Source organism: Saimiri boliviensis, chromosome 12 (genome assembly GCF_048565385.1).
Source record: "Saimiri boliviensis isolate mSaiBol1 chromosome 12, mSaiBol1.pri, whole genome shotgun sequence".
Taxonomy (NCBI): Eukaryota; Metazoa; Chordata; class Mammalia; order Primates; family Cebidae; genus Saimiri; species Saimiri boliviensis.
The window spans coordinates 84,488,289-84,705,717 of record NC_133460.1 but is presented as its reverse complement, the minus strand read 5'-3'; the positions used below and the strand labels follow the sequence as shown (position 1 = coordinate 84,705,717).

Below are 217,429 nucleotides of genomic sequence, written 5' to 3'. Positions count from 1 at the left end.
CAGGCACAAAACGAACTTGACTGTATGTAACCAAAACGGAAGAGTCTTGTTCCAGTAGAAACTCTGGAGCTCCATGTGTCTCTCTTCTCTTGTAAGAAGTTTCTTTGTTATTGCTGTCTTTGCTTTGCTGAAAATGTCAAGCAAATTATGAATACATGACCAAATATTTTGTATCAGAGAAGTTTTGAGCACCAGTTAAATCTCATTCCTTCCTTGTTTTGCAAATGGCACCATTTTTTTCAGCTCTATTTTTTTCCTTTACATAGCATTTATTCCTAAGGTAGGCAGGGTATTTCCTTGAAAGCATACTCTCTTAAGATGGAGGGCGGCCGGGTGCGGTGGCTCACACCTGTAATCCCAGTACTTTGGGAGGCCAAGGCAGTGGATCGCTTGAGGTCAGGAGTTCGAGACCAGCCTGGCCAACGTGGTGAAACCCTGTCTCTACTAAAATACAAAAATTAGCCAGGCGTGGTGGCACATACCTGTAATCCCAGCTACTCGGGAGGTTGAGGCAGGAGAATTGCTTGAACCTGGGCGGCAGAGGTTACAGTGAGCCGAGATTGCGCCATTGCACTCCAGTCTGGGCTACAAGAGTGAAACTCCATCTCAAAACAACAACAACAAAATGATAGAGGGCGTTTGGTTCCTGGGAGAACAAGCAACCCCACACTTTGGAGAGCAGAGACTCCAATATCTAGTAATGGATCTATTTAAAACACTGAAGAACATAAACATTTGGGTCAACCATTGGTTAGACTACAGGAGAGACCGGGGACCATCACATGGGTGGGGATTTTCCATCCAGAGCCGGAGGGGTTAGGGGGGGAAAGGTGGGCGGGGTTACTATTGCATAAACCACAGATATTAACCTAAGCATCCTGGCCCTTCTCCAAACTCCACCATGCAGAACCAACATCCTCTCAAGTAATCAGTGTGAGAATGCTTGGGAAATAGTCATAATTACCCACATATTTTCGGGATAGATCCTTGATGTCATGTTCTTCTGCATATTTATTTCATTCTAAAGTTGTTCTCTGGCTAGGCACAGTGGCTCATGCCTGTAATCTCAACACTTTGGGAGGTCCCAGGAAGCGGATCACCTGAGGTCAGGAGTTTGAGATCGGCCTGGCCAAAATGGCCAAACCTTGTCTCTACTAAAAATACAAACATGAGCTGGGCATGGTGGCATGCACCTGTAGCCACATCTACTAGGGAGCCTAAGATGGAAGGATTGCTTGAATCTGGGAGGTAGAGGTTGCAGTGAGCTGAGATGGCACCACTGCACTCCAGCCTGGGCAACAGAGTAAGATTCTGTCTCAGGAAAAAATAAAATCAAAATAAAGTTGTTCTCTGAGAAGCAAGTGTCTCATTCCAATAATGACCCATCCACTCAGCAGGAATATGGTGGAGTTCAGTCCAATTCAGGTCAGCCATATTCAAAAGACTACAAGGCATTAATAAATTGAGCAAAAGAGCTTTATTTTATTAGCAGAAAGGGCCTCTCTGGCAGCAGAGATTGAAAATTGGCCCAATTAGGGCATGGTGGCTCACGCCTGTAATCCCAGCACTTTGGGAGGCCGAGGAGGGCAGATCACTTGAGGCTAGGAGGTCGAGCCCAGCCTGGCCAACATGGTGAAACCTCATCTCTACTAAAAATACAAAAATTAGCCTTGAACCTCTGCCTCTCGGGTTCAAGCAATTCTCCTGCCTCGGACTCCCGAGTAGCTGGGACTATAGACGCGTGCCACCACGCCCAGCCAATTTTTGTATTTTTAGTAGAGACAGGGTTTTGCCCTGTTGGCCATGTTGGTCTCAGACTCCTGACCTCAGGTGATCCACCAGCCCAGCCCTTGGTTATTTCCTAAGGCCACTTCCTGAAATTCTTTTATTTAAAAAAATTTTTTTTATTTTTAACTTTAATAGAATCACTTTGGGCTGAAATTCTTTAAGGAAAAGGCATGGTTCAAACATGATGGTATCAGTGAGGTAGTGGAGTAGGTTTTGTGATCAATGGGGATGCATGAAAGAATGCTCTAGTGGGGCGGGCTAAAGCCAAGCCTTGTTCCTATTCTCTCACTAGGAGTTTATCCTTCATGTATGTTTCCCCCAAAATAAGAATATTTATTACAGCAATATTTTTGATATTTGCTTTTTTCTTTTCTTTCTTCTTTTTTTTTTTTGAGACGGAATTTCACTCTTTCACTCAGGCTGGAGGGCAATGGCGCAATCTCAGCTCACGGCAACCTTGCAACCTCTGCCTCTTGGGTTTAAGTGATTCTCTGCCTCAGCCTCCCGAGTAGCTGGGATTACAGGTGCCTGCCACCACGGCCAACTAATTATTGTATTTTTAATAGAGATGAGGTTTCACCATGTTGGCCAGTCTGGTCTCGAACTCCTGAGTGCTGGTGATCCAACTGCCTGCCTCTGCCTCCCAAAGTGCTGGGGTTATAGCTGTGAGCCACAGTGCCCAGCTGGAAGACTTATTTTCACTTTTTACCCTTGAGTACATATTTTGGTATTGTATATCATGTGCAGGTATTACAAACTCTAATAATTGTACAAATAATGTTTAAGGAAATATAAAATGAAGTTAAAATGGAAAAAGGAAGCTTTCACTTTAACAGGCGTACCTTATGATCACATAGAACTTAGTTTGAATTCTAACTATGCCACATAACAAAAGCATAATTTCAAGCAAGGTATTTCTCCTTCTGAACCTTGGTTTTTCTCATTTATACAGTGTGAAGAGCAACAACAAAAGCAGCTACTGGATATAGTTTATATGAGAATGAAGTGAGATTTATAAACTAGGCAGTGTGATATGATTTGGCTTCTGTGTCCTCGCCCAAATCTCACCTTGAATTGTAATCCCCATAATTCCCACTTGTCAAGGGAGAGACCAGGTGGAGGTAATTGGATCATGGGCGTGGTTTCTTCCATGCTGTTCTCGTGATGGTGAGTCTCACGAGATCTAATGGTTTTATAAGCACCTGGCACTTCCCCTACTTGCACTCACTTCTCTGCTGCCCTGTGAAGAAGGTTTCTGCTTCTCTTTTGCCTTCCACCGTGACTGTAAGTGTTCTGAGGCCTCCCCTGCAATACAGAACTGTGAGTCAATTAAACCTCTTTCCTTTATACATTACCCAGTCTTGGGTATTTCCTCATAGCAGTGTGAGAACGGGCTAATACACAGTGTCAGGCAAATGTAAAGCATCCAGTATTATTTTGTTATTTAAGCCTCACAAAAATTTTATGAGGCAAGGAGAAAAGCCGACTGTTGTCATCATAATCAACATGGTTGTTACCCTACCCCAATTTACAAGCGAGGAAAGTAGAGTTTGATTCAATAGAGTCAAGTTTCCAGATCTCGTTTTCTTTCATTCATACCTGAATCCAGGAAGAAAAAAAATAGTAAAAAAAAAACCTCTTACAATTTGAGGCAGCAATTCCAGTAAAGCTTCTTTCTGGACAGTATGGTTGCAAACTCCAGTTTTTCACAAGAATTCATTATTGCACATTGACATAATAATCTTTCTGCAGAGAACAATCTGATTACTAGATTAAAGCTATTTTATGATAGTGTGTGTAAAATAGCCATAAATTGAGAAAATCACTCACAGGCAAGCTTAAGAATGCTCAGTCCTATTAAATCCACTATAATTAAGAGTGTTGGCTGGGTGCAAGGGCTTATGCCTGCCAGCACTTTGGGAGGTTGAGGTAGGCAGATCTCTTGAGCTAGGAGTTCAAGACCAGCCTGGGCTACATGATGAAACCCTGTCTCTACAAAAAATACAAGGATTAGCTGGGCATGGTGGTGCTTGCCTGTACTTGGGGGGCTAAGGTTGGAAGATCATTCGAGCCTAGGAGGTTGAGGCCACAGTGAGCCAGACTGTACTCAGCCTGGACAACAGAGTGAGATCCTGTCTCAAAAAAAAAAGTGTTAGGTGGGGTGTGGTGGCTCATGCCTGTAATTCCAGCACTTTGAGAGGCCAAGGTGGAAGGATCACTTAAGCCCAGGAGTTTAAGACTAGTCATGGCAACATAGCAAGACCCTGTCTCTACAGAAAATAAAAATAAAAGACTTGGTTAGGCATGGTGGTGCATACCTGTTGTCCTGGCTATTCAGGAGGCTGAGATAGGAAGATCATTGAGCCTGGAAGTTGGAGGCTGTAGTAAGCTGTGATTACACCACTGCACTCCAGCCTGGGTGACAGAGCATAACCTGTCTCTTTAAAAAAAAAAAAAAAAGTGTTAGACTTGTTTATGAACCAAAAATAAGCAATAAGCATAATAAAGTGCCCCCGTGCCCTCCATTTCTTGGTTCCAGGGCACTGCTGTGGTGCTATTATTGTCTCTGGTCTTGTTCATTTAAAAGCAGTTTCCCCAAGTGTCCTGGGTCAAACTTAGGACATTTTCTGGATAAAAATGGCTGCTTCAAGAAAACAGATTACTCTGTGCCATTTTCCCTTGGTAAATACAAATAAACCCATCCAGACCAACACCTGCATGTTTTGGACAATTGCTTAGCTTGACTTAGTTTGTGGCATAATTAATCCACTGAGAATAGCAAAAGCAATCAAACTGTTATAAACTCCCAAGTCTAGATGGAGCCATTTAAGTCTGTATACTAATAGAATCAGGCAAGTCATCCAAGGACTGATTTGTCATTTGGTAATTGAATATGACAGGTTTTAAAGAAACCAAAGCAGGTCAATCCAATTGAGATGCCACACATTACCAAATGACAAAGGGACCTGCTTTTGCAAACTTCTCTTTTTTGATCTCCCCTTTGTAATACCGACTTTTCCAAAACAAAATGTACAGGTGTCTTTTCTTTGTTTTAAGTATTAACTGTTAGTTTTCTGTTTCTTGGAGCCAGAGGTCATCAAAGATGCCTGGCCACTGCATCTTCCTTCTTTCCCTCTGAAATTGAGAGCCTCACACGTCTCCGCCTTTATATAAGAGTTGCTTGGCTCCAGTCACGATTTCCCAGAAGGTGGCAAAGATGATTTAGGATTGGCCAACACACATTTTTCCCCGTTATCTCATGCATTCATTTGATTAGTATTTTCAAAAGTAACATTTAATATGTTTTGTTTCCTTCTTTTGAGATGAGCTCTTGCTCTGTTGCCCAGGCTGGAGTGCAGTGGTGCAATCATAGTTCACTGTAAACTTAAACTCCTGGGCTCAAGGGATCCTCCCACCATAGCCTCCTGAGTAGCTAGGACTACGGATGTGGGCCACCATGCCCAGCAAATTTTTGTATTTTTCTTTTTTCGTAGACATGGCTCTTGCTATGTTGCCCATCCCATGCTAGACTCGAGTTCCTTGCCTCAAGCAATCTTCTCACCTCAGCCTCCCAAAGCACTAGGATTACAGATGTGAGCCACTTTACTCAGCCAATATATTTTGTTTCTAATTGCAATGATAATAAATGTTCAATATAAAAAATGGAAAATGCAGAAAAGGAAAAAGAGAAAGAAGTTATCTGCAATTTTGCTTTACAGAGATAATCTCTGTTAATATTTTACTGTGTATACTTCAAACAATTTCTATGTATTTTACAGTAGGTAGGTAGAAGAGAGCCGCCCTCCCTCACCAGGAATGTCAGGCGACCATCAGGTGATTGTCAGGCACTTGTTAACTCTCTCTCTAAAATAATAATTGGTCGCAGCCAGCCCCAGGGAAAGGCAGTCTCCCAAGAGAAAACACCTGAAGCTGGTGAAGAGCTCAGGACCTGGGTGAGTGGGCTCAAGCATGCACACTAAGAAGAAAAACGGCTGAGTTTAACGCTAGCACATGACCACCGTTAGGGAAAACTCGGCAGGTGAGGGATCAGCACCTCAAGTGAGCATGCGCACAACGTCAGTCCCCCACACTGCGCATGGGGGCCTCCCAACCACTGGCAGGCTACTGCATGCATGCGGACAGCCCACTCCAAGGGAAGAATCCGGGGTGAAGGGAGGCAATTCCCAGAAGCATACCAGTGTATAAAACCCCAAGCCGAAAGTCAAACCACGCACTGGAATCTCTCAAGTCACTCACTTGGCCCCCTTTATCACTGTTCTAAAAACTTTTTTTTTTTTTTTTTTTGAGACGGAGTTTCGCTCTTGTGTTGTTGTTTTGTTTTGTTTTGTTTTGTTTTTTTAGATGGAGTTTCGCTCTTGTTACCCAGGCTGGAGTGCAGTGGTGCGATCTCGGCTCACCGCAACCTCCGCCTCCTGGGTTCAGGCAATTCTCCTACCTCAGCCTCCTGAGTAGCTGGGATTACAGGCACACGCCACCATGCCCAGCTAATTTTTAGTATTTTTAGTAGAGACGGGGTTTCACCATGTTGACCAGGATGGTCTCGATCTCTTGACCTCGTGATCCACCCGCCTCGGCCTCCCAAAGTGCTGGGATTACAGACTTGAGCCACCGCGCCCGGCCTCGCTCTTGTTACCCAGGCTGGAGTGCAATGGCGGATCTCGGCTCACCACAACCTCCGCCTCCTGGGTTCAAGCAATTCTCCTGCCTCAGCCTCCTGAGTAGCTGGGATTACAGGCACGTCCCACCATGCCCAGCTAATTCTTTGTATTTTTAGTAGAGACGGGGTTTCACCATGTTGACCAGGATGGTCTCGATCTCTTGACCTCGTGATCCACCCGCCTCGGCCTCCCAAAGTGCTGGGATTACAGGCTTGAGCCACCGCGCCCGGCTAAAAACTTTTTGTGTGTGTGAGAGATGGAGTCTCTCTGTTGCCAGGCTGCAGTGGCATGATCTCGGCTCACTGCAACCTCTACCTCCCGAGTTCAAGCGATTCTCCTGCCTCAGCCTCCTGAGTCGCTGGGACTACAGGCGTGAGCCACCACGCCCAGCTAATTTTTGTATTTTTAGTAGAGACAGGGTTTCACCATATTGGCCAGGATGGTCTCCATCTCTTGACCTCAAGATCTGCCTGCCTCGGCCTCCCAAAGTGCTGGGAATACTGGTGTGAGCCACAGAGCCCAGCCTAAACACTTTTTAAATACACTTTCACTTTTCACTCCTGCTCTAAACTTGCCTGGGTCTCCTACTCTGCCTTATGTTCCTCTGTTGAATTCTTTCTTCTGAAGAGGTAAGGATTGAAATTGCTGCAGACCTGTACGAATTTGTCACTGCTAACAGGTATATATAATCTATATTTTTATTTTTACTTATCTAATTATTTTTTAGGGACAGGGTCTTACTCTGCCACCCAGAGTGCTGTGGTGTGATCATGGCTCACTGAAGTTTAGCTGGGACTACAGGGGCGTGTCACCATGCCTGGCTAATTTTTTTATTGTTTTTAGACAAGGTCTCGCTATATTGCCTAGGCTGGTTTTGAACTCCTGGGTATTAGTATTTTCAAAAATAACATTTAATATGTTTTGTTTCCTTCTTTTGAGATGAGCTCTTGCTCTGTTGCCCAGGCTTCCCACCTTGGCCTCCCAATGTAATAGGAATACAAGTGTGAGCCACCATGCCTACCCCTTATAGTACATATTTTATAAAAATAAAATTTGGTACATTATGTATAATCTATTTGATAATCTGCTTTTACTTAGTGTATTGTGATAAAAGACAATCTATTGTATTAATCTTCCATATAGACATTTTTAGGTTGCATTGTATGTTAGAGGCACAGTGATTTACAATCTATTACAGATAGATGTATAGGTTTCATCTAATTCATCAATATCATAAATAATGATGATATGATATCCTCATAAGTAAATCTCTGTTTCTTATAGATAAGTTGTCAGAAGGAGAATCACTGAAGAGTGAACATTTCTTTAGAGTGTTTTGATGTATATTGACAAATACTCCTCTAGAAAAACTATACCCATTTGTGTCCTCCAGCAGTTTATGAGAGTCCCTTTCTGATTAGTGTTTGCAATGGCTTTTAGGGCCATATTGTAGTTGAACATGAAGAGAACTAATGGAAGTGTTCCTTCCTTCCAGGAAAGCTAGCCTGTGTTGGAGAGAGCCTGGCCCACATGGAGCTCTTCCTATTTTTATTTTAAAATAAATTATTTGCTCTTTGTTGTTGGGACAGGATCTCCCTCTGTCACTCAGGCTGGAGTACAGCAGCACAGTCATGGCTCACTGCAGCCTCCACCTCTCTGACTCAATTGATTCTCCCACCTCAGCCTCCCGAGTAGCTGGGACTATAGATGTGTGCCACTACACCCCAGCTAATTTTCTTTGTCTTCTTTTTTTTCTTTTTTTTTTTTTAGTAGAGATGAGGTTTCACTATGTTGCCAAATCTGATATTGAACTTCTGGATTCAGTCCCACCTCAGCCTCACAAAGTGCTGGGATTACAGGCATGAGCCATCCCACCTGTCTCCTTTAAATCTTGTTATTGAATAGCAGTAAGAATCTAAGCCTTAGGTCAATGTGGAAGCAACATGTAACCTCCAGCTCTCCTCCAGGCCCTTGTCTACACAAAGCTGTCTGGACAGCTGCCCTTGTTCCTGAACCCTTGATTTTCTTGGCATTTCAGTCCCCTAAATCCAACCATTGGACTCACTAGGAAACTGAGACCAGCCTGCCAGCAGGGGGCGCCCCCATACCCAGAGGTAATGACTCTTTAGAAAATTTCCAAAATGCACCTAGTACCAATAAATGACCTTGCCTGGTTCCCTGATCTTTCCCTTGCCACGTAGAGGCTTCTGGATAATTTTGGTCCTCAGTTCATTGTTGGGAATCTTTTGTAGTACCCACTCCAAGTTAAGAAGATTCACACAGTGAACCTAAATTCATATGAAAATGCAAGGGATCCAGGGTAGTCAAAACAATCTTGAAAGAACAAAATATAAAACTATAGTAATTAAAACCATGTGTTCCTTGCTAGTCTAGTGATTAGGGAAAAAACTCAAACAACTGTGTGATATTGGCATAAGGACAGACATATGGACCAAGTGTCCACAAATGGACCCTCACATTTATGATGAAGTTGAAGATTTTCAACAAGGGCATCAAGACAACTTTATGGGGAAAGAACAGTCCTTTCCACAAAGGTGCCAGGATAACTGTATATCCACACTGCAGAAGAATAAAGTTGGACCTCTTCCTTAAACCAAATACAAAAATTAACTTCAAATGAATCGTAGACCTAAATGCAAGCATTAAAACGATAACTCTCAGAAGATGTAATAGTCTGTTCTCATGCTTCAAATAAAGACATACCCAAGACTGGGTAATTTATAAAGGAAAGAAGTTTCAGTGATTCACAATTCCACATGTAAATTAATTAAAGGCTTGGGGAGGCCTCACAATCATGGTGGAAGACAAAGGAGAAGCAAAGGCATGTCTTACATGGCAGCAGGCAAGAGCGCATGTGCAGGCAAACTCCCCTCTATAAAACCATCAAATGCTATGAGACCCACTATCACGAGAAAAGCATGGAAAAAATTCACCCTCGTGGTTCAATTGCCTCCCACTGGGTCCCTCCCACAACATATAGGAATTATGGAAGCTATAATTCAAGATGAGATTTGGGTGGGAACACAGCTAAACCATATCAGAAGAAAACATAGGAGTAAATCTTCTTGACCTTGAGTTAGGCAATAGTTTCTTAAAATGACATCAGAAGTACAAGTAGCAAACAGATAAACTGGAGTTTATTAAATTAAAAACTAAGAAGACAACCCATGGAATGGGGGGAAATATTTGAAAATCATACATTTGATAAGAAACTTGTATCTAAAATGTATAAAGAACCCGTGGGCCAGGCGTGGCGGCTCACACCTATAATCTCAGCACTTTGGGAGGCTGAGGCGGGAGGATCACAAGGTCAAGAGATCGAGACCATCCTGGTCAACATGGTGAAACCCTGTCTCTACTAAAAACACAAAAATTAGCTGGGCGTGGTGGCACACGCCTGTAGTCCTAGCTACTCGGGAGGCTGAAGCAGGAGAATTGCTTGAACCCAGGAAGCAGAGGTTGTGGTGAGCTGAGATCATGCCATTGCACCCCAGCTTGGGTAACAAGAGTGAAACTCTGTCTCAAAACAAAAAAACAAAAACAAAAACAAAAACACACACAAAAACCTCTTATAATTCAACAATAAAAAGATAACTCAATTTTTACATGGGCAAAGGATTTGAATAGACATTTCCCAAAAGTAGATATACAAGTGACCAATAAATATATGAAAAGACTCTCTAAATTGTTAGTCATTAAGAAAACACAAATTAAAATCATGATGAAGTATCCGTTCATACCCACTAGGATGGTTAAAATAAAAATAATTATCAGCAAGAATGTGGAGAAATCAGAGTCCTCATAAATTTCTGGTAGGAATGTAAAATGGCACAACTGCTTTTAGCAGTTCCTCAAAATTTTAAGCATAGAGTTACCAGATGAACCAGCAATTTTATTCACTTCCCCAGAGAAATGAAAATATATGTCCAGGCTGGGCATAGTGGTTCACACCTATAATCTCAGGACTTTGGAACAGCGAGGTGGGCAGATTACTTGAGCCCAGGAGTTGGAGACCAGTCTGGGCAACATGGCAAAACCCTGTCTCTACTAAAAATACAAAAAAAAAAAAAAAAAAAAAATTAGCCAGGCATGGTGGCATGCACCTTGTATTCCCAGCTATACAGGAGGCTGGGGTGGGATTATCCCTTGAAACTGGGAGGTCAAAGCTGTAGTGAGCCACCATCATGCCACTGCACTTCAGCCTGGGTGGTAGATCAAGACCCTGTCTCAAAAATGTTCATACAAAAACTTCCACAAAAATGTTAATAATGGTATTATTCATAATAACCAAAAAGTGGGAAAAACACATATCCATCCACTAAAAAGTGGATAAATACAATGTGGTACATCGATATAATGGAATATCATTTGGCAAAAAAAAAAAAAGTACTGAGGCATGAACCTACAGCATGGATGAACCTTGAAAGCATGATGCTAGCCTGGCATGGTAGCTCATGACTGTCATCACAGCACTTTGGGAGACTGAGGCAGGAGGATCATTTACGCCCAGAAGGTTGAGGTTGCAGTGAGCTGTGTTTATGCCACTGCACTCCAGCCTGGGTAACAAAGTGAGACAAAGAGAAAGAAGAAAACATGATGCTAAGTGAAAGAACCAAACACAATATTAGGTGATTCCATGTATATAAAATATCCAGAATAAGCAATTCCTTAGAAACAGAAAGTGGATACATAGACACCTTGGGCTGGAAAGTGACTGCAGATGGATGCAAAATTTTCCTGGGAAATGAAAAAAAATATTCTAAAATTAGATTGCTGTAATGATTGCTCAATTCTGTATATTCTAAAAACCACTGAACTGTACACTTAAATGGATGAATTTTATAGCATGTGAATTATATCTCAGTAAAGATTATTACTAATAACACCTATCTTCCAAGGCTAGGAGGTTGTAGATTAATGATAATATATGTATAATATTTATATACAATAAGTATGTACATCTTTATAATTCTTTATAAGCCATTCTGTTTAGTTCAGTTTGTGAAATTCCAGGCTTAGTCACTATTCAATCAATTACAATTTGTTATTATATTTTTCTGGCATACTGTTGACATGTTGGACTTCTCTTTTTCTCTGAATTTAAGATGTAATCTGTTTTAAGACACACTCCAGTTTCAGAGACATTAAAATGTGAAATAAGGAGTGCCTTAGAATCAATGAAATCGAGTTGCTCCTGCTACATGTTGGCCCATAGCCCATTACTAACCCAGTTAATAGGGCTACTCTAAGTCTGATATGTGACAATCTCTCCATCCCAAGTGACCAGATCACTTACAGCCAGGCTCCTTTTTTCCAGTTAACCTTCGCTCTAATACCCTGTTATCCTTTTTGATGTCATATCAGCAAACACACGTGACATTAGGTTTTTTCCGAAAGCAAAGAGAACCATTTCACTCCCAACAAAGAGGATCACATGGCCGGGCGCGGTGGCTCAAGCCTGTAATCCCAGCACTTTGGGAGGCCGAGGCGGGCGGATCACGAGGTCGAGAGATCGAGACCATCCTGGTCAACATGGTGAAACCCTGTCTCTACTAAAAATACAAAAAAACTAGCTGGGCGTGGTGGCACATGCCTGTAATCCCAGCTACTTAGGAGGCGGAGGCAGGAGAATTGCCTGAGCCCAGGAGGCGGAGGTTGCGGTGAGCCAAGATCGCGCCATTGCACTCCAGCCTGGGTAACAAGAGCGAAACTCCGTCCAAAAAAAAAAAAACAGGATCACACAGGTGGGTGCAGGCTATTTGCAAATTAGGCAACACTGGTACACAGAATAGATTCAGAGTCCAGGCATATGTGCCTGCCATTGGCTAGAGGGCAATCTGAGTCAACATGTCACTGAACCAACAACTGCCCTGTTGGAAGGAGACTTAGTGGGGGCACATGGAAGAGCCTAGGTTTCTGGAACTCCATGTAGTCATTTCCTGCCCTGTTCTAAAGTCAACAAAATATAAATGCAGAGGAGGCTTTATTCTTTGTTATTGCTTTTCTTTTTTCTTTCTTTTTTTTTTTTTTTACTTCCTTTAGTTTCTTTTCTTTTTTCCTTTTTTTTTTTTTTTTTTTTTTTTGTTTTTATTACAAACCCTTGTGTCGAGGGCTGACTTTCAATAGATCGCAGCGAGGGAGCTGCTCTGCTACGTACGAAACCCCGATTGTTATTGCTTTTCAACATGAATACCTGTTATATGCCAGCTACAGACTAGGGACTGGGAATCCAGAAACAAATAAGATGTGGTCCCTGTCCTTAAGGACTGTATATTTTAATTAAGGAAGTCACAAGCCAGAAATTATAGCACAACATAATGCTTGTAGAGACACATGTGCTGAGTTCTATGGAAATACAAGGGAAATCACACACAGGGCAAATGATGGGAAAGGGTTAGAGAAAACGAGGCCTGGATTTATTCTAAAACACTAATAGGATCAGCTAACCTCCAAGTGGAAGGAGAGGAGATGTTACAAAACGCAGAGGCTTTTGAAAGACCGTTGGGTATAACTAGGAGGCAGGAGGGGTGCTGGAGAGCAGCAGGGCAGGCAATGCCGGGAAGGCAGGAAACATCAAGGCCTGGTGGGCCTTTGCCGTGTGAGGAAGTGTGGGCTTAACTGAGCAGAATGGAGAAGCAATAAATGCCCTAAACAATGGAAGGAAGGGGCGAGCAAGAGAGAAGATGTGCTTTACAGAGAAGAAAGCGCATGGTGGCGACTGCGTGATGTGTGCAATGGATGGGTGTAGAAGACAGATGATGGGAGGCTGTTACCAAGTTCTAGGCGAGAATGAGTGAAAGCAGAACTGAGGCCATGGCAGGAGAGGGGAAAAGCAAGGGGCAGCCATGAGTGTCAACACAGAAAACGGCGAAGGCTTAGTGAATGAGTAATCCTGGAAAGTGAGAAGGAAGAATTTAGAATGGCTCCTGCGTTTTTGACTTGGGCAATAGGTGGTGCCATTTCCCAAGAGGAGCAACTATGGGGGAAGAGACGCTGCATTTAGATTCCAGTGGTTGTATTCGTGGTCCTTACAAAATAGGCAAATGGGGAAATTATCCAAGGCAATAAGAAGATAATAAATACAGTGAAACTATATATAGCACTCTGCAGTTTATGCAGAACTTTTGTTGAAATGTGAGACAGGACTGAAGCAGTGTGTGGTAGAGATGTGGGAGAAGTGGTGGGTTTTAAGGGGAATTTACCTGGAGGGGAGGAGCAAGCCGTTTGCAGAGAACATTGAAAATCCAGCATGGGATACCTGGTGCAGTGGCTCATGCCTGTAATCCCAGCACTTTAGAAGGCCAAGGTGGATAGGTCACTTGAGGCCAGGAGTTTGAGACCAGCCTAGCCAACATGGTGAAACCTCTGTCTTACTAAAAATACAAAATTAGCCGGCCATGATGGCACACGCCCGTAGTCCCAGTTAATCAGGAGGCTGAGGCATGAGAATCGCTTGAACCTGGGAGGCAGAGGTTGCAATGAGCCAAGAATGTGCCACTGCACTTCAGCCTGGGCAACAGAGTGAGACTCTGTCTCAAAACCAAAAAAACAACCAACTCGATGCAAAAAGTATGGGAAATCCCAGAAGGGTTTTACAAGGCTGTTTAAAGGAAGAAAACATGGGTCAGGAACGATAGGTCACATCTGTAATCTCAGGACTTTGGGAGGCCAAGGTGGGTAGATTACTTAAGCCTAGTAGTTGGAGACCAGCCTGGGCAACATAGTATGGCCCCATCTCTACAAAAAGTTTAAATCTGGTCAGGTGTAGTGGTGTGTACCTATAGGCCCAGCTACTCGGGAGGCCGAGGCAAGTGGATTGATTGAGCCTGGGAGGTAGAGGCCACAGTGAGCTGTGATTGTGCCACTGTACTCCAGTCTGGATGACAGAGCGAGACTTTCTTTCAAAAACAAAAACAAAAAAACACGTTCAAAATATTTATTCTGGCAGATTCGAGGTAAAGATAGTGAGAAAGGGGAATTTTGAATTTACTTCTAACTCTTGAAACCAGCTGAAAACAAAGTGCAAAAAATAAAAAAGAAACACCTACTTTCAATAAACAGGGAAAAGATTATAAAACAAAATCAAAGAGGATGACTACTGATGAATGAAATGAGTTTTATTCCAAAAGACGCAAGGATTCAAAGCCAACACGTCTTTGTAGAGACTCTGGGAAGGAGATCAATTTCCCTAAGATGAAGTGCCATGCTCCAAGAAATGCATCAAAGATCCCCTGACGAGGTCTAAGGTCTGACTAAGGGTGGGGCAGACATGGCCAATGTTCTATATTATTCACTCTTTTGTAATGGAACCTCTGATTTTTAGATGGAATAAAGACTGTATTTATCTGTTTCTCTTAAACACAGGCATGGCTGCATGAAAGTGGCATGTGAAATTGTGGAAAGTGTGCCCTTTTTTAACAGTTTTATTGAGATATATTTCACACACCACACAATTCCACCATTTAAAGTGTACAATTCAGTGGCTCTTAGTATATTCACAGAGTTATGCAACTATCACTACACTTTTAGATAATATTTATTATCCCAAAATGAAACTTGGCACCCCTTATCTACCGTCTCCCAAATCCCCCAATGTCCCAATCCTGGGCATCCATGAACTTACTTTCTGTTTCTGTAGATTTGCCTATGCTGAACATTTTCTGTAAATAGAATCATATACTAAATGGTCTTTTGTGTCTGGCTTCTTGCACTTAGCATAATGTGTTTGAGGTTCATCCATGTTGTTACATGCATATTATTTCATGTCGTTTGGTTGTTGAATTATATTCTGCATTTTGAACAATGCTGCTACAAACATTTGTACAAGTCCTATGTGGACATATGTTTCCATTTCTCTTTAGTATATACCTAGGAGTAACATTTCTGTGTGATGTGGTTATGATATGGTTCTATGTTTAACATTTTGAGAAGTTGCCAGAACTGTTTTCCAAACTGGTCACACTATTTTATGTTCCTTCCAACAGGTGTGTGAGGATGGGAATTTTTTTTTTAATTTTGAGATGGAGTTTCACTCTTGTTGCCCAGGCTGTGGTACAATGGTGCGATCTCAGCTCACTGCAACCTCCATCTCCCGGGTTCAAGCAAGTCTCCTGTCTCCGTCTCCTGAGTAGCTGGGATTACAGGCACATGCCACCACTTCCAGCTAATTTTTGTATTTTTCATAGAGACGGGGTTTCATCATGTTGGTCAGGCTGGTCTTGAACTCCTGACCTCAGGTGACCTGCCCGCCTCAGCCTCCTAAAGTGCTGGGATTACTGGAGTGAGCCACCATGCCTAGCCGGGAATTTTGATGTTAAATATCCTAGCTCCTTTTCTCTTTAAAATCAAAATTCCCATCCTCATACTTGTTGGAAGGAACAGCACTTTAGGAGGCTGAAGTGGGAGAATCACTTGAGCCCAGGAGTTTGAGGCCAGCCTGGGCAACATAGTGAGGCCTCCATCTCTACAAAAAATTTTATAAAATTAGCAGGGCATATTGGTGTGCACCTGTAATTCCAGCTACTTGGGAGGCTGAGGCAGGAGGATCACTTAAGCCCAGGGATTCGAGGATGCAGTGAGCTGTGATTGTGCCACTGTGCTGCAGTCTGGGTGACAGAGCACGACCTTGTCTCAAAAGTCAAAGAGAAAGTGAGCTCCTTGCTGGTGGCTGGAATGCGAACGTGCTGATGAGGCTGGAACTATCTTGGATAGTTGGTGAATGTATGTTGAGACTGGCAGAGCAACAAGCTAAAGGGAGCCTGGACGGCAATGGTCTCGAACTGCCTGATTCCAAACTTCATTATGTGCAACTAAAGAAATAAAGCTACAGTTATATGGCGCTTTCTCTCACTTAAAGCTGAATCTAATCTTAACAGACATAGGTTGTTGGGGGATAGGGAACACCCCTGGAGAATTACAGACCATAGAGAAAGACATCCAGGCAGAACCAAAAGGGAGGTGGCTAAAGGAAGAGCCAGACTGACACACCATTTTATATCTTTCCAAACTGCCTGTCTTAGTGAGGGGGGATGAAGGAGGAGGGACTAGAATCATCAGATGACAACACAGAGCACCTGAGTAAAGTGGCTCTTAAGCCACACCAATGTCCTGAACTCTAGTCTCTGAGAAAAGACGTAACAGCAGAGAGCCCAAGAAGCATGGTGAGAGGTGTTTGAGATAACCCTGAACTGGTGCTGGAGATGACCCCTACTCACATTCCTCACTCTGCTCTACCCAATTTTTCAACACAGCATGATCCAGACAGAAACTCCCTCGTTCAAAGATGAGGGATAGCCAGAAAGGGAGGCATGTGGAGATGATTAGGAGAAAAGGAAATACATCACAAGAGAAATGATTCCAGACAACAGAAGAAGAGTTCAGACAATCCTGCTAAGTCCCAACTCACAGATACTATGATTAACTTGGCAAACACTTTAAAAGAGGAGTAAGAAATGAGAGAGGACATGGTGAGACATCGAAAGGAGGCCAGGCTGAGTTGGATGAGCTCAGGAAGAAAACGAAAAGAAGACAAACAAAATCATGACAAAGAGCCCAGCACAGCATACATTGCAGAATAATTAAATCAAACTAATGAACATAGCCATCACTTCACTCGCTTACCATTTTTGTATGGTGAGGATATTTAAAATAGACTAAGCAATTCTGAAATGCACAAAACGTTGTCATTAAGTATAGTCGCTGTGCTGTGCAATAGATGACTAAAGTCTATTTCTGTTTCTAACTGACATTTTGTGCCCTTTGGCCATCATTCTCTTCCCCTTCCCCCACCCTCAGCCCTGGTAACCACCATTCTATTTTCTGCTTCTATGAGTTCAAATTTTTTGGATTTTATATGTGAGATCGTGCAGTATTTATCTTTCTATGCTTGGCTTATTTCACTTAACGTCGTGTCCTCCAGGTTCATCCATGTTGTCACAAATGACAGGATTTTCCTCTCTTTTAAGGCTATGGAGTATTCCTTTGTGTGTATACATCATATTTTCTTTCTCCATTTATCTGTTGATAGACACTTGGATTGATTCCATATCTTGGCTATTGTGAATGAATAATGGGAATGCAGAATGAATATGGGAGTGCAGATGACTCTTTGACACACTGATTTCAATGGCTTTTCTCAAGGACCTCAAAGGTTCTATGAAAACCAGTAGGCCTGGCACAGTGGCTCACATTTGTACTCTTAGCACTTTGGGAGATCAAGGCAGGGGGAATTGCTTGAGCCCAGGAGTTTGAGACAAGCCCGGGCAACATAGCAAGACCCTGTCTCAAAAAAAAAAAAAAAAAAAAAAAAAAAAAAAAAAAAAAGCAGACAGAGACACTGGCAACCTTAATTCTTATGGCAGGCTTGGTTAGTGAACAAGACATACTCTGAAGACCAGACAAATGCAAAGGTCTCACAAAATGATTTTTTTTTCATATTTGAATTATATTTTGTGGAGCTCTTCCTCCTTCTCTACGGATTTTCTGTTTCATATTTAATTATGGGAAACAATAAGATTGGTTTCTCAAAGGAAACAGAAAAGAAGAAAGGGAAAAAAGAAAAGAAAAAAGAAAGCCTGGTTTTAAAAAAATGATGATAATCTGTCATTTCAAAAAATAAAAGCTAAACAACAGTGAGAATTATAGACACAGAAATGTTATACTGGAAATGTAAAAATGATGTGACTAACATAAATCTGGAAAATTAGATTGCAAAGGAGGTTTTAGGAGAAGACAGAGCCTATTTCACACCATTCCCCCCATTTAAAGCCCTCCAGTGGATTCCCATTACTCAAGGGTTAAGATCTGAGCTCCTTGTCAAGAAAATGAGTTGTGCACTCACCTCTTCACATTGCTCTCACGCTCGGCCTCCCTGGTCTCTGAGCTCCCGCACTGGGCAGCCCTCTAGTCCTGAGCCAGGCCTGCCCTGCTCTGAGCATGTGTGCTGTCTCTTCCTTCTGCCTGGATGGCTCTGTCCCCAGAGATCCACCTGACTGAATGCTTTGATCATTCAGGTCTCAAGTCAGATATCACTTGCTCAGACAGGCCCTCTCTGACCTGTAACCTGAACCAGCCACCCAGCCCTCCCTAGCCACACACTTTTATTTTCTTCATACATAAAATGTGAAAAGATCTCAGTCATTATGTATTTACTGGATTGTGTGTGTGTATGTGCTTACTGGATTTCTTCCTGCCCCTATCACACACACACACACACACACACACACACACCCCCTCTCCCTTCCCCTCTTCTTTGTCTAGGAAAGAGGACGATTGCCCCCATGTTCCTACCTGAGGATAAGTATCCTTCTGCTTCCTTCCAGCCCTTTCCAGATTTTAACGTACTCTCTTTCCTCACGTGCCTGTGGTGGCTTCCTACCCTTGTTCCATATCTGAATTCACTGAAATGCATTGAGCAGGACATTAGGCTAACTGTGCCCAAGTCCAGGCCCTCCTCCATCACTTACTAGTTATGTAACTCTGGAGAAATTTCTCCTCCAAAATGGAATTATGGTAACCTCCTCCTTGGGAGGAATAAATAAGGAAGTAGTTGGTACTCTGTAAGGCAATGTAGAATTATAAAGTGTTATTAATATTTGCCTAAGCCAGAATGGGGCTGTGTCTGTCTAGGCGGGAATAACATTGAGGACACTGAGAACCCAGAAAGAAGGAAATCCCTAAAATTAGGGTGAGGAGGAGAAGAGTCAGAAAGAACTCTGAAGGTACCATTTGGTCTGGACCTATACAGCCGTTTGCAGGGCTAGCTGCCCAAGATTTGAATCTAGACCCTGGGAGGATGTTAGACAGTGAAGCTTTCTGCTCCAGCCTCTCCCCAAGAACCCCAGTTCTGTCTCAGACTTAAGGTATTTGAGGATGTTTTGTTTCCTATTGCTATGGTTTAAAAAATTAGAACAAATTTTAAAACAACACAAATGTCTTATCTTACAGGTCTAAGGGTCAGAAGTCTGCAATGGGTCTCATTGTACTAATATCAGGGTGCCGGCAGAGATGTGTTCCTTTCTGGAGGTTCCAGGGAGCATGCGTTTCCTTGCCTTTTACAGTTTTTAGAGGATATTCACATTCTGTAGCTTGTGGCACTCCTCTACCATCTTCGGGGCCAGTGATAGCTGCTTAAGTCTCTTTCACATCTCATCCCTCTCTCTCTCTGACCCTACTGCCTCCCCTTCCACTTAGAAGCACACTTCTGGGCCTGGCATGGTGGCTCATGCCTGTAATCCCAGTAGTACCTTGGGAAGTCAAGGCGGGTGGATCACCTGAAGTCAGGAGTTCAAGACCAGACTGACCAACATGGAGAAACCTTATTTCTACTAAAAATACAAAATTAGCTGGACATGGTGGCACATGCCTGTAATCCCAGCTACTTGGGAGGCTGAGGCAGGAGAGTCTCTTAAACCCGGGAAGTGGAGGTTGCAAGATCATGATTATGCTATTGCACTCCAGCCTAGGCAACAAGAATGAAACTCTGGGTGGGGTGGGGGGAAGCACATTTGTGATTGCATGTGCACACCTGGATAATCCAGATAATCACTTCCTATCAAGATCAGCTGATTCGTAACCTTAATTTTTTCTTTTATTTGAAACAGGTCTTGCTCTGTCACCTAGGCTGGAGTGCGGTGGCATGACCATGACTCGCTGCAGCCTAGACCTCCAAGGCTCAAGCAATCCTCCCACCTCAGCCTCCTGAGTAGCTGAGATCACAGGCTTGCACCACCATGCCTGGCTAACTTGATTTTTTTGTAGAGATGGTGTCTTGCCGTGTTGCCCAGGCTGGTCTCAAACTGCTGGTATCAAACAGTCCTCATGCTGGTATCAAACAATCCCAGTCCCAAAGGGCTGGGATTACAGGTATGAACCACCATGCTGGGCTGCAACCTTCATTTGATCTGCAAACTTCATTCCCCTTTGCCATGTAACATAACATTTCAGTTTCCAAGGATTAGGGTATGGACATCTTTGGGAGGGTCGATATTGTGCATACCACAGTGGGAGACAGGACTCTAGAAATAATCTAGTGAGTTCCACTCTTGCAGATCCCCAGCCAGCCCTACCTGACCTCCCAAAACTAGATGAGGTGCACCTGCTTGGTGGTCCTGTGTGGTTACATTCATCACTCATCCCTCTGTGCTGTGCTTGTTTACTTGTCTCTGTCTTTTTCACTCTTAATTGTGTCTGTGTCTTCACTGGAATATAAGCACCACATGGGCAGGATCTTTGTTGGTTTTATTGTTGATTGAAAAGGACATTATATGTAAAGTCTTTGGCTTTTAGTAGTAAAGGTTTTACTAGATTTGTTGAATTAATGACTTTTATCCCCATCATAGCATTGTCTCTAGCACAAAGTAGATGCTTAACAATGTTGTTGCTGCTATTGCTACCGCCACTAACATTTATTGAGCCCTTGCTATGTGCTAGGCACTGTGAAAAAGTCCTTACATACAAAATCTTATTTAATCCACACAATGATCCATGAGGGAGGCGCTAGATTTCCCTATTCCATACAGAAGGAAGCTGAGGTTTAGGGAAGGTAAGTCATTTGCCCAAGATCAAATGGCCTAAGAGAGAGTTGCACTTGGATTTGAAATCATGCCCCTCTGACATTCAAGGCCATGCACCTTTTACTTCTAGTTGCTTTGAGAGATGACATATACCCTCTGGCTTGCGGGCATCACTCTGATATTCTGTGGAATTCCAGGGAAGGCATCCCTACCTCATCCCTGATACTTCTCATTGACAGAGGATATTCCCTGTTTATAAGAATCCACTGTGCAAACAGATAGGGAGGGCATATCCCTCTCCTAGAGAATGGGATTAATCTGTTTGGCATGATTCATTCCATCCCAAATGGGAGTCACTAAGCCAAGGCCTCAGTAGTGACAGTAGATAGTGTTCTAGATCAAGAGCTTAATGTGTGAGGCCTTAGTGATGCCTTGATTCCTACCTTTGCCACCTGGAGTGACATGATCTCCTCAGAAAATTATGGGATTTGAGCTGTGGGTATAGGCAGCAGGCTGTTTGGTATTGTCAATTTAGTACTTACCAGGGCCAACCCTCTGAAACTATCTGGGCCACCTCTCTGTGAGCCAGATTAACCTGGCCACAGAGTATTCACCCAATATATCCAGGAGGGAATCACTATCTTCACTGACTGGTTATAAAAACAAAGGATTTCCTTTGGAAACTTTACTAAAGATGGAGCAGCCAGATGCATGGGGGAAAGCCAATAATGGGTTTGTTCATTTATTCACTCACTCATTCGTTCAACAAATGTTGAGCACTTGTGCCCAGCTCTATGCTAGGGGGCTGCAGATCACCCTGGAGAGCAAGAGCAGTCTGCCAGCAGGGCTGCACTCTACCCTGACACCCAACACCTAGCACGGGAAGTGCATAACAGAGACAGTGATAAGAATTAAAGATACAGAGACTGATTGTAGCTGCAACTACAAGGGAGGTAAGGAAGACCCAGGAGTTGAGCTGGATTGAGCTGCCTAGGGAAATCGCATAAGTGAAAGCAGGAAGGCAGGTGATGAGGGCATGCTCCAAGAACAGTAGGTGGAGCAACAGTTCTGCACTAGAGTGAGGGACAGGAGGACAAGTCACAAGTCCCGTTGATCAAAAGGCATTTGAATTTTACATGATAGTACATGAAGATCCACTGAGACTTTGGTTTTTTTTTTTTTTTTTTGGAGATGGAGTTTCGCTCTTGTTACCCAGGCTGGAGTGCAATGGCACGATCTCGGCTCACCGCAACCTCCGCCTCCTGGGTTCAGGCAATTCTCCTGCCTCAGCCTCCTGAGTAGCTGGGATTACAGGCACGCGCCACCATGCCCAGCTAATTTTTTGTATTTTTAGTAGAGACGGGGTTTCATCATGTTGACCAGGACGGTCTCGATCTCTTGACCTTGTGATCCACCCGCCTCGGCCTCCCAAAGTGCTGGGATTACAGGCTTGAGCCACCGCGCCCGGCCGACTTTGGTTTTTAAAAGCAAAAATTTTAGGCTGGGTACGGTGGCTCATGCCTGTAATCCCAACACTTTGGGAGACTGAGGCAGGCTGATGATCTGAGGTCAGGAGTTCGAGACCAGCCTGGCCAACATGGTGAAACCCCATCTCTACTACAAATACAGAAATTAGCCAGGTGTGGTGGTGGCACCTGTAATCCCAGCTACTTGAGAGGCTGAGGCAGGAGAATTGCTTGAACCCAGGAGGCAGAGGTTGCAGTGAGCCAAGATTGCATCATTGTACTCCAGCCTGTGCAAAAAGAGTGAGACTCTGTCTCAAAAATAATAATAATAAAAACCAAAAATTGTATTGAGGTCTAATTAGATACCACAACATACACCCTTTTAAATCACCCTTCTTGGGGTCAAGCAATTCTCCTGCTTCAGCCTCCCAAGTACCTGGGATTACAGGCATGTGCCACCTTACCTGGCTAATTTTTGCATTTTTAGTAGAGACAGAGTTTCACCATGCTGGCTAGGCTGGTCTCAAACTTCTGACCTCAAGTGAGCCACCTGCCTCAGCCTCCCAAAACGCTGGGGTTACAGGTGTGAGCCACCGCACCCGGAAAGTTTACAATTAAATGATGTTTAGTAAAGTTAGCAAGCTGAGCAACTATTACCATCATCCGGTTTTAGAACATCTCCATCATTCCAGTAGGATCTCTCTTGGATCCGGTTTGAGTGCTGATTCATCAGTTAGAAAATAAATCCCTCATGCCCATTCAGTTAATTTCCATTCCCATTCCCATCCCCAACCCCAGGCAAATTATTTTACTTCCTGTCTGTATAGGTTTACCTTTGTAGGACATTTCATATAAATGGAATTACGCAATATGTGTTTTTTTCATTTCTGGCTTTTTTTCACTTAGCATGGTGTTTTTGAAATTCATCCACATTGTAGCATGAAGTTGTGTTTTATTCCTTTTTATTGCTGAATAGTGTTCAATTGTGTGGCTATATCACATTTTATTTATTCATCAGTTGATAGACATTAAGGTAGTTTCTACTTTTTGCCTATTATGAATAATGCTGCTATAAACATTCTGTGAGTGATTTTGTTCTCTTGGGTAGGTACCCAGGAATGGAATTGAGTTGTATGGTAAATTTATATTTAATTCTTTCAGAGGGCTGTACGTATTTTTAAATTCCCTTTTTAAAAACAGCTTTATTGAGCTACAATTTGCATACCATAGAATTCACCTGTTTTAAGTGTGCAATTCAACGAATTTTAGTCTATTTATAGAGCTGGATAGCCATCACCATGAGCACAATCTAATTTTAGAACATTTCTATCAGTCTAAAAAGAAATTTTGTGTCCACATATCTAATCCCAGACCTCACAACCTCTAATCTTCTTTCCGTCTTTATATATTTTCTTTTTCAAAACATTAATATGAACTGAAACATACAATATGTGGTGTTTTGGGTCTGGTTTCTTTCACTGGGCATATGTTTATAATTAATTCACATTGTACAATGTAGTAGTACTTCACTCCTTTTTATTGTCAAATAATATTTCATTGTATGGATATGCCACGTTTTGTTTATCTGCTCAGTGGTTAATGGATATTTGGGTTGTTTCTGCTTTTTGACTCTTGTGAACAATACTGCTATGGACATTCATGTACAAGTGTTTGTGTGGATGCATGTTTTCATTTCTCTTGCATAGGTACCTAGGAGTGAAATTGCTGTATTATATAACAAGTAAATATTTAACCTTCTAAGGAACTGCTAAACTGTTTTCCAAACTGGCTGCACTATTTATGAGGATTCCAGTTTCTCCCTATTCTCACCAACACTTGTGATTGTCTTTTTTTATTATAGCTATTATAGCGATAATTTTTTATTATCGCTATTATAGCTAGTAGAGGTAAAGTAATATCTCATGTGTGGTTTCTGTTTGCTTGTTTTTTTTTGAGATGAGGTCTTACTCTGTTGTCCAGGCTGGAGTGTAGTGGCATGATCATGGCTCACTGCAGCCCCCAGCACCCAGGCTCAAGTGATTCTCTGCCTCAACCTCCCAAGTCACTGGAACTACAGATATCCCATCACACTCAGCTAAGTTTTAAATTATTTGTAGAGATGGGGTCTTGCTGTGTTGCCCAGGCTGATCTCAAACTCTCGGGCTCAAGTGATCCTCCCACCTTGGCCTCCGAAAGTGCTGAGATTACAGGCATGAGCCACCATGCCTGGCATCTCATGTGGTTTTAATTTGCATTTCCTTAACAACTAATGACATTGAACATATTTAAATGTGCTTATTGGCCATTTGTATATCTGTTTTGGTCAAACGTTTTGCCCATGTTTCAATTGGGTCATTTGTCTTCTTATTGTATTGTAAGGATTCTTTACATATTGGGGGATATTATGAGATACATGATTTACTGTTGTTTTCTCCCAGTCCAAGGCGAATCCTTTCCTTTTCTTAATGGAATCTGTTGAAACATTTTTGAGGAAAGAAAGGATGAAATACAGCCATGCTTCAGAAAGGTATATATATATTCTACCCAGACAGCAGTAGGTAGGATGGATCAAAAGCGACAGAGAACTCTTTTTGAAAGTTGTAATAAAGGAAACAGGAAGAGGCCAAGTTTTTAAAAATTATCCGGGAATCAAAGGGTTATAAGCAGCTATTTATTGAAGCCTGTTTACAGTCCAGTTAACCAGTAAACCAGAATCAGTGAAACTACCCATCTAGGCAAGTGCAAAAAACCTTTCAAAAGGCTTTTCTGGATTTGGAAAGGGAAGGGAGAGTGAGGGAGAAGAGATGAGAGGCTACTCCAGAGCGGCATAAAGAATTTCCAGCCTTGGACGGACAGTTGGGAACGACTTCCAGGGGCTGGCGTTTACAGGCGAGGCGGGAAGCCCCTCAGGCCTTGGATTTTGGCGGGTGAAGGGGCCAGGTTGCTGCCGGAGGTGGGGCGCGTTTCAGTGGCTCTCTTTCAAAAAGCCCAGCAAGATGCCAGACCTGCTCTCAGTCTTTCTCCACCTCCTCCTTCTATTTAAGCTGGTTGCCCCGGTGACCTTCCGCCACCACCGCTATGATGATCTTGTGCGGACACTGTACAAGGTGCAAAACGAATGCCCCAGCGTCACGCGGGTCTACAGCATTGGGCGCAGCGTGGAGGGGAGACACCTATACGTGCTGGAGTTCAGCGACCACCCTGGAATCCACGAGCCCTGTAAGTCCTGAACAGCTCTTGAGGGTGTGTGGGCAGGGCCCTTCCCTTGCAAATCCAGTAATTGGGGTGTTTTCTGGGGAGGTCCGTGGACTCCTCCACCTACAAGGAATTACCACTTTCTCAGCCTGTGCTGTTTCCCTCTTAGCCCTCAAACTGCCACTGCCTCTGGGAGTCACAGCCCTCATTCAGGCTTCAGCCCTTTCCTCCTTTTTGAATTCTGTTTGCTCAAAACCTTAATGGCAAAAGATGAGTCTTCTTCCCTGCTCATGTCCCACCCCACTTCCGTTTCCCCATTACCTTTCTTTTCCCCTTGCTATTATTCTGTTTTTCTGGATCCACTGGCTCAGGAGACACAGGCAGAAACAATGAGCCCTTCTAGTTGTGCCAGGAAACTTAAAAGGGAATAGGGAGATCTCAGGAGTGACAATGTAGTGTTCTAGAGAGAGTTTGGGGACTGAGGTGTTTATTTTATTTACTGGATTCTTAATTTTTTCGAGACGGAGTCTCTCTCTGTCACCTGGGCTGGAGTGCAATGGTGCAGTCTTGGCTCACTGCAACCCTGCCTGCCGGGTTCACACGATTCTCCTGCCTCAGCCTCCCAAGTAGCTGGGATTACAGGCACCTACCACCACACCAGGCTAATTTTTTGTATTTTTAGTTGAGACAGGGTTTCACTATGTTGGCCAGACTAGTCTCGAACTCTTGACCTTGTGATCCACCCAAAGTGCTGGGATTACAGGCAGGAGCCACCATGCCCGGCCTTTTTTTTTTTTTTTTTTTTTGAGGCAGGGTTTGGCTCTGTTGTCCAGGCTGGAATGCAGTGACATGATCTCAGCTCACTACAGTCTTGACCTTTTGGGCTCAGGTGATCCTTTCCCCTCAGCCTCCTACTTAGCTGGGACCACAGGCATGCGCCACCACCCCCGGCTACTTATTGTATTTTTAGTAGAGAAGGGCTTTCATCATGTTACCCAGGCTAATCTCAAACTCCTGGGCTCAAGTGATCTGCCCACCTCAGCCTCCCAGTGTTGGGATTACAGGCATGATCTACTGCACCCAGCCTGGATTCTTTTTTAGTTTTTTTCTACTATAGAGAGCAATCCATGTTTGGATTAAAATTTAGAAATTACATAAGGAAGAAAATAATAAAACTCACCCCAAATCCCACCTCTGTTAACCTATTGATGTATATCCTTCCAGACTTTTTTCTATGAATGTTTAAACCCCCGACACAAACACATGTAATTGTTTCTGTAGAAATGGACTTGTATTATAACTGCCCTTCTTATTTCACAATCTGTTATGGACAGCATCCATGTGTACAAGTACAGATCTTCACCATCGTGGTGTTGGCTGCATAATAGCTCATTGTATGACTGTATGTAACTGTCCATGTATTGATGGACATTCAAGTTGTTTCTAATTTCTCATTGCTTTCCTTACCAATTCCTCCTTCAAATTGTCAACTTCAAATCTCCCTTTACCTCTCCACTTCCACATCCCCTGCCCGAATCCAGACTCCATCACAAGCTGCCTAAATGATTGCACTGAACTCCTAACTGATCTCTAACTTTTTTTTTTTTTGACATGGCATCTCGCTCTGATGCCCAGGCTGAAGTGCAGTGGTGTAATCTCAGGTCACTGCAACCTTCACTTCCCTGGTTCAAGCCATTCTCCTGCCTCAGCCTCCCAAGCAGCTGGCAGGCATGTGCCACCACAGCTGGCTAATTTTTTAAATTTTTAGTAGAGACAGGGTTTCACTCTCTTGGCAAGGCTAGTCTCGAACTCCTGACCTCAAGTGATCCACCCACCTTGGCATCCCAGACTGCTGGGATTACAGGCGTGAGCCACCACGCCCAGCCAGGTCTCTAATTTCTAACTGCTGCACTCTTTGAACCTTCTATTTGGTACACAGATGCTAGAAAAATTTTCCTAAATCAATACATAATCCCACTTTTCTGCTTTAAAAGCCTCACACTCAATGGACTGGCTATGAGATTCAGAATATTGCATAGTGGAGGCTCAAAGAAGGCCATGGGGTTACCTAGGATAATTGCCTCACTTTAAAGCTGCACTTTCATAGCAAGCAGCCTGCTGTCAATCAGATCACATGTTCATTGTGGAAGCTTGTGAGTGTTCACGGACATCATGGGGTTAGCCCCCCAACACTCCGAGCCTCCTTCTTGGTGCTCCTGTACTTTCTACCATTCAAAGCCTTCCTTGAAGCTTTTTCATAGGACTCTGGCCCTCACTATTCCCTCTTTTCTCTGAAGCACTGTAGCTGCTATTCACTCATTCATTCCTTTCATTCCTTCATCCATTCCACAAATATTTACCAATCACCTACAATATGCAAGCACTTTTGTAGTCTCTGGAAGTACAGCAGAAAATAAAACAACGACCCTGCCCTCATGGACCCAAATTCTAGTGGGGGTAAGACTGACAATAAATGGGTAACTAAGTAATACATATTACATCAGATGGAAGTAAGTGCTGTAGAGAAAACTAAATCAGGAAAAAGAGATAGGGATGCCATGGAGGAAGACGAGGAGAGGTGCTCAGGAGAGGCGTCTCCACTGAGGTGGCTTTGAGGAGAGCTGAAGGATGGTGTGATGGCACATGCCTTGCTGACACGGGGGAGGAAGAGATGGGCGCAGAGGGAAGAGCAAAGGCAGTGCTCTGGAGCATGCTTGGCACATGTGAGGAGCAGCAATGGGGCCAGTGCAGCCCTAGCCGAGTGAGCGAGGGGAGAGCAGGAGAGGAGGTCACAGCCATGTGATGGGGCCACCAGGCAATAGGACATCATCAGGGCCTCATAGGCCCTGGTAAAGATTTGGGGTTTTACTTTGAGTCAAGTGAGAAGCCACTGGAAGGTTTTTTAAGCCGAAGAGAGACTAGATCTGACTCAGAATTTTTAAAGATCACTCAGAACAGGGGTCAGCAAACTACAGCCTGAGGGCTAGCCACCTGTCTTGGTAAATGAAGTTTTATGGGAACACAGTCATGCCCATTCACTTTTATCTTGTCCGTGGCTGCTTTTGCTGGAAGAGTTGAGTAGCCTTGACGGAGACAGCACAGCCCACAAAGCCTAAAGGATTTACTCTCTAGTCCTTTATAAAAACGTTTTGTCAATCCCTAACTCTGGAGAATAGACTTTAAAGGGGCTAGGCAGCTGCAGGGAGACCAAGTGGGAGATTTATGGCAATGACCTAATATTGCTAATAGTGCCAAGTTTGAGGGTGCAGGGGCTTGACCAAAATGATAGCAGTGATTGTTAGGAGAAGTGGTTATATTCTAGATATATTGACAGTAGAGGCCAGCTGTAGTGGCTCATGTCTGTAATCCCAGTACTTTGGGAGGATTGCTTGAGACCAGAAGTTTGAGACCAGTCTGGGCAACATAGTGAGACCTTGTCTGTATAACACATTTTTTTAGAAAATTAGCCTGGCGTGGTGGTGTGCACTTGTGGTCTCAGCTACTCAGGAGGCTGAGGTGGGAGAATGGTTTGAACCAAGGAATTTGAGAGGCTGCCTGGAGCCATGATTGTGTCACTGAACTCTAGCATGAATGATTGAGCAAGACCCTATCTCAATAAACAAACAAACAAACAAACAAACAAATAAATAAAGATAAGAGAAGAAAAAGGAGAGCCAAAAGAATTCAATATTCAGGATCTACTAAGTGCATGGCACTGTCCAAAGTTCCATAGGGTAGTGGTTCCCAGACTTATAGATTTCATAAAGCAGTTAAAAAGTTTTTTTTTAAATAAGAGACTGGAGATAACTAAAACAGATCTTCCAAATTTTATTTTATTGAATAAGGATATGAAGAAAACTACCTGTCGTCTATTATATCCATCCTTTTCTAACAGAAAGGACATTTTAACACCAAGAAAAGTAAGAAAGACATAATCTACAATTAAAAAAAAATACACTAAGATTAAAGAATACCCATGATAGAAAATCTACCACATGATTCTTGGGGGTTATCAGCATTCCTCTGAGAAAAACTGCTGTAGATATACTAAGATAAATAATAATGGATGGTGTCACAAATTAAAAATTATGTACATTCCTAAGGCCAGGTCCAGTAAAGGAAATAGAACACGTACAAAAATAGGTAAAACCCTGCCAGGCACCGTGGCTCGCACCTGTAATTCAAGCACTTTGGGAGGCTGAGGCTGGCAGATCACCTGAGGTCAGGAGTTTGAGACCACCTGGCCAACATGGCGAAAACCCATCTCCACTAAAAATATAAAATTTAGTCAGGTGTGGTGGCAGACACCTGTAGTCCTAGCTATTTTGGAGGCTGAGGCAGGAGAATCACTTGAACTCAGGAAGCGGAGATTGTAGTGAGCCGGGATTACACTGCTGTACTCTAGGGTGGGCGATAGAGCAAGACTCTTGTCTCAAAAAAAAAAAAAAAAAAAAAAAAAGTAAAACCCAGGAAGTCAACAGAGAGCTCTCTCTCATCAAGGAGAACCCAGGATTACTTCCCAGAGTATCACATGGACTGGGCCTAGAAGGGTGGTAAGGAGGATTTGGAAAGAGAAGATGGAGAGGTACAGAACCAGAAAAGTCGTGGAGGCAGGAAAGTGTTGGGTGGAAGAGAAATCACTTGCAGGAGCCTCTTCTTTTAAAAGAGGGCAAGAGCTGGGCCCTGTGGCTCAGATCTTTAATCCCAGCACTTTGGGAGGCAGAGGCAGGCAGAACATGAGGTCAGGAGATTGAGACCATCCTGGCTAACACGGTGAAACCCCATCTCTACTAAAAATACAAAAAATTAGCTGGGCATGGTGGCAGGTGCCTGTAGTCCCAGCTACTTGGGAAGCTGAAGCGGGAGAATCACTTGAACCTGGGAGGCAGAGGTTGCAGCGAGCCGAGATCATGCCACTGCACTCCAGCCTGCACAACAGAGCAAGACTCTGTCTCTAAATAACTAAATACATACATAAATAAGGGCAGGAATGATTTTCTTTTCTTTCTTTCTTTTTTTTTCTTTTCTTTTGGAAATGGAGTCTCGCTCTGTTACTAGGCTGGAGTGCAGTGGCACGATCTCGGCTCACTGCAAACTCCGCCTCCCAGGTTCAAGTGATTCTCCTGCTTCAGCTTCCCAAGTAGCTGGGATTACAGGCACCCACCACTATGCCCAGCTAATTTTCGTATTTTTAGTAGAGGTGGGGCTTCACCGTGTTGGCCAGGATGGTCTCGATCTCTTGACCTCGTGACTTACCTCGGCTCCCAAAATGCTGGGATTATAGGCGTGTGCCACCGCATCTCGCCATGGAATGATTTTCTCTAGGTGATCCCAGAAGCTTTCAGATCCTCAATTCTCACCTCAAGTTAAACAATTATCAGGGCCAAAGAGAAGACTAAGCAATGAGACATAGTCTTCCTATTCTATGCCTCCAGACTTGGCCTGCTTGGATTTGAAGGAGTGATTTTAGTTTTCTCGTACTGCAGTGGGGAGAATGGAGAACCAGCTCAGTCCTGCCCACAATCCTATTCTTTGGGGTGGGAGGGAGTGGGGAAAATCTCTACCAGCCCACTCAATCTTAGAGCCATCTCTGCAGAGCTGGTCACCTCTGCTCACCTGCTGTGTTCTTATTCAGATGGAGCAAGAAACTTTTCGAGGAGTAAGAAAATGAAGTTTTCAACTGGGATCATTAGCAGCTGTTATGCTTAAACCTAGAGTACTTCACGAGAGCAGGTTCTAGGGAAACATCCTTATCCTGAACGGTTTGTCTCTCAGAAGCAGTGTACTACTGTAAATGGCACTCTAAGTGCCACCTGGGCTTGGGCCTCCATCAGAGCCATAAGCTAGGCAACCTCAGACAAGTTACTTAACCTCCCGCATCCTTATTACCCTCACCCTGAGGCTATTCCTGCCCATTTTACAGGTTTTCTGTGAAGAGTAGCAGTACTGAACATAACTGTCTAGTACACTACAAGGGTTCAGTAAATGGCACTGATTATTATCCCTGGCATGACTTTTGTAGCTTTTGTCGTTGTAATTGGTTAAGAAGCGGCTCAGGGATTATTGCAAAAGACCCATTTTTTTTTTTTCATTTATTACTGAAAAAGAGAAAAAAGGTCCTTGTGCAAGGCTAGGCATCCATGGCACTTCCAAGCGTTCCCCATTTTTTCTCTTCCTTGCATTTTTCCCTTGCAGTGGAGCCGGAGGTCAAGTATGTGGCAAACATGCACGGCAACGAAGCGCTGGGCCGCGAGCTGATGCTGCAGCTGTCAGAGTTCCTGTGCGAGGAGTTCCAGAACAGGAACCAGCGCGTCGTCCGGCTCATCCAGGACACGCGCATTCACATCCTGCCATCCATGAACCCCGACGGCTATGAGGTGGCTGCCGCTCAGGTACGAGGTCCAAGGGAGATGCTGGGGAGAGATGAAGGCCTTCGTAGGAAATAAAGGCCAGTGGACAAGATGCCTTCTCTTTCCCACTGTAAATGTCACAAATGTTAAAAGACAAAATGGCCAAGAGAAAAAAACCCCATCAGAAATATAAGAAAGGATGAAGACGAGGGTTCAGTCCTACAGCAGCGCAGGCAATAAACGTGGGCTCTCTCTGAGCCTGCATTCCCCCAACACCTTTCCAGATGACCTCAGGATTTTACTGTGAGGATTAATGTGGCAACATCTGTGGCAACGCTTTATAATCTGGAAAATACTCGACCGATGTGGAGGGATATTGCAAAATAAACCTCCTTTCCTGAACTTTTAGCTTCAAACCCTAAATACCTTTCTTCCTTCCATACTGCATTCCCATTTGCATTTGCAGAGAAAATATCCAGGACAACAGGCTTTCCCCAGAATTGGGAAGGGGGAAAGGGGGCTAATTCTAGATTCTTCATACTTATTATATTTCCAGAGTTGTTTACTAGTATAGTACTTAGCCTATTGATTCTATATTTTAGAGTTATATTTGCAGTAGGACCAATAAGAAAAAATGTCTAAGGACTTTAAAAAAAAAATTTTTTTTGAGATGGAGTCTTGCTGTGTTGCCCAGGCTGGAGTGCAGTGGCGCAATCTCAGCTCACTGCCACCTCTGCCTCCTGGGTTCAAGTGATTCTCCTGCCTCAGCCTCTGGAGTAGCTGGGACTACAGGTGTGTACCACCATGTCCAGCTAATTTTTTGTATTTTTAGTAGAGACAGGGTTTCACCAGGTTGGTCAGGCTGGTCTCCAACTCCTAGCCTCACGTGATCCACCCACCTTCACCTCCCAAAGTGTGAGATTACAGGCATGAGCCACCACGCCTGGCAGGACTTTTTACTTTATTTTCTAACATAAATTCAAAATATCAGAGTGCCTAACATTATTATTATTATTATTAACATCTTGAGTGTTTTGGGCCGATGTGCCTAACTTTAAATCAGTGGTTCTGCTTTGTGGCTGTGCCTCAGAATCACAAGTGAAGATTTTGAAATACAGATTCCCAGGTCCCACCCTAGACCTACCGAATTAGAATTGTCTAGGGTGAGGCCAGGAATCTCTCTGCCTTGCGCAATGGAGATGTTCCTTTAAAATCTGTGTTTAAAAGGTGGGGTTTTCTTAGGCAGAGTATGTGAAGGCATATTTTAAACCGTCTTGAGGATAGGGCTGGGGGTAAGTAGAGGCAGAGAGAGGAATGGAGCCAGGACGTTGAACCAAACACAAACTTGACTCTTGCAGTCTTACCACTTCCTGCTGAAATGACCCAACAAATGAAGAAAAAGAACTTTGTTTCATCCCTGGAAAGTGGGTACCATCAGGGTGGTACCCACTACTTTTCCTCGAGACTTAGTTCCCAAAGAGCAGGAAAATTAGAAAGAGGTGTGGGAGGGAATCCCAGCCTGGCTGATTTCTTTCTATTAGCCCTTTGCTGTATTGCAGTGAGGAGAAGGGAGAACCAGCTCAGTCCTGCCCACATCCTTTGCAGTAGGTAGGGTGAGAGGGAGGGGGGAAAACCCCTGCCAGCCCACTGAATCTTAGAGCCATCTCTGGGAAGCTGGTCACCTCTGCTCACCTACCGTGTTGTTGTTCAGAGGGAGCAGATCTTGAACCTGAACCCCAGAGAGGACCCATCAGGTTCTCAGACTCTCAGAGATACCTTCCATGCCCAGAGGCAAGCTGTCTGCGTGGCTACACAGAGAAGACCTTCCTGGACACCAGACTTTAAAGCTGCTTGTAGGTAGCCAGAATAATCCCACCAAAGATGTCCACATCCTAATCCTTAGAACGTATAAATATGTTATTTTATTGGGCAAGGAAGAATTAAGGTTGCAGATGGAACTAAGGTTGCTAATCAATTGACCTTAAAATAACCTGGAGTACTAGGGGGACGGGGCCAGTGTAATCAATTACAATGATCCTTTAAATGTAGAAGAGGGAGGCCAAAGGTCACAGTCAGAGAGAGATCTGAAGATGTTCTGTCGGCTGGCTTTAAAGATGGAAGAGCCAAGGAAGCTGGAAAAGTTGGGGCACAGATTCCCCTAGACTCCTAAAAAAACGTAGCCCATTGACACCTTGCTTTTAGGCCTGTGAGACCCATTTTATTCTCAGACCTCCAAAACTATGAGACAATTCACTCATGCTGTTTTAAGCCACTAAATTTGTGGTAATTTGTTACAGCAGGAATAGGAAACACCACACTAGCTCTGTTTATGGAAATCTTCTGTCAACAGTTAGCCTAACTATTGACCAGTATGCAGGGAAATTAGCAGATAATGACCAGAGGTGTTTATACTGACAGTCAAGAATGCCTTGATATAATAAGAAAAAAAAACAAAACAGGGCCTTGGTATAAATCAGCAAGCAGTGACAAGCCAGTGGAAGCATAAAGAAAATGATTATGTCACAGAAGTATACACCAAAATGAAAGACCCAATAAATGTTTTCCACTGGAACAGAAGTGACGTAGGAAACTTAAAGGAACTTTAAAAAAAAAAATGATGTTTTCAATGGGATCTAAAAATAAAATACAAGCAGGGTGCCATGAAAAAAGAGAAATCTGAGAACAATACAGAATTCTTAGAATACAAAATGCTTAGAAAAAGTGTAATCTGCTACATTTCATTGGTTAGCAGGGAAAATTTGAGAGTAGCAGTACATCTGCAAGATTCTAGCTGCCCGGCATCCGTTCATTCACTTCCAGGAACAGCCAACAATTTGGGCTCCACCTTCTCAGTCTACAGGGACCCAGTTGGCACTATTTCCCTTCTCCAATGCCACACAAAACATTAAAAGGAATTTCAGTTTTGAATGAGGCTTTTAACAATTTTGAATGAGCCTTTGAATGAGATAGAATAGAGATGATAGAATACCTCTATTCTATCACTTTATGTATTTAATTATTTACGTATATGTTCATCTCCCGATGTGTACTATGAATTCCAAGACGGCTAGACGACAATGTCTCACTTATCTCTTTCCCCAGTGTCTAGCTGAGAGCTCTGAATAGAGAAGGACTTAAGTAAATGTTGACTGACTACACTGATGACCTAATGAGTGAATGAATACCTGAGCAAATAAATGAAAAATCTGAAATATGGACAGAGAAGTTAAGGGATCCAGAAAGTTGATATTGCTTAGAAGATAAGTAAGGATCCTAAATTTCTTGAAAGGGGGAGAAGTGAGTTTCCATAGTGTAACCACTTTGAAAAACAGTTTAACTGTTTCTCGAAAAGTTAAACATAAGACCAGGCATAGTGGTTCACGTCTATAATCCCAGCACTTTGGGAGGTGGGTGGATTGCATGAGCCCAGAAGTTTGAGACCAGCCTAGGCAACATAGCAAAGCCCCATCTTTACAAATAATTTAAAATTAGCCAGGTGTGGTGGCATGTGTCTGTAAGTTCCAGCTACCAGGCCGAGGTGGGAGGACCACCTGAGTCCAGGAGTTTGAGGCTGCAGTGAGCCATGATCATGTCATGGCACTCCAACCTGGGCAACAGAGTGAGACCCTGTCTCAAAAGAAAAAAAAAAAAGTTAAAAATAGACTTAGCTTATGACTCAGCAGTTCTACTTACCAATATCTACCCAGAGGAAATGGAAACATACATCTACACAAAGACGTACATGAATATTCAAAGCAGCATTATTAGCAATAACCAAAAGGTGAAAACAACTCAAATGTCCATGGATCTCCCCCTACTACCCCTTGCCAAAATTCACATTCACCTGAAACCTGTGAATATGATCTTATTTGGAAAGACATAATCATCCTTCGGTATCTGTAGGTGATTGGTTCCAGGACCCCTAACCAATACCAAAATCCTTGGATGCTCAAGTCCCCTATAGAAAATGGCATAGTATTTGCATATAACTTATGCATATCCTCCTGTATATTTGAAATAATCCCTAGATTATGTTACCCAATACAATGTAAATGCTACGTAAACCCTTGTTACAATGTACTGTTTAGGGAATCATGACAAGAAAAAAGTATATACATGTTCAGTACAGATGCAACCATTATAGGTCTAACTATATTTTCTTTTCTTCTTTTTTGAGACAGAGTCTAGCTCTGTCACCCAGGCTGTAGTGCAGTTGTGCTATCTTGGCTTACTGCCACCTCTGCCTACTGGGTTTAAGTGATTCTCCTGCCTTAGCCTCTCAAGCAGCTGGGACTACAGGCACGTGTCACCATGCCCGGCTAATTTCTGTATTTGTAGTAGAGATGGGGTTTCACTATGTTGGCCAGGTTGGTCTTGAACTCCTGATCTTAGGTAATCCAGCCACCTTGGCCTCCCAAAGGGCTGAGATTACAGGCGTGAGCCACCACACCCGGCCCCTAACTACACTTTCAATCAGAGGTGGGTTGAATCCACAGATTTGGAACCCATGGATATGGGGGGCCTACTGAGGGTCTTTACAGATACAATTAAGTTAAAAGGAGGTCACATAGGATCAGAGTGGACTCTACATCCAGCATAACTGGTGTCCTTATAAGAAGAAAGAAATTTGTGAATAGAGATGTGGACAGACTAGGAAGGAGACCATGTAAAGATGAAAGCAGAAATTAGAGTGATGTGTTTACAAGCCAAGGAACACCAAGGATTGCCTCCAGCCACCAGAAGCTGGAAGAAACAAAGAGGAGAACCAGAGAGTGTGCCACCCCTCCAGTTGACTTGATTACAACTTCTGGCCTCCAGGAAATAAATTGGAGAATAAACTGCTGTTTTATGAGCCACTTAGTTTGTGGTGATTGTTATAGCAGCCCTAGGAAACTAATACAGTTTCCTAATACTAATAGTATTGAACTAATACTAACAATAATGGTGAATGGATAAACAATATGATAAATCCACATAATGGAACTGTTCAGCAATAGAAAGAAATGAAGTTCTGATACATGCTACAAGGTAGATGAACCTCACAAACATTATGCCGAGTGGAGGAAAAAAACCCCACAAAAGAACACATAATGTATGACCCACTTATGTGATATGTCTAGAAGAGGCAAATCTAAGGAGACAGAAAGTGGTTACCTAGGGCTGGGATGAAAATGAGGAGTGACCGTAAATGCAAATGAGGTATCTATTAAGGGTGACAGAAATGTTCTAAAATAAGATTGCAATGATGGTTATACAACTCTGTACCTATACTAAAATTCATTGAATTATACACTGAAAATGAGTGAATTTTATAATATATGAATTATATCTCAATAAAGCTGTTTATGAAACATTGGGGTAAGCCGGGCATGGTGGCTCATGTCTGTAATCCCAGCACTTTGGGAGGCCAAGGCAAGTGGATCACCTGAGGTTGGGAGTTCAAGACCAGCCTGACCAACATGAAGAAAACTCTGTCTCTACTAAATATATAAAATTAGTCTGATGTGGTGTTGCACGCCTGTAGTCCCAGCTACCTGGGAGGCTGAGGCAAAAGAATTGCTTGAACCCAGAAGGCGGAGGTTGCGGTGAGCTAAGATCACACCACTGCACTCCAGCCTGGGCAACCAGAGCAAAACTCCAACTCAAAAAACAAACAAAAAAATTGGGGTTCCCATGATCCTGAAACACTCTACTCTTATTAGAACTTCTCTTGAGATATGTACCTCTTGCCCATGATCTACAGGGAAACTTGAAGCACACCACCGTGACTTTGGATAAGTTAAAGAAGAAAATGATTCATCTTCCTGTGATGGGGACTAAAGGAAAAAAAAATGCCACATCATGTGATTAAGCAAATATCTAAGAACCATACAATGTCCTTCAAATATAGGATTCATGGCTGTGTCGGTGGCTCTTGGCTGTAATCTCAGCACTTTGTTTGCTTTGTTTTTTTTTTTTTTTTGACAGCCTTGCTCTGTCACCCAGGCTGTAGTATAGTGGTGCAATTTTGGCTGACTGCAGCCTCCACTTCCTGGGTTCAAGTGACTTTCATGTCTTAGCCTCCCAAGTAGCTGGGACTACAGGCATGTGTCACCACACTGAGCTGATTTTTGTATTTTTTAGCAGAGATGGTGTTTCACTGTTTTGGCCAGGCTTATCTTGAACTCCTGCCCTCAAGTGATCTACCCGCCTCTGCCTCTCAAAGTGCTCAGATTACAAGCTTGAGCCACGGCACCTGGCCTCTCACTACTTTGGAAGGGTGCTGTGGGTGGATCACTTGAGCCCAGGCATTTGAGACCAGCCTGGGCAACCAGCCTCATCTCTACCAAAAAAAAAAAAAAAAAAAAAAAAACAGGAAAAAAAGAAAGAAAAAAGAAAAATTAGCTGGTGTAGTGGCATGTGCTTACAGTCCCAGCTACTCAGGAGACAGGTAGGAGGATTGCTTCAGCCTGGTAGGTGTAGATTGCAGTGAGCCAAGATTGTATCACTGCACTCCAGCCTAGGCAACAGAGCGAGAATCTGTCTCCAAAAAAAAAAAAGAAAAGAAAAGAAAAAGAAAATGTAGGATTCAATCTGAAACCTTCATTTTTCATCTTTTCATTTTCCCCTTAGGGCCCAAACAAGCTTGGGTATCTAGTTGGCAGGAACAATGCAAACGGAGTGGATCTGAACCGCAACTTCCCTGATCTCAACACTTACATCTACTACAATGAAAAGTCCGGAGGCCCCAACCACCACCTGCCCCTTCCAGACAACTGGAAAAGTCAGGTAGGAGATGAAATTTGCAAACAAAGCAGGTAAATCAGCATCTGGAATTTCTTGCAGAAAGACTGCTAAGCCGGCTAGGCTCGGTGGCTCCTACCTGTAATCCCAGCACTTTGGGAGGCCAAGGTGGGTGGATCACGAGGTCAAGATGGTAAAACCCCGTCTCTACTAAAAATACAAAATTACCTGGGCATGGTGGCAGGCGCATGTAATCCCAGCTTTTCAGGAGGCTGAGGCAGAGAATTGCTTGAACCTGAGAGACGAAGCTTGCAGTGAGCTGAGATCACACCACGGCACTCCAGCCTTGGTAACAAAGCAAGACTCCCTCTCAAAAAAAAAAAAAAAAAGAAAGAAAGAAAGAAAGACTGCTAAGCTGTCTTCACATCAACTAACAAGCAAGAATTAAGTATCAACTCAACTCAGTGTTAATCCATCTAGAGCAATAATACCTATTACTTCTGCATGTTTGTGTTTTCTCCCCCAGCATAGAGCCCTCCATGGAGCACACACTGACTAAATGTTTGATGTTAGCGGTGATTGTGGTGAAGTAGATGAAAGCAGTATCATATGGTTGCATGGTTCTTAACAATTTTCCAAAATTATTTCATAGCCAGGTTCAGTTGATCGTGACATCATGTGGTGAAATGCGTCAAACAGTGTTATCCATCTCTGATTTATGGCTATTACACTTAGAGAGAAAATAATTTACATTCTCACAGGTAGTAATTGATGGAATCAGGATGAAGATGCAGGCCTTCTGATTCTTATTCTAACATTCTTTTTACTATGCTTGACTATGGACAGAGAACTCTAGCATTCTATAGAGAAGTCTGTCTTACATGTGATAAACTGTATGCTTATCAACAATTAGCTATAGAAAGAGGTTCAGGCCGGGTGTGGTGTCTCACCCCTGTAATCCCAGCACTTTGGGAAGCTGAGATGGGAGGATTGCTTGAGGCCAGGAGTTTGAGACCAGCCTGGGCAGCATAGTGAGGCCCCATCTCAACAAAAGAAAAATATAAAATTTAGCTGGATATAGTGGCTTATGTTGTAGACTTAGCTATTTGGAAGGATCCCTTGAATGTAGAAGTTCAAGAGTTCAAGATGACAGTGAACTATCTGCCTGTTCCAGCCAGCCCTGGCGACAGAGCAACAGAGCAAGACCCTGTCACCAAAAAAAAAAAAAAAAAAAAAAAAGGTACTATACTCTCTCTGATTTGCCTTACTCTTCCAGTGGGAGGATCCATTTGATACTCCTAGGTCTCACTGTCCAGGAGGCCTGTAATGGAAGTCCTTGGTAATGTGAGTGGTTTCACCCTGCTGGTGGGCCTGCTCCTGAAAATAACTAGGCATCCTCTTAGTATCACTGCCACCCCTGGTGATCATACTGTGTGGGGTAGTTTGAAACATTCTATTTGTGAATGTCTAAGCTTAGAGACTGGGGAAAGAAAAGCAAAGCAGGTGTAAGCCTTTTAACTGGGAGTTTCCCAAATGGAATACCCTGGGTTTTTTTCTCTCTTGAAAATGAAGCAAAGGCCATGCTGGTATGTTAGATTTCAGACAGCAACTATCCTTTTGGTTCAAGTAAATAGCAAATAAAAAATAACTTTGTAAGGCTGGGTGCGATGTCTGTAATCCCAACACTTTGGGAGGCAGAAGTGGGTGGATCAGCTGAGGTCAGGAGTTCGAGACCAACCTGGCTAACATGGTAAAAACCACATCTCTACTAGAAATACAAAAATTAGCCAGGTGTGGTGTGGGTTCCTGTAATCCCAGCTACTTGGAAGGCTGAGGCAGGAGAATCGCTTGAACCCAGATGGTGATGGTTAGAAATTGCATCACTGCATTCCAGACTGTGTGACAGAGTGAGACTCCATCTCAAAAAAAAAAAAAAAAAAAAAAAAAACACCAAAAACCAAAAAAAAAACAAAAAACTTTGTGTTAGTCAGCATATCCAGCCAGAAGAATGTTCTGATGTTCAACTTGTTCCTCTAAGTAAAAGAAGATAATTGAATCAATGATAACTAGACTCCCACTCAATCCTCGTCTAAATTTTGAAGGAAAAAGCAATGAGATTTCCCTCACTCCTGATGGAACAGCCTTGAGGAAGAGGAACAGTGAGAAGTTGGCCTTATTCTGATAGACAGAGGCTTAGGACACAAAGAACTGCTCCAGAGGGTCTGAGCCCTGGTCACAGACCAAGACTGGTGCCCTCGAAATGTTATCCATTCTGATTGAGATTCAACCCTACTTATCCAGTCCCCTTGGCATGGAAAAGATGGAGCCTTTAGAGCTGACCCATGGTCCAGGAGGAGCCATTAACACAGGAACACCACGTAATATCTAAGCATGTTCATCCCGAGAGGAGGAAAAACACAGAAGACTGTAAATTATTTACTTAGACTGCAAGTCCAAGTGGATTCAAGGCTTTTTTTTTTTTTTGGAATACCGTCACTAGCTAGCAATATAATATGCAATAGAAAGGGTAGAATTTCACTGCTTAGCCAAGACTGGCCCATCTGACAGTATGTCTAACCCACGAGACTTGGATATGACCACAGGAGTGTGTTCTACATGTCAACATTACAGTGGGGGAGGAGGTTGAAGCCATCACTGTAAACTAGCATTGTCCAGCAGATTTATTGGAGTCCTAGATTTCTGCTAAGATGACTTAAAAGTCACTGGAGCAGTGGGTAAAACGGAAACCCTTTTCTAGGGTCTAGAGAGACGCCAAGTTGGGGCTCTGAGCTCTCCAATCATGGTACCTCTTCATATAGAGCTCTTTTTTGGCTGGGAATGGTGGCTCATGCCTGTAATCCCAACACTTTGAGAGGCAGAGACAGGCAGATTGCTTGAGGAGTTTAAGACCAGCCTCTTTGGTTACTGTAGCCTTGTAGTATGAAGTCAAAAAAAAAAAAAAAAAAAAAAAAGACTAGCCTTGGCAACATGGCAAAACCCCATCTCTACAAAAAAGACAAAAATTAGCCAGGTGTGGTGTTGCATGCCTGTAATCCCAGCTACTAGGGAGGCTGAGGTGGGAGGATTGCTTGAGTCCAGGAGGTGGAGGCTGCAATAAGCTGAGATTGTACCACTGCATTCCAATCTGGGTGACAGAGTGAGACCCAGTCTCAAAAACAAAACAAAACAAAACAAAAACCAAAAAAAACCTCTCTCTCTCTCTCTCTCTCTCTCTCTCTCTCTCTCTCTTTCTCTGTCTCTGTCTCTCTCTCTTTCTCTGTCTCTCCCTCTCTCCCTCCCTCTCCTTCTCCCTTTCTCTCTCAATAGCTTTGTTTTTTTTAGGGTAGTTTTAGGTTCGCAGCAAAATTGATCAAAAAGTACAGAGTCCTCATATACTCCCTGCCCCACTCTGCCCACCCCACCGTCAGCATCCCACCCGAGAGTGGTGCATTTGTCACTGTCAGTCATGAACCTACCAACTTGACTCATCATGAGCATTCTGAGTCCATAGTTACCTTACTGCTCTCTTGGAGTTGTACATTCTGTGGGTTTTGACAAAGGTGTGATGATATATAGCCACCATTATGGTATCATACAGCATAGTTTCCTTACCCTGAATTTAGCTCTCTTTTTACCTATTTTGTATACTGGGATTCGACGTAAGATTTCATTTTGAAAAAAGTCCTATCCATGCCATTGCTGAAACCATCGTTCCAAAGCTCAGCATTTCCCCGTCTCCCCTTCTCATATCCAGCGGGCGCTCACTGTTCGTTCAGACGTTGCACCTCCTCGGGCCTCTTCCCGACGGCCTTGTTCTAACCGCGTTTGGTTGGTAGCCCCGGTTGCTCCTTCACCATCAGCCTCTCTCCTCCTCCCAGGTGGAACCCGAGACCCGGGCGGTGATCCGGTGGATGCACTCCTTCAACTTTGTGCTTTCAGCCAATCTCCACGGAGGGGCGGTGGTGGCCAATTACCCATACGACAGGTCCTTCCAGCACCCGGTCCGAGGGGTCCGCCGCCCCGCCAACACCCCCACGCCTGACGACAAGCTTTTCCAGAAGGTATGTGGCGCGGCAGCCTGTCCCGCCTGGGGAACCCGGGGCTCAGGAGATGAGCTTAGGGTCAGTCACACAGAGCCCTATTCAGTGCGAGTCCACAGAAAATAATTGAAAACACCGCCCGCTTGTGAGGTGCTTACAGTCTGGGAAATTACATTTTGTTTTGAATGGTAAGCCATAGATGCATAAAAAAGAAAATACAAAGAAAGCTTTATAGTAATTACCGCAATGCAGAAAATACTTAGGCCAATGATGAGCGAGAAATATGCCCGAAGACTAATAGTGTGAGTGTCATTAAATGTGAATTTCAGGGGGGTCTAAATTATAATTTTATCATAATATGTCTATATAAATGAAAAATAGACTGTGATGGTATTAGGTGGAGCCTTAAAGAAAAACAGAAAAATTAACTACATGAAAAAGGTTTAAATAGCAATTCAAAATAGAATAAAATATGTTAACATTAATTTTATATTAATAATATGTAAAAAGGTATAATATAATAAATTTGTAATTATTGGCCTGGCACAGTGGCTCACACCTGTAATACCAGCACTTTGGGAGGCTGAGGCGGACAGATCACGAAGTCAGGAGTTTGAGACCAGTCTGGCCAACATGGTGAAAACCCATCTCTACTAAAAATACAAGAATTATCGGGCATGGTGTGGGCACCTGTAATCCCAGCTACTCGGGAGGCTGAGGCAGGAGAATCACTTGAACTCAGGAAGCGGAGGTTGCAGTGAACTGAGATCACGCCATTGCACTACAGCAGCCTGGGCAACAAGAACAAAACTCTATCTCAAAAAAAAAAAAGGAATTATTTTATAATAAAATATATAAACTAAATTATAAAAATATGTAATATAAATAAACTAATGATATTATTAGTCATTAATGCACTACATGGTGAATAGCACATTGTTTTTTCTCCATCAATCTCACTCTGTCCACTGTTATAAAATAGTAATGAAGTAGAATTGTAGAGTTCAAATATGTTCCTATTCCTCTAACACACACCTCTCACCCCCTAAATACACATTGCTTTTCCTGGAGAAGTCCTACCTTACTTTCTCTTTGATTTCATTGACAAAATTCGGCTAGAAAATGGCACAACAACAAGGGACCTTCAATATCATCTACTGCCACTCCTCACTTTGCGCAAGAGAAAACTCAGCCCCAAGATAGTGACAGAATCAGAATACAGATCTCCTAACTCGAGTCTACCACACATACACTCTCGTAGACACACAGTCACATTCACACACATGCAGTCACGCATACTCACCTACATACACACAGTCTTACACACACATACACTGGCTCTATCCCAGATCCTATTTTATTTCACTAAAGCCAATAATCCACTGATCATGTACCCAGCAGTGCCTCTTGGCTTCACCCTAGTTGTGAGCAGGAGCATTTCCATTTGAGTTGGGAATCATCAAGGTCCTTTTCTGCCTGCTTTTCCTCTAGCTGGCCAAGGTCTACTCCTATGCACACGGATGGATGTACCAAGGTTGGAACTGTGGGGATTACTTCCCAGATGGCATCATCAATGGGGCTTCCTGGTATTCTCTCAGCAAGGGTAAGGGGAGTCCTGGCAACTGCTCAAGCTGAAGTGGAATAGTGCTCATTTCTCCTTCGAAATTCCCAGTTTTCGCCAGGCACGGTGGCTCATGCCTGTAATCCCAGCACTTTGGCCAAGGCGGGTGGATCACCTGAGGCCAGGAGTTCAAAATCTGCCCGGCCAACATGTTAAGACTCCATCTTTACTAAAAATGCAAAAATTAGCCAGGCATGGTGGTGTGCACTTGAGTCCTAGCTACTCAGGAGGCTGAGACAGGAGAATCACTGGAACCCAGGAGGCAGAGGTTGCAGTGAGCCAAGATCGCGCCACTTCACTCCAGCCTGGGTGACAAAAGCAAAACTCCATCTCATAAATAAATAAATAAATTTCTTCCCAGTTTTCTCAGGGAAACAATGGGAATAGCATAGAATTTTGCACTCAAGATGAGATCTGGAAAATGGTGAAGTCTCAGGTTGGCATTTAGTGATCATCTTGTGATTCTTTAAAACTAAAGTAGGGACACCTTTTGGTCCTGTGAAACTGGTGGTTTACACAATAGATTAGGGCATAGGAGGAAAATAGTGCAGTCAAGTGTGGGATCTGAGAGTTAACTGGGTTGAAACCTGGCTTGCCCATTTACTGGTCATGTGGCTGTGGGGTAATTATTTAATCTCTCTGTGCTTTGGTGTCCTCGTCTGTAATTAAGAAGAGTAAGGCCAGGCATGGTGACTCATGCCTATAATCCCAGCACCTTGGGAGGCTGAGAAGGGAGAATCTCTTGAGGCCAGTAGTTTGAGAGCAGCCTGGGCATCATAGTGAGACCTCATTCCTACCAAAAAAAAAAAAAAATAGCCGGGCATGGTGGTGCACACCTGTAGTCCCAGCTAATGTGGAGGCTGAGGTAGGAGGATCACCTGAGCCCAGGAGGTCAAGGCTGCAGTGCAGTGAGCCAAGATTGCACCACTGCACTCCAGCCTAGGCAACAGAGTGAGACTCCATCTGCAAAAAAAAAAAAAAAAAAAAAGAGAGAGAAAGAATACTTGCCTCATAATTTTTATGTAAGTATTAAATAAAATAATACACATAAGGCATTTGGAAATGCCTGGCTTGTAAATGTTGTAACTGTATTTTAAAAAGTAGCACAGAGGTATGCCTCACATAGCAATGGATGAGCAGAGGAGCTGGCCTGGGCACAATTAGTTTCTCTGAGATACGCTCCCTGACCCAGCTCCTACAAGCAGGAGTTTGCTGTGGACATTGGCCATTGATAACATAGGCTTGAAGAGCAGAAACCTCTACAAGAGACTTCTGTTTCTATCCCGTGGGCCTTCCCCATGATCAGGGGTCAAGATAGGACCTCTGTTTATGAGCCTTCACTGGATAAGGAACTGAAAGATAGAGAAGAGTCTGGAGCAAGAAGCTAGGTTCTTTTAGGAATCATTCTCTAACATCTGTCTTTCCCCATTCCCTCAAATCTAACCTGGCCATGGACCAGGCAGCAGATTGGTGAGCGCTGAGTTGGTGGCTGGTCCTGTGGAGGGTAGAGAGGTGCAAAACTGAGGAGTTGCCATGTATTGGAAGGGCAGACGGGGGATGAACACTCGCTTGATGGTCGGGTGTGGTGATTCACAATTTGGGAGGTTGAGGCAGGTGCATCACTTGAGGTCAGGAGTTCAAGACCAGCCTGACCAACATGGAGAAATCCCATCTCTACTAAAAATACAAAATTAGCAGGGTGTGGTGGTGCATGCCTGTAATTCTAGCTACTCGGGAGGCTGAGACAGGAGAATCACTTGAACCCTGGAGGTGGAGGTTGCAGTGAGCCAAGATCGTGCCACTGCACTCCAGCCTGGGCAACAAGAGTAAAACTCCATCTCAAAAAAAAAAAAAAAAGTAAAAAAAAGAAAATTTGCTTAAATACAAGGCACAGCTGGGCACAGTGGCTCATGCCTGTAATCCCAGTGCTTTGGGAGGCTGAGGTAGGAGGATGGCTTAAGGTGGGAGTTTGAGGCTGCAGTGAGCTATAATCCTGACATTGCACTCCAGCCTGGGCAGCAGAGTGAGACCCTGTCTCTAAAAAATAAATAAATAAATAAATAAATAAATAAATAAATTTAAATCTTTTAAAAAAAAATTACTTTCTTTAGTTTGTGTTATGAAAGTGAAATTATTTTTTGCTTTCCAAACTGAAAATAACAAATACACTTTTTCAGATTATGCTTGTTCCTTTTTTTTCTTTCTTTCTCCTCTCTCTCCGTCCTCTGAGACAGCAAGGCCCACGCCTCCACTGAGAATCATTGCCCTAAATTAAGCTGGTACAATTCCAAGGTCATTAAATTTATCAAAATGAATCTTCCAACAGTGTGGTCTCTTTATTAGCGTATCAGCATCAGCGGGGAACTTATTAGAAATATACATGTACCCCACCTCATACCTACTGAATCAGAAATTCTTGGGGTGAAGCCCAGCAAGCTGTATTTAGCCAGAAGGCTCAGCCTTCTAGGTGATTCTAAGGCATGGAGAGAACCAATTTACTTATTTATTTTATTTAAGCATTTTTCAATTTTTATGGATACATACAAAGTATATATATTTCTGGGGTATATGTGATATTTTGATACAGGCATACAATGTATAATAATTACATCAGAGTAAATGAGATGTCCATATCCTCAAACATGCATTATTTCTTTGTGTTACCAACATTCCAGTTGTACTCCCTCAGTTATTCTAAAAGGTACAGCAAATTATTACGGACAGTAGTCACCCTTTTGTGCTATCTTTCATTCTTTCAATTTTTTGTATCCATTCACCATCCCCATTCTTCCTACTCCCTCCATCCTTCCCAGCCTCTGGTAACCATTCTTCCTCTCTATTTTCTTGAGTTCAATTATTTAAAAATATATATATATATTTTTTGAGACAGTCTCACTCCATCACCAGGCTCCAGGCTGGAGTGCAGTGGCATGATCTCGGCTCACTGCAACCTCTGCCTCCCAGGTTCAAGCAATTCTTCTGCCTCAGCCTCCCGAGTAGCTGGGACTACAGGAGGGTGCCACCAGGCCCAGTTAATTCTTTTTGTATTTTTAGTAGAGACGGGGTTTCACCATGTTGGCCAGGATGGTCTCTATCTCTTGACCTCGTGATCTGCCCACCTCGGCCTCCCAAAGTGCTGGGATTACAGGCGTGAGCCACCATGCCCGGCCCAATTATTTAAATTTTTAGCCCGAATGAGTAAGAACATGCAAAGTCTGTTTTCTGTGCCTGGCTTCATCCTTGTTTTTGCAGATGGCAAGATCTTATGGTTTTTTTTTTTTTTTTTTTGAGACGGAGTTTTGCTCTTGTTACCCAGGCTGGAGTGCAATGGCGCGATCTCGGCTCACCGCAACCTCCGCCTCCTGGGTTCAGGCAATTCTCCTGCCTCAGCCTCCCGAGTAGCTGGGATTACAGGCACGTGCCACCATGCCCAGCTAATTTTTTGTATTTTTATTAGAGACGGGGTTTCACCATGTTGACCAGGATGGTCTCGATCTCTTGACCTAGTGATCCACCCGCCTCGGCCTCCCAAAGTCCTGGGATTACAGGCTTGAGCCATAGCGCCCGGCCAAGATCTTATTTTTTTAATGACAGAATAGTACTCCATCATGTATTATGTGCCATAGTTTCTTTATTCATTTGTCTGTTGATGGACATTTAGGTTGCTTCTAAACCTGGGCTATTGTGAACAGTGCTGCGACAAACATGGGAGCGGAGATAACTCTTCAATAGGTTGATTTCCTTTATTTTGGGTATATACCCAGCAATAAGATTGCTGAATCAGCTGGTAGTTCTGTTTTTGGTTTTTTGAGGAACCTCCATACTGTTTGGAGAGAGCCAATTTAATAGGCTGTAGTTATTATTCTTCAACTTTCCCCATTCTTTCTGTAACAGCTGCTTGCACTCATCAGCTTAAAAAGTAAGTGATAATTTTTTTCATCTTTATTGTGGTAAAATGCACATAACGTAAAATTTACCGTTGTAGTAATTTTTAAGCATCTGATTCAGTGTTATTAAGTACATTTGTAATGTTGTACAATCATCATCAGCCCTCATCTCCAGAACTCTTCTCATCTTGTAAAACTGAAACTCTATACTCATTAAACAATAACTCTCCATTTTCCCATCCCCCAGCCCCTAGCAACCACCATTCTACTTTTTGTCTTTATGATTTTGACTGCTCTAAGTACCTCATACAAGTGGGATCACGCAGTATTTGGTTTTTTTTTTTTTGTGAATGCCTTATTTCACTTACCATAATGTACCCAGAGTTCATCCATGTTCCAGTGTTTGTCAGAATTTCCTTACATTTAAGGCTGAACAATATTCCATTGTGTGTTTACACCACATTTTGTTTCTCATTTTTCCACCAGTGGACACTCGGGTTGCTTTTGCATTATAGCTGTTATAAATAATGGTGCTACAAATATGGATGTGCAAAGATCTCTTTGAGACTCTGATTTCTGTTCTTTTTGATATATAAACCCAGAAGTGGAATTGTTGGACATAAGGTAGTTCCATTATTAATTTTTTAAGGAACTTCCATATTGTTTTCCATAGAAAACACCACCCGTGCACAGGAGTTCCAATTTCTCCACATCCTCACCAACTCTTACTTTGTCTTTTTGATAGTACCTATCCTAATAAGTGCAAGGTAGTATCTCATGGTAGTTTGATTTGCATTTCTCTAATGATTAGTGATATTGAGCATCTTTTCAGGTACTTATTGCCCATTTATATACCTTCTTTGGAGAAATGCCTATTCAAGTCCTTTGCTGATTTTAAAAATCAAGTTGTTTGGGGTTTGTTTGTTTGTTTTTTTTTTTTTGAGACGGAGTTTCGCTCTTGTTACCCAGGCTGGAGTGCAATGGCGCGATCTCGGCTCACCGCAACCTCCGCCTCCTGGGTTCAGGCAATTCTCCTGCCTCAGCCTCCTGAGTAGCTGGGATTACAGGCACGCGCCACCATGCCCAGCTAATTTTTTGTGTTTTTAGTAGAGATGGGGTTTCACCATGTTGACCCAGGATGGTCTCGATCTCTTGACCTCGTGATCCACCCGCCTCGGCCTCCCAAAGTGCTGGGATTACAGGCTTGAGCCACCGTGCCCAGCTGTTTGGGGGTTTTGGTTGTTATTGCTGTGTTTTAGGAGTTCTCTATGTATTCTGGATATTAATGTTTATCAGATATATGAATCACAAATATTTTTTCCATTTCATGATTGCCTTTTTACTCTGTTGACATTGTGTGTGTTTGTTTGTTTGATTCTGTCATCACCTATTCTGTCCCAGAGATGCTGTCTCTTGATGAACAAAATTTTTCCATTTTTATGAAACCTAATCTGTGATTTTTTTCTTTTGTTTCCTGTGTCTTTGATTTCATACCCAGGAAATCATTGCCAAATCCAAGGTCAAGAAGTTCTTGCCCTGTGTATTCTTCTAAGAGTTTTATAGTTTTGGGTCTTACATTTAGGTCTCTGATCCATCTTGAGTTAATTTTTGTATATGGTGTTGGATAAGGCTCCAGCTTCATTATTTTGCATTTGGAGAGGCAGTTTTCCCAGCACCGTTTGTTGACATGACTATCCTTTCCCCATTTGGTCTTGCCATTCTTGTCAAAAATCCTTTGACTGTATATGCAAGGGCTTCTGGGCCACCTTCTGTTCCATTGATCTATATACCTGTCTTTATACCAGTACCACATTGTTTTGATTACTGTAGCTTTGTAGCAAGTTTCAAAATGAGAAATTGTGATTCTCTAACTTTGTTATTCTTTTTCAAGATTACTCTTGCTATTCAGGGGTGCTTAAAATTCCATATAAATTTTAGGATGGGTTTTCTATTTTTGCAACAAAGGTTATTGGGATTTTGATAGAGATTGCATTAAATCTGTAGATCATCTTGGGTAGTATAGACATTTTAAAATAGATAATTTTTAACCCAAATTAAATTGTAATGCAAACAACCATCCTAATAATAAGAAACATGTTAAAGAGTAATTGATTCGACTGAATAATGTAGAAGATCAGAACAAGCAAGTATTTTATAGAAAAAGACGAAAATATAGCTGTCTTCTGCTTTTTCAGGAGTCTGTTTTTCTGGGATGGGTATTTTCAGATTAATATTATGTTCTTAGTGGGAGGGATGTGAAAGCAAAATATTAATCTTATTCCTAATCTGCCAGGTCTGAAGAACATTGTAGTTCAAGGAGAAAATCTTTTCTCCTAAAAGCAATTCATGTGCATAATCAATAGTAAGGCACAGATAATAAGCAGACTTGGGAAATGATAAAAGGGACAAGAAATAAAATTCAGTCATGAAATGGAAAAAAACATGAAGGATGAAGATGACAAAATGGGCATTTATGAAGAGAGGGAACTGCAGAGAGAGAAAGGTAGTGAACTGGGAACTCTGGGAAGGGTTTTATAGGGGAAAGAAAGAAATAGAGGTCAAGAGATAGAATAGAAGGTGATGAGGAAAAGAAGGTAATGAAGAAGATGCTGGATGTTTCCAAGACAAAGATATGATAAATGTTTGGGAGGATGGGTATGCTAATTACCCTGATCTGATCACTATACAGTGTATGTATTGAAACGTCACTGAATATACACATGAATATGCACATGTGTATAATATATACTATGTGATATACATGAATATGTACATATTATGTGCCAATGAAATAAAATAAAAAAGTAATTCCCAAATAAATAGAAAATTTTAAAAAGAGAGAGAGATGAGATGGGGCGTTGAGTGGGAACCTAGTTATGGAAATCTGCTGCTGCCCTCTTTTCTTTAGGAATGCAAGACTTTAATTATCTCCATACCAACTGCTTTGATATCACGCTGGAACTGAGTTGCAACAAGTTTCCCCCACAAGAGGAGTTACAACGGGAGTGGCTGGGTAATCGGGAAGCCCTAATCCAGTTCCTGGAAGAGGTAAAATCTCATTTGTTAACTTTCATGTTTGCAAAAGGAAAAGTGCTTCTCGGTGGCAGGCAAGGTGTTTCACTGGTTTGGGTCTCACTTTTACTCTGACTTTATTCTTTCAACATTATTGAGCAGCCAGTCACGGTGGTTCATACCTGTAACCCCAGCACTTTGGGAAGCTGAGATGGGAGGATCACTTGAGCTCAGTAGTTTGAGACCAGCCTGGGAAACATAGCTAGACCCGTCTACTTAAAAAAAAAAAAAAAAAAAATTAGCCAAGCATGGTGGTGTGCTCCTGTAGACCCAGCTACATAGGAGGATGAGGTCGCAGGATCGCCTGCGCCCAGGAGGTCAAGGCTGCAGTGAGCTGTGATCATGCCATTGCACTCCAGCTGGGGCAGCAGAGCAAGACCCTTCTGAAGAACAAATTGTCAAGCACAACTATCTGTCAGAAACTATTCTATATGCTTGGAATTATGAATAAATAAGAAAATATCCCTGCCCATACGGAACTTATCTTCTAGTGAGGAGAGACAGGCAGCAAACAATAAATTATATAACATGTTAAAAGAAAAAGGGTATGAAAAAGTCCTACAGAGGAAGTGACATTTAAACAAAAATTTCAAGGAGATGAGAGAGAGAAACATGCAGATTTCTAGGGAGAAAAGGGTTCCTTGACATGGACGCAACAGCAAATACAAAATCAACAAAAAGCATATGAAAAATGCCAGCATCACTAATCATTAGGGAAATGCAAATTAACACCACAGCCAGATCCCACCTCAAATTGGTTAGAATGTAAAGTGGTGCAGTCATTATAAAAAATGGTTATGGCAATTCCTCACACAATTAGAATTCTATATGCTCAATGACACTTTTGGGTATATATTCAAAAGAACGGAAATAAGGCCTCAAAGAGATATTTGCACACCCATATTCATAACAGCATTATTTACAATAGCCAAAAAGTGGAAGCAACCCAGTGTTCATTGATGGATGACTGTATAAACGAATGTTGTATATCCATACAGTGGAATATTATGCAGCCTTAAAAAGGAAGGAAATTCCGCTACATGCTACAGCATGGATGAAACTTGAGGACATTATGCCGAGTGAAGCTAGCCACCCACAAAAAGACTAATACTCTATTATTCCACTTATATGAGGTACTTAGAGCAGTCAAAATTATAGAGATGGAAAATATTAATAAAATGGTAGTTGCCAGGGGCTGCGGGAGGGCAGAATAGAGAATCATTGTTTAGTGGATATCTGGTTTCAGTTTTTCCAGATAAAAAGACCTACGCAGATGGGTGGTGGTAATGGTTGCACAACATTACAATTTTATTTTTAAACAAAGTCTCGCGCTGTCGCCTAGGCTAGAGTGCAGTGGCACGATCTCGGCCCACTGCAACTTCTGCCTTCTGGGTTTAAGCGGTCCTGTCTCGGCCTCCTGAGTAGCTGGGATTACAGGCATTCACCACCATGCCTGACTAATTTTTGCATTTCTAGTAGAGACGGGGTTTCACTCTGTTGGTCAGGCTGGTCTCAAACTCCTGACATCAGGTGATCTGCCCACGTCAACCTCCCAAAGGTCTGGGATTACAGGTGTGGGCCACTGCGCCCGGCTAAATGTATTAATAACATGGAACTGTATACTTAAAATGGTTAAAATGGTAAATTTTATTTTATGTGTATTTTATCACAATCTATCACAGGAAATTGAAAAACCAAAACGAAACAGAAAGCCAGGATACCAATGCGGCTGGACTGATCTCAGAAGTAAGGGAGAGGAAAGGTGGTTGGAGATGGGATCAGAGAGCTAACACGCAGCTTTACAGACAGGGCACCCCAAGAACTTTAGCTTTTGCTCAGTGTGCGTTAGGTTTTGAGTAGATAGAATAGTGACATGATTTGAGTCAGGCTTTAGCAGGATCATTCTGACCACTCTAACTGCGAAGAGATTAATTGGGGCAGGGAGAGAGGCAAAGAGACCAGTTGAGAGACTATTACCTTCATCTCTGTGAAGATAAAATGCAAAAACATACGAGAAAGGGCTTTGAGACTCTAAAACACCATGCAAATGTTTTATGATCATAACCATATACTTGTTCCTGCAGGTTCACCAGGGCATCAAGGGAATGGTGCTTGACGAGAATCATAATAATCTTGCTAATGCTGTCATTTCTGTCAGTGGGATTAACCATGATGTCACTTCAGGTAGGTGGTTACTGCTTAGGGTCAGGGAGGAAGCATTCACTCCCTCGTCATCTTCAGCATAATCAAGGGGCCAGTTAGTAAGCCGGTGAAACCAGCGGGGGTGTCAAGGATGCTGGGAGTTGAGGGATGGAGGAAAGAAGGGTAAGGAAAACAGAGACAGTAAATTAAGAGGCTAGATCAAACAACCAAGATGTTTTCATGGAAACTCTTTTGCTTCTGGTGCAAACAATCCCTGGGAGGGCAGGACCAGGAAAGACTGATGCAAATGTAACTTCTCGTCAGTGTTCAGGAGTCGCTACCATGTAGAATTTTTTTAGGAGTATTTTCTGGGTTTAAGCCTGTTAATAGCTCACATACTGGTAGGAAATCGGGTAGAAAGAGGACTGTAAAACGGATAGTTAGCCTTATCGCTGACTTGGCATTTCCCTACACCTCCACTGGGAAAGTTAGCAAGATTCTTTCCATCATAGGCTTACTGTGGGTCAAGATTGATGGTGGAGGTGGATCTTAGAACCACCCAGAACCTCCTAGAAGGGCACAGAATTATCTCACAGCAGAATGGTGGTGTAAACCGACAGCCCAGTTTGATCATGCACAACTCGTAGGGTTTTTTGTTTTATTTTGCTTTTGATGTATAGCAGTAGCTACCAACGGTTATGGTTATGGATAAGTGAGATTTGCCTAACTCCCCACCTTTTTTTCTTTTTCTTTTTTTTTTTTGAAAAGGAGTCTCATTCTGCCACCCAGGCTGGAGGGCAGTGGTGTGATCTCACTGCAACCTTTGCTTCCCTTTGCTGAAGCCATCCTCCCACCTCAGCCTCCAAAACAGCTGGGACTACAAGCATGTAACACCATGCCTCACTAATTTTCTGTGTTTTTTTTGCGGAGATGGGGTTTCACCATATTGCCCAGGCTGGTCTCTAGCTCCTGGGCTCCAAAGCCTCCCAAAGTGCTAGAGATTACAGGTGTGAGTCACCGCGCCCAGCCCTCCCCACAACCTTGATACCAGCAAGTCTCACCTGAATTTTACTGCACTAACATTTATTACCAAGTAGCTGTTTCCCAGTTCCTCCAATCTGTTTAAGCTGGATGAACGCTCAGCTTTCTGTTCGTTAAAGTGATCTCAATGCATCTTACCTGAAAGGTTCATTGAGGGTGAAGGTAGTGTCTAAAGGCAGAATCCTAGAGCCTCACAGTGAGGTATCAGACAACCAGAGAGTCTGTGTAGCCCAATGTCTGGACATAGGACTGTTTAGGAATTCAAACTCAGGAATCATCCTTTTAATCTTTTTTTGCTTTTTTCTTTTTTTAAGGAAATGTTTCTCAGTCATAGGAATCATTCTTATGAGCACAGCCTTCTTCAGGGCTTGCTAGATTCTTCTATTTTGTTTTATTTTTGTTGTTGTTAGACATAAAGCCCAGGCTGGAGTGCAGTGGCGTGATCTCGGCTCACTGCAACTTCTGCCTCCCTGGTTCAAGGGATACTCCTGTCTCAGCCTCCCGAGTAGCTGGGATTACAGGCATGTGCCACCACACCCAGCTAATTTTTGTACTTTTAGTAGAGACGGGTTTCACCATGTTGGCCAGCCTGGTCTCAAACTCCTGACCTCATGATTTGCCCGCCTCGGCCTCCCAAAGTGCTGGGATTACAGATGTAAGCCACCGTACCTGGCCTCTATTTTTTTTTTTTTAGGTGATGAGGTTTCACCATGTTGCCCTAGCTGGTCTCCAATTCAAGCAATTCTTCTGCCTCAGCCTCCCAAATAGCTGGGATTACAGGGTCTCACTCTAAAGCCTGGGTTGCAATACAGTGGTGCAATCAGGGCTCACCTCAGGCTTGACCTCCCAGGCTCACTTTGTCCTCCCGCCTCAGTCTCCCAAGTAGCTGGAACTACAAGTGCATACCACCATGCTCAGCTAATTTTTTTGTTTCATATTTTTTACAGAGACAGGGTTTTGCCTTGTTGCCCAGGCTGGTCTTGAATTTCTGAGCTCAAGTGATCTGCCTGCTTCAGCCTCCCAAAGTGCTGGGGTTCTAGGAGTGCACACCTGGCTTTTGCTAGATTCTTATGCTCTGTCCAAGCAAGTGTGGGAATGTCTCTAAAACAGTCTAGCCAGTCAACATGTATTGCTGGGCACAGTGGTTCACGCCTATAATCCCAACACTTTGGAATTTGAGTATCTGGAGGTCCAGGTGAGAGGAACACTTGAGGTCAGGAGTTCAAGACCAGCCTGGCCAACATGGTGAAACCCCTGTCTCTACTAAAACTACCAAAATTAGCAGGGTGTGGTGGTGTGGCCTATAGTCCCAACTATTCAGGAGGCTGAGACACAGAATTGCTTGAACCTGGGAGGCGGAGGTTGCAGTGAGCCAAAATCATGTCATTGCACTCCAGCCTGGGCACAGAGTGAGACTCTGTCTCCAACAACAACAATGAAGAATATTAAACACCACTAATTTCTCCAATTAGTGCCTACTTTCACCAACCATTATGTTAATTAACAAATTATTAGGCTGGGCATGGTGGCTCATGCCTGTAATCCCAGCACTTTGGGAGGCCAAGACAGGTGGATCACCTGAGGTCAGGAGTTCAAGGCTAGCCGGGCCAACATGGTGAAAATCCATCTCTACTAAAAATACAAAAAAAAAAAAAATAAATGTTAGCTGGGCGTGGCGGTGGGTGCCTGTAACCCTAGATACTCAGGAAGGAGGCTGAGGTAGGACAATCACTTGAACCTGGGAGATTGAGGTGGCAGTGAACCAAGATTGTGCCATTGTACTCCAGCCTGGGCAACAGAGTAAAACTCTGCCAAAAAAAAAAAAAAAAAAAAATTATTTCACCAGTGAAAAAACTCATTGTAAACATTCATATGTAACTTAGCGTTGATGAGAGAGAAAGCTAGCTGAAGCCTTCAGAGTAGCTACATCTGGAATGGGGGCTTTCTGATACAACACTTGCTAACCACTTCAGGATGCAAGTCCTCAGTTAAGAAAATGACAACCCCTGGGGTGTCATTTCAACTATCCAATACAAGTACAATAACGCATTGCCTTTGCTGCAGTATTTTAAAGTAAATTACAGACACTATTTAGTAGGGGGCAGAAAAAAGACTTTCTCATTATTGTTTGTCTCAAGGTTTATTGTCTTTATTATTTCAAATATTCATTGCTATATACTTAAAATGAATTTTAAAGACACTGTCATAATTGAGTCTAAAGGGATGGAAAGTCATTAGCCAAAATGCTCTTTCCCTGTTGTAGAAAAACCGGCTTCTTTTGAATTTTATTTTTCCCTTGCCGTACTTTTGAAGGTGATACAAGAATAATTTTTTTGTTGTTGTTCTTTGAGACAGAGTCTTGCTCTGTTGCCCAGACTAGAGTGTAGTGGGGTGAGCCACTGCACGCAGCCCAATAGAAGAAATATTAAAAATAGGATTCTCACTGGGCACAGTGCCACACACCTGTAATCCCAGCACTTTGGGAGGCTGAGCTGAGTGGATTGCTTGAGTCAAGAGTTCAAGAGCAGCCTGGTCAACATAGCGAGACCCCATCTCTACAAAAAATAAAAGTAATAAAATTAACCAGGCACAGTGGTGTGTGCCTATAGTACCAGCTATTCAAAAGGCTGAGGCAGGAAAATCACTGGAGTCCAAGAGTTCAAGTTTGCGGTGAGCTGTGACAGCTCTACTGCACTCCAGCCTGGGCAACAGAATGAGACCCTGTCTCGAAAAAAGAGGCAGGACTCCCAGAATAGTATCTTTACTGGTCCAGCCTTCCCACTGAATCTAAGCTTACACCCGTACAACACCACTGACAGCCTTTTGTCCGGCCCAGGGCCTCCATGTTCCGTCGTGCGGGTTTTGCACTGTGCATCTGTGTAGCTTTTCCACGCTTCTGATCCAGTCTGTGCTTGAGCGCTCACAATTTCACAAAGCAGACCATTCCTTTTTTTGTAGCTCAGTTTCTCTCAACGGGTTTGTTGTTTGCTTATTTATTTATTTAGACAGAGTCTTGCTCCGTCACTTGGGCTGGAGTACAGTGGCACAATCTCGGCTCACTGCAGCCTCCATCCACCTCCTGCATTCCAGCAATTCTCCTGCCTCAACCTCCCAAGTAACTGGGACCACAGGCATGTGCCACCACACCTTGCTAACTTTTGTATTTTCAGTAGAGACAGGGTTTCGCCATGTTGGCCAGACTGGTATCAAACTCCTGACCTCAGGTTATCCACCTGCCTCAGTCTCCCGACGTCCTGGGATAACAGGCGTGAACCACCGCACCCGGCCTCAACAGGTTTTATTTCTGTCTAGTAAAATCTGCCTCCCTGCAATTTAAACCCATACATCTTATTCTTATTTCTTTAGATAGGCATCATTTCTTCATAGTGGCCTTTCAAATATCAAAACTGAGGTCTCACGTAGTTTCTTTATTAGGCAAACATTCGCAGACCTTTCGGCATTTCCTTTCTCCTAGTGTTCCTTTATTGGAGATGAGTTTTTATTAACTAAAGGTTCTAGAATTACACTTAACACCTTCAGTGTAGAGCACAGTAAACCTCCTGCTTCCTAGGGGCTGATCCCGTGCTTCTATTAAGATAGCCTGCAAAGGATTTAAATCTTTGCTAGTTTCATGCTATTAAGAAAAGTCGCAGGCCAGGCACGGTAATGCCTTTAATCCCAGCACTTTGGGAGGCCAAGGCAGGTGGATCACCTGAGGTCAGGAGTTTGAGACCAGCCTGGCCAACATGGTGAAACACCGTCTCTACTAAAAATGCAAACATTAGCTGGGCAAGGTGGTCTGTGCCTGTAATTGCAGCTACTATGAGGCAGGAGAATCTCTTGAACCTGGACAGTGAACTGAGATTGTACCACTGCACTCTAGCCTAGGCAACAGAGTGAGTCTCTGTGTCAAAAAAAAAAAAAAAAAAAAAAAAGGAAGGAAGAAGAAAGGGAAGGGAGGAAGGGACGGAGGGAGGAAGGAAGGGAAGAAAGAAAAGAAGGAAAGAAAAGCCAGGATGGGTGCAGTGGCTCACGCCTGTGATCCTAGCACTTTGGGAGACTGAGGTGGGAGGATCACTTAAGGCCAGGAGTTTGAGACCAGCCTGGGCAACATAGTGAGAATGTGACTTTGTTTATTTTAAAAAAGAGAAGCCAATGGGCACGGTGGCTCACACCTGTAATCCCAGCACTTTGGGAGGCTGAGACAGGCAGATCACCTGAGGTCAGGAGTTCAAGATTAGCCTGGCTAACATGGTGAAACCCTATCTCCACTAAAATTACAAAAATTAGGCCGGGCGCGGTGGCTCAAGCCTGTAATCCCAGCACTTTGGGAGGCCGAGGCGGGTGGATCACGAGGTCGAGAGATCGAGACCATCCTGGTCAACATGGTGAAACCCCGTCTCTACCAAAAATACAAAAAATTAGCTGGGCATGGTGGCGCGTGCCTGTAATCCCAGCTACTCAGGAGGCTGAGGCAGGAGAATTGCCTGAACCCAGGAGGCGGAGGTTGCGGTGAGCCAAGATCGTGCCATTGCACTTCAGCCTGGGTAACAAGAGCGAAACTCCGTCTCAAAAAAAAAAAAAAAAAAAAATTAGCTGAGTGTAGTGGCATGCTCCTGTAGTCCCAGCTACTCAGGAGGCTGAGGCATGAGAATTGCTTGAACCCAGGAGGCAGAGGCTGCAGTGAGCCAAGATCATGCCACTGCACTCCAGCCTGGGAGACAGAGCAAGACTCCATCTAAAAAACAAAAGCTTGTAGTCAGCTAAAAACCCCAGCTTATTTTGATATCAAGGTCCCATTGGGGCAGGTTTTTTTTTTTTTTTTTTGAGATGGAGTCTTACTCTGTTGCTCAGGCTGGAGTGCAGTGGCACGATCTCAGCTCGCTACAACCTCCACCTCCCAGGTTCAAGCGATTCCTTAGCCTCCCGAGTAGCTGGGATTACAGGCACCCACCACTATGCCCAGCTAATTTTTGTATTTTCAGTAGAGACAGAGTTTCACCATAATGGCCAGGCTGGTCTCAAACTCCTGACCTCTGGTGATCCACCCACCTCGGCCTCCCAAAGTCCTGGGATTACAAGTGTGAGCCACCGCGCCCAGCCTGGGGCAGGTTTTTAATCAGTAGATTGAGTTATATCCTTGTGACTTTCAGGTGACCATGGTGATTACTTCCGGCTGCTGCTTCCAGGTACCTACACTGTCACTGCCAAAGCACCTGGGTTTGACCCACAGACAGAGACTGTGACCGTGGGTCCTGCAGAACCAACATTGGTGAGTTAGGTTGAACTTGATGGTGCACTCTAAAAGCCACTTATAAAGTCGTTTTAGGAGGACAGTGTCTCACTCTGTCATGCAGGCGGGAGTGCAGTGGTGCCATCATGGCTGACTGCAGCCTTAATCTCTCGGGCTGAAGCAGTCCCCCCGCCTCAGTGTCCCAAGTAGCTGGGAGTGAGTATGAGTGCACACCACCATGCCCGCCTCATTTTTCTACTTTTTGTAGTAAAAGGGTTTCACTATGTTGTCCAGGCTGGGCTTGAACTCCTTGGCTCAAGCAATCTGCCCACCTCAGCCTCCCAAAGTGCTGAGATTACAGGCGTGAGCCACCACCCTTGGCCCTTACAAAATCTTAAGTGATTACACACCTCTAATCTTTGCCCAGCTTCCTTCTTTTACATTTTTTAAAGGATTAATTGCTCACACATCTTTTTTTTTTTTTTTTTTTTTTTTTTGAGACGGAGTTTCGCTCTTGTTACCCAGGCTGGAGTGCAATGGCGCTATCTCGGCTCACCGCAACCTCCGCCTCCTGGGCTCAGGCAATTCTCCTGCCTCAGCCTCCTGAGTAGCTGGGATTACAGGCACGCGCCACCACGCCCAGCTAATTTTTTGTATTTTTAGTCGAGACGGGGTTTCACCATGTTGACCAGGATGGTCTCGATCTCTTGACTTCGTGATCCACCCGCCTCAGCCTCCCAAAGTGCTGGGATTACAGGCTTGAGCCACCGCGCCCGGCTGCTCACACATCTTAAGTTTTGTTCTGTCGCCCTCCTATTATATCCTTCCTCACTTCCTTTTGGCTTTTCCTCTTCTGTTTAACATAGCATAGTGATTTAAAGCACCGCCTAGTTCTAAATTCAGCTCATTTGCCCACAGACCTTGGACAAATTACCTAATCTCTCTCCTTCTCAGTTTCTTTCTCTGTAAATTGGTAGTAATAGTGCCTCCTTCACAAGAGGCTGAAATGAGAACGCCCACATAAAGCCTTTGATATGTAGGGGCCAAATCAACTCTCCAAAGGCAGATAAATTAAAGAAAAGGTATACCAATTTATTTAACATGTATGCACAGGAGCCTACAGAATGAAGACCCAAAGATACAGGAGAGATTGTCCATTTTTATGCTTAGGTTCAACAAATTAGATACAGCTAGGTATAAATACAATTGGACCAAAAAGGTATCAGCTAATGCTGTGCACTGAGTGAAGAAGTCTAGCAAGGCCTGTCTGTCCAGATTCTTCTGGGCTCTCTGAGCGTGCATTTCTTCCTTCTGGGTATGGGTCAGTACCCTCTCTGAAAAGAGGGTCTTACGACCTACAGTCAAACAAGGTAGAGTCTGACGACTTATAGTCAAACAAGGCAGGTTAGATAGGTTCTCCTCCTCCTTCTCTTCCTCTTCCTCTTTTTCTTTTTTCTTCTTCTTTCTTCGTAGAGACAGGGAGTGACTCTGTCCCTCAGGCTGGAGTGCAGTGGCACAATCATGGCTCACCGCAGCCTCAGACTCAAGAGATCTTCACTTCATCTTCCCAAGTATCTGGGACTACAGGCACATGCCACCATGCCCAACTTTTATATATATATATATATATATATATATATATATATATATATATATATTTATTTATTTTTATTTATTTATTTGAGACCAAGTCTCTCTCTGTTGCCCAGGCTGGAGTGCAGTAGCTCAGTCTCAGCTCACTGCAACTTATGCTTCCTGGGTTCAAGTGATTCTCCTGCCTCAGCCTCCCGAGTAGCTCCTACCACCACGCCCAGGTAATTTTTGTATTTTTAGTAGAGATGGGATTTTACTATGTTGGCAGGCTGATCTCAAACTCCTGACCTCAGATGATCTGCCCACCTCAGCCTCCCAAAGTGCTAGGATTGCAGGTATGAGCCACCACGCCTGGCCATTTAATTTAATTTATTTATTTATTTATTTTTTGAGATGGAGTCTTGTGCTGTTGCCCAGGCTGGAGTGAAAGGCACATTCTCATCTCACTGCAGTCCCCACCTCCCAGGTTCAAGTGATTCTCCTGCCTCAGCCTCCCAAGTAGCTGGGACTACAGGCTTGTGCCTCCATGCTTGGCTAATTTTTTTATTTTTAGTAGAGACGGGTTTTCACCATGTTGACCAGTCTGGTCTTGACCTCCTGCCCTCAAGTGATCCACCCTTCTCGGCCTCCCAAAGTGCTGGGATTATAGGCATGAGCCACCACACCGGCCTAATTTTTGTTGTTTTTTTGTAGAGACGGGGTTCTCTGTGTAGCCCAGGCTGGAGTGCAGTGGTACAGTCATGGCTCACTGCAGCCTTGAACTGCTGGCCTCAGGAGATCCTTGCACCGCGGCCTCTCAAAGCACTGGGATTACAGTCGTGAGCCACTGTGCTGCTTCGGCCTAGACTGTGCTCTGACTAAATCAGATAAATTCTTTTAAGACAGTTTTTACAGAGAAAGGCAGTGGGCTTACATTCTTCTGTGCCAGCTGCAAGGACTGCCACCAGAGGGCGCTCTACCATCCCTTCTGGTGGTCCGTGGACCCTGATGTTTGTTGCTTTCCACTCAATGCTGCAAAGAGCCAGCTACTCTTCAAGATTCAACTCTCCAGGGCTTTGTTTTATAGATAGTATGAGAAGCAGAGAACTTCTTTGATTTTACAGCCTGGACCTTTTCAGTTTTGGTTGTATTAGGACCTCAGAGCTAAAGGAGCTCAGAGATCATGGACACGAATCCCCAGATTTCTCAAAAGAGGACAAAATAATGAGACAGTCCTACTTAATGGCCATCCTCAATCTCATTTCCCAAAAGTCAGCCTTTCCTAGGGCCGCCTCATGCCTTCTGTATACAACCCTAGAGCTTAATAGACCCTCCCACCCCCTTTCCCAATTAACATGATGCAGTCAAGTGGTCTTTTACTATTTATTGAATAATTATTATGTGTGACATGCTGTGAGAGCTTTCCAGCATTGTCTCATTTAACCTTCACAACAACCCTGTGAGGTAGATGCAAGTATCCCCATTTGTGGCTTAGAGAAGATAAAAGAAACTTGCATAATATCACATAGCAAGTGGTGGGAGCCAGGATTTGAACCTACGTCACGCTCTCTGGCTGCCTTCTTAGCCAATGTGTTGCAGGAACTCATACTAAGTGTACAACCTGTGTTTGCAGCTCCTTATTGTAACACAAGGATCAGGGGAAAGAACTATGCTGTAAATCCTTTGAGAATTCCTCTGGAATTTCCAGATGGTTTCTTCCTCCATCTCCTCCTCCCCCAGTCCCATCTCCTGAATAATGTAAATTACTTCTCCTTACAGTTGCTGGAAACAGAGAGTAAATCTTTCACTGTAGCCTATTAGCTGATCTGGGGTCCTCTTTCCTTTTTTTCTTGTTATATCCTAAAATTGAATGACTGGTAGGCAGTTACATATATGAGCTTTGCATCACCAGCAAGTCTGTTCAATGCCAAATTCAAACAACTGCATGTCCTCTCGAGTAGCACACTCGATTTCAAAGGATTTTGCCCCCTTTTTCACATATTCTTTAAATTAACGTAACTCATCATTATGTCAAATATACTCAGAGGAGAAAAGAAATCTGTCATTTGGATACAATTTCCAGGCACAGTAACAACTAAAAATCCATTTATTGATCACAAAGGAATCTGTCTTCCTCCCCAGTCTAAAGCAGATATCCACCTGACTGGAAAAGAAAAAAGGAGAAAAAGATTGGCCAGGTGTGGTGGCTCATGCCTGTAATCCTAGCACTTTGGGAGGCTGGGATGTAATGTCACTTGAGGTCAGGAATTCGAGACCAGCCTGGCCAACATGATGAAACCCCGTCTCTACTAAAAATACAAAAATTATCCAGGTGTGTTAGCGCATGCCTATAATCCCAGCTACTTGGGAGGCTGAGGCAGGAGAATTGCTTGAACTCAGGGGGCAGAGGTTGCAGTGAGCAGAGATCGGACCACTGCACTCCAACCTGGGCAACAGAGCAAGACTCTATCTCAAAAACAAAACAAAACAAAGCAAAAAACCAGATTGTTTACTACAGGGTTTCCTTAGTAGAATTAAGATGCTTTAAAATATCTCGGCCCCGGTGTGGTGCCTCACACCTATAATCCCAGTACTACTTTCGAAGGCCAGGGCTGGCGGATCACTTGAGCCTAGGAGTTTGAGACCAGCCTGGGCAACATGGCGAAACCCTGTCTCTACAAAAAAGTACAAAAATTAGTCAGGCATGGTGGCATGCATGTGTAGCACCAGCCACTTGGGAGGCTGAGGTGGGAGGATCACTTGAACCCAGGAGGTGGAGGCTGCAGTGAGCCATGATTGCACCACTGCACTCCAGCCTGGATGCCAGAGTAAGACCTTATCTCAAAATAAAAATAAAATATCTTCCTGGGCCCAAAATAAAATATCTTGCTTTTTCCCAAGGCCTTCCGCATGGCGTCACTGCTTTCCTTTTCCTTGCCTCATTTTCTTGTCTCTCTTCTCTCTCTTTTTTTCTGTCCTAGATTCCTGTGTTACTAAACAGGAACCAGTAAATAAGACAGTACAGTTGGCTCTGATTCTCCCCTCCCCACCCCTGGAGGAACTAGCAGAAACTTGGCTATGAATTTTTGTGGAAGGAGCAGGAAATAACCCCATAGAGAAGCCTCTGAGTCAGCGGCATGTTTTTAAACTCCCAGCTGGCTTCAGGGGCTCAAGCTGTTCCAAGGGTGGGAAAGCCCAGGCCTGCCCCAGAGGAGCGTGGTTAGGATACTGTGCCACTCCCTCTCCTTCCTCTTCAGCCTGGGATAGTTCTATGGCTCTTCAATGCCCAGAATGTCCCACATTTGTCAGTGAAAAGTATCTCCATCCGCAGGCTGTGGCCAGAAGAGAAGTTGCAATCCAGCGCTTGAAAGGATGCATTAATGCACATGGAAATTTCAAGTTTAAGATTCCAAGCAGGGTGTGGTGGCATGTGCCTGTAGTCCCAGCTACTCAGGAGACTGAGGCAGGGAGATTTCGAACCCAGGAGTGCGAGTCCAGCCTGGACAACATATCAAGAACCCATCTCTAAAATAAATTTTTTAAAAAAGGAAAATAAATAAGAGTCCAACCAACACTCTTTATCATCTCTACTATCTATAGAATCAAACAAGCATGGCAGAAGGTTGAGTTCTGAAGCCCGGTGACACTTACTGGCATGCCTGAGCTTGGCACCAGTGAGTCACCCAGGCAGCATGAAAATTATTACAGTGCTGTCAGTCATGGCTCTTGTCCTGAGTGGTAATATTGGTGAAATTGTGATTTGATGTGTAGATATTTTTCCTTTCTTTTCTTTTCCTTTGTTTCTTTTGAAATGGAGTCTCATTTTGTCACCCAGGCTAGAGTGTAGTGGCATGATCTCGGCTTACTGCAACTTCTGCCTCCTGAGTTCAAGCAATTCTCATGCCTCAGCCTCCCAAGTAGCCGGAACTGTTAGGCATGCGCCACCAGCCCAACTAATTTTTGTATTTTTAGTAGGGATGGGGTTTCATCATGTTGGCCAGGCTGGTCTCTAACTCCTGACCTCAGATGAGCTGCCCACCTCAGCCTCCCAAAGTGCAGGGATTACAGCCACCACGCCCGACCTAATTTTTTAATTTTTATTTTTGATATGGAGTCTCACTGTCACTCAGGCTAGAGTGCAGTGGCATAATCTCGGCTCACTGCAGCCTCCACCTCCCAGGTTCAAGCAATTCTCCCACCTCAGCTTCCTGAGTAGCTGAGACTACAGGTGTGTACCACCACGCCTGGCTAATTTCTTTGCATTTTTAGTAGAGACAGGGTTTCACCATGTTGGCCAGGCTGCTCTTGAACTCCTGACCTCAGGTGATCCACCACCTCAGCCTCCCAAAGTGCTGGGATTACAGGCATCAGCCACCATGCCCAGCCAATTTTTCTCTGATATGTATAAAATCAATGAATATGAATTTTGTCCAGTCACACCCTACTTATCACCAGTGATTGCATACCAATTTTGGGGGAACATTAGCCAGGTCTATATGGCACCAGCAGTGCTTCTCTGGATCACTGCTATAATAATTCTTAACTAGTACCCAGCCCTCAGAAACCGGAACTATGGCAAAAGATGGTTCCAACGGATCTCCCAGCTTCTGCTTTTTCCCTTGCAGGTTAACTTCTACCTCAAAAGAAGCATCCCTCAAGTGAGCTCTGTGGGGAGAGCTCCCAGCAGAAGGCATGGAGCTGGAGCCAAAGTGCAGCCCCAGGCAGCCAGAAAGAAAGAAATGGAGATGAGGCAGCTCCGGAGAGGCCCTGCCTGAAACCCAGAGTGCCGGGAAACCCTTCAGAAAGGCTTTGCTCCTGCTCTTAGGTCACATGAAGCATTCTTCCTATTTTATTATCTGGGACATATTTAAATACAAACATATTCAGAGCAATTCAGAATGGTCTTCGTCTGTTGCAGGGATAAGCCATCTCTGGGTCATCATGAAAGGAATTAGGGTCTGTTGAAAGCTGATGTGGTAGTACATGTATCTAGTGGTGTTTGGTAAGGTTTTTCCATTCTGAGAATCCAGTTTAGGCTCCTTGCTGGTTCACACTGCATCCAGAGACTGGTTCTGGCTGGTTGGCAGCTGCATCTCCAGAATCTAGCACAGAGTTTGCAACAGAGTTAGTGCTCAGTGAAGATTTCTGAACCATCACTGAAATGGTGAAGTAAGTGATCCGTCATTGATGTTGTTCCCATAGCAAAAGTAGGTGATGAGTTCTTCTGAAATCCCAGAGGATCATTTGAGGAACAGTATCTTAATAAGAAAAGAATTTGACATGCAAATACTTAGTGCCATGGCTACCCTTCTTTGTACATGGGCATTTAATAAATAGGCATCTTTCTTTTCTTTTCTTTTTTGAGATGGAATCTCACTCTGTTGCTCAGGCTGGAGTGCAGTGGTGCGATCTCAGCTCATTGCAACCTCAGCTTCCAGGTTCAAGTGATTCTCGTGCCTCAGCCTCCCAAGTAGTTGGAACTACAGGCATGTGTCACTACACGGAGCTGATTTTTGTATTTTTAGTAGAGATGGGTTTCACCATGTTGGCCAGGCTGGTCTGGAACTCCTGACCTCAAGTGATCCACCCACATTGGCCTCCCAAAGTGCTGGGATTACAGGTGTGAGCCACTATGCCTGGCCAATTATTTGCTTTTAAACTATTTTGTTTGTTGGCATTTTCACAACATATAAAGATCTTTTTTATTTATTTATTTTATTTATTTATTTTGAGACGAAGTCATGCTCTGTCACCCAGGCTGGAGCGCTGTGGCATGATCTCAGCTCACCACAACCTCTGCCCCCTGGGTTCAAGCGATTTTCCTGCCTCAGCCTCCCGAGTAGCTGGGATTACAGGCATCCACCACCACACCCGGCTAATTTTAGCATTTTTTGGTAGAGACAGGGTTTTGCTGTGTTGACCAGGCTGGTCTTGAACTCCTGACCTCAGGTGATCTGCCCACCTTGGCCTCCCAAAGTGCTGGAATTACAGGACTGAGCCACCATGCCCAACCAGATCTTTTATAAAAAGCAATAAAAATCTTGAAATCTTTTTGGAAGCATCTGTCCATCAATACTTACTCCTAGATAAGACTAATTCTGGGGCCCTCATTTTTTCCCCCCTTTTTTTGAGACAGGGTTTTGTTCTGTCACCCAGGCTGGAATGCAGTGGTGTGATCACAGCTCACTGCAGCCTCAGTCTAACCAGGCTCAAGCGATCCTACCACCTCAGCCTCCTGAGTAGTTATGACTACAGGTATGTGCCATCACACTTAGCTAATTGTTTTGTGTTTTTTGTAGAGACAGGATCTCACTATATTGCCCAGGCTGGTCTCAAAGTCGTAGGCTCAAGCAATCCTCCTGCCTCAGCCTCCCAAAGTGCTGCGATTACAAGGCAAAAGCCACCATGCCCAGTCTGGGACCCTCATTTTTAAATGCACTTCTTAAAGTGCAGTATTCATTTGAAATGTTGTAATTCTGTATTACTTTTAGTAAGATCTTGACATTTCTGTAAGTGTTTGCTGCTTCCAGGGCCTAGGATTTCTGCATGAATGGGTAAGCATAGCTGGAAGGTGGAGTACTTAGTTCTTCAGTAGTAAAGAACCCCATTTTTACTTTAGATCTTGTCTTTAACTCTCAGATCCATTTGATTAACTTGGCTAATGGGTTTTTTCCTACCTAAGTGTGCAAGAAAAAGAAACAAAAGGAATACTACAACACAAAAATCTCTGTGAATTTCTAAAAGCTGAAGTTCATAGCCTCTGTATTATTACCATTTACTGCCAGTTTCTCTCTGACCCACTCAGACATCTGAGGCCTCTAAGTGGATCAAAGCCAGCTAATTGTTGCATCCAGTGTGATCCTAGACCTAGTCCAGTTTATATCACAACTTCCAAACCCAACTCATAATTCACTCAAACAAACAGATAGCTCAAAACATAAACCCACGGAGCTTCAGAATCCAAGAGAGAAGACACCCATGATCCCCAGCTGTAAGACAGCAATGGACAAAATGCGTCCGGTGGGTACCTTGTTTGGTCACTCAATACCCCTGGTGCGGACTAGAAGCTCTACTTCAGATCCCATTTCTGACACCATCTATTAAAAAGAAAACCTTAGGCAAGTTCATTTTAACAGAGAGTTTATTGAGCAAAGAATGACTGACAAATCAAGCAGCCCCCAAAGCAGAATAGGTCCAGAGAGATTCCTGCACAGCTGTGGTCAAAAAAGACTTATAGACAGAGAAAGGAAAGTGATAGACAGAAACAGTTGGATTACATTTGCCTTATTTGGACACAGTTTGAATAGCTGGCCGCCTTTGATTGGCTTAAATTCAGTGATTGGCACAAGAGTAGGTTACAGTCTGTTTACGAATCAAATAAGGTTATAGTTCACTATGTGTGGCAAGATCTTTACACTGAACTTAAACTGTGTAAGGAGGCTACTTTGGGATAAACCTAACTTAGCAGACCTAATAAATATATATTTTGGGCCAGGTTCGGTGGCTCACACCTGTAATCCCATCACTTTGGCACTTTGGGAGGGTGAGGCAGGTAGATCACTTGAGGTCAGGAGTTTGACACCAGTCTGACCAATAGGGAGAAACCCTGTCTCTACTAAAAATACAAAATTAGCCAGGCGTGGTGGTACACACCTGTAATCCCAGCTACTCGGGAGGCTGAGGCAGGAGAATTGCTTGAACCCAAGAGACAGAGGTTGCAGTGAACTGAGATTGTACCATTCACTCCAGCCTGGGCAACGAGAGCGAAACTCCATCTCAAAAATATATATATATATATATATTTTGTCTTTGTCCCCTGGTGTACAGCTTCTAAACCCCTTGTATAACTTTCTGAATGACAGAGGTTTATCCATAACAAGCCCCTGAATTTTGATTACACCTGAGTTTATGTTAATGAGATGACTGGTAGCTGAAAGCCCCTAGATAGCTTCAGGATGGCTCTGGTTGCCAAAGAAACCCACCATGTGCTTATGATGGCAGTGGCGGTCCGTCTGGAGTGGCTGCAGCTGGGAGATGCAGCTGGGGCTGCAAGCCCCATAGAGCCAGCGGGATCCAGGGACAAGTGGGAGCCCCGTCGCTTCTGAGTTGGGGCAGGAGCTCCCAGGTGTCACTGCAGCTGCCCAAGCCATGGCTATGGACCCGGGCATCTCCGTCCTCTTGGGGTCCAGGAGCAGGCGGGAGCCCCATCTCCCAGGCACAGCTGCAGCCACTCAAATAGCAAGTCTAGGAGCTCTGTGGCAGGGAAGAGCCCACCTGATTCTAGCAGCTGCATCTCCTGCATGTGTGTGTGCATGCTCAGTTTCCTGATTTATGATTTCAACGTGCGAGAAGTCTAACTCAGCATAGGTCCAAGACAGTGTAGCATCCAAACCACATCGAGTCTCTTCATAAGTGAGCCAGTAAGACTCACTTTTTCCATGGTCACAGAAAACACCCCTAAACCCAAACAGCCATCTCAAAAGCAAGGATGGAGAAAGTAGGACAGCATGACCTGGTACAAATCTGCCATCAGAACTGGAGAATTTAGAGTTCCTGTGTCCAGAGCGTCATCTTTTCACAATTTGTCTTTTACGCAGACTCTCAACACCCAGCCTGCACTCCATCATGCCCGCCTCCTGCCTGGAATACAGCTTCATTTCTGCCTTAACACTAACTGCATTCTGGCTTTAACCATGAGTAAACATTCCCCATGAGCAAATGCCTAAGCAAACACCACTTCTCTCCCTCCTCCCAGAAGTTAAATCCCACCATTTATAAAGCCTTCCCCTACTCCTACTGTCTCTTATTCTTTCCCTCGCCACTTGATGATCTTCCCCACACTGCCACTCATGAATCTTTCTTTCTCCCACCTTCATTCTGTTCACATACCTCCTGTACCCCTTCACATGCCCCCCACCAGGCCCTGCTGCAGGTGGGGTGTAACATCACTTAAGAAACAGGGCCTGGGCTGGGCGCGGTGGTTCACGCCTGTAATCCCAGCACTTTGGGAGGCCGAGGCGGGTGGATCACGAGGTCAAGAGATTGAGACCATCCTAGTCAACATGGTGAAACCCCGTCTCTACTAAAAATACAAAAAATTAGCTGGGCATGGTGGCGCGTGCCTGTAATCCCAGCTACTTAGGAGGCTGAGGCAGGAGAATTGCCTGAACCCAGGAGGCGGAGGTTGCGGTGAGCCGAGATCACACCATTGCACTCCATCCTGGGTAACAAGAGCGAAACTCTGTCTCAAAAAAAAAAGAAAAAAAAAAAAAAAAGAAACAGGGCCTGGAGCCATTAAGGGATAGGTGGCCAGCAGCCTGGAAAAAGCAAAACAGAAAAAGCATTGCTTGTTTCTGCTGTCACTCTGCCTCCCTCCCCTTGCACAGTCTCAGGGAGGAGGCAAAGAAAGTCACCCCTTGGATCCATGTTCACCCTGCAGGAGGAGGGAGAAAAGGCATCTTTGAGTTCCTTTTAGATTGTCCCATGTGAGGCCTTTGGAATGAAGTCAATCAGGGCATTAGATCAAAGGAATTCAGTGAGTTTCCTTAAATCCTTTCTGGAATCAGATGAAGAATAAATGAAAAAATCAAATGACCACAATTTTGTTCTTTTAAAAAATATCCAAGTATAGTATTTTATACACACTGTAGTTTATAGAAGGCTTTTATTTTACAAGCCAATTTTTTTTTAATGTCAGCCATTGGTATATTACCAATGTTGTAGCAAGGTTTGAGGGAGGTACGGCTCACGCTTGAGCATGGAAACCCAATCATCGTGCTTATGACTTACAGAATGACCTAACATTTTTTTTAAATGGAGGGATAGATAAAGGGCCCATCAATTTTCTTTCTTTCTTTTTTTTTTATAGGGTCTTGTTCTGTTGCCTAGGCTGGAGTGCCGTACCACAATCACAGCTGACTGCAGCCTTGACCTCCTGGGCTCAAGTGATCCTCCTGTCTCAGCCTCCTGAGTAACTGGCTAATTTTTGTACTTTTAGTAGAGACAGAGTTTCCCTATGTTGACTAGGCTGGTCTCGAACTCCTGACCTCAGGTAATCCGCCCACCTTGGCCTCCCAAAGTAATTTTCTTTAAAAAAAATTAAAAAGTTTGTTTTTCCTTTGATTACCTGGCCCATGGCCTCTGAAAAAAGTGAATAAATTTAAATAAAAAAATATTAAATGACCAGGCACAATGGCTCACATTTGTAATCCCAGTACTTGGTGTTTTTTTTTTTTTTTTTGGAGACGGAGTCTTACTCTTGTTACCCAGGCTGGAGTGCAATGGCACAATCTCAGGAGGTTGCAGTAAGCAACCTCCACCTCCTGGGTTCAAGCTATTCTCCTGCCTCATCCTCCAGAGTAGCTGGGATTACAGGTGTCTGCCACCATGCTCAGCTAATTTTTTTTGTATCTTTAGTAGAGACGGAGTTTCATTATGTTGCCCAGGCTGGTCTCAAACTCCTGACCTCAAGTGATTCACCTGCCTCAGACTCCCAAAGTGCTGGGATTACAGGTGTGGGCCACCTCACCTGGCCTTTTGTTTGTTTGTTTGAGGCAGGGTTTTGCTCTGCTTCCCAGGCTGGAGAGGTGCAGTGAAACGATCATGGCTCACTGCAGCCTCAACCTCCTGGGCTCAAGCAATCCTCCCACCTTGGTCTCCCGAGTAGCTGGGACCACAGGCGGAAGCCCCCATGCCCGGCTAATTTTTGTATTTTTTGTAGAGAGAGAATTTTGACATGTTGCCCAGACTGGAATCCAAGTACTTTGGGAGGCTGAGGCAGGAGGATCACTGCAGTCCAGGAGCTCAAGACTAACCTGAGCAATATAGAGAGACCTCATCTTTACCAAAATCTAAAAATTAGCCAGGTGTGGTGACGTGCACCTGTGGTCCCAGCTGCTTGAGAGGCTGAGGTGTGAGGATTGCTTGAATCTGGGAGTAGCTAGGCTGCAATGAGCATGATTGCCCCACTGCACTGGAGCCTGGGAGGCAGAGCAAAACTATCATCTATCTCTCTATCTAGAAAGATGGCATGCCATTTAGTCAATAATTATTATTTTGTTTTCTAAGAGTATAAGATTATGATGTCTGGGTGCCGTGGCTCACGTCTATAATCCCAGCACTTTGGGAGGCCGAGATGGGCAGATCACTTGAGGCCAGGAGTTCCAGACCAGCCTGGCATACATGCTGAAACCCTATCTCTACTAAAAATACAAAAAATTAGCTGAGCATGGTGGTGCACACCTGTAATCCCAGCTACTCGGGAGACTGAGGCAGGAGAATCGCTTGAACCAGGGAGGTGGATGTTGCAGTAAGCTGAAATCGCGCTACTGCACTCCAGCCTGGACGACAGAGTGCACCTCTGTCTCAAATAAATAAAGAAATAAAAATAAAAATATTATGACAAAAAGTATGTATAGGAATGACTGAAGTGTAGGAAGTATAGAAAGAACTAGGTAAGGCCGGGTGTGGTGCCTCACGCCTGTAATCTCAGCACTTTGGGAGGCCAAGGCAGGCCAATCACTTGAGGTCAGGAGTTCAAGACCAGCCTGGCCAACGTGGTGAAACCCCATCTCTGGGGTTTCAAAATACAAAATACAAAATTAGCCTAGCATGGTGGTGCGCACCTGTAATCCCAGCTACTCTGGAGGCTGAAGCGGGAGGTTGCAGTGTACCAAGATTGCACCACTGCACGTCAGCCTGGGCGACAGAGTGAGACTTGGTCTCAAAAAGAAAGAAAGAAAGAAAGAAAGAAAGAACTAGGCAAGCTATTTAAACTCAGAAAGCCTCAGTTTCCTCCTTTATAAGCTAAGGTTAACAATAACGACCTTGCTGAGTTATTGTCATAATATATGCCAAGAAAACACAACCGATATTACTTGGAGAAGGAAAAATTAATTTTATTATCTTGCTTCACTAATGTGAACACAGGAAAGGAAAATGACAATGACAAATTACTTTGAAAAATTGTTGATTCAAGTGGAGGATCTTAGTTCTGTTTCTTGAGGGTAATTTTTCCTACAAAAAAAAAAAAAGAGAAAAAACATATCTTTACATAAGGCCCGGTCTCAATAAACATTTACTATGAAATTGTCTTCCGTATTTTATTTTTTAGGGTTTTTGTTTGTTTGAGGCAGAGTCTCGCTCTGTCACCAGGCTGGAGTGCAATGGCGCTATCTCAGCTCACTGCCATCTCTGCCTCCCAGGTTCAAGCGATTCTCCTGCCTCAGCCTCTCTAGTACCTGGGACTACAGGCACCTACCACCACGCCTGGTTTTTGTATTTTTTGTATTTTTAGTAGAGACCAGGTCTTACCATGTTGGCCAGGCTGATCTCGAACTTCTCGACCTCAAATGATACACTCGCCTTGCCCTCCCAAAGTGCTGGAATTATAGGTGTGAGCCACCATGCCCGGCTGTCTTTAGTATTTTAGCTTTTCCATTTCTTCCTTCCCTGTCTCCCTCCAGATCCCCAAATACTTTCTTTCTTGCCTCCTCGTGGAAATTAGAAGAGATCTGAGAGTGCCACTTAGATATATCTTGATGGATACACAAAGATAAATGAGTTATTTTCCAAATTATTACGTCAACTAGGCATTTGCATTTTAAGGTAGACTTGTTTGATTGCCTGTTTGGTATGTACATCTCTCTTTTTTTTTTTTCTTTTTTTTTCTTTTTTTGAGACTCCTCACTCTGTTACCCAGGCTGGAGTGCATGGCACAATCTCGGCTTACCACAAGCTTCACCTCCCGGGTTCAAGCATTTCTCCTGCCTCAGCCTCCTGAGTAATTGAGACTACAGGCACGCACTTCTATGCCCAGCTAATTTTTTTTTTTTTTTTTTTTTGTATTTTTAGTAGACAGAGTTTCCCCACATTGCCCAGGTTGGTCTTGAACTCCCGAGATCAGGTGATCTGCCCACCTCAACCTCCCAAAGTGCTGGGATTACAGGTGTGAGCCACCACGCCTGGCATTTTTTTTTTTTTGAGACGGAGTTTCGCTCTTGTTACCCAGGCTGGAGTGCAATGGCGCGATCTTGGCTCACCGCAACCTCCGCCTCCTGGGCTCAGGCAATTCTCCTGCCTCAGCCTCCTGAGTAGCTGGGATTACAGGCATGCGCCACCATGCCCAGCTAGTTTTTTTGTGTTTTTAGTAGAGACGGGGTTTCACCGTGTTGACCAGGATGGTCTGGATCTCTTGACCTCGTGATCCACCCGCCTCGGCCTCCCAAAGTGCTGGGATTACAGGCTTGAGCCACCGCGCCCGGCCGGCTTTTTTTTTTTTTTTTTTTTTTTGAGACCGAGTCTTGCTGTGTCACCCAGGCTGAAGTGCAGTGGCTTGATCTTGGCGCACTGCAACCTCCACCTTCTATGTTCAAGCGATTCTCCTGCCTCAGCCTCCCAAGTAGCTGGGATTACAGGCACACGCCACAATGCCTGGCTGACTTGTATATTTTTTAGTAGAGACAGGGTTTCAGTATGTTGCCCACACTGGTTTTGAACTCCTGGCCTCAAGTGATCCACCTGCCTCAGCCTCCCAGAGTGCTGGGATTACAGGTGTGTGATACCATGCCAGCCATGGTCTTTACTTCTGAGTGTGAAAGAATTCTGTTTTCCAGTAAACCAATTCAAGCTTCTGCAAGTAGATAGGAAGAGGAGTCCCTAGGCATCAGTATATCAATATATTAAGAAGCGCCCTGAAGATGAACACGGTACAGTTTTTTCTTTAGAATGCAGAAGATTTCTTAGAGGATCTGTTCTCTTCTAGGAAGAACAAAACAAGAACTGGTCTTACTCTTGCCAACTGGGGTCTGTCCCTAAATGAAACCAAATGACCTCTTTTGTCTTCTAGGAGTTGGTCTTGTCCTAGCTCAAGTCCACCAGACAGATGCCCTCTGTCAAAACCATCCTGACTCCTCCCTTCCCGGAGAGATCTGATCAGCAAACTTCCTCTGTCCACCCGCTTTCAACCGGAGTTCTCACCATTCTGAACTTTGGCCATGAGACTCCAGGTACATTCTGTCAACGTTATGATGAATAGTTGTTAGTAGTTCCACGTGGCATCTGACATTTCAGGATGCAAACCTGTGTCTTCTATATTCTACCATTAGGTTGTTGGATCACATCTTCTTTAATAATAGAAATAAGCATGTATTAACTGTATTTTATCCTCCATGAGCAAGGCCAGCTTTGATTAGTTTCAGCAGCTTGCTACTCTCATCAGCTTGCCATTGCAAACAGCAGCTTATGGCTGTGACATGGTACATTTTGGGGGAAGCCAGAGGGAGTTGCCTTTGATATGGGGCCCAACCCGGCCAAACTGTTAGTTCATGGTGCAGCCTGTCCTAACAGTGATGGAACTTCAGTTACAGTGTATCCCGACAGGTTGGATTTCAGTTCAGACAAGAGATCAAAAGATGACACACCCAAATAGTTTTAATCAATTAGATGAATCAAAATGTGAATTGAGCTATTCTGTGTTTTGGTTTATTGAAGATTACCAAATAATCCTCAGTAAGGATTATTATTGGTGGGGAACAATATACCTTTTAGTTTTTTGTTTTTTTTTTTTTGAGACGGAGTTTCGCTTTTGTTACCCAGGCTGGAGTGCAATGGCACGATCTTGGCTCACCGCAACCTCCGCCTCCTGGGTTCAGGCAATTCTCCTGCCTCAGCCTCCTGAGTAGCTGGGATTACAGGCACGCGCCACCATGCCCAGCTAATTTTTTGTATTTTTTTTAGTAGAGACGGGGTTTCACCATGTTGACCAGGATGGTCTTGATCTCTTGACCTCGTGATCCACCCACCTTGGCCTCCTAAAGTGCTGGGATTACAGGCTTGAGCCACTGCGCCTGGCCATACCTTTTAGTTTTAATATTACATATACAGATATAATCCATTTATCTCTTTTGGTTCTTTTCATTTCAGTCCCTTCAGTTGGGAATATTTTAATCATATCTCAATATATTGAGTTATCACAAAAATCAATCTCTTTACTATGGCCTACCAAGCCAGAAATGACCTACATACTGTTTGTTAGATAGTTATATTTGGCTGGGCATGGTGACTTATACCTGTAATCCTGGCACTCTGGGAGGCTGAAGTGGATGGATTACCTGAGGTCAGGAGTTCAAAACCAGCCTGGCCAACATGGTGAAAACCCATCTCTGCTAAAAATACAAAAACTAGCCTGGTGTGGTGGTGCACACCTGTAGTCCCAGTTACTTGGGAGGCTGAGGCAGGAGAATCACTTGAACCCAGGAGGCGGAGTTTGCAGTGAGCTGAGATCACACTACTACACTCCAGCCTGAGTGACAGAGCAAGACTCCATCTCAAAAAAAAAAAAAAGAAAAAAAGAAAAAAAAAGATAGTTATTATCATTATTTTAAGAGACAGAGTCTTGCTATCTTGCCCAGGCTGGAGTGCGGTGGGTATTCACAGGCATAGTCATAACATGCTGCAATTTTATGAACTCCTGGGCTCAAGTGAGCCTCCCACTTCAGTCTCCAGAGTAGCTGGGATTACAGATGCCTGGCACTGCACCCAGCCCTGTTTGTTTTCTGATCTCATCTCCTAATACCGCCTCCCTTGTTCACACGGCTTCTCTTCTGTTTCTGAAACTTACTAGATGGGTTTCTACTTCAAGACTTTGCACCTGCAGTTTCTCCTGCCTGAAGAACTCTTTACATGGCTGATTCTTAATCTTTTGTTTTGCCACAGAGTTTTACTCTGTCACTCATCATGGCTCACTGCAGATCGTGGGACTACAGACTTGAGCCACCACGTCTGGCTTGATTGTTTCTGATTATTCAGGTTTTAGGTAAATGCCCAGAGAGCATTTCCCCAACTATCTCTATATTCAGAGAAGGTTCATTGGCCTTTATCAGCCTAGATTCCTTATCTAAACCACATGACATAGAAACCTCGTGGAGCAAATTGTTTTTTTTAGTTCTTTCAAGAACTGTGTATAACTTGTACCATTCTGGTTGCTGTTGGGGTCAGGTGAACTTCTTCTTTGCCCTCTGAAGTTTTGCTTAAAAATCAAGTCACAAAAGGCAGATTAATTGGAGAAAAGGCATACACATCTGTTTGACAATAGTTTAACATGACATGAAAGACCAACCTCCAAATAGGGTGCAAAAGCTTATGTACCATCTTGAGGCTACAGAAAAAAATGGTGGCTTGGATGCTGGCAAAACAGATTCTGGGAGGGCAAGGAAAAGGAATTCTATGAAGGGCAATAAATGATTACTAGAGAGAATTCAATGAACTTGAGGAACTTACAATGGTCTGGGACAAAGTCTGTTGGGCCTGCAGACCAGATAATGGTTTGTGACAAAAGTCTGTCCAGGTTTGTTGACAAACTTTGGTCTTCCCTCTTGCGATATGGGTTCAGTTAATAACAACTCAGGAAAGAGACAAGATTTTTCTTTGGTAGGTTGGGACTTTGGACAGATAAGGAAACTTCAGAGAATACTATGCTTTTGGAGAGACAGTGAGAGGGGCAGGTGCTGGGAAGTTGAGAGAGACCTTGAGGCTCCTTTTTCAGTTCAGCATGTACAAAGCACCATATTTTAGGGTATTGGTTTCTAAGCCCCACCATTGCTTAGGCGAGAAGTTAATTCATCACATATAACAAATGCCTAGGGCACTAGGCTTTAATTCTCTAGGATCTAATCTATCATGTATCATATCAGCTGGTTTATTTCCTTCATAACACTCAACCACAGCTCATGATTATCTGGATTATCATTTGTTTATGTCTTTATTGTCTGTTACCCTCCTCTGGAGTGTGAGCTCCAGAAAGGCAAGGATCTTGTCTGTGTTGGTCAGGCTGAATGCCAAACATCAAGCACAGTGCCTGTTGCATCCCAAAAGTACAGTAAGAATTCATTGATGAGTGAAAAGTATAAAATCACCTTTGCAAAATTATAACTGTGGAAATTGTGAAGTGAAAGAAATCAGACCTAACTGACCCCATCTTGCTTCTAAGCTTTAAATTGTCCTTGTTCATTCCTGGGCATAGGTCGAACTAGCTTTGGGAAGGAATTCAGTTCATGACTCAAACAAAATTGATAAAGATCCCCTTCTTACCTGGGGACCAGTCTGCCTTTTGCAGGACTAACAAATTAGTTACAAGATTAGAAATTACAGTTTAAAGCTGGGCGCAGTGGCTCACACCCATAATCTCAGCACTTTGGGAGTCTGAGGCAGGTGGATCACTTGAGGTCAGGATTGAGACCAGCCTGGCAAACAATGTGAAATCTCCTCTTTACTAAAAGTACAAAAATTAGCCAGATGTGGTGGCATGTGCCTGTAATCCAAGCTACTAGGGAGGCTGAGGCATGAGAATTGCTTGAACCTGGGTGGCGGAGGTTGCAGTGAGCAGAGATGGTGCCATTGCACTCCAGCCTGGGCGGTAGACTGAGACTCTCTCTCAAAAAAAAAAAAAAAAAAGGAAAAGAAAAGAAATTACAGTTAGGGGTCATGCAGCCTCTGACTCCAAGAGCTTGAACCCCCCCTAAATTGCTCCTGGGGATAACATCACTATTGTAAAACCTAAGATCAGTGTTTGAGATATTTTGCAGCCCCTGAACTTGATGGATCGGTTAGATCCGCTGACATCACCCAGATCAGTAAGTAATCTGGCTCAACCAGTTCTGCCATCGCACCCAGGAGTGGAAAACCGCAAGAAGGCCTCAGTTTGACCCCCTATGTTTCCATCTCCAATCTGACCAAACAGCACTCCCCACTTCCCAAAACCGTACCAGCCAAATTTTCTTTAAAAGCGCTGATCCCTGGGCTGGGCACAGTGGCTGATGCCTGTAATCCCAGCACTTTGGGAAACCAAGGAGGGTGGATCACCTGAGGTCAGCAGGTCAAGACCAGCCTGGCCAACATGGCAAACCCCATCTCTACTAAAAATACAAAATTAGCTGGGCATGGTGGCACATGCTGATCCAGTAGCTGGCTACACCGGAAGCTGAAGCAGGAGAATCGCTTGAACCCAGGAGGCAGAGGTTGTAGTGAGTCGAAATTGCACCACTGGCACTACAGCCTGGGCGACATAGCAAGACTTAGTCTAAAACAAACAAACAAACAAACAAACAAACAAACAAACCCCTCTGATCCTCTAATGCTTGGGGAGGCTGATTTGAATAATAATACTCAAATTATTATTTGATCTCCTGCATAGCCAGTTCTTCATGAATCACTCTTTCTCCACTGCAATTCCTGTCTTGATAAATCGCCTCTGTTTAGGTAGCAGGCAAGGTAAACCCGTTGGGCCATTACAAATATATTATTTTGCTCTTGATGATTCAGAATTGTTGCAATGCCCTAGGGCAGTTATTCTTAAACTTAGTGTACCCACTCAATAATCTATCTCCAAAGATTGAGATTTAGTAATCAAATCATTCCAAAATTGACTCTTTTTGGTGAAAGAAAAAAGTTCAGGTTGGATTGGATGTATGTTAAGACATCCTGGCTGGGCACCGTGGCTCATGCCTGTAATCCCAGCACTTTGAGAGGCCCAGGCAGGCGGATCATGAGGTCAGGAGTTTGAAACCAGCTTGACCAACATGGTGGAACCCTGTCTCTACTAAAAATACAAAAATTAGCCAGGGGTGGTGGCGCATGCCTGTAATCCCAGCTACTCAGGAGACTGAGGCAGGAGAATCACTGGAACCTGGGAGGTGGAGGTTGCAGTGAGCCAAGATTGTGCCACTGCACTCCAGCCTGGGTAACAGAGGGAGAGCAAGACTCCATCTCAAACAAAACAAAACAAAACAAAACAAAACAAAACAAAACAAAACAAAACCCTGACATAGTTTTATTTTTTAAATGAAATGCTTGATTTTTTATCTTAATTTCGTATGGCATACTTGACTCCAAACAACATTAGAAAGGCACATCCACAGAAAATAAAATTGTAGGTAACTGAATAATAAGTTATTACTATTATTTTGGCTAATAACATTATCCAAAAATAAAGACAATAGATTTGCAATGTGAATTACTTTCTTGAGGGAAGAAAAGTCACTGTTTTACAGGCAAATGAAGCGTTTACTAAGAATTTTAACAAAACTCAGAACATTGATATTTTACTACAAAATGTTCTCTTTACAGTGTTAACATGCTTCAAAAAGCAAAGGGAAAAAACCATCTGGTGGTTCCTCAAAAATTTAAACACAGAATTACCATACGATCCAGCAATTCTTCTGGATATATACACAAAAGAATTGAAAGGAGGGACTCAGATATTTGTACACCCATGTTCACTGCAGCATTATTTACCATAGCCAAAAGGTACAAACAACCCAAATGTCCATGGAAAGATGGGATAAACCAAAGATGTTATATACATACAATTGAGTATTATTCAACCTTCAAAAGGAAGGAAATTCTGACACATGCCACAAAATGATGAACCTGGAAGACAGGCTGAGTGAAATAAGCCACTCACAAAAGGACAATATTGTATGATCCCACTTACATGAGGTATCCAGAGTAGTCAAGTTCATAGAGACAGAAAGTAGAATGATGATTACCAGGAGCTGGAGGATGAGGAGTTAGTGTTTAATGGGTACAGTTTCAGTTTGGGAAGACGAAAAAGTTCTGGAGCTGGATGTTGGTGATGATTGCACAACAATGTGAATGTACTTAACGCCACTGAACTGTACACTTAAAAAGGATTAAAATGGTAAATGCCATGTGATGTTTATTTATTCATTTATTTATTTTTGAGACGGAGTTTCACTCTTGTTGCCCAGGCTGGAGTGCAGTGGTCCGATCTCGACTCACTACAACCTCCACCTCCAGGGTTCAGGCAATTTTCCTGCCTCAGCCTCGGGAGTAGGGAATACAGGCGTGCGCCACCACGCCCACCTATTTTTTTTTTTAATTTTTGGTAGAGACGGGGTTTCACCTTGTTGGCCAGGCTGGTCTCAAACTCCTGACCTCAGGTGATCCGCCCGTCTCGGCCTCCCAAAGTGTTGGGATTACAGGCGTGAGCCACTGTGTCTGGCGTGATGTATATTTAACCACAAGTTTTTAAAAAGCAAAGGAAAGGAGAAACAATATGCAGTATGGGATGAGATTTACGAAATAACTATTTTTCTTGCGCATGCACAGTGATAGACTCGCCGCCTTCTTCAGAATCCCTGAGGTAGACCAGAAACGCGAGGCGCAGCAATTCCAAAAACACGGCCAAGCTGTGTAACTTCGTGATCTTTAGCACACAGCGGGAACACTGCGGCGACTCAGAAACTGACTTGGCAGGCGTTCTCCCAGCCCTGCCCAGTTCTTGCTTTCTGTCATTTCTTGCTCTTAAATTCTCCAAGATGTCCTGAGACACTTTCCTCAGAAAAAAATGGGACGGATAGAGTCGAACCCCAGCTAGTATTATATGGCATAACACCGTGAAGGAAACTGGTCAGGGGTAGCAAAGAGGACAGCATCACACGGAGACAGGAATCGAGCTGCACTTCTCTGAATGCAATTTTGACTTTTTTCTAGGCTGGAGGGTGGTGTAGGGAGCGGGTGAGGGAACAGCAAGAGGGGAGGAACTTGTCCTCAGCCGGGGCTGCACGTAGGACTGCGCGAGGCCAGGGCTGGACGAGCTGTGTCGGCGCGCCGCGGGGGGGGCGGGCCCCCGTGCCTCAGTTTCCCTGGTAGCGGTGCTCCGAGCGTCGCCCCTCAGACGTCGCAAGGCGAGTAGGGCCGGGCCGGCCGCCAGGGGGCGCGAGCGCGGGGCGGGCGCCCAGGAGGTGGGCGCTCTGGGAGCGGATCGTGGCGTTCCCCGGGCCCCGCGGACCGCGCGTGCAGAGGCGGAAGCCCGGGCGGGAGGCGGGGCCGCGCGCTGAGTCACACGGGATCGACCCGCTCGCCGCTTCCAGGGGCGGAGGTGACAGCGGGCCGGGGACGGGCGGTTGCAACTGCCCGCCGCGCCTAGAGACCGCCGAGCGGCGAAAAGCAGGTCAGGGGCTGGGCCGGGCGGGAGTCCGGCCGGAGTCGGGCCGGAGCCGGGCGGGGGCCGGGCGGAGAGCGGGGACCGCGGTCCGGCGCCGCGGAGGAGGGTTCACGCACCCCGGGGGACGCGCCGCCTCGCGCGGCTGGGCCTGCCTCGGCCACTTCCCCGCGGCGGCGCTGCGCTCGGTGGGCCGGGAGCCCCTAAGGGACAGCGGGGAGCCGCGGGCCCCCTTGCACTCCTGGAATCCACGGCCGGCTCGGGCCCTGCGAGTCCCCGGGAGTTGGAGGGGCGGTCAGAACCATGCGGACGCGGGCTTTTCAAGCGGTGTTAAGCCCAGGGCGCTTTCACTGCACCTTCGTGTCACTCCAGCAATTTGGCGGAATTTTGAGAGCTGGAAAAAGGATTCGGCATTCGTCCAGCCCCCTTATTTTACAGATGTTCAAAGCCTCACGGCATGGGAGTCCATAATTCTGTTTCAGGGAGAAAGGGACGGGTGGCTTCCGAAACAAGAGTTAGACCTGTTCACCTGGAGATGCAGCTTTGGTAATGGTGGAGTTGTGCAGAAATCCGTGGACACCGTGTTCCTGCTGAAGGCACAGATGTCCATCGGGCATCAGTGCCTCAAAGGGTGGTGATGCAGTCACTTGAATAAAGGAATATTGAGGTACTAAACAGGCCGGGGCCTGATGCAGATAAGGGGTATAGACTTAAATTTTAAGTGCAAAAGCAACTTTAAATGCAATCTCGTTTTTTGCTGGCTGTCTCATTTGTACTTTAATGAAGGGTAAATATTTTTGGCACTTACTTATTCTGGAATATTGGTAACTTGCTTTTAGGTCTGTTTTATAGTAATTCTTTTACATTAATATGAAGATCTTGTATCAAAACATTTTTCATAAGCAATGATGATGTAGTATGTGGCAGGCGAGTGGTAAACTAATACTTAGCGTTTGAGCACAGCCTAGCTCTGCTTGTTTACATAGCTGAGTTAAAGGGATGAGCAGGACTGACTAATCCGTAGTAGTTTCTGCAAGACTGAAGTACTTGACAGCATTCGGGCATCATTTCTCAATTGGTGCTGCGTTTATTACTCTCACAGCATGAATACAGTCACGGTGATCAGCAAGTTAGTTTATCCTTTGCCCATTTTTCTCTAAAATATTGAATTAAAGGATCTCTAAGGTCCTCTCTGTCTCCACAGTTCTCCGATTTTACATGTTAACTTGAAACACATCACTCATTGTGACAACAAAAATGTTTTAAGAAAAGTTTTTTTAGAAATCAGCATAATGGGCATAGCGAATCTTCAAATTCATTATTTTCAGCTCTCTCAGTCACTTTATCAGGATTGGGGTAAAATAACTGAAAATGACTTTTTCAAATTGCAGATACTTCCGTGTGAAATTCACTTAAATTCACAGACTGCAATGGAGTGAGTTGTGGAGGGTGGGGAGTAGCTCAAGTCTGGCTTGGGAATGGGGTCTGTGCAGTGCCACTGATAACTTTTGAAACAAGCCAGGAACATTCTGACTCGGAATGTAATAAGTTGACTTTTATACAGTATTCATATTGTGTATTTTTTTGGCCGAGATAATCTTCATAAACGATCTGTTTAAAATGTACCAGTTATTTATTTGTCTTGCAGCCCCAAAGCAGCGCATTTCCTTCCTCTACTTTCCAGCAATCTGTGCCTCTTTTCTGGCTCCTTTCTTCTCTGAGTGCCCACCTAATCCGAAGAGACAGTTTTCACATTTCTTCTTCATCCACGTTGCAATTCAGAGCCTCCTTGATAACAAGATAAGTCATGATTCTTGAATCATCCTTTAAGATCTCCTAAAAATTAAGGATAAATATTTATTTTTAGAACACAGACTCTTTGAGGCTTTGGTTCTGAAAAAAGGCTAAGTGGACCATGTTTCAGTTTCTGTCTTTTCTGTGCTTGCAGACTGCGGTATAGGAAGCTTCCAGAGCCAGTAAACGCTTTTACCACCCCTTTAGAAGGAAATCCTTTAGGCACAATGCATAGCGGAGCTTCAATTTCTTTATTACTCCCAGCCCTCCACTTTTCAGTGTTGGGCTAAAAATAAGTGAAAAGTGGTATTTTCAAACTAACTGTTTGGGAGAACTTTTTTCAAATGATAAAAACAATTAAAGTAGAATGCAAATAAGGCTTGCATACTTATTGCCAGGTGTAAAATTTGGCTTTTTTTTTTTTTTTTTTTTTTTGAGACAAGGTCTCACTCTGTTGCCCAGGCTGGAGTGCAGTGGCATGATCTTGGCTCACTGCAACCTCCACCTCCTGGGTTCAAGCGATTCTGCTGCCTCAGCCTCCTGAGTGGCTGGAATTACAGGCGTGCACCACCACACCTGGCTAATTTTTTGTATTTTAGTGGGGGCGGGGTCTCACCAGGTTGGTGTTGAACCTCTGACTTCAGGTGATCTACCAACCTCAGGCTCCCAAAGTGCTGGGATTACAGGTGTAAGCCATTGTGCTCAGCTTTTGGCTTATTTTCTAGGTTTAGTATTATGCTGTTTCTAGAGTCAGCTAATGGATTACCTACAACGTGGTATTATTACGAGATTATCTCCTGTGAAATTCTTGAATGTGCTCGATCATCTGCCAAAACATCCTTTGAATTCATTCAGAATACTTCTGGAAAGTTTTGTAACACCAATTCAATTAGTATGAAATAGTTTCTTATTATACTTATTCTGGAAAACATCTGAATAAGTTATTCAAGATTGGTTAACTTAGTCTTGTTGGTCAGAAGTTAATTATGAGATATTAGTCTCTTGCCTGGAAAGGCAGAAAGTTCTTAAGTAGCAGCAGTAAAATGAGATCACAGAGCAGCTCTTTAATGAAAGAGCTGTTAAACAAACCAAGGTGTTACCTTTTAGTTAGGTACTTTATCATACCTGCTATGAAAGGCAGCTGTGGGAGGTAAAATAGCCATAGAGTATCTAAAGTGTATTATTTCATTTTTAGATTTCTAGATCTTTTCTTCTGATTGATGGATGGAACTGCTAAGAACTGAACCAGTACTTGAAGGCAGATAGGGCATTGTGCAGGGAGTCTAAAGGCATGGGTTTTGGTCCTTACTTGTTCATTCACTGAACACATTCTCATTGAGCACCTGTGTATGCCAGGAGGGGGAACACCTGTATGTGCCGGGAGTGGGGGCACCTGTGTGTGCTGGGAGGGAGAACACTTGTGTGTGCCGGCAGGAGGGGACATTTGTGTGTGCTAGGGGTGGGGACTAGTTTGGATAAAACAGACTAAGCTCTTGTGGAATAGAAATGTTCTAATAGGGTAGAGACAGACAAATATGCGAATGGATGGGTCAGAGGATCATAATACTATAGAGAACTTTAGAGTCAGTAGGAGAGGGTAAGTGTGTGTGAGAGAGAGAGTGTGTGTGTGTGTTTGGGTGTCTGGTAGGGGATTTACTTTTTTTTTTTTATCTTGAGACAGAGCCTTACTCTGTCACCCAGGCTTGAGTGCAAAGGCGTGATCTCAGCTCACTGCAACCTTTGCCTCCTGGGTTCAAGTGATTCTCCTGCCTCAGCCTCCCAAGTAGCTGGGATTACAGGCACCCACCACTACGCCCAGCTAATTTTTGTATTTTAGTAGAGATGGGGGTTTCACTATGTTGATCAGTTGGTCATGCTGGTCTCAAACTCCCGACCTCAGGTGATCCACTTGCCTTGGCCTCCCAAAGTGCTGGGTTTTACTTTTTATAATGGCTTCCTCCTCACTCAGTGTAAAGGCCAAAATCCTTACAATGACCTCCATTGATGTGGCCTCCCCACTACCACCACTTTTCATCTGCTGCCACCTCCCCGCCACCCACATCCATACTGACCAGCCACTATAACCTTGCCACCCCTCACATGCCAAGCAGACTCCTGCACCAGGGTTAGAGGGGTCAGATGAAGCCTCTACTGAGATAACTTTTTTTTTTTTTTTTTTTTTTTTGAGACAGGGTCTTTCTCTGTCACCCAGGCTGGAGTGCAGTGGTGTGATCACAGCTCGCTGCCGCCTCAACCTTCCGGTCTCAAGCGATCCTCCCATCTCAGCCTCCCAAGTAGCTAGTAGCTGAGACTACAGGCATGTATCACCATGACTGGCCATTGTTTGTATTTTTAATAGAGACGGGGTTTCACCATGTTGCCCAGGCTGGTCTGGAACTCCTGGACTCAAGTCATCCGCCCACCTTGGCCTCCCAAAGTGCTGGGACTACAGGCATGAGCCACCACACCTGGTCTAACTCGTGATCTGAGACTGGAAGGAAATGAGGGACTGAGCAGTTTCCAAACCCTTGGTGCAGGAGCCTGCTTGGCATGTGAGGGGTGGCAAGGTCATGGTGGCTGGTCAGTATGGATGTGGGTGGCAGGGAGGTGGCAGCAGATGAGAAGTGGTGGGAGTGGGGAGGGCACGTCAGTGTAGGTCATCGTAAGGATTTTGGCCTTTACACTGAGCGAGGAGGAAGCCATTAGAGAGCTTTGAAAAGTGAAGTTGATGATGACTTATGTTTTATAAGGATCACTCTGGCTACTGAGTTGACAATAGACAGGAGGAGGACAAGGGCTGAATCAGGAAGACCTATTCAAGCTAGAGCTGTGTGACTCACACCATATTTCTTCCCTGAGTCTTCGTTTCCTTATCAGTGAAATAACTGGGCCCCCTCTAGCTCAGTAATTTTAAGATTTCATGTAGGGCAGTGTATTTCTACAGGGAGGCCAGAGGATTGCGTAGGAAGAAGATTCTGAAAGTATATCGCTTCAGATGACCTGAAAACTTGACACCAACCTGCCTTTAGCTGAGTCATCCCAAATCAAGAGGTAATCAGGTCTTTTTCAGTCAGGTTGTCAGGCCATGAGAACAAAAACACTGTTTCGTAAGTATTCTCTGCTGATCCCTTTTGTACTTTGCTGATCCCTGAATTTTCCCTTCCTGATTGAAAAAGGATGAAAAGCTGTTACTCATCAACAGAACTGGCAACCAGAGTAGCTTTTGTTGTTTGGAAAATTGGGAACTTTGGGGAAGGAAACAGTTCTAATTTTGTGTTTATCATAGGTCATTTGAGTTTTTCTTTTATAACACGCAAGGAGTCTAAGAGATTGGCTTCATTTCAGAATTCCCTTGTCCCAGCCATCTCCTGCCTCACAGGTGTTCATTCTAATGCATTTCACGTTTTCTTTTGTTTACATAGGAGCTCGCAAAGTGGGAATGTTTGTTTTGTGTGTATGTATTTTGATTTACAATGCTTTAATTCGTTTTCCTTCTTTTTTCTCTACGTAGTGTTGTTTCCTTCCTTGTGCCCCTCTCCCGGCTCCGTTGCTCAGGCTGGAGTGCAGTGGCATGATCTGGCTCACTGCAACCTCCCCCTCCCAGGTTCAAGTCATTCTCCTGCCTCAGCCTCTTGAGTAGCTGGGATTACAGGCACGTGCCACCAAGCCCAGCTAATTTTTTTGTATTTTCGTAGAGATGGGGTTTCACCATGTTCACCAGGCTGGTCTCAAACTCCTTACCTCAGGTGATCTACCTGCCTCGGCCTCCCAAAGTGCTGGGATTACAGGCGTCAACCACCATGCCAGATCTCTAGGTGTTTTTAAGATCCATCTATGTTATGTGTCTGTCCAATTCTCTGCTTTGCAGTGCTGTGTTGTATCCCATGCTGTGTGTATCCACTGGTTTTTCCTTATCTGCCCTCTGTGTAGTGAATGGATACTCAAGTAGTTTCTGCTCCCTAACACCACAAATATTGCTGCAGTGAACATTTTCCTACATGTCCACTTATAAAGTTGTATAATATTTCTGTGGAATTGCTGGATTATAGAATCGCAGGGACTGAATTTGATGAAATAGTGCCAGATGCCAGTGGCTGCCCCAGTCTCTGTGCCTCTGGAAGTATTAATATTTGAGGACTCCTGTATCCTCATATCCCACCTACACTGACCTCTTTCCAGCTCTCCATCTTTTTAAATCTCATTAGCACAAAGTGATAGCTTGTCATTTTAATTTATATTTCTTTGATGACTAGTGATTTTGAGTATTTCTTGGACAGATAGCTTCCTTTGCAAATTGCTTACTCATGTGTTTGGCATTTTCTGGTGGAGTTGATAACTATTTTGTTGCTGTTGACTTGCAGAACTGATTTTTATAATACAGATATTTATTCGCTGTTATGTTTAGACTTTGCAGATGTCTTCTCATTTGGTCATCTTGTCATTTGGTTATCAGATCTTCTCGTTTAGTTGTCATTTTGTCTTTGCCATCCTTTGATCAAGAAATACTTCTAATTTTGATGTAATCAAATAGATAAATTCTTTGACTTGTGGTTTGTTTTTGGAATTCTGTTTAAGGAACTCTTCCTGATCCCTAGGTCATGTCTGTGATCTCTCTAGGGCCCACATATTCATGTGTTAGGTAGGAATTCAGCCCTATTTTTCTCCATTTAACAACCTAGTTTTTCTAATAGCATCTCAACAAAATTCATGCTTTCCTCTATCTCTTTCTCATTTATGGTTTCCATGAATGTACTTTTCTAGCTCTAAGCCTTTATTTTGTTTCATTAGTTTGTCAGTTCTTGCTTCATTTTTTTTTTTATTGCTCTGATTTTATTACAGTGACTTTGTAGTATGTCTTAATGACTGGCACAGCAAGTCATTCATTTTAAAGTTTATTTAGCTCTTCCTGGACCAAAATTTATTTTTCCCATATAAAATTTGGAATAAGTTTACCAGGCTACCCAAACATTATGTATATTATATATACATATATTATCCTCCTGAAGTGCTTGGATTGCAGACACAAGCCACTGTGCCTTGCCAAAAAATTATATTTTTGAGGAATTTTTATTGGAGTTGATTGAGTTTATAAATTATTTGGGGGAGGGTTGAGGGTTGACATCTTTTTTTTGAGACAGAGTCTCACTCTGTTGCCCAGGCTGGAGTGCAGTGGCATGATCTCAGCTCACTACAACCTCCGCCTCCTGGGTTCAAGCAGTTCTGCCTCAGCCTCCGGAGTAGCTGGGACTTACAGGCCTGTGCCACCATGTCCAGCTAATTTTTGTATTTTTAGTAGAGATGGGGTTTCACCATATTGGCCAGGCTGGTCTCGAACTCTGGACCTTGTGATCCACCCACCCTGGCCTCTCAAAGTGCTGGGATTACAGGCATGAGCCACCCTGCCCAGCCTTTTTTTTTTTTTTTTTTTTAAAGACAAGGTCTCCCTCTGTTGTCCAGGTTGGAGTGCCAGTGGTACAATCATAGGTCACTGCAGGCACCGCACCCAGCTAAATATTTTTATAAGTTTTTTTTTTTAATAGAGACAACAAGGTCTCCGTCTGTTGCCCTGGCTGGTCTCCAACTCCTGGCCTCAAGTGGTCTTCCCACCTCAAAATGTGCTGGGATTATAGGTGTGAGCTACTGAAATAGTAACTCATTCCATCCAAGAACATGTAATGTGTCTTTCCATTTATTCAGCTCATTTTTCATGACATTTTTATAATTTTGGAAATAATTCAACAGAAGAGTTCTAAGAATATGTTTTCTTTGTATGCTGTTTCTCCTGGCCCCTTTAAGTTAACTGTAGACACCATGTCCCTTTAATGTCTAAATACATGCTTCATCAGTTCATTTTTCAGTTCTTTGTTAGAGCTTTAAACTTTCCTTCTTAAAGGCCTATAAGGTACTGGGCATACTGGCTCATGCCTGCAATCCCAGCACTTTGGGAGGCTGAGGCGGGTGGATCACCTGATGTCAGGAGTTCCGGACCAGCCTGGCCAACATAGTGAAAACCCTGTCTCTACCAAAAATATAAAAAATAAGCTGGTGTGGTGGCACACGCCTGTAATCACAGCTACTTGGGAAGCTGAGGCAGGAGAATCGCTTGAACCTGAGGGGTGAAGGTTGTTATGAGCTGAGATCACACGCCATTGCACTCCAGCCTGGACAAGAGGGAAACTCCGTCTCAAAAAAAAAAAAAAAAAAAAAAGAATGAGTCTAAAGATTTCCTATTTCATGTAATGTTTGTTTTAGGTTTTTATGTAACTTTTATCAAGTTTTAAGGTATTATCCTCAACCCTAGTTTACTTAGAGTTTTCACCATAAATAGGTGTTAAGCCTTACCAAATACTTTTTCAAGATCTGTCCTTGAGGAAATAAGATGGCATCAGGAAGGCTGTGTACCAAAATCCTAACCCTATGTTGACTTTGTTTCAAGCAGAAGATATTTATGAACCCTGCATATATAATTTATGATAAACATCCCAAGATTTTAGTACAAGTTTATTTCACCATTAGGTCAGCATTTTCCTCCTGGCATTAAGAGTCAGAATTTAAATAGCTGATTGAAGAACGAGAGAAAGAGCCATATTCAGGATAACTTTTGTTGTCAGCATGATTGTAAATATAAGATATGTGAAATTATAGTTTCCTTACTCTGTGGATCAGTCTTTACTCCAGGCATAAATCTTACTAAATTATATCTCAAGAGGTGGCTCAGTGGTAGAGCCATAGATAGTGTTCAGCAACCCTAACTGCTACGGTGTTGGGCAGTGAATTCTCATGGCCAGCTCTTCTCTCTCTTTTCTTTCTTTTTAGACTTGCCATATTTTCCTAATTGTAGAAATTTTACCTCTTTTTATAGAACATTTGTAAAATATAGAAAAACAAATCCATAATCCTGCCTTTTAGCATCAACCTCTGTTAAAATATTGCTTATTTCTCTGTCTCTGTTTTTTTTAGGGGGTGGGGTGGGGGAGGAAGCATGTTGTGAAGGAGGAGAGGGCACTTAAAATTGCTCTATATAATTTTGTGTCATCCCTCCTTTTTCAGGGCTAGATCATTAACTCTTGTTCATTTTGCTTCGATTGGCCCTCTGGGGGAAAAATCAATAGAAAACTTATAATTAGCTTGTAGCAGTGGAGTGATAGCTTGCTCCTCTCTTGGAACAGGTCATGCCTGAGGGAGCCTCCATGCACAAACAGCCCAGAGTCATTGTCAGAACTTGGAGCAGTCTTGGCCATAAGCTCAACAGACCAAAAACTAGCTTACCGATGTGGAGGGGAGCAGTTCTTTTGATGTCTCTTGCTTCAGTTCAGTCCCCTAAGTTGTCACCTTCCTTATCTAGACCACACTTGCTTTCATCCTTCAGAAAGTAAGTAGAATAGAGAAAATCGTCATTCATTTTCTTTTGACTTTGAAATAAAACCCAGCACAGGCTGGGTGTAGTGGCTCACGCTTGTAATCCCAGCACTTTGGGAGGCCAAGGTGGGCAGATCACTTGAGCTCAGGAGTTCGAGACCAGCCTGGCCAACATGGCGAAACCCCATCTCTACCAAAAAATACAAAAACTAGCTGGGCATGGTGGCATGTGCCTGTAGTTCCAACTACTCGGGAGGCTGAGGTGGGAGAATTGCTTGAATCCTGGAGGTGGAGGTTGCAGTGAGCTGTGCTTGCAACACTGCACTCCAGCCTGGGTGACAGAGTGAGACCCTGTCTCAAAAAAAAAAAAAAAAAAAAAAAGATAAAACTTTATCACAATTGCTTTGTTCCCCTAATCACTTTTTACTAGTGTGGAAGTGACAGAATTCATAGGTGAACATCCCTATGATGAGGAGATTCAGGTCTACTTGCCTTTTGTCCTCACTCTTCATCCCCCGCTTTCTTTCTTTTTTTTTTTGAGACGGAGTCTTGCTCTGTTGTCTAGGCTGGAGTGCAATGGTGCAATCTTGGCCCACTGCAACCTCTGTCTCCCAGGTTCAAGCAATTCTCCTGCCTCAGCCTCCTGAGTAGCTGGGATTACAGGCATGTGCCACCATGCCTAGCTAATTTTTGTATTTTTAGTAGAGATGGAGTTTCACCATGTTGCCCAGGCTGGTCTCGAACTCCTGACCTTGTGGTCCACCCTCCTCTGCCTCCCAAAGTGCTAGGAATACAGACATGAGCCACTGTGCCCAGCCCTTTTTTTTTCAGTGTCCTTTGGTGTTGAAACTGAAACTCTCCATTCCTGTACTCTGCTCTGCTTTTGGTTTTCTTTTTTTTTTTTTTGCTGTAGCAGGTGTGACTTTCTAAAAATGTGATGGTCGGCCTTCCCCATTTCTCGAGGAAAAAATTCTTCATTGGCAAGAATCTTTATTTTGTTCCCTGTTTATAACCCAAGCCCACCTCGAACAGTGTCTGGTACCTGGCGTGGCCCCGACAGATGAATCCGTAAGATGAATCAACCAGTAAAGAGGTCACACTGTGATCCAGAGAAGAGCCATCTAAAGGAGGGGTGAGAGAAAAAAGCTCTCTTAGCTTCCTTTCAATGCATAGGTTCAGCAGGCTAGTAGAATCCCCATTTCTTCATTGACATTGCAAGTGAAACCGTCCACCCAGACACGGAGCTAATTTCTCTGCATCTGCTCTAGCCCCTCCTGCAGAGCCTGCATTTTCCCGAAAGTAGCATGTGAATGTTTGTGTTGCTGACAAACACATGGACTGGGAGAGAATAATCAGCGCTGACATTCTAGCCGTGGGTCTGGGCCCAGCGTGCATTCTGCATTGTTTTCATGAGGTGATTCTCTTAGGATAAATGAGCCTGCCCCATCAGCAGAAAATGTTGCAATGGATGTGCCGAGTTATGCTTACCTCCCCAGCCTCACACCCCAGATCCCCCTGCTTTCTAGTTGGTTCTTTCCTCCCCTCCCTGGAAATGTGGAAACTTTTTAGCTTTTCTGTCATTTCTGAACAGTAAGTATATTCTAATCTGGTTCAGAACTGTCATGATGAACAGTTATGCCTTGCATACCTGGTTGCTGTATTCTAGAGCAAGGCCTCAAATTATATGAATAGCACTATCGTGGATGCTAAAAAAGAAAGCTGCCACAAATATACCGTTATTGCTGTCCTTGAGGCCAGTGTCACATACCCAGTCTATCCTGTAGAGGCCATTGCTTGGCTTACTATATTCCTGAAATACTGCTTTCATGTATTATTCTACTACCTGACACTTACCAGTGCCCACCACCTCCCCCAGTAAATTTTAAACTCTGCTGCCTGCCTGGCTCTCAAGTCTGGTGTAAATCCACTTATATAAAGTAGTCCCCGCTTATCCACAGGGGGTGTGTTCCAAGACCTCCAGTAAATGCCTGAAACTCTGGATAGCACCAACCCTGTATATACTAGGTATACACACATACCTGTGATCAAGTTGAATTTATAAATTAGGTGCAATAAGGATTAACAACAATAATAACAGAATACTTATAACACTATATTATAATAAAAACTATGTGAATGTGGTCTCTCGTGCTTGCTATCAAAATATCCTAGTATTGTACTCACCTATTTTCAGACCACAGTTGACCATGAGTAACTGAAACTGTGGAAAGTGAAAGCGTGGATAAGATGGGGACTACTGTGTGTAACAACAACAATAACGTAAAAACAGCGGCTCATATTTTAGCTAGTTACCGTACTGCATGCATTCCCATTTAATCATAAAATGATTTTATGAGGAAGGTACTGTTAGAATCTTCATTTTATAGATGGAGAAACTAAGGTACAGATTGTAAGAAACTTGCTCTAAAGTTATACCACTGTTAAATGATAGAACTAGAATTCAAACTCATGTCTGTTTCCCTCCAAAGCCCATGCTCTTAACCGTCTTGCCATAGTGGGCCCAGGTCAATGAGTGACTGAAGACAGTGAGTGGCTTGTACAGTCCAGCAGTTACTGAGGTTGTCCTTTTTCAGGGTATGCGAGACTAAGTCACCAGCACTCGGTGAGCTGTGAAGGGAAGGGAGGATTTTGTCTGGAGCTGGAATTGCTCAGGGAACCCCTCTCTGGATTATTCTGCACTGATAGCTGCAGACAGAAACCACGTGGCACTTCAGAAAGGGAAAAGCTCTGAAACTATCCATCCAGGTAGCTTTCTTTGACTTTTCAATCCTTTTCATAATAACGTATTTAAAATTTATAAAAATGAATAAAGAATAATACATCCAATGTCCATATATCCAGCACTCAACATCTGGAAAGCTGACTTGGTTTCTATATTCCACCTCCATTTGCTGTTTTATGGACATTTTGGTTCTAGTGACTTAAAGAAAAATAGGATTCCCTTTTATTTACATGTGACAACAATACCATTATTGCCATCCCTCAAAACAGCAGTAATTCTTTAATATAATCAAGTCTAGTCAGTGTTCACAATTTCCCCTTCATTTCATTTTTTTCTTAAACAACTGACTTGTTTGAATCAGGATTCAAGAAAAGCACCCATGTTATATTTAAAGTGTTTCTTTTTTTTTTTTTTTTTTGCTTTGGTGTTTTTGGGACCGAGTCTTACTCTGTTTCCCAAGCTGGAGTACAGTGGCATGATCTTGGTTCACTACAACCTTCACCTCCTGGGCTCAGCGATTCTCCTGCCTCAGCCTCCTGTGTAGATTACAGATGCATGCTACCACACCCAGCTAATTTTTTTTTGTATTTTAGTAGAGACAGGGTTTCACCATGTTGCCCAGGGTAGTTTTGAACTCCTGAGCTCAGGCGATCTGCCTGCCTTGGCCTCCAAAAGTGCTGGGATTATAGGCATGAGCCACTGCGCCCAGCCGTTAATGTGTTTCTTAAGTGGCTTTTAATTTGTGGTTTTCTTATTTATTTATTTATTTCGAGTCTCACTCTATCACCCAGGCTAGCTTCCATTCACAATCTCAGCTCACTGCAGCCTGTGCCTCCTGGGTTCAAGTGATTCTTGCGTTCCACCCTCCCAAGTAGCTGGAATTACAGGTGTGAGCCACCATGCCTGGAATAGATATGTGGTTTTGCTGTGTTGCCCAGGCTCGTCCTGAGCCCAAGTGGTCTATCTGCCTCAGCCTTTCAAAGTGCTGGGATTACAGGCATGAGCCACCACACCTGTCTCCTTTTTTAAATTTGAATTTTTTGCTTGCAATTTATTTGTTGTAGAAACTGGTCATATATTCTCTAGAGTTTCCCACATTCTGCATTTTTTAAGGGTGTCTGATATAACTTTGCTGTTGTCTCTGTAGTTACTTACCCTTTAATCTGTTGGTCAGTGCAGGAGGTTCCAAGTTATTCAGGCCTCCATAAATAGAAGGGATTCGCTGGCCCACGTAGTTTGGTCTGGCCCAAAGGTCATTTCTGAGGAGTCTTTCAAAATGTTCCAGGTGTCAGGGAATGACATTATCAACAGCAGACCATCTCTAATCTAAAACATTCTGCCTCAGAAGGAATTTTACAGCTGCTACATGGAAAGGCATTTTCACGTTCCCTAGAGTTAGGGGAGAAAATCGTGAAGAGAATAAGTACTCTGGTTTTCTTCGTTTAGACAGTGCTTGTTGCTTTAAGGATTTCTGGGGCTTAGTGCCAGAAACTCCTTGGGATATTATTGTCTTATTGTTTAGATCTGCTTATCAGGAAACGTCTGAGAATCCCTGGAGGGTCAGGGAAGAGGAGGATGAGTTTACATTAAAACCAGACTTTGTTAATGCCTGCTAAGAGTCCTGTATTCTTGAGCAGCTATATGGGGTGTGGAACATGACACTCATGTTTTTCAAACCCATTGTTTTAATTAGTTGTTCTTTTTGCTACCAGTGTCTAGATGTTGTTCAGTGATTACAGTAAATATCTGGACTGCTATAGACATGAAATCCAGTTTTGTTGTATTTTTCTTTTAGTTTTGCTGCCTTGACCTGCTGCTAGTCAGCTGTGATAGTTCTGCGGAGTATCGAGCCAGTATTAAAGTGAAAAGAATGAAAATTGTTGACATTTGCAGCTGTGTTTTGAAGGGAATAAGAATAAAGTATCTCAATGTCAATATTTTTATTTAAAGTGAAATGGTTAATAAGACTAAAAATCTAAAGTAGAAAGACATTTAATAAATTTATTAACTATAACCCTACTAATACTTTTATTAGTATTTTACTGGTTGGCTATTTTAAGTAAGGGTTTTGCTTTGATTAAAGACATTGATAACAATAAGTTATGAAAATCTTTTGGGCTGAATTTTTTTTTTTTTAATGGAATCTTGCTTTGTCACCCAGGCTGAAGTGTAGTAGTGCGCTCTCAGCTTACTGCAACCTCTGCCTCCTGGGTTCAAGTGATCCTCCTGCCTCAGCCTCCTGAGTAGCTGGGATTACAGGTGGGTGGCACCATGCCTGGCCAATTTTTTATTTTTAGTAGAGACAGGGTTTCACCATGTTGGCCAGGCTGGTCTCAAACTTCTGACCTCAGGTGATCCACCTGCTTCAGCCTTCCAAAGTTCTGGGGTTACAGGCATGAGCCACTGCGCCCAGGCTTTGGGTTGAATTTACCAGTATGTTCAACCTTTATTCTTGTAACCCATAGGTGGGATTCAGGCTTGGCCAGTATTTTCTTTTTGTGACTCCAAATGTTTAAAAATTAAAATATAATTCACAGTAAGTGTTGATCAGAGGTGATTTGCTTATTTACTGATTGTTTTTCCTGCAGTGATCAGTTAACAGTAAAAATAGCACTTCATGTTCACAAGTAGCAGTAATACATACAGGAGAGAATGTATTTGAAAAGCAGTCTGTAAATGTAATTGTACTGTAATAGTGTGTCTGCATGGCCTTGCAGAGAACTGCCCACTGTAGATTGATGCCCACTGTGCCTGAGGTGTACACCTAGGTGACTCCACTGTCCCTTCTGGAAGACAGATGTGCTTATTATTGTGGCAACAGCCACTGGCCCCAAAAGACAAAAGTCATCAGATAGTGTTTATATAGTTGCTTTCCAGATTCAAATTTTCACATTCTTACAGAGTAGTCTGTTTCTCTGTGTGCTCACTTTTATTTCTGTCCATCATAAGACACAGATACTCCAAGTCACGCCTGTAATCCAAGCACTTTGGAGGCCAAGGCGGGCGGATCACCTGAGGTTGGGAGTTCAAGACCAGCCTGACCAACATGGTGAAACCCCGTCTATTAAAAAAAAAAAAAAAAGAAAAGAAAAATTGGATGTCTTTTTCCTAGATTCCCCTGCCAGTATTTTGTGAGGCTAAAGCTGTATATGGTAGGTAGAAAGTGTCAAGAAATAAGGTAAAAACTTGTGTGCAGGGACTAGATCATGACAAACTTTGTATGATCTGCAAACAATTTTTAGACACTTTCTACAAGTGATGGATGGGAGAGCTTTTGAGGAACTTCAAGCAGTGAAGATGTTTAAGATTTCAGTTTTGGCCAGGTGCCGTGACTCATGCCTGTAATCCCAGTACTTCAGGAGGCTAAGGTGGGTGGTTAGTTTGAGCCCAGAAAGAGACCAGCCTGGGCAACATGGGGAAACTCATCTGTACAAAAAACAGAAAAATTAGCTGAGTGTGGTGGTGCATGTCTCTTGTCCCAGCTACTTGGGAGGCTGAGATGGGAGGGTTGCTTGAGCCTGGGAGGTCGAGGCTGCAGTGAGCTGTGATCGCACCACTGCACTGCAGCCTGGGCAACGGAGTGAGGCTGTCTCCAAAAAAGTTTGTTTTCAGGCTAGGCACAGTAGTGTATGCCCAGATACTGGGAGTCTAAGGTGAGAGGATCACTTGAGTAGGAGTTTGAGTCCAGCCTAGGCAACACAGCAAGACCTTGTCTCTTAAAAAAAAATTTGGTTTTTTTTTTTTTGAGATGGAGTCTTGCTCTGTTGCCAGGCTGGAGTGCAGTGGTGTGGTCTCAACCTCACTGCAGCCTCTGCCTCCTGGGTTCAGGCAATTATCCTGCCTCAGCCTCCTAGTAACTGGGACTACAGGCATGGGCCACCATGCCCAGCTAATATTTGTATTTTTAGTAGAGAGGAGGTTTCACCATATTGGCCAGGATGGTCTTGATCTCCTGACCTCGTGATCTGCCCGCCTCAGCCTCCCAAAGTGCTGAGATTACAGGTGTGAGTCAGCACACTTAGCCAAAAAAATTTTTTTTAAAGAAGATAACCCTAGTTGGATGTGATAAATAGGACAAAGGCAGATAAGACTGGTAGGTAGCCATTTAGGAAGCTATTCCAAGAGCCCCAAAGAAAAGATGGTGAGAGTCATAGCTTGATTTGTTTAAAGGATTTAACAGTAATGCCAGTGTTTTTCCTAGAAGTACAGGATATGTTTCAGAAGAGTCAGTAAATTAATTTCATATCCCTTTTCTGTCCCTGGAAGGCATTTGGCAAAGGCTTTCTTGGACCCTTATGCAGGGATCTCGTTTATAAACTGCTGCCAAATCCTTGTGGGTCTGCTGTGAAGACACAGCTCGTTTAGAGCTTAGAGTAGAGGGGCATGTCAATTGCTTTTGTCCTCATGACCAGTAACCACAGAGTCACATTACTACCCCTTCCTCTCAAGAAGACCACAGCAGTTTTGAGAAGTTGGCCCCACCCAGAACCTGCTGCCTCATCCCTATCATTTATGTATTTATGTTCCCCTCAGCCTGGGTGATGATGGTCGTCATCATCATCACCCACCATTGTCATTATTACTGTTCTCGTTGCTGACATTTACTGAGTATTGTACCTACCATTTGCCAGGAAATGTATTAAATGTTTTTACCTACATTGTTGAATTCAATCCTTATACACCCTCCGAAGTAAATTACTGTTATTATCTTCCATTATGTACAAGGAAACTAAGGTTCAGAGGGGTTTAAGTAACTTGCCCAAGGTCACATAGCTTGACAAATGGCAGAGTCAGAATTGAAACTAAATTCTCTCTCACCAGAGTCTGGGCTCTTAACTGTTATGTAGTTATTAATACAATTTAGTAGCAAATATGACTTTTCTTTTCAAATTTGCTCTTTTATGTAGCGTCACCCACCCAGGGAAAGTTCACTTAATCAAACACTGTGTTTGTTACCTACCCTCCATGCCCATCCTATAACAGGCTAACACCCAAATTCAAAATATCTATTAAAACATGAAGTGTAGGAAAAACTTTGTAGAGGAGGGGAGGTGGGTGTGGGTGGCTGAATAGGAAAGCTATTTAAATTTCTTTTTTTTGTTGTTTTTTGAGGCAGAGTCTTGCTCTGTTGCCCAGGCTGGAGTGCAGTGGCGCGATCTCGGCTCACTGCAACCTTCATCTCCCGGGTTCAGGTGATTCTCCTGCCTCAGCCCCCTGAGTAGCTGGGATTACAGGCGCCCGCCACCACGGCTGGCCAATTTTTTTGTATCTTTAGTAGAGACAGAGTTTCATCATGTTGGCCAGGCTGGTCTCAAACTCCTGACCTTGTGATCCGCCCGCTTCGACCTCCTATAGTGCTGGGATTACAGGCGTGAGCCACCGCGCCCAGCCTAAATTTCTAGCTTTTTTCAAGGCAGAGTATTCATGTGTGCCTTCTCTTTTTTTTTCCTACCTTCACTGCTACCTCTGCCTCCCAGGTTCAAGTGATTCTCCTGCCTCAGCCTCCCAAGTAGCTGGGATTACAGGCATGTGCCACCACACCTGCCTAATTTTTTGCATTTTAGTAGAGACAGGGTTTCTCCATGTTGGTTAGGCTGGTCTCAAACTCCCGACCTCAGGTGGTCGCCTGCCTTGACCTCCCAAAGTGCTGGGATTACAGGCACCCAGCTACCTTCACTACTTTTTTTTTTTTTTTTTTGAGGGCCTATTGCTCCCCTCAAGGAAAGAGAGGCCACAGTAGGCGCATCTGAGGTCCTGAGATCTTTTCTTTCTCTCGCCATTACAAAAGTTACACAGGTGAAGCCAAGTGCAACTACATAGAGCTAAGAGAGGCCCTTCACTACTGTTTTAGGCGAGAGAGGCCCTTCGCTACTTTTTTGGGTGAGAGAGGTCCTTCACTACTTTTTTAAAGACAAGATCTTGCTCTGTTGCCCAGGCTGGAATGCAGTGGCACGATCACAGCTCACTGCAGCCTCAAATCTCCTAGGCTCAAATGATCCTCCCACCTCAGCTTTCCAAGTAGTTAGGACTACGGGCATGCACCACCACGCCCAGGTAATTCGTAATAAATTTTTGTAGCAACGGTCTCACTGTTGCCCAGGCTGGTCTTGAACTCCTGGCCTCAAATGATCCAACCCCCTTGGCCAACCAAAATGCTGGGATTACAGGCATGAGCCAACACGCCTGGCCTGCCTTCTCTATTTTGCGTGAAGTATAGAGATTTTTGAAAGAAGAGAAACACTTACTTTTAAGAGCTGAGATATAACTCACATGCCATACCTTTTCAAAATACACAATTCAGTGGTTTTCAGTATATCCACAAAATTGTACACCCATTTACCACTAATTCCAGAGCATTTTCATTGCCCCCAAAATAAATCTCACACCCAGTAGCAGTCAGTCCTCATTTTCCATTCCTGAGACATTCATTTTTAAACATATTAAATACCAAAATACATCCCAATGCTATGAAAAAGGTTTTGAGTGTCTATCTACAATTCCCCTCTTTTTAATACAGATAATAATAATGATAGCCAATACTTGTGTAATGCTTGCTATTTGTGAGGTACTATTTTTAGTGCTTTACATATATTAATTTCATTGCAACCCTATGAGCAGGTTTTATTTTTATTTTTATGTTGACTCAGGGTCTTGCTCTGTCACCCAGAGTAGATGGTGTAATCACAGCTCACTGCTGCCTTGATGTCCTGGGCTCAAGTCATCCTCCCACCTCAGCCTCCTGACTAGCTGGGGCTACAGTTGCATGCTACCATGTCCAGCTAATTTTTGCATTTTTTGTAGAGACCAGGTTTCACCATGTTGCCCAGGCTGGTCTTGAACTCCTAGATTCAAGAAATCCACCTGCTTCAGCCTCCCAGAGTGCTGGGATTACAGGTGTGAGCTACCTTACCCAGGGGGTTCTGTTATTAAACCCATTTTACAGATAAGAAAATTAAGACACAGAGAAGTTAAGTAACTTGCTCCAAAGAAGCAAGTTAGTAATTAAGAAATTGTTCTAATAAAAAGTTTAGTAATTGCTTTAATAAGGGATGGAGCTGGCATGTAGATTTAGGCAGTCTGGCTCTATAGTCTGTGCTCTTAACTATTACTTTTTTTGGAGATAGTATCTTGCTTGTCGCTTAGGCTGGAGTGCAGTGGTGCAGTCTCAGCTCACAATAGCCTCAACATCCTGTACTGTACTCAAGCAATCCTCCCACTTTAGCCTCCCAAGTAGGTGGACAATAGGCACATGCCATCACGCCTGCCCAATTTTTGCATTTTTTTGTGTAGAGATGGGGTCTCATTATGTTGCCCAGGCTGGTCTTGAACGCCTAAGCTCAAGCTGTGTGCTCCTCTCGGCCTTCCAAAGTGGTGCGATTACAGGCATGTGCCACTGCTCCCAGCTTAACTATTACATACACCAGGTGTCCCCAAACTATGGCCCGTGGGCTGCATGCGGCCCCCTGAGGCCATTTATCTGGTCCCCCGCTGCACTTCAGGAAGGGGCACCTCTTTCATTGGTGGTCAGTGAGGGGAGCACAGTATGTGGCGGCCCTCCAATGGTCTGAGGGACAGTGAACTGGCTCCCTGTGTAAAAAGTTTGGGGACGCCTGACATACACTTTAAGCTGATTATATTTCTATTTTAAAAATGATGTGAAGACCTTGAAAACATTGTGCTAAGAAGCCAATCACAAAAGACCACATATTGTGTGATTCCGTTTATGTGAAATGTCCAAAATAGGCAAATCTCTATATAGAGAAAGTAAATTAGTGTTTGCCTAAGGCTGAAGAGGAGAGGGGATGTTGGGGGGAAATGGGAAGTAACTGCTAGTGAGTATAAAATTTCTCAGGCCAGGGGCGGTGGCTCATGCCTGTAATCCCAGCACTTTGGGAGGCCGAGGTGGCAGATCACGAGGTCAGGGGTTCGATACCAGCCTGGCCAACATAATGAAACCCCATCTCTACTAAAAATAAAAATTACCTGGGCTTGGTGGTGCATGCCTGTAGTCTCAGCTACTCAGGAGACTGAGCCAGGAGAATTGCTTGAACCTGGAGGTAGAGGTTACAGTGAGCTGAGATTGTGCCACTGCACTCCAGCTTAGGCAACAGAGTGAGACTTCATCTCAATAAAACAACAACAACAACAAAAAAAGCAGGTGTTGAAATTCTAAAATTGATAGTTATAATGGTCACACAATTCTGAATATGCTAAAAACTCATTGTATACTTTAAGTGGGTGAATTGGATAGTATGTTAATTATGTCTCAATAAACCCATTTTAAAAAAACCATAGGAAGAGAAACAACCAGAATAATGATGTTCCTTAGAATATCTTTGTCTTCATCTGGAAAAAGATACATTTATATACACACACTTTCTTTTTCTCTCTTTTTTTTCTTTTATTTGGGATGTTTAGTCATTTACAACCAATCCTATTTTTTTTTTTTTTTCAAGACAGGTCTAGCTCTGTTTATCAGGCTGGAGTGCAGTGGCGCAATCTCAGCTCACTGCAGCCTCTGCCTCCTGGGCGGAAGCCATCCTCCCACCTCAGCCTCCTGAGTAGCTGGGACTACAGTTACTAATTTTTATATTTTCAACAGAGATGGGTTTTACCATGTTGCCCAGACTGGTCTCAAACTTCTGAGTTCAAGTCATCTGCCTGCCTTAGCCTTCCAATGTGCTGGGGTTACAGGCATGAGCCACCACGTCATTGTAATCATTATACCTGCCTACAAAAAAATAATCTTCAGGTGCTGCTAATTGCCCCAAAACCAAAACCCAACCTTCCTAACCTGGGAATAAGTCCTGTGAGATCTCATGTACCTTTGTGGGAAAGAACAGTGTGATCACTGGGAATATGAATGCATGTTTTGATGTATAAGTTAAAGTAGTTCAGTATGTTAAATCATTCAATCCTGCAAATATTTATGGAGGGCTTACTTTGTATCAGGCAGCTTTAGGTGCTTGATTGACATCAGTGAATAAATAGACAAAAAGAATCCCTGCCCTATAGAACATACAGGAAACAGGGATGGATCCAAAAGATAATAGCTCAGATGGTAAGAGTTAAGTAAGTGTAGATTTAATAGAAGAATAGGGTGATAGCAGTTTAGCTGATACAAGCTAGACCAGGTTGGATCCTGTAGTCTTCCATTTAGGTTCAAGTCTGTTTTTTTTTTTTTCTTTTTCTTTTTTTTTTTTTTGAGACAGAGTTTTGCTCTTGTTGCCCAGGCTGGAGTACAATGTCACGATCTCGGCTCACTGCAACCTCCGCCTCCCAGGTTCAAGTGATTCTCCTGCTTCAGCCTCCCAAAGAGCTGGGATCACAGGTGCCCACCACCATGTCCGGCTAATTTTTGTATTTTTAGTAGAGATGGGGTTTCACCATGTTGGCCAGACTGGTCTCGAACTCCTGACCTCAGGTGATCCACCTGCCTCAGCCTCTCAAAATGCCGGGATTACAGGCAGGAGCCAGTGCGCCTGGCCTCAAGTCTGTTTTTTCTTGTCTTCATTTTGGGGCCTAGACTAAAGAGCCAGGAGCTTTCAGCGCATGCTCTTCTAACGGCAGATTACAGGAGTACCAGAGGACAGGCCAAACCAGAAAATAATGGCTGAAAACCTGTGCTTATGCCATCTCCACTGCACTCCAAGTCCTACCAAAATGTGACAGGGAAGCATACTCTGCCCATAGTGGGAGGCACTGCGCAATTATACAGTAAAGGGTATGGATATGTAATTCTATATTTGTATACTATTAATGATATACATAATGACATACATTATTATACACATACAACTACACATCTTGTAAGGATGTATAATTTATATAAGAGAGTGAAGATTATTGAATAGCAGTTCAGTCTAATAGAGTATATATTATAAGGGTAAGAGCTGAAAAAAGTTTGAAAATAGAAGTGAACAGACATGGGCATAGAAAGGGCTAAAAGTTGGCCGGGTATGGTGGCTCACACCTGTAATCTCAGCACTTTGGGAGGCCAAGGTGGACAAATCACTTGAGGTCAGGAGTTTGATACCAGCCTGGCCAACATGGTAAAACCCATCTCTACTAAAAATACAAAAATTAGCTGGGTGTGATGGCTCATGCTTGCAATCTCAGCTCCTCGGAGGGCTAAGGCAGGAGAGTCACTTGAACCCAGGAGGCAGAGGTTGCAGTGAGCCCAGATCGAATCACTACACTCCAGCCTGGGTGACAGAGCAAGACTCCATCTCAAAAAAAAAATAAATAAAAGAAAGTTGTCAGGCATGTTGAGATATTGCTGGAGGGCCAGGCCTGGCCCACTTTGGGAGGCTGAGGTAGATGGATCACCTGAGGTCGGGAGTTTGAGACCAGCCTGTCCAACATAGAGAAACCCCATCTCTACTAAAAATACCAAATTAGCCAGGCGTGGTGGTACATGCCTGTAATCCCAGCTACTCCGGAGGCTGAGGCAGGAGAATTGCTTGAACCAAGGAGACGAAGGTTGCAGTGAGCCAAGATTGTGCTATTGCACTCCAGCCTGGGCAACAAGAGTGAAACTCTGTCTCAAAAACAAAAACATATTGCTAGAGGAGTGAGGACAATTTGTGAATTATGGTGCTCAAATGATTCAGTGATCTTTGTCTTGTTTCAGTGTTGCTGGTATGAATTCTATTTTATAACACTATGGTATAAAGACATTAGATATTTACTTATCTAAATCTTATTTTACCTATTCTAAGCTCCCCACTACCTGGCTATTGGAAAATTTAATTTTAGGCATCATTAGAGCCCTTCTTCTTTTCCTGTACCCAGTGGGCCAGGCACAAACAGAGCAAGACTAACCTTTATGTACAAATCTGACAAGGACAATTAAAGAAAAGAGAGTTATAGACTAATAACCCTTGAGAGCATAGGTTTAAAAATCTTTAACAAAAAAGTACCAAATTGAAAATTGCGGTCTATAAAGAGGATAATATATCATAATCAAGTAGAATTTATCCCAGGAATGCAAGGTTGGTTTAACATTGAAAATCAGTGTAACTTATGACATCAGAATAAAGGAGAAAAATGGTCATCTCATTGGATACAAGAAAAGCATTTGATAAAATTCAACAGCTATTCATGATTTTTTTCTAAGCAAAACAAAATGCTGCAGAACTGGAGTGAAGTCATGAACTGTGTCCCCTGCTTCTGAGCAGGAATCCCAATCATCAGGCATGCTACCTGCCTTGTTGGCCCCGCAAAAGAGTCTGTGGAGTCTCTAGGACATAGTTAATTAATTGGCCTGTGACTGTATGCATTTGTTAATTGTTAGGAAGTTAGTAGTCCAGTTTATGTCAACTACCACATGCTGCTGTCTCTGTAACAATTTTGTAGTATTATTAAAATATCCTTCTGGTTTTCTGTAATAGCAGTCTATAATATAAATCTCCCCCGTTTCTTTCTCCCTTCTTTTTCTTCTTTTTTTTTTTTCTGAGACGGAGTCTTACTCTGTTGCCTAGGCAGGAATGCAGTGGCATGATCTCAGCTCACTGCAACCTCCACCTCTCCCAGGTTCCAGTGATTCTCCTGCCTCAGGCTCCCAAGTAGCTGGGACTGCAGGTGCACGCCACCATGCCCAGCTGATTTTTGTATTTTTAATAGAGGCAGGGTGTTGCCATGTTGGCCAAGCTGGTCTCAAACTCCTGACTTCAGGTGATCCACCTGCCTTGACCTCCCAAAGTGCTGGGATTACAGGTGTGAGCCACTGCACCCAGCCTCTCCCTTCATCTTATCCCAGTTACTACTTGTAATGTTTTACCCCCCGATTCAAGGGTTTTCATGTGAATATATTATTTTCTTTTTCTTACGTATTTATTGTGGAGATGGGATCTCACTATGTTGACCAGGCTAGTCTCAAACTCCTAGCCTCAGGCGATCCTCTTGCCTCGGCCTCCCAGAATGCTGGGATTAGAAGCTTGAGCCATGCTGCCTGGCCTTATTTTCTTTACATATTGTATTATGGCCCCCCTATCTCCTGCCAGAGATTTTTTTTTATGTGAAGTGAACCTTCCCATTTTGAATTTTGGGATGAGTTCTAACATGCCTCAAGAGTACTAGGCTGTTTTTACTTTCTTGTATTACAATGTCAGGCCCACTTTGTTGCTTATACTCTGGGCCTTGCTGTACTGTATGGATATCCTAACTTCTGAGTGTTGTTTCAAGCTTACTTGCAGTTTACTTTCCTTTTTCTTCATCAAATATTATCCTGCATATTGTCCTGCCTTGCAGCTTTATATCTGGGGCTTTGTACTTTTTCTTTTCTCTTTTTCAAAATTCAGCTTAAAGTAATTGGAATCATTTTGACACATTTCTCAAAAAATAAATTCTTCCTTGCTTTTGTGAGGGGCAGCTGTCCTTTACCAGAACATATTGTTAGATATTGTTAGTCCCTGAGCGAATTTTTTTTTTTTGGAGATGGAGTCTCACTGTGCTGCCCAGGCTGGACCTGAATTCCTGGCCTCAAGCGATCCTCCCACCTTGGCCTCCCAAAGAGCTGAAATTACAGGCACACACCACCATGCCTGGCTAAGAACTAAAATTTTAAATCAGAACTTTAATAAATTAACGTGGATCAAGATTTTTCATGAGGCTGGGCGTGGTGGCTCATGCCTATAATCCCAGCACTTTGGGAGGCCAAGGCAGGCAGATCACGAGGTCAAGAGATCGAGACCATCCTGGTCAACATGGTGAAACCCCGTCTCTACTAAAAATACAAAAATTAGCTGGGCATGGTGACACGCACCTGTAGTCCCAGCTACTTGGGAGGCTGAGGCAGGAGAATTGCTTGAACCCAGGAGGCAGAGGTTGCGGTGAGCCGAGATCGTGCCATTGCACTCCAGCCTGGGTAACAAGTGAAACGCCATCTCAAAAAAAAAAAAAAAAAAAAAAATGTAGCTGGCCAGGCGCAGTGGCTCAAGCCTGTAATCCCAGCACTTTGGGAGGCCGAGGTGGGTGGATCACGAGGTCAAGAGATCGAGACCATCCTGGTCAACATGGTGAAACCCCGCCTCTACTAAAAAAAAAAAAAATAAAAAAATTAGCTGGGCATGGTGGCGCGTGCCTGTAGTCCCAGCTACTCAGGAGGCTGAGGCAGGAGAATTGCCTGAACCCAGGAGGCGGAGGTTGCAGTGAGCCAAGATCGCGCCATTGCACTCCAGCCTGGGTAACAAGAGCAAAAACTCCGTCTCAAAAAAAAAAAAAAGAAAAAAAAGATTTTTCGTGAAATAGCATTAGCTTTACTCATGAACATTCACATTTACTTTCTTGAATTGATAAGAAAGATGTGTACCCTCTGTGTCTTAGAGAGGGAAAAAAGTCTTGGACATTTAGGACATTGAAAGGCCAGGTGTAGTGGCTCACACCTATAATTCCAGCACTTTGGGAGTCCGAGGCTAGTGGATTGCTTGCGCTCAGGAGTTTGAGACCAGCCTGGCCAACGTGTCAGAACCTGTCTCTATGAGAAATATGAAAATTAGCAAGACGTGATGGTGCATGCCTGTGGTCCCAGCTATGTGGGAGGCTGAGGCAGGAGGATCACTTGAGCACAGGAGGCAAAGGTTACAGTGAGCTGAGATTGCGCCGCTGTACTCCAGACTTCATTTTCTGACACCTCTACTTTCATGCAAAGGGAAGAAATTATTCATTTAGTCTTTGTATTGTCTTGTACGAGCTCTTGTATTATCAAGGACAAGAGAAATGTGCCGTTGCTTTCAAAGTTAGATATTTCTTCTCATTGCCGGGACTTGAGATTTTTTAAATGGATTATCATTCCCAAAAGGTAGTGTTTTCTGTTAAAGGAAGCTCCACTGAACAGCCCTACAGAAAGGGAATCCCTTTCCCAGTTCTTCCCAGGTAGGCACTCTCCCTTGGGTGGCTGAGCGAGACTCTGACTCCAAAATAAAATGGACGTTGAATTCTTTTGATACCGTCTAAAGAATCAAGTACAATTAGAAAAAGGAAAAAGAACATTTGTTGGGTTTGCTGTGTTGTGGCATATTCTCTGGTTCATCTTGAAACTATCAGAAGATTTCATAGATACATTTTCTTTTCAAGTATAATGGCTGTAGTTTCTGTAAAAGGTAAGTGATACTGCAGTTTTTGTTGATGTTTGTGTAAAGCTGCTAGTCCCTGGTTTTCCATGGTGCTCAAACATTGGTACTCCTTACAATGATCTAAAATCACCTACCCTGCTAATGATCTTAGCTATTTTTAACTCCAATTGGACAGTTTGTTTCCTCCCAGTTTTTGTTCCTTAGAATCTTCAGTTTTCTGAATTCCTTTACTGATTCTTTCGTCCAGATATTAAGAATATTTTATACCTAAAATAGGTTGAGGCCAGGCTCAGTGGCTCATGCTTGTGATTCCAGCACTTGGAGAGGCTGAGGCTGGAGAATTGCTTGAACTCGTCAGTTCAAGACCAGCCTGAGCAACATGGCAAAATCCTGTCTGTACAAAAAAAATTTTTTTTTTTTTTTTGGAGAAGGAGTTTCGCTCTTGTTACCCAGGCTGGAGTGCAATGGCGCGATCTCGGCTCACCGCAACCTCCGCCTCCTGGGTTCAGGCAATTCTCCTGCCTCAGCCTCCTGAGTAGCTGGGATTACAGGCATGGGCCACCATGCCCAGCTAACTTTTTGTATTTTTAGTAGAGACGGGGTTTCACCATGTTGACCAGGATGGTCTCGATCTCTTGACCTCGTGATCCACCCGCCTCGGCCTCCCAAAGTGCTGGGATTACAGGCTTGAGCCACCGCGCCCGGCCACAAAAAAATTTTTTTACACTAATTAGCTGGGTGCAGTGGCACATGCCTCTAGGTCCAACTACTTGTGAGGCTAAAGTGGGAGGATCACTTTAGCCTGGGAGGTCAAGGCTGCAGTGAGCCATGATCATCATTGCACTCCAGGCTGGGCAACAGAGTGAGAACCTATGTCAAAAAAAAAAAAAAGGTTGAAGGATAGAGAAATTCCTCATGTCTTTTTAAATATTCTTTAGCAGAAACACAAGATTGTGCTTGAAACAGATAAGAAAAAGAAACAAGATGCCTGCCTTGCAGATCTTGCTAACATTTGTCCTCACAGCTTGAAACACTGGGTTAATAAATTTTCTTAGTGTCTTCTGGAAACTGTCTTAAAAGCTACCTGTTTTTACATGTTTATCGTGTTCCCGGTTATCTATAGCCACACCCTAAAGTTTCACTTTATAGTTTCACCTTAATCTGCACTTCTGCAACTGCTATCATGTGTATTACATCTACAGCATAGTGGAGCCGTTCATTTTAATATGTTGCTCAGCTACTTAGCTCAGACATGTCTAATATGTTTAGTGATGAGTCAGTGGTTCTTAAATTTCCACCCATAATTGATATTCATGCATGATTTAAGAAATGTGAATCTGAGAGGATACTTAGGAACTCCTAGGTTAACCCATTTGAAAATATTTCTTGAATGTAAATTTCCTCCAACTTTGTAGGTCTTGAGATATTAATCTTCGAACCTCCCTCCACTAGTGCAGTTTCATTAAAAAGACAAAACTCTTGCCGGGCGCGGTGGCTCAAGCCTGTAATCCCAGCACTTTGGGAGGCCGAGGCGGGTGGATCACGAGGTCGAGAAATCGAGACTAACCTGGTCAACATGGTGAAACCCTGTCTCTACTAAAAATACAAAAAATTAGCTGGGCATGGTGGCACGTGCCTGTAATCCCAGCTACTCAGGAGGCTGAGGCAGGAGAATTGCCTGAACCCAGGAGGTGGAGGTTGCGGTGAGCCGAGATCGCGCCATTGCACTCCAGCCTGGGTAACGAGAGTGAAACTCCGTCTAAAAAAAAAAAAAAAAAAAAAAAAAAACAAAACTCTTGTAGAGATATATAAGCAATTAAAAAAAAAAAAAGAGCTTAAAAGGGAAGGAAAACAGCAGTCTAATATGGGTGGTGTGGAGGATGTAAATTAGTTCAAACTATTGTACTGTGAGAGTCAGTCCTGAAGCTTTCTTATGTTAAATTCTGTCTTTCGTAAAACAAAAAATTTTTGTAGAAGTATTTGGGTGGTTTAGACAAGGGTTGCTCAGTTTAAATCCTGAGAAGGACTGAGGAGGCCTTCCACGATTGGCGGAAACTCTGACATGTATCCTGTTCCATCTGGAGCTGTTGCCTTCCAACTTGGGACAAGTTTGAAGTCAGCAAAGTGTGTCAATATCAATTGTTTCAGACAGTGTATGACAGCAGATTCCTTTACTTTCCTACCCTACTTCTCTGATCAGCTCACCTAAGCCAGAGCAGGGTTTTCATTTCCAGTTCAACATTCTAGTTCAACATTCCGTAACCTGTGGAACCAGAGTCCATGTGGTGAGTCAGTGCCACGGTCCTGGGGGCACGCAGGGTATGAGGCTGCTGCTGACGAAGAGCAGGTGGCCCAGGCTGTGCTCCTTAGCCATGTGGTAGTGCTGTGGCCAAGAGGGGTCCTGCTTTTCCCTCATCTGCTACTAGTTCTCTGAGAACCTGGCTGTGACTGCTGCTGACCTTCTGTCCAGAGTGAATTCCAGTGACAAACCATAGGAGGAAGTGCTGTTTTCCTTGCTTCTCTCATTTCCTTCCTTCCTGAAGCAGATTTAAACTTCATTTTCTGACACCTCTCACCCTTTCATGCAAAGGGAGGAAATCATTCATCACCCTTCATATTGTCTTGTAAGAGCTCTTGTATTGTCAAGGATAAGAGAAATGTGCAGTTGCTTTTGTTTTGTTTTGTTTTGTTTTGTTTTGTTTTGTTTGAGACGGAGTTTTGCTCTTGTTACCCAGGCTGGAGTGCAATGGCACGATCTCGGCTCACCGCAACCTCTGCCTCCCGGGTTCAGGCAATTCTCCTGCCTCAGCCTCCTGAGTAGCTGGGATTACAGGCACGCGCCAACATGCCCAGCTAATTTTTTGTATTTTTAGTAGAGACAGGGTTTCACCATGTTGACCAGGATGGTCTCGATCTCTTGACCTCGTGATCCACCCGCCTCAGCCTCCCAAAGTGCTGGGATTACAGGCTTGAGCCACCGCGCCCGGCCGCAGTTGCTTTTAAGGATAGATACTCCTTCTCATTGCTGGGACTTGAGATTTTTTAAATGGATTCTTGTTCCCAAAAGGCACTGTTTTCTGGAAAGTTCAGTTCCATGACATAAGGATGCTCATGGAAGCATATTCTTTTGAAGGAACCTCTGCTGGACAGCCCTACAGAAAGGGAACCTTTTTCCCAACTCTTTCCAGGTAGGCACTCTCCCCTGGTAGAGCAAGCAAGCAAGAAAGGAGAGACAACGGTCTTTTGTCTTTCAATTAAGGAAACCCCTTCAGAAATTTTGTTCTGGGACCCCACAATTTGAATTCACATTATGGATTGGCAATATTAGGAAAAATCTAGAAGATATCCCCAGTGCTTTTTTTTTTTTTTTTTTTTTTTTTTTTAAGGCAGGGTCTTGCTCTGTCACCCAGGCTGGAGTACAGTGGTGCGATCTCAGCTCACTGCAACCTCTACTTCCCAGGTTCAAGCAGTGCCACCTCAGAGCTGCTCCCCCGTATCCCTGCCCTGAGTAGCTGGGACCACATGTGCTCACCACCATGCCCAGCAAATTTTTACATTTTTGTAGAGACAGGATTTTTGCTATGTTGTCCAGTCTGATCTCAAACTCCTGGGCTCAAGGGATCTGCCCGTCTCGGTCTCCTATAGTGCCAGGATTACAGGTGTGAGCCACCATGCCCAGCCACAGCAGTGCTTTTTGAAAGACTATACCTACGAATTTGGGGGAATACAGGGAACCCAGACATTAATATTTTTCTACATTTTTTTAAGCCTTCAAAATGTATGTCTCCAGTGCTTATCTCTTACCTGGATTTAGAATGCTAGATTTAGGAAATGTTATGTTTGTATTTATTTGGAGACAGAGTTTTGTTCTTGTTGCCCAGGCTGGAGTGCAATGGTGAGATCTTGGCTCACAACACCCTCAGCCTCCCGGGTTCAAATGATTTTCCTGCCTCAGCCTCCAGACTAGCTAGGATTACAGGCATGCGCCACCACGCCCGGCTAATTTTGTATTTTCAGTAGAGACAGGATTTATCCATGTTGGTCAGGCTGGTCTCAAACTCCTGATCTCAGGTGATCCATCTGCCTTGGCCTCCCAAAGTGCTGGGATTACAGGCGTGAGCCATGGTGCCTGGCTTTTTATTTTTTTACTTTGTTTTTTTGAGAAGGAGTCTTGCTCTATCTCCCAGGTTGGAGTGCAGTGGTGCAATCTTGGCTTACTGCAACTTCCATCTCCTGGGTTCAAGTGATTCTCCTGCCTTATCCTCCTGAGTAGCCGGGATTACAGGTGCATGCCACCATGCCTGGCTAATTTTTGTATTTTTAATAGAGATGGGGGTTTCACCATGTTGGTCAGGCTGATCTCACCCATCTTGGCCTCGTAAAGTGCTGGGATTACAGCTGTGAGCCACTGCACCTGGTCAGGAAACTATTTTTATAGTTTTCTATGCACTTTGCTCCATTTTTTTTTTTTTTTTTTTTTAGACAGAATCTCACTCTGTTGCCCAGGTTGGATTGCAGTGGTGCAGTCTAGGCTCACTGTAGCCTTGACTTCCTGGGCTCAAGTTATCCTCCCACCTCAGACTCCTCAGTAGTTGGGACTACAGGCATACACCACCACGGCCCGCTATTTTTTGTATTTTTTTAGAGATGGGATTTCACCATGTTGCCCAGGCTGGTCTCGAACTCCTGGGCTCAAGCAATCCACCTTTCTCAGCCTCCCAAAGTTCTGGGATTATAGGCGTGAACCACCGTTCCCAGCTATTCCCATTCTCTTCGTTTGTTGTTTTTTTAAATCCTAACCATCTTTTTGGGAATGTATCACTCAGAGGCCCAGCAGAAAACAGAAGGCACACTCAAATTGGGTAATTGGAGGAGGTCCAACTTAAAGCAGAATGGAGAAGTTCAGGGAAATAACAAAGGAATGTGCTGTATGTCTAGACTAGCTGGAGAACCACCTTACTCTCCTGAAGGGGTGGGGGGATGGGATGGTTACCTGACAGAAGAGAAAGCTGTTTTGAGGAGGTCTTCATATGGTAGCTGTGGTGTTAATGGAACAATGCAGCCAACTCACAGCCCAGCAGGGAGAGAGTCAGGGGAGTAAATATCACAATCTCACTGTCCCTCGCCTTTAGACCTCCTGCCGGTACCACCCATTGGCTGAACCCCACCCATGAGGATGCCTTGTACAGTTCTGATGGGCCAGCTTCCGGGAACACGGGGCCGGCTGGGGCAGAGCTGGAAGGGCAGATTTTCAGTATCCTCAGTCTGTGCCAACTTGAGACCTTGATTCCAAAGGCCACATTCGAAATTACTTATTAAATTGTTTGATAGCCGTGTCTATCAGGGTAAAAGTTTATAGTTTGTGATCTCAGGAGACTTTTAATGAAGTATGTCCAGACTTGAACATATGTTGCTTAATAAAAATTAACTGGTCAGGTGTAGTGGCTTACACCTGTAATCCTAGCTCTTTGAGAAGCCAAGGTGGGCAGATCACTTGAGACCAGGAGTTCGAGACCAGCCTGGCCAATAAGGTGAAACCCCATCTCTACTAAAAATAAAAAAAATTAGCTGGGTGTGGTGGTACACACTCGCAATCCCAGCTACTCAGGAGGCTGAGGCACGAGAATTGCTTGAGCCCAGGAGGTGGAGGTTGCAGTGAGCCAAGATCGAGCTACTGTACTCCAGCCTGGGTGACAGAGCTAGAGTCTGTCTCAAAAAATAAAATAAAATGAAAAATACTGAGTCCTCCGGGCTTTCTTTCACATTCACGTTTTATGACATACCTAAAAAATTTTTTATTTTGGTAAGTGTACATAACATACAATTTACCATTTTAACAATTTTTAAGTGTACAATTTTGTGGCGTTAAGTAATTCACATTGTTTTGTAACCATTACTACCATTCTTCTCCAGGACTTTTTTATCTTCCTAAACTGAAATGCTGTGCCCATTAAGCACTAACTCCCCATCTCCTCTTCTCACCACTACCCTGTGGCAACCCACCATTCAGCTTTTAGTCTCTGTGAATTTGACCGCTCTGCATACCTTATTTGTGTAGTATTTGTCTTTTTGTGTCTGGCAGATTTCACTTAGCTTAATGTCTTTTTTTTTCTTTCTTTTTTTTTTTTTGAGACGGAGTTTCGCTCTTGTTACCCAGGCTGGAGTGCAATGGCGCGATCTCGGCTCACTGCAACCTCCGCCTCCTGGGTTCAGACAATTCTCCTGCCTCAGCCTCCTGAGTAGCTGGGATTACAGGCACACGCCACCATGCCCAGCTAATTTTTTATTAGTAGAGACGGGATTTCACTATGTTGGCCAGAATGGTCTCGATCTCTTGACCTCGTGATCCACCCACCTCGGCCTCCCAAAGTGCTGGGATTATAGGCTTGAGCCACCGCGCCCAGCCTTTTTTTTTCTTACTTTCTTTCTTTTTTTTTTTTTTTTTTGAGACAGGGTCTCACTCTGTGGCTCAGGCTGGAAGGCAGTGGCACAATCACAGCTCATGGCAGCCTCAACCTCCTGGGCTCAAGCAATGCTCCCATCTCAGCTTCCTGAATAGCTGGGACTACAGGCACCTGTCACTGCACCCAGCTAATTTTTCCAAAGTGCTGAGATTATAGGCATGAGCCACTGAGGCTGGCCTTAGCTTAATGTTTTCAAGGCTCATCTATGTTGTAGCACTTTACAGTGATACATATTGGGGTTTTTGTTTGTTTGTTTTGAGATGGAGTCTCACTCTGTCACCCAGGCTGTAGTACAGTGGCATGATCTTGACCCATTGCAACCTCTGTCTCCCAGGTTCAAGTGATTCTTCTGCCTCAGCCTCCTGAGTAGCTGGGATTACAAGCATACACCACCATACTTGGCTAATTTTTTTGTATTTTTAGTAGAGATGGGATTTTGTCACATCGAACTCCTGAACTCAGGTGATCTGCCCACCTCGGCCTCCCAAAGTGCTGAGATTACAGACTTGAGCCACTGTGCCTGGCCTTACATTGTAAATTTTATTTGATTTCTGAATATGTTTTTACTGATACATTCACTCTCCTGGCCTTTAATTTTTACATGTCCAGTCTGATGTCTCACAGATCTGCAAGACAGATGATATAAGAGCATGGACTGCAGGAGTTAAGACATGGCAAATCAGTGGACCTGAGCAGGAGAGGTAGCATCATTTGTAGGAAGTGCTCCGGGTGTGGAAAGTGTTTAAATATGTGGGACTGGCTGGGCACAGTGGCTCACACCTATAATCCCAGCACTTTGGGAGGCTGAGGCAGGCAGATCACGAGATCGAGACCAGCCTGGCCAAAGAAAAAAAATTAGCTGAGCGTGGTGGTACGTGCCTGTAGTACCAGCTACTCAGGAGGCTGAGACAGGAGAATTGCTTGAAACTGGAAAACGGAAGTTGCAGTGAGCCAGGATTGTGCCACTGCACTCCAACCTGGTGATACAGTGAGACTCCGTCTCAAAACAAAAAAACAAAAAAACAAAAATGTGGGACTGACCATGGAGGAAATAAACAGCAGTAAACCAAAAAACCAGTTCTGAGCAGAAAGTGCCTTATGGGAGCAGAGACCATTTTGTTTGAATGGGACTGACCTGAGTACTATTTATGAATGACAAGTGGGTTGGGACAGGGTCACACAAATCTGAAGTGAGACCTGAAAACGTAGTGCTGTGGCCAGACAAGTTTAGAAATGCTGGATTGAAAAGGATTCTTGCCAAATTGTCTCAGTCTTGAATATACTGTTTTTTATGCTCCTCTAAGAAGGATATATGGTTTATAGCCTTCCTGGAGTTTCTCATGATGTTTCTCATGGAGCTCTTGTATTTTGGCACTAAGATTAGTGTCTTTAGAACATGTTTTGGGAAATGGTGGGGACTAAGCTAAACTTCTTGGGTGCAGGGACTGTAACTTATCTCCCACACAGTACCTGGCAGGTTCCTGGACACATCATTGGAGCAAAGCTGGATTAATAGGTAACTATCAAATGCTTTAGTCCATAGAAAGTGTTAAAATATCCTTGAGGCACAAAAAAAAATCACTGCAGATTTGAGTCTTCCCCTGCCCACCCTCCCCCATTGAATGGGTAACCCTGAGTGAGTGTCTCCTTTTGAGATTAGTGCTCAGGCTTTATTTTTTTTTTTCCCAGTTGGGTAGATACTTGGTGATAGGAGTTGAATTGCTTAGGACAGTAGAGGAGACTCTAAACACCACTGTCTGCTACCAACAGGATTAGAGAAGAAATACTTAGCGTGTTGGGTAAAGGGTCATCAAATGATTAGCTTACCCAGTTGAGCCAGATTTTTAGCTTGTGTAGGGCTTTGGTTGATGCCATTTGGCTTGATAAATATTCATTGAATATATGAATGAATTATAGAAAATAGGAAGACCTTGTAAATTCTTATCCAGCTGATCCAACTGTAAATTGGATCAGTTGGATAAGACTTTGTAAATTCAATTTTTTTTTTTTTTTTTTTTTTGAGTTTCGCTCTTACCCAGGCTGGAGTGCAATGGCGCAATCTCGGCTCATGGCAACCTCCACCTCCTGGATTCAGGCAATTCTCCTGCCTCAGCCTCCTGAGTAGCTGGGATTACAGGCACACACCACCATGCCTAGCTAATTTTTTGTATTTTTAGTAGAGACGGGGTTTCACCATGTTGACCAGGATGGTCTCGATCTCGCGACCTCATGATCCACCTGCCTCGGCATCCCAAAGTGCTGGGATTACAGGCTTGAGCCACCGCGCCCGGCCTAAGACTTTGTAAATTCTTATCCAACTGTAAAAATTGACATTTTAGAAAGATTACTCAGGTTTATTGACATTTTAGTGACATTTAGTGGGGAGAAACAGAACTTTAATTCTGTTAAAATTCAGGATTTGTAATTCTTTGGCCAGTAGGAGAGAGGAGAAAGGTATTTAACAAACAAACAAAAAACAAAAAAACTGCTGGCTGGGTGTGATGGCTTATGCCTGTAATCCCAGCACTTTGGGAGGCCAAGGAGGGTGGGAGGGCAGATCACCTGAGTCCAGGAATTCAAGACCAGGCTGGGCAACATGGCAAAACCTCATCTCTATAAAAAAGACAAAAAAAATAGGTGTGGTGGTGCATGCCTGTGATCCCAGCTGTTCAGGAGGCTGAGGTGGGAGGATCACCTGAGCCTGGGGGGCAGAGGTTGGAGTGAGCCAAGATCACAGCATTGCACTAGATGACAGGGTGAGACCCCATCTCAAAAAAGAAAAAAACTAAACAACAAAAACTGCAAACAAATATTAGACTCTAGTTAAGATATATATGTCAAAGTTTGGTGGGAAATGTCTGTGGTTTATTCGGAGGTGTATCAAAATAAGTATATATTTGAAATGTATACAAAAACAAATTGATAAATGAATAAACAGATGATATGTGATAAAGTAACTGCAGTAAAATGTTAATGCTAGAATCTAGGTGGTGGGTATAAAATTCTTTTAGCGTCACCATTTGAAAATTTTCATAATAAAATGTTGGAGAAAGAGAGAAAAAAAATGGAAGTCTAGAAGATGTTGGAGGAAGAACCAATGAGATTTAAGAAAACTGATGTTTGCTGTAAAAAGAACATGGGCATTGGAATCAAACAGGCCTGAATTCGTGTTGTAGTTTAGCTGTTTGTCAGCTAAAGAGGTTGAGTAAATTGCTCAATGATGGTACTGGGATTCAAACCCCAGGCACCCCGGCTTTGGAGCCTTCTTGTCTACCTTGCAGTGTCATGAGGATTTAAGCTCCTAGCTCAGTGTCTGATACTTGGTAGATAATCACATGGTAGCTGTTGTTCTTAGTGCGCCACCTGCCGTAGAGGATGAAGTCCAAGATATTAATGCTTGACCCGGAAGGATTCTATGACATTTCTATGACACTGTTGTAGTGCCATACATAGACAAGCTGGAAGGTAAAACTGTTTTAGGGGAAGCAATGGTTAATTTAGTTTTAGATAAGCAGAACTTGAATAGTTTCATATATTGTGGCAGGTTGGATTACTGGAAAAAAAAATTTTAAAAGATAAGAATAAAAAATAGTTTCATATATTTTTCTAAACTTAAATCATTTGTTCACCAAAAATCTGAGAATATTTTATGTGCCATGCACTACTGTAGACCAGTGAACAACAAAAATCTCTTCCTTCACAGAATTTACATTTTAAAAGTGTTTGAAGAATTTTCTCTTCAAGAATATTTGTTTGTCAAATACAGAATGACTCTCTAAAGGTGGAAAGACGGGCATTCACCAGCAAGGGAAGAAGATGGTGTTTTCACAGCAAATTTTTCTGGTGTCCCTGAAATCATGCCATATAGGCAGTAATTGCCTTGGCTTTCTGTCAAGCCCATCTGTGTTCTGGTTTCCTCTGCAGTTCTTTTTACTTCCATCTGGAGTTGGTGGAACAGCTTATAGAAGTCATTTATGATTGTTTCAAAATATATGCTCAGGCTTCTATAATGGCAGAGAAGACAGATGAGATTCACCGTATTATACACATTTTCTGGTCTCACACATGAATCATGGAATTTAGTGAGGCTGTGACTTCAGTACCCTTCTAGGGTGTGTGCTCCTCAGTGATTACGCACTTATTCCAATAGAGTAGGAGGTCAGTCAGTAAAAGTATTTATTGCACCAGATTCTCCTCTGCTTCTGAGTCATTTTCTGGTAGAGTGAAAAGGTTCCCAGGGAGAAGCTTTAACTCTTTCAGATTATCAGGATTACTCCCTTTGTGTAATAGGGTACTTCTCTAAGTAATCATATGGGGCTTATGCTAATTCTTGATATGTTAGATAATGAGATCTATTTAGTCTGATAGTGAGATGAAATTTGACAAAATGTAGTATAAGAAGAAAAATAGTATCTACATTGGCCCGATGTTAAGGAATTGTTTTAATAACATATAAACGTATAGATGGCTAAGAGGTTTGCAAGACATTACATGTGGTTTCCACACACAAAAAAAAACTTAGGACACAACCCTTATGTGGAAATCTGACATCTGGCAACTTCAGTCCTCTGGAAGACAGCCAGAAAGTAAGAAAGGGGCCTCAGTGCATATAAAAATAACAGTTGAAAAACTCTACCACGAACACGTGTCCTTTCCCACCACTGTAGAGTTTGTTAGCCTCACCTTTAGAGCTTGTTTACTTTTATTTATCTGGGAACTTTATATAATTTTGATAGTGTGCACATGGTCTTCCCTCCGTAGCAGATCATAAACAGCAATATAGCAAGGGGGTGGAAAAGTTGACAGAGATACACTGAGAGCAGAGGGTAGTCTGACATCGAAAGAGAAAGGCTTAAAAGTTAGACAGTGCTGGTATTGTGTATCACAGCTGAATACAGTTATGTATGGTCTTAATAACGAACTTGGAGCCATCAGCCAAAGAGTAATCATGTTCAAGATCTTCTAATAAAGAAGTCAGGGAACTCTTTAGTGTGTCTATTTTTAAACAGTCAAAGTTAACCAAGTTTTGACATGTTGAAATGATAAGTTCTGTAGTGTATATATGCTTGAAATAGCACATTCTCTGGTGATGTTATATCAGTGACGCAAATTTGAGCTTGTAGTTGATTATGGAAATGATGCTTTGTAATGACTAACGTTTACTGAGCAGCTATTATACCAGCCCTGACCTAAGTGCCTTCACCCTGTTAGCATACTGGTTAAGGCTTTGGAGACAGACATAATTGGGTTCCCATTACACCTCTGACTTACTGTGTGTCCTTGGACAGCTATCATCTCTCTGATCCTGTGTCCCTACCTGCCAAATAGGAACCAATGACATATGATAGGGTTGTTGTGAGGACTCAGTGAGGGAAGTACATGGTACGGTGCATGTACTGAGGAAGTACTCAGTGAATGTTAGGCACTATTGTAACTGTAATAGTCTTGATGATAACTTAGGAAAGTATGATTATCTCTACTTTTCCGGACAAGGAAACTGAAGCCCAGAGAGTTTAAGTAAGATGCCCAAGGTGAAATAGCTAAAGTGGAGGTGGGCTGTGGACATGGGTCTCTCTGACGCCAGAAGCTTAGTGCTTGACATTCATATATGCTGCCTCCTCAGCATGTAATTATAATTAGATTTTTTTTTTTTTTTTGGTAATACTTAGAGAAAATCTGTTAGTAGCATCTGTGGTTCCCACTTCTCTTTTCTACTGTGGACCCAAGTCATCTTATTATACACAAAAAGTCTATAAGAAGTAACACAAAGATAAACTACTTTTGCTTGACAGAACAAATTAAGTAGGTAATGTTTGATTGTGTAGCATGATTTATTAACATCTTTTAGGTACTTCATACTAAATGATTTATTATATGCCCAATATGTTTATCCACATCAGTGTTTTCTTGGATTATAAATTAACAGAGGTCAGGGGTGGCTTCTGCCTGTAGCCTTAGCACTTTGGGAGGCCAAGGTGGGTGTTCCAGGAGTTTGAAACCAGCCTGGGCAACATGGTGAAACCCTGTCTCTACAAACAAATACAAAAAAATTAGCCGGGCATGATGGTGCATACATGTAGTCAAGAGTTACCCAGGAGGCTGAGATGGGAAGATTGCTTGAGCTTGGAATATTGAGGCTACAGTGAGCCAAGTTCCTGCCACTGCACTCCAGCCTGGGCTTCCGAATAAGACCCTCATAAATAAATAAAATGAAAAGGGCTACCACCGTCTTTTCTTTTTTTGTAATTAGGTACTTCGTACTTTTTGATGTGATGATGGTTGTATGTGAGATGGAAGGTAGAGTTCTCATCTCTACCAACACTAAATGAGTACTTGAGATGATTAAAGAAAAATAGACTTGTACTTAGGAGGCTGAGGCAGGAGGATCACTTGAGCCTAGGAGTTCAAGCCTGCAGTAAGCTATGATTGCACTCCAGCTTGGGCAACAGAGCAAAATCCCTCCCCTCCCCTCCCCTCCCCTCCCCTCTCCTCCCTTCCTCTTTTTTTTTTTGTTTACCCCCCAACTCCTCTTTTTAGACAGAGTCTCACTCTAACACTCAGGCTGGAGGGCAATGGTGTGTTCTTGGCTCACTGGAACCTCTGCCTCCCAGATTCAAACGATTCTGCTGCCTTAGCCTTCCAAGTAGTTGGGATTACAGGCACCTGCCACTGCGCCTGACTAATTTTTGTATTTTTAGTAGAGACGGGGTTTTACCATGTTGCCCAGGCTGGTCTCAAAACTCCTGACCTCAGGTGATCCGCCCACCTCGGCCTCCCAAAGTGCTGGGATTACAGGTGGGAGCCACTGCACCAGCCCCCAATAGGTTTTCCGTCTAAGCCTTTGAGGCATGGTCCTGCTGTTAGGCTTCAGGTTGTGGCACATTTGTTTGCAGACAGTCTCAGTAGGTAGGAACCAGAACGCCCTCAGTTGGAGTTCTAGCCCTGCTGCTGTGAGCTCTATGATCTTGGACAAGTAACGTTTTCTAACTACACTGAGCCTTAGTATCCTAATCTTTAAGATGGTTATGGGGAATAAAATGCCATATTTAAAATCCCTACTTTTTAAAATATTGTATTTTAAAAGTACCATGTTATCTGGTACTTTAACCAGCCTGACCAACATGGAAAAACCCCATCTCTGCTAAAATACAAAATTAGCCAGGGTGACACATGCCTATAATTCCAACTACTTGGGAGGCTGAGGCAGGAGAATCACTTGAACCAGGCAGGTTGCAGTGAGCTGAGATCGTGCCATTGCACTCCAACCTGGGCAACAAGAGCAAAACTCCGTCTCAAAAAAAAAAAAAAAAAAAAAAAAAAAAAAAAAAAAAAGTTAATTTCCTTACTGCCCTCTTCAGGCATTCTGAAAAGCCTATATTTACTGACTTGAATCTTTTCTATCACTGAGAGGTGTAGGTTTTTATTATTTTAATTCCAGAATTCCTTTGAGGATCGAATGAAAAATATATGAGGAAATTATTTTTAAATTAGACCAGGTGTGGTGGCTCATGCCTGGAATCCCAACACTCTGGGTGGCTGAGGCAGGAGGATCATTTGAAGCCAGGAGTTCAACAGTAGCCTGGGTAACAAAGTGAGACCTCATCTCTACAAAAAAAAAAAAAGATGCCAGGCACAGTGACTCATATCTGTAATCTCAGCACTTTGGGAGGCTGAGGTGGGCAGATCACTTGAGGCCAGGAGTTTGAGATGAGCCTGGCCAACATGGCACAACCCTGTCTCTACTAAAAATACAAAAATTAGCTGGGCCTGGTGGTGCACACCTGTAGTCCCACCTATTTTGAAAGCTGAACCCCTAGTATCACTTGAACCCAGGAGGTGGAGGTTGCAGTGAGCCAAGATTGCGCCACTGCACTCCAGCATGAAACATACAGCAAGATTTCATCTAAAAAAAAAAAAAAAAAAAAAAATGGTGTACACCTGTAGTTCCAGCTACACAGAAGGCTGCGGGAGGAGGATCACTTGAGCCCAGGAGCTGGAGGCTGCAATGAGCTATGATCACACCACTGTACTCCAGCCTGGGTGATAGAGCAAGACTGTACTCCCCCAACCTCCCTCAAAAAAAAAAAAAAGAAAGAAAGAAAGAAAGAAAGAAAGAACTTCGATATTTTAAAATGTGAGACCAGGTACAGCGGGCCATGCCTGTAATCCCAGCACTTTGGGAGGCCAGGGTGGGCAGATTGCTTGAGCTCAGGAGTTTGAGACCAGCCTGGGCAACATGGTGAAACTCTGTCTCTACTAAAAATACAAAAAAAAATTTGCTGGACATGGAGGCACGTGCCTGTAGCACAACCTACTTGGGAGACTGAGCTGGAAGGATCACGTGAGCTCAGGAAGTTGAGGCTGCAGTGAGCCGTGATTGCTTCACTGCACACCAGCCTCGACGATGGGAGTGAGACTATGTCTCAAAAATAAAATAAAATAGGAAGTACTAACTTACTTGCTTAGCTTTGGCTTCATTTTAAGCATATTTATATCTTAAGCTTTATCATTCTCAAGAAAAAGATCTATATTGCAGTGTCTTAAAATTGATGTCTTTTGTTTCTTTTGACCTTCCTTTCCAGGTTATAAAACATGGAGCCTGGCTCAGTGGTTCGAGCCATTTTTGACTTCTGCCCTAGCGTATCAGAAGAACTGCCGCTCTTTGTGGGAGATGTAATTGAGGTGCTGGCAGTGGTGGATGAATTTTGGCTTCTAGGAAAGAAGGAGGATGTTACAGGTAAGTAAGAGACTCACAATGGACCACAGGCCCTGACGTCTTTCTATATTAAAAATAAAGGCTGGCACTGCACTCCAGCCTGGGCAACAGAGTGAGACCCTGTCTCAAAAGAAAAAAGAAAGAAAGTTATTCTTACTTGGGGGTGGTGGCTCATGACTGTAATCCCAGCACTTTGGGAGGCAGAGATAGGTGGATCATGTGAGATGAGGAGTTCAAGACCAGCCTGGCCAACATGGTGAGATGGTGAGACCCCATCTCTATTAAAAATAAAAAATTTGCTGGGTGTGATGGTGCATGCCTGTAATCCCAGCTACTCAGGAGGCAAGGCTGGAGAATTACTTGAACCTGGGAGGCAGAGGTTGCAGTGAGCCAAGATTGAGCCATTGCACTCCAGCCTGGGCAACAAAAGTGAAACTCCATCTCAAAATAAATAAATAATAAAAATAAAAATAAAGGCCGGGCATGGTGGTTCATCCCTGTAACCCCAGCACTTTGAGAGGCTGAGATGAGAGGATCGCTTGAGGCCAAGTGTTCGAGACCAGCCTAGTCAACATGGTGAGACCCCATTTCTATAAATAAGAAAGGAAGGGAGGTAGGCAGGGAGGAAGGGAAGGAAAGAAAGAAAGAGAGGGAGAGAAAGAAAAGAAAGCTAGCTAAATGGGAAGCCCAAGTCAATAAATAAATTTGGGCCAGCCATGGATCCAGGAAGGAGTAAACAGGATGAATCATGCTCCTTTGAAAAAAATGAAAGATCACTTCTCAGCCTTTTGCCTAAGATCAACTGAAGAATGAAAGGGTAGAAAATGTTAAAAGAAGACAGCCCACTTCGACCCGGGAGGCAGAGGTGGCAGTGAGCCAAGATTGTGCCATTACACTCCATCCTGGACAACAGAGCAAGACTCTGTCTCAAAAAAAAAAAAAAAAAAAAAAAAAAAAGACAGCCAGAGGAAACAAGGTGGAGAGCACCTCATGTTCCACAAATCGCGGATAAAGCTGTTTGTGAAAAGCAGTGGTAAACAACAGGGATCTGAAGAAAGGAATAATTCGTGTTTCCAGAAGAGGAATAATAGCACTGAACACAAAGGATAACGACCTGGGAAGGGAAAGTGGGCAAAGGGAAAGACTTGGATAGAAACCTGAGCTGGGGCAGCTGGTTTCTAGTGGTACAGTGTCTCGAAGGAATTAACAAAGAGAGAGAGAATGGTAACAGAAATTTTCCCCTTACTGGTAGAGACCACTTATGAATACGGAAGGATAATATAAAAGGATTCTGAAATTTATTGACTTGGGCTTCCCATTTAGCTAGCTTTCTTTTGTATTTTTGTTTTGTTTTGTTTTGTTTTGTTTTGTTTTGTTTTTTGAGACGGAGTTTTGCTCTTGTTACCCAGGCTGGAGTGCAATGGTGCGATCTCGGCTCACGGCAACCTCCGCCTCCTGGGTTCAGGCAATTCTCCTGCCTCAGCCTCCTGAGTAGCTGGGATGACAGGCATGCACCACCATGCCCAGCTAATTTTTTTGTATATCTAGTAGAGACGGGGTTTCACCATGTTGACCAGGATGAAGACTAAGACTATCTTACTTAGGCTGGGTGTGGTGGCTCATGCCTGTAATCCCAGCACTTTGGCAGGCCGAGGTGGGCGAATCACGAGGTCAGGAGTTCGAGACCAGCCTCGCCAAATGGTGAAACCTCGTCTCTACTAAAATAGAAAAAATTAGCTGGGGGTAGTGGTGCGCGTCTGTAATTCCAGCTACTCAGGAGGCTGAGCCAGGAGAATCACTTGAACCCGGGAGTCGGAGGTTGCAGTGAGCTGAGATCACACCACTGCACTCCAGCCCAGCAACAGAGTTGAGACTCCATCTCAAAAAAAAAAAAAAAAGACTTACCAATGTTTCCCTCTGCGGTGTGCTTTGCATATAGCAGCCCCCAGTAAACGCGTACCGAGTTGAATTGTATTCTCTCTGTTCTGTGTGCATCTAGTTTTGTGCTGTATACTTCTTCGACAACAGATTCTCCAATTATTAGTTTTCACTGAGTTTTCAAGTTAGGGTCTATATGTGGACTCAGAAGAAAAGTTTTTGTCCTTGTACACAGACAGAAAAAGAAATTTTAATATTAAAATTCAATATGCTTGCTTTTATTTTCAGGACAGTTCCCCAGCAGTTTTGTGGAAATTGTGACTATTCCCAGTCTAAAAGAGGGAGAGAGGCTGTTTGTGTGCATCTGTGAATTCACATCCCAAGAACTGGACAGTCTTCCGCTCCATCGAGGTAAGCTGCTCATCAGATAGTAAACAATTTGAAAATTACATTGGTGGAGTCTGCCCATTTTGACAACCAGATCCTTTTTGAATTTGTGAAGTGGCTTAACCTCTAGAGGGTCCTCGGCAATACCAAAGTAGTGTGCACATAATGATGCCTTAGAGTTTAGTAGCATTTTACAATTTCCACAGTATTTTCTCACAAATATATTCTCATTTGATCCTCAGCACAGACCTGAGTGGTAGGAAAGTTGACATTATTAATGTATTTTATAAATAATGATAGCAAAATTCAAAGACTATTAGCTGAAGGTGAGAAGTCTTGGCCTCAGAATGTGAATTCATTATATTCTAAGACCAGGACTATCTTTCCACTGCCCCTATACTGTAGCCACACTTCAGGCTCAGCCCCTCTCCCTCTCTCTCTCTCTCTCTCTCTCTCTCTCCCTCTCTCCCCCCTCCCCTCCTATCCTCCCTTTCTCTCTCTCTCTCTCTCTCTCTCTCTTTATGGAGATAGTAGTCTCACTCTGTTGCCCAGGCTGGAGCGCAGTGGTGCAATCTTGGCTCACTGTAACCTCTGCCTCCCAGGCTGAAGCAATTCTCCCACCTAAGCCTCCTGAGTAGCTGGGACCACAGGCACATGCTACCATGCTGGGCTAATTTTTAGCATTTTTGGTAGAGGCGGGGTTTTGTCATGTTGCCTTGGCTGGTCTTGGAACTCCTGGACGCAAACAGTCTGCCTACCTCAGCCTCCCAAAGTGCTGGGATTACAGGCATGAGTCGCTGCTCCCAGCCAACTTCAAGCTATATTTTTCTTTTCTCCTTTTATAAACTGATATGGGGCATGGAGGGAGGGAGAAAAAAAAAAAAAAACTGGATATGGCTTTGCTAACAAGATTACCATTTATTAATGCATAATGGTAGAGCAGGAATTTTGATATGGAAATTAAGAGATAGGTGCAAAACATTCCCATTTTACTGCTCTCTTATCAGAACCAGATTAAAAGGAAGTGATTTAAAACAGATAGTCATAGTTAGCCAGGCATGGTGGTGTGCATCTGTAGTCCTAGCAACTCAGGAGGCTGAAGCAGGAGGATCGCTTGAGCCCTGGAGTCGGAGGCTTCAGTGAGCTATGGTCATATCACTGCACTCCAGCCTGGGTGACAGAGGGAGACCCTGTCTCAAAAATAAATAAAAATTGGGGCCGGGCGCGGTGGCTCAAGCCTGTAATCTCAGCACTTTGGGAGGCCGAGGCGGGTGGATCACAAGGTCGAGAGATCGAGACCAACCTGGTCAACATGGTGAAACCCTGTCTCTACTAAAAATACAAAAAAAATTAGCTGGGCATGGTGGCGCGTGCCTATAATCCCAGCTACTCAGGAGGCTGAGGCAGGAGAATTGCCTGAACCCAGGAGGCGGAGGTTGCGGTGAGCCAAGATCGTGCCATTGCACTCCAGCCTGGGTAACAAGAGCAAAACTCTGTCTCAAAAAAAAAAGTAAATAAAAATTAAAACAGATAGTCATAGCTATCTCTCATTGATTTTCCAAGTATACAAATAAATGCTTGCCCTTTGGGATATGGCACAAAAGGGACAGACTTGGTTTCTTAAATCATGTATACACACACACACACACACACACACACACACACACACACACATACACACACACATACACACACACAACCTGGCAAACTTCTCTAACCTTTAGTGATTAGAAGCGAATAATGGATTTTGACCTTAATCCTCAAAATCTAGTTTGAGAATTTATTTTTAAATTTTGTATAGGCTGGGTGCAGTGGCTCTCACCTGTAATCCCAGCACTTTGGGAGGCCAAGTGGGTGGATCACGAGATCAGGAGTTCAAGACCAGCCTGACCAATATGGGGAAACCCCATCTCTACTAAAATTACAAAAAATAGCCAGGTGTGGTAGTGCACGCCTGTAGTCCCAGCTACTTGGAAGGCTAAGGCAGCTTGAACTTGGGAGGTGGAGGTTGCAGTGAGCCAAGATCGCGCCACTACACTCCAGCCTGGGTGACAGAGTGAGACACCATCTCAAAAAAATTTTTTTTGTTTATTTTATTTAATTATACCAATTTTGTTTTATTTTTTGGGAGACAGGGTCTCACGGTGTTGCTCAGGCTAGCCTGAAACTCCTAGCCTCAAGTGATGATACCACTTCATTCTCCGGAGTAGCCAGGATTACAGATGTTACTTACCTTTAAGAAGTATCATTAGGGGTGGGGCACGGTGGCCCACACCTATAATCCTAGCACTTTGGGAGGCCGAGGCGGTGCATCGCAAGGTCAAGAGATCAAGACCATCCTGGTCAACATGGTGAAATACCGTCTCTACTAAAAATACAAAAATTAGCTGGGCATGGTGGCGCGTGCCTGTAGTCCCAGCTACTTGGGAGGCTGAGGCAGAGGAATTGCCTTAACCCAGGAGGCAGAGGTTGCGGTAAGCCGAGATCGCGCCATTGCACTCCAGCCTGGGTAACAAGAGCGAAACTCCGTCTCAAAAAAAAAAAAAAAAAGGTATCATTAGGATTAATAAGAGGTGGGGTGCAGTGGCTCACGCCTGTAATGCTAGCAGTTTGGAAGGCCAAAGGCAAAAGTATCCCTTGAGCCCCGGAGTTTGAGATCAGCCTGGGCAACGTGGCAGGACCTTGTCTCTACAAAAAAAAAAAAAAAAAAATTGCTGGGCGCGGTGGCTCAAGCCTGTAATCCCAGCACTTTGGGAGGCCGAGGCGGGTGGATCACGAGGTCAAGAGATCAAGACCATCATGGTCAATATGGTGAAACCCCGTCTCTACTAAAAATATAAAAAAAATTAGCTGGGCATGGTGGCGCATGCCTGTAATCCCAGCTACTCAGGAGGCTGAGGCAGGAGAATTGCCTGAACCCAGGAGGCGGAGGCTGCGGTGAGCCGAGATCACGCCATTGCACTCCAGCCTGGGTAACAAGAGTGAAACTCCGTCTAAAAAAAAAAAATTAATTATCCAGGCATGGTGGTGCATACCAGTGGTGCGTGACTGTGGTCCCACTACTTAGGAGGCTGAGGCAGGAGCCAAGGTAGGAGGATCACTGGAGCCCAGGGGGTTGAGGCTGTAGTGAGCTGTGTTCACACCACTACACTCCAGCCTGGGCAATAAAACAAGACCTTGTTTAAAAAAAGAAAGGAAGGCCGGGCGCGGTGGCTCAAGCCTGTAATCCCAGCACTTTGGGAGGCCGAGGTGGGTGGATCACGAGGTCGAGAGATCGAGACCATCCTGGTCAACATAGTGAAACCCCATCTCTACTAAAAATACAAAAAATTAGCTGGGCATGGTGGCGCATGCCTGTAATCCCAGCTACTCAGGAGGCTGAGGCAGGAGAATTGCTTGAACCCAGGAGGCGGAGGTTGCGGTGAGCCAAGATTGCGCCATTGCACTCCAGCCTGGGTAACAAGAGCTAAACTCCGTCTCAAAAAAAAAAAAAAAAGAAAAGAAAGAAAGAAAGGAGCCTATAATCCCAGCTACTTGGGAGGCTGAGGCAGGAGAATCGAACCTGGAACCTGGGAGGCGAAGGTTGCTGTGAGCTGAGATCACACCACTGCACTCCATCCTGGGTGACAGAGAGAGACTCTATCTCAAAAAAAAAAAAAAAAAAAAAAATGGCAGGTGCAGTGGCTCACGCCTGTAATCCCAGCACTTTGGGAGGCCGAGGCAGGCAGATCACCTGAGGTCAGGAGTTCAAGACAAGCTTGGCCAACAGGGTGAAACCCTGTCTCTAAAAAATGAAAGAAAGAAAGAAAGGATTAATAAGAGAAAACACCACCACGCCCTGTTGTTTTGAGAGTTTCTTGCACTCCACTTTATACTCAGTCTCTACCTGGGTTCTGTATGCTTTCTTGCTAATCAATGTTGGGAAAGTAGACAAATAGATTAAGAGATTATAGCAGGGACCTTATCTGTCCTTACTCATAGTTCTCCCAATGGAGTTTATAGTCCATATCTGATAAGGACAAGAGTGCAGTGGCTTCCATTGAGTGGTGCAGAGGATGTAGGTGGCATGGACTTTTCTTAGGAATCATGGCCATCTGAGAGATTCTCAGAAAGAACCTGGCATTGTGAGTCACCTGCATGAAGACTGACTCAAGGTCAGGCATCCCCAAACTACAGCCCTTGGGCCGCATGCGGCCCCCTGAAGCCATTTATCTGGCCCCCCGCCGCATTTCAGGAAGGGGCATCTCTTTCGTTGGTGGTCAGTGAGAGGAGCACAGTATGTGGCGGCCGTCCAACGGTCTGAGGGACAGTGAACTGGCCCCCTGTGCAAAAAGTTTGGGGATGCCTGCGTAGATTTTATTTTGACTACCATTTAACCAATTAAGCCTAATAAGCTTAAAGATGTAAGTGGAATCCAAAGGAAGAGGATGTAGGGCAGGGGGATACATAGGAAAGAGACTAGAACGAGATGTACTAATTATCCATGATTTTATCTTGTTCTCTTCTCTGTGATAATCTACTGCCAGTAAACACACTGACTAGTCAGCTTTCCTTCTATGCCTTTCACATCTTTTTAGCTCTGTCTTTTAATTTGGAAACACAAGTCTTTAAGGATGGAGAAGTTAGGTATACCTATGTAATTTGTCTTTTTCTGGGAAGCTTAGCTTGTGACACAAATGATTTTAATTTATCTTTTCTATATATGACAAGTCATGTCAACAGGTATTAATTTTACTGGTGGGAAACAAAATCCCTAAAAATGAAAGTATTGTTTATCAGACTTGGTCTAGGCTTCCGTTTTTCAAGTCTAGTGCTTGGATGGTGCTTCTACTTCCTAGACTGAAAATCACTTTTTCCATTAGATCAGTATTTCTGTAAATGAAATGTTGATGATTAAATATGTCAAGAGGGTATTTGGAAACCTTGAGTATGTGGGGCCGGGCCTGGTGTCTTATGCCTCTAATCTCAACACTTTGGGAGGCCTAGGTGGGTGGATCACCTGAGGTGAGGAATTCAAGACCTGCCTGGCTAATATGGTGAAACCCCATCTCTACTAAAAATACCAAGTTAGCTGAGCATGGCGGTGCATGCCTGTAATCCCAGCTATTTGGGAGTCTAAGGCAGGAGAATTGCTTGAACCCAGGAGGTGGTGGTTTTAGTGAGCTGAGATTGCGCCACTGCAGTCCAGCCTGGGCAACAAGAGCAAAACTCCATCTTAAAAAGTATGTAGGATAATGTTTGAGATCTGTTGTGTTTTACCACATGCCTTTTTAGTTTATTGTTACTTACCTCTAAGAAGTATCATTTGGATTAATTAGAGAAAAAATATATATGAATATATATGCAATTTATATGTGTATTTAGAGCAGGAGTATAGCTTAGGGGATAAGAATTCTGACAGCCCTAAGTTTAAATCTAACTCCACCACTTAAGAGCTGTGACCTTGGACTAGTTACTTAAGTCTCTCAGCCTCAGTTTTCTTATCTAAAAAATGAGGATACTCAAAATAATACCTACCTCAGGGTGATTGCGAGGATTAGATGAGATTGTACATGAAAAGCATGTAGCAGTAGGTAAGCATTTAGTAAATGTTAGCTATTCTTACTAGTCTTAACCTGGGAGCCTGGAATTCATTGATGTTCTTTGGGTATCTTGTTTCTGGGATAATTCTGTGAAAGTTTTGTGTGTCTGTGCCTTTTCTCAGAGAGATTCCATGTGAAATCAGAACCACTGATCTTTATTCCAGCAGGTGTCACCCTTCCTCTTTTTCCTGAAGCTATGTAATTGTTTTGGACTATTCCTAATGTTTAGAGTTTAAAAAAAAAAAAAAAAATGTGGGCTAGGCACAGTGGCTCACTCCTGTAATCCCAGCACTTTGGGAGGCCAAGGCAGGTGGATCACAAGGTCAAGAGATCTAGACCATCCTGGTCAACATGGTGAAACCCTGTCTCTACTAAAAAATACAAAAATTAGCTGGGTGTGGTAGGGCGGGCCTGTAGTTCCAGCTACTTGGGAGGCTGAGGCGGGAGCATTGCTTGAACCTGGGAGGCGGAGGTTGCGGTGAGCTGAGCTCACACCACTGCACTCCAGACTGGCTCATGGAGACAGAGCAAGACTCCGTCTCAAAAAAAAAAAAAAAAAAAGTGTGTGTGTGTGTGTGTGTGTGTGTGTTTGTGTGTGTTTTGTTTTTTTTTTTTTTGAGACGGAGTCTTGCTCTGTCAACCAGGCAGGAGTACAGTGGCACAATCTCTGCTCACTGCCACCTCCACATCCTTGGTTCAAGTGATATTCATGCCTTAGTCTCCTAAGTAGCTGGGATTACAGGTGTGTGCCACCACACTTGGCTAACTTTTGTGTTTTTAGTAGAGACCGGGTTTCGCCACGTTGGCCAACCTGATCTCGAACTCCTGACTTCAAGCATCCGCCTTCCTCGACCTCCCAAAGTGCTGGGATTACAGGCGTGAACAACCACATCTGGCCTTGAGTTATATTTAAACCGAAAAACAAATCTCTGTCTCTTAAAAGAAGAATCAGAACAGGTGTCCAGTGCCCCTACTATCCTAAAAACAAAAAAAACAAAAAAACAAAAAAACAAAAACAAAACAGAGAGGAGAAAAGAAGGGGTGGGGGTGAAGGGGAACAAAGAACAAAAGCAAGCTAAGAGACTAGGACAAGGAAAAGACAGAGGAGAGAAAAAAATCAGTACCTATTATAACAAGTGATAGAATATCACTAATAATTGCCTCATATAACCCAGAATGCAAATCCCTTACTTATAACCTCATGTTTCTACACCACCTGCCCCCTCAAATGAAAGGCCAATAAAGAATAAATTGAACAGTGGTATTTATTGCTCAAAGTACATGTGTTGTAAATTTGCGATGCCATGAATGTGAGCTCTCAGGATGGAAATTCTGACATGGCTTGTATGGAAACAGGAGTAAAATACTGTGTGTGGTCAGGCTGCATAAAACATGTAGTTCCCCCGGCGTTTAGAGAGAGCCCCAGAAAGAGTCCATGAGGAACCCAGGACTGCAGTCAGACTGCTCATATCCAATTCTAAGAAGACCTGCACTCCTTCTTATCATTTTATTCCTCCTGCATTTCCTGTTAAAATAAAAAGTCCCCCAGAGGAAACAAGCAGTCTGGTTGGGATGAACTGTGCATGAGTCAAAGGCTCAGGCTGACCCTAAGGATCACCACACTTCCTATTTTTCTGTTCTCAAAATCTGGTCTTGCTATTCCAGGAGTTCCTCATACTGGTATTTCAGAAGTCTGGGAATGACCACTAGTTAGCCTCCTTTCCTAAGGAATCACCTAGGATCCCAGGGGAATAGCTTGCGTGACTCTTTCTGATGAAAAAAGAGAGATTTATGCATCAGTCACAGGGCTATAAAATAGGGACATTGAGGCAGAGTGTAATGGTCCATGCCTTTAATCTCAGGAGTTTAGGAGACCTAGGTGGGAGGATCACTTGAGCCTGGGAGGTCGAGGCTGCAATGAGCAGTGATTGAGCCACTGCGCTCCAGCCTGGGTAACAGACTGAAACCCTGCCTCAAATAATCTTCAAAGTACTTTTCAGGTTCTAAATTGTATATGTTTTTGAAGATTCACCTTTGCAATGTAGAACTAACCAATGAAACAGCAGTCCATCAGGTAATAAAGCTTGTCAAAACAGTTACCCTGCTGAAAATAGACAAGAAAACAAAGCCTTATTATGTGGGTTCAGGGGGATCTGTCAAAACAAGGAAAATACCATAATTCTACAGCTTTAAGAAAGCCAGTTCATTTCAAAGCCAGCAGAGTGGGAGTTATGGCATGCTTTTATTCTTCCCCTTCACCAAGAGGCCCATTGTGTCTGAACAGCAGTCAATCACCAGTGCATTCCCTCTGTGTTCCCGGTGGATGGCCTTAGGGCCAGAAGGGGAAAAAATCACTTGTGATTTTTCAGGACCCCAAGCTCTGACCAAGGGATTGGGAATCATAAGTGAAAGGAATGTAGAAATATAGGACCAAGACCCTATTTTTTGGGAACATTGAAGCAAAATAATATCAAATTTGTAAAAATATGTTGGGCACCTCCCACTAAGTCTAAAATCTTAGGTGCTTTATAGTATATAAAAATACAAGTGTCAGCCGGGTGTAGTGGCTCCCATCTGTAGTACCAGCACTTTGGGAGGCCGAGGAGGGCGGATCATGAGGTCAGGAGTTTGAGACCAGCCTGGCCAACATGGTGAAACCCTGTCTTTGCTAAAAATATAAAAATTAGCTGGGCATGATGGTGCACGCCTGTAATCCCAGCTAGTGGGAAACTGAGGCAGGAGAATCATTTGAACCTGGGAGGCGAAGGTTGCAGTGAGTTGAGATCATGCCATTGCCTTCCAGCCTGGGCAACAGAGTGAGACTCTGTCTCAAGAAAGAAAAAATACAAGTGTCAGAATTCGTGATACAGACAATAATTTCTTTTGTAGGCTACAGATAGCCAACATGAATGTGAGCTTCTAAAGTTTTTCAGAGGAGCATGCTAAGGTTTCAGATGGAGAGATAGTGTAATATGAGCAGTAGGCTTTGGGGTTAATAATTGATATGGCTTCGTAACAGTGAAAGTTCCTTTGTGTGGAATAGGGTCTTGTATCATAGGTGAGAAAATATTGGATAGTTGGAGAAGGGGAAGGTTATGACTGGGTAATCATGAATGTAAGTGTGCTTTGAGGTGAAAGCATAAGCCTTTTGGTAGCTCAGTAAACTTCTGCAGAGAGTGTCCAGAGCAAATTTATTCTGTGTATATTTTGGGTAACAAGAATAGGATTATTGGGGAAGAAGCCATTGGCAGGAGGCCTCTTGTTCTTCATAGTAAAAGTTTGGCCCCAGGGAGGGAGATGATAAAACTGGTACATTTGTAATCTTGATTTGTCATGAATCATTTGGTAGACCTGAAGAAATAAGTCTGAGGACAAGATTTAAAAGGGTGAGATGGTGGGAATTGGACCAGGGTCATAGCATAGAGCAATTAGTAGAAGGAAGAGGCTGGGCACAGTGGCCCACACCTGAAATCCCAGCACTGTGGGACACTGAGGTGTGTGGATCACTTGATTCCAGGAGTTAGAGACCAGCCTGGGCAACATAGTGAGACTCTATCAAAATAAAAATTAGCTAGGTAAGGTAACACATGCTTTTAGTCTCAGCTACTTAGGACTGATGTGGGACAGTCATTAGAGCCTAGGAGGTGAAGGCTGCAGTAAGCCGCAATCGCACCGCTGCACTCAGCCTTGGTGGAGGGGTGAGACCCTGTCGTAAAGAAAAAAAAAAAATTTTGAAAGAAGGAATTAGAAGAAAAATGGAAATTAGCAGCAAAAGTCTGTCTGGAAAGCAGAATGTAATGAATTTATTTGGGAGTTGGAGTTGAAGAATAATCTTCGTTAGCAAATGAACATCCAGTATTTGGTATGCAAAAGGCATCACACCACTCTTAATATACCAAAGAGAAGGCAGTACCTACCATTAAGGAACCTGTAACTCATTTGGAAAGATAGGACAGAATTAGTTTTTATTTTGTTTTTTAGAGACAGGGTCTCTCTTTGTCGCCCAGGCTGTGGTGTAGCAGTGTGATCATACACTGTAGCCTTAAACTCTTGGGCTCAAGCAGTCTTCCCACCTCAGCCTCCCAAGTAGCTGAGACTACAGGCAATAGCCACCATGACTGAGTACATTTAAGTTTTTAGTGCCGGGCGTGGTGGCTCAAGCCTGTAATACCAGCACTTTGGGAGGCCGAGGTGGGTGGATCACGAGGTCAAGAGATCGAGACCATCCTGGTCAACATGGTGAAACCCCGTCTCTACTAAAAATACAAAAAATTAGCTGGGCATGGTGGCGCATGCCTGTAATCCCAGCTACTCAGGAGGCTGAGGCAGGAGAATTGCCTGAACCCAGGAGGCGGAGGTTGCGGTGAGCCGAGATCGTGCCATTGCACTCCAGCCTGGGTAACGAGAGCGAAACTCCGTCTCAAAAATAAATAAATAAATAAATAAATAAGTTCTTTGTTATTGTTGTTGAGATGGAGTTTCGCTCTTGTCACCCAGGCTGGAGTGCAGTGGCGCAATCTCGGCTCACTGAAACCCTTGCCTCCCAGATTCAAGCCATTCTTCTGCCTCAGCCTCTCAAGTAGCTGGGATTATAGGTGTGCACCATCATGCCTGGCTACTTTTGTATTTTAGTAGAGACTAGGTTTCATCATGTTGGCCAGGCTAGTCTCAAACTCCTGACCTCAGGCGATCCGCCTACCTTGACCTCCCAAAGTGCTTGGCATTGTAGCCGTGAGCCACTGCACCTGGCCTAATTTTTTTTTTTAATCAAGAGCTTATAAAAATCAAGAGCATAAGAACCAGGCGTGGTGGCTCACACCTGTAATCCAAGCACTTTAGAGGCCAACGTGAGTGGATCACCTGAGGTCGGGAGTTCAAGACCAGCCTGACCAACATGGTGAAACCCCGTCTTAAAAAAAAAAAAATTAAAAAAAAAAAATCAAGAGCATAAAAGATAACCCAGTTTCCAATGTGCTTGACTGTAAAATGACTCACAGGATTTTGCCAAGTGCTTTGCTACCTGGATCTTATTTTACCTAAGCCAGGTGCATTGCTTGAACACCTCTGACTTGGGTACTGAGTGAAAAGAAAGTTTTAACTATAAAAGTATAGGTAAGATTAGATTTAATCTTAACTGTAAGATTAAAATGGGTAATCTACAAATGAATATTTTATTATCAGATAATTGAGTTTGTTATAAAACAATTGATTATAAAATTTTAGAGCAGTTTTTTAAAAACTGAATTTTAATGTCATTTTTCTAGACATATATACTGTCCTCTTATCCTTTCTTTACCTCAACTTCTACAATAACACAGATGCTAACTGTTCAGCTTACATTTTGTGAGGATAACCTGAAAATTGGTTATTTTCAGAAACAAAAGTGGTGATTATTGTTATCTTCTTTTAAGATCTCATTATAATATATTTTCAGGATAGGGATAGTTCAAGAATGCCTATGGAGAACATGATTGAACATTCATTGCCCACATCCTTCACCTCCAACAAAGAACCTTTACTGAAGATTTTTTTTTTTCTTTTTGAGACAGGGTCTCACTCTGTTGTCCAGGCTGTAGTGCAGTAGCACGATCTCAGCTCACTGCAACCTCTGCACTCTGGGTTCAAGTGATTCTCCTGCCTCAACCTTCCGAGTAGCTGGGAGTACAGGCACATGCCACCACCCCCACCTAATTTTTGTATTTTTAGTAGAGACAGGGTTTCTTCGTGTTGGCTAGGCTGGGAAGATTTCTTTCCGTGTTTGATAATGAATAAAATTGAGGGTGAGAAATTAAATTCATGACGAACCCTATTCAAAGGGCTGTATTGGACGTGAAGATATTCTTTTGTCACTTGTAAACTGATCTAGCTGCATGGGCTGTAGTAACATTGTTGATAGAGTTTCAGGATCCCTACATACTCTTTTTTTTTTTTTTTTTTTTTTTGGTGGTAGGAGAGACAGGGTCTTGCTCTGTTGCCCAGGCTGGAGTGCAGTGGTGCTACATAGCTCACCGCAGCCTCAAATTCCTGGGCTGAAGCGATCCTCCTGCCTTAGCTTCCCACGTAGCTGGAATTACAGCACTCACCACCAAACCTGGCTACTTTTTAAATTTTAAGTAGAAGCAAGGTCTCGCTGTGTTGCCCAGGCTGATCTTGAACTCCTGAGTTCAATCATTCTTCCTCCCTCAGCCTCCCAAAGTGCTGGAATTACAGGTATGAGTCACTGCACCTGGCCTCCCTGTATACTCTTAAAAGGTATTGAGACCCCAAAGAGCTTTTTTGGTTTTGGGTTTTTGCTTTTGCTTTTTGGTGGTGGTGGTTTTTTGAGACAGTGTCTTTGTCGCCCAGGATGGAGTACAGTGGCACAGCCAGGACTCACTGCAGCCAGCCTTGACCTCCCAGGTTCAAATGATTCTCTCACCTCAGCCTTCTGAGTATCTGGGACCACAGGTGGGCACCACCACACCTGGCTAATTTTTTTATTTTTCCCAAAGAGCTTTTGTTTATGTGGACTATTTCTGTTGATATTTATCATATTAGCTGTTATAACTGGGAATTTTTTTTTTTTTTTTGAGACGGAGTTTCGCTCTTGTTACCCAGGCTGGAGTGCAATGGCGCGATCTCGGCTCACCGCAACCTCCGCCTCCTGGGTTCAGGCAATTCTCCTGCCACAGCCTTCTGAGTAGCTGGGATTACAGGCACGCACCACCATGCCCAGCTAATTTTTTGTATTTTTTTAGTAGAGACGGGGTTTCACCATGTTGACCAGGATGGTCTCGGTCTCTTGACCTCGTGATCCACCCACCTCGGCCTCCCAAAGTGCTGGGATTACAGGCTTGAGCCACCGCGCCCGGCCAACTTTTTTTGTATTTTTAGTAGAGACGGGGTTTCACCATGTCGACCAGGATGGTCTCGATCTCTTGACCTTGTGATCCATCCGCCTCGGCCTCTCAAAGTGCTGGGATTACAGGCTTGAGCCACCGCACCCGGCACAACTGGGAATTTTTAAAAAACTTATTTATTAGTTCATTAAAAACCCATTACATATTAACATAAATAACATTTTAATGAAAAATAAGTATAGCTTTTCAAACAAAAATATTTAATGAGGAATGATATTGCTTTACATTTTTGTAAATCTTTTTAATGTTTGACTTACTAAAAGAAAACCATATTCTATTTGCATCTGTATTCAGTCTGTTGCAATATGTTGTTTTGATGGAATTATATGAAGAAAATCCAGCCTTACACAAATATGCAATGGGAGACAGGAGAAAGTATTTTAAGTCTTTTCAAATAATTGCAAATATTCATCATCGATAGTGTACCAAAATTCACCTGGTCGTAATTTCTATGAGTTAATTGCATTGTGGGATCTGAAACTACATTGGTGAACTTTCATAATGTGACACTAAAATTCATTCATCGGTCTTGCTTTTGGAATGAATCTTTTAGCTGTGAATGATTTTGTACCAGCATGCATTTGTCATTTGGGAAATACCGATTCAATTAGGTACTCCGTTTTTCCAAATGTTGACCATTTCAATATACAAAATGAAAAAATTGTATTTGTTACTATCTCATCAGAAGAATCTTTAAGTATGGGAAAGCTGTCAAGCCCGTGGTAGCAGATGCAAGTTTTCCAAAATTCTGATTTTCTCCTGGAAGCTGGAATTTTATCATTGGCAACAAATACTGTCATTTGTTTTCCTTGATGTTTCAGACTTACTTTCATTTTGGAGGAAATCCGATACCTAAGCCTGAGTAAACATAGTTGTCTGTTATTCATTCTTGCACATAAAATGGTGTTATGTGAAAACAAACAGTTGGTTCAGGCTTATAGCTCAGTTACTCAAGTGCTTCTCAGCCAGTAAAAGTGCTTTATGTGTAATGCCTATATTGTCATACACAAGATTACAAAAGAAGAGTTTTTAAGGATTGAGATTTAACACAACACATAATTTGTATTGCTTCTTAACTGAAACCAGCTTTTTTTATTTTTTATTTTTATTTTTGAAACCAAATCTTGCTCTTGTCACCTAGGCTGGAGTGCAGTGGTGCGATCTCGGCTCACTGCAACCTTTACCTCCTGGGTTCAAGCAGTTCTCCTGTCTCAGCATCCTGAGTAGCTGGGACTACAGGCATGCGCCACCACGCCCAGCTAATTTTTGTATTTTTAGTAGAGAGATGGGGTTTCACCATGTTGGCCAGGATGGTCTCTATCTCTTGGCCTCGTGATCTGCCCGCCTGGGCCTCCCAAAGTGCTGGGATTACAGGTGTAGACCATCGTGCCTGGCCACCTGGCTTTTTAAAAAAAAAACCTGAGTACATGGTTGTGAAAAATAAATGACCCACACAGTGACTATTCATGTAATTTTTTGCTACTGCCTTTGCTTATGAATTGCCAGCAGTTTTAATTAATTAATTAATTAATTAATTTTTTTTTTTTTGAGATGGAGTCTTGCTCTGTCACCCAAGCTGGAGTGCAGTGGTGCCATCTCGGCTCACTGCAACCTCCGCCTCCTGAGTTGAAACGATTCTGCTTCAGCCTCCAGAATAGCTGGTACTACAGCCATGTGCCACCATGCCCGGCTAATGTTTGTATTTTTAGTAGAGATGGGGTTTCACCATGTTGGCCAGGCTGGTCTCTAACTTCTGACCTCAAGTGATCCACCTGCCTCAGCCTCCCGAAATGCTGGGATTACAGGTGTGAGCCACTGTGCCCAGCTATTTTATTTTATTTTATTTTATTTTATTTTATTTTATTTTATTTTATTTGAGACGGAGTTTCACTCTTGTTACCCAGGCTGGAGTGCAATGGCGCGATCTCGGCTCACCACAACCTCCGCCTCCTGGGTTCAGGCAATTCTCCTGCCTCAGCCTCCTGAGTAGCTGGGATTACAGGCACGCGCCACCATGCCCAGCTAATGTTTTGTATTTTTAGTAGAGACGGGGTTTCACCATGTTGACCAGGATGGTCTCGATCTCTTGACCTCGTGATCCACCCGCCTTGGCCTCCCAAAGTGCTGAGATTACAGGCTTGAGCCACTGTGCCCGGCCCTATTTTATTTTTATCTTTGAGACAGGTATTGCTCTGTCACCCAGACTGGAGTGCAGTGGTACAGTCATGGCTCACTGCAGTCTTGAACTCCTGGGTTCAAGCTGTCCTCCCACCTCAGCCTGCCAAATAGCTGGGACTATAGGCATAAGACAATGCACAGCTGATTTTTAAATTTATTGTAGAGACAAGGTCCTGCTATGTTGCCCAGGCTGGTTTTGAACTCCTGGTCTCAAGTGATCCTCCTGCTTTGGTCTCCCAAAGGGCTGGGATTTCAGGTGTAAGCCACTGTGCCTAGCTGGCCAGCAGTTTTAATCACCATTGCTTTTTCACAGAGATTACAAAAGGTAGCAGAGTAAAATATGTAGATAAAGTCTTAGTGTTATTATGAGAATGGTTTTGACCTCACAGATTCTCTGCTAGATCTTGGAGACCCACCCCTAGGGTTCCATGGATTACTCTGAAAACTACAGATTTTTAGAACTGTTCCAATTCAGTAAATTGTCAAAATTCTTCATGTTCCTAAAACTCTAGGTGTATATTTGCTTGAATTGGATAGCTGTTTAAAATGAGAGTTTGCACTATTAGTTGTGATAATATTCTGCTAGGTGATAACTGAGGTCACCGTCTCTGCTCCTCTTTCTTTAGGTGACCTGGTGATTCTCGATGGCACTCCCGCTGCAGGCTGGCTGCAGGGCCGAAGCTGCTGGGGCACACGGGGCTTCTTCCCGTCTTCGTGTGTCCGCGAGCTCTGCCTCTCCTCACAGAGTCGGCAGTGGCACTCCCAGAGTGCCCTGCTTCAGATTCCAGAATATTCCATGGGACAAGCCCGGGCCCTGATGGGGCTTTCTGCTCAGTTGGATGAAGAGCTGGACTTCAGGGAAGGGGATGTGATCACCATTATCGGAGTTCCTGAACCAGGCTGGTTTGAAGGGGAGTTAGAGGGCCGAAGAGGCATTTTTCCAGAAGGTTTTGTAGAGCTGTTGGGGCCCCTAAGGACTGTGGATGAGTCAGTAAGTTCTGGAAATCCAGATGACTGCATTGTTAATGGTGAAGTGGATATCTCTGTAGGGGAAGAAGAGACTGGGCTGGATGAGGATGAGGGGGAGCCAGGGACCTACGGGGTTGCCCTCTACAGATTCCAAGCCTTGGAGCCGAATGAGCTGGATTTCGAGGTTGGGGATAAAATCCGAATTCTGGCGACCTTGGAAGATGGCTGGCTGGAAGGATCCCTGAAGGGTAGGACAGGCATCTTTCCTTACCGGTTTGTGAAATTATGTCCGGACACACGAGTGGAGGAAACCGTGGCTCTGTCCCAGGAAGGCAGCCTTGCCAGGATCCCGGAAACTTCTTTGGATTGTTTGGAGAACTCCTTAGGAGTGGAGGAACAAAGATGTGCAACCAATGAGCATGAGGCCGAGGAGCCTGACTGCATGACTTCTGAAGCACCCACTTCTCCCCTCGGTCATCGGACTTCAGAGTATGAAGCAGACAGAAACTCTTACCAGGGTGAGGGCACCGCAGGAGGGCCTCCGAGAAGTCCAGGCATGGAGTGGGAAGTGCCTCTTGCCACGGACTCTCCCACCTCTGACCCTGCAGACGTAGTCAATGGTATTTCCTCCCAACCTCAGGTCCCTTTTCATCCCAGCTTGCAGAAAAGCCAGTATTACTCTACAGTGGGAGGGAGCCCCCCGCCCTCAGAACAGTACCCTGACCTTACTCCCCTGGAAGCAAGGGCTAGAGACTATGCCAGCCTACCTCCCAAAAGAATGTATTCTCAGCCAAGAACTCTTCAGAAGCCAGTGCTCCCTCTTTCCAGGGGCTCTTCTCTTTCAGCCTCAAGGGTTGTCGAACCCAGCCAATTGAGCCCTCAGCTCCATGACATTGCAAGGTATGCTAAACAGTACCACACTTCCAGCGTTTACTCTGCCTCAGAGAGATCAGAGGTGAAGCCTGGTCCGCAGGCGTGGGGGCTTGTTATGGAAGCAGCAACACATTCACAGGGCAACGGCAGCACTGATCTGGACTCGAAGCTGACACAACAGCTGATTGAGTTTGAGAAAAGCTTGGCAGGGCCCGGCACAGAGCCAGATAAAATTTTGCGCCACTTTTCAATTATGGACTTTAACTCTGAGAAGGATATTGTCCGAGGTTCATCAAAGTTAATCACCGAGCAGGAGCTGCCAGAGAGGAGAAAGGCCCTAAGGCCACCGCCACCCCGTCCCTGTACTCCAGTATCCACCCCTTCCCATGTGCTGGTTGACCAGAACCTAAAACCCGTACCACCCTTGGCAGTGCGACCCTCCCGCCCAGCTCCGCTGCCTCCCTCAGCACAGCAGAGAATGAATGCCGTATCCCCCAAGCTCCTATCTCGACACCATCCTCCCTGTGAGACCCTAGAAAAGGAGGGCCCCGGACATATGGGAAAGAGTCTGGACCAGACCTCCCCATGCCCCTTAGTGCTGGTGAGGATTGAGGAAATGGAGCAGGACTTGGATATGTACAATAGGGCTCAAGAAGAGCTAAACCTCATGCTGGAGGAGAAGCAAGATGAATCATCGAGGGCAGAGACCCTCGAGGATCTCAAGTTCTGTGAAAGTAACATTGAAAGTTTGAATATGGAACTTCAGCAACTAAGAGGTAAGTGACAGGGAAATAGTATATACTTGTTTCTTGACACCCACAAGTCCCCAAAAGCATCCTTACCCATGCTTTTTAGGGATATATTATCATCCTCGATGGACAAAAAGTGATTTACATTTTCACTACCTAGTTCCTTTTTTCTATTTGACATGGAGTTTCCCTCTTGTTGCCCAGGCTGGGGTGCAATGGTGTGATCTCGGCTCACTGCAACCTCCGCCTCCTGGGTTCAAGGGATTCTCCTGCCTCAGCCTCCTGAGTAGCTGGGATTACAGGCATGCGCCACCACGCCCGGCTAATTTTGTATTTTTAGTAGAGATGGGATTTCTCCATGTTGGTCAGGTTGGTCTCGAATTCCTGACCTCAGGTGATCCACCCACCTTGGCCTCCCAAAGTGGTGGAATTACAGGTGTGAGCCACCATGCCCAGCCTCACTACCTAATTTCTTACTTCATCACCATAGATAAGCTCTGTCTTGAGCCTATGACTCTGTCTTGAGTCCTATGACTGTGTAGCCTTGTGATTTCATTTGATGGCTCACTTAGGGAGGCTGAGGCTGGCGGATCATCTGAGATCAGGAGTTTGAGACCAGCCTGGCCAACATGGGGAAACCCCATCTCTACTAAAAATAGAAAATTTAGCCAGGCAAGATGGCAGACTGAGCACACATAGCTACCTTCCTCCCTTTCTACTTTAGGTCTATAAAAATGAATGAAAATAATAGAAGAAAAAAATTCCAGTAAGAGTATCAAGCGATTTTCTGACAGATGGATAGTAGATTATATAGCAGCATTTTGGTCAAAGCCATTCAACAAATCTCTAGGGAGTTCCAAACATTCCCACATTTTTCTGTCTTCTTCTGAGCCCTCCAAACTGTTCCAGCCTCTGCCTGTTACCTAGTTCCAAAGTCATTTTAATGTTTTTGGGTATCTTTTCAGCAGTGCCCCACTCTACTGGTACTAATTTACTGTATTAGTCCATTTTCATGCTGCTGATAAAGACATACCCAAGTCTGGGCAATCTACAAAAGAAAGAGATTTAATGGACTTACAATTCCACATGGTTAGGGAGGCCTCACAATCATGGCAGAAAGCAAGGAGGAGCAAGTCACATCTTAGGTGGATGGCGGCAGGCAAAGAGACAGTTTATGTGGGGAGACTCCCGTTTTTCAAAACATCAGCTCTCCTGAGACTTACTCACTGTCACGAGAACAGCACAGCAAAGACCTGCTCCCATGATTCAATTACCTACCGGGTCCCTCCCACAACATACAGGAAATCAAGATGAGATTTGGGTGGGGACACAGCCAACCCATATCAGATATATAGGTGGGAGAATAAAAGCTTCCCAAATTTCAGGTAGCAGGAATTTCCCAGTAATGGTACTTTTTAAAATTAATAGTGTTCCACAGAAATATTATGTCTTCTATGTGTAAGAACACCATTGCACTCTAGCCTAGGCAACAAGAGCGAGACTCCATCTCATGAATGAATGAATGCATGCATGCAGAGTTTCAAGAGGCAGCAATTATGCTAAAGAACCTCACTGTGGATCTGGCACAGCACTGGTCTGACAAGGGGGCTGGCATCTCTATATTGACCGTTCCCAGGTCCCAAGTAGACCAATTCAAAGTAACAACATAAGTAGGTGATCTCTGAAAGCTCTGGGAGGTAGAGCAGGCAATTCAATTCAAATAGATTCAGTTAAACTCAGCTCTCTTCATCAGGTATTTAATGAGTCCCTACTATGTGTAGAACATCACAGCAGGTGTGTAGGAAATGGCACACTGAATAATTGATAAACCCTGTCTTCTCAGTAAGCATATTAACTAAAAATAATACAGACCACAATTAGATAAATGCTGTGTTGAAAGTTCTTTAAATCTTAGGCCTTAAATTTCAAAATTTTAACATACAGAACCAGATTAGGGGAGTGAAGTCTAGTGCTCAAACTAGTTACTTTCCGCCTCTTAGGGATAGCTTATATTGTTGGATATACCTTTTATGAAGACAGAAAAAAATGATCTTACAAAAACTTGGCTGTCACTGTAGGAAATAAGTAATTTCATCATATTAGCAATAGATATTATCAATATACCTGGAGAAATCAATCAAATCAACATTAACACACCCAATACTGTATTTGGTGGATTCAAATTTTAGTCTTCCCGATTGAGACCACCCGCACCTACTCAGGCCTTTCACAGTACTAAACAGGTAGCAATTTTTTTTTTTTTTTGGAGATGGAGTCTGGCTCTGTCACCCAGACTGGAGTGCAGTGGCACAATCTTGGCTCACTGCAACCTCCACCTCCCAGATTCAAGTGGTTCTTTTCTATTTTTTTTTTTTTTTTAATTTTACTTTTTCTTTTCTTGAGTCTCACTGTCGCCCAGGCTGGAGTGCAGTGGCATGATCTTAGCTCACTGCAATCTCCACCTCCCAGGTTCAAGTGATTCTCCTGTCTTACCCTCCTGAGTAGCTGGGATTACAGCTGTGTACCACCATACCTGGCTAATTTTTGTATTTTTAGTAGAGATGGGGTTTCACCATGTTGGCCAGGGTGGTCTCGAACTCCTGGCCTCAAGTGATCTACCAGCCTCAGCCTCCCAAAGTGTTGGGATTACAGGTGTGAGCTACTGTGCCTGGCCTTGGGTTTTATTTTCTTTCCATATGGTAAGCATAGCTGTTTTATAGTCTATGTATGATTCCAAATAGTCTAATGGGACTGTTTTTGATGTCGCATGGTTCTCATTCATGTGGTCTACACTGTGTGTGTGTCTGGTTATTTTACTGTTTGCTGGTCACAGTATTTGGAAAATCTTGAGGTGAAGACACCTGAACGCTAGAAAGAATTTGCATTAGTTTCTGTCAGTTGTTTGTGGTCAACTGTTTTCAAGTTACTGAAGGATAGTAATCTTTGAGATTTGGGAGTAAGAAGGTGGAATTCCTCAGAATTCCTAAATTAAAACTTTGTTACACAAGAATGTTTTTACTTACACATTCTTGTGTAACAAAGTTAAAATGTGTAAAAAAACTTTTACTTACAGATTCTTGAATAGTAGTAGAGGTCATAATCAATGGTGAAGTGTTTTCCTGTGCTAGCATTACACTAAAATTTACAGAGGTTTTATATTTGTATATGAAGTAAATGCACAGTTTATTGTGAGCCAAAATGTCATGACATGGTTATGTATTTTAATAACATGTATACAGGACAAAAAAAAAATAAAAAAATAACATGTAAAAATATTCTCTACCTGATATTAGACATTTTTAAAGGACTTGATTTTTGCAAGAGCTGTTTTAGATTCACAACAACATTGAAAGGAAGGTACAGAGATTTCCCATATCCTGTGACCCCATACATATATAGCCTCCCTTATCATCAACATTTTAGAAACATTCTTAAATTACTTTGGGAGGCCAAGGCAGGCAGATCACGAGATCAGGTGTTCGAGACCAGCCTGGCCAACATGGTGAAACCCCATTTCTACTAAAAATACAAAAATTAACTGGGCTTGATGATGGACACTTGCAATCCCAGCTACTTTGGGAGGCTGAGGCAGGAGAATCACTTGAACCCAGGAAGTAGAGGAGATCACGCCATTGCACTCCAACCTGGGTGACAGAGTGAGACTCTGTCTCAAAAAAAAAAAAAATTAGCCAGATGTGGTGGCACAGCCCTGTAGTCCCAGCTACTCAGGAGGCTGAGGCAGGAGAGTCACTTGAACATGAGAGGCAGAGGTTGCAGTGAGCCGAGATCACGCCACTGCATTCCAGCCTGGCAACAAAGTGAGAACTCTGTCTCAAAAAAAAAGAAAAAGAAACAAGAACATTCTATAAAAAAATTCATTTTTAGACTGGGTGTGGTGGCTCACGCCTGTAATCCCAGCACTTTGGGAGGTCAAGGAGGGCAGATTATGAGGTCAGGAGTTCTAGACCAGCCTGGCCAACATGGTGAAATCCTGTCTTTAGCCGGGCGCGGTGGCTCAAGCCTGTAATCCCAGCACTTTGGGAGGCCGAGGCGGGTGGATCATGAGGTCAAGAGATCAAGATCATCCTGGTCAACATGGTGAAACCCCGTCTCTACTAAAAATACAAAAAATTAGCTGGGCATGGTGGCATGTGCCTGTAATCCCAGCTACTCAGGAGGCTGAGGCAGGAAAATTGCCTGAACCCAGGAGGCGGAGGTTGCGGTGAGCCGAGATCGCGCCATTGCACTCCAGCCTGGGTAACAAGAGCGAAACTCCGTCTCAAAAAAAAAAAAACAAAAGAAATCCTGTCTCTACTAAAAATATAAAAATTAGCTGGGCGTGGTGCTGCATACCTGTAATCCCTGCTACTTAGGAGGCTGAGGCAGGAGAATTGCTTGAACTGGGTAAGGAGATTGCAGTGAGCCAAGATCATGACTGCGTTCCAGCCTGGTGAAAGAGTGACACTCCATCTCAAAAAAACACAAAATATTCATTTTTAAATAGTTTTAGATTTATAGAAAAGCTGAAAATAATGAAACTTCCATATCCTTCACTCCAGCTTCTTGTAACCTTAATATCTTACATACCTATAGAAGATTTATAAAATCGGAAAATTAATGTGATAAAATAAAACATTAAAAGAAGAACATTAGTACAAGATAAATGTCAGATAAAAATCTTCTAAAAATTGAAAGAAAATGCCACAAATATTATTTTTAAATTACTCTTAGAATTTTATTTTAACTTTTAAATGTTAGATTCAGAGAGTACATGTGCAGATTTGTTATAAGGGTATATTGCATAATACTGAGGTTTGGGCTTCTATTGATCCTGTCACCTGTATAAGAGAACATAGTACCTAATAGGCAGTTTTTCAACCTTTGCTTCCCTCCCTCCAGTGCCCTGTATTCCCCAGTATCTGTTGTTCCTGTCTTTCTTTGTTTTTGTTTTTGAGATAGAGTCTCACCCTTTTGCCCAGACTGGAGTGCACTGGTGCCATCTTGGCTCATTGCAACCTCCGGCTCCTGGGTTCAAGCAATTCTCCTGCCTCAGTCTCCTGAGTAGCTGGGATTTCAGGCATGCACTACCACGCCCGGCTAATTTTTGTATTTATTTAGTGGAGATAGGGTTTTACCATGTTGGTCAGGCTAGTCTTGAACTCCTGGCCTCATGATCTGCCCTCGTCAGCCTCCCAAAATGCTGGGATTACAGGCATGAGCCACTGTACTTGGCCTGTTGTTCCTGTCTTTATGTCCATGTGTACCCAATGTAGCTCCTACTTGTAAGTGAGAATGTGAGATATTTGGATTTCTGTTTCTACGTTAATTTGCTTAGGTTGGTGGCCTCCAGCTGCATACATGTTGCTGCAAAGGACATGATTTCATTCTATTTTGTGGCTACATAGTATTCCATGTTGTATATATAGCACGATTTCTTTATCCAGCCTACTGTTGATAGGCACTGAAATGTTTTTGCTATAGTGAATAGTGCTGGAGTAAACTGAGTGCAGGTATCTTTTTGGTAGAAGGATTTATTTTCCTTTTGACATATACCCAGTAATGGGATTGCTAGGTGGAATGGTAGTTCTACTTTTAGCCCTTTAAGAAATCTCCAGACTTGGCCGGGCGCGGTGGCTCAAGCCTGTAATCCCAGCACTTTGGGAGGCCGAGGCGGGTGGATCACAAGGTCGAGAGATCGAGACCAACCTGGTCAACATGGTGAAACCCCGTCTCTACTAAAAATACAAAAAATTAGCTGGGCATGGTGGCACGTGCCTGTAATCCCAGCTACTCAGGAGGCTGAGGCAGGAGAATTGCCTGAACCCAGGAGGCGGAGGTTGCGGTGAGCCGAGATCGCGCCATTGCACTCCAGCCTGGGGTAACAAGAGCGAAACTCCGTCTCAAAAAAAAAAAAAAAAAAAAAATCTCCAGACTGCTTTCCACCGGGGCTGTCCTAATTTACATTTCAACTAACAGTGTATAAGTATTCCCTTTTCTCCACAACCATGCCGACACACCTGTTATATTTTGATTCTAATACCCTTTCTGACTGGTGTAAGATAGTTTCTTGTGGTTTTGATTTGCACTTCTCTGATGATTAGTGATGTTAAGCATTTTTTCGTATGTTTGTTGGTCATTTGTATGTCTTCTTTTGAGATGTGTCAGTTCATGTCCTTTGCCCACTTTTTAATGGGGTTGTTTTTTTCTTGTTGATTTGTTTAAGTTCCTTATAAATTCTACATGTTAGGCCTTTGTTGGATGCATAGTTTACATATATTTTTCCCATTCTGTAGGTTGTCTATTTACTCTGTTGATAGTTTGTTTTGCTGTTACAGAAACTCTTTAGTTTAATTAGGTTCCAGTTGTCAGTTTTTGTTTTTGTTGCAGTTGTTTTTCAGAACTTGCTTATAAATTCCTTGCCTAAGCCAATGTCTGGAAGAGTGTTATCTAGGTTTTATTAAAGGATATGTGTAGTTTGATGCCTTAAGGTCTTTAATCCATCTTGAGTTAATTTTTTATGTGGTGAGAGGTAGAAGTCTAGTTTCATTTTTCTGCATATGGTTAGGTTAGCCAGTACCATTTATTGTATAGAGAATCCTTTCCCCATTGCTTATTTTTGTCAACTTTGTTGAAGATCACTTGGTGTTGTAAGTGTGCAACTCTATTTCTGGATTCTCCATTCTGTTCCATTGGTCTGTGTGCCTTTAGAATTTTAAATACACAGAGCGTTAGTTGCCTTGTCTGATAGTATTGATCTTTGTTTTGTGACTAATATTTCATACATCAAAAAAAGGCTTTTATTTTATGTTGATGTTGGTGGAATTGTTAAGCATGTTTTCAAAAGCATTTTTGGGGCTGGGCTTGGTGGCTCATGCCTGTGATTCCAGCCCTCTGGGAGGCCAAGGTGGGTGGGTCACTTGAGGTCAGGAGTTTGAGACCAGCCTGGCCAGCATGTTGAAATCTCCCATCTCTACTGAAAATACAAAAAATTAGCTGGGCTTGATGGTGTGTGCCTGTAATCTCAGCTACTCTGGAGACTGAGGCAGGAGAATGGCTTGAACGCGGGAGGCAAAGGTTGCAAGGAACCGAGGTCGTGTCACTGCGTTACAGCCTGGGCGACAGAGTGAGACTCTGTCTCAATTAAAAAAATTAAAAAAGCATTTCTGGGTAGGGCCATTAGGGTTCATGTTGTCTCATCAAAGCTCATTTTCTTTTTTAATGTTGAAAATATTTTGTCTGCTTGTTCTGATTTTGGCTTTGCTATTGAAATTGCTATTGCTTGTGCTAATTCAGATTTTAGATACGTTCCTGATTTTGTGTAGGAATATTTCACAACAGTATTCACGGCCGGGCGCGGTGGCTCAAGCCTGTAATCCCAGCACTTTGGGAGGCCGAGGCAGGTGGATCACAAGGTCGAGAGATCGAGACCATCCTGGTCAACAAGGTGAAACCCCGTCTCTACTAAAAATACAAAAAACTAGCTGGGCGTGGTGGCGTGTGCCTGTAATCCCAGCTACTTAGGAGGCTGAGGCAGGAGAATTGCCTGAGCCCAGGAGGCGGAGGTTGCGGTGAGCCGAGATCGTGCCATTGCACTCCAGCCTGGGTAACAAGAGCGAAACTCCATCTCAAAAAAAAAAAAAAAAAAAAAGTATTCACATCTTCTCTTTTGCATTTCTTCTGGTAAAAAATTTATAAAGAACTATGATTTATAGACTACATTTATCTATGATTTATAGCAAATATTAAGCAGTAGAAAACACTGTACAAACATTACTGAGAGGTATTCAAATAATGGAAGATTTGCTTCTCTGAACAAGATTTGGCACTATACAGATTCATGTGTCCGAATTGCTACTTTAAGGACTTACTTTGCTTGCAAAACTTTATTTATTGGACTAGTCTTATAAGATTTGTATAAAGCATACTATACAAGAAAGCTTATTAATCTTTATTTGCAAGAATGACTCACTTTTGGCAACACACGGGGCCATGAGCACACACTCTTTCTAAACACATGTATTACATAGCAACAACTATGAACAAAGCTAACTGATTAGTCCCTGGCCCTACTATCCACTCTTTTTCTCATTCCCAGAAATGTCACCTTTAACAGTTTACTCTGTGTGTCAGTATTCTCTGCTCTTGCTGTCAACTTGACTGGTGGATTTCTTTAAACCCTTAATGTCTCAGCATTTATTGTTAGGCTTTATTCTTAAAGGAGAATCCTAGTACCTTCTCTCATTTTCTAGAGTTCTCAGCTGATTTATTTATTTATTTTTATTTTTTTTGGATTTAGAAAGACATATGTATTTTCTAAGAAATGCTGAGAAGGAATTTTCACATGGAAACAAACACTAATCATTCTCAGCCCAATTTCAAGGCTCAGTGTACCTTATACCTTGGGTGACCAAGATATCGGAACCACAGCTGTAATTTAGCATGAGGGCTGGCCCAATTCTGATTTACCCTCGGGAGTTCTTTGAGATCTTAGCCTATTACAGAAAGATCTCCTTTTAGATTTGCATTTTGGAGATTTTTTTTTTTTTCTATGAGAGGCTGATCCAAATAATATAGACTTCAATTATTGGAAATTAAAAGTCCAAAATTCGTTTTAGATAAGCCAGGCTTTCACTGTAGCAGAGAATTAGGAGTTTTAAATTTGGAATTATCTTGTAGAGTCAGGGTAGAATACTATACAGTATTTATTATTGCTGTGTGTCGGGGAACAAAAATGTCATTTTGTGGGCTTCAGTGTAATATTCAGGTCAATCATTCATTCATTCAGGAAATGCTCATTTACTTTTATCATGTGCCAGGCACTGTGCTAAGGGCAGGGTACATAGTAATGAACATTATAGATGTGCTCTCTGCTCTTAAGGAGCTTCCAGTCAAATGAGCAAATTAAAGTTCAGATCTTGAGCACAGTACCTTCAAGTCTGATGAACAGTTTGACTTCCAAAGCAGTAGAAACATTAAGTATTGATTCTCTGGCTGGGCATGGTGGTTCACACCTGTAATCCTAGCACGTTAGAGGCCAAGACGGGCAGATCACCTGAGGTCAGGAGTTTGAGACCAGTCTGACCAACATGGGAAACCCTTGTCTCTACTAAAAATACAGAATTAGCTGGGTGTGGTGGTGCATGCCTGTAATCCCATCTACTTGGGAGGCTGAGGCAGGAGAATTGCTTGAAGCCAGGAGGCAGAGGTTGCGGTGAGCCGAGATCATGCCATTGCACTCCAGCCTGGGCAACAAGAGTGAAACTCTGTCTCAAAAAAAAAAAAAAAAAAAAAGAGTTCTCAGTCTTTCAGGTTTCCCAGTACATGTTATTTTTAGAAGCTCTGATCAGGACCACCTAGTGGGGCCCTATCTCTGGGTGAGGTTCACACACCTGCATTTGAAAAGAGGGTGTGCATTCATTTCCTTATTCAGTGTATACTTCTTGAGCACACATAATGAGCTAGGCACTGACTGCATGTTGATTAATTTTAAAAACACAGTCATAGTATCATTCATATTTATGTGTGTTTGAAACCCCAATGGTCATATTGATATTGACCTCTATAGCTAATTATGCTCTCTCCTGCTGCTTTGGAATCATGACCATGCTACTTTCAGTGCCAGACCCCATTGTTCTGAATCAATGCAGTGGATGCCAAACTGTAGAGCAAGTCAGAAACCTTGCTCCTAAACTTTCCTCTTTCCGACGTTTAACGTAATGTCAAAGGAAGGTTGACCAGGGACTCTAAAAGTAATTTTTTAATGATGACTGTTGCAAATTAAATCAGAATACGTTTTTCAGGAAAATAATATTTCCCTCGTCTGCGGGGTAGTATCTAAGGTCTGCTAAAGAGAGCCAGTAGATTAAAAAGCCAGAGAATGACTGATGTGGAACAATAACATCTTTATACTAAAGTGATACATAATATTCTAGACAGATTTTTAAAATTTGAAAGTATAACTTTCATATACAGAAGCAATTTGTCATTCTGCAGACTCCTTGGGATCCCTTAGGTATAAGAGTCCTTTCTCAGCGAGCCATGGTGGCTCATACCTATATGTGGTGGCTCAAGCCTCCCAGCACTTTGGGAGGCCAAGGTGGAGGATTGCTTCAAGACCAGCCCAGGCAACATGTGGTGACCCCGTTCCTGCAAAAAATACAAAAACAGCTGGATGTGGTGGTGCACACCTATAATCCCAGCTACTCGGGAGGGTGACATGGAAAGATTGCATGAGCCTAGGAAGTCTAGGCCTCAGTGAGCTGTTATCAAGTCATCGTATTCCATACTCCAGCCTGGGTGGCAGAGTGAGACTATCTCAAAAAAAAAAATGCCAGGCTCGGTGGCTCACGCCTCTAATCCTAGCACTTTGGGAGGCTGAGGCGGTCCTGAGGTCAGGAGTTCGAGACCAGCCTGACCAACATGGAGAAACCCTGTCTCTGCTGAAAATACAAAATTAGCCAGGCGTGGTGGCACATGCCTGTAATCCCAACTACTTAGGATTCTGAGGCAGGAGAATCCCTTGAAACCCAGGAGGTGGAGGTTGCAATGAGCCAAGATCGTGCCATTGCAGTCCAGACTGGGCAACAAGAGTGAAACTTTGTATCAAAAAAAAGAAAAACAAAAAAACAAGAATAAGAATTCCTTCTCAAACTAGTAAGAGATAATAGAATTAACTAGCCAAATCGTTCTGTGTTTTTTTTTTTTTTTTTTTGAGATGGAATCTTACTCTTGTCACCCAGGCTGGAGTGCAGTGGTGCAATTTCAGCTCACTGAAACCTCCCCCTCCCTGGTTCAATAGATTCTCCTGCCTCAGCCTCCTGAGTAACTGGTATTAGAGGCGCCCGCCACCATGCCTGGCTAATTTTTGTATTTTTAGTAGAGACGGGATTTCGCCATGTTGGCTAGGATGGTCTCCAACTCCTGACCTCAGGTGATCCACTTGCCTTGGCCTCCCAAAGTGCTGGGATTACATGTGTGAGCCACAGTGCCTGGTCCATCCTCTGGTCTTTCAAGATAATGAAAGTTTATGTAAAGGAAAGAATAATCTTTCTTTCCGGGCTGGGCGTGGTGGCTCACACCTGTAATCCGAGCACTTTGGAGGCCAAGGTGGGCAGATAGGCCAGGAGTTCAAGACCAGCCTGACCAACATGATGAAACCCCGTCTTAAAAAGAAAAAAAAAAAAAAGAAGAAGAATCTTTCTTTCTAATTTGTCAGTACATAAGAAAAAAGCAAGTATTGGCCAGGCGCAATGGTTCAAACCTATAATCCCAGCACTTTGGGAGGTTGAGGCCGGCGGATCATAAGGTCAGAAGTTCGAGACCAACCTGACCAACATGGTGAAACCCCGTCTCTCTACTACAGATACAAAAATTTGCTGAGTGTGGTGGTGTATGCCTGTAATTCCAGCTACTCAGGAGGCTGAGGCAGGAGAATCTTGAACCTGGATGGTGGAGGTTGCAGTGAGCCAAGATTGCACCACTGCACTCCAGCCTGGGCAAGACTCTGTCTCAAAAAAAAAGCAAGCATATTCAACTTGCATAACATCTGGTTCAGGGTGTTGGCTCAGTAAAAATGAGCTCAGAGTTACTTCTAAAGGATTTTCTAGTATAAGGCAGCAACCATATCAGAACCCATTAATAGGCTGTGTTAAGTCAGGAGAGAAACTAATTTCTCCTTTTAGGATGGATGGTTGAATGTATGTCAAGAAATGTGCTTAGAATGGTGAGCTGAGATATAATTGACCTGTGAATCACTGTTCTTAGCAGTTGGTAGGAGAACCTTGTGAAGATTTCCTCACTCTCAGCTCCAGGCACACGGTGGAGAAGCTGGAATGCATCAAGGTACTTTTAAGTATCGGTTTCAGATTTCACTGAGGCTTTGCAGTACTGTACAGGAAAATAATTCATCTTCAGCTAGCTGTAGACTCTTAGTCGTGAGCATTCCCACCATCACACTCCTACCTGAGCTGCTTGCTGCCTCCTTTTACTGTTCACTTTACTAGGTGTAATAAGACCCAAAAGACAGGACAGTCATCAGTCAATCGGTATGACTGAACTCCCACTGTATTCCAGGCAGCGCTCTCGAGTCACAGCAGCAATCTCTGCCCTCGTGGGAAGAGACAAGCAATAAGTAAGTAAAACTATAGGTATATTTTTTTGCCTTTTTGTCAGAAGGCAAAACAATCTAGGGAGAAAAGAAATCAGAGAAAACCTTCTGAAAATTAATGTTTGAGTAAGATTGCTGGGGGCAACCAAACCATTTTGAGGGGAGGGAGGCATCATTCCAGACAGATAAGACACCAAGCACGAATGTTTCAGGTGTTTGAGGAACAGCAAGGACACCGGTTCAGCTAGAGCAACGACACAGTTGTAGTTCATCATTTAGGGTAAGAAGAGAAGTTACTGGAAAGCTTTGAGCAGGGGAACAATATTACCTGACCTAAAATTTAACAGAAGAGAACAGATAGAAGAGACACAGGGCAGAGGCTGAGACCAGTTAGGAGGCTACTGTAGTGATTCAGGCAAGGGATGGATGCCAGCAGCATGGACCAGGATGGCAGCAGTGGTGGTGATGAGAGGTGCTCAACTCTCAGCATGTTTTGAGTTAGAGCCAGTAGGACTGGCTGGTGTATTAGATTTGAAGTATAAGAGATTGAGAAGAATGGCCGGGCATGGTGGCTCACGCCTGTAATCCAAACACTTTGGAGGCCAAGGTGGGTGGATCACCTGAGGTCGGGAGTTCAAGACCAGCCTGACCAACATGGTGAAACTCTGTCTATTTAATTAAAAAAAAAAATTCGGCTTGGCGCGGTGGCTCAAGCCTGTAATCCCAGCACTTTGGGAGGCCGAGGCGGGTGGATCACGAGGTCGAGAGATGGAGACCATCCTGGTCAACATGGTGAAACCCCGTCTCTACTAAAAATACAAAAAATTAGCTGGGCATGGTGGCGCGTGCCTGTAATCCCAGCTACTCGGGAGGCTGAGGCAGGAGAATTGCCTGAACCCAGGAGGCGGAGGTTGCGGTGAGCCGAGATCGCGCCATTGCACTCCAGCCTGGGTAACAAGAGCGAAACTCTGTCTCAAAAAATAAATAAATAAATAAATAAATAAATAAAAGAGAGATTGAGAAGAGTCAAAGCCTATATGCATGGATTCATTAAACATTTAAATACCTACTGTGTACCCCATTGTAATCATCCAATGGGTTCTTCCTGCCCACTGCACACTAGCAAAACCCATTCACTGGGGCCACTGCATGAAGAAAGAGTTTAATTGACATGCAGCCAGCCACTCCATGTGGGAGATGGAGTTATTACTAAAACCAGTCTAAAAAATTTAGAGGTTTTTCAAGGAGAGTTTAGCGGGTAGGGGGTTAGGGGAATGGGTGCTGCTGATTGGTTGGGGATGCAATCTTAGGGGTGTGGACAATGGTCTTCCTGCACCAAGTCCCTTTCTGAGTGGGGCCACAGAACTGGTTGGCAGGTCCAGGTGGAGCTATCAGTCCTCAGAAATGCAAAAGCCTGAAAAGATGTCTCAAAAGGTTAATCTTAGGTTCTGTAATAGCGGTGTTAATCTGCAGGGGAAATTGTGGAGGTTGCAAATCTTGTTATCGTCTGAGTAACAGCTAGTAATCCTTTATGTCTACATCATAGCAGAATTAGGCTCCTGTCGTTCTTCTGACTTGGTGATCTTTCATTCGTTTTACAAAAGTGGTTTAGTTTTGTGGAAGGGCTATTTCCATTTCAACAATAAACTAGATTTCTCCCACAGTTAGCTTAGGTCAACACCAGGAATGATTAAGGGCAGGCAGTTTGGAGGTTAAAGACAAGATGAGGGTTGGTTAGATCAGATCTCTTTCGTTGTTATAATTTTCTCAGTTACAATTTTTGCAGAGAGGTTTTGAGGTTGGTTAGATCAGATCTCTTTCGTTGTTATAATTTTCTGTTACAATTTTTGCAGAGAGGTTTCACCATCTACAGAGCTGTGCTAGAGATAGGACAAGTTAGATCTTCCTTACCCTCAAGGAACTTTCAGTATAATAAAATGAGATACGCAAATATAATGAAGTAACAACATAGGTTAGCCAAGACAGATATTTGCAAGGTGCTCTGGTAAATAGCAAGAACTGTAGGAATCAGAATGTCACTGCAGAGTCCTAGAAAGTGAGGAGTTGTTGACCATCAGACGGTAGGACACCATGGGCAATCGCAGAGGAATCCACAGAAGTTTAGGGAGTTATATATTCTTGCTTTTTTTTTTTTTTTTTCTGTTTTGTACAATTTTCTCCCTTTTCTTACCTTTACCCTTCCTCTACCTTCTCCCTCTCTTCTCACTTTCCAAATCCTACTTCCCCATCTTCACTTTTAGAATAGGTGGCAGTCTGTCTGTCTACTCTGGATGTCACACAGGTAGTCATGACACCACCTCCTTGGTGCAAATAGCAAACATCACAGTGGGGTGGCTGCTGAGAAGAGCCAGTGGAGTGTGACGGTTGTATAAAGTGAGGGGGTGCCGATGGAGGATGGCTGTCTACACGGTTCTATTTCACCAGCGGTCCTAGCATTGAGAAAAGTAGAAAAGTCATTCTCCCCTTTCCCTTGGCCACATTTCTCTGTGCACAGATTTACTACTCAAAAATGGCAACCCGTTCATAGCTTTTGCTTAGATCTGGGTCATAGCAGTGTGGGTAAAGCTGAGTAAGTTTACCTCTTTGTGAAAACTGCTTATCTTTAATGTCCTAAAGGCAATCTGACTTAGAAAAGGAAGGGAAAATCCCCTTTTATAACCAACTGTGCACTCTCCACTTGCCCAACTGTAATTTCTTTTTTTCACTTTTTGAGATAGTCTCGCTCTGTTGCCTGGGCTGGAGTGCAGAGGTGCGATCTGGGCTTACTGCAACCTCTGCCTCCCAGGCTCAAGCGATTCTCCTGCCTTAGCCTACTGAATAGCTGGGATTACAGGTGCCTGCCACCATGCCCGGCTAATTTTTGTATTTATTTTTTATTTTTTTTTTTTTGAGACGGAGTTTCGCTCTTGTTACCCAGGCTGGAGTGCAATGGCGCGATCTCGGCTCACCGCAACCTCCGCCTCCTGGGTTCAGGCAATTCTCCTGCCTCAGCCTCCTGAGTAGCTGGGATTACAGGCACGCACCACCATGCCCAGCTAATTTTTTGTATTTTTAGTAGAGACGGGGTTTCACCATGTTGACCAGGATGGTCTCGATCTCTTGACCTCGTGATCCACCCGCCTCGGCCTCCCAAAGTGCTGGGATTACAGGCTTGAGCCACCGCGCCCGGCCTAATTTTTGTATTTTTAGTAGAGACGGAGTTTCACCATGTTGCCATTCTGGTCTCGAACTCCTATGCTGGTCTCAAACTCCTGAACTCAAGTATTCCACCCACCTGGGCCTCTCAAAGTGTTGGGATTACAGGCGTATGCCAATAATTACACACCCAGCTAATAATTTCTTTTTATGACTAGGATCTTTACCTATAATTTAGTCCTCTCTTTTTATCTCTTCTCTTGGTTGATTTGCTAGGTGTGTTTTTCTTATCTGGCTACTTTTATCAAAGATACCAAGTTGCTAGAGAACTCTGTTTTCCATAACAGAGAAAGATTAATCTTTTAATTGGATTAGAAATAAGCAAGATCGCTGGCGCCGGTGGCTCAAGCCTGTAATCCCAGCACTTTGGGAGGCCGAGGCGGGTGGATCACAAGGTCGAGAGATCGAGACCAACCTGGTCAACATGGTGAAACCCCGTCTCTACTAAAAATACAAAAAATTAGCTGGGCATGGTGGCACGTGCCTATAATCCCAGCTACTCAGGAGGCTGAGGCAGGAGAATTGCCTGAACCCAGGAGGCGGAGGTTGTGGTGAGCCGAGATCGCGCCATTGCACTCCAGCCTGGGTAACAAGAGCGAAACTCCGTCTCAAAAAAAAAAAAAAAAAAAAAAAAAGAAATAAGCAAGATCATAGAATTTTAGATTTAAAGTAACAGAAGCCATTAATGTCTTCATTTTCCACACAAGAAAGTGTCAGCCAAAGAGGGTAAGCATATCTGCAAACTGGTTATTAGAAGAAATTGAACTTCTAGAAGGCAGGTGTCATTTCCTCATCTGATCTCCAGTGCTCTCCCTGTTACACCGTTGCTCTGTTCTAACTTGTGATGAAAGCTATCCTCCCAAATAATGTTGTCTTCTTATTGGTTTGGTGAAGGAAGTCGCAATCTTTATTGGGTTTAGGTGATAGGTTATAATGATTGAGTCACGCAGTGCTGTGCTCTAGTGTGTCACTGCCATTCTGTGTGCTCATGGTGGTTGGCTGATGAGGCCCAGCACAGGGCAGGGTTGGTCCGCCAGGACTGGAAACAAAGAGGGAGTGGTGGTGTTGGGGCATACGTGGCTTCATCACTGGTGGTCCACTTTTGAATTAGGCCAAGATATCGTAATCTTGTTTGTTCACTTGGTTTGAGGGAAATTAAGATTTACTGTGTTTTGAGATATTCGTCTTAGTGTAGTGCCATGAAATCAAACAGATCTGGGTTTAAAATGTGGGCCTACCATGACTAGCTTACATGATCTTGGACAGGTCATTCACACTCCCAGATTGTTTCTTTATCTGTGGTAAAAACAAGTATGATAAATACCCTCCTAGCTGCCTAGCTAAGTGTGGTGGCTCATGCCTGTAATCCCAGCAGTTTGGGAGGCTGAGGCGGGTGGATCACAAGGTCAGGAGTTCGAGACCAACCTGACCAACATGGTGAAACCCTGTCTCTACTGAAAAATATAAAAATTAGCCAGGCATGGTTGCAGGCACCTGTAATCTCAGCTACTCAAGAGGCTGAGGCAGGAGAATCTCATGAACCCTGGAGATGGAGGTTACAGTCAGCCAGATCGTGCCACTGCAGCCTGGGTGACAGAGGAAGACTCCATCTCAAAAAAAAAATAATAATAATAAAAGAAGGCTTGACAATCTAGAGGTTAATTTAGACTGGGCATGGTGGCACACACCTGTAGTTCCAGATACTAGGGAGGCTGAAGCAGGAAGATCCCTTGAGCCCTGGAACTCAGAGCTGCAGTAAGCTTTGATTGTACCACTGCACTTCAGCCTGGGCAACAGAGCGAAACCCTAACTCCAATAAATAAATAAAGGTTCATTCAGTAACAATCAGCAAAGAATCCAAAGGCACCTAATAGCACATCAGGTATTTGAGAAAAGGAAAAAGAAGTTGTGAGGGAAAATAGAAACATGGATTGTTAAAGCTGGCGGGGCCAGGCGCAGCGGCTCACGCATGTAATCCCAGCACTTTGGGAGGCCGAGACAGTTGGATCACCTGAGGTCAGGAGTTCAAGAACAGCCTGGCCAACATGGTGAAACCCCGTCTCTACTAAAAATACAAAAATTAGCCAGGCATGGTGGCAGACACCTGTAATCCCAGCTACTTAGGAAGCTGAGGCAGGAGAATCACTTGAACCCAGGAGGCAGAGGTTGTAGTGAGCTGAGATCTCACCACTGCACTCCAGCCTGGGTGACAAGAGCGAAACTCAAAAAAAAAAAAAAAAAAAAAGCTGGGGGAATCAGATGGGTCATTGTGGCCAACTGCCTCATTTTATTAATGGGTAGATTGAGTCCCAGAGAGAATTAGTAGTTACCCATGAGTAAACATCTAATTATTAACAAAGCATATAACCCAGTTCTCCTCAGGGTTCTGGATATTATTTCACAAAAAGGGATTAAAGTTCAAGGCATCATTCCTGATATCCAATAAATGACCAGACCGCTGAAAGAGGAATCTCATTAAGGCCTGTCTCTTAGTATGTGTTTCCCCTGCTCAAAAACCTCATGACTCTTTGCTTTCCATTGAATAATATCATAACATCCTTTGGGAGTCTACCCCAACCTACCTCTTCAGAGTCCTCTCTCATTTTCCACATATTATATCCTTCAGACGATTCCCCGTTTCTTAGTGCTCCAAAGGTGATGTCTGCAGAGATCCTGCTTCTTGAGGCACTGTTCACATCTGACCGCTTCCCTGAAGCCTCCACTTGCCACACCAGGGACTTTGCTGCCATTGCCATTTGTGTTTGCTCCATAGCACTTACCGCATTCGATCTTCCTTTACAGCATGTTGCTTCTGCATTGTAAGAGGCAGGGACTAACTTGTTCACCTTTTTCTCTTCCACAGTGCCTCCTATGTAATAGGCAACCATCTAATGTTTGTTGGTTTAAATAGCCATTTACCTGCCTTTTTGATTTCTGGCCTCGTTTTCCACTTCTTAAATATGTTGTATGAATAAACTAGAAAAGAGATTTAAGAAATGAATGTTTTTGATGCTTCTCTGGCATGACAAGTATCTGGGAAAATGTGAAAGCATACCTAACTTCATTCTGGGAAGAGAGTTTATACTATAAAATCACCCACTCACCAGATCAAGGTAAAAGGAAGTACTTTTCCTTCCTTCAGTGATATGACTAACTGTCTGCAGGTGGGAGCTTGAGAAGCTTCTGATTGAAGTATACACTAACTGGTGACATGAATTCCAGAAAAGCAGAGCTCTCAAAGGAAAAGAGTTCTGCCTCTAGGTTAAGGGATGAAGTCCTGAAAGGTTTCAGATGTTCAAGGATTAGAAAGGTGGACTTGGAGGATGGGGAATGGAGGTCCAGCTCGAGCTGCACAGGGAAGCATTTATTTATACTCCTGCGGCTTACTAAAGGAATAAAGAGGCAGGGGAGACTGATAAATGACCTGACCTGGGCTTCTAAAGGGGGCTGTTTCCCTTTCACATGACTTTTCCTGCAAAACCTTTAGAGCAACAGAATGCCTCTATCTTTAGCAAGGAAAGCAGCCAAGCCGGTTTGACCAGCTTGAGGGAAACACCAAACAAAGCTGGCAACTCCAATCTCATGCATACTAGTTACTCATTATCTTCTGGCCTCTGGAAAACGATCCAGTAGCTGCCTGATTGGATCCTGAGGTTGAAATAACTCCACATCTCTCTCTGTCCTCTGACCAGAGCAGCAAGAAGAATATCTGGAATGCTTGGGAGACATTTTAAGCGGGACAAATCCGGCCTTAGACTAGACTGCACCTGTCCACAGCCCAGCCCAGGCCCATGGAAAAGAAAAGTAAAACCTTTGTCTTTAAGCACATAAAATATGTGTGAAACCTACAAGGCTGGAAAAGAAAGGGAAGTGGCGGACAAAAGGCACTGGGACTCTAACTGGGAGCATGAAGACTACGGGAGTCTACGGAAAAGGAACCTGACGGACGGACTCTGCAGAGAAAATGACTTGGATCCCAGGTACTGGGCCAAAGGGCAGCATCGGCCCTACAGAAAAAGGGACTGTGGATACTGGGATTTTGAGCAGAGTGAACCAAGCTCTATGGACTCTGGGGAAGCACACGAAAGTGAAATGGGCTGTGTGTACCACAGAGGTCATGATGGTTATAGGAGTCCAGAAAATGTAGATGATGAGAATCCCAGTCCTGGGACAAAGGATAATTCGCCTTTGGGAAGCCCAGATGTGACCTGGAAAGCTGGCGGATACGGAGAGGCAAATGGCTATCCAGATTGTAAGAATCTGAATTATAATCCTGAGGACTCTGAAAAGGCTAAACAGTGGACTGGCTGTAGGAGTTTGGATGATTCTTCAGCGAACTTAGTTCGACCTCAGTTGTGGTATATAGACCATAGGAATGTTAATTATAATCTTGAGGATTGTCAGGAAACTAATTTTTATTATAGAGAACACAGCGATTTATATCATGTTCCTGAAAATTATCCTATTGTTCAGTCTCTGAGCTTTTCAGATTTGAATGGTGTCAATGAAGATAAACAATTTACCAAATACCATGAAGGGGACAGGAATGTTTATCAAAATGACAAAATCTATACCAAAGCAAAGACTCATATCATGGATCAGGGTAATTTTGATACAGAAAATAAAGGCTATGATGCTTTATTTGCAAACTGTGTATATGAATCTCGTAATTCCAGAGGAACAGATTCTCTCCATCATATGGAGAATTTGGAGTATAATGGCATTGACATACCAAGAATGAAGGCATGTGGGGGCAGTGGGATCCTCCCGGATGGCCTGCAGACCCAGTGTACCAGGGGAAACCACGGAGAACGTCATTTGGGGATTCCTGAGAGCTCGTCATTAGAGAAGAACATTTGGCATTTAGAGGAAGAGAGAAAATTAAATGGCCCAGAGACTTGGAGAAGAAATAGTTGCCTCCGCCGCACAGCACCCAGCACCCTGAGGCGCTCAGAGTTCGTGCAAAACAGGAAGAAAACCCAAGGTATGAACTCAGCCAACCTCCTTAGGATAAAGCATAAAAATAGATTTAAAGGGTGGTTATACCAGGTAGTAGGAGCTCTTGTGTTCTTAAGGAACCTGGGCCCTGAACTTCTTATCAAGTGCACCTTGAGTGAGAACAACCTTAGAGATTTAATTGCTTTGGAAGGCGTTGTGCAGAGCAAGAGTATATATACAGTGCTGTAAATGTGCAACATTCAGATAGCGCTCTCATGGGAACTTTTTTTACTCTTGGTTTTTTTCATGTCTCTGATCTCAGGTAGCTTTCCTTTCTTACTTTCATGTTTTTATTCATCTTGTGGGGACAGCAAGTTTATTATCAGGGCATCAAGCTAAAATTCATTTTCCCAGCATGTTTTTTTTCTCTCATTCCCTACACTTCTTTGGACATTAATGGAAAAGAAGGCTTCGTTTATTTTTATTTTATTTTTGAGACAAGATCTCACTCTGCCCCCGCAGGCTGGAGAGCAGTGGCATGGTCATGGCTCACTGGAGCCTCAACCTCCTGGGCTGAAGAGATCCTCCCACTTCAGCCTCCCGAGTAGCTGGTACTTTGGGCACATGCCCCCATGCCCAGCTAATTTTTTATTTTTTAGGGGCAGGGTTTATTACTGTAGGGGCAGGGTTTTGCCATGTTGCCCAGGCTGATCTTGAACTCCTGGGCATAAGTGAACCACCCACCTCTGCTTCCCAAAGTGCTGGGATTACCACGAGCCACCATTGCCAGTCCTTAATTTAATTTTTTTTTTTTTTTTTTATACTGCTGCTTTCAGAGCAGGGTTACCCTGTAGGCAGTGTGCCCAGAGTAGCCTTCACTTGTTTTATAGTTGTTCACTCCTTGACATTCAGGAATCTTAAGTGAATGCTGAGTACGGACACTCTTGTGGAATCCCGAAGATTACTTCTAGCTTTCAAATCACTTCATCTCACTGAGCCTTAACTACGTTATCTGTGAAATGGGAATATTAGTCTTTCATCACGTAGAGATTATTTCTTTCTTGCCATTATGTCTTCTCTTCTTTGATTCTCATAGTGAACTTTATTTCTACTGTGGTATTTTTATAATTACTGGACTCCCTGTTAAACATTTTGTGTGGGTGTATGTTGTATGTTGTCTTCATGCCAAGCAGCTTTCTGGTTCTGGCCAACTTGGGGGTCCAGGTTGTGACCAGAGGATAAAGATTAGTCAGAGAATGTGAATGATCTAGAAAATCCATCTGATATCACTACCCTCCCTCCACTTCTGACTAAGTGGAAAGTTTCTCATCTAAGTTTCCTTCAGAATGGGCTGGCTTGCCAGGTTTGTACTGGGGGCCACCACAGACTGAAAAGCTAAGCCTGCTGTGGCCCTGGAATGGCCAGTGGTTTACCTGCCATTCCTCCAACAGAGGGCTGACTTAACTTGAGTTTCCAGGGCACCATTTTGGACCTAACTCTTAACCTGCACCTATAAAGACAAAAATGAAACCAAACCCAGCTTTCATTGGGAGGCCGAGGTTTTTAGGAGCTAGTCATTTATTCCTAGGTGCATTTTCTCTCTGAAATGATAGGGATTGGATAACTTCTAAATTCCTCCCAGCTAAAAAATAGTCTGATTTTATGATTCTTTATATTGGTTTTTATATTGTTCCTCTTCCCTCCCCCATCTGTTCCTTCGGTGAACTTTGTTTCCGATCTTTAGTTCCTTATTGTATTAAGCCTCCCAACTGTAATCAAAGTGTGTTTATTCTGTTTGACTTAACAGGAGTCAAACGTTTCTCTCTGCAGTGTTGTAATATGCCCTCTGATCTCTCTGAAACCAGCTTGGTTCCACCCATGTACCATTTCCATTTCTACAACTCTTTTTATCTTTGAGGATTTAACTTTTGAAAGTATATTCATATTTAGGTCACCCCTTTTTATACCCCTAATATCCTCCTTGACCTGTAACAAAATCTTTTGTTTTCACTAGAAATCTTTCAGCATTCTAACATTCTTTGTAGCTCTCTCAAGCCATCACCCTTCCTGAATGTTACAAAATGTTACAAGGGAACACTGTGTAATTACACAAAGGAACAAGCATCAGAGTTGGTCTGCCTCAAGTTCAAATCTCAGCTCCACCATTTACTAAATGGCCTTAACTTTAGAAAAATTACTTAAACTCTTGGAGCTTCGGATTCTCAATTTGTAAAGTGAAGATCATAACACCTGTCTCATAGTGAGATGGAAAAATAAAGCAATCACATGTCTGGAACATAGGAGGTGCTCACAAATGGCCATTTCTTTGTGTTTTATCCACCCACCTCCCTTCCCCTTTACAAGTTGCCCCACCCACCTGTCACTCCATGGTTTTGGCACTGAGCTCCAGATTGATAGTCCCTGCTCCCATTGGACATCTACCCTGAGACTGAAAACACTTCAAGTTTAATTGTCTAAGTGGAATGCCCTGTCTCTTCCTCCTCTCCCATCTTCCCCTTGCCACCCTTCCTCCATCTGAGACAGAGCTCTGTTCATTGGCTGCTCCCCAGCCCCTCTCCCAGGCAGGGAGCCAAGTTTTCCCCCAGGCTTTCCTTCTCACCTGCCTGATCAGTCCTCCTCCTGAGGTGGCCTCCATCTCTCCATCGGAGGTTTTTTAATGCAGTTCTGTTAGGGGTTTGCTCTTAGTCCCTGGGTGTGGCCCCTAGTCCTGAGAGGTGGTCCTTACTCCTTAGGTGCGGCCCTTTCAGCAGAAAACTGGAAGGGTTTATTGAACCCTAACTTGGAGGGACTCACACTTCAAACTCTGGCTTCCCATTGCCAGACAGTTGCTGAAGATCTCCTGGGCTCTTCTGGCCTACAGCTTTCGGCTGGGTTCCTTGGAGTCTCATCACCTGCATGCACAGTTCAAGGACTGAGAGGCATTTCTGCACAAATTTGGGGGCTCTCCTCTCTGTGGCTTACTGTTTTACAGGATTTCTCCCTTAATAGCTAATGTCTTCAGAGCCCCAGACTAGAACCTTTGGCTGCTCAGCCCAGTAAGAATGCCCCATGTGAGCTTTCTTCTTTTGCTTTATTTCCCAGCATGCTAAAAGGCTAGGGAGTGCCCAGTGGGGCGGACTGGAGACAGGTGGATCTTACCTGGTTTGCTTCCCTTGTTTTGAGTCATGTCCCCTCAAGGTTTTGCCTACTTTTGATTATGTTTCAGTGCTGTATATAGTTATTTTTAAAAATACCAGTCAGAAGGCTGAGGTGGGAGGATCACTTGAGCCTGGGAGGTCGAGGCTGTAGTCAGCTATGTTGACATCACTGTACTCCAGCCTAGGTGACAGAGTGAGACACCTCTCTAGAAAAATAAAAGTAAATAAATAAAAGTTAAAAAAAATATATCTTGTAAAGTGTTTTTGATCGTTTATCAGTAGGGAGGTTAGAACAATGTGAGCTACTCTGCCATTACTGGACCAAGTATGGGCACTAAAGTTTTGCACTTGCCAACAACATAGTGGTTATGGCAGGAAGGGAACCTCATGTTTCAAATTCCACGTTACTTGTTTTGAATGTAAGTGATATTAGGATATCTAAATGAAGTGATCTTACAGAGAAATACGAAACAAGAATAAAGGTGAGAGTTAGAGCTAAAGGTTCAGGGTTGGAAGGCTGCAACATAGGAGCCTCTTAAGATATTACTGGAAGGAACCTTGTATAGCCACAAGTCCTGTGTTTTTCTAAATAATGGGTAGCCACTCATGATTGGGTCTCGAAATCTGTTTGGGGGTTGCAACCAGCAGTTCTGAAAAATAAAAGTAAATAGAAAAAACTTTCATACTACATTTTATGTACTAAAAGTAAGCATGTAATACTTCTATGTATGTGTGAGTGTGTATATAGACATAAATCTATTATGTAAATGTGGATATATAGAGTCGCAACCTAAAGTGTGGGTCAGGCTGGGCCCGGTGGCTCATGCCTGAAATCCTAGCACTTTAGGAGGCTGAGGTGGGCAGATCACTTGAGGTCAGGAGTTTGAGACCAGCCTGGCCAACATGGTGAAACCCCCTCTCTACAAAAATACAAAAATTAGCCAGGCATGGTGGCATATGCCTGTAATCCCAGCTACTCGGGAGGCTGAGGCAGGAGAATCGTTGAACCCAGGAGGTAGAGTTTGCAGTGAGCCAAGATTATGCCCCTGCACTCCAGCTTGGGCGACAGTGAAACTGTGTCTTAAAAAAATAAAAAATAAAGTGTAGGTCACAGTAAAAAATGTTTGGAAAACACTTAAATGCAATCCATTTATTTTATTTAATTTTATTTAATTTATTTTAGCACAAGGCTCCCTTAATGAAGTAGCAATCCATTTATTTTAAAAATGAAGAGACAGAGGTCGGAGAAATTGAAATGTGTTTCCAAGGTAACTGGTTCAAGCATTGGATCAGGAATAGAATCTGGCCCTCTTGGTACCCAGACCACCGCTTTTCCGACATCACCACATTTGAAGGCAGAAGTACAGCCATAGATTTATTCTGCATAGATGAATTTAGAAGATCAGAAAAGTGTTATGTATTTCTCTGGAGAGTTCACAGAAAGAAAAATAAATGTTAGGAAAGTCAGAGGGGAAGCTGCCAACAAAGGGTGCAACTATGTTATATACAGCAGAGGTACAAGAGGATATGGAGCTGGGAAAGACTTTTGCATCTGGTAAGTTGGTGGAGGGTAGGAGCAGAGGCATAGAGCATATGACAGAGTTTAGGAGGGAAGTGGTGATAAGGATATGAAATCAGTCCCTTAAAAGTTGGGACAGTAATTGCTGTGGAGCAGGAAAATCTTCTGTTTTGTTTTTCTCCCAAGAAAGGAGGAGGCAGTAAGAGGTTTGGGGCAAACATATTGGAGGAGATCAGGAGGAAGTCACAAATTTTTTTGTTTTTTGACACTCTCACTCTGTTGCCCAGGCTGGAATGCAGTGGTGTGTTCTCAGCTCACTGCAGCCTCCTCCTCTGGGGTTGAAATGATTATCGTGCCTCAACCTCGTGAGGAGCTGGGATTACAGACGTGTCACCGTGGCTGGCTAATTTTTGTATTTTTAGCGGAGACTGCATTTCACCATGTTGTCGAGGTCTTGAACTGACCTCAAATGATCCACCTGCTACAGCCTCCCAAAGTGTTGGGATTATAGGCATGAGCCACCATGCCCAGCCTGGAAATCAGAGAATTTTAAGAGAGATAACCAACACTTTCAGTTGCCATGGGGAATCAAGGAGAATGCCATTGAATTTGCTGAGGAGGTTATTGGTTGACTGAGAAGACAATTTCACTTAATTAATTGCAAACAGTTTAGGAGAAAACCTGGGGAATTACATCATAGAGGAACAGTGTGCTGACCAGTGGTCTAAGACCTTTTGCAAAAAGTAAGAATGAGTATAGTTGAAGGGGCACAAAGTTGAGCAAAGTTTCCATGTATTTACCTTTTTCTTCCCCCTTTTTTTGAGATGGAATTTCACTCTTGTTACCCAGGCTGCAGTACAATGACATAATCTCAGCTCACTGCAACCTCCCTACAACCTCTGCCTCCCAGGTTCAAGCAAATCTCCTGTCGTAGCCTCCTGAGTAGCTGGGATTACAGGCACACACCACCACAGCTGCTAATTTCTATTTATTTATTTATTTGTTTGTTTGTTTGTTTGTTTGTTTGTTTGTTTGTTGAGACGGCGTTTCGCTCTTGTTACCCAGGCTGGAGTGCAATGGCGCAATCTCGGCTCACCGTAACCTCTGCCTCCTGGGTTCAAGCAATTCTCCTGCCTCAGCCTCCTGAGTAGCTGGGATTACAGGCACGTGCCACCATGCCCAGCTAATTTTTTGTATTTTTTTTAAATAGAGACAGGGTTTCACCATGTTGACCAGGATGGTCTCGATCTCTCGACCTCATGATCCACCCGCCTTGGCCTCCCAAAGTGCTGGGATTACAGGCTTGAGCCACCGCGCCCGGCCAATTTTTATATTTTTAGTAGAGACGGGATTTCACCATGTTGGCCAGGCTGGTGTTGAACTCCTGACCTCAGGTGATCTGCCCTCCTGGGCCTCCCAAAGTGCTGTGATTACAGGTGTGAGCCACCGTCTGGCGCATGTTTACTTTTTTCAAGCAGGATGTCTTTTTGTTGTTGTTGAGACAGGGTCTCTCTCCATCACCCAGGCTGGAGTGTAGTGGTGTGATCTTGGCTCACTGCAACCTCTGCCTCCCAGGTTCAAGCGAGTCTCCTGCCTCAGCCTCCCTTGGGAGTACAGGTGTGCACCACCACACCTGGCTAATTTTTGTATTTTTAGTAGAAATGGGGTTTCCGCAAGTTGGCCAGGCTGGTGTCGAACTCTTGACCTCAGGTGATCCACCTGCTCTGGCCTCCCAAAGTGCTGGGATTATAGGAGATGTCAATGTCTGAAGCTATTTGGTATGCAACAAGATCCTCAAAGTGTCAAGAAAAAGGGAAGGAAAAAATCTTGAAGATAAATGAGGTGGTTAGGAGGCAGAGGAGAGGGAAAAAGTAAGTATGTGGAGGCCAGAGGAAATAAATGCAGGGCCTTATTTATTCAAGAGTTGGGAGATAATTGAAGCTTTCGAGTAAATTAGGCACTCCTCTTATGAGATTAGAATGGTCCAATCCAGCCAACTCTCATCCAGTCTTGCTTCTTGGGATCATGAGTTGTATTCCCCAAGAAGCTAGATAAACAAAATTAGCCGGGCGTGGTAGTGCATGCCTGTGGTCCTAGCAGTTCTGAGATGGTAAGATTGCTTGAGCCCGGGAAGTTGAGGCTGCAGTGCAGTGAGCTATGATCTATCACATCACTGCACTCCAGCCTGGGCAAGAGACTGAGAACTTGTAGAACAAGCAGCAGAAGCTATGTTATATGTTTTCTTTCCAATATTATTACATATTATTTTTACATAATGTTCCATCAACAATGAACGAATGTTGGTTTCGGGAGATCCCAGGTTTCTGTAAAAGTGAAAGAGATCAAGGAAAGGCAAGATACTGAATTAGGACGGGAAGATGTACTCTTCTAGGGTATCCTATTTCATATGGGCCTGAAGGTGTTAAGGGGTGCAATGGGAAGGAGCAGTGAATCAAAGCAACTCACTTGCAATATCATGGCATGCCCAGGTGGAAGCTCAGATCTCTGACTCACCTGCCCTGATACCACAGGGTTTTCCAATTTGATATTCCCTGAGAAACCAGGAAGTGCTCATGGCTATACATAAATATCAGGCCAACAGGCTACAGGGGTGTGACAGCACTGGTAGTCATATTTGGGAGGAAAATGCATGTTTGTATGCATGGTTGCATAGCAAACCTGGTTTCACAGTGTCAAGACACCCCTTTCTTCTCATTGTAAGCTGAGAGGAAACAAATCAATGCAATATATTGCATTTCATTGAATCCAAAACATAATAATCATAGCAGAGTGATGCTTAGGGTACTCTGCAAAGTAATACTAGTTGCTGCTTTTTTTTTTTTTTTTTTTGAGACAGTCTTGCTCTGTCCCCCAGGCTGGAGTGCAGTGGTATGATCTTGGCTCACTGCAACCTCCACCTCCCAGGTTCAAGTGATTCTCATGGTTCAGCCACCTGAGTAGCTGGGACTACAGGTGTGCATCACCACAGCCAGCTAAGTTTTGTTTAGTTTTGTTTTAAGTAAAGACAGGGTTTCACCATGTTGGCCAGGCTGGTCTCGAACACCTGGCCTCAAGTGATCTACCTGCCTCGGCCTCCCAAAATGCAGAGATTACAGGCATGAGCCACCGTTCCTGGTCTTAATTGCTGCCATTTATTAAATGCCAGTTGCTATGCTAAGTACTGTAGGTTGAGTGTATACGAGGTACGCAGGTCTAGTAGAGTTTAAGTTCCATGACAGCAGTGGATGAAGATGGTGTTTCCAGAATCTAACATAGTACTTGGTGTATAATAGACGCTCAATAAATAGTTGTTGTCAAGTGAAATATTCTACTTTGGGTCCCAGAATGTGTATTATCAGAAGCTAAATAGTGCCGGGTGCAGTGGCTCACGCCTGTAATCCCACCACTTTGGAAGTCCATGGTAGGAGGATCATGAGGTCAGGAGTTTGAGACCAGCCTGACCAATGTGGTAAAACCCCATCTCTGCTAAAAACAAAAAATTAGCCAGGTGTGGTCCTACGTACTTGTAGTCCCAGCTACTCAAGAGGCTGAGGCAGGAGAATTGCTTGAACCTGGGAGGCAGAGGTTGTAGTGAGCCAAGATCGTGCCACTGCACTCCAGCATGGGCAGCAGAGTGAGACTCCATCTCAAAAAAACATACAAAAAGTTAAATAGCAAGGAGATAGCAAGGAGAGGTGCTGGAGAGGTGAATTTCGAGGAAAGAGCAATCCAAGGACTAGAGAAAGTGTTGTGGAGAAGTTGGGACTTGAGCTTTAAAAGATAATAAGTGAGCAGAAAGGATGGAAAAGGCCCCGAGACACGCTAGGCTTGTCATGTTCAAGGAATAATAAGAAAACAGATCATTAAACTTTGTTGTTTACAGGTTTAATAATAGTATCAGGTGCCCAGTTCTCTGGGCTCACTGAGAGGAAATGACTAACTGGATGATTAGAAAGAGGCCTCCCACAGTAAGTGATCTTCCTTGCAGAACTGGTTAGAGGCTAGTGCGCTCACACCCAACTGAGAGGAGTAAATGAAGTCAGACTCGGAAGGCCGGGCTCGGTGGCTCACACCTGTAATACCTGCACTTTGGGAGGACTGGGCAGATAGATCACGAGGTCAGGAGTTTGAGACCAGCCTGACTAACCTGGTGAAACTCCATCTCTACTAAAAATACAAAAAAAAAAAAAAAAAAAAAATTAGCTGGGTATGGTGGCAGGTGCCTGTAATCCCAGCTACTCAGGAGGCTGAGGCAGGAGAATCGCTTGTAGCCAGCAGGCAGAGGTTGCAGTGAGCCAAGATTGAGCCACTACACTCCAGCCTGAGTGACAGAGCAGGACTCCATCTCAAAATAAAAAAGACTGGGAAGTCCGCTGGGTATGGTGGCTCACGTCTATAATTCTAGCACTTTGGGAAGCTGAAACAGGAAAATCGCTTGAGCTCAGGAGTTGGAAACCAGCCTGAGCAACCTAGTGAGACCCTGCCTCTACAAAAAATAAAAGAACTAGGTGGGCATGGTGGCTTGGTCCCAGGTACTTGGGAGGATTGCTTGAGCTCAAGTGGTCGAGGCTGCCATAAGCTTTGATTTCGCCACCACATTCCAGCCTGGACTACAGAGTGAGACTCTGTCTGACAAAATGAAAAAGACTGAGAAGTCATGTCAGAGTTCAGAGCTGAAAGTGACAAAGAGGCCCCACCCGTTTGTTATACACACAGAAGCAATGGCCCAGAAAGGCTGTATAACATGGCCAAGGTCACACAGGTAGGGAGGCAGGGCGAGGCCTTCTGAATTGTTGTCCCAGTGCTTTCTTCACCACACCCACACCTGTTGCTCTCCCAAGATCTAGGAGTAGCTCCACATGTATCCCCAAAAGTTGAAGACCAGGAAGAGATAGGGGAATGAAGTGACTTCCCCCCACCCATATCCTAGGTTTAAGCAGATTTTACCATCAAAATATTGGAAATATAGTAATCCTTATTTTAAGAGATTAGGATCACCTTTTTAAATAAATAAAACCTAAACACTTACTACCTAGGTTTTTTTTTTTTTTTTTTCTATTTTGTCTTATTCTTTTGTTCCGTGAGTTGATATCTGGCTTGTTAGACTAGATTCATTCACACAAATGGAACTAACTTTAAAGACCATCTGGTTTAACTCCACTTGTTTTGCTGTTCCTGAAGTTCCAGCAGATGAAACGACTTCCCTGAAGCTACAGAATGCTTTAGAGGGCATTTCAGCTTTCCATATCCTTGCAGTGGCACCATCTTGCCTCCTGGGTTCAAGCAGTTCTCCTGCCTCAGCATCTTGAGTAGCTGGAACTATTGACTTGCATCGCTATGCTGGACTGATTCTTGTGTTTTTAGCAGAAATGGGGTTTTACCATGTTGGCCAGGCTGGTCTCAAACTCCATACCTCAGGTGATCCGCAGCCTCCCAAAGTGCTGGGATTACAGCATGAGTCACGGCACGCAGCCTGTAATTAAAACTTTAAGCGAATATAATTTAGATCAACTGATTTTGGTGGGGGAGAGGGGATAATTGTAAAAGATATATAAAATGAGAGCAAGTGGAAGGAATAAAACTAAACAACCTAATTAATATAAACAGAAGAAAGTCTGATTTTATAGAGTAGGATAGAAAAATAGCCAGAGGGTTATGTAGTTGAGCAAATTTTGAACCGTCATAGTAGTGTTAATGGAAATTTAATGCAGGAAACGGCCATGCTTATATCAAAATGCAGAACAGGCCTTGATGTTTAATGGAGAGCACTGGCTTGGGAGGCCAGTTTTGAATACGCTGCTTATGAGCCGTTTGGTCTTAAACAAGTTATTTTGTTCCTCTGTGCTGCCTGTTTCCTCATTTTTAAAATATGTGCAGTATTACCTTGCCTAAAGAGCCTTGGTAAAATAGAACCATCATGTGTGTGTGTGTGTGTGTGTGTGTGCGCGTGCGCGCGTGCGTGCGCAGAAAATAGAGCTTTTCATGTAAAGTTTTGTTGACTGACATAAAAATTTGCTTAGTAAACAGTGAATTTATCTTTATTTTACAAAAATTATCTTTGCCGTGTTGATTATTTTATTTCTGCTACCTAAAGATTAAAAAATAATCTCGCAGTTTTAAGCTCAACAGCATACCTCGCCAGGATTTACTTGTATTTGGTGAGTGTTCAGAAATGGTATTTGAGTTGCTCCTGTTGTACTGGCCCGAGCATAGAAAGTTAACACCAAGATGAAAGTATACCAAATTGCAGGATCTTTATTGCCAGCGGCCACGGAGGACTCATGTCTCTCCAACCCGTGGCCCCAAAAGGAGGGTGTCAAGACCTTTTATACCCATAAAACCACCTCGGGAGTGAGGGTGAGGGGCAGGGGTGGAGGTGAGGGGCTTCAGACGTTCTGAGGGCTAGTGGATTCTGTAAATCACCTCCTGGGCGGAGATGAGGGTGAGGGGCTCCAGACATTCCAGTGGATTCCTGGGCAAAGATAAGGGTGAGGGGCTATGGACACTCCGAGGGCCAGGGGACTTTTGACATTCTGATTGTTACTTAAGTGGTTCACAAAAGTCAAGATTAGCATTTGTTTACACATTGTCTGGGTAGGGTGGAAATTAGAGTCCTTAATTACTTATTCACATTTGGGTTATAGAGAGCAGTTTCAACAGACAGCTGAGGTATGGTTGCGGTATGCAGTTTTATGGGGCTTTTACCGAGTCACACTCCTTGTATTAATCTCACTATCCTAGCAGCATAAGAAGTTGCAGACCACTGTAATTTGGGCTCTTGACCCTCATTTGTTGTTCTGTTGGCCTAGATAGGGACCTGGAGAAGAAAGGGGGTGGGGGGAAGGGAGGCTTTCAGTTAGGTATTTAAGATGGAATTTCTCCCGACAGGGATTTTACTTCAGGCTACTTGCCAAAATAGGCCGGCATTGCTGAGCAAAGGCCACCGGGAACGTTTTTTCCTGTTGCTGTTGAGGTTTAGGACCTAACTGTATAATTAATTCACCTCTGAAGTTTGGTGATCCAGGAAGTCTGCTATGAGCCCTGCAGCTTTGGAAGTTTTACATAGAGCAGGATAAAATTTCTCCAAATAGAAGTAAAGTAGGTGCTAGAGGAAAAGCAGTGGGGGCCGGGTGGGCTGGCCCGAGTGGTGTGGTAATATGGAAAACCAGGGTTTGTAATTCCTGCAGACAGGGCTGGGGAGGAGGAGATGGGCACGTGTACAAAGAAATTGCCTCCTCTCAGGGTTTGCTGCAAAAAGACTGCTTCTAGATGAATTGCTAGGCAGGCAGTTGTGTATTTGCTTTTTTTATTTTTTTGCATATTATTTCAACAATGTTTTATTACCTTTTTTTTTTTTTTTATGAGACAGAGCCTCACTTTGTCGCCCAGGCTGGAGTTCTGTGTGGTGCGATCTCAGCTCACTGCGACCGCCACTTCCCAGGTTGAACCGATTCTCCTGCCTCAGCCTCCTGAGTGGGACTACAAGCTCGCACCACTGTGCCCAGCTATATATATATATGTATTTTTTTTTAGAGACATGGTTTCACCATGTTGACCAGGCTGATCTCGAATTCCTGACCTCAGGTGATGCAATAGCCTTGGCTTCCCAAAGTGCTGGGATTACAGGCGTGAGCCACTGCCCCAGTCTGTGTAAAGGACTTATAATTTATGTTATATTGGGTGGCATTTTATAAATACAATCATATTAATATGTGCAAATATGCTTAAATGTATCATTGTTCACAGTCTTACTGTGGGCAAACTGTGGCTCTAAATATTAGGTTAAATTGTGCTCTGGAATTGCCACTTTGTTATTAGCTACCAGCTGGCTACCGAAACCCAGAAGTGAAATTCCAGGTTACAATGCATATGATTTGCCTGCCTGGGAAAAAAACTGGAGACAGAATAGTTATTGGTCAAGAACTTGGACTCTGGAGCTGAGGTGGGTTCAGATCTCAGCTCTTCCACTTACTGGGGCAGTTATTTAATTTTTCTTCCTTCCTTATCAGTAAAATGGGGACAATAGTAGGGTGTTATGCAGATAAATTAATATTTATAAAATACCTAGAACAGTGACACACATAGTGCCATATATATATTTGGTTTTTTTTCTTTCTTTTTTGACACAGGGTCTTCAGGTTGTGTGTGCAGTGGAGCTATCACAGCTCACTGCAGCCTCAACCTCCCAGGCTTAGGTGGTCCTCCCACCTCAGCCTTCCAAGTAGCTGGAACTACAGGCACGTGCCACCATGCCCAGCTAATCTTGTTTGTTTGTTTGTTTTGTAGAGACTGAGGGTCTCACTGTGTTGCTCAGGCTGGTCTTGATCTCCCGGTTTCAAGTGATCCTCCTGCCTCCATCTCCCAAAATGCTGGAATTACAAGCATGAGCCACTGTGCTCAGGCAGTATGACTGTTTAAAAAAAAAATTAATTTGTTCCTGTGAGGTTAAAAAGTATTGGTTAAGCTCAGGTCCCCACTTATGTCAACTTCTACCCCAAATCCTAGCTCCTTCCCTGAGACAAGCTCTGGGATGAATTTGGAATGTTTTCCTTCAAGACCTTTCTCTGTACACATATATTGTATGGGGTTTTGTTTGTTTTGCTTTGTTTTGTTTTTGAGATGGAGTTTCACTCTTGTTGCCCAGGCTGGAGTGCAATGGCTCCATCTCGGATCATTGCAACCTTCACTTCCCAGGTTGAAGCGATTTTCCTGCCTCAGTCTCCCAAGTAGCTGGGATTACAAGCTGCAACACCACGCCCAGCTATTTTTTTGGTATCGTTAATAGAGATGGAGTTTCACCATGTTGGCCAGGCTGGTCTTGAACTCCTGACCTCAGTTGATCTGCCCACCTCGGCCTCCCAGGATGTTGGGATTACACATGTGAGCCACTGCACCCCGCCTTTATGTTTATATAGAAATATGTGTGGGTTTTTGTAGATTTTCCTTTCTTTCATCTCTTTTCCCTGTTCTCCATTTTCTTACAAAATTGTGCATTTTCTTAAAAAGTTGTGGCATATTTTTGTGCACCTTTCTTCTCCCCTGGTTCATTTAAGTGTAAATGTTTGCACAGTTTGAGCATGACTTCCAGTTCCTGTGAATCACTCCTGCCATCCCAGTTCTTGCTGTCCTAGGACCTCCCAGCTGAAATCTGCTCTGTGATGGCTTTAGGGTTTGTTGCCTAAAGGAGGAGATTTTTTGGGGTCCCTTGGCTAAGCTCTAGGTGAAAGACTGCAGAGAGAGAGGCCCAGGGGCAGACCAAACCCACTTTACAGTTCTGCCTCTCATCACTAGAGATGGCTGGGCCTTTGGAATTCTTCCCTGAAAGGGGCATTCCCCATTTCCCACCCAAAGCAACAACGAAAAAGCTTAGCAAGTGGTTGAAAAGGAAGAGATAATAATCTTAGATTCAAACTCAGGGGGTGGAATTTCGAGGGTTTGAGGACTAGGAAAGGACAGCAAATAGAAAGGAAGATGTTGATCCCAAGCAGAGCTGGGCCGGCTGGTATACCTCTCACTCAGTCCAGTACCCTCAGGGTTCCAGCTCCATCCTTTAGGATAAGCCCTGCAGGGATAGCCCGGGTGACTTGGGTGATTCATATGTAAATGTGGGAAGCCTGGGGGAAATGCCGACCCTATTCAAAGGATTTTAGGGGGTTGTGGTGCATTCCAGAGCTCTGGGAAAACTCTGCCTGCATGCTTACTCTCAGGCCCACACCTCCACACACAGCCAATTCTGGGTGCTGCAGGTAGGTCCTGGGGTGTGGGAGCCAGCACAGAAGGAAGTGGAACAGGCAGCCTCTTCTACCCTGCTCAAGGGCACCTGGGACCTGGCCCGGAGCTCAAAATTTTCCCCTTTAGAGATAGAGCCAGTTTTTCGAGGCAAGGGAAGCGTGCCTGGCTCTGCTCTTTAACTCTGAAGTGTGTGTGATGGACTTGTGGGAAGCCGTGGGCTAACGACTCCCTTTCTTAGAACCTGAGGAAGTGAGCCTGGTGATAACGTACTAGGGGTGGGGGTGTCTTGAAAAGGAATGGAATCAGGATGGGATGGGGGTTAAGCCACAACCACTGAAAAGAGCCCCACAGCTAATTGTTGTAACACAGGAAGTAAATTTGTGTAACATTCCAGCTCCTTATCACCTGCAGGGCCATCCTAGGAAGAAAGTGAGAGCTCGTCTGCACGTTTTATTGTCCTCTTAGAAAAGTGCAATTTTAGAGTCTGCACAGGGCACTTTTCTACCAAGTGCATTTACCTTCTATCAGGTGCAGATGGCATATTCTGGCCCATTGTGAGAAAAGGACTAATGTTTGTTGGGTTTTTACCTTATTCAGCTCCCTCAACTCATCTGCAAAGCGAGTATTATTTTCCTCATTTTATAAGATTTGGAAATTGAGGGCCAGAGATAAAAGTGGACATTTCCAGGGCCCACCAGCTACATAGTGGGGAAGCGTAAGATTCAAAGCCACCACAGCTGGCTGAGGGTGGAGGCTGCATTCTCCCACTTTGTTATTTGAGATACTCAACATTTTATTTTATTTTAGAGACGGGTGTCTCACTATTTTGCCCAGGCTGGTCTCGAACTCCTGGGCTCTAGCAGTCCTCCCACCTCAGCCTCCCAAAGCTCTAGGATTACAGGCATGAGCCACCACATGTGGCCCAGATACTAAAAATTTAGGGCAGATATTTTTATTAGAATGTATGTGGCACAAAGGAAAAACAATTTTTACACTTACAGTCATTTCAAGCCAGACTTTAAAATTTGACTTATCTTTGAAAACTCTCTGAGTGTTAATAAATATGTTTCTGTCACCTGAAGACCACCTGTATCTTAAGAAATACCTTGGGTTGCCAGGAGCAGTGACACACCTGTAGTCCCAGCTACTTGGGAGGCTGAAGTGGGAGGATTGCTTGAGATCCCCAGGAGTTTGAAACCAGCCTGGGCAACAGCCCCTCCTTTAAAGAGAAGAGAAGGAGGAAGAGAAAGAAACACCTAGGGTTTTATTAAAATTGGGGATACCTGGGTCCCACCCAGATTTGCTGAATCTGAATCCCAGAGGTGGTGTCCAGGAAACTGCATTTGAGTGAAAACATCCCACAGGGTTTTTTAATCACACACAATATATTTGGGGTTTTAAAGTCTGCTAAAGAATTTATAAACCCTGGCCAGGCGCTGTGGCTCCCACCTTTAATCTGGGTGGCCCTGGTGGGTGGATCACCTGAGATGAGAAGTTCAAGACCAGCCTGGCCAACATGGTGAAACACCATCTCTACTAAATATACAAAAAATTAGCCGGGCATGGTGACTTTCACCTGTAATCCCAGCTACTTGGGAGGCTGAGGCAGGAGAATCGTTTGAACCCGAGAGGTAGAGGTTGCAGTGGGCTGAGATTGCCCCATTGCAGTCCAGCCTAGGAAACAAGAGCGAAACTCTGACTCAAAAAAAAAAAAAAAAAAAAGTTTATAAACCCTATCTATCGGGGTGTGGGTGGGGAAAGGCATGCTGGTAGTTTAAAAGAATTGTTGTTTTTTTCTGTTTTAAAGAAATAAAAATCTAATATATAGGCTGGCTGGTACTTTGTGCTTTTAACTACTATAATTAGTAGAATTTTGATTCTTAGGAGAGTACACAGTGGTTTCCAGGGAGTTTTTTTTTTTTTTTTTTTTTTTGAGACAGAGTTTCTCTCTTGTTACCCAGGCTGGAGTGCAATGGCGCGATCTCGGCTCACCGCAACCTCCGCCTCCTGGGTTCAGGCAATTCTCCTGCCTCAGCCTCCTGAGTAGCTGGGATTACAGGCACGTGCCACCATGCCCAGCTAGTTTTTTGTATTTTTAGTAGAGACGGGGTTTCACCATGTTGACCAGGATGGTCTCGATCTCTTGACCTCATGATCCACCCGTCTCAGCCTCCCAAAGTGCTGGGATTACAGGCTTGAGCCACCGTGCCCGGCACCAGGGAGTTTTTAAGATGTGAAGCAAATAAGCCCCTGACCTTTTCTTGTTGAGATTCCAGGCTACGGAAGCCAAATGGTGCAGGATTAAGTGCACAGGATTTAGATTTAAGTGTATTTAGGTTGTAAATCCACAGCTGCCATTTACTTACTCTATAACCTCAGACAAGTTTGTCAGCCTCTCCAAGCCTGGATTTTACTGTCTATTAAATGGGAGTAATAATACCTACTTAAAAATTCAGATGTGAGTTTTAAATGAGTTGGGATATAATTTGTAAAGAACCTGGCATGTGCTAGGAAATTTTCTCCCTCTCTAGAGCCTTTTAGTCTTGTATTTAAAATGAGTTTCTATTTTCACATTAGCACTAATGAGACCATATTTGGGACTGAGAGTCTGTTGCTCTGAAGTCACAAAAAAATTTAAAACAAGGCTATTAAAAATAAATTTTACATATAACACAATGAATTTAGAATCATAGTTTAACACTGATGAAATGAGGGTTATGCTTAAAGTTTTGCCATTCATTTCCAAAAAGTTTCTAGAAAGATGTGTTTCCATTATGTCTTTTTAAATTTTATTTGAATAATACCAAATAAACAAAATTGTACTAGTACAATGAAACTCCAGTATACATTTTATACAAATTCACCGATATTTAACATTTTTCTGGTTTTTGTTGTTGTTGTTGTTTGTTTTTTTGAGACTGTTTTGCTCTTGTTGCCCACGCTGAAGTGCAACAGTGCAGTCTCGGCTCACCGCAACCTCCGCCTCCTGGGTTCAAGTGATTCTCCTGCCTCAGCCTGTCGAGTAGCAGGGATTATAGGCATGTGCCACCATGCCCGGCTAATTTTGTATTTTTAGTAGAGACAAGGGTTTCTCCATGTTGGTCAGCCCGGTTTTGAACTCCCAACAGGTCTTTTACCCTGGAGTGCAGTGGCACAATCTCAGCTTATTACAACCTCTGTCACTTGGATTCAAGCCATTCTTCCACCTCAGCCTTCTGAGTAGCTGGCGTGCCAGCCATGCCCTGCTAATTTTAGTATTTTTTGTAGAGATGAGGTTTTGCCATGTTGCCTAGGCTGGTCTTGAACTCCTGAACTCAAGTGATATACCCACCTTGACCTCCCAAAGTGCTGGGATTACAGGCCTGAGCCACCATGCTTGGCCTAAAATGGTGATTTTCTGACTCCATCATTTCTCCTCTTATTTACCAACTGATGTTATCCCATAAGAAAGAGCTTTCTCTTCTCCCCTATTTATTTATGTACTTATGTATTTATAAATTATCAATATGAACTCACAGATTCTCATTTAACAGAATAATCCATTGCTGTGCTTTCTCATTTATACTTAAATTGTGCCAGATTGGCCTGTGGGAGCCCCCTTCAGGCTGGCTTCTGTGCCCTTTGACCCATCCCCACCATGTTGTTGAGTACTTCTTCACTTTCTGCCTCATGTTCAAGCTCAGCTATACCTTCTCTGCCCCAGCCCTGGAATTAAACATTTCTTCAAAGAACCCTGCCTCCTTTTAGTGGAGAATGGCATCTAGAAACCAGAATTTGGGTTGCACTCTTAAACACTGGAATTCCTCACTTATTTTTTATTTTTTATTTTTTTTGGAGATAGGGTCTCTGTCACCTCAGCCTATTGCAACCTCTGCCTCCTAGGTTCAAGAGATTTTCATGCCTCAGCCTCCCAAGTAGCTGGGATCACAGGTGTGTGTGACTACGCTCAGCATTTTTGTATTTTTAGTAGAGATGGGCGTTCCCATGTTGACCAGGCTGGTCTCCAACTCCTGACCTCAAGTGATTTACCAGCCTTGGCCTTCCAAAGTGCTGGGATCACAGGTGTGAGCCACCGCGACCGGCCCAGAATTCCTAAATTCTGAGATAAAGCAGTGTGGGGGATTTTTTTGGAGAATAAAATCTGCTGTGAAGTCAGACTTTCCACAAGCAGTTTGAACACTTGTGTTTTTGCTTCTTAAATCTGGGTTAAAATATTCCTGTTATTGTACTCAGACCTACTAGTGTATTTACATGCCAGATTTGTAGTTGTTTAATTGGATCTTAAGGAATTGATAGAAACTCAGCAGACTGATTGTTTCACTGTTGAGTTCTTTTCCATTGCTTATTATTGTGTTTAATGTTCATTTTAGATGAACAAATGCTGTTACGTGTTTATAAATAACTCTCATCCTATGTATCTAAGTAATAGATAATTGTAAAAGCTAATGACAGGATACATATTTGTTTTAATTTTAGAATCATGCTGTTTAGTTCTTAGAGATTCTTATACTTGAAAATACCATTGATGAGTTTCATGTTTATAATAAGTTTGTATCTCCTAGGACATTTGAAGTAACAAAACCTTCTTGTGAGTTTTGGTTAAGGTTTTTGTAGGGAATATCTCAACAATTTTTTACGTAGTTCATTATATGCTAATGTTAATCCACCATTACAGTGACTGGAAAATGATAGGTGCTGTAATTATCCAGATCTTAGATGGATAATTTCTTATTTTTATTTTAGCCTTAGTTGGCATTATCTTGTGTTCCCCATGATATTCTGTTTAACGTGCTACATCTATATATTTTAACTTCCAGCTTGGTATTTCTAGTGCTGTGATCATGGACCAGGTTTTTTTATCTGATTAAGTGAAAGCAAGTCTTGATAAGGCCAGACCCCTCTAACCTCTTTTGCAAGGAGCTTGTAGACATGCTTTGTTCACTTAAAGTGGGCTAGCTACTTCTTTTTAGGACACATTCTCAAAATGGCATTGTACAGGTTGGAGTTCTCTCTGCAGTGATGACTTTCTCAGCTTCATCTGTCCCTGTGTAGAATGGACATGCGCGATCAGATTTCCTGAGGGTTAACAGTAGTGAGACCTTTGATTCTCAAGGAATTGGTTCTGTTTTCCCTCAAACTGTGAAAGGGTCCTGCTTTTCCCCCAGAGCTGCTGACCAGTTCTCTTTTCCCTTCTAGAAATGACGCTCCTCTCCTCCCAGTCTTCATCACTGGTGGCCCCTTCTGGGTCTGTGTCCACCGAAAACCCAGAGCAGAGGATGCTGGAGAAGAGAGCCAAGGTCGTAGAAGAACTTCTTCAGACAGAGAGAGACTACATTCGGGATCTGGAAATGTGTATCGAGCGGATCATGGTACCCCTGCAGCAGGCACAGGTGGGAACTGGGAGGCAGTTAGAGTTAGTTTGACCTTCAATGTGGCCTTCCAGTAAGAAGCATTAGGATATAGGAACTTTCACCACAGATCTGTTGGATTTGAAATAAAAACTGTGACTGTGAATGCTGTTGCTCTTAATCAAGGGCCTCATCATATGTGTGTCATCAGCTTAAGCCTTCAGCTTCCTGTCACTTGTCAAGTCTACTGTTAACCTACTGGACACTGTAGTAACTCCCAGAACACTTCCTGTTTCTGTGGCTCCTGAAAACAGTTCCAGGAACTCTGAATCGTGGCCCTGCTGGAAGGCCGAGTGATGATATAACAAAGCCTGGTGGGGAGGGGTTACGTGGCTCTAGTACCTGTTCATACAGTTTATCCAGGAAACGCTGACTAACATGTGATTAGGCTAGGAACTTTTCTAGATGCTGGAAGTAGTAAGAAAAGGGTAACAGTGTCCTGGGGTTTATAGTCCTTACTGCTTGTAACTTGACCACCTGGAGCATTGACTCCCAAGTCCTTCTGTAGTAGGTAGGCAGTGCCACGGGATGTTTGACGCTGGGTGGGAATTTGTATCCCAGTGCATTCGTAAACCAAATTGGTTCCATTGTCACTTTACTAAAGTGCTGGTGGGAATGGCAGAGAATAGTTGGATCAAGGACAAAGGATGACACTAAAGATGTTTCTATTCTGAAAACTTAGTGAAAGTGAGTAAACAAAGTGACATTGAGCTGTTCCTAAGATGAATGAAATTTTATTAATCACATTTCTGTGCATCTTTATGTTGTGTTTCCTTCTCTCAGGTACCAAACATTGATTTTGACGGCCTTTTTGGAAATATGCAGATGGTGATTAAGGTCTCGAAGCAATTATTGGCTGCTCTGGAAATCAGCGATGCTGTAGGTATGAACTCCTGCATTGTTTCAGAAGCAGCTTTTTTTAAAAAAAAACTTCATAGGCAGAGCGAAGGGGCCTCCCTGATCCTGAGTAACTGTGCCGCCGGGAAGATACAGGTTTAGGTACTTAGTTCAGAGGTTATTTGTCTCCTGCTTTCCTTCTGTCTCACCTGTAATCCCAGCACTTTGGGAGGCTGTGGGAGGAGGAACACCTGAGGTCAGGAGTTTGAGACCAGCCTGGCTAACTTGGTGAAACCCTGTCTCTACTAAAAATACAAAAATTAACTGGTGTGGTCATGGGTACCTGTAATCCCTGCTACTTGGGAGACCAACGTGGGAGGATCGCTTGTGCCTGGGAGGTTGAGGTTGAGGTTGAGGCTGCAGTGAGCTGAAATTACACCACGTGCCAGTATGCTCCTGCCTGGGGGACAGAGCAAGGCTCGGTCTCAAGGAAAAAAAAAAAAGAAAAAAGAAAATATTAGAATACACTGTAAGTAATAAATCAATTTTTGAAACTTATCTTTTTTTTTTTGAGACAGAATTTTTACTCTTGCCCGGGCTGGACTGGAGTGCAGTGGTGCGAATTCAGCTCACTGCAGCCTCAACCTCCCAGCCTCAAGCCATCCTTGGTCTCCCACGTAGCTAGGACCACAGGCACGTGCCATCACGCCCAGCTAATTTTTGTAATTTTTTTTTTGTAGAGACGGGGTTTTGCCATGTTGCCCAGGCTGGTCTCAAACTCCTGGGCTCAAGCGATCCACCCATCTTGGCTTCCCAGAGTGTTGGGTTTACAGGTGTGAGCCACCACATCCGGCTGAAACTTTTATTTTCATTTCACATATATGTGTACTGAGTCATAATTTAAAATGTATTTATGTGGGACATTGTCAAAAATGTTTTTAAAACATTCATCTAGTTCTTATAAACAAGGGAACTTACTGGTTATCCATTGCTCTGTAACAATTGCACTGAAACTTAGCAGATGAAAACATTAAACGTGTATTACTTTGCTGCTTCTGTAGGTCAGGAATCTGGAGGTGGCTCCTCTGGGTGGTTCTGGCCCAGGGTCTCATGAGGTTGGAATCAGTTGTTGGCCTGGGCCGCTATCATCTGGAGCTCAGGGATCTGCCTCCAAGAAAGGTCACTCAGCTCTTCAGGCCTCAGTTTCTTGCCATGTGAGCCTCTCCTTTGGCTTTCCTCATAAAGTGGCATGAGTCATGAGTCGCCCAAAGTGGCATGAGTCATGAGTCACCCAAAGTGACCTGAGAGAGAGAGAGAGAGAATGAATGAGAGAGAGCAAGCAAAAGCAAGCATGCCTGAAACAGGAACCACTGTCTTCTATAACTTGATCTCGGAAATGACACAGCATCCCTTCTGTCATATTCTGTGGGTCATACAGACCAGCCCTGGCACAGTGTGGGAGGGGACATCCTATCAATTTGCTGCTTTATTGGAATCCTAATTACAAGAGGCTACCCCATTTCCAGCCATAACACAATACACAACATCCAGCAGAAGGAAGGAGTGACCCCTGTGTCATCTTAAGAGTTTGCAAACCTTTTCCAGAGCTCCCTGATCAGAAATCTTGTTTATCATTGGCCAGAAGTGGGTGACATGCATGCAGCTAAGCTGATGGCTAGAAAGGGGAATGGGGTCATGACGCTAGCTTACACTAGATGGTATTTACCTGACTCACCTCGGAGAAAAACGGACACAGGAACAAAATCAGGGTTCTGCCACCTGAAGGGAGGATGAAACAGCTCTGGAATGTTGTAGCATTCGCATGGTTCATGTTTCCTGAGTGTCTCTCTCACCACATACTCTTTCAAGATAGGATCTCAGTTCTCTACAATAGACAGCCCTCTGAGGTTTAGGTACTATTGTTCCTTCTTTTGTAGACAGGGTCTCACATTGCTCACTACAGCCTCAATTACCCAGGTCAAGCAATCTTCTTATCTCAGCTCCCTGAGCAGCTGGGACTATAGGCATGCACCATCAGTGCCAGCTAATAGTTAAACTTTTGTAGAGATGGAGTCTCACTATGTTGCCCAGGTTAGTCTTAGACTCCTGGCCTCAAGGGATCTTCCTTCCTCAGACTCCCAAAATGCTGTGATTATAGGCATGAGCCACCACACACCTTTTTAAGACAGGGTCTTGCTCTGCTACCCAAGTTAGAATGCAGTGGCATGGTCATGGCTCACTGCAGCCTTGACCTCCCAAGCTCAAGTGATCCTCCCACCTCAGCCTCCCAACTAGCCTTTTTATTTTTAGTAGAGATGAGGTCTTGCTCTGTTACCCAGGCTGTTTGAACTCCTGAGCTCAAACAGTCCTCCCACACTGCTGGATTACAGGTGTGACCCACTCTGCAGTACTCTTTATCCTATTTTACAGTGAGAAACTGACACTTAGAGGGAAGGCAGTTTGCCCAGGTCACAGGGCTAGTAATTGATGGGGCTGGCATCCAAACTCAAGTCTTTCTATCATGCAGGCAAATGCCATTAGCCTCTACAGAATACAGCTGTGTCTTTCACACTTTCTGGAACAGTTAGAAAAACTGGAGCCTCAGGTTCTTGCCCTTAGTGGAACCGGAGAGGTCAGGGAAGTTGAGGTAGGAGACACGCATTGAGTTGAGCAGAAGGAAGTCACTGTGACCCAGTTTTAGTGTGATGGTGAAGCATAAACGCCAATGTATATGATTTTATAAGGCACTTGAAATAAGTATCGCTGGGTCATTTATTTGAATTATGAAAGAAATGAGATAAAGTTGGCTGGTATCTAAAAGGAATTACTTATAAATTAAGTGGTTACTCATTTTTCTTGCATTTTATTACCTGTTATCATGCCTAGGGCTCCCAGCCGGTTGGAGTTAACCAGCTTCCACAAGGCACCTTCTACCCTTGGGTGTGATTCAAACCTTCCCTCTTAGCATGTCTCTCTTAGTGTATTATTCCTTACAGTAAACTGGGAAAATAAAGCAAATATCCATAACCCCACCTCCGTAAGATAGCATCTGCGTTTACTTTTCCTTCTTCCCTTCACTTCTTATCCAGTCGCACAAGGAGTTGGGTAGCAGGCTTCGATATGTTGAGGACACCGAGAAGCGGTAGAGATGACTTGCCGCTGAAAGGCTGAGACCTGGGCCCAAGGACTAACTTCCCCGCGAGGGACGGTGGGTGATGGGGCCTGGGGGAGCCAAGACTGAGAGCACCGCGCCAGTAGCTCTAGCAGAAGCCAGGTGGTGCCTCCAGTCAGGGACTCACAAAGGACAAACGAGGTCTGAAACATCTGATGAGGGAAGGCTCTGAGAAGTCTGTGAAGGGTAAGTTAAAGCCTTGTGGAGGCACGGGAAAAGGGCAGATGGCCGAGATAGAGGATGATCAAGCAGTGCCAGGAGACTCTGGGTACGTGGTCATAGGTGGAAAGGACTGGCCTTATGTGATTTTAAACACATCCCACCGAGAGAGATGTTGTCCATAATGACCCAGGATTTGTGTTTCTATATATGACTGTGCTTAGTTTTACCATGTCTGGTGTTTTTCTTTTTTTTCTTTTTTTTTTTTTTTTTTTTTTTTTTATGAGACGGAGTTTCGCTCTTGTTACCCAGGCTGGAGTGCAATGGCGCGATCTCGGCTCACCGCAACCTCCGCCTCCTGGGCTCAGGCAATTCTCCTGCCTCAGCCTCCCGAGTAGCTGGGATTACAGGCACACGCCACCACGCCCAGCTAGTTTTTTGTATTTTTAGTAGAGACAGAGTTTCACTATGTTGACCAGGATGGTCTCGATCTCTCGACCTCGTGATCCACCCGCCTTGGCCTCCCAAAGTGCTGGGATTACAGGCTTGAGCCACCGCGCCCGGCCCTTTTTTTTCTTTTTGAGACAGTCTCACACTGTTGCCCAGGCTGGGGTGTAGTGGTACAATCACAGCTCACTGCAGCCTCCACTTCCTGGGCTCAATGGATTTCCTACCTCAGCCTCCCTAGTAACTGGGACTACAGGTGTCTGCCACCACACCCAGCTAATTTTTATGTTCAATGTTTTCTGATATTTTCTTTTCCATTCCATTTTGTCAGCCAGGTGTGTTGGCTCATGCCAGTAATCCTAACACTTTGGGAGGCCGAGGCAAGGTGGGCAGCTCATGTGAGTCCAGAAGTTCTAGACCAGCCTGGGCAACATGGGAAAACCACGTCTCTACAGAAAAAAAAAAAAAAAATCCATCTGTCTCGTCAAAAAAGTGCTGATCGTGACCTGTTAAGTAGACTTCGTGACCCAGAGTTTGAAGGAAATTAAGGTGTAGCTTTGCTAGTTTGTAATTGATGTGGAATAGTCACTATCAGGGAATTTGAAGAACAGCGAATTGAGAAGTGTAAATAATCATCAGGCTGGATGGTGAAGGTTCTAAGAATGCAAGTAGGGAAAAGGGCTGTGAAAAGAAGGCAGACTAATGTAAAATGGTGAAACCACATGAAGACATAGGTGGCTTAGGGATTCCAAAGTGGCCATGAAGGCCAGGCATGGTGGCTCATGCCTGTAATCCCAGCACTTTGGGAGACCAAGGTGCGAGGATTGCTGAGCTCAAGAGTTCGAGACCAGCCTGACTAATAAGGTGAAACACCATCCCTACAAAAAAATACAAAAATTAGCTGGGTGTGGTGGGGCACACCTGTAGTTCCAGCTACTTGGGGGACTGAGGGCAGAGAGTTGCTTGAGCCCAGGAGGTCAAGGCTACAGTGAGCCCTGTGTTCATGACACTGAACTCCAGCTTGAGTAACAGAGCAAGACCCTGTCTTTAAAAAAAAAAAAAAGTGGCCGTGAAGATGAAAAAGGAGCAAGCCCCACTCCCACTGCTGTGACTGGTGGGTTGCAGGAGTAGGCAGAAGAGTATGAGCTAGGCCCAGTAGTTCATAAGTGTAATTTCAATAGTTTGGGAGGCTGAGGCAGAGGGATTGCTTGAGGCCTAGGAGGATTGCTTGAGCCCAGGTGTTGGAGGCTGCAGTGGGCAGGGATCATGGCATTGCCCTCAGCCTAGGGGACAGAGTGAGACCTTGTCTCAAAACAGTTTCTTTTTTTAAAGTAGGGAGGCTTCCAGTGAGAAAGGGCAGTATGAGGTGATATGAAAAAAATTAAGTTGCTTTTACAGAAAGGAGTTATAATTAAGGGAATTAATTTAAATAGAAACTTTTTTTGGCTAGGTGTGGTGACTCAGTGCCCAAAATCCCAGCACTTTGGAAGGCCGAGGTGAGTAAATCACTGGAGCCTAGGAGTCTGAGACCAGCCTGGCCAACAGGGCGAAACCCCAGCTCTACCAAAAATGCAAAAATTGGCCACGTGTGTTGGCATACTCCTTTAGTCCCAGCTGCTCAGGAGGCTGAGGTGGGAGGATCACTGTCACTTGAACCCAGGAGGTGGAAGGTGTAGTGAGCCAAGATTGTGCCTCTGCACTCCAGCCTGCGCAACCCAGGAGACTCTGTCTTAAAAAAGAAAAAAAATATGTTCTGCACAAGAACAGGGACTTCGGTGGGACACAACAGTGAGAGAACAGGTGACTCCACAGAAGCAGCGATGGGCTCCCTGAGGGAGGGGTTTGTGCCTGGGTAGCTGGTAAGAGTGGTTGGTTGTAGGGAAGCAGTAAGTAGCGTCATACTGAGGGGAGGAGAACAAGGATGAGAGGTTTTTGGTGGAACATGAAGCTGAGGAAGGGAAGACCAAATGCAATGAGAGGAGGAAAGAAGGGCAAGAGGAAGAGTCATTGTAGTAAGCCAAGGACGCACACATTCAGGCCACAGCTCCGAGGGAAATAGTTCTGTGGAAGTTTGCTTAGGAATTGTCCCTGTGCCTAACTAGTTCTGGAGATAGGGGGAAAAAAATGATATCTTTATTTTTTTTAAACTAATCTCTAATTGAAGTATAGCATTTATTTAAAGTATGAATGTAGGGAATAAACCACATAGTATCAGTAGTAGCTGTGACTTTGTCACCAAAAGAAGTCATATGTTCCTATCACATTAGGTTGTTGCAATTATCTTGAAATTTCAGTAACCCCCAGTCAGAAGCAGCCAATGTTATCAGCATGTGTCACTCCTTAGACTATGACAGTATGGGGATTATTAGACTCAGTGCTACATTTGGTTATTTAATGCCTTATAAAGAAGTACATAAAGCTGGGGTTCACGCCTGTAATCCCAGCACTTTGGGAGTTCCAGGCAGGTGAATTGCTTGAGCCCAGGAGTTTGAGACCAGCCCGACCAACATGGCAAAATGCTGTCTCTACTAAAATTACAAAAATTAACCAGGGATGGCGGTGCACATCTGTAGTCCCAGCTGCTCAGGAGGCAGAGGCACGAGGATCACTTGAGCCTGGGAGTTGGAGGTTGCAGTGAACCAAGATCATGTCACTGCACTGTAGCCTAGGCAACAGAGTAACACCTTGCCTCAAAAAAGAAAAAAAAAAAAGGCTGGGCACAGTGGCTCACGCCTGTAAATCCCAGTACTTTGGGAGGCTGAGGCGGGAGGATCACCTGAGGTCGGGAGTTTGAGACCAGCCTGACCAACATGGAGAAACCCCGTCTCTACTAAAAATCCAAAAATTCACCAGGCATGGTGGTGCATGCCTGTAATCCCAGCTACTCGGGAGGCTGAGACAGGAGAATTGCTTGAGTCTAAGAGGCAGAGGTTGTGGTGAGCTGAGATTGCGCCACTTTACTCCAGCCTGGGCAACAAGAGCAAAACTCCATCTCTAAATAAATAAATAAACAGGCCCAGTGTGGTGGCTCACACCTGTAATCCCAGCACTTTGGGAAGCTGAGGTGGGTGGATCACCTGAGGTCAAGAGTTTGAGACCAGCCTGGCCAACATGGCAAAACCCCGTCTCTACTAAAAATCCAAAAAATTAGCCGGGTGTGGGGCGGGTGCTTGTAATCCCAGTCTACTTGGGAGATTGAAGCAGGAGAATTGATTGAACCTGTGAGACAGAGGTTCTAGTGAGCCAAGATCAAACCATTACACTCCAGACTGAATGGCAGAGCAAGACTCTGTCTCAAAAAATAAAAAGAAGTACATAGGTTACTGTTTCATAAGTTGGAGATTTATCATTAAAGATATTTAAATGTAATAAACTTTATTCATAGTCTTATTTATGCACAAAAATGTTAGAAACTGCTGTCGTTTATACAGTGAATTTTCCTGGAGATTAGAAAGTGAGGCCGGGCATGGTGGCTCAAGCCTGTAGTCCCAGCACTTTGGGAGGCCGAGGCGGGTGGATCACGAGGTCAAGAGATCGAGACCATCCTGGTCAATATGGTGAAACCCCGTCTCTACTAAAAAATACAAAAAATCAGCTGGGCATGGTGGCGCATGCCTGTAATCCCAGCTACTCAGGAGGCTGAGGCAGGAGAATTGCCTGAACCCAGGAGGCGGAGGTTGCAGTGAGCCGAGATCGCGCCATTGCACTCCAGCCTGGGTAACAAGAGCGAAACTCCGTCTCAAAAAAAAAAAAAAAAAAAAAAAAAAAAAAAAAAAAAGAAAGTGAGAGGGACCCGGCGCAGTGGCTTATACCTATAATCCCAGCACTTAGGGAGGCCAAGGTGGGCAGATCACTTGAGGTCAGGAATTCAAGACCAGCCTGACCAACATGGTGAAACCCCATCTCTACTAAAAATACAAAAATTAGCTGGGCATGGTGGTGTGTGCCTGTAGTCCCAGCTACTCGGGAGGTTGAGGCACGAGAAGTGCTTGAACTGGGGAGGCGGAGGTTGCAGTGAGCTGACATGTGCCGTTGCACTCCAGCGTGGGAGGCAAGAGTGAGACTCCGTCTCAGGGGAAAAAAAAATAAAGTGAGAGGTCCTTATGGGGTTCTCATCACATCCCTATATGGAGAGTGCTCTTAGATACCCAAATCAGCCCGACTGCAAAGGGACTGGAGGCTGTTTCAGAAGCCAGTTTCACACGTGTGTGTGTGTGTGTGTGTGTTTTCTAAAACAAATACATGAGTCTGGGCAACATAGCAAAATCCCCTCTCTACCAAAAATACAGAAAATTAGCTGGGTGTGGTGGCATGCATTCGTGGTCCCAGCTCCCCAGGTGGCTAAGATGGGAGAGTCACCTGAGTCTGGGAGGTCAAGCCTACAGTGAGCTCACATTGTGCCACTGCACCCCAGCCTCGGTGACAGAGTGAGACCCTGTCTCAAAAAAATAAAAATGAATACATACATACATGGATGATATGGCTTTCTAAATTTTGCTTTAAATGATTACAACTTCAAGCTGTTAGATGGAAGTTTCTTACTATTTGATGGGTAGTCTATCATTTCTTATAATAGGTATGATTTAGCTGGTACTAAAGTTTGGCCATGTACCTTACATTTAGGATACTGAAAAGAAAGTTAACTAAAAACACTGTATGTTTGTGTATATTCCAAAGGACCTGTGTTTCTTGGTCACCGGGATGAGCTTGAGGGAACATACAAGGTTTACTGCCAGAATCATGATGAGGCCATTGCGCTGCTGGAAATCTACGAGAAGGATGAGAAGATCCAGAAGCATCTTCAGGACTCCTTGGCAGATCTGAAGTAGGAGTTTTGACCACTGAACTTCCATCACAGCTCTTCAGTTCTAAGTTATACCTGTGTATATGCCTAGACCTGATAAGATATCCATGATATATGTCACTTAAGTGGCCTCCTGCTTTTTTGTCCATGTGAATCACGTTTATCTATATATATGGAATATTATGTTAGAATTGGTCCAGATGAACAAAAGCATAGGTGAGAAGACTAAATACGGGTCTTTTTTGTTTTGAGACAGAGTCTTGCTCTGTCTCACAGGCCAGTGTGCAGTGGCACAGTTTCGGCTCACTGCAACCTCTGCCTTCTTGGTTCAAGTGATTCTCCTGGCATGGCATTCTCCAAATAGTTGGAATTATAGGTGTGTGCCACCATGCCTGGCTAATTTTTATTTTACTATTTTTTTTTGGAGACAGAGTCTTGCTCTGTCGCCCAGGCTGAAGTGCAGTGGTATGATCTTGGCTCACTGCAACCTCCACCTCCCAAGTTCAAGTGATTCTCCTCAGCCTCTTGAGTAGTTGGGATCACAGGCGTGCGACACCACGCCTGGCTAATTTTTGTATTTTTAGTAGAGATGGGATTTCACCATGTTGTTCAGGCCGGTCTCAAACGTCTGACCTCATGATCCACCCGCCTCAGCCTCCCAAAGTGCTAGGATTATAGGCATGAGCCACCACACCCGGCCTGCTGGGCTAATTTTTGTATTTGTAGTGGAGATGGGGTTTCGCCATGTTGGCCAGTCTGTTCTCGAACTCCTGACCCTGTGATCTGCCTGCCTCGGCCTCCCAGAGTGCTAGGATTACAGGCATAAGCCACCACGCCCAGCCTGCCTGGCTAATTTTTATATTTTTAGTGGAGATGGGGTTTCGCCCTATTGGTCTGGTTTTGAACTCCTGACCTCAAGTGATCTGCCCATCTCAGCCTCTCAAAGTGCTGGGATTATAGGTGTGAGCCAAGGCGCCCACCCAAGGTAGTCTTGACATCAGGTGAGATTGTCCTGGTCTTACGAAAGCAAGGTGTAAAGATACAATATGTGGATAAGTAGATCAAAGGGAAGTTACGGGCTTACTAACATTTTTTAGTAGACTAAATATGCTGCCATAGTTAGTCATAATTTTCTTTTTGTTTCACATGATTTATGTTCAGAGAAGAACATGAAACTCAGGATTCTCTAATAACTGTCTCTTTTCTTTTCATGTCCACTGCCTTATAGGAGCCTATACAATGAATGGTAAGTTCCATTGTGGCTTGATGTTTGTGCTCATTTCTTAGATGGATTTTTCCTAACCCTTTATTTTCTTCCTTTATAGACAAACCTAGAAGTAGGCTCACCTTGCTGTATTTTTTTTTTTTTTTTTTTTTTGTAGCAGTTATCCCCAAGTGAACACTTTGTCTGTTTATTGCTTATCTTCTCCTACCAGAGCAGGGACTTTGGGGATCACTGTTAAATCCCCAGCACCTAGAACAGTACCTGGTGTTTATTAGATGAATACACACTGAATGACTGAAATTGGAAGGTAGGGTAAAAGAACAGAGAGCTATATTTAGGAATAACAAATCCTGCCCATAGGCATATATTATTATTTAAAATTATTTTTTAAAAGATGGGGTCTCACTGTATTGCCCAGGCTGGGCACTATATTATTGATAGCTTGCTAAAGTCTTTTTTTCCATTTCTTACAGGGGATGCACAAATTATATTAACCTGGGCTCCTTCCTCATCAAACCTGTACAGAGGGTAATGCGTTACCCACTGTTGCTAATGGAGTTGCTGAATTCCACCCCAGAATCCCACCCAGATAAAGTGCCTTTAACCAATGCAGTCCTTGCGGTCAAGGAAATCAACGTTAACATTAATGAATATAAACGGCGAAAGGATCTGGGTAAGAACAGCATAACTGCTGAAAAGGAGGAATGCCCTTTGAGAATGTTTTTCTTCTCAAAACAGTTTATTACTTCACTAGAATTGGACAAGGCAGGTGCTGGCTATAATAGGGCTGTGATGAAGAAATGGTGGTAGAATTTGAGGGAAATGTTTTGGGGTTTGTTTTTTTTTGAGACAGGCTTACACTGTCGCCCAGGCTGGAGTGCAGTGGTGCAATCTCGGCTCACTGCAACCTCTGCTTCCCACGTTCAAGCAATTCTCCTGCCTCAGCCTCCAAAGTAGCTGAGATTACAGGCACCCAACCACCACGCCAAGCTAATTTTTTGTATTTTTTTAGTAGAGACGGGGTTTCACTATGTTGGTCAGGCTGGTCCCAAACTTCTGACCTTGTGATCTGCCCACCTTGGCCTCCCAAAGTGCTGGGGTTATAGGTGTGAGCCACTGTGCCCAGCTGGAAATGTGATATTATTATTTTTTGAGATGGAGTCTTACTCTTTCACTCAGGCTGGAGTGCAGTGGCACTGTCTCAGCTCACTGCAAACTCTGCCTCTCACGTTCAAGCATTTCTCCTTCAACCTTCTGAGTAGCTTGAACTACAGGCACGCGCCAACATGCCCAGCTAATTTTTGCATTTTTAGTAGAGACACGGTTTCACCATATTGGCCAGGCTGGTCTGGAACTCCTAACCTCAGGTGGTTCGCCTGCCTTGGCATCCCAGAGTGCTGTGATTACAGGTGTAAGCCACTGCACCTGGCCCAAAATGTGGTATTTATTAAAGGCAGAAGTAATAATAAAAGTACAACTATGGTATATTGGAAATAAGGCATCTGTAACAAAATGTATAGCAATAAGAACCTTTCCCAAGAGATATGAAGACAGTGGAGATTGGGTGATGGGAAATTTTATTCAGGCAGGGACAATTTCCTCCTCGACTCATTTAAGGAGCTACTCTGGAGTCCACGGATAGACTTGTTTTCTCTGTGTGTCTAATTGATGTCCTACAGCTTCTACTGAAGCTAGGACTTCTTGTCTTTTTAGAAAACCCCAATCTGCTTACCTTTCTGGTCCTATCGTCCCTGCCCAGTGACCTCTCCAGGTTGAGTCCTTCATTTTCCTTCCCAACACAGTCAGTTGCCCACCCACTCCTCCTTCATAACACTGAATACACTCATCGGGTCTCTTGAGGCCTTAACTTGAGCATTCAGTGAATATATATAGCACAGTGACTGTGCTGAGCTGATTTATTATTCATATCCTCAAGATATCTATAATACAGTATAATCTTTTTGTCTTTCCATTCTTCTCCACACTTTAAAGTTATCTCAAGTCATTCTCTGCCTTCTACTTCAACTGTGTCACCCTCATAAGGAAGGGATGTGGACTGCAGCTTCTAACGCTCTCTGATCGTCTAGCCCTTTCCCTTGGTTCCTGTCTCCTAATGAGATGTAGTCTCCAACTTCAACAACAAGTTATCCTTTTTTGCTGCCACCCATTATTCCCCTTGCTACCTTTCTACTTTTATCTCTACACTTTTCTGGCCTAATGTTTAACATGGTAATTAATCAAATTACTGCTGTATAGCATTTTACTATGGGAGACTGTTGGCTATCAGTATCTTATTTGCGTATGACACCATTTAAGATGGCCTTACAAGACAAGGCCACATTGCTTTCCACATTTTATTGAAGAAGAAATGAGACTCAAGGTAAAATGACTGATTTAAGGCCATACCTTGATTAAATGGCAGACCCAAGCATTGAACTCAAATTTCCTGAAGTTCTTTCCCTTATACCTCTGCTACTTTCTTCCTGTCTCTCTACTGTGCTTCAGATATCATGTCTGTCCATAAATCATCATTTGGATTAATATTTTGTTACAAGTTCATTGAAGACAAGCACTAGCTCCCATTTGTGGCTCATTTTGTGGTATTTCCATGCTGACAAAAGTGCTTTTCTGACTTACTCCTTAGTCCTCAAGTATCGTAAGGGTGATGAAGATAGTCTTATGGAGAAGATTTCCAAACTCAACATCCATTCCATCATCAAGAAATCCAACCGAGTTAGCAGTCACTTGAAGCATCTCACTGGCTTTGCTCCTCAGGTGAGACCCCCATCCTGGAAGGCTTAGCATATCTTTGACAGCGTTTCAGGGCTCCATGAGATAGCTTGCCTGGCATCAATTGGTGTGGTTCCCTTCCTCATACGTCCTCTGGTTTTGCGAGCTGGTGAAGACGGCCCTACAGCTGCCAGTTACAAAGGCAAAATAGAGGGTCAGATCAGTTGACATATAATAACTATTGTAGTTTTCACCATCTATAAGGGGCTTATTGACTTGGCAGGACAGAACTACAGTGGTAGACTTACTAAGCTAGCAGGAATTTAAGAGATCACCTAGCTGGATACGTGATGTTACAAAGAAGGAAACGTGAGATTGACTGTGTTGAAAAACAGTTTATCAACAATGCTGAAAGTTGACCTGAAGTCTCCAGACATCGTTCTGCTGTACTATATATACAAAGTACAATTAATGGAAAATATAAACCAGAAAATAGTCTGTTGCTAGGTTTTATACTTTGTTCTCCTGTTTTAGAAAAACAGGAGTTCGGTTACAGCAAGAGTCCTATTGGCCTGAGCCTTACAGGAAGGGAGCAGGCATGCCACAGGGAGGGAGAGGACCTGCCAGGCAGGGGACCCTCAGGAGGGACAGTCTTAGGATCAGCAGACATGGCAGTGCTGGAGTGAAGAGGGCAGCCTGGCCAGAGAGCAGAGGGCTTGCAAAGAAGGTTTAAAGGAGGGCCTGTGTGTATTTTGGAGTCTTTTGAAATCACATGCAGGTGTTCAAGAAAGCTACTTTTGGTAGGGCGCAGTAGCTCATACCTATAATCCCAGCACTTTGGTAGGCCGAGGTTGGTGGATCATCTGAGGTCAGGAGTTCAAGACTAGCCTGGCTAACATGGTGAAACCCTGTCTCTAGCTGGGTGTGGTGGCGCACACCTGTAATCTCAGCTACTCGAGAGGCTGAGGCAGGAGAATCGCTTAAACCAGGAGGTGGAGGTTGTAGTGAGCCGAGATCGCGCCGTTGCACTCCAGCTTGGGTGAAAGAGCGAAACTCCGTTTTTGTTTTTGTTTTTTAAAAAAATGCGACTTTTGCCAATAAGATAGATCAAAGGAGCATCCACATTTGCTAACAGCATTTGTTTATTTTTGAACAGATAAAAGATGAAGTATTTGAAGAAACAGAAAAGAACTTCCGAATGCAAGAAAGATTGATTAAGTCTTTTATCCGAGACCTGTCTCTCTACCTCCAGCACATCCGGGTGAGCATCAACATCACTCTAATCAGACTCATATACGATGTAATTCTGTCTCCTTTCCTGCTTACCGAGCATACTGTTTAATGAATGTGGAGTAATCCGGACTCAAATCACTATTATGGCCTTGCATACTTTTGTTGAGATGCCCGTAAGTTATTTAACAGTTAACAGCATTTAGATCAATACTGTCATATTCATTTCACAGAAGCCCAACTTTTTCCTCCCTCTCTTTGGTCTTCATCACCCTTCATCCCACACATACCTTATTTATTTTTGTTTACTTATTACAGTTCATTTTGTCAAAACCAGTTTGAAAATCAAATATTGAATACAAAACTAGGAAGCTGTAAACAGGAAACGTAGACAAGAGAAAGAAGAAGCAGTGAATAGGAGTAAGAGAATGTTCCTATGAGGTATGCTTTCTGATCACTCCAGCTCCCAATTTATTAATATTCAGTTGCTATAAGGCCTCTAAAGGTATTAGAGCCAGAAGTAGCTTTGAGATCCAGAGAAGCCAGGGAGATCAGGTGAGCCTAGGTCTTTGCTCGCCTCAAGCAGTGTTTCCTCCATGAGGGTGAGAACCAGGAGCAGCACGCTTTCTATTCTTGTCTCTAATTTCTCTATTGATTTAATATAAGATGCTGTGAGTGTACTCAATATTCCTGTCTCTCTGATCTTTTCTGTTTTAGAGACAGAGTCTCTCTCTCTCACCCAGACTGGAGTGCAGTAGCACCATCGTAGCTCAGTGCAGCCTCCAACTCCTGGACCCAAGTGATCCTCCCACCTCAGCCTCCTGAATAGCTGGGAACACAGGTGCACCCCACCATGCCTGGCTAACTTTTTTTTTCTTTTTACCTGTGCATGTCAAGGAAACCTGGCTGTATTTTTTTTTTTTCTCTTTTGAGACGGAGTTTCGCTCTTGTTACCCAGGCTGGAATGCAATGGCTCGATCTCAGCTCACTGCAACCTCCGCCTCCTGGGTTCAGGCAATTCTCCTGTCTCAGCCTCCTGAGTAGCTGGGATTACAGGCACGCACCACCATGCCCAGCTAATTTTTTGTATTTTTAGTAGAGACGGGGTTTCACCTTGTTGACCAGGACGGTCTTGATCTCTTGATCCACCCGCCCCGGCCTCCCAAAGTGCTGGGATTACAGGCTTGAGCCACCGCGCCCGGCGGCTAATTGTTTTAAGCAGAGATGAGGTCTTACTATGTTGCCCAGGCTGGTCTTAAACTGGCCTCCCAAAGTGCTGGGATTACAGGCATGAGCCACCATGTCCAGCCTGAACATCTGATCTTATAGAGGAATTTCCTTAAAAGGGATCCTTAACCTTTTAAAAAATATTTTTTTAAAACTAACTGGTATAAAATTTGAAGGTACCAAAAGGCTAAGTAAAAATAATTGTTCCTCCTATCCTGTCACCCGGTCATCTTCTGTAGAGGCAGTCACCACTCACCAGGTTCTTCCCTCCTGTCAGAGATGGTATAGGCATAGGTGGGAGATAAACTAGCATCTCGGGTTTCGCACTTGATTAAATCTCAGAAGTGATGTAGCCATACGCAGAGGGCCGTCATTCTTTACAGTTGCACAGTGTAGCATTCTGTGGACATGTCATAATACATTTAACTAATCTCTTATTGGCAGATATTTAAATCGTTTGTAGTTATGAAAGATTAGAACTAGTCATGCAAGGAATATCCTTGTAGGTACATCATTTTCTGATCTGTGTGAGTCTGAAGGCCAGTGTACTTCTGACCCAAATGGCAAATCACATGGCAGTATAAATCTTGTCAACTGTGGTTAGATGTCATAGATGCTGTAAAAGTGAAAAGTTCTACAGGCAATAGCACTTGCTAACTCAGTGTTATCAAAACCAGTGGGTTTTATCTTTGCCTGCAAGAGAGGGAAAAAAGATTTCAATGTAGTTTACGTTGGTATTTCTTATATTATGAATGGAGTTGAGGATATTTTCATATGTTTACATCATATTTTTCTGTGACTTACCTATATTCTAGCATCTTTATCAGTTTGTGGATCTCTGTATTTATTAGAGGAAATAGTCCTTTTTTCTGACATGGTTTGAAGTATCCTCCCCCAACCTCAGTTTGTTGACTTCTGAGTTTGTTCTCCATGGAAAAGGGTTTAAATGTGCATTATATGACCTCTTAGTTTTGTGTGATATGTAGAAACTTTGCTATTCCAACATTTAAAAATCTCCTGTTTTAGTACTTTTATCATTCCATTGTTTTTTTTGTTTTTTGTTTTGAGACGGAGTTTTGCTTTTGTTACCCAGGCTGTAGTGCAATGGCGTGATCTCGGCTCACCGCAACCTCCGCCTCCTGGGTTCAGGCAATTCTCCTGCCTCAGCCTTCTGAGTAGCTGGGATTACAGGCATGCACCACCATGCCCAGCTAATTTTTTGTATTTTTAGTAGAGACGGGGTTTCACCATGTTGACCAGGACAGTCTCGATCTCTTGACCTCGTGATCCACCTGCCTTGGCCTCCCACAGTGCTGGGATTACAAGCTTGAGCCACCGCGCCCGGCCCTCATTCCATCGTTTTAATATTAAATCCTTACTCTCTGTCTGTACTTTAGTAAATCAGGTTGAAGCAGGGATTCAACTTTATTTTTCCAGCTAGTTACCCAGTGGTCTATCATTTATTGAGTAATTTCCACTATTTTAAATAGCAGACTTCTTCCCTTGTGTTTTAAAAATGTAGTTAGGTAGGCCAGTTGCAGTGGCTCATGCCTATAATCCCAACACTTTGGGAGGCCAAGGGGGTTGGATCATGAGGTCAGGAGTTAGAGACCAGCCTGGCCAATATGGTGAAATCTCATCTCTACTGAAAAAGACAAAAATTAGCCAGGCATGATGGCACACTCCTGTAGTCCCAGATACTCCGGAGGCTGAGGCAGGAGAATCACTTGAACCCAGGAGGTGGAGGTTACAGTGAGCCAAGATTGCACCACTGCACTCCAGTCTGGGTGACAGAGTGAGACTCCATTTAAAAAAAAGAAAGGTAATTAGATAAAAATTAGTGTTTATAGAATTCTACAGAAGCACATTGGCTAAAAGTGAGAGATTTGACAAAAATATTGGGGCATGGTGCCACATACCTGTAGTCTCAGCTGCCCTGGAGGCTGAGGTGGGAGGATCACTCAAGCCCAGAAGTTGGAGGACAGGTTGGGCAACATGCAGGACCCTGTCTCAAAAACAGACAGGCAAGGCGTGGTAGCTCACGCCTGTAATCCCAGCACTTTGGGAGGCTGAGGCAGGCAGAGCACTTGAGGTTAGGAATTTAGCACTAGTCTTGCCAACATGTTGAAACCCCTAATGTTGTCTCTACTAAAAATACAAAAATTAGCCAGGCGTGGTGGCACACACCTGTAATCCCAGCTACTTGGAAGGCTGAGGCAGGAAAATCTCTTGAATCCAGCAGATGGAAGTTGCAGCGAGCCAAGATCATGGCATTACATTATAGCTTGGGTGAGAGCGAGAATCTGTCTCAAAAAAATAAAAAAACAAAACACACAATATTGGGGTGACTACTGAGTATGTTTGTCTTGCTGCTTCCTAGGACTTTCCCCTAATATCCTTCTCATTCTGATACCCCTCTACTGGCCATTTTCTCCCCAGGTTTCCTAAAGTGTGGCACTGTATACCTGAGCCCCCAACCCTTAAAAGGCTCACCTCCATAGCAGTGACTAATGATAGCATTTTGGGTTGGGATATGTGTAACGTTGAGAGCCATCTGATGGAAGGATCAGTTTGGTTCTGACTGCTGACAGAAATTGAGAGAAAATGTTGAACAGTTTTGTCATGCCACAAAATGAAAAGCCTGCCAAATAATAAAATTAGATAGATTGACTGACAGCAAGAAAACTAGCAAGAACATAAGCTGAGGGCCATTGACTGCATAATTTGGTATCTATGTTGGCATATGGGCTGATATTTGGGGACTTTCTACAGCATTCCTTTAAAAGAAAATAAGAGGACATCATGTTTCACATTAGATCTCCCACTTGATAGGAATTAGCAGCATTCCCTGGGTTAGCTTACTGATAAAACACTGGCACACAGATATACATATTAAGGACATAAAATAAAAGTATCAACCCAATGTATGAGACATGGATGGTTTTTGCTTAGGGACTTTGTTTGCCCTTGAAATAGACTAATGGAGTATTTAGTCTGTTTGGGTTATAGCTTGGCATTGTAGAGATGGGGTTTCACCATGTTGATGAGGCTGGTCTCAAAAGAAAGCCAGGAAAACCAACCTGGGTTTCAAACTCTCACTACCAGGAGGAGTTGACTGTGTGACAGTGGAGTCAGCAAACAAAAGAGACAAAAGTCTCTGCCTTTATGGAGGTTGCATTTTCACTAGGAGGGTGGGTGAAGGAGATCAGGACAGTAAGCAAGCATTAGTCAATTCTAGTGCATGTGAAGGGGTATTTTTCACAAAGAAAGAAAGGAAGGAGCACAGCAATAGATATGAGGAATAACAGAGTCAGATGGGAAACCAGATCATGATGATCAATAGGGTACCAGGGCAGTTGTCTTTGAGATGGTGACAGCATGAACCAAGACTTGAAGAAGGAGAGGTGATTGATTGGTTATTATCCCAACACTATAGGAATCGTCTTGGTTCTAATTTGATAATTTACTTCTTGGTAAATTAAGAAACCCTATTGGGGCTGGGTATGGTGGCTCACGCCTGTAATCCCAGCACTTTGGGAGGCAGAGGCAGACATATCACCTGAAGTTGGGAGTTTGAGACCAGCCTGCCCAACAGGGCAAAACCCCTGTCTCTACTAAAAATGCAAAAAGTTAGTGTGGTGATGGGCACCTGTAATCCCGGCTACTCGGAAGGCTGAGGCAGGAGAATCACTTGAACCCAGGAGGTGGAGATTGCAGTGAGTCAGGATCACGCCACTGCACTCCAGCCTGGACAACAAGAGTGAAACTCTGTCTCAAAAAAAGCCAAGAAAGGAAACCCTACTAAGGACATAGGTGAATGCTAAAGAGATGATAAAAGCTCTCACCAGTTTTTTAAGAATTAAAAGTCTTAGACTTTTCTCTGTGCCCCATTAGTCATAGTTTATGAAAATACGCTTATTTCAAATCTAAAATACCAAAGTAGTGAGAAATTTCAAATTACGGAACTCATTTTTCCCAGACTGCTATAGTGGGTGACGGATGACAAAGGCCGGCAAGTTCGGTCTGTTCTGACTTGTGTCTGTCCTAACTGGCTCCAGGAGTCGGCGTGCGTGAAGGTGGTAGCTGCCGTGAGCATGTGGGATGTGTGCATGGAGAGAGGACACCGAGACCTCGAGCAGTTTGAGAGGGTGCATCGCTACATCAGCGACCAGCTCTTCACTAATTTTGTAAGTAACCTTTTCTTCAAAAGTTGGCCCCCTTCCCGAGGTCAACTCAAATACATCAGTTCATGCAAAAGTCAGTTCCACAGACTCAGGCCCTGGGCACCAGACACATTAATCATCCTTTAGCTATATTTGTATTGGGGTTGGATATTCATGACATGACTTTCGGTTAGAAGAAAATGTAGGACCTATGTCTATACAAACAGGTTTTTAAAAAAAATAGCTTGTGATTTAGTTAGAGGACAGAGGAAGTCTAGGCAACTAGATTAACTCTGATCTAATAAAAACAACTAGCCGGATGCAGTGGTCATGCCTGTAATCCCAGCACTTTGGGAGGCCGAGGCGGGCAGATCACCTGAGGTCGGGAGTTTGAGACCAACCTGACCAACATGAAGAAACCACGTCTCTGTTAAAAATACAAAATTAGCCAGGCGTGGTGGCACATATCTGTAATCCCAGCTACTCAGGAGGCTGAGGCAGGAGAATCACTTGAACCCAGGAAGCAGAGGTTGCAGTGAGCCAAGATCGCACCACTGCACTCCAGCCTGGGCAACGAAAGTAAAACTGTCTCAAAAATAAATAAGAACAACCATAGGAGTGACAACTTGAAGAGGGGCCGGGTGAGTTGCTTACACCTGTAATCTTAGCACTTTGAGAGGTGGTAGCAGGCAGATCACTTGAGGTCAGGAGTTCAAGACCAGCCTGGCAAACATGGTGAAACCCCGTCACTACTAAAAATACAAAAAATAGCAGGGCACTGTGATGGGTGGGCCTGTAGTCCCAGCTACTCAGGAGGCTGAGGCCAGAGAATTGCTTGAACCCAGGAGGCAGAGGTTATAGTGAGCCTAGATCGCACCACTGCATTCCATCCTGGGAGACAGAGTGAGACTCCAGCTCCAGAAACCTTGAAAATGAATATTTAGGAACATAGTTAATATGTTACCAGAGATTTGAGATGGTAAAAACTGCTTTATGAAGAAAGTACTAAAGACCAAATTTCTTGAGAAATTCTAAATCCATATATGTCAGATTGTTTAATCTCTAGTGGAAGAAACTGAATGGGGTTTGATAGTTTCTTGGAATCTATGGGTGGCCTGAGGGTGAAAAAGACATGCCCACCTGGGGAGCTGACAGGTGTTCTAATTGTCCATTATTTTTAATAAGATGCTACTACACACCTGCTTATGTTCTTTATGTATTCATTGGCCTACCCTTAATATCTGTCCCCTAGAATTAAAGAGAAAAGTGTTTTTTTCTTTTTTCTTTTTTTTTTTTTTTTGAGATGAGAATCTCACTCTGTCACCCAGGCTGGAGTGCCGTGGTGTAATCTCGGCTCACTGCAACCTCCGCCTCCCAGGTTCAAGCAATTCTCCTGCCTCAGCCTCCAGAGTAGGAGACTACAGGCATGTGCCACAACACCTGGCTAATTTTTGTATTTTTAGTAGAGACTGGGTTTCACCAGACTGGTCTCGAACTTCTGAACTCAAGTGATCCGCCCATCTTGGCCTCTCAAAGTGCTGGGATTACAGGTGTGAGTCCCAGTTCCTGGCCAAGAGAAAAATTCTTTGGAAGATAAAAATGGGTATTATATGGTTATGATTAAAGGTTTGAGTATATAAAAGTTCCTCTATTCCAGATTTCTATAACAACTAAATCTGCAGTTAAACTTAAGCTATATAGACCTATACACATAATAAATGTTACCAGATAAACTATCACATCTGGTTTCTAATGCACACATCATATCAATGAGCAGCTTAGCATTTATCAACTCAGGGAGCTCAAGTGAGATTTGCATATTTTGCATACTCTTTGGTGTGGGAATTGTTGCAGTATCAAGTAAGAAGTCTTGTGGAGTATTTAAGTAGAGGCTAATCACAAATGTGGGATACTGTCCAACTGAGCAATGTGCCTTTCTCATCCCTACAGAAGGAGAGGACAGAGCGGCTTGTCATCTCCCCCTTAAATCAGTTACTGAGCATGTTTACAGGGCCCCATAAGCTGGTACAGAAACGCTTTGACAAGCTTCTGGACTTCTATAACTGTACAGAACGGGCAGAGAAGCTAAAGGACAAGAAGACCCTGGAGGAACTACAGTCGGCCCGGAACAACTACGAGGCCCTGAATGCGCAGCTGCTGGACGAGCTGCCCAAGTTCCACCAGTACGCCCACGGCCTCTTCACCAACTGCGTCCACGGCTATGCCGAAGCCCACCGTGACTTCGTGCACCAGGCTCTGGAGCAGTTAAAGCCACTGCTTTCAGTGAGTTTCTTATTCCTTCAGTGGGATAATCATCTATGGCCTTCACCTGGCATTTTTCTGGGGACAATGGTAGCATGGTTTGAAACATCTGAACTACATAAACTGAATGTGTCACTAGTTCAGTCCTTCAGGAATTTTTTTTTTTCTTGAGACAGAGTTGAGCTCTGTCGCCCAGGCTGGAGTGCAGTGGCATGATGTCAGCTCACCGCAACCTCTGCCTCCTGGGTTTAAGTGATGGTCTGCCTCAGCCTCCTGAGTGTTTTAGCATTGCTACTAAAAATACAAAAAAAAGTTTTGTATTTTTAGTAGCGATGGGGCTTCACTGTGTTGGCCAGGATGGTCTTGATCTCCTGACCTCGTAATCCACCCACCTTGGCCTCCCAAAGTGCTGGGGTTACAAGGATAAGCCACCGTGCCCAGCCAGGAATTCTTGATCCCTTGATGGTGCCATGAAGCCTGTGGCTTCTCTTTCCCTCTTGAGCAGTTTCCAGCAGAGTCAGCCAACCTGGCCCGCAGGCCGTGCCCCGGAGAGCTTTGAGTCTTGCATCAGGCTGCTGTGTCGGTAGCTCAGAGAGTGAGCTGCAGCTGAGCTTCAGCTTCCAGTGGTTCTAATGAGACTTTGTCAGTCCTGGGATCTTTCATCTGTGTTTCTTCTTTTCTCTATCTGGGCTCTCCCCACGGACTCCAGTTACTTAAAGTGGCCGGCAGGGAAGGAAACCTGATTGCCATCTTTCACGAAGAGCACAGCAAAGTTCTGCAGCAACTCCAGGTTTTCACCTTCTTCCCGGAGTCTCTTCCAGCCACCAAGAAACCGTTTGAGAGGAAAACCATTGACCGCCAGTCTGCTCGAAAGCCACTCCTGGGCCTGGTGAGTAGGGAACTGAGAGGAGCTGCCCAGCCTCAGGGTAACACACACCAGATTACGTGGGTTCACAGTCTAGAGGACTGCTGATATGTCTTTGCTTACAATATTTTTGCCCTATATATGATCCCGTGGACATTAATTTATATTACTTTAAAAAGGAGAATTGAATTATGATTTATTTTTTGAGACAGAGTCTTGCTCTGTAACCCAGGCTGGAGTGCAGTGGTGCCATCTCGGCTCACTGCAACCTCCACCTCCTGGGTTGGAGCGATTCTCCTGCCTCGGCCTCTGGAGTACCTGGGATTACAGGCATGCATCACCATGCCTGGCTAATTTTTGTATTTTTAGTAGAGACAGCGTTTTGCTATGCTTACCAGACTAGTCTTGAACTCCTGGTGTCAAGTGTGCTGGGACTACAGGTGTGAGCCACTGCACCCAGCCTGAATTTATCATTACCTTTATTTTTTCTTACGATTTACTTGCTTTCACAGATGGGGAACTCAAGATAGACGAACCTGAGAATTTCCCTAACAAAATATAAGACCTAATGTCACTTAGACATTTTGATTTTTTTTAAGTGGCATTTTGATTACAAGTTACAAGAAAACAAATGTAAGAATAGGTGTGTGTTAAATTTTCTTAACTATAGAGGCATCAAACATTGCCTAAGGGCTCATGATTTTTACCTAGCCGCATGGGCTGGCTTCATCACAAACACATCTGATGGGGGTGATGGGGCAGTGACTGACTGTTTCTGCCTCATTTCTGAGACTGACTGCATGTTGGGATTAAATATGGCTGCTGGGATAATGGCCATTGAGGGATTTTTGTTGATGTATCTCCTCTTGCCTTTCAGCCAAGTTACATGCTACAGTCAGAAGAACTCCGGGCCTCCCTCCTGGCCAGGTATCCCCCTGAAAAACTCTTCCAAGCAGAGCGGAACTTTAATGCTGCTCAAGATTTGGATGTCTCACTTTTGGAAGGTGACCTGGTGGGTGTGATTAAGAAAAAAGACCCTATGGGTAGTCAGAACCGCTGGCTGATTGACAATGGAGGTAAGAATCTTAAGCAGCAGGTGAATGTAACTATTTTTTTAAAAAAGAGTAGTTTTGGCTACATCCAAATCTTGACTAGGCCAGAAAAAAAAGTGGCTTTGATTAAGGGGAAAAGTAACCTTAACCTTCTCTAGAGAGCGAAGATCATTACTGAAACAAAACCTGTTTTTGTTTTGACAAATTCCAGAGACAGCCGTTGCTTATCTCGCAAGCTCTTTCCATATCTTACAGCACTTGCAGGCAGGAAGTCCTGCCGCACGGAATCCTGTTCCTTCTGAGCCTGTTCCCAGTATGCCACAAAATAAGCTGCCCTCTTCCAGTCTTGCTCTGTCACCCAGGCTGGAGTGCAGTGGCACAATCATAACCTACTGTAACCTGAAACTCCAGGGTTCAAGGGATCCTCCTGCCTTAGTTGGGACTAGAGATGTATCATCATGCCCTGCTAATTTTTTAATTCTTTTGTAGCTAAGAGGCCTTGCCTTGTTCTCCAGGCTGGTCTCTAATTTCTAGGCTCAAGCCATCCTCCTGCCTTGACCTCCCAATTTCTGTGAATTTGTCTTGTGGGATTTCATTTGCTTTTTTCTCCCTGTAACAGTTTACCTCATGACTATTTAGGGAATTACTTTAAAAACAGCTCACAGTTTTTTTGGAGGGGGAGTGATTTATAAAATTTAAATAAGTGTACAAGGGGTAACACTGACCTGTAATCCCTTTTTCCACAATTCCAAAATCCAAATAGCTCTAAAACACAAGGATTTTTTTTCAGAACACTTTTGCCAAAACCTGAACGAAAGTGATGTGTGACTATAACTGTAACTTACCCCTTTTGGTGTAGTCATGTGTGTATATTTTACATTTTTATTATTTTTTGAGACAGGATCTAGCACTGTCACCCAGGCTAGAGGGCAGTGGCACGATCTCAGCTCACTGCAACCTCCGCCCTACAGGCTCAAGCAATTCTCCTGCCTCAGCCTTGCAAGTAGCATACGCTACCACACCAGGCTAATTGTACAGATGGGGTTTCACCATGTTGGCCAGGCTGGTCTCCAACTCTTGACTTCAGGTGATCCACCCACCTTGACCTCCCCAAGTGCCAGGATTACAGGCATGAGCCATAGTGTCTGGTCTTTTTTTTTAAATGCTTGATTGCAATCTGATTCAGCCAAGAGGTTGGTCACATCATGGATACATAAGTACAGCTCCAACATAAATGACACAACTTCAGAACTTTCCCATTTGCAATGATGTGAGATACTTAAGGCTTTATTTTGTTTATAACTGACACATACTTGTTCATATCTATGCAATATGGTGTGATAATTTTTTTTTTTTTGCAACAGGGTCTAGCTTTGTCACCCAGGCTGGATTGCAGTGATGCGATCTTGGCTCACTGTAGCCTCCACCTCCCAGGCTCAAGCAATCCTCCCGCCTTTCTCCTGCATAGCTGGGACCAGAGGCACGCACCACCGTGCCCAGATAATTTTATTTATTTCTTTATTTATAGTAGGGACAGTCTCCCTGTGTTGCCCAGGCTATAAGCTTGTTATTTCTCTTTTTATTTTTGAGACGGAGTCTCACTCTGTCACCAGGTTGGAGTGCAGTGATACAATCTCGGCTCACTGCAACCTCCACCTCCCAGGCTCAAGCGATTCTCCTGCCTCAGCTTCCTGAGTAGCTGGGACTACAGGTGCGTGCCACTGTGCCCGGCTAATTTTTGTATTTTTAGTAGAGATGGGGTTTCACCGTGTTGGCCAGGATGGTCTTGATCTCCTGGCTTTGTGATCTGCCTGCCTCGGCCTCCCAAAGTGCAGGGATTACAGGCATGAGCCACCGTGCCGACTAAGCTTGTCATTTCTTTATGGTGGGAATATTTAGAATCCTCGCTTCTAGCCGTCTTAAAATATACATTATTAACTATAGTCACCTTATTGTGCAATAGGACACCAAAGCTTATTTCTCCTAATTTTGCACCTGTTGAACAACCTCTCCCTATTCTTACCTGCCCCATAGCCAGACCTCCCTTTCCACCACCACAGCCTCTGGTAACTAGCATTCTACTCCCAACTTCTATGAGATTATATGGTATTTGTGTTTCTGTGCCTGGCCCATTTCACTTAACATACTATCCTCCAGGTTCAACCATGTGGCTGTAAATGACAGGATCTCATTCTGAATATTATTAACAGAATTAATTATGGGGTGCCGACTCTGCTGGGGGTTTTACAAAATATGTAATACAGTACTTGACTACCTTCCCAGAATTAAAAGAATCTGAATTCCAAAACATGTCTGGCCCTAAGCATTTTAGATAGGAATTGTGGTCCCATGCAATAGACATCTATGTACTCACCACCCAGAACTGAAAAATGTCACACTTCTTGGTTCTTTAAAAGCATCTTGTGAATTTTTTCTCCCCACTTCTACTTATCCAGAACAAGATATTAGAAGTGGGAAAGGAAGGACAGAGGATGGAGCCTATTAGGGTGACATCAGGTGACAGCTGCTGATGGGGTCAGAGACAGATGGACACCTGTAAAGGTCCAGGCTGTTGAAGAAAGTGCTCCATTCTTTGGTTTTTATCCACTCAAACTTGAGAAGTAGTAGCAAGAAGCCCACAGTATTCAGATCAGCTGTTCAACCCTCTCCCCTTCTGGTGTCCCCAGGGCTCTTCCCCATTCATACAGCACATGTCTGTGGAGGGTCTGCTGTGTGTGTCTTTTCAAGTACAAGAAATGCATCAAAGATTGAGTGATGGCCCTTGTTCTCACACATGCTACATACTCTGGGTCTGTGCCTTGACACTGTTATGAAAACTTGTCATGTGAATCCTCACACAATCCCTAATTTATGTTTAAGTTTTAGCTGAAAGCCCCCTTGCTCATCATGTTGGGCAATTTGTAAACATGAACATGTGCAGTACATGTTACATGTATGTTCTAACATAAACTGCTTCCTACGTTAGAACATCCTCCCAGTATATCCAGACTCCCAGAGCAAAGGATTCAAGTGTCCTGGAGGGAAAGCGGGCAGGGAGGCCTATGGAGGGGTTTCTTGAGCTGGGATTTTTTTTGAGATGGAGTTTCATTCTTGGTGCCCCGGTTGGAGTGTAATGGTATGGTCTCAACTCACTGCAACCTCCAGCTCCTGGGTTCAAGCAACTCTCCTGTCACAGCCTCCCAAGTAGCTGGGATTACAGGTGCCTACCACTATGCCTGGCTTTTTTTTTTTTTTTTTTTTTTAAGTAGAGATGGGGTTTCACCATGTTGGCCAAGCTGGCCTTGAACTCCTGACCTTCGGTGATCCACCCACCACAGCCTCCCAAAGTGCTGAGGATTACAGACATGAGCCTGCATCTGATCTTTTAATAGAGATGGGGTCTCACTGTGTTGACCAGGGAACTGGACTCAAGATCCTCCCATCTCAGCTTCCCAAAGAGCTGGAATTACAGCCTCTGCACCCAGCTGAGGCTGATTCTTAACTCTTGTCCATGCTTGGTATATTTGCACATAGGCTTAGTGAAGTCTTCCTCTTAGGAATGATCTAGGTGTCCTATGACATTCTCTTCCCATGCCCATTCCCATACATATGGTTGTTTTCATTATCGTCGTCTTGGCTGGCCGCAGGCCTCCTGGGCACGTGTCTGCTGCGAGGTTATGCCATGAACGAACCGGTAGGCAGCTGCAGCTCTTCATCTTTTCCTACACACATCACATCCTGGGACTGAGTATTCCAAGATGCTTTGGCACTAGGCATCTTTTTTTGTGTGTCTCACTATTGGCCTGGCTTTTAAGTTTTTGTTTTACTCTCTTCATTTTACAGATGAATGACCTAGCTTTTAGACCAGTTTTTCTCTTGCTTCCCTGCTCCCTCCGTCTGCCCATCCTTCTGCTAAGAGTTCTTGTTTATATTTCCTGTTTTCTTTTTAGTCACCAAAGGCTTTGTGTACAGCTCCTTCCTAAAGCCCTACAATCCTCGCCGCAGCCACTCCGATGCCTCCGTGGGCAGCCACTCCTCCACAGAGTCTGAACACGGCAGCTCCTCCCCCAGGTTCCCACGCCAGAACAGCGGCAGCAGCCTGACCTTCAACCCCAGCAGCATGACTGTGTCCTTTACCTCAGGTGCTTGCCCGAGGCAGCCTCAAGATGCATCTCTACTGAAGGAATGTGACCAAGGGACTCTCGGTGCATCCCTGAATCTGGGTACTTCAGAGAGTGGTCCTTCCAGATGCCCTTCAGACCCAGACTCTACTTCCCAGCCAAGGTCAGGGGACTCTGCAGATGTAGCTAGAGATGTAAACCAACCCACTGCCACCCCGAGGAGCCACCGGAACTTCAGGCATCCAGAAACGGTTGGTGTACCAGGACGAAATGGGCAAGGTCAAGACCTCATAAAAGGAGGTGCAAGAGCAGCCCAGGCTCCTGAAGACAGAAGTCCAGAGCCAGAAAGCAGTGATGCAGAGGGCAACCAGGTGAGTGCACGCCCGGCCTGCCACCGTGACCCACGTGGCAGCAGACGTGTTGTGGGTACAGGCAGGGGTGAGGCAGAAGTGGCTTGCCCGAGGCCTAGGGTGACCTGAGATGAGCTCGCAGCACAAGGAATTTCAAGGAATCTCTGACAGCAGAGCCTCTGCGCACCCTTCCTGGCTAACACTTTACAGGCTATTCCTGGACCCCTTTGTGTTGCTGGGCCTTTAAAAGGTGCCGTAATGAAAACTGTTACTCTTCCAGTTCACTAATTCTTCAATTGTATAACATCTGTTTACTCCACCTGTTTGGTTTTTGATTCAAGTAACTATTTTTATTTCTGGAATTTAGAAATGAAATTCTGCCCATTTCAGTTTTTCTTTTTGTGATGGACTCTGTTGCCTAGGCTGGAGTGCAGTGACAAGATCTCAGCTCACTGTAACCTCAGCCTCTTGAGGAGCTGGGATTTCAGGTATGCATCAACACATCGGGCTAATTTTTATATTTTCAGTAGAGACAGGGGCTTTATCATGTTGGCCGGGCCAGTCTTGAACTGCTGGCCTCAAAAGTGATCTGCCCACCTTGGCCTCCCAAAGCCCTGGGATTGCAGGTGTGAGCCACCATGCCCAGCCCCAGAGTTTTTCCTGTTCTCTTTGTAATGGCCTGGTCCTGTTTATAAATTTGTAGTCTTTGTATCTTGAACATTTGGGTTTTTTTGTTTTTTGTGTTTTTTTTATTTTTGTTTTTGAGACGTAGTCTTGCTCTCTGTCACCCAGGGACAGACTACCTTGGCTCACTGTAACCTCTGCCTCCCAGGTTCAAGAAATTCTCCTGAGTGGCCAGGCATGTAATCCCAGCTGTAATCCCAGCACTTTGGGAGGCCGAGGCAGGAGGATCACAAGGTCAGGTTATGGAGACCATCCTGGCCAATGTGGTGAAACCCCATCTCTACTAAAATACAAAAAAATTAGCCGAGTGTGGTGGCATGCGCCTGTAGTCCCAGCTACTAAGGAGGCTGAGGCAGGAGAATCACTTGAACCTGCGAGGAGGTGGTTGCAGTGAGCTGAGATCACGCTACTGCACTTCAGCCTGGCAACAGAGTAAGACTCCGTCTGGGGGAAAAAAAAAAAAAATTCTCCTGCATCAACCTCCCTAGTAGCTGAGACTATTTAGTAGAGACGGTGTTTCACCATGTTGACCAGGATGGTCTCGATCTCTTGACCTTGTGATCCACCTGCCTCAGCCTCCCAAAGTGCTGGGATTACAGGCGTGAGCCACCATGCCTGGCTATCTCCTACCCTTTAAAGCAACTCTGAAAGATTGAAAAGGTGTGAATTTTTTTTTTTTTTTCAGACGGATTTTGCTCTTGTTGCCCAGGCTAGAGTGCAATGCGGTAATGTCAGCTCACTACAACCTCTGCCTTGAAGGTTCAAGTAATTCTCCTGCCTCAGCCTCCAGAGTAGCTGGGATCACAAGCATGCACCACCACATCTGGCTAATTTTGTGTTTTTAGTAGAGATGGGGTTTCTCCATGTTGGTCAGGCTGGTCTTGAACTCCCGACCTCAGGTGATCCACCCACCTCAGCCTCCCAAAGTGCTGGGATTATAGGTGTGAGCCACCGCACCTGGCTGATTATTAAAATAAAAAAAATTTTCAAAAAAAAGAGTCTTGTTCTGTTGCTCAGGCTGGAATGCAATAGTGCAGTCTTGGCTCACTGCAACCTCTGCCTCCTGGGTTCAGGCAATTCTCCTTCCTCAGCTCCCAGAGGGGCCAAGAATCACAGGTACTCGTCACCAAGCCCAGCTGTTTTTGGTATAAATGGGGTTTTACCATGTTGGCCATCTGATCTGCCCACCTTCACCTCCCAAATTGATGTTTTCTTTAAATCATCCTTATTATGGTAGCCATCATCCATATGTACCTATTTAACGTTCGTTAAGATGAAAAATTGAGTTCTTCTGTCTCATTAGCTGTATTTCAGGGGCTTAGTAGCCACATGTGGGCATGTGGATGTGGGACCCTACCCTTCACTGCATGAAGTTCTCTTGGATGGCTTTGCTCCCAGCAATTTCCCATTTTTCTCTCGCCCTCTCATACAGGTCTATTTTGCTGTCTACACCTTCAAGGCACGAAACCCAAATGAGCTGAGCGTTTCAGCCAATCAGAAACTCAAGATCCTCGAGTTTAAAGATGTTACAGGAAATACAGAGTGGTGGTTAGCTGAGGTTAACGGGAAGAAGGGCTACGTTCCATCCAATTATATCCGCAAAACCGAGTACACCTGAGCCCGTGCTGCCCGCCACCCAGCCTTGCTGCTTTCAGTCTGCCGAGGGTTCTGGCGGCCCATCAAGAGGGCAGCTGCTCCTGAGACACAGGCCCTGTCCGCGTTGCTTAACTGTGGCATGGTGGAGCACACCACGGATCTTGTTCTCCTCGATTGGGTTGTTAACCTTGATGCTCACTAGAATCTCTAGAATTTGAAATGGACCCTGGGGCTTTGCAGATGACTTAGTGACCATGAGAAGAGAGACAAGTCTTGGAGCTGGCCTTTGGAAAGAAGAAACTTGCAAGCAGAAGCCCAGTGACCTGTGTATGCAGGAAGCTGTGCTCTAGCAATAGACAATGTTGGCATTGGTTATGCTGTACTGAGTTTGGGGTGGCCCCATGTTCTATGCTCAGACACCAACTCAGATGAAGAGAAGAATGGCTCTGGGCACCCCACGAGGTAGTGCTTGCACACGGCCAGGAGTTTGTTGGGATTGAACCAAACTTAGCGCTTCAAAGCTCCTGGGACACTTCCAGTGCCCAGCACACATTCTCATATACATGCTCCCCCTAATTTCAACACTACCTTCTGTAACATTGTTTCTTTTACTCTCTTCCCAGATTGGTTATGCAAAATTCAACTGCCTTCTACTTTTAGAAGTGTTTAGGGTCTTTATTTTCTGTTGACCCTTCATCTGAAAGATTTTCTTCCCTCGTTAGATACAATCACTGACACTTTTTGAGATGGGGTCTTGCTATGTTGCCCAGGCTGGTCTTGAACTCCTGGGCTCAAGCAACCCTTGTGCCTCCACCTCCCTGCTGGGATTACAGGCATGAGCCATCACACCCCAGCCTCAGTGACACCTTTCTGATGGTCATCTTTTCTTTACATAGTCTGTGTGTAATATCTGGTGGCCCCCTGCCCTGGCCTCAATAACCAATAGATTTTCCTAGAAGAACAGTATGAGAGCTCCAGCCATTCCATTAAAAGTATTACTTCTGCCTCGAGCTGAAACCAGTTGAGCCTAGTGGAAAACTGGATGTCTTTCTCCTTCATCCAAGCACCCTATGACTGTTTAGTTAGGTCTGTAGATGCAGACAGCGGAACACAAGTGACTTATTTGAATTGGGATAAGGTGTTCCAGAAGTAGCTTACCCTAGACTTGGAAATGAGATTTTCTTTTTCACCACTAACTCCTATGCTTCAGAGATGACATTCAAAGCCAGATTCCCAAGTGCCTGATCATACCTCCCAGTCTCAGGAAGATATTTGCTACCCCTTAGACCAAGAATCTTAAGATCTTCCCCAGCTATGAAGCCTATCTTGGAATGGGAAACCATGAGTTTTGTCTTTTCAAAGAAAGGAAAGAAAGAATAGCCCTACAGCCCCCGCCCCTCCAAGTGCACATTTAGCCTTAAATCCTGGGAGTCTGGGGAGACACCATGGAGTCCTTAAATCCACAGTGTCTCTGCTGGTCATGGTCAGAAGGCAGTAATGCGAGTCCTTTTGTGAAGAGTATTTCTACTTAGAAGTGTTTATATTTAAGTAGTTCTTTTATAAATAAAAGCATTTCTAGTGGCCATGGATGTTTTCTTGTCTTCTCTCCATGTTTAAGCTGAAAGATTCTCCTGGGCTTCTGGGGATGCCTTCTTGACAATGAGTGATGCCCAGATTCTGGGAGAATGGGAGAGTTAACTGAAGAAATCCAGGTCCAAAGTCATTTTTTCAAATATGTCAATAGAATCTGTATATACTCAGGCTGGGTGCTGTGGCTCACACCTGTAATCCCAGCACTTTGGAAGGCCAAGGCAGGTGGATCACTTGAGGCCAAGAGTTTGAGACCAGCCTGGCCAACATGTCTCTACTGAAAATACAAAAATTAGCCTCGCGTGGTGCTGCACACCTATAGTCCTGGCTGCTTGAATCTGGTGGCAGAGGTTGCAGTGAACCAAAGATCACACCACTGCACTCCAGTCTGGGCGGCAGCAAGACCCTGTCTCTAGAAAAAAAATTTTTTTTTAATCTGTGTACTCAAGATGTCCATGCTGCAGGTGATCACCTCTACTTTCAGCCACCTTGGCCTGTGAAATTCTAGCAGAACAGAAGAGCTAGGATCTCTAAGGGACAAGTATTTCCCGGATCGTGCAGTTGTGGCCACTGATACATGGGATTATCTAACAAGGTCACAGAGTAGCCGCTCAGGCAGTTGGGGGCAGGGAAGGGAATGGCAGGGCTAGTGGCAGAGATGGGATTGAAGACAGAATGGCGGGTGACAGTGAAGTAATCACCCAGTGTTGTTGAGGAATAGCCACAGTTGAATGGGTCGGCTGCAAGAAAGCAGCTTACAAGTCATCTGGGCCACTCTTCCATTTGCTGGACTAGGAAAATGGGGTCCAGAGACATTCTGACTTGCCTGAGTTATACGTCAAGTTTTTTTTTGTTGTTGTTGTTGTTTTTGAGACGGAGTTTCGCTCTTGTTACCCAGGCTGGAGTGCAATGGCATAATCTCGGCTCACCGCAACCTCCGCCGCCTGGGTTCAGGCAATTCTCCTGCCTCAGCCTTCCGAGTAGCTTGGATTACAGGCGTGCGCCACCATGCCCAGCTAATTTTTGTATTTTTAGTAGAGACAGGGTTTCACCATGTTGACCAGGATGGTCTCGATCTCGTGACCTCGTGATCCACCCGCCTCGGCCTCCCAAAGTGCTGGGATTACAGGCGTGAGCCACCGCGCCCGGCCATACGTCAAGTTTTTGAGGGGTTGTCAATTGACACTCGGGCTCAAGCTAAGTCTTTCTGTATACCTTGTTCTGGAGCCAGACTGTCTGGCTTCAGACTTTGAACAGCTTTGTGATGTTGGCAACTTAACTGACCTTTGCCTCGGTTCCCTGGTTCGGATAGAGATAGTAATAGCAGTGAGGATTCGCTGAGTTACTACATGCAGTGTACTGTAACAGGACAGCTGCAAGATGCTGGAATAGCACTTTCAGTGCTTGTCCTCCCAGAGAAACATCTTAAACAACTATCCATGCATGAAAATACCCTAAGAGCTAAGAAAGCCATGTGAGATGACAGCATCTGGGTGTAGCACACAAATATTAATAAGATAGATTGGAGAGGGCAGGGAAGACATGTTCACGTGACCTGTGGTGACCCCTCCCTCAGCCACAGGCAGCACAGCACACATCAAAACACCCTCTGCATTGGGGGAAGAGAGGGAAGCGAGTCCCAGATTCAACCATGGACCTCAGCACCACCCCCAGTAAAACCCAGTGCCCAGCAGGCCCTCACAACCCTAGAATCTAGGCTGGTAGCTGTGCGCTGAGCCCCCAGGCCTGCCTGCAGCATAGAAGGGTCACAGAGGAATGTCTGAGACCACCAAGGACACTCATGTTACTCATCTTTGCTCAAGACCACACACCTACCCACTCTTGCTAGAGGAGTAGTAAAGGCCTA

General features: G+C 43.9%; 2 protein-coding genes and 2 non-coding genes across 6 annotated transcripts; 2 read left to right on the top strand and 2 right to left on the bottom strand.

Annotated features, from left to right (window-relative positions):
* Positions 1 to 25,188: 25,188 nt before the first annotated feature.
* On the top strand, positions 25,189 to 66,646 carry CPN1 (carboxypeptidase N subunit 1). The gene is made up of 9 exons (XM_039465236.2): positions 25,189 to 25,686; positions 31,858 to 32,054; positions 38,625 to 38,780; positions 42,614 to 42,796; positions 44,267 to 44,378; positions 51,192 to 51,331; positions 53,440 to 53,539; positions 59,692 to 59,810; positions 65,969 to 66,646. The coding sequence occupies exons 1-9, from the start codon at positions 25,464 to 25,466 to the stop codon at positions 66,116 to 66,118; spliced, it is 1,380 nt and encodes a 459-aa protein (XP_039321170.2). The 5' UTR covers positions 25,189 to 25,463; the 3' UTR covers positions 66,119 to 66,646.
* Positions 66,647 to 71,034: 4,388 nt separating this feature from the next.
* On the bottom strand, positions 71,035 to 71,140 carry LOC120362585 (small nucleolar RNA U13). The gene has a single exon (XR_005578442.1). It is a non-coding gene; the product is annotated as a small nucleolar RNA U13 (small nucleolar RNA).
* Positions 71,141 to 82,194: 11,054 nt separating this feature from the next.
* On the top strand, positions 82,195 to 215,555 carry DNMBP (dynamin binding protein). Of its 3 annotated transcripts, XM_074382747.1 has the most exons (18): positions 82,195 to 82,314; positions 83,954 to 94,224; positions 123,323 to 123,477; positions 125,623 to 125,745; positions 141,007 to 142,998; positions 182,837 to 183,030; positions 183,832 to 183,931; positions 192,341 to 192,488; positions 193,696 to 193,713; positions 194,166 to 194,365; positions 196,337 to 196,467; positions 197,579 to 197,683; positions 202,938 to 203,066; positions 204,993 to 205,325; positions 206,014 to 206,193; positions 207,047 to 207,245; positions 211,172 to 211,713; positions 213,809 to 215,555. In XM_074382747.1, exons 3-18 carry the CDS (start codon positions 123,333 to 123,335, stop codon positions 213,992 to 213,994), a joined length of 4,725 nt encoding a protein of 1,574 aa, XP_074238848.1. In that variant the 5' UTR covers positions 82,195 to 82,314; positions 83,954 to 94,224; positions 123,323 to 123,332; the 3' UTR covers positions 213,995 to 215,555. The 3 variants fall into 3 exon arrangements, with proteins under 3 accessions (XP_074238848.1, XP_039321201.2, XP_039321202.2); XM_039465267.2 differs by lacking the exon at positions 83,954 to 94,224; XM_039465268.2 differs by lacking the exons at positions 82,195 to 82,314; positions 83,954 to 94,224; positions 123,323 to 123,477; positions 125,623 to 125,745; positions 141,007 to 142,998 and adding an exon at positions 158,786 to 163,277.
* Positions 99,904 to 100,033, bottom strand: LOC120362573 (small nucleolar RNA SNORA64/SNORA10 family). Its single transcript, XR_005578432.1, has one exon. It is a non-coding gene; the product is annotated as a small nucleolar RNA SNORA64/SNORA10 family (small nucleolar RNA).
* Positions 215,556 to 217,429: the final 1,874 nt, after the last annotated feature.

What these genes read in the sequence shown, in the direction of transcription:
- DNMBP (XM_039465267.2), top strand. Translation starts at nt 123,333, where the DNA reads ATGGAGCCTGGCTCAGTGGTTCGAGCCATTTTTGACTTCTGCCCTAGC. An exon ending in GGAACTTCAGCAACTAAGAG is followed by an intron (nt 142,999 to 182,836) that starts GTAAGTGACAGG and finishes TTTCCCTTCTAG; the next exon opens with AAATGACGCTCCTCTCCTCC. An exon ending in TCACTGGCTTTGCTCCTCAG is followed by an intron (nt 196,468 to 197,578) that starts GTGAGACCCCCA and finishes ATTTTTGAACAG; the next exon opens with ATAAAAGATGAAGTATTTGA.
- CPN1 (XM_039465236.2), top strand. Translation starts at nt 25,464, where the DNA reads ATGCCAGACCTGCTCTCAGTCTTTCTCCACCTCCTCCTTCTATTTAAG. An exon ending in CAGACAACTGGAAAAGTCAG is followed by an intron (nt 38,781 to 42,613) that starts GTAGGAGATGAA and finishes TCCTCCTCCCAG; the next exon opens with GTGGAACCCGAGACCCGGGC. An exon ending in CTGGTATTCTCTCAGCAAGG is followed by an intron (nt 44,379 to 51,191) that starts GTAAGGGGAGTC and finishes TCTTTTCTTTAG; the next exon opens with GAATGCAAGACTTTAATTAT.